Source organism: Labrus mixtus, chromosome 8 (assembly GCF_963584025.1).
Source record: "Labrus mixtus chromosome 8, fLabMix1.1, whole genome shotgun sequence".
NCBI lineage: Eukaryota > Metazoa > Chordata > Actinopteri > Labriformes > Labridae > Labrus > Labrus mixtus.
The window spans coordinates 15,788,708-16,048,196 of NC_083619.1; the positions used below are offsets into that span (position 1 = coordinate 15,788,708).

Genomic DNA, 259,489 nt, shown 5'->3' on the forward strand with positions numbered 1-259,489 from the left:
GGCCCTGTCAGGTTTCACTGCTGGTCCAAAAGTCTATCTACACACAAATAGAACTTTTTAGACCCGTGAGTTCTTCCAGTAGACACCTGACCTAAAACCCAAACAGCTGTCTCTGCCAACGGCTAGCCAGGGTCCCAGTAAGCAGCCCAGCTGAAACATATCCCTTCTGAGCTGCAGCAATACCGTGCCATTCTGTGAAGATGCAGCAAAAGTCCAATATTCCTGCTGCTGTGAAGTAGTTATGGTCCCCCGTTCTTTTGGAGAGTTGCAGAAAAAAACTCCCTTCTTTTAATGCTAAGCTGAAGTGAAAGACTACAATTTCCATGTTGAAATGGTCCCCTGCTCCCTGTGGAGAGCTGCAGTAAAGGACTCCTGTTTCGCTTAAGAGCTTCTAAGAAACCTCTGGGCTGCAGCAATCTCCTGTGATGGTTCTTAAGTAAGTTCTTGCTTCCATGGCTCCACAAGCTCACCGGCAATTTTTCAAGCTTCTGCACTACCTCCTTCCCGTCCTTTGGAGCAGTTCCACCTGTCTGGACAATCTTCTGCCTGTCCTTTGTCTGTTGGATTAACTTCCTGTCAGTTCACTGAATTGGCTTCATACTGTATGTGTTGTCCACAGTCAGAAGATTGGCCATTGATCCCTGCCTCCTGCAGTCTGCATGTAGCGTCCTTTGGCAAGATACTTAACCTCTAATTGCATCAGAAGGTTTATTTTAAAAGTTTTGCTTCTTTATTTCAGATTTGCTACTGAATTGTCTGAAATAAGGTTTTTCGGTAACACTTTATTTTGCTAGTCCGTCTGTTGACATTCAACAAGCTATCAATAGATATTCAACATAACATGATTGTCAACATGTATAAAGATGACTATCAACAGACTATTAGTAGACATTAGTAACTAAGCATTTGTAGACCTGTGTTAGGACTATCCAATTAAAGTGAAAACAGTTGAGAACAGTACAAACTCTATAAACTATCAACAAGCAAAACAGAGACAAGTTTGCACAACTGCATATCAGAGAAGGAAAGATTATTTATTTGAACTACAAAACGTACTCAGTAGGCACACAACATGACAGCAACATTTCAGTATACTGATGTGTGTGTGCGTGTGTGAGTGTGTGTGTGTGTGTGTGTGTGTGTGTGTGTGTGTGTGTGTGTGTGTGTAAGAGGGTGAGAGAAAGAGAATGAGATAGTTTAAGTACCTAGAGCAGAATAAGAAAACAAGAAAGCAATTGTAGCAGCTATGAAAAATATAAATTATATAATAATTATAAATATAATTCAAGTTAAAGGAACACAAAGCTGGACCACAACCACCACTACAGGCACACAATACCTGGCAAAAAAATAAATAAAAAAATGCACTAGCAGCGCATAGGTATTTTACAAATCAATTTAAGTTATTCTCTAACTTCTTTAGATACAGTGCAGGGAGAACTATAAACTAAAACAAACTACACCAACAGAGGGACAAGTCACAACATGGATCTTATCTTTATCTAAGGCAACCACAAAAATAATATAACTCTCTGATGCTAATAACAAAAAAAACAGCTATCTTGTTGCCCTCATTCAGTCCTTTTTGACAGAAAAGGGGATGAGCTGCTTTTTTCTTTTCATTTAGATTATTTTCTCTGCCAGGTCACCAAAAATCATTTTTTCACAAAGTTTTGCCAGTTTTAAAAGTGTATGTTTTTGTTCCTTAAGTGCTCAAGTACACTTTTGTCTACCATGTATATCTCAGCAATTGCTGCTGTGTCCTTGACAGCATTTCTAGATGCATGTGCATTCTTAAAAGCTTTTGTCAGCTTGAGGCCTCCTTTGATGAGTCTGAGGACACGCCGATATCGCCTCACAACATCTGCAATGGTTGACACTGAAAAAACAAAAACAAATTACAACTGTAAAACATTCATTTGAAAAAAGGTTATTGCTCCCTAAAGATTGTTGTGGTGTATATTAGTTGCAGGGTAATGGCCCAAAGTTCAACTTTGGTACACTTTGAAGGGATGGAATGGCAGCTTTAACCAATAGCAACAATGTGTGGGTGTAGACTCCACTGTAGATGTGTGGTTTGTCTCTATTTGACATGACGTTTGGGATGAATTTGATTGGATCTTTTTTTATTGGTCAAAACAAGCAAACGCTGATGAGTCATCAAATAATTTAATATGTTATGCAGGAAGAGAGAATGTAGATTTGGGCCCTTTCCTAAAAGCCACAGTTCAGTATGGAGCGCAGACTTTTCAGAAGGGGGTGTCAGTAGACTGGTTTTGTGCAGTGTGGTTCGGATGCTTCCTTTCAGGAAATGAATTGTATTTAAACTCCCACAATGCTGTGCAAAACTAAACGTAAAACATCATTTCACGTGCGCCTCCAAAATAAAACAAACGAGGATGGATTCGGCCGGTTCTGGTACGAGCCTTTCAAATGTTAAGATGTTAAATTGTTTTCCTGCAATGTGAAGTTTTGTATTATTTACTGAGCCATCGTGCAAATCACACCTGAGTTGGAGTGTCGATAACATGAGGCGGCCTAATGGCGCCACTTCCAAACTGAATAAATCAAACGAAGTAGGAACAAATATCGGCCTACTGTGCACGCCTACTGAATAGTAGGTACTAAACAGTATACAGCACAGAGAGAAGGAGCTGTCTACAGTCAGATCCCATATTTTGGAACCTGGGTACAAATGACCATATATTACATTTGGATATATCCCCCCCCCCCCAAATCCTTAATCTAAAATTTTGTTTGATCACGTTCAACATATTTTTTCTGTTCTTGAGCGCTGCGCAGAAGTTAAAACATTTTCCACTTGAGCGCAGCGCTCCCTGACGTCACCTCTGTGTGTCCAATAGGAGGGTAGCTCAGATCACAATAAATGGTGTCTTCACTTTACTGAGCTCTAGTTTAAAGACCGACCGGGACATCGGGGAGAGAGCTCTAGTCTGGAAAGATATTTCCAACAGTTTGGGCGTACCAGGTGTGTTTAAAACAGTAGCAGTAATGTGTGTCCTGCTCGTGAAGCAGTCGTCTTAGCGCTGCAGCTCCTGGGCGAACTAAAACTATCCCATATCCTGACGTGCCCTGATGATTTCATGAACATGATTTCATTTCGCTTTACATACCATGTAAAACTCTGCTACACCTTTACGAACCTGGCTCTGCTGCAGACTTCTCCTGCAGTTGCTGCTGAAGTGATTTGTTTTCTGCCTCCAGTTCAGCAACATGGGGCCGCAGCATCTCAGCCTTTTCTTTCCAGATATTCTGCTATTTTCCAGGCTTGAGACTTTCCATGTTACCGGCTGCAAAATATAATATGACAGATAAAATATTCATGTGAGTAGAGTAGACGGGTCAAAACTTTGACGCAGAGTTTACAAGTTTTTTATTGCATTGAACAATTTAATCAACAAAACTTAGAATGTCAACTGGACACATTCACTCTCATAGAAGCAATGAAAATCTGTTTATAAAGCAACTTCAATATTCTGCATCTGCCAGGTTATAAACCTCAGAGAGAGACAATTATTCTCAATATTTTACTTTGAATCTAATTCTGGTAAAAGGTCAGTTTGATTAGGTTATTTATGCTACCACTAGATGCATCAAAAAACGTGTTTTACTACAAAGGTATGAAATAGATATGTTAGCCACCCCTGTGAATTTTTTTTTATTTTGCCCACCCTGACCCTATTATATGCATGAATAAAATGAACATTTCTTGATAACTTAAGATTGAAATCAAGTAACTTAACAGACTTTAAACCTCAACCTTGGTTTGTATTGCCAGCTTTGCCAGGGTGTTACCACACCCGTAGCGTTGGAGCCACGGATACATTTAAGTATATTTGAAGTTACTATTTTATTGAATTTTTGCTGTTTTGGATTATTGATTATTACGTCATTTATTGTGGGTAGAGATATTGTTTTGATTTAACTCACCTGTTCACCTTTTGTTCTCAGAAGACACAGGGTGAGCTGGGCTGCTGTATTTTTTGTTGATCGCTATTGTTTTTGGCTAACTGTGATTACTTTGATTATGAGTTAATGCATGTTGACATAAACTGATTATCTTTTTTCGTAATTAAAAACTTGTTTTTCACATCACAGTGATTTTTTTTGTAAGCACGTCAGACAAGGTAATAGGCCCAACCTCAGCCTCTCATTGGCTTCATTCTTCCAGAAAGTCGCCACATGTAGTTTGGTTCATTTTGTCAGGACCAAGGAACACGTTTTTGTAAATGAACGAGGAGGAGACTAAATCGTGAAGTTTTAGTGACTGAAAACGTCATTTGGACCCACGTAGGGAAATTCTGGTTACAGTAAGTAGTTTATGCAGCTTCAGATGTCTAATTTATGATTTTTGTGTAAGAAAAAGAGCTCAAAGAAAAAAATGGTCATAAACATTATTATTATTGTTACACAGCAAATCATGTGAATGTTACGAATTTTAACTTACAGGTAGGCATAACACAAATGTATTATTACTGTGGAATCACTGTCCCACATATTATTTGACATGACCTGATATGGTACCTCAAGTAGTACATGAAGTAAACAGACAAATGCGCAAAAGTTAACACCCTATGACCTATTTCAGAAAGATCTGCTGACAGGCATACATATGTTACTATGGTTACTAAAATTCATTATAAGATCGCTTCTCAAACATAATTCAGAATCAGCGGATGTATTTATTAAGGGTTTATTTTTTGAAATCATAAAATCCTCTGATAAAGCTGTCAATGACCACCACTTACCCTAAGCTATGGACACCAAATGATAATATCGACACTGGAGCTTTTTATGGAAATTTAAACTTAAACCGTTATCAATCCCATCTTGGCTGACATTCTGCCCGCCAGTTTAGCCTAGCATACTTATGAACCATCTATGTTATATTCTTAGGGATCTGCTAGCCCTGCTTTCCTCCCGCTTGAGTCTAACCTTAATTTAGATATTATCGTAAATTTGCTTTCGCCAACAAACAGCCAAAACCTGTTTTGGTAGCTACCATCAGTTAACATGTGTATCACATTAATTAGCTAGCGAATAGGCTACAGCTAATTGAGTTACAGTTAATACATTAAGTGGTTGGTCTGGATAACATTATTCAGGATGTCTTAAATATAAAGTAAGGTTAAGTAAACTTACTTTTTAATTTATTCACAGAACTCTCCGCTTTCTCCGACTCGTCTCCGTCGTCATCCCCGCGTCGACCTGTAGCCCGTGTAAAGTGCTTATTACCGGCAGCACTACTCATACTGCCAGGTGAGCAGCGGTTCAGCAATTTCGCCTGTTTGAAGATGGCTTGTTGATGCTGCAAAGAAACGCGAGATAACAATAATGTTTCACACACAAGTAATGACACTTGCTGTCTAAATAACACAATGTTTCTCGAGGGGGTTGAGGCTTACCATTTGAATTTCTGAAGTCCCGCGCCGTCCTGAGCAGTTGGCGGTGTGGCTTAGCCAATCAGATAGTAGGAGCGCTCAATTACAATGATTTAGTCACGTATCAACTTTACAAACACTTAACCTCTGGGCCGGGGGGCGTTAAGAAGTATACATCAAGCGTATCTCTACTTCTTAAACCAATCAAATGAAAGTGCGCCAGATTTTTTATTTGCGGGACATTTAGGTGAACGGAACAGTTATTTCGTCAGACCGCTGGCTCTATGGCTTCACTGCAGAGACAACTTCTTAGAAAGGTTACTGATAAAGAAACAAAAAAGCACTTTAAAGTTAATAAAATGGATGCAAAAGAAAGGCGTGTTGAAACGCAAAGTAAAATGCAACAACTGCGGACACAGAATGAAGTTGGCCTCTTCCCAGTGCAAGGATCATTACATCTGGTAAGTAACACTATAAATTATTATAATCTTAAAGGCCTGTATTTCGTTTTTTGCTAATTCTTCAGCAGTACCTTAAGTTATGCCCATAGTGGTTTCCAAATGGCACTTGTGCCATGAGGAAAAACCAGTGGCGTCGCGGGTGTTCCTAGTTCTGTACATTATTACGATGTAGCTTACACACACATGCAGACTTTTCTCCCCCTCTCCTTTGTTAAATTCAACTAATTTTAATTATTTAATCTGCCTGGTTCAAGTGCTTGGTGCATGAGTTCACACTAAATAATCGTCGCACGTTGCTTTCTGCTGTAACCGATCATTGAAAGATGAATTTATGAATGAATAAACAGCGCCACTTCCACGAATAAACATCTCTGATCAATTCTGTGTACCCGTGTGGATGATGATCGCGCTGTGCTTATTCCATTTATAAACAACTATTTTGTTGTTTGTTAGAAAGTGTGTCTTGATTACGTGGCAGGGATGTAGGCCGACCTGACTCTGACAGCTGAATCTGATTTGGCTGTTAGATTAGAAAGTTCATCTATCCATCCTCCATTCATTCTTCCGATTATCCGAGGATGGTTCGCGGTAATCTATTGCTCGCTTTTTCTGAGCCATATGTTTAAACATCCACACAGTCAGAGGAAATAAAAGCGTGCGCCTTGTCCATAGCTCAGTAATTAATTCCAGCGCCGCGACAGAAGCGTCTTTCCTGCTGAGCTGCTGACAGTTGTCACAGCAGTGCCGGTTCTAGCCCTAACCCTAACCCAAAAATAATTATGAAACCTGTATAGAGAGATTAATCCAGCTAGTAAGTTACAATATATCTGTTTCAGCATAATATAGTCCATGACATTGTCATCAATGAGGATTACTTACATAAACAGCTTTATTCTTTATATTAGAGTGTTTATAAGACACAATAAAACAATTTAATTGTCTGCAATTTCCAGGGAGTGCAGATGTAAAAGATGTGGACGTTCGAGGAGAAGTGTTAGAGCAAAGTCACTTTTCTCACAATCACACTGCAGTCTCTTCACGTGGATGAAGTACACATACAGGTGAGATATTTAAAGTTATTATTCAGCTATAATCAGAGGCGCTGCTTGTCAACAGGCAAAGCGGGCAATTGTTTGGGGGCCCAAGGCCTGTAGGGGGCCCCCAAACGGCTGACAAGCTTTAAACCACAGCATTGCCTCACAATGTGCAAATTTTGCAATGGCAGTGGGAAACCTCCCTAAGGGGGCCCCATCTGATAGCACTCACTCTCGTTGCCCTGCTTAGAATCTCATCTTACATGAAAAAGTTTGTCAATGAAGGTTAAATGAAGACAAATTATCCATCTGTGAGTGAAAAAAGAAAAGAGGAACATAATAATGAATGCTGGTTGGAGCGACCGCTTGAATCAGCGACTGTGCAACAGTTGTTGTTTAGCTAAAACACATCATACAGATTATGCTTTATGATTGATCAAGCACACATGTTTTTTTATGTGGAAATGTACTGTCCTTATTTACTTATATTTGTTTTGTTTGTCCTTTGTAGATTTGCACAGGGTTTACATCTACGGCAAGTAGACATGCTTCAAGATGGCATTGCAAAGAGCACAGCTACACTTTCCATGATGTCAAAGAATTTGTGTAAAAAGTCTGAAAAAGCACCAAAAGAGAAAGAAGCAGAAAGTTGGAGGAGTTAAAGTCCTCGTTCACATTGATGAGAGCAAGTTCTGCCATAAACGCAAGGTAAATTCATCTATGTGCAGTACCCTTCACTAAATATGGGGTCATTCCATGCTAATGCACCCAAAATCAGGAATTTTTCCCAGTTCACAAAAATCATGTTGAAACTTCTATTGACTTCATTGAACCTTTTACAATCTTAAAGCTGTACTCCTTTATTCTAAGTATTATAATAATTATTTTTTTAACCTTCTGAGCTACATTTCAACATTTTTGTGCATCCGTCCGTCTGTGTATTCAAGACCTCACCAATAACTAATTTTAACCAGAATGGTTTGAAACCTGTCCTGAACCTAAGAAAACTTGAAAACATGTTTCTATTACAGTTTTTGTTGCTAAATGTTGACAGTACCCAAATAAAGAATATTTCATTTTCAAAAATGTACATTTCAAATTTCAAATGTTAACTGGCTGTAATAATACATTGAGTGGTTTTATTTAATGAGTAGATATTTATATTGTTTTGACTTCAAGGATTTCCATCTGTGTGATGTGTAAAGATAGACCATGACAGAGATTTTTCATTGGGTTCAAGAAATTTGTATGTTTGAGCTTGTAATGTATTTGTCAGTTGCATACTCAGATAATCACAGTAAATCATATAGAGTCAAGAGTTTGTTTTGTAATGCTGCTCAGACTGTCTTTTGGCGGTACAGAAGAGGACGCCTTGGTAACACCTGGAGAAGAAAAAGATTGTGGGTGTTTGGTATACTAGAGCTCAACGCTGCAAGCAGACGTCCCATTCTTCGCCTTGTGAAGAAAAGAAACAAGAAGACTCTTGTTCCCATTATTAAGAAACATGTCAAGCGTCAAAGTCTAGTTGTCAGTGATGAGTGGAGAGCGTATGCCAATCTTTCCCATGAGGGCTACAGGCATGTCAGGGTCAACCACAGTCAGAATTATGTAGATCCACAAACAGGACTACACACTCAACACATTGCGAGAGCATGGCAGACATACAAGAGGGAAATTTGGCGTATGAGGGGGAATCGTTCTGAGAAGACCTTAAAAGAACAGCTCTGCTTCATAGAGTGGACCTACTGGTTAGCAAGAAAACATAAACATGGTGTACTTGGAAGACTTCTAAAGGACATAAGAAATGCTTACCAAAGATAAGACAATGTCAAGCTGCCTCTGGTTTCCCTCATGGAACCTTTTTCAGAAAACAATTGTACAGTTGTCTTGGGGAAAGAATAAATAGAAGTATACTGAAATGTTGCTGTCATGTTGTGTGCCTACTGAGTACGTTTTGTACATTTTCCTTCTCTGATATGCAGTTGTGCAAACTTGTCTCTGTTTTGCTCTGTTGATAGTTTATAGAGTTTGTACTGTTCTCAACTGTTTTCACTTTAATTGGATAGTCTTAACACAGGTCTACAAATGCTTAGTTACTAATGTCTACTAATAGTCTGTTGATAGTCATCTTTATACATGTTGACAATCAACAGATAGTCAACTACAAATTAGTATCTTATCTATTGATAGTCAATTAATCTAATCTGTAGTTGACAACTGACAGATTGATTCAGAGTAGTTGAGTGTCAATTTACAAGAAGTTGATAATCTACAGATAGTTAGTTGAACGTCTATCAATAACCTTTTTAAAATTATAAGAGAGTCGGAAGACACTTTTTTGTAAAATGTTGTAACAACTTGAATGCACCTTATAGTCTACTAATAGTTAGTTGAATGTATGTTACTTGTCTGTTGAAAAGGTTATGTTGAATATCTACTGATAGCTTGTTGAGTGTCAACAGACGGACTATCAAAATAAAGTGTTACCGGTTTTTCTGGTAGATTTACTGCTGGATAAGTTGTCTGTTCATGTAAGTAAGCACTGGGGCGCTAGTGGTTAGTTAGGTACTATAACATGTGGCTCCTGTCCTGCGTGTCAAAAAAAGAGGCACTGCATGTGAATATAAACGTTGTGATCCTACCGTATTTCAGCATTATAAAGTCTTTGTTTTGTATGTTTGAAGCTGTATAATAACGTGGTTAGGTAAAAAATAATCATTTTGTTTTGGTAAGATATCAAAGTAGTGCTGTGAATGATTTTCTGCCTTTTAAAAAGGTTGAACCTTCCTGAAAGTTAATACCAGACGTTTTGTTAAATTTCCTTTTTTGTCTACGTGTATAAAAAAAGACAAGTTTAACTCTCAGTATTTAAGGTTTCATTTATAGATTTTACTATTTTGGATGGAACTGTAAGGCCCTTATTAAAACCACAACAATTAGCATATAATGACTTTCATGGCCTAACATATATAAAGTAAACTCAATTATTTTTTGACCAAAAGGCTGCCTTATCTTATCAGTGTTCAACCAGTTGTTATATTTTAAGTGAACACTGGGATATACACTTAAATGATCTGAACAAAATATGTCACATTTAAGTGATATTCTTGTAGACTCCAAAATTCACTGTTTGCAAGTTTTTGGACAAGCTTATGTATTGCTGTTTATTGTTTGATAACAGTTATGACAGGGAATCAACAACATAACAAACTAATAAAGTCTGTGAAATGTTTAAAAGTTCACATAGTTGACATAAAATAGCTGAAAAGGGATAAATTCAAAATCAAACTAACAAAATGTTCATAGCAACATGCATAACACAAGAGTGCCAATATAAATATACATCATCGAAAACCCTAACCCTTAACATTCAGTATTTACATTAAATATTTCAAAATTGGATCTCCGTAGAGGCAGCATGAGCCTATTGGATCGGGTCTACCAGAGACCTTTGATTGTGCTGACCTCCTTCTTGCTCAATTTCAAACCAGTACGAGTCTTTCCATAATGATTCATAATCGGCATGTCTGGTGCTCCTCCACAGCCTACATCGGACAGCAATAATAAATCACTACATTGATAATATGGGATCATTCCTCTTTTATTTTTCAGAATATGTTCAAGATAGCTTACCAGCTTTCCTTCCTCGGGTGAAGCACCAGCGTGTTAATGAGGAAGAGCCGCGGGGTCAGAGGATAAGTTTGAGGAGGAGTGGAGTTGATAGAGGTTGCTACAGTCTGGATGGAAAGTAAGAATGCTGCAGGCCAGGAGGAGGCAGAGGCTGGATGCAGGGACAGGAGTCTGATGAGGTGTAGATGCTTCCTGAGATGAAAACACAACAGGACAATGACTTGATGAGGTCCTCTAATTGGCTTCAAAAAGACACAACTCTTGCATAAGATAAAATATATAAATATATTACACACTAATATCAAGGATTCAGAGATTATATAACAGCTTTAATACACAATAAATGCCAAAAGCTCAAGATATGTGACAGCACACATAAAGTTAACAGTATATCATCATGTTGTTACTGTCAGCGTGAACCACGTTTTAATAAAGTGGTCAAAGAAAATGAAGTGATTATTTGAGCATTTTAATTAATGAGAATTGATGGTGTTGTGGGTAATGTTTATGTTCATAAATTACAGTAGAAAGTTAGGTTTAACAAGATATGCTTTTAGGTGAATAAAAGTAGAATTCATCAGCGTAATAGTTACATTCAATAGAGATGACTTTAAAGTCATATTTGAATAACTTTTGATTGACTTACCGTGAATAATGCTGAGAGGAGCAATCTACTTCCATTTCCCGTACTGAGGTCTGATTGGTCTTGAGAGCCGGGGGCAGGATTTGAAGCAGGGGAAATTTTGGGGTTGGTAAGAAATGGAGAGCAGGTCTGATTTGAACGACAAGAAATGGAGGCCTGGGATTGAATTGTGTTGGTATGAAATGGTGAAAGATGGATAGGGGTACTTTTTGATGGGTAAGAAATGGACGTGGAGGAAGCAGTCGAGTCTGCTATGGGAAGCGCCATAGACTTTAGTGTGCAAAAATATTCCCTATATGGACAACAGTGCCTGAAGTGATTGGGAAATAAAATCAAACACATGTATGTCTGTAAGTCCAGCTGAGGGGATTTCTAACAAAAATAATCAGCCAGTGTGTATGACACAAGTCCCGTGCCATAGAGTGTGTGTGTGACTGTGTGTGTGTTTGAGTGAGTTCATAATACGATGGGAAGGTTGCTATTTAAAAAGCAGCATCTGGGAGGCTGATTGTTGCATTTTTTGTTTCAAGTAGTCAGACTCAACAATATAGTGCATATTAACCTGCAACATTTTTGAATTGCACTTCGTGGAACAGAATTTATGATGGAACAAGGTAAGAAAACCCTGGAATAGAAAATGTGATATTACTGTCTTGCAAACACACTCACACACACACACACACACACACACACACACACACACACACACACACACATACACTCTCCCTGCTCTGTGCCTTCTGCTGAAAATCCCTCTCCAAAGTCTTGAACATGTGACATTGCTTTTCCTGTGGGTGATGTGATAAAGTAGAGAACAAAGCTTCTGCTGAGCTCGGCCCTCAGGTCACCGCTGCCCGGAGAGACACTTTCATATGTGTGTCAGCTCTCATATCTGAGTAGCTCCTGAGGACTTCTGGGTAGTTCGACTGATGCAGGGGGGCATTAAGCACTGCTGCTGGCAAGCTGTTAAAAATCAAACTCCATTTTCTATTGGCCCTAAATCATGAATAGTAAATGGCAAAGCAGGGAAAAACAAGTCGGAAAAAACTATGACATAAAAAACCCGGGGGTGAATACAGTCCAGACAAAATATTAAACCAAAAATCATTGTTTTCATCAGTGAAGCAGGGATCTAATGAAGCTGTAGCGTAAGCTTAGTCAGGAAGTTTTTTGTATTGAATATTTCCATCTTACACTTCTCTCTCAAGTTCATGGAGAGATTGTAGAGGAACTCAGCTTATCTCAAGTCTGGTGACTTTTCCTTTTCTTGTGTGAATCTGTGACTTTTCTTCCAACTTTCTATATGCCGTCTATATGTTTGATCGTTTGCTATTGGATTGATATCACGTTACTGTTTATTAAGAAAATTATCAAATTTGATCACATTTTTATGTTCTGTAGACAAATAACGACCCAAATATAATTTAAGTTTATTATTCACAGTAATTGATTAAGTATGGAGTCTATCAACTTTACCAGTTCTTCAGCCGGCTGCGTCAGTTTTAAGGTAATTAAAACAAAATAAAGGCTTGGTAGAGAAAAAAACAAAGAAACATAATAAACCTCTTGAAGCTAAAATACTGTAAACTACTGTGGCTAGTTTTAGCCATGACAAATGGAAATAGTACAACAGTAAGCCCATTCCTCACAGCAATAACTTACAGATTGTCTGAACTCTACAGAGCCTCCCAACAACTATTATACCAGGCGTCATTTGACAGGACATTGAGGTAAGTGGGGCAAAGCGGACCACCGGTTTGAACTCTGAAATGATTATGATTATTATTCAGTGTCTTTAGTATTTAGTAGATTTTTTCCGGGTTAAATACAAGATTGTTGTTTGCTTTTTTTGTTTGTGGTTGTTAGAATACATTACGCATAAACTGTCAGTGACTGGGACAAAAGCTTAAAAAACTGCATGTATTAGCTGATTAAACAATTTGTCTTTTGGCCGCCTTCAGACTAAGCCAAGATGCCAAAGGTAATAATAAAAAATCATGAAAACTAATTTTGCAATGCATGTCTTATACAACAATGCATGCTTATACAACTGCTCAAATGATAACCTCTTAAAAGGTTCAGGGATTGGTTAATTCTGGGAAATTTGCTGAATCACCACTTCAAAATAATTCCTGGAGGGGCTGATGATGTAAACCATGTTTTAAAGTATAAAAAGAACCAGAACCAAAATAAAAGTTGCTTAGTTAGAAAAAAAAGAAAAAACTGAATATAAACAGTATATGTAGTTTTTATCTTTAATTGATTCATTTCTTCACTGTAGTCAAACTCCTTTTGCTGATAATCTCACTGTCAACACATACACATTTACAGGCCAGTCCATCCAAAGGTAGAGGCCTGAGTTTGATGCATTTAGTGGTTGCTTTATCATACTCAACACACCTTACAGACAGAAATTGACAAGCTTTATACAACTTTACAAGGCTTTAAATGTAAAACAGGGGAAAAAGTAACAACAATAAAACTTACTCCAAATTAAAAAATTTAGATGTTTTAAATGTCCTTTTATAATCATTGAGATATACAGGTTTGTGGAGGAATACAGCCTGAGATGCCGAATAAAGTCTAATTTAGGGGAATAATATCTCAAAGACATGTAAGTGCAGGGCATAATTGGTCAGTCAGAATTAGAAAGAAAAAAAAACTGTCTCATTAAGCATTATTGAGGCTACAGAGCCTCCATTCATGCATTTGTTCACTAATTACCAACGTTCAAGAGGGCTGAAAACCTTGATGAATGGTAAAAGAGATCATTTCAAAAATAAGGTTTTTCCTCATTTCACTATAAAAAAACAGAGTTAGTAGTTGTAGTAGTAGTAGTAGTGTGATACTAAAGCAACACATGGAGTCTTACCTTAGGTGAAACTGTGCTGAGGTTGTGAACAGTCAATTCTTCATGCCTCTGGGATCCATGAGGCCCGTTGCAGGCTCCCTCGCTCCAACTCATCGAGCTTTGAGCATCAATAAACAGCTGAGGAAAATGAAGCTGCTTACCAACTGGTTTCCCAATTAAGCCCGGGTGTTTTCAACGCCATCACAGAGAGTCTAACTGGGAGATCAGAGCTGCACCTCCCTTTTATTCAGAAGCCTGCCAGGCCCTGTTAACTGTGTGGGTTCAGTCAGATGTAAAGAGACTGTACGGGCTCATGGGGATGGCTCACAACGCCGCTTTTCATCAGCTTCACCCCGTCACCAGCTCTGTGCTCGGCCCTGTACAGAGACATGAAGACACTAGAGGCGGAAAGGGTAGACAGAGGGTGAGGGAGTGGAGAGGAGAGAGGAATTAAAAAAAAAAAAAAAGAGAAATAGATGCCTCCTGCTCCCTTGACCATGCAATATTCATCATTTATGCTGTTCAGCTTTGTTTAGCTGCTCAGAAAAATCCCCAATTCTGTCATTTATGCACAATTTTTGACCTTTTCATCCCCATGTTAGCTGAGTGAAGAACAGTTCAAATGAAAAATGTGGATTAAAAAGTTCAAATGAAATGTCTGTGTATCCTACTGACTGTCCCATTTAGCCATTACACTTTCACTGCACACTAAGATTGAGTCTTTAAATGGAATGAAAAGCTTATTCTTTTTATTTGTATATTTCTCCTTAGTTTACCATAACCTTGGTATGGGGTAATTGTTTTGTTCCTGATGCTCATGACGAAATGCTGCAATTGGAAAAATTGAGGAAACTTTGCAGACTTACCCAAAGTTTGTATGAGTCCTTCAGCACTTCTGCAGAAGCTTTAGGGATTTTGCAGAGAAACCACCAGAAGTCCTGATGGAGCTTTACTCGAATGCACTAGACAAGTACATGAGGCAGAGAAAGGAGGCAGTGGGATTTAGCAGAGTTGGAAAGCTGACTTACTAGAGTCAACAAATCATCTTACATTTGGGACACTGACAGTATGGGCTTCTAAGTTTAATAATTCAGTCAATCAGAACCTCACGTACAGCTGCAGCAGTCCAACAGACTTCTTCCTAACAAGCAATGCTATGCCAAGTTCAGTCACAAAGTGTTCCATGGTATGGCAACTTTCACAAAAAAATGTCATTTGCAAGCTTTCCTAGAAACATATGCTGCAATTCCACAATATTAGTGTCATTGCACAAGTACTGTATAACAGTGGTCAGATTTTTGTAACTATCTTATTAGCTTAGTTGGGCGCTACTCAATTTTAATTTGCACATTGTGTTATCCTCAGTCTAACCTAAACTTTAATCTTAACCAAATTGTTTGCCTTCAACTTAAACATGAACCACAAATACAGTATGAGACTCGTGCTGTTTCAACTGTGAGTCCATCCACTGGAGTAATAGAGTGCTTCAGGGATGACATATTTCAGTAGGCCAACCCAGAAGTTAGTTTGTTCCTCAAGATAATCTCCACAAAGGAACATTTTCATAATTTCTGAAGCGTCAACGATATCGGCATAAGTAAAACGCTAATGTTACGCTATAAAGGAACTAGACCACGTCGACTTTTACCTGATGAAAGGCAGACCATGTAGATGAGTTTCCATGTTCATCATGATGATGTCTAATGTTATCGACAATCTCTGTAGCCCTAGTTAGCTAGATGTTAGCAACTGTGGGGACTGGGGAACTTCCAGATAAAAAAAAAACAACAACGTTAAAATCTCATAAGCTTGTGTTTTCCACAGACCTTAGAATCTGGGCATCTAATAGAAAACTTGTTGAAAAATCCCATAAAGACCTCGAGACGATGGAACCTGAAGTGCTAAAATGCTAATTAATTTCTGTGTTTTAGGACTCGTTACTGCAGCACTTCATTTTCCAGTCACTGTAAGCTGTGGTTAACTTCTCTTCAAATATTTGTCCTTTAAAAAGCTTTAAACTTACATTTGATGGTGTCACGTTAGGCAAGGCCTAGAATCCAAGGAGACAGCAGAGTTTGTGATATAAATGGGTGTTGTTGAGGTTAAGTCTGATTCTTCTTATTTGTTTTAAAATGAGATTAGATTTTATCAAGGTGGAAGGCACAAGTCAAGTTTGGAGCTTAGGCGGGATCAGCTGACTGTGTGGTCTGTGGTTTTGTTTTGTAATCGCGTCTTCCGGCTGTCTGGGAGCTAATTACTGGCAGCTGTAAGGTGGAGTATTACTACACCAAGCAGCATGCTCAGTCACCACAGAAACACATTAAAACCATAAGGTATGAACAGAGAGAATCTAAACTACTGTAATTTTGCCTCTGTCAGCTGCCCCAGCTCATAACTGGCTCAAAAATAAAGCAAACTAGATTTCTGCATCAACACTAAATACTCGAGAGTTTCACTTCAGGCTACAGAAAGTGTTCGAAGTGTAGGAAAGTGTAATTTCACCCCATCTGCTGAGTGCAATAGAAGATGCTAATTTATAGTTTTCCATCTGCTCTGCAAAAAAAAACGGAAAGCTTTCTTAGGCTAAAGTGTGAGATATCCTACAAACTGAGTCTTTGCAGCAATGTATGACACAGACTGGTGATTTTGGAAATATGTCTGCTTGCAGCGAGAGGAATAATGAATGTATTTAATTTCAGGAAAAGATAAAAACATGAGCCTCTGATATGATTCTACAGGGCTGTCAGACAGGCTATTGAAGGTACTTGTGCAGGTTGAAATATAAAGTATTAATATAACTTTTACATGACGTGCCAGAGAACCTGTTCAAACTGTGAGCATTGATTTGATGACACAGCAGTTCATGGGAAGCGCTTTGTTTAGATAAAGACTGAACATGAGCTTATCTCTCTGACCTTTGCTACATTATTAATCCGGTGCTGCTCATTTATTTAGGTCTGACTCTAATATATTCACAAACTCCATGCAGCCTCATTATTTACCAAGTCTATTCTGCTGAGCACACGTTTCTGTGGATAATTAACGGATAATTAAAAACATAAAGTAATTAAAGAATGATTCATAAAACTGCTGAACGGAGTCTTTGTATCTGTGTTTGTGATCAAATCTCTTCACTTCTATAATGTGTGCAGGTCTGGCTGCATTTTTCTGCACGAGTGGAAATTCACAAAACTTGGAGTCTCGCTTTAAAAACACAAGTCATGAATAACATTTGGTGATTTTAAAAGAAATAAGATGTTTCGTAAAATGTTCATCCCTAAATTAAAACATGAATTAAAAAAAGTAAGCCACTGTGCACTCATTTCAAACCACATGACATATCTTCCTTGAAAAATGAGAACTGTGATGTCAAACTGACAGCCTTCAAGATCAAAAACTAGCCTTCTGAAATTGGCACATTTGTGTATTTCACTTACAGTGGAAATACATGCTGACAACCTTTTTCCTGATATTATTTACAATAAATGTTTATTTAGGAATTGGGTCTTGCCCACAGTTACTCGTATCCATTTTTTGAAATGCTTTGAATATTATGTTGTTAGCCTTGAGGTGTTCTTTGTGTCTGTGTTTGAGCATAAACTAGAGGTCCTGTAGCCAAACCACTCTGGCAGACCTTTATGTCGGCACCTTTCACCACTGACTTCTAAGTGCTTCTCGCACCACTACAGATTTTAATGACCTCCAATTAGAGGTGAAGATACTTTGAAAAGTTTATGACATGGAGTCAGTCGGTCTTTGGTACTTCATTATTTCTCAGCAGGTAGAAAGGAGGAGCGAGTACAGCACCCACAGCTCTACTTGAAAAAAGGAACAGATTAAACTGAGGCGTTGTTCCTCCAGGGCGAGGGCGACATGAACACTTCTACATGAACTTTATATATCACAACATCTTCTGCATACACTAAAAAGAGAATCACAAAAAACAGGAAATCAGACTATTTGAATCTTTTATTAATATGTAGAAAATGTATTAAAAAAGGAACTATATAGTACATGTTTAAGTCAAACTAGAGCTAAATTTGACAGTAATATCCAAGGTTATCCAACAACAAAGTTTCAGCATATACGAGCTTTCAAACAGTCAAGATCACTTTTTGCCCACATTTACATTTCCATGGCAAGATTTCAAATCAACGCAGATACAGTATGTGGCTTAAATAACAAACACCACCAAACATGGCGGTTATATTTCTAAATGCTCTTGTAAAAGTCAACCAAGGAAATAAAGCCTTTTCTCTTGATGGTGTCATTATTGAGTCTATTTTTCTTTTTCTTTTTTTACAATGCTGTAGAGTCAAGAGTTATTGAAAAATGAAAAGCAATGAATCAAATAAGGGGAACAAATCTCTAGGGTAAATAAATGAAAAGAAACCAGCGTTGGTTCCAGTGACTGAGACTTATGGTGTCATAATGGAGATTTATCTGTAAAAACAAACAAAGTGAACAAAATGCAAATTGAATCTCTCCATTCACGTCACAGCTACAGTATTAAGAAGTACTTTATCAACTCTTAGAACTAAGAAAACAATACCACGTGATGATAGATTGAGTGACATTAAATGTTTTTTTAATATGAAGTATAATTCAGCCTCTTTTGCTTCTGCTCAATTTCAGATAGCTATCCTTAAAGCTCTCAAAGAAGAGTTATATCACTCTGATTAAAATTCAACTATTGGGTGTCATGTTTGTCAAGCAATCAATGAACTTTGAACAAACACAACAATAACACATAATAAGAGTTAACATGAAATAAAAGAGAGGAAGGAGACTTTTCAACAGGAGGAACATTTAAAATTAAACAACAAATTATTTTGGGATTTTAAAAGAAAAAGCTTCTTCTGATGAATTATGGTTGGGACAATAGTTAAAATGAATTTTAAATAAATATTAGCATTCATCGTGAAAGATTTTAAGAGCACCTCACAGTTTTCAGAGAAATCCCTCACAACACAAACAACATTCTGTTCCCTCTCTGCAAAGCTTTGTGACCTCTGTGCCTTGTACAAAAATGCACCGAGGCAAACTTTGTCTAAGTCGTTAATGAAATAAGTACACAGAGAAATCCCTACTCGACTATAAATCACTATGGGAGATGGATTGCATGAGAGGCTCTGAAACAGTCACTTAGACACTGAAACATAAATCAGACCTGGGAAAGGTCACTTGTTGAAAAGGTTTGTAATAAATTAAAGTTTCATTTTATTTCGCCTTTGGGGGCAGATCCCCAAAAAACTTTGAGGTTCTAAGTTATCTTCATATAACACTTTTCAACAACACCTTTTTTACCCAGATATGAAAAGAAAAGTGTCACAAATCAAATCGTGATGACATTTCTTATTCACTATCAGAAAATGAATCCACATGCAGTAGTCTACCTCCGTCCTAAAACAAAACTATGGTTAAAAATACAGCAGTTAAAAAGGAACAGAGAGTTGGCGTCTAAAGGGGGAACACATTGAAAGTCACTTTATCATCAGCTCTACAGCTACATGAGTATATTAGTAGTAGTTTATAAAGGGGGGTGACAACATTTTCAAGTCTAACAGGGACAAAAAAAGAAACACAAATGAAAATATACACCGTCATACAAGCCAGACGATCTGGTTTGCCTCAACAAAAACTGAATTGGAAAATCTGACAGAAATATGAGAACATTATCATAAAGATTTCCAGCTGTTGATATTTGGATTGTTGAATACATTAGACCAAATGTTGCTTGCAGCGATAGTGACATTGATCATCAAAGATTGTACTGGACAGTGTTTAATTCAACAGAAAGCATTGGTGCTGAACGGGTTGTGATGTTAACACTGAATATAGCGTAATGTTTGGTTGGCATGCTGCAGATTACGCCCACATTACTAAAAGAATACATTATCTGCCATGTTTGCTGATTTTGTTGTTCCAGCAGGAAGCTTAAAAAGCGAAGCAGAGGGCACAGAAGAAACATTTGGCTCCACTCCATCGACTGTTCAGCTTTTCGTTGTTAAGGTCATTTCAAGAGGCCAGAACAAACTCTGCTCCGTGCTCCCCCTGGCTCTCTTCTGCAGAGAATTAAGTGATCACAATGCATAAAACAGTGCCAAGTGACACGGTTATCTTAAAGGAACCTGAAAAGAGGCAGAACTGAGGAACATCTTTACAAGCAGGCTGAGCCTTTCTTATGCAGATTTTTGTCACATCAACAGCACCATCTCTGCAAGCAATCACAGCACCCACAACAGGGCCAAGACAGATATTTTGTGCAACTTATTTGCTTGAAAACAAAGTAAAAGACATGAATATTTAAAGCCCCAAAAGAACTACATTTTAATTGAAATAAAAGATAGCGTAGCTGCGTCCCCGCTCGTAGTGCAAATACTGTTCCAGTGTGGCTACCAAAAAATGATAATGTTAATTTTCATTCTGCTTATATAATTAACAGAGAGGACTTTTTGATTATCAGTGACACAGACAAAAAGGAGTTCAAATAAATAAAATAGGACATAATGAAGCGGTTGCTGGTGCACTGCTTTACGAATGATGTTCAGTTTTGTTTCCAAATCAAATTAAGTGTTTAAAGTCGGGTATTTGTCATCATTTGTTTGATTAGGTCAGCCTAATACCGTCTCAAAAACCAAGGCATCAAATTAAATTAAATAGATGGAATTTTGTCACAATATCAGTTATAAAAATATATATATCTTACAGGTAAGGGTGTGGGGGCATATACAGTATATCTTTTGTTAAAAGTTGTTATTTTGTTACAGCTCAAATAACGCTAGCTCCCGCACTCTTTAGGGCATCTTAGAGCACATTTCCTTGCATCCCAGGGAAAGGCAAATCTTACACTTTAAAGAAAACAAAAGCTTCTTGGTTTGCCTTTCCTTTTTTTTTTTCTTACAGCAAATAGAACCATTGTCATTCAAAGTATTTAATAAGTTACATACAGTGTCCTCTATCATCAGGGTAGAAGTACAGCAGGAAAAGACAGCTAAAGCTGGAGAAGAGCACAGATAAACAGAGTTTGGATGATGTTTCTCTGCTATTCCATTACCTCAAACATCGTTAGACAGTTTCTGATTGTTGATGGAATATTAATAACATTGCTTTTTTTAAATTATTGTACAACTGAAGATTAATAAAATATTAGTAGCTTTTGTCATAACCCCCTTTTTTCTTCACAGCCTCACTAAAGACTTCAGAGAGTCCATCAGTGAGGTTCAAAGATAGCAGAAATCATCTCTAAACATCGTCTGAACTCTGTTTATCCACCACTCTGGCCTTGTAGGAGGAGGCCCATTGCTTATACAGGGGCAGACCGCCTCCTCTTGCTGCTGATGCTCCGGAAGTTGAACGGCCTTATCTTCATCTCCACAAAAGGAATAGAGAATTCATGGCCTTTCCAGTGGTACCAGTTGATACCCTGTGAGAGTGAGAGTGAGAGTGAGAGTGATTTACAGAAGCTGCTTCAATCAACGGTAAGAGATCTGACAAAAAGGTATGTAGAAAATGTTCAATACGAGGACGTTCTGAAGATGGACATTTTTTTTTTCTCAGTAAAGTGTTTTTTTTTTATTTCAGCTAACAGATGCCTTCAAAGCAGGAGTGCCAAAACTCCTATCTTAAAAGCCAGCGAAATTATGATCTGAGTGAATTTACAGTCTCGCTCCAGCCCAGCTAATCTCAACCACAGCCAAACTTTCCATTTGCAGCTCTACTCAGAAAGGCAATTTCTATCGGCTTGTCTCTTTTTTGCCTGCCCATCTCTTCTCCCACCTGGTCTCATTTTATGTAACAGAGCGACAAAGAGAAAGGTGCAGAGCACGGTGAGAGGAGCAGCGATGCTCTGAAGCCTTTGAAGTCTAGCCTAATCACAGCTTCACACAACACCTCGCTGTTTTCCTCTCCAGTGGGAGAGAGACCACATCACACCCTAGTCAAAACGACCAGACTCACCATCAACACCTCTCACGTAGTAAGTCTAAAATTCAGCGTGAGGATGCCTTTTTGTCCTGTTTTGAATCAAATCTGGCCATTACCTGCAACATATTTCTGTACTTTGAATACTAATTAATCACTTTTTGTCACGATTCCCAACATATATTAACAAACATGGAACTGATTGAGTTTAATTTAAACCTGCAGATTGTTGGAGCAGTGATGGTTTATTTTTCTTCCTCCTTCATCAAGCTAATCACTGGAAGAAGTATGAAGGTGACTGTCTGTAACTAATACATGCAATATTAAATTACAAAAAGTGATTTGAAATGAGACATTTTGATCTTTAATCACACTGCCATGATCAGTTTGTGATTTCTGTGAATAAACGTAATAATAAATAAACAGCAGCCGTTAAAGGCCCTGAAAACAATTTTTTTGGTGCAGCATTTTTACACAACCTGAATTATTAAGTAGGAGGTGTTAAGAACATTTGTGGTGCCCCAAGGATAACAACATTGCATTTACAAAATTGAACAGCAAAGATTATTTCCAGAAATGTTTTCGTTTTACTGTGAAAAACACAGGAATAGTCATCAGCAGATTTTATTGGAATCACTTTTTAGAAATAAAGTAGTTCTGAGTGAGGTGATGCAGGGACACAGTGTTCGGAAAAGAGACATTTAAAAGATGTCACTTTTTAATCAAATGCGCACCACAGACGGATTTCAGCCCTGTGGTATTGGATTAGCTGCTGAAATCTCAGAGACCAATTATCGCACAACCCGGAAAAATTAAACAGAAACTGTCTACCTGGCCTCTTAATTCAATTTAATCAGCACACACAGGCTGACACATGGGGAGTCTGGAGTTCTGGGGCAGTTAGTTTGCCACAATGGTAAAACATATTTCTGAGCATATAGAGATAATACCACAAGATGTAAAAGTGTGTTTCTTTTTGTTGTTCTGGAAGACTAAATCTTCCTTTTGCAGAACTTACAATTTGAGTACTTAAGTATCACATGACTGACCTGACTGTGTCTGGACTCGCCGTATTTGCCATTGAGGTTGGCCCTGTGGCAGTTCTTGTACCACCAGGCTCCTTTGTAGGACAAGGCACAGTTAGTGACAGCTATGTCGTTGTCTCGGTCTTTAGTGGAAAAGGGCCGGCCCTGGTGGTAGCTCAGAGAGTCGCCTGTGATCAGAGCAGAGAAAGAGAGAGAACCTTTATAGATGAGAGACTACAGGGTAATGTGTTGGCATATGGCTACGGTGAATAACGGCGTGATGAGGGAAACATAAACGAGCGAGCAGGCGGAAGGGAGATGGAGAGGAGAAATCCTGCTGCCGGCTCTCTGAATTTATTTAGGCAGGGAGAATTATAATTACAAACATGAGAGAATGATGGGTAATTCTGGCATATGGCTGTGTTGACAGACTGAGAGATACATGGAAAGCAAAGGATAAGAGAGGTAATGTGGAGGAGTGTTTTAGACATCAAGGAGAGGACAAGATGAAGGGAACAGGAGGCGAGAGAAAAAAAATGATAGAGGTGATGTGAGAGAGCTTTTTTGGCTTAAAGGCTGGAGTGTGCAAATGTTGGTCTCTGACACAGAGTAGCATTTTGACATAGAAGAAGATTCATAAAACAAAAATGTATAATTTTTATGTATTTATCGGCTACGTTCAAACAGGCTTGGGTCGCTACAAACAACAGAACCTACCAAAGCTTATTAATAAAAATGTTAATCAAAAAGAAAAGAAAAAAAACCTCTTACCAGCAGTGCCGTTGTACTCTCCTATCCTGAGCTTGTAAAGGTTTCTCGCATCTCCAATGGAGAACTTGTCATAGTTGGCATAGACTGACTCCTGTCCGTCCTTCATGTCGATCCTCAGCTCATAACGGCCCTGAGTGGCAATCTTCTGGATGTTGTCCAGACCTGCACAGACACAACATACACAAGATTACATTGTTGATATGTCATTTTATGTGTGTGACGTATGATGTGTAAGAAAATGACTTTTAATCTTCTAATGAAACCAGCAGCAAAGGTGTCACTTTTAATCAAACTTGTGTTGGAGCTTCAAAGCACACTCATACCGATATGAAATGATTACACTGGGACTGATTATGGGCGTTGTTACGCTCATATCAGATCTCAAAGAAGTCTAAATTCAGTCCAGTGATAATAAACATCAAAGCAATTCTGTGACATTGAGAATATGACCAATTAACAAGTGAAGTTTTAAATCCCTACAATGGAGGAAAATATTTACCACGAGTTAATGCAAGACTTTGAATCACTGGCTTTGGTATGACAATGAAAAGAAGCCCTGCCGGGAGTAATGCCCCAGGGTAATGGTTTAACACTGTTCCATCGATCAATACAAAAACAATATGTAGAAGCTAGAAGAAGAAAGGTGCAGGCTACTAAACATGGATGTAAACAATAAAGGCTTAAAAAAAAAGACTTTTTTCCAGAATACACACATTGCATTTTGTTAAGGAAATACAGTTTAAACGTGGATGTTTTCATTTGGAAAACGTTGATTGAGAAACTTTAAAAATAATGACTAATGTCTCCACTCATCCAAGAGAGGCGAGAAGGTAAAGGTAACTCGAACCATTTTAAAAGCTTTCAAGATTAAAGGTTTGACCACTGATAAGCACTACGTACTGTATGTCAGGCGTCAGCTGGTTGCTTGGATGTGTGTGATTGACACTGTCGAGAGTAGTGGACACTGTAACTGCAAGCCGCCCAGCAAATGCCACATGTTGCATATTTCCAGAGACATACGGCTTTTGCTCTCTATCTCCAAGGCAGCAGATACGAGGCTCGTTTGAACCCTGACAGGCGATAAGACCCCACACCGACCTGAGAGATTGGACCTGCCTTCACTATCAGATTACAACAAGAACCCATTTGGAAAAAAAAAAAAGAGTCTCCTTAACTCTGCTTAAGCTCCAACAGAAGCATCACATGCAGACATTTTTTAAACCTGGAAAAAAGCAGAAAATAAAAAACCCTGAAGTCTTTCGCTGATAAGCAGTAGGAAAGCAGGGAAACTAAGTCTGCTGTAAAACGTCAATGGAAAGCAGATAGAATCTATGTTACAACCCAAAGGCACTTAGGGTGACGGGGGAAAAGGAATTGTGGTAATAAAATTGTGTTTAACACTCAGTCAACTCTAATTTCCATTCTATAATATCACTGCATTATCGGAAATTAATCCTGCACCCATAATCTTTTACTGTTCTTTTACATTCCACTGTTTTATGGGATCAGACTGCTCATTCCCAAACCACAGCGATTAAAAATTCATTTTTGACACACTATTACACTCTCGTCCTTTTATAATACTGATATTACCATCTTGTCACATTTTATCACCAGCCTCTCTCTCACCCGCAGAAACAAGGGGGGGAAATTAAAAAAAGAAGGAATGGGATAGTGATCAAATATCGGGCACAGCCATCGTGGTTCCTCTCTGTTATTGCATCATCAAACTGACATTGTGTTGAGCCTGAAATCTGGCTGAGGTCAGCAAGAGGAGAGAACAGATCGCCCTCCAGCACTGATCAAAACGGCCGTTTTCAAAATGTAACAGATAATAATGAAAGCTTCATTTCCATATTCTTTACTGCCGGCAAGTTAAGTGTCTCTTCTTTTCAGTTTTAGTGGATTTAATATCAATGTTTATGGTTCCATACAATCCAATATATTGCTGTTTTGTGTTTAGAGGGGGTGATTAGCTAAATGTTTGCTGTAATGGCTCCCCGGAGCTGTGAAAGTGAATTAATCTGTCGTAAGAGGAGTGAAAGTCAATTGTTCTGAAACCACAGTGACCATCTGCACGATGATACCATTTACTTTCTATAAGGATGATCACTTTTAAGGACACTGGTAATGGTTGAACTACACAGTCAATTTTGTCACAGGACATAACACTCAAAAACAGTACCTAGCCATAGTGAGGATAGGAGGACACCCTATAACCACTGTTTGGAATAGTCCCCTTAAACCCAGCAGAGATTTCTAATGGGTTCAGGAAGATAGCTTAACTGATTATTTTCCTCCAATTCTATGGTGAAAGTCTGGAAGAGCTTTTCTGATCCAGCACGACTGCACCCCTGTGCACAAAGTGTGGTCCATAAAGACATGTTGGACACATTTTGTGTGTTCTATCATAATTTCTCAACAGCGTTTAGCATCCTGGAAACACTGATACGAGACGATAAACACCTTATTGTCCCCTGAGGGAAATTTGTCTTGGACTCAAATGCTGCACACTCTCTTCTGTCTATTCATCTTTTTCGACTCCTTTACAGATAAACAGGTTGGGCTTTCATCTTACATTTGTCTGAAGGGAGCACATAGTTTCTGGCTTTGAAAACCCTCGACCTCTATCAGGCTTTTCACCTTGTCGAAAAAATTTGCATTGCCAAGTTGTTTTGACAGCGCTGCCTTTTGAAAAACAGGTTGAAAAAGAAGAGGCGCACTGCTCGTGTCACCTCCTCTGAACACTGTGTTATACTGCAGTTTGAGCATTAATAACCTTGATGGCTGTAGCTGTTAGGTCGTGCCCTATGTACAGGGGCTATAGTCCTCCAAGCGGATGGCCCGGGTTCGAGTCCGACGGGTGGCTCCCTTCCCGCACGTCGTTCCCCACTCTCTCTCTCTTTCTCCCCGGTTTACTACTCTATCCCCTGTCCTATTGAATACAGCACAGAAAGCCCCAAAAATAAAACTAACAACAACAAAAAAACATCAATAACCTAAAAAATTGTAGATTTTGATTAGACCACATGTTGAAGGAATAGTCCTTCTTTTAAGTTGCGCTCAAAAAAACACAGAAGCTAATCAGTGTAAAAGTTCAGAAGAGGTCAGCTGAAACACATACTTGAACAAAGTCCAACACGTAACTTAAGTCATCATTTTAGCTTAAGTATATGCTGGATTTGTGAATATTTTCACTGCTTCACCTTGATACAAACAGCCCTTTCCTTCGGGACCATAGCTGCACCATAACCATACACTTACTATATATAAATACCCCATTTAAAAAAAACTGAACCAGCCCTTTAATTTGCCTTTTCTCCGGGGACTTGACATGTCACAGCAGTGAAAGCACAGTTAAAAAAGAAATCACTGATGGCTGAATCAGACTGGCGGCTTTAGTTGATAGGTGCTCTACATACTAGCATACTGTCCCACTTTTCTGATACTGGGACTCCTGAATCCAACAGAGTCATTGTAAATGTCATCGGTAACACTTGTGATTTCACTTCTTTGACTCACAACCATGACGTTTTAGTCCCCCTTCTACAATCAAATAAACCACTGGATCAACAGACGGGTCAGTGTCATACAGCAGGCTTGACATTTTGTGTGGCTCTCTGAGGGTACTGTGTTCCCTTCTGGCATGATATCAGTAATCTGGCATTCAGGGAGAGGCTTTCACAGGCACAGAGAGCAGCTTTAGATGCTGCTCACCCTGAGGTTACATTAAGCTGCTTTTATGAGAGGACAGAGTACAGTATAGGACAGAAAAAGGACGAAGGGGCAGAAAGTACATCTTTAGAGAGACTTAAAAAAAAAAAAAGTAAAGAAAGACCTCTGGAGATGGACTAGCCCAGAAGTGTTGGGAGCAGGCAGATTATTGCTGATTCAGTGGAATCAAGTGGTTACAAGTAGAAACGGGTCAGATGAAATGTGGGACTCATTGAACCAGATACGCTCCGGTGTCTGCAAATCATGTTGGATCATAATACATCTGGAAGATATATGAAGCAATTGTGTGCAAGGATGCAGCTTCATGATGCCTTCAGGTGTCTGTCAGCAAAAACAATCCTGTCACTGTCTCAACTTTTTACTGTGCAAAACAGATGTATTTTTTCTCCTGTATGATGCTGAGTGTCAACTTAAAGCGATATCACTCCACTGTTGTTACACAGCCTCTTGATCTTTAGTTCCTGTGTTTAGTTTTCCCCACTGGTCTTTGTTGTATCAACAAAACTATATATTATTAATTTATAGCAGCAGACAGCAAAACAGCTTTCTGGTTGTGATACAATGTTAAGAGCTAACTTTGAACACACTCCCCTTGGTGGTGTTGGTGGTGCACAAAAATAACTGAAACAGCTGACACTATTATTCAACTTTAAAACAGCACAAAATAAAACTTTAAAATAACTGGTGAAGCAACATATCAGACAGTGTCAACGTGAATTGCGGGCACATTTTTAGCACATTGCATTAAACTGTTAGTTCCTGTTTATGAAGGTTGGATCTAAATCTATTTTATGTTTCACCTTTTTCAGAAGGCTTGGACACTAATGGACTAGAGCGGGCCAGAGTTATCTTATATTATGATCCAATATGTGGCAGCTGCAAAGTAACAGCCCTCCCTCTGTTATAATGTGGCGATAATGCCACGCAATAAAACTCCCCCCCAAATGTTATTTGAATTCTGTAATGAAAAACGTTTTTAGAAAAAAAAAACATTCTTCTCAAGGTCCTGATCCACTTAATGAAATATTCATGTAATATTTTTCCTTTAATCATCTGCACGAAAACAATAACATAAAAAAGCCCATGAAGAAACAGGACTCATTTGCACATTTTCTAATGAATATAATTATTGTTAAATAATGAGATTTTTTTTTTTTCTCGGGAGGGGAGTCTTCAGCAGTCCATCAAAAGCGTGAAGATGTTTTTGTTGTTTTGTCTCTGAATCAGAGACGCTAAAGACAATTACCAAGTCATTTCAGGGAGAGATGATCTTTCAGAGGATCCAGTAATGAATCTGAGAGACTTTGTGAAGCAGAGCGCTGACTGATGAGACCAGCCAAAGTAAGAAGAAGAAGAAGAAGAAGAAGAAGAAGAAAGAAGCGCGGCTCTTCATCTTTACACAGAGTGAAAAATCTTACATGAAAGGCTGCAAAGCCTGCCGGCGATATTGGAAACATCATTCTTCTCCATAAAATAGATGTATCAATTGAAACCAAGTGAAAGCTATCACCCTCTATTGATTGAACCTTATAAATTCAATTCAGTCATCGTTTAGATAAAAGAGGGCACAACAGGCTTTATAAAAAAAAACTGGAACATAGATTGAACAAAATTGGTGGCAGGATGCAGCTGAAACACAGTCGGCAGAATGTCAAGAAGAGGAGGCACAAACACACCCCGACCTTTCCTATGAACCTTCTACTATAGTCAATCAGTTTAACAGATCCTTACTGACAAGATAGAGAGATATTTGTATTTCAACAACAGGAGCTCCTGTTATTTTGATGGGAACTAGATCAACGGGTTTAAGCGCACTTTTTTAACCAACCAAGATGATGTGGGTGCTGATAATAAATTAAGAGCTATCTTACTTACCTACATGCCTACAAATGATAATAATGGTTAATAAGTCATGTAGTGGCAAACGTCTGTGTACAATGAGGAATAAGAAGCTGAATTAATTGGATGACGGTTAACTATAACTATCCAATTTCAGCAGGTTTTTTACTACATTTCATGTTTCACTGACTTGGCAGTTCCTACGTCTCAAACTACGCTGAACATTTTTTTTTTCCCCTGGATTAATTATCTCAAAGTCTTACCGAGCCAGAATTCATCCTCCAGGTTTCCAAATCCGACCCGATAGTCACTCCACTTCCTGGAAAAGTCCGTAAGGCCGTTCTGTCGACGCTGGAATACCTAACAGGTCAGAAAAATAGCACTCACTCTTTAAGTCCTGGGACACAGTTTCTTACATTTGCACATCTCACAGAAGTGCTATTAAAAGAAGGTTGGTGACTCACGATCCAGCCTCCTTCATCAGTGGTCATGTCACAGTACACCTGCACGCCCTGGCTGGGGTCTCTGTTGACATAAATGGTGTAGACGCCGCTCAGATTCTCTCCATTCAGCAGGTGTTGGGCACAATTCTGAGGTGTTGCAAACAGACGACTCCCTGGAGAGAAGCAGAGGAGGCATGAGGAAAAAAGGAACTGTATGATTTGATATTTTTCTCTCCATCTCTTTACATAAAATGATTCAGTTACAGAGATTTATGTTGTCAGCATGGATTGAACTCTTCTGTCAACTGGCAACATTAAGGATTTTTTTGAAAGCTGCAGTGAATTTTCTTTTGTCTGTGTGCTTTTGTGTAAAGATAGACTCGTTACTTTTAGTGATGAACCCACAGAGATTTAATAACTAATACTGCAAGAGCTCAGGGGAACATTTTCACATGTGTTAAGCTCAGTCTTTTGCTTTTATTGCACATATCGCTACTGGAGTGTATCCTGCATTCTTACCAGCATGTTTCATTTGAATCTGTAATGTATCATACAGTATGTCAGCATCATGTTTATAAGAAGGTTTGTGAGCTTATGTATGTGGACTGTCCTGTGTTCTGCCTTAGGACAACAGATGCAATTTAGCTAATTACAACATATTTTCATTGACCATTCCCACTGATATGTTGATCCATGTGCACTGTCCTAATCAAATAAATACAATACATTAATAAATTAATTGCAATTTTCCTGCTGTTCCAACACTCACAACAAATGGCAGATGCACAAAGTGACAAGTGGATGAAGTGCAGTTTCCGCTGTTAAAAAGACAAACATTTCCCTCTGGATATGGTAGGGACCAAAACAGAGCAAAAGGTTGTTGACCTTTCATTTTGTAGAAGGCCACAAACACAAGTATATAATAATGCTAATGTTGCTATGTGTATGTTGGATGTTTCCTCAAGCAACTGATTACTTAGAAATCTGCTTAACTCGCTTAATGACAGTGACATCAGACCAGATATTTCTTGATTTAAATTACAAATAATAAAACAAATAAGAAGAACGAGAATGATAATCAGGGTCTTGCAGAGAACATACAGATGTTTAGGTGAAAGCTTCTTCAGTTGTATGTTTACAGTCCGTTCTGCTGGCTCCAAATGGCTAAAATGAACAGTCCCAGATGACAATTTAAACTGACATCCTGAAAAGCTCAGCTCAGCTCTCAGCTGCTATGATTACCACCTGGTTGAAATGATGGATATTGGTATGCGCCTCTGGCAAGTTCACATAAATTCCAGGTGATAAGCAGCTTCATGACGCTTCCTTTTCCTCGTTTGACTGACATATCTGGGAGCTAATTACACAGTGAGACATTAGATTACATGCTGCGGGGATTGAAGACAGCATCACTGCAGGTGCAGCCTAATGGGAAGTTTCCCTCCTGCTGAATGGAAGAGAGACAGAAAGTGTCCCTGACTTTGGATACCCTATTAATGTGTTATGGAGACTGTTATTTGCAATGTGATGCATTGATTAAAAAGAAAGTTGAATATACGTATGTGTACTTTACCTGTAGTGAAGGTGGTGGACATGACAGCACTGGTGTCCAGTCCTCTTGCAGCCTGGAGCTTGACTGTGTACTCTGTAGTCTCAGCCAGTCCCTCCAGTCGTATCCATGTGTCCTCTGCATCCAGGATCAGCTCCTAGTGCACACACAGGACCAAATTAGCTCATACAACAAGTTAAAAGATATTTGATGAAGAAACACGCCTTCAATAAAATGAATATTTAAATATTTATTCAGTATAAACCTCGGGGTAGAAATTAATTATAATAGAATCTCCCTAAATCAATCTAATAATACACTGAACTGAGCTTCTGAGTTTGAAAAGACTCCTAGCAACAACCAAAAAAAACCTCCAGCTATTTTTGTTCAGGAAATATGACAGCTTTGTTTTTGTGTCAGTGGGAAAATATTCTAAATTTGACAGCAAAGAGAGGTGAGGTTTATTGAGAAGGATTGAGGAAATGAGAGTGAATGGGAAAGTCAACGTTCGTATGTTAAAAACAAAAAATATTGAAAAAAGTAAGTGAGATGGCAAGTTTTATTATGCTAACACTTGTTCATTTAGCCGTTATCTTCAGTTCACAGTTTACATTTCAAATAGTTGCACATACATTTGTTGTTTGCAGGCATAAAGGAGACTTCATGGTGTTGTTTGCTTCTCTTGAAGAAGTAGAACAGTGGTGTCTTGTAATCCCATGTGGGATGGGCTAGGTGTTTGGTGTGACACGGAAACAACCGACTAAGAGGTAAGTTACTCTTCCCGTAGCGGCAGAACAAGCTTATCTGCCTGTGTTTTTACATGAAGACACAAAAAGAGAGGAGGCGAGGAGCAAAGCAAGAGAAGTGGTGTGAAGGGGAAGGAGGGGGAACTACATGGAGAGAAGGAGATAAAAGACTATAATTGGACAGGCTGAGAAGTAATCAGGAAACACAGAAAAATCTATTTTTGGTGAAGAAGTCCTGACAGCGCAGTACAGTAACTTCACTCTGTTTTTGACAAATCCTCTTCTATTGAGCCCGTCTTAAGGAGCCAGTGCGTCCGACCGTTTTTCAGAGGTTTTTTCTGTGACATCAGTTTCTAGATGAGGAATGAGTCCTTGCTGTACAGAAATGTGTCTCTGCTTATAAGCTTGTGTGCATGTGTGTTACAGTTTGCCTTGGATACACATTAAATATGAACAAGTCAAAATGAAATATTCAGTCACTTTGAAAAAAAGGATCACACATTTCCAGGCAATGTGTCCATGTGAATTATGCAGTGAAGCAGCTGGTAAATGGTGTCTCTGTCTCGGACAGTTTCCCTCCAGGTTTCCAGGGTCAAGATAAGATTTTTTTTTATTGCAAGTGAAACAGCAACGACTTATCAAGCAGAATACATTCCTTAACTATCGATTGTGTATGTGTGGTTGAGTGGTCGGATGTTGGGTGGATGTGTTTCTATCCTTGTGTGAGTGGGGAGATGTTTATCACTCCAGACACAAAAATGACCGGCAGTGATACAAGCATTTATATACTGTTACCCTAATCAGATAAGGAAACTAATCTCACAGCTCGATTGTGTAAAAATAAAAAAAAGTCAATTATCTCAGGCTGTAAGGCTCACAATCATGCAGTTAGATTACAGGGGAGGTAATGCTGCTGTGTATTTTCAGCCAAGCCAGACGTCAAGTAGAGAATGCCAGAGAAAAATCTCACAAGCACCACTCCAATCTCTGGCTGCAGTGATCACTCTTTGCTAGGAGCACAAGTGGTATGACTCATTTGTTGTTGAACGATACGAATTCAAAATACGACACTTGTTGCTAGACCTCACCGCGGTAAACGAATACTTTAATAACATCTGAAAGGACATGATCAAAGAGGTTGAGATGAATAAAAATGAATGTGTGTTTTTTATCTTCAAATGTTCCAACAGGGCCTAAAGATCTTGAAGCCTTTTTACCTCTACATGGGCTGTTAGTCAATCAGTTATATTAAATCAACAACAGAAACCTCTTTATTAGCAGAGAAGTGAAGTCATGATAAAAAATAATAATATCATAGCACGGTTGTTGGTTTTAAAGACACATTTGTAATGTTTTTTAAGGAAGGATTTCACTCTTTTTATTTTATTGCATTTATTTTGTGACACAGTTCCATGTTTTTTTAATGAATTTTCTATAAAAATGGAAAGATGTGCTTTTTACCTGACAAACTGTTATATAAACTAGGCCTTATTTTCACTGCAGCAGAACTCGACTCGTTTGACAAGCAATTAAAAATGTTTGTGAACTGCATTATTAAGGCAGATGAGTGTAATCTGAGAAATGTCAATGTTTGCACTTCACCTGGAGCTAAAAATAATGATGAAATATGTGAAATGTGAGCTGAATGAACTGGAGACTGAAGAAATCCTTAAAAGTCTTGTAGATGGAGTTGCTAAATTTACCAAAACATTGTATGTAAGGCCGTTAAGACACTGAGCCATGGAGATAAAAAGAGAACAATCAAAACCTGGAGATTGCTTCTGTCACATAACCAGGACGTCCACACAGAGACAACTTTTTTGTCTTATGCTTGCTCATCAGATCACACTGAAGAAAGGCTTTATCGTATTTTTGTTCTGACATTTTTTGTAAAAAGCTGTTGATGAGAAAAGAAATAACCAATCACATGTTATCCTTTAAATATAGTTATATTTTTGGCTCATTAGATCAATCAATCAATCAATCAATCAATCAATCAATCAATCAATCTATATTTATAGCACTTCATAAGAAATTTTATCTGAAGACACTTTACAAAGAGCAGGTAAAGAACCTTACTCTTTGTTAGATATGACAGCTGAAGAGACACCATGAATGGGAATGTTGGGAGGAGAGAGAGGGGGGATGACATGCAGAGAAAGGGTTGACGTGTCAGTATGACTGTGTCTTTTTGACAAACCAGGAAGATACATTTTTAATGGATGTATGAATGACACTGAGTGATACATGATTAGATATGTAGAGGCACCAACATGAAATGAAACAGTACGTCAAATGAAATTCTCTCTTTAACATATTGATTTGAGTTCTGTATGTTTATGAATTAAGCAGATATGTATGCTGCAGAAGAAAAATACATGAATTTTAATTTGACTTGAAATGCTAATTTGTAGAGTCTTGAAACTGGCACACAAAAAATATCTATCAATTATATGTTGAAATTTGATTATTTCTGGTGTAATGTTTTCTCAGCCACTAACAATTACTTTTGGATATAGGAAGAAAAAGGCAGAAAAAAAGCTTGACAGTATTTTGAAAGAATAAGAACAACGTTGTTGGGAGTCTGCTATGAAAACAAAAGCACTGGCTTCTTCTGAGATGTTCCTGTCGCATTCTTTGTGCATGAGTGACACCTGATGGTCAACCGCTCAGCAGTACCACGGATTTAAGGTCAGTGTGTGTGTGTGTGTGTGTGTGTGTGTGTGTGTGTGTGTGTGTGTGTGTGTGTGTGTGTGTGTGTGTGTGTGTGTGTGTGTGTGTGTGTGAGTGTGAGTGTGTAGGAGAGAGAGAAAATGAGAGCATGTTTCAGTAAGAGTGTGTGTGTGATTCTTGACTGTTTATAAAGTCGTGCCACTACGGTAGCCATTGGAGAGGACACCGTGTGTTTCTTTGTAGACACCTAATTGCCAATAAAAAGGAGTCTTTTGCAGAGCATCATGGGAAATGGTTCCAGTGAATTGGTTAACAGGCGTGGTGCGACACACACAGCTCTTACTAATGTGCTTTATTACTATTACTCAGCCACATCAAAAAGTGTAATCAAAATAAACAATGTCTCTGCTGAGACACATTAAAGTGATATCTCTATTAGACAGGCAATTTAAGCGACTCGCTCCCTTGTGTGTATGTGTATGAGTCTGTGAGTGTGTGTGTGTCCCCAACCGCTTACACACTCCGCAGCAAGGGATTAGACGATTGAAAGATAAAATCTGAATTTGTTATAAAGTTGTTACTCTGCATGAACTTTCTTTCCCTGAGCATTTTCAACTCTTGTACAAAAAGTTGATTTAAGTGGGAACATTTTCTACTCTGAGAGATATGTCGTGATACAATATCTAGAGGATTTCAGTGATTTTTTAAGGTGTGTGGATTACCAAAAGTATACAGTTCATCTTCTTTTCATGATTGCAACTCTGGCATGGATACTAAACATCATTTCCAGAACGACTAGAGCTAGAAATACTTTTTTGTCACAGGTAATATGTTTCACAAAGCAGAAAATCGAGTGACAAGATTGAACAGTCTGTGTAAGGGACAGCCTTGAAAACACAAGTATGCAGTTTTTTTTGCGTGCTACATACTTTCCTGCTGCCGTCCGTTGTCTGGTAGGTGAGCATGTAGTTGTCAATTTCTGCGATTGGCGGTTGCCAGGAGATGAGAGCGCTACGGTGATTAACTTCACTGGCCGTCAGGTTCAGGGGAGCGTCCATGGCTGTAAGAAAGAGAGAGCGATTTAAACTTTGAATCAATCTAGTGGAGAACACTGAAGCTTTTCAGATTGTTTGCAGAACAGGTTCATGTTATGATATTATTTTTTGACCAAATATGACCAATTTCTCTTTTTATGATCTTTTTAAGTTTGAAGTTAACTGCTCAGGTAGTTAGACAAAAATGGTTGTTACTGTTGCTGAATTTATCTGTGAGAGAAAATGATTCATAATTTCCAAAAGTTCAACTTTGTTTACTTTTTATGAGCTTAGCCAGGTAGTCTCAAAGCTCCTATGACCAAGTGTCTGAAAACCTCAGCAGATCCAATTAAAAACATGTGAATAGTGCATTTGATCTGTTATACCCACACTGCTGAAGGCCATGTTTACAAATACAGCTTTTCTTTCCTCATTTTTGTCAGTTAAACCACAGGTTGGAGTCTTACATTTTAAAGGATATTCACAGTTTAAGGCTGTTATTGTTACATATTCTAATCAGTGTTAATAAAACAGATAATACTTCATGCAGACCAATTATTTTTATTATTCACAGCTGGAATCAAAACAGGAACCCTGAGATAACATTATGTCCATCGAGAGTAATCAGGACTCCTCCATCAGGGATTACTTTTCTGACTTTCCCTCACTTACGGTATAAAGATTCAAATCAGCAAACAACTTGATTGTTTGTCAAAAAGCAGATACATGAAGTGCTGCATGGGTGTGAAGAACATGTAGACACTCACTAGACACATAAATATAGTTAAAAGATCTACTAAGGAATAAAATCACATCTTAACGTAAAACAAGCAGCATACAGTCAGCACAAAAGTCATTTAAGTTGTTTGTGTTTTAAGTTCGAAGTGCGGCACAGGTCCATCTGGTCTCTTTTGGTGTAAACATTACTGTAACTGGAGTGGTTTGTGTTTCTGTATGGGAACACTTTTGAATTAATACATATTCAATGCAATATTGAGCACTCACAGCTGCAGGGGGCGTTTGCTTTACATGCAGTACAAACAAGTAGAATAAAACGATCTTGACCTCAGTCTCCTCATGAAATGTGTCCATGATAAAATATGACCAGAATTAGTATTTAACCCATTAAAACCACTTACACAGATAATGTGGTGATTAGGTTAGAACTGAAAACTAAAAATGCGGTCAATTTCCATTCAGAAAAAGTATTGTACTCTCTAAGCAACTAGAAGATAAAAAGAAAAGAGAAGAGGAAGATAAAAACACAGAAAAAAAACAGTACAGGTAAAAAAAACCAATTCCTGCACATAAATTGTAGAAGTATTCCACAAGGTGGATAAAAACCTCCACGTCAGTAATCCTAAATCGCCGCAGGTCTGAGTGAGACGAAAACTGAGACACATTTTCCCATGTATCATAGCCTCAGAAGCATTTAAGCCCTTGATCATCAAGCCCACCCAAGTTTTACCGCTCATTACATCACACCCTCCAAGTATAATCTTAGTCCCTGCTCAGCTTTAAAACGAGGTTTGATTACAGTGCCTTTGTTGATACTTTAACTACATCACAGGGAGACTCACCTCCATTGCCTCATCTTACATCACCCTTTTTTTGAGTCGATATTTGATCTTCTGACATGCTAGCAGAAGCACTGAAACCTCATTTTAGTGCATGATAGAAAATAGATGACCTTCTACTGGGAAAATCCGTTTCCTGGAGTTACATCATGACTGTGAGGCACATTGTCAGCCAGTCACCTAGCAGTGCTGTGAGTAAAGGAGACAGAGGCGATGAAATAAAAGTGCTGCTCTTTGCATTACAAGAAAAAGATATCAACCAAATGTCAGTCTATTTCTTTGAGTCTTATTTTCTCCTGTTATTTCCTTGATAGCAAAAAACAAACATTTTCTTCCACAAATAACTTGAACTTCTAACTTCTCTTGAGATGCTGAGAGTCAGTTTTATTGGGATGTTAGCTAAACATCTAACCTTAAATTGAACCCACACACATTTCTGCAAACACTTCCTTCTGGTTTGAATCCTCCCGTGTGCATTAAAAAGATCAATGACAGCTCGGTAATTAACAGCATGTACCCGTCTTGATAACCTCCTGAAAGATGTGGGGGGGGGGGGGGGGGGGGGGGGCTTCGCTCTGAGACAGGGATAGACAGATCCACATTGTGTGAGACGAGGATTTAAGAGAGAGGAGAAACAAAGGAAGCAAGAGTGTTTAAATGCAAGAGAATGCGGGCGAAGATAAACACAGCACATCGCAGAGTTTGTTTAAATCTTGTTGTAATGTGCCAATCTCCTCCTCTCCTGCACCTTCTGGTCTTTAATGACCTCTGCATCTGATTTCTCCTCCTTTTTCTGTTTCTTCGTATTCCCTCATCATCACGGGGTCCTCCTCTCCTTCACTCGCTGTCTTATCGACATTTTTTCCTCCTCTCGCCTTCCCCATCCTTTGCCCACCGCCACCTCCCCTCCTCCTTATCTGACAGGCTGCCATTCTCACTCAATGTGCCAGAGAAAGAGAACAGAGTTTATCTTTTGTTCTTGTCCTCCCCTTGGCATGATGAACACTTTTGCTGCATCATGTGCACGTGGGGGAGAGAAGAGAGACGGAAGAGCCGTCGAGGGGGATTCTAATTCACAGAAATTGAAGCCAACAACCACCCTCAATGCGCTTGTTTTTTTCCCTTTCATTCTTGATTTAAATCAGCCTCCTTGTTGTCCTCCCTCTACCTCCTGTTATCCCTTTGCATGGAGTGTTCCAATGCAGGTGAGCAGGTGTCATCTGAGTTCTTGGCAGCTCTGATGCACCGTCTTCAATTGGCCGAGGTTTGAACAATGGGATTGAGATGAATAGGTTTGGCTACATCTAATGTCTCATTAACTCACAGTGTAAACAAAGCGAGAGGGAAGAAAAAATGCAAACGCACACACACAGGAGCAGATGGGAAGGGCAGCATGGGCAGCGGTAATTTGTTGTGGGTAGACAAGAGGGAGGAAGTTTTTCTTTTGGAGTGGATATCACATCTCTATGCTCATTTGCAAGTGAATGCCTGCATGATGCAAAGGCTATTTTTCTCTTTTTATGCAGTCCAAAGAACAACATATATATTTTTTGGATGGATCTCAGAGATGGAATAATGGACTTTGACAAACACCTTGTTATAATTTTTTCAGCTAAATTGAAATTGCAACACGTTGTAATATCTGCTACACCAATAGCTGCTCTGTTAATCTTGTCCTATACTTGAGATAAAGTCGCTTTAGTCCAAAGCGAGGTACATAAGAGAGTAAGTACAACACAAGCAACGATCAATAGAGGAGGAAATAACGTCAGTACGTGCAAACAAACAGCTTTGAGTTCGATCAGCCACAGGTGCTGTCACACAGATGCAGAGCACTTTAAAAGTTTTAAAAGTAAAAGTTTATATATCATCATCAATCACAACATCGACAGCTGCTCTTGAGAGTTCTGATCAGCATCAGACCCACCCTAGATGCTCATCATCATCATCATCGTCATCAATATCATTAAGTGCGAAGGTGTTCATGAAAAAGCTGGGTCTTTAGCTTTTTCTTAAAGGTGCAAACTAAAAGGGACTCTGCAGATTGAATGAAGCTTGGTAATTTGTTCCACCAGCGGGGGGCCTAAGGTTGTGAAGGTTGAATCTAACACTAATCTGTGTCCTTAGTCTCTCTACAAAACTCCAGTTATCAGAAAGCTCCATCCTCTCCGTCTTTTGCCTGCTCCACTTTTCAATAAATGTGCGCTCAAACAGGCGAGGTTTGGAGATTTTCCCTTCATGACATCAGAAAAGGCAGTAACCCCTCCCCCAGATGGGTGACACTCCCACAACTAGGTGTTTGTTCTGTCCTCTGAGTCCCCCTTTCTTCTGCAAACAGCAGGGCATGGTGAAAGAAAGCACAAGCCACATCCCCCTCCAGTGAGGGGCTTGATCAGACACAGCTCACAGGAACAGCCTGTTCTGAGAAGGGCTGAAGTAGAGGGGTTTATATGCGTACTCAAATACAGGATCAGAGTGGATTTTTAACAATAAACTTCAAAGTCATGTTTTTGAGAGCTCTGAGTCATATTTAAACTAATGTAGTTGAAAAGGAGTATAATATGTGACTTTTAAAGTCAGCATTAAAGTGATGTTGTTGCTTTGTTGAGTGGAAGGTGGGTGCTGTTTGCTGCCTGCTAGGTGTCACTTAAGCAATTTCAGGTCTCTGAAAACTTTTTTTATGCAAATATCACATAAATAAGATAACTTGCTTTGAGGTAATTGTACAAGCCAGTGAGGGTCACACTCCCAATGTCTGGGTTAGATCTCAGGGCAAAGCAAAGACTAAAGCCTCGTTTCCACCGAGCGGTCCGGTATGGATCAATACAGTTTGGTACGGGTTGGTTCAGTAAAGCCTGATCCTGTTTGCGTTTCCACAGCCAACCGTAGTTACCATACTCTTTTTTTGGTAGGCGGCGTGTAAGCCAGATGCCGATAGCCGCGTCAGCTACGTAATAGCGTGACATAGGATAGGATAGGATAGGATAGTACTTTATTGATCCCCCGAGGGGAAATTCGGGTGTTACAGCAGTACAGACAAGAAAGCTCAAAAATACACATTAAACAGAATAGATAAGATAAATAAAAATAAAAACACGGGGTATATACAGTACAAAATTAATGATGAAGTTAACTGGGGGGAATTGAGAATTGAGGCAGTATTTGCATAGAATGACAAGATAAGAATGACAAGACATCAAGACATCATAGCAGAGCGACACAGTATACCCCGCTAATAAATTTGACGAAGAGCGCTACACAGTAAACAAAGAGCAACAATGGAGGACATTTCTCATTGGCTTGTGGTTCTTTGTTACAAAACACAATGAAGCTTTGTTTCAGACGAGGCTGTGTGCCGTGAGGAACAATACAGCCATCCTTTATTACCACTGTCGCACAGGAAGTGACGATTCTTTCGGCCAATCAATGGACTGCAGTGTTTAGCTCTAGCTTTTAGGGTCGGATCGGTAGACTTGGCACCCCAACAGAAGGGTAGCAAAAACTAGGACGGTACGGGGCGGTAATTTGGGGACCTTTCCCGACTTTTGATAGTGGAAACGCCTCAAAATGCGTGCTGTACCGTGACGAACCGAACTGAACTGCTTGGTGGAAACGGGGCTTAAGTATCCTTAAGTATACTGAAGCCTAATCGCCCCTAAAGGAACGATTGGCTCATTGGTGGCTGTGCATGGCACTACATTCATGTGTGAATGTGAGAGTGAAAGAGTAAATTGGATGCGTGGTGTAAAAGGGCCTTAAGTGATTTAATGGTGCTTAATAATGTAATTGCAGCCCATTAACAGTTTACCATTTACTAACAGTCCATCCTCTTTTTTTAAAGGGTTTATTTTGGGGCTTTTCATGCTTTATCCATTATTCAGAGATAGGACAGTGGAAATAGTCAGAAATCAAGGGGAGAGAGAGAGAGTGGGGAATGACATGCAGGAAAGGAGCTCAGGCTGGATTTGAACCCGGGCTGCCCACTTGGAGGACCACAGCCTCTGTACATGGGGTAGGCGCACCAACCACTGGACTACCGGCAGCCCGCAGTCCGACCTCTTAAGTCTAAGTTAAATATAGACTATTTATTTGTGACAGTCAGAGAAAACAAAAGTATTGGCAGACAGTATTCCTGCTCTTTACCTCTCCAGTACCTTTACCATCCTCAAACACAGAGAAACAAGTAGAGAGATGACGTCATCCTCAAGTCCATCACTCCTGTAAATAAACTAACAGAGGTGTTACCTCACCTGTTTAGTGAAAACATAATTGTACTGTTGTTTTAAAGGCTGGTAATTTATGCAGATGTTATTCTGAACCAATTTGGTTTGGATCATTTCTATCTCAACCGTCCTCCATGATGCTCACCCGCTTCTCTGAAAACTGAATGATAGGTCAACGGATAAGTCTCTCACAGAGCGACAAACAGAGAGACGCAGTAAATTACTGTGAAAAAACCTCTCCTATCAAATGTATGCTTGCTAATGCTTGTGATTTGTTTTAAGGATACTGAGAGTGTAATGTTCTTTAAAATATTTTTCAAATACTATCTTAATTGCCACCCATTATTATTTAAATGTAAACAAAAAACTGATTTGTCACTTACTGGATGAGGCAAAGGACAAAGTGGTGATAATTGAAGCTGTTTTTGTGTTAATCTGTGTTCATTTGTACAGCTTTAATACTTAAAGTAACAAATGTAATGTATAACCTTCCATATACTACAATGACAACATTCAGTATACTGTGATACATACTGTATGTTTAATATTACTGCAGGACTTCTGGAGATTCTACCACTAAACAATTACCAGTCCAGATTTTATTGGGACACAAGTTTTGAAAGTACATTAAAGTGTCAGAGATGCCTCAATGTCCTAAAGAATGAAGATTATTTTGCTGTAATAGTGGCACTATCAGCACTCAGTGAACAACTATCAGCTAGAGCTCAGTGAAGCTGCCCGCAGCAACAATCTCTGCTGCTTCAAAAACTTTCGAAGCACTTCTCAGCAAGTGGGCTCAGCTCACATCTGAAGGAATAAAGTCCTGGTGCTGCAGACTACAGGCTTACAGAGACACCCGTAGCAAAATCGCTTATTTTCCACACCTGTAGCTTTAAATATCAGCCTTCAGGGAGCTGCCTTACTATGTGTTGAACTCCTAAGGCATGGAGGCCAGACAACAAAACAACCATGAGTTGTGGTTAAGAGGTTTGAGAATCAACAAAGAAATGCCACCGCCAAAAAAAAAAGAAAAAAAGATGGGTTCTATCTTCTATCTGTTCTATCTAAGCCAAGCTCCCTCTTTCTCTTTCACATCCTGTTCACTGTGCATCGACGTAACAGTTCTTACCCAAAGGAGCAAAGAAACTCAAAACCTTCACTGACCCTTTACCACTTTACATCTGGTCTTAACATTTGAACAGAATTTCCAGAGCTCAAATGAAAACTAGTACTAATACTAATAGATAAAGATAAAAGCAGAATTGGATAATCAATTTACTATCAAGGTACAATCTAAAAAAAACTTTCTTACCCAGATACAGTACACAAAAAGTAGTGATAGGGATAAAAGAAGCTCTGGGATGTTTTGTTTTTCTTTTTTTTAGGCATTCTGTAACAGCAGCGAGAGGGAAGGAGATCAAACTCAACAAAAGAAGATGGTCAGGAGAGTAAAGTTGAGCACATTGATAACATGCTCTCTATATCCTGCAGCTGGGCATGTTGCACTTCCATCCCCTTGCTTGCCTTTTTGAACTAGACAACCAAACCAAGCCTCAGTTCAATATGAAAAGAGACTTTCTATTAAATATGGATAAAACAAAATCGCTAAGACACATCTTGAATGATTTTATCTTTCTTAAAAAATACAATCGCTTCTGGACCTTTTCACAAACAGCATGGGTGTTCAGGGCTCAAAACTTGATGTATTATGTTGAATGATGTTTATTGTCCTGACTTCCTGCCTTCGGTTAGTCTGTCGAAGCACATTGTAAACATCTATTTGTAAAGGTGCTATATAAATATAAATATACGTATTATTATTATTATTATTATTATTATTATTATCATCAATAATGGTTCCCAAGTATTTGTACTGAGGGACAATCTCAACATCCACATCCTGATTGACAGTATTAGTAACACTGAGCTGTGAAGAATCAAAAATCCTGTCTTTAGTGTTAGAAACATTTATCTGTTGGTGAAAGTCTGTGCAGCAGGTGCTAAAGTCATCGACTACAGGACCAGGCTCATACTCATCATTATTTAGGACTCACAATGACTGTATCATCAACACATTACACTAGATCCTATCATTATAAGTAATGGTATTATAAGTGCTGAACAATAAATGGACAGGAAACACTGAGAAACAACTCCCTTTAAGACGTTGTCTTTCAGTTTGATTAGAAATCAGCTAAATAAGAAACTTTATACAGAAACGTTTTGTAATCCAAAAAGCAGCTTGGTCACATCGCATCCAGTATCATGGTAATGGTTTATAAACTAGAGTGACTGTCTTGCAAAAAGTTGGTCTGAGCTGAACAGTGTTTTTTTTTTATCATTGTACTGCTTTAACAAGGTTGTTAAAGCAGTACAAACTGACCTTGAACAATCTCAACAAAACCAGAATACAGGGACAATCCGTTCGGCAGCCTTAAAATCTCCCACATGTTTCAGATGGCAAATACAGTATGTGCACTCCACAGACATTAAACCAAGTTACCACAAAAGTACAATAACAATTTGAAGAATCATGTTTATTTTCTGCTATAAAATGTCACCTTTAAATCAAATCTGAAAACCTCTTCATACAAAATTATTTAAGTTCCCTTTTGTCATCAATGTGTCCATATGAATGCCTCCTTTAATTGCTTTATTTGCTTTAAATTTTTTCTGCATTTTCAAGCATTTTGCGCAACACAAAAAAACAAAAAGTGAATAAGTTATTTCCAGCACCAGTCTCTGGACTGCTTCTTATTCCTACTAAGAGATGAAGTCATACTGTACGTTAAAATATGTAGTGCAAGTAATTCTAAACTCTGTGCCTAAGGAGACAAGCAAACTGAGATTTAAAGAGTGAGAGGCTGATCTACGCGGACAGAAACAGAGCAGCAAACATTTGAAGGTGTGATGGACCGATAGTCAGTGACGTTGACCAAACCAATCAATAGTCTCATCCTCTCTCCTCTTCACAATGTGACACTTTCCACTGGAGCAGAACAGACCAAGCAAACACCTTGAGAGAGCTGAACCGGGCTTTAAAAAAATAGGAACTTTAAATAACAGTAGGGGAAGATCCCTCTGAAGGCGGGGCCAACTAAGAACTCTCCTTGATGACATGTGATCACTTGTCCTGCAGGAGTAAATAGCTTCTAGGCGACTGTGAATGCACATTACCTGAATAGTAAACATTTGTGTGATTACAGCCTACAGTGTTACGTGTGTAATGGCATTTATAATGTATGATTTACAAGAATGGTCCAAAAAGTCAACAAATATTGAATTTGCAGCCCTTGATTGAGCTAGGGGAATTGTTGCATCTTTGGTATAATTTGCTAAACAGCAGTATGAATGATTTCAGCATTAAGTATGATTGAGATACAGATACACAGATATACCGAAGAGATCAAGATACCAGTATTGAGTCGTAACTGAATCACAGGTTAAGTTACGTTAAATGTGTATAACACTTTACATGTATGTTCTGTGTGAGTGCAGCATTTATTTGAATAATACTGGTGTAATCCTGAGTTGAACACACATGAAGCTGATCTTGAAGGCAAGACTTTGATCACAGGAGGAATACATTCAAATGAGGACGTAAATGAAAGTATATACGTACACCAAACAGTTTGCTTAATTCAATAAGACATGGGTTTAGAAACAAACATAATCCCTACCCTCCTTGCTTACACAATGCTGCTTACATGAGAGTATAACCAGGGAAAAAATGCAGACTCTGTAGGCAGAGCATCTGTTTCAAAATTAGAATCACCTTGAACTGCCAAGAAACATTTATTTATATATGAGTTGCTACATGCATGCACAGCACTGACATGTTTCCTGAGCCCCATTTCTGTCTTAAAGTGTCTGCAGACCAGGTTTGGTTTCTTACTTTTGAACAGTTCGTCTCTGCTGCAGTGCAGGGCAGGTAGTTCTGTTATTCCTCTGGGGATGTGAACTCTTCTGCTGACTGAAAAGTTTTTTTTTCTTTCTGCCAGATCTCCAGAAAAAAAAAAAACATAGTTTGCGGAGATGCAACTCAGCTAAACAGGAACAATTCCTTCACCCCTGACTGTCCTCTGGATGGAGCCGCGGATGAAGGTGAATGTAATCACTGAGTTGGGTCACATGGGGGTGAAGCAGACAAAAGGTTGAGAGGTGGGAGTTCACAGGTTTAATCTTTTTGACAGCTCGTGTCAAAAGTCTCTGGCAAGGTACTGACCCCTTTGGCATGTTCGACTTTCAGAGTGTGCAACACAGAGATTAGAAAGCTTTCTGAGTTCACACTTTGTAGGAGAAGCTACATTCAGTCTAAGATGTTCCGTTAAATATCCAAGAATATAAGAGATGTTGTATCTTTTTATGATTTTTCTTCATGTATCCTCCTAGTGAAAACACATCAACACTGTGGACATCTATGGCATTAGAATTCTTACTACATAATTATGTTAGAACTTTTAACTGTAGATCAATTTACTATGTACCACCATCGAATTATATAAAAGAAATTCAGATATTTACAAGTTATTGCATGTCTCTCATTTATGAGCAGACACTCCACTTCTCAAGGGTTGGTTGAGATAGAAAGACACAGCACATCAAAGTTATCAAAGGCTATCTGCAGGTAGGAAACATTAAACTGAATGATCTGTTTCAGATAAATGAGGTAACGTGGGTGTTGTACGACAGTAAGGGGTCATAAAAAGAAAAGTCATGAACGCACCATGCACCACTGATTTTACTGCTCAGAAATAAAAAGCTTATCATATAGAATGAAAATATAACCTTAATTTCTGTTTTGATATTGTCAGAGCAAGAGGTAGTATCAGAAAAATGATTTGTCGTTCTATCTTAGTAACATTTGCAGTCATATTATCAAGGCATCCTCAGGGGCCTCAAACACTGTGAATAAACTGCTGTTGAAATGCATCCACTGCGTCTGACAGTTTCTAACCACTATGGAAACAGAAGTCTTTATTAAATTGCCTATTTACTGGGTTTGAATTCAACTGAGAACCCTGAGGAAACGCTCCTGCTGTGAGGTAAAAGTGCAAACCGCTGAGTCAATGTGTAGCATAACTATACTGAGATCAGCTGGAAAAAAAGTGCACATACGTGTTTGGAGGTTGGTGATGACTGTGCCGCTGGTGAGGGGTCCTTTGGTGGCGTAGAGGGATACAGAGTAGCTGGTGCTTGGGTTAAGGTTGGACAGCTGGTGCTCCTGCTTGTTGCCATCTACGAGGAAAGTATCAGCTGTGACTGGAAAGCAGAAGAAAAAAAAAATGTTAATATAAATATTCACTAATTCAAACATATTGTTTTTTGCTGTGTCAAAATGGATTACGTTAAGTTGGCTCACTCAGTGGAGAGCCTCATGCAGTATTGCATCTCTGCTTGGTTTGGAAATTTGAGCATTAACAGACTCATGCAGACAGTCATGAAAATCATTAACATCCCAGTCTCCAGATTATTACCGTAATCAGACAGGCACGTAAAATCATTTTAGACCCAGCTCATCTTCTCCACCCTGAAAACCAGCTCCTCCCCTAAAGAAGAAGATACTGGGCTCTCTTAGACAGGTAGAACTGTTTTAAACATTCCTTTGTCCCCCTGTCTATTAAAACCCCCAACACCACCCAGGCTGTAAGGTGTACAGTGGAGGAAATAATTATTTGATCCCCTGCTGATTTTGTAAGTTTGACCAATTACAAAGAAGTGAGAGGTCTATAAATTTTATGGTACCTTTGTTTTAACAAACAGAGATAGAATATAAAAAAAAACATTGTATAAAGTTATAAATTCATTTGCATTTGATCGAAGGAAATAAGTATTTGATCCCCTACAAACCAACACGAATTCTGGCTCCCACAGACCGGTTATGTGCCCGGGAGGCACTCAGATTAGTCCCGTCACTTTAAGAAAGTACTCCCAATCACTGCTCGTTATGGGTAAAAAAGACACATGTCAACAGAATCAATCTCTTCCTTTCCAACCACTCCAACACCATGGGCAAGACCAAAGAACTTTCAAAGAACTTTCAAAGGACATCAGGGACAAGATTGTAGACCTGCACAAGGCTGGAATGGGCTACAAGACCATCAGCAAGAAGCTTGGTGAGAAGGAGAAACTGTTGGTGCAATTATAAGAAAATGGAAGAAATTTAAAATAACCATTAATCGCTCTCTGTCTGGAGCTCCATGCAAGATCTCGCCTCGTGGGGTAAGGATGATCATGGGAATGGTGAGGGATCAGCCCAGAACTACACGGGAGGAGCTGTGTAATGATCTCAAGGCAGCTAGGACCACAGTCACCAAGAAAACCATTGGTAACACACTGTGCCGTAATGGATTGAAATCCTGCAGTCCCCGCAAGGTCCCCATGCTTAGGAAGGCACATGTACTGGCCCGTCTGAAGTTTGCCAATGAAGACTTAAATGATTCAGAGAAGGCTTGGGAGAAGGTGATGTGGTCAGATGAGACCAAATTCAACTCTCTGGTATAAACTCAAGTTGTTGTGTTTGGAGGGAGAGAAATGCTGAATACCAACCCAAGAACACCATCCCCACCGTCAAGTATGGAGGAGGAAACATTATGCTTTGGGTCTGTTTCTCTGCTAAGGGTACAGGACGACCTCACGCATTGAGGGGCCGATGGATTGGGCCATGAGATCTTGGACAAGAACCTCCTTTCCTCAACCAGAGCACTGAAGATGGGTCGTGGATGGGTCTTCCAGCATGACAACAACCCGAAACATACAGCCAAGGCAGCAAAGGAGTGGCTCAAGAAGAAGCACATGAAGGTCATGGAGTGGCCTAGCCAGTCTCCAGACCTTAATCCTATAAAAAAATTTGTGGAGGGAGCTGAAAGTTCGAGTTGCAAAGCGACAGCCTCGAAACCTTCAGAATTTGGAGAAGATCTGTAAAGAGGAGTAGACCAAAATCCCTCCTGAGATGTGTACAAACCTGGTGACCAACTACAACAATCGTCTGTCTTCTGTGCTTGCCAACAAGGGTCACTCCACTAAGTCATGTTTTGCATGGGGATCAAATACTTATTTCCTTCGATCAAATGCAAATTAATTTATAACTTTATGTAATGTTTTTTTTCTGGAGTTTTTTTTTAATATTCTGTCTCTGTGTGTTAAAATAAAGGTACCATAAAAATTATAGACCTTTCACTTCTTTGAAATCGGGCAAACTTACAAAATCAGCAGGGGATCAAATAATTATTTCCTCCACTGTATGTGTGTAGCTGTATTTAAAGTTGTAATAGTAGTTTTAAATGTGTATACTGTATATAAATAGTTTTTTACTATGTAGGACATACATCAGTGTTTCCCCTACGAATATATTAAGGGGGCAGCCCGCCCCCTAAAAGGACAGCTGTCATTAAAAGTAACCCATGAACACCAAGATTCCTTCAAGTGTTTGTGTCAGCGTGTCGGCGTGTCCCCCCCCCCCCCCCCCCCCCCCCCCCCCCCCCCCCCCCCCCCCCCCCCCAACTCTGTAAACCTAGGGGAAATACTGTACATATATATATATGGCTTAGTCGGAAATTGTCAAAGTAGACAACTCGGCAAAAATTAATTACAATCCACATTTTGTCATTAAAGAGGATATCTGAATTAACTTTGAGGAATGACTTATAAAGAAAATTAATGTGTGACATGTGCAACGGGACTTGAAATTGACATTGACAGAAGACAATCAGTAAAACAGCTGTAGTGTCTATGGCTCACTTATAGTATATTGCTATGTTCTTATTTTGTTAATGATGTGATTCAGAGCTGGGATTGGCTCCAGCCCCCAGTGACCCTGCATGGATTTAGCAGTATAGATAATGATTAAATGGACGTAATATCCAATCTGCATTAACTTGTTGATATTTGCCTTAAAATTGTATTGTTTTTTTTAAATCTGCAAACTGTCTTGGTAAAATACAGTACATGTATCATAAATGCATCAATGCATGTGAGGATATAGACACATATAGTAGGATATAGTTTTTTTCAGTTCATACAATTCATCTTTTATTATATAAAGCGTGACTGCCTGAAACCAAAACGATTTAGACTTTGAGTGTCCCTGAGGCAATTCAAAACTATTTTTCTAGTGTAGGACAATATTCAACAAAAATGAGAATTATTGACTGCTTTTAAAACTTAAGCAAAAAAAATGTCCACAGCTGTTTTGTCCTTCGTCTTTAACACCGAGTTTCCAAGTATGCATTTTGTTTTTCTCACTGATTTGTTCCTGCTGCAGACCACTCACTCAGGGTATAGTTCACACAATGACTCAAAGAGCTTATTAATTCAGATTTCTCCGGATAACTTAAGGCATGGCCTAAACAGTGGGGTCATGTGCAAATGAGAAAGAAATATGCTTCCCATACCATTTTCTCTTCTCGGTCTATTACATTCAGTGGAGAAAATAATGTCTGAGATCAAGTGTTAAACATCTGACGGTTGAGTTTAAGAAATATCTCTGCAGAGGCTAATGACTGCCAACACTGGGTCATATTTGTCTGAGATATAAAATTACTTTGAAACTTTTTTTCTACTCTCATATTTCAGCACTGTAGCAGTGAATGCCAGGTTGAATCAGTCGCCGGCCTACCTTCTATAACTTGGCTGTCATCCACTTGGTTCAGGGAGAAAATTATAAGCGAGTCTGAGGGGCCAAGCAATATGGTTATCTTTTACCCATCTGGATACGGCTGTCAGGACAGGGAAGACACGGGCTGCATTCGAAACATATGCTGCAGCAAACCGTAATGTTTGTGTCAAGGCTTAGTAGCTCAACCAGGCATTTTAATCTGTTCTGAAAGCAAGACAAATGGATCCATATTTCCTCAAAGGATCACAGTGAAAAAACCTTGATGGTAGCTGATGGAAATATCTCTGCTGTCAGTGCTATGATTTAGTGGGATATCACTTATTTGAACAGAATGGGTTGTAAGCAATAACAAGTTGGTATGAATAATCAGCTAATGAATAAATAAATGATTTAAGGAGAACATGGTGTTTGTCTAGTGATGAAGATGTGAGAAGGATGGATTATCAGCAGATTAGTTTTATGATGGCAACTGTGAAGTACTCGACTGACATCCTGGATACAAAGTCGAAAAAGAGGAAAGGGCATTGATGAATGTATTTCAAGGACTTACTCCAACGCTCATCCTCGGTAAAGTGTCCAGTCATTTCCTAATGAACTTTATATGAATACAGTAGAAAGCTCTAACTGACAGTTCTGAAAGCACATCTCACCTTGGTTTTGTGTGAGGGTAAGGACGTAGTTGTCCACATTAGAGAGGGGGGGATTCCACCTCAGCAGGGCTCCTTGTGGAGTGATGTTCAGAGCCGTCAGCTCAGATGGCATGTCCATTGCTAGGATTACAACACAGAGCAAAAATATTAAGCATCATGCACTGACGGAAATACATTTCTGAAAAATGATTGAAAAATGGTCATTCACATCCAGCTAATGTGACGGCAGTGGAGCACAAAATATCTAACATAATAAAATCCACAATTGCAATTCCCTCAGGTTTACTGATGATAATAAAAGGAAGTGTTACTGCATGGTACTGCTCGTAACTTGCCCCTAGTTGCTGGGAGCTGCAAGAGCAATCATTTCTTAGTTTGCTGTAATAGAAGAAGACGAAAGCAGAAACAGTTTTTAGGATAATGCGGTGTGTCTGGACAAAGTCTTTGGCTCAAATGTCTCTGTTACTTTGGAAAGCCTTGAATTTGTCCACAAACTCTGATTCTGTGTTGCATTCGAATGCAAAGAGATTGTCCTTTTGTACAAACTGGGCGATGGTATGATCCCAGAGAAATTATTTTTTCCCCAAAAAAAATTTAAATGGAGTACATTTCAAATGGAAAACCATTCCTCAACCCACATCTTACTTATAGTTACAGAGAAGCTTTGCATTCACACTGATTAATAATGACACTCTTTTATTAACATCACTGTTTCCTCCATTCTCACAGACTTCAAAGAGAAATTCTGCAGGCAAAGAGAGCTGTAGAAAGTCTAAGATATTCTACGGAGCCTACACATTCCCCGCCCCCTTCCTAATTTTATTCTCAGACTGCTGGACATGCCAAAATTGAGTTGAATGTAATTATACCTTTAACCTCAGTGTTTCAACCCCAATTTCTCCTCAGGCGTGTTATTTTGGCACGGCAGAGAGCGTGGCAGGACAACACAGAACACGGCATGTGCTCCAACTGCCCTGCCCTCAACAGAATATAAAAACCAAATTGAGCTCATTAGAACACCAGAGTGAGTGAAGTCTTTCTTATCACTATGATAGATTAAAATCATTACTTTAATTGCAAAAAGGTTTAAGTGAATGTCATGGACACTAGCCAAGTCAATTAGATTGGAAATGGAGATGGAGTAGAGATCCACAAAAGAAAAGAAAGAAAAAATAAACAGGTCCTCCTCCTTCATCAGGGCCAGTGATAATCCAATCGGCACTCTCTATCTCCTGATTGCACTGCTGAATCACAGGCATGAGCCAACTGCGTCATTTATTTTATTTACCAGGATCTTTATCTGGAAGTCAAGCTTCGGTGCTTAAGATAATGCTTGGATTCAGGACAGGACACAATGTTTGGAAAGAACAAAACAAAGGCTGCTCTGGGGCTGTAGTATGGGTCTGTTTTGCTATTACACGCTGATGGGAAGCACCGCACAATTAAACCTTCTTTATGTGCCAAATAGCACTGCATCTGCATCTCTGACATCTATCCAGTAATTACTGGATGGCCTAGAAAATTTAGATAATGAAATGAGATAATGAGATAATGATGATGTGAATTTGGCCCCCTCTTGTAGTAAAAACAGGAGCACACTACAGCACTGACTTCAGAAAACCAAGTGGTCAGAACACAACAAACATGACCACTCACACTAGCATGATGCTCCACATTGTAACTGTCTATAAAGAGTCAGTTAGTAATGTAAAATGTAATGTTAGGATTTAAGTTGTGATTCTAAAGCTAACTCTCTCTTAAGAAATTTAAATGATACTTACAGACCAATTTTTCAAGGTTATGAAGATAACAGACCCCCTTGGTTAGAACAAGAACTGGGGTTGAAAAGGGGACTGAGTACTTTGGGCCTTCATTTGAGAGGGGCCAGAAGATATACAATAATGAATAGCCGTCAATATGGGTAAGAGACAGACTGTAAATGAGGCCCATCATTTTGTGCAACGCCCCTGCAAGACAAGGTTGCATTGACTGGACATAAGATGTTTAAAGGGTTGCAGGTCTGTTTTCTTCAGGTAGAAAATGTTTATTTTCTCTAAAAAAACACCAGAAAATAAATCTTCCAAACACACATTTTGAGCTTTTCCGTACATGGTATTTTTAGAAACATCCCAGCAGTGATGGCGAGTGGCTTTGTGTTGTGTCTGTGGCCATTATATGGACCCCGACTGTAGTGCACCATCAGTAAAAAGACTACCTGGTACATTTTACCCCACAGTCTATATCTGTTTCCCCTCCCACTGTTGGAGAAGGAGCACTGCCTCACTGTTCAAAAGCAGAACAGGTCATCAGTGTTAGTGTGTTCTCTACATTCACCACATAGCTCCACTGGATGCGTTTGTTGAACAATACCAGTAATAGTGTGGAGCAGCCAGAGCCAGACAAACAATGTTCCTGATACAACAGCTGCTTTTATGCTGCCTATCAGTTACGAAGTCCAATAAGCACTTTTCACTGCTAGTTTGACATGATGAGTGTTCAGTATCTGTAAGTAGAAGTTTAGATAATGCGTGTAATTATGAATAGTTTAGAGTTACAATAGTTTTGCACTATTATTATCTTTTGTTCAGTGTTATTCAAGAAACACTTTTGAGCTATAAAATAATGTTTTTAATTTAGTTGCAGATTTGTTGCTGCTAATTACCGTACCCTTTAACAGTTAATATTAAAAAAATGAAAGCTCTTTTGTTTTCAGTGAGCATTGTTGCACCTTTAATGGATTGTAATGTAAGTGGTCACTTGCAGCACTTAAGTGGACACATGGTGCTGAGACTGCGACATGTGTAGCAGGTGCAAACAGAGTGCTAACCCAAATACTGCAGAGCTCGACTCAGCACAGACAGGTTTAACCTAACAGGCCAAGAAAAAAAAAAAGTTTTCAAAGATAAAAACACTGTTCTTCATTTCCTCTTTTTTATTGTGGATCTGTCAATTATCTTTATATCTATTAAATCTTCTATGTTATTTTCCTGTCTTATTTTTCTATGCCATTTGTTCAAATGTGTTTATCTGTGTTGACTTGACAAACTTTTATCTTCCATAAATTCAGTGTTGGAACAGGTTGAAATGTGTCAATTGGAAACAGAAGTAGACCTTTCCTCATCATTTGAAATAGTTGGAAGAAAAATACAGACAGTCAGGGAGGACTTTAATGGTCCGTCTCCAAAACTACAGTTTTGGGAGGAGTGATACTTTACTAGGGGTCCTGACACCTTGCTAATGAGCGACCTCATTAGCCCTCCATTTAACGAGCCTTCACATAGTCCATTTATTGTCAACCTTCCCAAATATATATCAGACAAGCAGAACCTGCTGTATTAGAAATATGAAATATGGCTCCCTGCTTCCTTATCCCCCCTGACAATAACTGATTATGGGGGTCAAATAAGAAGCACTTAAAGGTCCCATATTATGCTTTTTCTGGTTTTATATGCTCTTTAGTGTGTTTTCCAAGTGTCCTGTGCATGTTTAGGTACAATCTATTTGCAAAAACTAAAAGTCCGCGGAAACGGCTAACTTCTCCTGTTAGCTGTAGCGTTAGCCGCATGGAACGCTCGGTTCTAGCCCCCCTCGATAAAAATGTGTCAGTCCGACGTCATTGTCAGTGTGAGATCACTGATCTAAGCCCATTGGCTCGTTGTGGCAAGCCCAGCAGCTCATGATGCACCCCCGTTAATTTCTGTAGCACGCCCACGATATGCCGCAGCCTGCGGTAGCACAGTAGTGCTAAGGTGCTAATGTTTATGCTCCCCTCGGACGGAGCCAGTGGCTGCATTCCTAATATGGTAAAAGAGGCGGGACATTTCCGAGAACCGTGCTGAGCAACTGACCAATAACGACAGAGCAGATCAGCAGACCAATCAGAGCAGACTTGGCCCACGTGGGGTATAACAGTGTGGGCTCAGCAGAGCGTAGCTGACGGACTCAGAGTGGAGATGGAGCAAGGAGGAGCAGTACATGAAAACAGACACTTTTTTATAACTTTAGCTATTGTGAACATACTTTAGTAGGTACATAGATTAAATATACGAACCCCAAAAAGGGCATAATATGGGCTCTTTAAGTAAGTAGCGTTATTAAAATCATTACAGACTTGACCAGGCAATGCTAGAAAACTCTTCCAAATCCTTTGTTTTTTGTATTGTTGTTGAAAGCAGTGTTAGAATGACCCTGGTTGGGCATTGTGCAAGGTGAGAAAATGTTATTTACCATTTCTAACAACCATGACTGAGTTAGGTTCACTTTCAGGGTTTTACAGCCCCAACGGCTGTGCTCAATGTAAGAACACTGGGATTCTTAAAAGAGTAGCTGATAATAAGAGAAAGAGAGTGAAAGTGAAAGAAAGAGACTCTTTTAGCTACTTTTCTTCTCTCAATAGATTCTTGAACCTGGCGGCTCCTGGTGAATCAGGTCTCATTGGCATGCAAACACACCTCCTGCTCTCCTCTTTTCTTTTCCCTCCCGTGCACCCTCGCTTCTTTCTCACTCTCTCTCACACACACACACACACTGAAGATTATGCATACAGCACTGGGAGAGTGTGCTAATCTTAGGTTAGAGGAATTCTTTCATAGGGAAGAAAATGATCCCAAAATTGACATGCAAGTGTGCAAGTGATTTTTTTTGTTTTGTTTTGCTTACTTATGATTCAGTGCTACGTTAAGAGGCTGAAAAGCATGAGAGCTTGAGAGTTCTCACAAAAAAAAACGACAAACTGGGGAGAATAAGTCAGGATAAACTCACAGAGAGAAGATTAAAGAAGTAAGAGATGAGACAGAGAGGTAAAACAAGAGAGAAATACAGGAGAGAGGAGAGAAGGATAGAGAGAAAGATGTAACGCCAAAAAAGTATAAAGAAATAAGCAATTAAGGAAGGGAAACAGAGAGAGAGAGAGAAAAGTGAGAGGAGAGCGAGATGGAGTTGGGAATAGGTTACCAATTACTGGGTCGCAGAGTGGACAGTTTCATCTATTGCAGCAGCAAAGATTGCGCCTCCTGCATTGTCAGCTGTACCCTTACATTTTCTCTGACGTCTAGGAGTGTGGATGTGATTTGGTCATTTTAACACACATATTCCAACACGCCAGGTGTTATTGTTTTGGTAAATGGTCCAGCAGCCTAGCAGAGAGGAAGGAGCTATTCATTTATTTTACATTTTGTCTTGCTGGTTACTCACAGAAGCACATTTATCGTAGAGTTCAGATTGAAAAGAAGCGGTCATCTAGTTTCAATATGGTGAAAAATAGTTCACAGGATGTAGTATGTTGCAAATGTTGCATGTTGTAAATGTTCACCTTTTGTTGAAAGTTTATGCTCGTTTTGCAGGATGAACATGGTTGTTGAATCCATTGCTTTACACTGACAGGTGGTTTGATCATTTCTTTCAGTGAATCTAAACAATAAGGGAAGCTATGTAACAGAAACACCTATCCTTTTCATGAAAATATACACTACACTACACACAAAATGCCTGGCAGTGGACAAGGTTAAAAAAAGCGAGTGGAAACCCTACAAGTAGGTTGCAAATGTAATTCTACTACGACAGAGGTGCTTTGCTAATTAAATTTCCTCTCCTCTAGCCTGCTTCAGTCCATGTGACTAACAGATCATCCTGGGGGAGATCTGAGATAAAGGGGGTTGTTTTTCTGTCTCTGCACTTTGAAGATGTAGCCTGGTCTAAAACATCTACAGATTGTACAGCAGTCTAATGACTAATGTAAATATGATCTACACTCATGGCCAGAAAACAAGCATTAAAAACATTTTTTACAAATGTAAAGGTTGTTTTAAGTTGAATCACTGACATTGTAACTCTTAAATTGACATTTCTTAAAAGAACAATGATCATAAAAGTCAGTATTTAAGCTTCTGCAGCTGTTTACTGAATTAAAAAAAATCCCTTCCTCTTCATAAAAAAATCAGCTTATATAAACAACGTCAGACTGAATAAGGGAAGTGAAACAAATAAAACTATTCAGCCTGACTATCAGGCTTCTACAGATGTACATTGTTTGGCTGCATTTCCGTTCTATTCTTATGTACATTGCTTATTTCTATTATTAACTCCTACCTGTGAAGACCGAGGTGGTGATCACTTTGCTCTCCTGGCTGCCCTGCACAGCGTTGAGACTGATCTCGTACTCTGTAGCAGGAAACAGGCTGGATAAGGTGAAGTTGGTCACATCACTGTCAATCACCACACTGTCGACTCGACCTGCACCAGAGAGAGAGAGAGAGAGAGCAACGTAAGAATAGTAGACATTTCACTGAACTCTTAATGTGCAGGTCGTAATGCTCAGCCTACTGGAGGACGTTTAGCATCATAGGGGAGATACTTAATCGATACAGAACTTTAATTTAAAATTCAATTAAAAGTCAGTGATAAAAAATGTTTCAAGTAATTAAGTACAACAGCATGTGCGACAATGTTCCTTGCACCTAATATTTCTAACATCAGGGAGAGCTGCTACACCAAATGCCATGTTCATTTAACTGTAACATTAAAATGCAGCGTGCCGGTGGAACTGCTGGTATAATTAGTACAGAATCATTGTAATGCAATGAACTACATTATGGAAGTTAAAATAATTCTACCTCTTGCTGACTGGTAGGACAGCTTGTAGTATTCAAACGGAGCCAGTGGTTTGATCCAGGAGATGGTCACTGAGTCTTCAGTTACATCTGACACTGTCATCTCTTTTGGTGGGTCCATACCTGGAAGGGAGAAGATTGATACAAAAGTGTAGCAGGGTTTTAAATTCTCCACATGAGCAAACTTTGAGAATTAAGAATGACAGTATGAAGGCATTATATGGTATAATATGACGAACTTTCAGGAGTCTACATAAACACCTACATTATCCGTGCCTTTGAAAGGGTACTTCAGTAATCCTTGTTTTTGCCGTGTTAACTCTCCTCCTCAATGTGTTTACATGAACAGCCCCGTCCTTGGCCCATGGATGCATTTTTAATGCAAATTTATAAAATAAATAAACATCATCAAAGGATAATCCTGGAAAAATCTAGCTTCAAACAGCTAAAAGAACACAATGGGTGGCATTAGGAGCGAAACCGTAAGAGGCTCAGAGAGAGTAGACCCCCCCCCCCCCCCCCCCTTGTTCTGACAATTTGTTTTATGTGTCTCCTGAGACTATTGAGCTGCCATTGAAAAGGTTAGAGCCAAAACAATGTGGCGAAGGAATTCATTTGATCAAATGTCCTGGGCTAGAGAATAAAGAAAAAGGGTGATAAAAAAGTTGAGAGGGTGAAAAAAAGACACCGAGCATGAGGAGGAGATTAAGAGATCTTGTCCATCTCTTGGTGGGTGAGGGGTGACTATGCTTGTAAACCTACTGCTCTTCTAGCTCATCCCTGCATTAAACAATAACAGTGTAGTTTATAACTCCTGTCCTTGAGTCCATGTGCATGATTTACTGTAGGAGCATTTATTTGAGTTGGGATTATTTTCCATGCATATCTTGATAATTATGTTTGCTTTGGCAAAGGTGACATCCTAGAATAATTGCTAAACAACTATATTATCTCTCTAAGCTTTCCTGGGCTCTGAGTAGGGACAGTAACAGAATAGATTCTACAGAGATATCTACTGCTATTGACTTTGCCCCCCGGAAGATCACAATTCAATTTGCACTGTGTAAGCTAATAAAATAATGTGGCCCCCAGGCTCTGCTACATTACAGCGGCATCAGATCCGACCATAGCGGCAGAGTGACCATCAGCCAATCCAAGCCACCCACAGCAAATCAAACATAGGCCTGCTGAAAATGTAAATGCGGCAAATGCAATTATAGAAGCACATATACTCATCAGCACTCATATTCAAACATGCAAGATCAAAGCAGGACAGCTAAATTAGTGCAGTCTGAAGGCAGGTGCAAGACGACAGTAAATCTCTCTCAAAATCCCAATCCAATTTAACCTCTGAAATCTGCTTATCACTAAATGTGGTTGAAACAGAGAAAGAGAGAGACAGGGCTCACAGCTGCCAAACTGGCACAGTAACCAGATGACAGCATGTAGGTGTCTCTGGCACTAAGGCAGAGTTAATATCTCTATTGTTCAACACTGACTTTTGTCTTTCCTGTTTGTTTTCAGTCCCTCTATTTTTCTCATTTGATGATTTTTCATCCCCCCCCCCGGCGCTTATTAGTAGAAAAGAAAAAAGCGGATTCCTTTTTTCCGTTTGTCTCATTTTCTGTTTTGGGCCAGCTGATTATACCAATCCCTCTTCTCTTTCTTATTCTCTGCCCACATTGGAAGAGCAAAATAGTTATCAAAAGAGACCTATCAGAGAGCTCCATTTCACAATAAGCCAATTAATAAAAAATGACATGGTAAAACTGTGTGATATGTCAACAAAGAAAGAGAAAGTTGAAATGGATCATTACAGCACAGTTGGAAGGAAACATTGTGTTCAAAAATTAAAAGAAAAATTGGAAATCTGTGAACAAGCCAGAGGACATGAAAGAAAGGGAAATGTGAGAAGGAACAAAGCAAAAAGACAGAAAGAAACAGAGTATGTCACATTAGTAGACTGCTCTCAATGTTACAGCAGTCTTCTTCACCCTCGACTTAACACTGTCCTCTCTGTCCTGTCTTTACTGAAGAACTCATTTTCAGCAGTATCTCAAACCCTTCCAAAGGTGACATTACATATGAGTTTGGAATAAAACATAAAATAAAACTGGATCGTTATATATGGGCTATTTCTCAAATTAACCTACATATGGAGCTAATCTCAGCCCTCTGACTTCACACAAGAATAAAGCAAGCAGGCTGTTTTTTTTATTCTTTCCGAACTTGATGTATCCCACGGCAACAACCAGCAGCCTGGAGTTTTATACCTGCAGAATTAAGTTAGTTTGCAGTTTACATGTTTACATCCAGGACTGTCCTCACTCGTATTACATTGAAAGGTTACTCTCATATTATATTATTATGATTACAGTAAAGAAACACACTATCCTCAATGAGATGTAACAGAGGACCTTCACACTGGACCACCAATATCTTATCAGTTCATTCTTGAAATAAAGATGAAGTGTTCAAATTCAAATAAATTCCCTGTGCCGCTAGCCTAGGGGTTAGTGCGCCTGTCCCATGTACAGAGGCTCAAGTCCTTGAGAATGGCCGGCCAGGGTTTGAATCCTACCTGTGGCTCCTTTCCTGCATGTCTCTCTCTGTCTCTCTATTTCAGACTTTATCCACTGTCCGGACTCTTTAATTAAATAAATAAAGGCATAAAAAGCCCAAATCTTAAATAAAATCTTTTTAAAACTCCCTTCACAGGATCCTGAGTATATGTATTAAAGAAAACAGTACAGCCAACCCAAAACACATGATACCTACAACCTCAGCTACTATTGGTGAAAAGAAAAAACCTCCAAGGCAGAGCTCTAATTTAAAAACTCATTCTGCTGTGGTTCCTCAAAATGAACTGCTCAAACAGCATTTCTGCAAATAAATATTTAATTGAAATCACTTTGCATTTTCAGCACCTTTCTAAAATCATTATTTCACAGTCTTCCTGCAACTTCCCAAACCTTCTCCCCAAAATACAGATTTTCTTCTTTTTATTCCTGACCTATTTTGCTCTAATTTATCCTAAATGTGATTAGGCCTATTCTAGTTCCTTTTTGTATGAATAAACTCTGCCAAAGAAAACCTCATTCACAAACATGAACAATGTGATAATAGCTGAAAATGCCAGTTAATTAACTGGTTGGTCAACCTGGAGAAATACTGGAAACTATTTTGCTAATAAAAAATGTATTTGATTCAGAGCGTGACCTAGTTACGGACTCCCAATTAGTGAAAGTTGCTCCTTTTTTACTTATTTTTAAACAATAAACAGAATATCTTTCAAATGTTGCTGTGACCAAATAACCAGTTCAAAAGAATTTGAACCCCCCACCCCCAATTATTGATGATGAAAATGGTCTTTGGTTTCTGCCTTTAGTGTAACCACATGTTAAATTCCCAAGTATGGAAAAAATCATGCACTCTGAGCATACATCAACATTATATTGTTTAAAGTAAAAAGCCCTGAAAGCATAAACCTTTACGATGCTCTTATCTTTATTTACCTTTCATTCCCCTTTTTCATGAAATCAAGCAGCTCACCTGTAGTGAGGGAAGCTGTGATGGGCTCAGAGGTAATGTCGCCCTGTATTGTGATTAGACTGACGGTGTATGCAGTGGACGGCAGCAGACCCTGAACCAGGGACCTCGTCTTGGAGCCTTCCAGCGTCACCTTAGAGGTGTCGGTCCCATCAGCAGAGCTGTAGCTCAGAATGAAGAGGTCGGCGGGCGGTGCTGGGGCGCTCCAGGCCACAAACACAGAGTCTGAAGTCACCTCTGACAAGTAGAGGTGTGTTACCGGCCTGATTCCTGGAGGACGAGGGGGTTTAAAGGTCACCGGAGAGACTTCAAGGACAGGTAAAAAGCCAGCCATGAGAAGGAAACAGTGATGTCAAAAGAAAAGTGAAACAGCTGCCGTTGTTATGGCGATGAAAGAGAAGCAATTCAGTGATGGGTGAAATCAGTCTTAGTTGGTGTGAGAGATAATTCATAATGCAGTTGAGAAAATTAGCCTTGGGTGTATTCTTGATGAGCAAGGTGAGCGTCAGAGCAGACCACAATCATGCAGAAGTAATGATTTAATTGGTCGTAAAAAAGAGAGAAACTAATGAGATTATCCACCATAAAGATGAAGATGTAATGGAACTGTCCGCGGTAAGAAAATGTGGGAGAGAAACGATGATGAGAGCAGATGCTGTTGTCAAAATATATGACCTGGGCAGGAGAGGATGTAATGAATATGAACCAGTGTAGCAGCTGACACAGCAACAAATGCAAGACATTTTGAATCTAATTAGCCATGTGTGGATGAATAAATGGAAAGAGGGATGTAGCAACTTAGACTTTGTCTTTTTTCCAGAATTAAGAAATCATGTTGAGCTTTCTCTGCAGTCAATTTTCATTGTAAAAATGCATTACACATTAAGATGGCTGATTTTGTTTTCTATTAATTTTGCAGGATGTCGAAACTTGTGTTGTATAAAGGACATCCTAATTGTGTTTCTGTCCTTGAATAGAAAGAGGTGTGATAATAATAACATGAAGTTACACACTCAAGCATTTTACTTTAACACAGACTTTGGACAAAATTTAAAATATTTTGTATAATTGGTTATCATTACAGGGACTACTGAAACAATGGCCACACAGAGGTGTTGTAGATGATGTGTGATGATAACTTGGTGAGTCAACTTCTTTACTCTTTTATACTTTTCTTAGCAGAGTAGATGGAGGTGAACTTGAAAGGTTATGGTTAATTTTTCACTTTACGTTAAGCTGAATCATCCTGAATGTTTACAGAAAGTAATAACAAAAATATGTTTTATCTGTTTTGACAAACAACTGTGTGAGGCTTTTGTTTTGTTTTTCACGAAAAAACCCTGATAACGTTGTTTGGGTTTTTCTGTGGGGGTTTAGGGGGCTCTTTTTTGTTTTACTGAAAACTGCATTTAAACGTAGGTCCCATAGCCAATATGACTTTACAAAAGGGTCAACAAAAATACGCTTTTGGTCGATCCCTGTTATTTATTTTATCTATTTTGTTTTCTACTTTATTTCACCAGCAAAAGCTTGCTGATAGTATAAATCTTCTTTTACAGAAAGTCCTGCCCAAGACAGACAGCACATAAGATACATGAGTTTAATACATATGAAAGTATTTTTTATTTCATGTGTTTTTTAGTCATGCATTTTGTGCTCTCAGGAAATAAAAGTGAAGAGAGAATGTCTCAGCGTCTTCAAAAGTGACTGTAGAACATTAACACATGTAAATGGGAAGTGACAAAAAGAGTGAGTGCGAGGATATGAATTAAATCATTTTTCACTCTACAGAATTAGTAGATTAGTTTTGCTGCTGTAAGCATTATTGTGTGAACTGTTTGGAAAAAAAAATAACAAGTGAATAAATGAAAACTTTAATAAATGTATCCATTCAAAGATATGTCAATGAAAACATTTTGTAAAGGAACAATCCTCTGCTGCTCTCTGAGTAATGTAGTGTGAAAACATGAGTGCAGTGATAATGAAATGAATAAATAATAAGAGGTTTGATAAAAACTTACAAGAAGTGCTGAAGGTTATATCCAGTCCAATACAAACAAACTGAAGGACATACAGCTGTTGTGGAAGTGACTTACATTTGATCATAAATCAAGATCATACTTTGGATTATTCACCAGATTTCTTTTCCCTTTCGACAGGTTCACCTGAGCGCAGGCAGACAGATGTTGCCAATATGGCCAAATGAACAGTGGATGAGAAGATGACAGGTAATTAATTATTTTTTCCTCCAGTTCTCTTGATCTGTCACTTTATCATCCCTTCTTCTCCGATTTCTCCAGATGGTGAGAGTGGTGTAACTGAAGGAGCCACAGATAACAAAAGATGATGAATGCGATGATGATCACTGTGATGACGATGATGGTTATGAAGGTGACAACTGCCACAACGGTCAAAGTGACAAGGAAAGAGATGATGATGATGATGATGATGATGATGACAACAGTGGAGATAAGAATGACAGCAGGTAAGCGCATGCCCATCATTATGACAACATCCTTTTCACAACTGAATTCCCATCAAAGAGCCGACAGTGCTGGGCTGACTGACAGGCATCCGACATAAAGTTGAATTGGAGGACAAATATTTGTAGGAATGAGAACCTTGAAGTGGTTGTTGTATTGAGCTGGGAAAGAAGTGCTAGACAGCACCAGGTGTGACAGCTAAACTGAGAAAATGTGTTGTTGAAAAGGAATCAGAAGAAACACAAACACACAATTACAGAGCACTTGTAACGAGCTCATTAGCCGACTCCTTCACTAATTGCTGCTTCAAAGTCTTTTAAGGTACTCTTTTTTTTTTTGGTACTGTGACTCACCTTAGCTGCTGCTACACTTTAGTTCATTATATTCACTGTTCACCTTCATTACACAACACAGTTGTTCAAACGGTACTCCAGCTTTCTGCAATAATAGGCTGATCTTTCACGTTTTCACCTGAGCACAAAAAACACTGGAGAAGGAATTTGTCTTGGTTCTGTCGGATAATCGAGTGGATTAAAATAATTATTTATTGCAACCTTGATACTTTTGAAAAAGGGTGAACCCAGCCCTTGCAAAGAAAGAGAAGATTGTCGAATAATAATGCTGTACAATAGAGTTGAGTATTCTCTCTACCTGTGAAAGCATCTATGGTAGCTGCCGTGCTCTGCTGTCTCCCTCTTCTTGCTGCTACAGTGATGGTGTACTCAGTGCCTGGTTCAAGGTCCGTCAGGGTGGTGGTGGTTATATCTTTTGGCACTGTTAGCTGGAACAGGAAAATACAGTAAAGCAGAAATTCAATCAGATTTCGCTCAACATTTTAAAGACATAATAATGAGGATTCATTGGTTGCAGCTTGTAAAAACAACATTCAAAGGTATCCCCTCCTCTGAAGCTCAACAACAACAACAGTAACTTCTTCTTGGATTAGTGCTTAAGATCTGGGACCTTTGCTTTTTAGTCCTGCCCTCACATGCTGATATTTTAATTGGCTAGGGAATGCATTACACTGACCAAAGGCTGCTGGCCAGATACATCTCAGTTTAGCAAAATAGGAAAAGAAAGGCAGAGGAGAGAGTCACCACCACATACAGCTAGTGGGTAATGAGATGTTTGAGCCTTTAGTTTCTGTTATAGGTCTCTGTAAGAATGATAGTGGGGATACTTGTGTTCTGCATGGCTGATTATATGTGCTATGTTGTATCTATGGTCCATCTTTAGTTCATCTGTCTGATTCCGTACCTCAGTGGTGACACCAGAAGAGGATGTGAAGGTGACCTTGTAATGGTCGATGGGACCCTGGACCACACCCCACAACAGAGTGATTGTGTTGTCTGTAGAAGCTGTCACAGTCAGGTCAAGGGGCACATCCAGGCCTGAAAAGAGGAGGATAAACATTTGCTTTACATCTCTTTAATAAATTCTGTGTAACTGTAAAAAAAAAACAAAAAAAAAAAAAAACACAGCATTAAGGCTGCATGAACATATTAACATTGTTAACCAGGAAAACGCACCAGAGGATATACAGATGACATAACCAGAGGATCACTGATGATGATTTAAGATCTATTAAGACATTTCAGGAATGTTTGTTGAGTAAAATTCAAATTATTATGTTTTTTTTGTGACCAACTGTATCCATTTTTGACAAGGATTTACAGTGTACACTGTCAAGACAACTCTGGAGTACAGTTAAAGTGTTTCTGAGAGAAGTCCTGTAATTTGGAACCAGAAACTTCCGACCAATGGACGCATGGTGTGAAGAAATATTCCCACTTGGTTTAAATCACATGTAGTGATATTCATTATTTATTGATAACTTCCTCTTTTAATATGATTTTGTACTCACTTTGGTTGAGTTGGAACAACCAGGCATTACCTCAGAAATCTAACTTTTTGTCCTACACTGCATGTTAATAATAGGCAGTTTCACTAGCCCTTTTCAGACTGTTGTTTCAAGCCACGGTATTTACACCACTGTGACGTTTCGCCTTCTATCTGAATGTCGCAAAGGGACAATGGGGTATGAAGCGATTCCCACTCTGTATCTTCTGAGGTAGTAACAGAGACGTTGCAAAGGCGAGACAGGATCAGATGAGCCAGATTCGGAATGCAGCACTGTGTGTGCATGTCTTTTGCATTTATTGTGTCCTTATGTTTGTCCTTTTCTTTAATTCTTATCTAATCCTCTGTTACCCATGAAAATCTTGGAAAAACAGAAAGAACTTCAACTGAAGCTGCTATTAATGGAACTGATCCGTTCAGCTCCCAGCACCTCCCTTATACTAACATGATCACCGCTGTGAAGCAGGCAGGACAGGAGGTGTTGTCATACTATTTAAAGCTATTTTGGAAAAATTGTGATCGCTCTACAACTTTTCTCAAAGTTCAAACAGAGTTCACTAAATAGTGGAGCGGAAAGAGCTTGTTTGTCAAGAAAATGGAGGCATAATTTCACAAAGTGCAAAGTACCTTCAGCCATTAAACAAATTTAAAGCGGAGGAAAGATGTGCTTGACAGTGAATTTGATAGCAGAGATGAGTGTAGCATCTTCATGCAGGAACATTTCAAACAGAAGGTGAAACAGGGTCCCTCCCAACTAAACAACTCAAAACACAATAAAAATTCAAATAGCAGATCAAGTACTGAAGTAAAGTGAGGACCATCAACTGAGTGAAATGGATTGTTACAGCTTTAAAATGTTGTAATGGGAACTTTGACCCAAGCTAGAGATATAAAAAAACACACACGCCTCCACGATGAGCATTAGTTTTGCTCGATTGAGATTTGTTTAAATTCAATGAAACAGCTTTTAGTGTGGAACTGGAGCTCTGACCAACAGCATGAACTTTATGACTTTATGAATTACATAAAAATAACAAACAGACCACCCAGCATGCTGTGGAGCCGAGGTTTTGTGTACAGCACAGCTTTGATCACTGGCTTTTAATGTAGAGTATAAACATTCACTCACCCGTCCTGGCGTTCATAGTCGCTGGTGTACTCTGGTTGCTATCTTTCATGGCAGAGATACCGATGCCGTACTCAGTGCCTGGGAGCAGGTCTGGGCACAAAGAGAAAAACTTGTGAGTAATTTAACTCAATATATCTCACACAGATGGTTTCTCACTCTCCTTTTCTTTCAAAGTGCATGTCAATCAGACAGAGTTTTTCTTAACAACCCAATTAGCTGTAGATCAGTGATAAGCTCTTGTCAAATTTATATGTTTATCAGAATGATTTCAGCAGAAACCGCCTGTTTTTTTTTGTCAATCAATGCGGCACATCGACTATGAGAAGAGATGAGTAATGAGCGAGGGAGAGGTGGGGATTATAGGGGGGGGGGAGAAAAAAAGAGTGATGGAGAACAAATGAGACTGGAGGCAGCATCGATTGCAGTGGACCTGCAGAATAACACGGGGACCTTTAGCTCCAGTTGTAGAGCTGGCTGTGCCCTTTTGCAGCACTATGGCCTTTCAGAAAAAAAAAACATCACAGCTGACCCCTCCTTTTTCTGACAGCCTTTCAATATGCCCTCAGGACAACAAGTGTTTCTACAGATACAATCAGCCGCCTGTCAGCCAAGTGCTGGCTCTGTTGATAATTCTGCCATGTTAAACAGACAAACACTCCCCGGCTTCTTCAGGACACATTAGATGCACTGTGATAACACTGAAAGCAGTAGGGAAATAATCAGATTGAGCACAGACATCCACAGATAATACATATTTTAGGAAAATACAGGCTTGAAAAACCAAATGAGTACATGAAGCGAAGGACACACATCCTTCCTCTTTTTCTTACCTGTGAGAGTGGTCTTGGTGGTGGCTCCCTCGTTACGTGGTACAATGACTTTATCATAGAGGTCTCCTGCCAAGGTGCTGTACACCACCTGGTAGCCCTCCACCTTAATTCAAACATATATATTCAAAGCTTCAGAAAATACAGGCTATCAAAGGCCGAATCGAAGTGTTAACCTGCGTTTCTGAAGGTTAAGAGAATAACGATCTGTTTCGTGATGCTGTGACAAAAATGTATTGTGATGTGCTTTGTAAGGTGTAAAATGAATTGTTAAGGAGGACCTACGATGGGGCTGCCAGTGGCTGTGTTTGCCTGCAGCCAATTAATTTGTATTGTTTTTGAATTAAGTGTTTTTTTTTTGTTTTAAAAAATTAATCTTTAATAATTTAGAAAATAGAAAATAATTAATTTTTAATAATTTAGAAAATAGAAAATAGACTAATATTTTATTTAATAAAATTGTATCATAAGATTAGTCTATTTTCTGCTCCTTTTCATTCAAAATTTGAGATTTTATGTTTGTTTTTTCTTAACTTTATTGTTTGTTTGAATGAAATAAAATGTACAAATAAAAAAAATAAAACAACATTTGGCTCTGTTTCAACACTGCAGATTCATGAGGATGAATACATTTGTGGTGCTAACAGGATTCAAAGCAGACTAGCTTCCTTTCTCTAGGGATGATGTTATTAAAGCCCTGGGAATACCGTCCTAACAACTCAGGGAAACATGATTTATTACATTTTCATCCAGGGTACAACATTCAGTGATCACTTGCACCCAGTTACTCTGTTCAACGTATTCCCATTATTAGCTAAAAAAAGACAAAGACATGTGTGTGTGTGTGTGTGTGTGTGTGTGTGTGTGTGTGTGTGTGTGTGTGTGTGATAAGATACTCAATACAACAAGACAGAGTTTAGAAACAAAGGAAGAAAAGAAACCTACTTAAAGAGGGAGTATGCAAAAAGGGTCAAGGGAAGGTGAATAAAGTCTGAGGATTATGGACAAATAGGTTGTTATTTTTACAAACAGGACGTGACTTACAAACACTCTGTGATATAAGGGTCACTCAAGGTCGTGTTGAAACCTCATAGAAGCTATTTAGTATTTCAGGTTAGTCCTCTATCAAAGAAGATCAAAGACAGAGACTTCTACGTTTAGCATGAATATAATACATAATACATAGGAGAGATAAAGATGAGCTCCACTTTAAAAATTACAAATTACTATTCACAAAAAAACTATTATTATTTTCAGAAGAAAAAATATTTTAAAAAATCAAGTAGACGTCCCAAAAAATGGAGGAAAGACAGAAGTATAACTAAACTGAACAAAACTGGAGGTACAATTATTGAGTAAAGAATCTTTCCAACACTTTAAGATTCATACTGCAAACTCACTGTCATTCATTCTTGTGTCAAATACAAAGAATCAGACGTAGAAAGAAAACTGGGATCTAAATGGACGCACTTCCTTATGTTATGCTCAGATGCATCTGATCACCCAAAATGAGTGAAAAACAAATCAAGAAAATGAACTATTATGCTAAATGAAAGAAAGCTATTTGATTGGTGTGTACTAACCTCTGCCTCGCTGTTATCCCATTCAAGCTCCAGGGTGGTGGAGGTCTTGGTCACAAGCCGCAGGTTCTTGGGGGCATCGATCTCTGAGAAGAACGATAAAGCTGACAAATGTTGGGGAAACTGAGACCAATTCTAAGAGGGAGTGTGAACAAGCAAATATCTGCTCTCTAAACATAATCACACACAAATACAGTTCTCTCACTCACTGCAATGATCTGCATGTAAAATGTTTGAGATAACTGGACATCAGCAGATGCTACAAATGTCTATTTGAATAATAAATACCCTGAGGGGAATCTTCTGCAGATTTTACTTTATTTGAATAACTTAATTTGAACTAGAAATTCAAACAGCGCATCCAGAGATTTAACTTTAGATGTAGCTGAAAGCAATGCCAGTCATGTGACAAATAAACTAACAACAAACACACAAAAGCAAAAAATCAACATAAACAGATGTTCTCTACCATAGCTCATACACGTAAACAGTAAAGGACACATTAGGGCATATGTCATCCACTGTTCTACCCTCAGAGACAGGCACAGGAAAACACACACTAACAGCAAAACATCTGCTTGCTGTCAGACCTCACCAGTAGTAAATTCAGTGGAAATAGATCCGCTCTCATTTCCCTTCCTCACACCGCTCACAGACACCTCATAACGTGAGCCGGGACGCAGAACCTGTGTGAGAAAAACAAAAACAAAAAAATAACACAAAGACAGTTTAGTCTGTTTAATCTTTTAGCGTGGATTTTTCTGTTTGTTTTTGTTTATCTCCAGACACAGGAGGCAGGCGGAGATGAGATAATATAACAAGCATGAAAAGCACACACAAACACACGCCAGCAACACTACACGTGTGAGTCCAATGCAATCACATCAGTGACAATTCTCAACCCAAAGATAAACGATTTAAGCTGTTCTGTCTCCAGATGGTCGGTGAGTCCGCATTATGTGTCTGTGCAATCAGATCTGTGATTACACAACATGATGAATAGCAAACCAACGACAGCACTCACCTGCAGGGAGTACTGGCTGAGAGTGGGCTGGAGGCGGAAGGTGGTCCGTGGACCCTCTCCTCCCACCAGGCCATAACGCAGAATGATCTGATCGATCTTTGCTTTAGGCGATGTCCACTCCACGAACGCTACAGTGTCTGACACATCCCGCACGATTAGCTGAGTGGGGCTGTCGATCACTGGGGGGGGGAAAAAGGAACAAAATCATAACATTTTGTGTCACTTTTAGTGACAAGTCTTCTCATTGGATACTAAAAGATGAGCTTTTCGATACCTTGAAATTAGCCAGAGCAAAAAGATTGTTTGAAGATGGGTTTCTTGATTTTTTTTTATCTGGGCAATTTTTGTGTTAAATGAAGCTAAACTTTTATAATGTTCATGTTGTCTAACCAGAAGCAGATGTTCTATAATTTGGACTGAAAAACTGTCAAAACCAAATTATTTTAAATTTCACTTTAACAAAGAATATGTTTTACAGAGTTGCTGAACTGACCAGGCCCCTGTGATGTTTCGCCTTCAATCTGAATGTGGCGGAGGCGTAATAGGGAGACAAAGTGATCCCTCCTCTGTACCGTCTTCAGAAGTATTAACAGAGGCGTTAAAGAGGCAAGACAGGATCAGCGGACCCAGCGGGGAGCGCAGTGTTGTCAGTGTTGTGTGTGCGTGCTTGTCTGACTGTGTGTGTTTGTGGAGCTCCCACTGTGCCGTGCTTCTGCAACGCCTAAACACAATTTGAAGTCACATACTGGGATACTAATATAACGGCATTGTAGAATGAATATGAATGTACGGAGACACGATGACCACTGAGCTAAGAAAGCAGTCTGAAAGGGGCTACAGTATTAACACTGTTTTAAGATTTCCCAGTGGTTGGGCTGGATTTCACCAAAAATATACTCGCCAACAGTCAAACATAAACCACTTATCAGAGTAAGCACACTGAGACAGCATGAGCAAAAAGGTACAGCAAGAGTTTTGAGTACCAACATCTTAAATACAAGCTATCTAGTTCTTATATTACTGTATTTAAAAACGTGTGTGTATTCTTAATAGAAAGTCAAACACATTTCAGGAGACGTTTTTACACCCCCAGGGTTACCTCTTGTCACCAATTATTGTTTGTCTTTTTCATGGACTAGATCTCGCAGCACAGTCAAGGCGAGAAAAGTGTTTGGTTTGGGGATCTCAGAATTGCTGCTCTGATCTTCAAAAACGATATGATTCTGTTGGCTTCATCAAACAGTAAACACGCACCGGAACGATTTGCATTTGAATGTGAAGCATCTGTGACTAGAGTCATCCCCTCTAAGTCTGAGCCAACGGGTTTGTGCCAGGAAACGGTTGATTGTTTTCGTGTGTTTTTTTTTTTTTTTTTTTGGGAGTGAGTTGCTTCCCAAAGTGAAGTAGTTTCAATTATCTCAGGGTGTTATTCACAAGAAGCTCAAAAATGCAGACAGAGCTGCAGAGATGCTCAGTCAAGGTAATATTGTTGTTAATTTGTTGGTAATACTGTTATATAATGTGATCAGTAGCTGTCTGTTTCATTAAAATGTTAATGACTTATTTCTAAAAAAGCTGTGTGTTGGCTTAAGTCTGGGAAAATATCTTGATCTCAATCTTGATCTTGATCTCTTTAAAATCAATGATTACTTCAGTAAATTGGGAAACTAAAATTTTATATTAACGCAGTATATGACAATTTGCTTAAAGGAGCAATATGTAACTCTGACACCTAGTGTTTAAAATGGGTACTGCAGCCCAAATTCAAAACATTGGAGAGAGCTATCTCAACGAGCACCCTCCTCTCCTGCAACACCTGTTGGTCTGCCGTTTGCCTGGCAAACCGAGGGGCAAGGGGCAAAACGCCCACATGCTCGCCACCTACCTGCTCTGGTAAAAAAAAACAAAAAAACATTCTGCACCAGAATCGAAACTCAGAAGGAGGACATATTGGCTGCTGCGTTGTTGTCAGAGAAGCCAGCACTTCAACATAGCATGTTTCCTTAATGGGTCGATGATATGGTGTGTTCATTGTATGATTTAATTCAGTAAATATTTTACATATTGGACCATTTCATTGACAAATCACTTTGTAAGGAACAGATATCATAAAACACAATGTTAGTCTAACGTACAGCTCATGCTTTATTCAAAAGCACCATACTGTGCTGTGATAGCATAATTGTTCAGTATGGATCACCCAAGAGGGAAATTATGTAAATGACACATTACCCACACTAAGAAAAGGACCATACTGTCCTTTAAAGACTTTTTGAAGCTTTGGAGATCTACATAAATCCCAGAACAAACGTTTGGTCTATTGCAGGACCACCCTTATTATTGATGTATTTAAAATTGGCCCCTTGGGTCTCTACTCAGAAAGCATCTTGAGGTAGATGGTTGCTGTTAACCAGTTCACACATCAGCTGTCCTCTCCGTCGGCTTTTTTCCTCCCACTCCTCATCCTGTTCCCTCCGTCTCCAAGGAAGGATAAATCTTTCTTATGAATAATTGAGCAACTTCAAATCTGTCTTTTCCTCTTTCTTTATCCAATAAGGTGTCCTGCAGTGGGTCGCCATGAAAAATTAATGAGTACCATGAATTATTTATCAATACTTAATTACAACCTACGAAATGTATAAAGACTTGACAAGAAATTGATGGTGTTTTGACTGCAGACATCAGAGCTTATATTGTTAAGGACGAGGTTTGGATTGGATCTATTACAGCTGTCCAAGCGGTGTCAGCTGGATGAGGAGTGGGGGTAATACCTCACTGAGGTTTACAACAGGTACATAAATGGGTGGCAGACAAACAAATGTGTCAAGGTGACACTGCTTGTGTCCAGATATTAGAGCTGTGTGTGTGTGTGTGTGTGTGTGTGTGGCCGGCCAGTCATTCAAAATGTTCTGCATTTGGTATTTAAATTATAGCATGATTTATTGGCTGACTGACAGAAAATTAATTGCTCACAGTTACAATTATTTCTGAATCAGGTATCCCTTTTTATCAAGTAAAAATGCCAAACATTTGTTTATTCCAGCTTCTCAATTATAAGAACTGTCTGACTTTCTCTGAAATGTGCTCATGGTAAAATAAATGAGAAGTGGACTATGAAAAGAAAAACACACAAACTTTAAGATGTTACCCTGGGTTACATTGACTGAGTGATTCAGTAAATAATAAGAGATGTTGTAGTGCAACTTAGATTCTTATTTATTGATATTTGATTTATTTTTATTGACCTGGTCACCCATGCAAGCAAATAAGATTACATTTTAAACGAAATGCTGCTGAAGTGGCGTTCTTTGACAACAAAATCCACTCTAAAGCGGCGAGGATAGACAAAAATAAACCAATATGTTTGATGTGTAAAAACAAGTTTTCTAACTTGATTGATTTAAAATCTGTGTGTTTATGAGGGATGTTTTGCTCTGAGTAAGCGTATAAAGGACACATTCTTGTTTTGTCCTTGCTGACGGGCTGTGCAGTATTGAAAAAAACAGGAATAGTAATTCAACAATTAACTGTAGAACTACTTTCACTCTGATTACGATTGTTCAGAGAGTTAAATGTGTTTGTACTTCATTTATTTATCAGACTTATGACATCATATCCCACTGCCAAGGTTAAAGCTAAAGGCTTAACGTGAAACTCTAACATTAATACATACATGTTGTGACAGTAGCAGTGAACGGCTGGCTTCGGCCCACGTCTCGCAGTGCCACCAGGTTCACGGTGTACTCCTCTCCTGGTCTCAAACCGGTCTGCACAAAATAAGTGATGGTGCTGGGCAGCTGTGCAGTCATCCCACCGTCGTTATCCTGGAGAGAAAAGAAAACAGTGTTAAGTTATGGTATTAAGAGACTGAACTAAGATAATTTTGCACAATGATTGTTTGTATAATTTAAGTAACTGTCAGCTTCTATGTCAGCTAAACTTTTCTGTCAGTGGACATCTTGGATGTAATGAATAAAGACTCTTCTTAAAAATAACACAAATACAATGACTCCTGCAGCTAAACTGAATGCAGGATACTTTCTGAACTGTGTGCAGGCACTTTTTGGTCTAATTTGTAAGCCGTCTTGTCGGTTTTTCACATTAAACTTCAAAACCATGTTTGCTGAGCAGAAATGGCTTTGAATGTTTCAGTGATATTTCATGGGTCTTTTTCTGCAGAGGCAGCACTCCTCATTTCAAAAGGCCCTTCGCTCATCCATATGGAGCCGCCACTATTCCCAGCTGTTCTCAGAGAGCCAGTGTTGCACATGTACTTCCTGCCAACAGACAGATGTTACACCTACTGCTGCTGCAAGATCCCCAAAAGCCTGCGCTACAAAGGCTCATATTACAACAGAACATACAACAGCTTGCTACTTTCCTGCATTAAAACTGTAATTAGAGATGTAATCCATTTAATCACCTCGACTAAATTACCACGGTGGGCTGCAGTAAAACATAACAGTTATGTTCCAATATCAATTGGTGTTCAATCTCAATAATAATTCAGTGGAATGAAGGCAATGCTTAATTATTCACAATGAATCACCATAACAGTATACTTCTGCTCCCATCTGATGTGTCAGTTTGCTCATAATTAGTCATCACTCTGTCAGCAGACAAGGTCGCTGAGATAAAGACAAAAGAGCTTTTTTTGTTTTGTTCTTGTGGAGGTATTATACAGCTGTATTTTATCCTTCTACGGTTCATAGGATGGAAATACTATTTTCATTATAGATGTGCTGCGATTCTGATGCGGTAAAATTTGATTTTTAATGATATATTTTGCAAATTTTTCATACAAAAAAATAAAGTGTGTGTAAAGTGTGAAATAATAACTATTTTTGCTTGGCCTGATAACTTTGATTGGAAAAAAAATAATACTGGTATAAAAATACATCAGTTCTCTGCATATATTATTATACATTAAGTACATTGTCAAAACAGAGGATTGGATTAGTGAACGATTGAAACACCTTCTCTTGTGATCCTTCATCCTTTACATTTCATACAAATTGTTCTTTCAGTATAAAGTTCCAATAAAACGATTGGCAGTAAGGGGGGACATTTGTGGAGACATTTTAAATATGTTTTTTAGTGTCGTAGATAAAAGAAGAGATGGGATGGTTAATGTTTCATTAACTTCTTAATGATTAGAGTTTTCTTCTTAACACTATTGATATTTTTCTTTCATACATTGGATTATGATTGCTAACAAATGGGCCTTGCTGCAACGTCTGGATGTGCTGCAGAGAGTCGTAGGAGCTGCATTTTGGTTTAATTTGAGGCACAATGCTCATGCACAAAGGACAAAATGTGTTAAGAAAATAATGCAGATTTGCCTCATCATTTATCCTGACCTTTGAGCATTGACAATGTAATAACTAGTCAACATGAATCCTTATGCTCAGATACTTCAGTGAAAACCTCATCTCAATGCGTGGGTATGTGTGATTTTCTGTGCTTATGAATTTCATTTTATTCACTTCATTACAGAAGAGCCTACAGCAGCTTTTCTGACAGTCAAACAAAAGGCTTTTAAGAGGTAGAATTTAGCAAACTGAAACAGCTCTGGTATCCTTTCTGAAAAAACGTCATATGAATAATAAATAATATAATAATAATAAATCAATAATGCTAGAGAATATTTGTTATATGACCTTGACATGACTGGAAATAATACAACATGTGCAAAAGGTTTCAAATGACTACTATTACAGGTCTACTAGCACACATATTGATTGGTTAATTCTCTGCAGTTTAATTGATTTATTATGAAAGCCAATAATAAAAGGTACACTGTATGATGTTGCAGCAGCTACAAAAACCCCTCCAGTATGGCATTACATTGGGATGTTAGATGACACTGTAGTTGCTTCTAACATTGTTAACGGCAGGTCTCCAGCTCACCCTCCGTCTCACTCTCTCTCTGTTTTCCTTTTTTTCAGAGTAGTGAGTTCTGTGTTTGTTCGTACGGGCCAAAGCTTTCATGCCTGCTTCCATTACGAGATTGTCAAAATTCACAATCCCCATTGCTGGATTAAATCCACAGGGGGCGGGAATGGCAACTCATAATATGATTTCCCCTGTGGCTCGAGTGAGGGAGGGGAAAGCAGGGAGAGATTGAGGGAAGAAAGTATACAGGATGGGAGGGAGATGAAGAGGGAGGTGAAGGAGAAAGAAAGGGACGGAGGGTACCTTCGGCTGTAGAGAAGAAAGTGTCAGAAAAAAAGAGATTAGGAGGAAAGGTTTTGGGGGGGATGGGAAGTCCAAGAAGAAAAGAGATGACTTTGAGACATGAAAGATTGGATAGAAAGACTGAACAGGGCGGGCCAAATTGAATAAATGCAATTAGGTAGCCCACTCCTTTTTACGATCAGAAACTAAGGACTTGAAAGTGGTAGAGAAACAAACACCAAAGAAGCATCTTGACATCAGATTTGAGGCACGACGTCATGCTGGACTAAAGGGTATCTCCCCACAAAAACACCTTAAAGGAGAAATCCAATTACTGTGAGAGGTTGAGAGATGAGAGTGCTGAGAGATCCTGAGTTTACAGCGAGATATAGAAAAAATAAATGTTTTGGCTCTTGGGTTGAACCTGTCGCTGCCATGGTTTACGAATTGTCTTTTTCTGGAAAAGGGTTTATTGGCTCATCCACCTAATAGCCAATAAGCTGAAGACAATCCGCTTCTCTAATTTGGCATGGGCTTCAAGTTGAACTAACACCGAAGGAAACTGAAAATCCAGCCGTTTAATTTTCCTTCGTTTTTTCTGCACACATGTTCAAAGTCATATAGCATTAGAGAGATTTGTAAATAACTATTTTCAGTCGAGAGTTTTTCTTACAGTCAACAAGGGGGGGAAATGCTGTATGAGAGGGAGAATGGGCTTGTCAGTCATTTGCTGATGATTCATTAAAAGCATAGAACATCTGTTCCCTCTGTTCTCATCAAAAACAAGGACAGTGCACTTTTCTTCCACAATGCTGTCCTGCACACTGTCATCTGCACTGACAGCAAACAGACACACTACACGTTCACACAGCTTTCCTCTACCTTGGGGATGAAGCTGATCTCCCATCCATCGAAGGAAAAGTAGAACGGTTGCCACTGGACCTCCACTGATGTCTCTGTGATGGATTTGAAGACTAAACCATCTGGATTGGAGAAATCTTGAGAGGAAGCCAGAGACATATTATTGTTGGTCAGTGACCCACACAGTCTGTAAATCACCACTACAGCTCTGGCTAAAGATGCCCGATGCTAAACCTCTCTTTTACATTCCATTATTTGTTGTTTTTATAACAAGGCATAAAATACTAAAGTAAATAATCTAAATAATACTAAAATAATCAAGGCACATGATTTTCAAAAGAAGTTATTTTTGTTCACTGAGATGTCTAACATAAACTTCAGTTTCACACTAAACACTGAAAACACTTTCCCAGCTTTGATGTGCAGCCACGCCGACAAGCCAATACTTTAATTTAATAACATGCTTAAATTACTTTTTTCGCAGGCAGCCTCGTCCTCATAAGTCTTCCAAGATAATCAAATACTACACTCTATAATCAAGTTAAGGAAAGGCAGCCCAACAAATCATACCATCACTGAAAAATGGTTGCATCAAGCTATATTACCCTAAATTGACTTTATTACTTTAAATTCTGCAATCACTGAAATTAAATTCACTTATCTGTGAAATGGAGGGTATTTTTATCCGGCCAAGAGTGAACTAATGGAAACACACTGTATGTACCCAGCTGGTGTAGAGAGGACGCAAATGTTCTGTTTGCTGAATGAATCAGACTCTTACTTATGAAATGGTTTGGTAGGTTTAAATATAAGCTACTAAGAGCTGCTGATGAGAACATTAATTAAAGGTCCTTGTAAATGGACAAAAGAAGAACCCAGAATGGACCTAATGTGTGTTTGTGCATGTGTGTGTGTATAGTGGAGTGTGTGTGACACAAAGCAGGTGTTATGGGTGCACCGGTTTGCACGGAGGAGCAGGTGGTATGAAAAAAAAAGAGAGAGGCAGGTATGTGTAGTAAGCATCCACATAAATGGCTGTTTCCGTGCGAGAATGCATTAACAGCCCTGTATGAAGCTGAGCAATTTATGAGATGCTGAATTAAGGTATTGCATTTAATTTCTGTTGGCCATGGACCAAACCCTGCATTAGTGGAACAACCTTTAGGCTCTCACGAGAACATTTAGTCAAAACAACCCAGAGGACTGCACTTACAGGTCGAAACAGTAATGCTGGCAGGGACGCTGATACTGTTGTTAATGACTGCAAACACGTTGATGTTGTACTCTATGCCCGCACCTAGACCTGAGATAGAGCAGGCAGTGATGTTCCCAGGAAGCCTTATCTCTAGTTGCACACCTGAAAGAGGGACAGGTAAAATAAGCATACATTGGTACACTTAATAGAATATGTGTATGCTTTCCAAAACACTTTGACTCAATTGAAACTAATATTACAGCTATGCTAGATCTTAAAGGCCAGATTAGAGGCACACTTACCTCCAGGGCTGCTTGGTGTGTATGTCACTAAGAAATCAGTCAGCACAACTGAACCTTCCCACTCCAGGTCAATAGTGCTATCAGTCACGCCTCGTACCTTCAGGTTCATAGCCGGTGCCACTGGCGAGACAAGGAAAAAGAAAAAAGAAATTGTTATTGTAAATAACCTTTTTGTTTGTGGGAGTGTAAGACTGTTTAGGTGTTAGAATTTTGGGCTGTACAATGTCGTCAATCAAACCAATAAAAGGGTATCCTACATTAGAGGGAAAACTGCAAAATAGTTCTGACTTGTAACTGTAGCGATAGCTCTTTCACATATTTTTGTTCTGGATTATTTTTCGGGCTTGGGGCCTTTTTTTTAAATAGGACAGCTATAGAAAGGAGAGGGAAATGTTGAGAGAGAGAGAGAGAGAGAGAGAGAGAGAGTGGGGAATAGCATGCAACCACCATCTGTACCACAGTATTTATAAGAGGTGCAAACTTTACAGTGCTCAGGAAACCAATTTCACCTCCTCCCTTCAGGGAGGAAGCTTTGATTTAAAAGATTAAACTATATTGTATCCTGTAAATAGCTTGTTTCCACATTCAGACACAAAACAAGACCCCAAAAATTAGCCGAAAATCTTCTTTGGTGTGCTTGCACCTGAAAATCAATGGCGCTACATGTGAATTAGACCTAGAGGCACAGCAGATAGCGGGAGCAAATGATGCGCACTTTTTGGTGCTAATAGTGCATTTCACAGCCTCAAATTCTTTATGGTAATCAATTTATATCACCACCATCAATTCTGCATTAATCTTGTCTCTTGTGAAGTTTTTAACGTGGAGTTTTTTTGGTGAAGATGATTTACATCAACACTTAAGTGGTGTCTTACAAAAAATATTTAAATAGCATCTTAGCAGCACATTCAAAATGCTCAGGCTTTTTTGTGTTTTATATATTTTGGTAAAATGATTTGTTCTAGAGATGAAATCAATTTGTTAAATGGTCTTAAAATATGCAAACAACTCAAGGTGCTTTTCTGTCTGAAGCAGCTCCTGTAAGTGTTGCCAGTTTTCAGGTCACAGGTGGATCCCTCGATATGCACAGAATCAGGCGGGCTCCTCCTCACACCCAGAATCTGGCAAAGCAATTACGGCTTCTACTGCGGACTTCGCTCCTCCCAATGGACCCTCCCTGTCTGCAGGGATGAAGTCCTTTGCTACTGCAGCACCTGGCAGTCCATCCATGGATGAAATCATGCTCTCAAATTCTCCAGTGGTAATAAGATCTGATGGGCCATGACGGAGTAACTGAGGAGCCTTCAAACTCAGAAACAGTGTGGATGGAAATTAGACTTACCAGGACATCAAATAACATCTTCCCACAAAAATAGTCCGACTTCAGTAATGCCATTCTTCAATTATTTGCTGTTTAGGCATGTTTACATGTTTCCCTAATATATGTACTTTATAATGTGTAAATTCAGGACTAGTAAAATAAACTTAATGACGACAATGCAGACAACAAGGCTACTTTTTCCCTTAACTTGCTGACTACATGCAGTCTCTACAGCAGTAATCTTCACACCAAGAGGACAGGTTGGACAGCACTTTGAATGCACATTCCAGTTCATAGAATAAGCCAGTCATTGTGTTAACAAGAGGCTGAGTGTTACCACGAGAGGGAGAAGCACTGTCATTCATTCGGGCTGAAGTGGAGATGGTCGAGCCATAAGCCTGAGAAGTGGTGTTGAATGTAAATGTGGAGGCATAAACAAGAGCGTTTACAGCCCCCACTGTCAAAAACAATGAGGAGGAGGCGGTGAGACAGGTGAAGGACATCCAGAAGAGCAGACAGAAGGTACAAAGATTTTTAGGTAAAGAAACACGGGGTGGGTTTATAGAAGGACTGAGGAAAAGAACGAACAGGAGAGAAAAAAAAATGGCAAGATCTGATCCAGGAGAGAAAATATCTAACATAGACAGACGGTTAAATGAGAGAGAATAAGGATGAGACAGAGAGAGGAGTAAAGGAGCAGCCAGTGTGATGGTGTGATAAATAACCTCTCACCCACTCATCATCTCTACATCCTGTGTTACAGCACAGCACTGAGTCCTCCTCAGGGGAGCCTTTGGACACTCTAGTAGTCGTTTCAGTTACTTCTCTCACACAGTCAACAGACGGGCTCATGCTGTGGTGCAGTTTGCTTATTTTGAAAAAGCGAACCTTGCACTGGGGACAACTCCTGCACCATCCATTTACAAGATGTATGAAATCTATTAAGAGTGTAATACGAACGCAATCACAAATCAAACAAATTAGCAATAATCAATGGGATAGAATGAGAGCGGCTGAATGAGGTCGTTTTTACTCCTGAAGTGACGACTCTCATGTGAGCACTGAAGAAGAGGTTCCTAACTCTACTGCCGATACAGAAGTCACTTTATTGTTGTTATGTGTGGAGTTATCAACAAGCATTTCATTTGAATGCCAAACATTATTCTATTTTAATTGTCACACAGAACCGGTCCAACCTGACATCCTATCAACATTTCCCAGAGTATCAAGAGAGTCTCTGACCTTTGTTATTGGGCTACTGTCCAACCTCTGCTGCAGATTTCAGCTCGTAACTTTATCTCTTTTTTTTTTTTGGTCATTAATCTGATTGAAGTTTAAGTTAGTTTTACCCGTTGGGCTGCCTACAAGGTCTCAGGATAACAAACAGTTTTAATTCACGTCTGTTAGGGTGCAATGTAAAACAGGATCAGCAAAATGTAAGAAAATATGGCAAAAGGGAAACCTGAACAAGTCTCTCACATGTAAAGATGCTGCGCAGTCTCAGAGCTTACTGTGTTAAAATGCTTATCTGCATTCACAAAAATGCTGTTTGTTAAATCCCGTGAGCTCATTCAAAGGTTGAAGGTTTCTGTCCTCTTAACTTATTGAATATTGTGAGAGCGAATCACAGGTATGCAGCTCCTCCTATGTTTCAGAAGGGCTGAAGGTTATTCAAGAATCTCGCCTGGAGTCTTAAAAGTCTCATTAGGGTCTAATCAGTATGCTATCATAGGCAGGTACAGCAGTATCTACTGAACAAAAACCTGAAAAGGTAAAACTAAGTCTGACAACGGAGGTCGGTGCATCATCAGAGGACTAACTTGCCTTCAGGCTGATTTTAGTAATGGCATTTCTCCTGTTCATTTTTGTTCAAAGTGATTCAACTGAAACTCTGGGCGTTGAGTACGATATACATATTTATTTATTTAATAGAACACTAATTATTTGAATAATTCATATTTAGAATATTTATCAACTTTTTTGTTTTTCCTTTTGATCAGCATTGATTTCCTAACTCGTATTTTCCTTGAGTTTTCACAACCTTGAAAGAAACAATCCTGTATCCATGTGAGTCAGGCTCGGTAACCTGTCATAACGCCAAACACTAGAGATCCAAGATAAAAGGAATCACAAAGCTGGCAACAGACTGTCTCCAATATATATTTGAGTCTTTATTCATTTTATACCGTACAGTTTTTAGTTATAGCGGCCACCTTAACAACTTGTGCCCTCCACCTTAACTACCTTGTCTTGTAAAAAAAAATTATATAATGACCAAAAAGTGCCTATTGATCTATCTATCTATCATGTGTCTCTATGTGCTCTGTTTGGATCAGACCCCTGTATGGCAGTCAGTTTAAGTAACGGTGTGTGTTTAAAACTAACAGTGGCTTGTGTGATGTATAGAACTGTCACATGTCTGTCAAAACCCTTTACCATCACAGTTAAACGGTAACTCTATCTACAATACACCTGACAGAAACACAGCTCCTTTTACTGCAGGTTTTCAAAATGTCTACCATTGACTGATCTGCTGTTAAGGCAAACTTGATTGATGCAATATAGCAGAAAAAAGCCATAACATAAGGCAATACAATCCTGTTCAAGAGCAATGCTGAGATTCAAAGCTATGTTAGAAATGTAAACGTCAGTTTGCTGCTGGGCTCAGACTATGTCATCAACATGGAAATGTCACCCACACTTTTCCGCTGTAGTGTCATGGCTCATGGTCATGGTGGAAATCCTCTGCTGTCAAGATTACATGCCGTTCTTCAGCACAAGTTGATCTCTGCTTTGTGGTTGGATTTATTTTCATGTAGAGATATACTGTATCCTACCCCATGCCTGAAATATTCCATTTAAATTCAACTGCCTCCATTATTTCTCATAGTGGGAAGAATATAGGCCACAATAATTGAAGCAAAAATACAAGCAGTCTTCTTCAGTGTTTGATAACATGAAGCACTTAATCCTGTCACCCTACAGGTCTCTGGTAATTGAACAGCTTCGTTTTGTATTCAGCAAACTATCCCCTAAAAGTATTGGCTATTTTGTCCTCTAATTGCAAAGAAATAAGCAATTCGGACACCCTCACTAGATATTAAAAGAGAGGTTAGCAAGGGGGGATAGGCCTTTGTAAAATCATTTTTCTTCCCTGTCTCTCTTTTGCTCACTCTCTTCTGCCTGTCCTCATCTTTCACTTTGTTGACAGCTGCCTCAAATGGCAGAGGAGGTTCTGATATTTTGGTACAGAGAGCTGAATCTGAACAAAGGCAAGCACGGCTGTCTCAGCTGTAGCTAATGTGACAGCACCCCACCTACCCACCCCACGTGCTTGGTGAATGTGACTTTTGACAAATGAATGCTGTTACACCTTCTGCTGTCCAGTGAGTCACATGCCCCCGCCACCTGCATTTGAAACCCAGAGGGGGATTGTTTTTCAGGGCCGCACGTACACTAAAGAATGATGGGGCTGAAAGCTAACTGTTACAGCGGAAAGAGAGATAAAAACTTTGCATTTATAAACCTATGCAACAATTTAGATCAGTCCACTTGTTCTGTACGACTCAAAAAGGAACGTTACTTCAGGAGCATCAAGAGTTAGATACTAAACTGGCTGGTTATTTGAAGAACTTCCCATTTTCTTTTTAAATGTGTGATAAAAAAATGAAACCTTCAGCTGTATCTTTTATCTGTCTGCAAACTTTCCCTGGGAAAGGAGGGGGGGGGGGGGGGGGGTGCAGTAAGCTTAATGTCTGAATTTTTGGTTTGGACTATAATCAATGTATTAACCGTGTAAGTGTCATGCCGTGTAAGTTGGATAGAAAGTGATGTCTGTATTTTGCAAGACATGATTGGCCAGGAATTGAGTCTTCTTACAAGTGAGAAATTCAGTTTCCTGTTGGATTAATTGTGGCAGGGGGTAGTCTGGCCGCCCACCTAACAGAAGTTTGGTCTGATAGGATCAGGGTCTGCCACATCAATTGTTACACGGTTAACTGAGTTTAGGATGCTCTTTAAATCAATCTTGATTCTAGGGAATCCAAGGTTAGTTTTTTTTAGCTTTCGGAGTAAATTAAGCGTAAATATGTTACTGTTTATTAATGTTTTTTTATCAAGAGCCACAAATTGGTTTTCTCTGTAACTACACCATTAAAAGAAAGATCAAGTTGACTTTATAAGAATCTATAAGATACTCACTGAACTGTAATCTGAAGCAGTGCCAGCACTTGGTGAACAGAAAATGTGCCCCTATTCCAGTAAATCAATCTCTGCAATGGAGGCACTCCATCTAATGTGGCAGTTCTAATTTCAAAAGAAAACCTGCTCCGGCCAGAGAACTCTTATAAAACCGTGTGCAGGTCACTGTGTGTCATTCTGAAAGCTGTTTAAGCTGGATTTCTGCTCTGAGTAACTTGATCTTGGTCACAGTGACAGCAGGTGTTAAAAATCAACTTGCAGGTTGGAGAACTCAGTGAATCAAGTCGTAGGAAAATCACATTTTCAATTAAATGTATTAATAAACACACTACACTAACTCCTGTTATCATTTTTGTACTTTGCCATTATCAGACATGGTTTAGTATAAATGGAAAAAAGTAACTTGCCAGACTCTCTTTTAGAAAGGAAAACAGGATCTGAGTTTATGATTCCGAAAAAATAAATAAATGTGGGACAAACTACTTAATTTTTTTTTTTCGACATGGTGGAACTGATGTGAAAGATAAAAAGTAATAACCTACCAGAGTTACAGTCGTCTCCAGCAAAGCCATCCTGGCAGACACAGAACCCATCCTTACAGACGCCCTTCTTGCTGCAGTTGTTGGCACAGTAGACGAGCGAGCAGTCCTCTCCCACATACCCGGGCCGGCACTGGCAGGTCCCGTTGATGCACAGCCCCTGGTCCGAGCAGTCATTGAGACACCTCCCAACCATGCAGTCTTCCCCGGTGAAGGACTCCTCGCACACACACTCCCCGTCGATACACAACCCGCGGCCCGAGCAGTCTGAAGGGCAGCGTGGCTCTGAGCAGTTATCGCCTCCAAAGTCACGGTCACACACGCACTCGCCTTCCACGCACACCCCCTGGCCGGAGCAGTCGTCTGGACAGCGAGGCTCGGAGCAGTTTTTGCCACCCCAACCTTCCTCACAGATGCAGCCACACAGGTCGAAGCTGAAGCTGCCATGGCCGCTGCAGCCTGGGACAAAGTCTAAACGACCTTTGAAAGAAAATACATTGAATAAAGTAATAGTAAGGACATAATGTTGCTAAAAAAAACCAGATCATTCTCTATGCTTGAAAGGCAAACTGTTGTTTTACTTTACACATTGCTGATGTGAAAAAATAGCAAAAACGTACACGTTGGTTCATGAGATATTTTTAGTACTACTACTATTTTTGAAATACAGCATTTTATAGTACATAATTACAAAAAATCTAATTGATGGCTCCATTTTAAAATGGTGTCATCATGTAGTTTTATCTAGTAGAGCTTTGATTGCATTTTTAACAATAATCACTGCGCTGACTGCTACCAATGTGAATGAGTTTGAACAGCAGGTTTTGGTCGTCATGGGAATAGTTTATAGTTTAATAGTTATTTGTTAAAGCAATGATCTGTTTAAGTATGTTTCCATATTTGTGGAAATATGGTCCAAATAGAAATGTCTGTTTTCATTGCAGCTCCAAAAAAATCATTATTTGGGCGGTGTGCGTCCCATCAGTCACACAAAAATCAAAAAGTGTCGGGCTCTTATTACCCTGGTCTCGTTTTGTGCATTTTCATCTAGCTTCTGTTCTCCTGAGCTGAGCTTTTCTCCCTCATCCTGATTCAGATCATGATGGCTAGAGATAACCATACTCACTCTGTAGAGATGGAGCATTCTCAGAAAATATTTGAACGGGATGATGGTGTCAATGGAGCACATCCGTAGCCTAAATTGTCCTAATTTCTCCTATAACTCCAGTCTTTTTTTTTTGTACCCTCATATTTGATGGCAGCATCTCCTGAATAGTGAACACACATTTTTAGCAGTACCAAAGGTTTCTCCACACTCTTTAGACCGAGACAGAGCAGCAGAAAAAAGTCGCCCTGCAGCATCAATATTCTGCTGCCGTCTGTCTCCTCTTCATTCATGCTATAAACAGTTTTTCCTGCCTGTTTTACCTTTAGTCCTCTATTTTTTTCTTTTTTTTTTGACACATATGAGACAGCCTGTTTAGATGATTTTTCTTGCTGCTCTTTTTTTTATATTGCTTTCAGAAGCCTAATAGTTTATGACACGGGGCTGTTTGTGCAAATGTTGCAGGTAAAAGCGCTTATTTAAATAGAAAACAACATCCTCCAGCTTCATCCTTATGCGTCGTTGTCATTCTTTAACGTTAACTCACCCATGGCTGAACTCTCCCCACAGCATCCAGATCCACACTGAGCTCTAAGCATGGAAACCTCTCTCTCCAGCATCTCCACTCTGATGGCGAGCTGCTGGATTGTGGTTGAAGTCGGACAGCCGCATGCAGCTTTTGGGATGTTGATGCGGTGAGTGAAAGTCATCTGTAGAGAAATAAAAGGTTAGTTAAGAATATTGATCTGCGTTAATTTACTTCATTAGAATCATTTATATTAAAAATGTTCACCCAAAACCTTTCTTTTAAGAATCAAACACTAAGTAGGCCTGTAACCAAAAACAAAGTGCCAGTTAAAACACAACAACTTTGGTTCTCAGGGACATGAGAGGCCATGTGCAGTTTTCATGGTGTAATGGAAAGTATTAAAAACTTAGAGAAACCTCTTAACCTCCCTACTGCTGCATTCTCCAACTCTCTCCAGCAGCAGGAAATGCAGGTGAGCCTGTGTGACTGTTTGAACTTACTTATCATAGAGAGGCAACATGGAGTTGTGCCGACTTTAATGGGAAGTCAGTTATTTATAATGTTGTAAGTTAAAACTGTTTTGGGTGTCTTAAAGGCGCAATATGTAACTCTGACGCCTAACGTTTAAGATGGGTACTGCAGTCCAAATTCAAAACATTAAAGAGAGCTGTCTCCCCGAGCCCCCTCCTCCCTAAAGTCCATACACTCGCTGGAACCTGAACCAGTTTGCTGCGACACCTGTTGGTTTGCTGTTTACCAGGTCATCTATAATTTGATTTAGTAAATATCTTACATATTTGACCTTTAAAAACCATTAAAATTGCCTGAGTTAGTTCATGTTGTTTGCTGCCATCCACTTTTTTAGTCATTCACATGCTGTAGTGAAACAGTCAGGAGGACAGAGACAGAGGATTTGTGTTGCTACTGAATGTTATCTTCTACATTTCTGCCTTGGAGTTTATTTGTTTGTAAGTTACATTTAGATTATTATAAAACTGTTGAAATGAGAAAATACATAAAAGAAACATTAATATGCTTCTGTTTGACATGACTTGCTAGTTGCCTTTTGTAAGCACATGCTAAGTTGTCTGTATTGACTTATTGGTATTCTATTTGTAAAGTTGCAGTTTTACAGAAATCATCAAAAGCTAAGAAAACATTTATTTAATGACTATTGAAATGTCAGCTGTACATGGTGGAGTGCAGAAAGAGCAGTAGAGTGTACTGGAGTCTTGTTAGTTTGTTGTTAATGTTTTGATTAGTATGTAAAACAATGTTTGCCATTAAGTTGTTGTGCAAGGTTGGGTGTACAACACTCTGTGTTTTAGTACTGTAAGCTCTTCCATCTTAAAAATCCATTGTTAAAACTTTTACTCTTAGTAACCACAACTCTCTGCGATGGATGAAATGTGAGATTTTACTATGTCAGAGCCCAGTATCACTTCAATTAATTCTCCATAAAACAACTTGTCACTATAAATATCAGCGTAAATGTCTGTGTGTGATTAAACAGATGTTTTCTGTTTTCCTTACCACAGAAGGCAATCTGCATAAATCACTCAGTAAGGCTCTTTACATCTCACTTTGTTGATCCTTAAATCTTAATCACCCACCATGTGTCAAGTTCGGGTAAAGAACAAGGAACTGGACCCAAGTGGAGAAGCTAACAAAAATTATTTATTTAAAATAAAGATCAAAAGTCCACAACAAAAACTTCCTATCAAAATCCAACACGAGAAAACAAGGAGCCACTGGTCAACTGACAACTGACAAACGACAATGAACTGACCCAGAGGGCAAGAAACACAGAGGCCCTTTCCGAATTGTCACAGTTCAGTAGGCAGTAAGTACTATTCAGTATGGAGTTTCAGTATACTGAACTTTCGTGGTCATTCAGTATGCATTTTTTGTTCATACTGAACATTACAGTATGGATACTAACTTCCGGGTTTCATGCAGTATGGATCGGATTCGTGCTTTCAGGAAATGAATTGTATTTTACCACCCACAATGCTGTGCGAAATTAAACGTAAATCGGCACGTTACGTGCGCCTCCAAATCAAAACAAACGAGCGTGGATTAAATTAATCAATTTTTAATCTAGAGTTTAGAGTCCCGACTGAAATCACTACTTTTAATTAACAACAGAAAATATAACAAATATCTGCATTATTATAAAACCTTTCCCCCTCTGTTTAAATAATGATTTCACTATTTAAGTGCGTCTTTATTTGTTTATTTTTACTTTATATTCTGTATATTACTGTCTTTCATTTGTTCTTTCCTTTATGTACTGTATGTGATTTAGTTATTTAATCTGCCTTTTACTTGATTTACATTGTAATATTGTTTTTTGTTTACCTGACTGTATATGAGCATTACTCTTCTTGAATAAAGCTAAACAAAAAAAAAAAAACGGGTGAATGCGGCCGGTTCTGGAAACGTAAATGACGTCACTTCCATACTGAATGAATCAGACAAAGTAGGAACAAATATCTGCCTACTGTGTGTGCATACTGAATAGTAGGTACTAACAGTATGCAGCACGGATAGCACGGATAGCACCTACTGCCTACTGCCTACTGCTTACTGCTTACTGCCTACTGCCTACTGCCTACTGAAAGATTGAGTATGTACTTGGCAATTCGGATACGGCCAGAGACTAAATAGACATGGGGTAATCAAACACAGGTGAGACTAATGACACAGGTGAAGATAATGAGGGCAATCACACTGGAGGGAAACACACAGAGGAAGGAATGAACACAAGACAAGAAACACTGAGGACATTGTAGAATGAAAAATTAAGAAACACTAGAACATAGAGGGAAACACCAGGGAAGAATGAGACCTAAAAGATAAAAAACATCTAAACTGTGAAAAACTAAACTAAACAGAACAAATCATGACACCATGCTTGATTTCCAATTAAATTAAAACAAACTATGTAAAAAGAAATAATAAATAAAAAACATTCACCTGGCTGTCAGCATCCAGCGTCTGCTCAGTGTATTCTGTTGAGCTGGCTGGATCTATTGGACCCTCCATGGACGGTCTGGAGCCTAACTCCCCACGAGAATCTGAAATCAGCAATATGGTGTGTCTTTATGTGAACAAAAGGTGCCTCCAGGACAGCAGACAAGAAGGCTACAGTGAGTTTAAATCCAAACACATGATCGATTAGAAAACCTCACCATCACCTGGGTCAGGTGGTGCAGAGGCGTCCAGGTCCACAGAGCACAGAGACTCCAAGGGAACATTGATGTTGTAGACGTGGTTGAATACCAAGGGTTGCTCCCGCAGTGTCTGGTTGGCTGAGGGTGGCTGATCTCCCCCTAGGGTCTGTCTCCTCACTCTGGTGGTACGAACCAGCTTGTTGTCTCCTGACGGAGCAGCGTGAATGGCACCCTGGAGATACACATGAAATATGAAATACAGAAAAGAAGGGTTTGAGGGTTTCCAGCTGCTTTTGTGCTTTATATCTTGTGTTTACAGGATGATGAAGTGAAGCTTCTGTAAGGAACCCAGAGGGTTGACACTTACATGTACTGTAAATGAAGGATTTTCTCACTGGCTGAGAAACAGACGCAGCCATTTTCACAGTAAAATGATGGATATTTGCTCAAAATATTAAAACTGTGAAGTATTTTCAGATTTACTTTATCTGTTGGAAAGTTCAGAGAATTTCAAACATAGGGAAAAGAAAGTGCCTTTATGAGGACACATTTTGGAGAATTGGAAAATACAGGCAGACATCATGGGATACAAAGCATCGTTATCTTATAGATGAAGTTTGTTAATATCTAAACAATTAAAGCCATTATAGTGTACTATAAAAAAAAAAAAAACGGAGACCTATTTATGAGACCATTTCTCCGAATTATCAGATGTCTTATCATAGCATTGAAACCATAAATAGCCCGTGCAGATCTAATAACACTTGGATTTCTTGATATCATGAACTCATGCGTGTAAGAATTTACAGACAAATATTCTGCATTTGTTTGTGACATTTTTGGAGAAACTCTGCCTCTAGCTTTTTTTTCTTTCTTTTTTTTAACAACATTTCCAAGAATTTTCATTCCTTTTTAGTTTTGTAATGTCAAGTGAGAAGCACAGACATGAGAACAGGTGTACAAGCTTAGAAGACGAACAAGACGAACAAGACAGTATAAAATAACAGTTTAATCCTACTTTTTTCAAATCATATATTATTACCAAGATAACTTAGCTCTACAGTGTACTTTAGTTTCTTTATTCCATGTCTCTGCAGCTCATCAGAAATAACTTTTTGGGACATGCAGATGTAGCCTCTGTCTGTGTGATGAAGCTGATTATAATTTAGGACCCTGTTTTTTTACAACATCCTTTTCCCTTTCTTACTTTAGACTTTCTTAAGTGCACATTTTGAAAGATCAAGTAACACTGACCATTGGAGCTTAGTGAATGAAATATTTCCACTCTGTGCTTGGTGCAGGGTTTTAATGTATGACAGAATTTTTGAAAATCAAAAACATTTCTAAAAAAAACATGCCGGTCCATGTAGTCCAAATAAACATGTCTGTACTCAAACTGGCCGAGATTGTGAGTGGAGTTGTGCCCAGAGTCAAGTGATTAACAGAGCAGCCAAAAATAGCAGATTGGAGGTAAATAATGAAAATGTCTAAGAAGCCCTGGGACCAAAAAAAATAGACAAGAGTAATCTGTCGGAACAATTTTTACCTGTAGAGTAAGAAACACAGCCAAAGCCAGGATCCAGCTTGTTGTGGGCACAATGGCCCTGAAACTCTGCTGTGCCAGTGGCATGCTGGGAATAAGTATCACCAGTCGTGTCCTCTCACACCTGAGGAAGAAGAAGGAGACCAAAAATAAAGGTTAAGGAGGTAGTATAATGAAGATTGCAGTAATAAATAATCAGCGACGGGGGTTTTGTTGCATGAAAACGTGCTTTCTAGATGTAGAGGTTTAAGTGTGGGTGTGATTTAGTTAGATTTGAATTATACTGTATCTGGTGAAGTGTGTCTATAGTGTGAGTGTGTTTCTGTGTGTTCATGGGGAGTCCCACTACAATCAGCTTATCCTCTGTAAATGGAAAATGAATGCTCGTGATCTGATGTAATATAATTGGCTTAAGAAGGGGGAAAATAAGAAAATCCTCAGAGGATTGTGCATCTTGCTAAAAACCTTTGAACGTATTTCAGTGAGCAGTAACAAATATTTGATCTTCCCACTGTGGAGGAATACAGAATTATTACTCAGGGAGCGAGTTGATAGATGGATTTCAGAGGAGACATGGTTTGAGCGATGCTGCTGTAATCCTTCCTCCTTTGAGAGGGGAAGAGAAAGCGGGGGACACAGTGGAATAAAAAAGCTGCGAGGAAGAAAAACTGATGTGGATCCTTCCAGCTGACTGTCAGCAGAGGAAATACTCTGGAGAGCTGAAGTTTGCTTTTAATGTGTCTATTTGAATGTATTGAGTTCTGTCAGTACGAGTGAAATCAAACATCGTACTCAACCTCTAAAGTTGTTTTATAATGCATGTGGGGACATCTGGTCACACAAGGCTAAACACAAATTATATGCGTTGTATGTTTTAAGAATTTTTCCCTTGTGTAATAGCACCTCCATGTCTGTGTTTGTGTGGGCAGAAAGGGTTAACAAAACATTTTCTCTGATGAGCCTGCATTCAAGAGCCTCTTTTATCACAACAATGCTTCTAATGTCGGTGGAGCAGACTATTGCTCTCAGCTGGCACCTTTTGTGAGAGCCAGATGGAAGGCTTCTTATCACTCCTAACTGGCTCAGGCTTTTCTTTCTTTTTGATCATTTAGGGTGGAAATGTTGAACCATCAGTGTATTTGCACATAAATGAGAAACAGAGAGACTCCCAGCGTTTGTGTGAGTCATGTGTCCTTTTAGGTTCGTCTCACTGCAAGAAAATAAAATGTTTTTTCTGAAAATTGATGCATACTCAATGACCCCGACTTCCTGCTCACTTATTGAAGATTCCTCACTCAGTCGCACTTCAGTTTCAAGATCTGTTTTTTCACAACAGAGAGCATTTCCAGACCCAGTCGAACAACCTCAGTGTTTGTGAGAGTTTTTGTACGCTCATAAAGAATGTTGACACATACAGTATATCATAAAAGACCCATAGGGGAAAGATAGGCAGTCATATGTTATAATCTACAGCATGCCTCGCTTCAGACAGCGCCGCTAATGCTTTAAAAAATGGCACTGGCCTTGCTGGAATCGACTCCTGATACCGCCTCCTATATATGCTGAAGAGATGGCAAATGTTCTACTTTGAAAAGCTCCTCTGAAGCATGCAGCTGCTGTTTGACACGACACGAGCCGTTTAGCCGGTGAATTCAGCAAACAAACGAGAAGCATGCAGATGATGAAAGAGCGAGAAAAGCCAACTGGAACCGTCTTGTTCACAGTCATTAGTTAAAGAAGTGTCCCTTTGGCTAGCTTCAGTAGATGGATTACATGCTTCTAAAGAAGTGATGGTGATTAATGGCACTACATGTATGTTTCACTTCATGTAACAAACATGATGGAAAGCTCTTCTCAGGATCAACTACTGGTGTGAAATATGTTTTATACTCACGTCCAACCGATAAGATTCGATAACAATGTCAAAGTCCCCATTTGTTTTTTAATGCAAAACCAGTTACACTGATTGCAGAACAATCCATTGAATTATAATACATCTTTAATCTTTAAGATTTTCCGGGAAGAATAATGTGATTCCTTAACAAATTAGAATTAATGGAGAAACACCCTTCAATGAAAAACTCATTTTTAAATGGAGTTCATGTTCATGTAGTTTACAGGTCTAATTGGAAACCTTGTGTTTGCCTGAAGACGAATTACATTAACAGCTGACCTGCTGTGCTCTAACTTCAGACTCTGTAGGTAATGCTAATAAATGAAAATGACATTAATTGCCTTGTATTTTCTTCAGGAAATATTATAGACAACTTTACAGTTACAACAAGATCTCTTCTGTTAAGATCATTATTTGTTCAAATTCATTAGAGTGGTTGCTCTCTTGTAGACAAACGGTGTGTTGGTGAATCTGTAATACAATATAGCATCATTAATGCAGATTAGAATGGATGAGAGGAAATTACATTGATCTGGAACTTAAATTCACATGTTTGCTATGCAGAGTTTGCTAACAAATCAGACATCTGCTGACTGTTTGCCATTAGCTTCAGAATAAGCTTGAAGCTAATCTTTCTGGGGTTCCCAGTCAGCATTGTGACATTACATTTTGCACATTCATACAATGAGTCACGACAGACAAACTTCACACATCTACGGTAAACAAAAGAATATGAGACAGAAAGTAATTGACACAAACTCAATGGACTATGAGAATACTAAAAAATAAAAGGCTCTGAATGATAATTACGATATAAGTTGAAAAACTTGTCAGCATAGAAAGCACATGACATCATAACACTACAAAGGATTGATAGTCAATTACATTTTGATTTCTTGGGTAATGTTTGATAAGGGATTCTTTTAACAGTACCGAGTATTTTGTCGTTTTAAAATATTATTTGATGGAGATTTGAGGGGCGACCACTGAAAGCTCAAGAACAGCTACAAAATGCATCTTGCATTGAGAATTATTGTCAACTAAACATGACATTTATTTCACTTCCTGTGACTCAAGCTCTTTCTTTTTACTTATTAGTTGATGTGCACGCTAAAAATGATGCCAGCAGCTTCATCTCCTCACCTGCTGCCATCTGTCTAATTTCACATTTTCCTTTTGTAGTCATTTAAATATCATCTTAAACATCTGGCCACCCTACAGTTAAATGTAAGCGCTTTGGCAAACACTGTCGCATGTGCATTAACCTAAACAATATCTGATAACATTAGCTACTATCAGGGCCAAAATATTTTTTTCTTATCTTGTCCAAATGAAAAAGACACAGAGGTAAGAATAGATGAAACACGAGATAAAAGTGTCATGCAATCCTTTTTATCTCACTATAGACACGAGATAAAGGCCTCCTGCTGCAGGGCATACTGCTTTTTAAACATGTACCAAATATAGGCCCATACATCCACACAGCCCTATACATAGTCTTACACTGGAAGTGATCAAAGTTGAAAGAGGTTCAAAGTCACAGGATTATACTTTAGTCATTAGGTCACGGTGCAGGCTGATGCCCACGAGCATTTCCATGCACAGGGAGAGAAGGTTTTTCATGGAGGCTCAATTAAAGACAGACTTTCTCACTCAGAGTGAAGAGATCCACATGCTGCAGGCACTAAAAACTGGCTTCATTTATTCATTTTATTTTTAGGAGAGAGAACACACACGAGCACACCAAACCTTTAAACCCAAATGCACTGATGCACACACCTTCAAATCGTCACGTGCATAGATTTATAACCACAAACATGCAGAAGGAATCATACATGAGAACAAAACCCATGTGTCATCATGTATCAAGTGACTCATCATTTTATTCTCTTCTGCATTGATGGTAATTAGACCTGTCGTCAAGTGGCCTCTCAATTTAGAAACACTTTTAAATGTGTAAATAGAAAGAAGCAATGTCTACCCGTTCATGTCCCCAGCGTATTAACACTCTAATATAATGCATGTGTAGAAAACTATTACATTTAATGACTGTCAGAGAATCCTCTGAAACAATGCAGACACTTTTTTGAATTACCTGGTGTTTTTCTTGAGAGAAATTGGATGAGTTCACCCCCTGTGGGGCTGAAATGAAACTGCCTGTTCCAATTATAATAAAAAACCATCAGGGCCCTTTACGCAAAGAAAAAAGGGTAAAACACTGAGCTCACACAAAGGAGGCCGCTCTGCAAAAATATCAAAACTGTAAAATGAATCACAAGAACCAGCATGCTTAAAAGTTTGATGTTAAAAAATAAATCACTTTGATCTTGCCTGCCTTAACTTTTTTCATCTTTGTTAGATTATATTTCTCTGTGAGGTGAGCTTTTGCTTTTTTGTCCTGAATCTTTGAAAATATCTTTCTCTTTTATCCACAATGTGGTTCACTGGCAGGCGAGTCCATATGAGAAGAGAAGTGAATTTAAAAATGCACAGTGTCATTACACTGAGATACTAATCCAATCTCTACGGAGGCTTGAAAACATCTTTATTATTATCTCTCACACAGCATACAGATATGGTGCTGGACTTTGGACAAGCCAGGGCTCATTGAAAAATAACTTACTCGGTTATATCAGGCTCTAGCTTACGTTCAGCTGGAAGATTATACTCTGCATTCACAGTTGTTGATTATTTCTTACTGTCTTTATCGCATGCTAATTTACACTTTCATAGGGCTGTCATAGGGAAAACAGCTGTCTCTTCAGCTGGTCTCATTGACCCAATCGCGTGGTTTCTCACCCTCATCGTTAGCCTATCGTTAGCCTATCACCTTCATGCTTTCTTTTTTTCAATCTGCCTTTAGTTCCTTCATACTGCCATAACGGGCGCCCCCTCCTCCTCCGCATCACCGCCCAGTCCATACAGAATCATCAGTGTGAGTGTCCCCCCCTCAAAGCAGTCATCAGCCGATCACAAGTCACTCGTTACGGTCCAAGCACCCAAGATATTCTGTCAAACCATATCATCATATTGTCATATAATTTATTCAATAAATATTCTGCTCTTCATTCACGTGTCTGCCCTGACTGAAACAGTAAAGAAAAGTATTTAAAGGACTCAAGTTTCTGTCATTAATGTAAATGTAGCTGTAGCTCAGCCTCCCTACATATCCTCTGTAAACAAAGTCAATGTCAGATATTGGAAGAAACATCAGTTTACATTAGCTGTTAGAAAAGCAATAATATTAAAATACTACTAAGGCCCCTTGAGTCATAAAAACATTTACAAACTAATACCAATACATTTGTGTCTCATCTCTTGCAAATATCCCTCAAGGTACAAAATGAGCAGTAATGCTACTGGAGCAAACTCCGAAACACACACCATGCCCGCAGGAATGTTTTTGATATTTACACCCAAGCAAAGGGAGGAAAATAGAAGGAGTAAGTAGGTTCAGTGGGAGAGAAAAGGAATTTAAATCCTGTGATTTGGACATTTTTACTGACAATATTGCTGTGACAGTTGACACGACGTCAGAACAAAAGCATCAAGAGAAACACAGCAGGCTGAAGGGAAAAACTGCAGTATTCAGGATGGCATACAAAAATACCATACGCAATGCATTTGCCTTCTTTGTGTGTGCAAAATCCACAGCACATCGTGAGTGAAACGCTATAAAAAATAATCTAAATGGAACCATTTGACAACCAGATATTGCATAACAGCAGCTTTAAGGCATTCATGTCTGTTCTCACAGCTGTATCTGGCAACGCACGCAGAAGCTTTAGCCACCTCTTTTAGTTGGCTGCCACCGGCCTGAACTGTCCCTGTCCATGATGCTCAGTGACTTGGTGCTGGGGGGGTATTTGCCCCTTGCACAGGTACTATCTGTGGCAGATTATGCATATCTCCCTGTCTAAATACCCCGACTCTCGCTTTGTATTCAGTTGATATTCAAAAATGTTCCAAGATAAACATTTTTTTTATAGTTTTTGGTGGGATAATTATACTCTTTTAATTTGTTTTAATTTTTCCTTTTAATTTAAGAAACATTGTAAAGTAAAACAAGAAATATACAGCCTGGGGGTGCTGGTTTAGCTCAGTTGGTAGAGCAGTAAACCCATCTACAGAGGCTACAGTCTTTGTTGCAATGCTTCAACTCCAAATCAGAACCATTTGCATGTCATCCCGTCCCCTCTACACCACATTTCCTGTCTTTCTTCAACTGTCATATCTTATTAATACATAAATAAATAAAAAAAGACATGCATAGCATAGAGAAAAAATGACTGAACATGAACCAAAAAAAAGTTGGTATTAAAGACAACAACAAAAATGTAGTCTTGCCCCATATCCTTCTTTCAAGCTACTGTAGCTACTAGCTAGCCTTGGTGTGTCATCTTTCCAAGACAGATTTTCTCTGGGGTCCACATCCTTAAAAAAGCTGGGGTACAAACTTTTATGTATCATATGTGGCCTGCTTCTTCTGACCAAATGCACGCCCGGGTGGATAGCCAGCTGCCAAAAGGAGCGGAACTCACCATAAGGACTACATGCATAGACTCTTGGATGAGCATAAAGGGGAAACACACCCCTTGTTTAGCTCTACTGATATGACTTCAGCCCATTTGATTTTGCTTAATAGGACCTGTAAATGAAAATTTCACTTTAGGGATTACTGGGATTTGTGGTTTCAAACACCAGGTCAAAGCTCGCACTGCAAAGGGGTTTATTGCAGCTGTGTGGCTTTATCTGGCAATGCCCACGCTTGTGAAAATATCCTGTTCAAAAGACATACTCATTCTTCTTATGAGGAATTAATGTTGGCCTTTTTGACCCTGACATAAACTCTGTAAACACTATAATGGGGCGGCAGTAGCTCAGTCTGTAGGGACTTGGGTTGGGAATCGGAGGGTCGCCGATTCAAGTCCCGGCACGGACCAAGTCCAGAAGTTAGTCTGGTAGCTGGAGAGGTGCCAGTCCACTGCCTGAGCACTGCAGAGGTGCCCTTGAGCAAGGCACCGAACCCCAAAACTGCTCTGGAGCGCTCGCTGTGGGTAGCCCCCTCACTCTGAGACCTCTCCATTAATGCATGTCCGTAGGATCCTGTTTGTGCATGTGTGTGTACTTCGGCCTATGTGTGTGTTCATGTTCATTAGACAGAGTGTAAAAATGAATGAATGAATGAATGAATTTCCCCTCGCGGGATTAATAAAGGATACATTTATTAAAATCAAAGAATACTTCTGTGATAAAGGATAGGACTGGTCTTTTCTCCATGAAACATCATGTTCTTTAAGGCATTAATTCAACAAGGTGCTGTGGATACTCTGGGGGATTTGTATTTTCACAATTCGGCTTTACTATCTTACATCTGACATTTGATGTCAGTGTCAGAGTTCTTGAATTATCCTGAGGTGCATAACAAAGTGTCCCTTATTGTGTTTCTTCTCCCCAGCTGTTTTCCTCTGACCTTTCTCCTTGAGAAGTTGTTGTTTTTGTATAAAAAATAAATAAATAAAAAAGCTGCCACCAACCACATGGTCACTATATTCACCGCAAAGTCAATACCCTGTAGTGTCGCAATATCAGCAACTCTGCATAAATCCCACAAATCTCTAATTTTAATCTTTACTCCAGCACTTACTGAACTTCCTGACCCTGTCTGCATACTAAACATATTCCACTGCAGTCACATTATTCACTGTTAAGAGGAGCTGGCAGTTTGAATTACCAAGTTTACCTCATAAAGTAGCTGTGACTGTATGTCTTCAGACGAAAAATGTTTATTTTAATAACTCCATCCCAGTGTGGGTTGTGTTGTGTGGAAGAGGCACAGAGTGGCAACATGTTCTTAAGGATGTGAAGACATTTTTAATTGTTTTAAAGAGACACCAATGTTATTGTCTTTCCCGTACTTGCTGATGTCCATTTATAAAGAAATTGTATGATAACGTAAATTTAAAAAGAAAGAATTTTATTTTTAGTTAAGTTGTGAACCAGATTTAATCATTTGTAACTTTGGAGAGAAGTAAATGTTGTATTTGTTTGGGACTAGTTTAAGCCATGGATAAACATGTGTTAAGTGCTCTGATTAGTGTTTTTGATACGTGGGATCAACTCAAAATAAAAATAATTATGTTTTCACATTAATTATCATAACAGAGGAACTTGTTATCCAGTGCGGCATTCTGGCCGTTAAATGATAATTTTATCTGTTTTAACACTGACTGTATTAAGGAAGTTCATGCAGCCTCCGGGTATGAAAAGTGAAGCCAATGTGGACATGCCTTAAACCTGCAATCTCTGTAATGTCCAGCAGGGGGCAACCTCTATGGTTGAATAAGGGTCCGATAACACAGAGACACAGTGTCTAGCTAGCCACAAAAATGCTGGGAGCATGCGCTGTACCAAAACTTTAGCTAGCAAAGCTTTTCTAGCGACTGCGTCACTGCGTGGTCGTGCACTGAATGTTCCATGCATGACCAATCCTTGCACTTGACTTATTATATCAGTACAAATGTTTTCAATGAGTTTATGATTAAAAAAAAAAAAAAAAAGCTAAAGGATAGACACGTCGTCATATCACAGCAAACTCTCAGCAGTAGGTGTAATGATGCATATCCCTCCGTCTTGTCAGGCTGTCGTCTAAGATGCTAAACTAGAGGCTTTAAACCATAGTTCACTTAATAATTTGGGATGTCAAAGTGGATCATTTAAGTTCTGATGTACAGTTTATCTACATTTCTACAGAAAATGAAGCCCTTTCGTAATGAAGAAAACATTAGTCCAATCCAGTTTTCTCAGTATTTGGGTCGTAATCTTTCTTGACAAGTAAGAGAGTCTTTCATAAAACTGAAATGCACAATTTACTTTTTCAACACAAACTAATGCCACTACTGGCTACAAAGTCAAAACATGAGTTGTGCTACGTTTTCCTAAAAACTCAAAATGTTGTTTTGAGTCACAGCTCAACTTTTGCTCAGGCTGTACAGCTCGCTCATACTTTTTATCGGAGGTGCGAAAAGTTGTCTTTCACATCTCCTTCGTAGCAGGCAACAAAAAGATGACAGCTTGTTATTATCACAACAGTACTAACAGCTGCAGTGAGCACTACCCCCTCCATCATCCACAATGATTTTTCTCACCACGGATGAATGAAAGGAGCCGTGACATATGCGAGTGAATTGTGTTCTGCTCTTCAGTGGAGCTCAGTGGAAGGCTGAATTCACAATGGGTCACAACGTTAATGCACCTGTGGGCCTTATTCTTAAAACACTCTGTGCCCACTGCAGTAACACTTTGAAGAGCAACTCTAATGGACTTCAGAGGAATCAGATGAGGTGCTAAAAAATATATATATATATAAAAACACAAGCAAAATCTCAAGAGATGGAAAAAAACGTGCACAGTGTGCGACAAAATGACTATAATTGCAGACAGGAGTGAGAGTTACAGGAGTGAGAGTTACATGATGATTACGGAGCTTTTTAATTAATAATGAACAAAACAGACGAGCTGACGAGTGGGTTCAAGTGACAGAAAACAAAGATGAAGGAAAAACCAGCCAAACGAGTCTCTGTAATCCAACCAGCTGCATCATGAAACGAGACACAGCCACAATGCCTCCCCTCCCACACACTGCTCATGATCACAGACTATATCTCAATAAATGTGTGTGTAGGTGTGTGTATCTGTGTGTTTTAGCAGTTAGGGGACCCACAGGAGATTAGCATCCCCGTTGGATTATGGAAGGGATATGCAAGGGAAAGCTTCATTAACTCTCATTGCTTGCGTGTGTGTGTGTGTGTGTGTGTGTGTGTGTGTGTGTGTGTGTGGTTCCCACACTTCGCATAGCCACAGGGCTTTTTATACTGTTGCCTCTCCACTAAGTGCTTGCTGTCTGCCCTGTAGAAACTTGTTTCCATCTGCGTATGGGGTCTTTTCTCTTCCCTGCAGCCACTGGGGGAGGGGCTTGGTGAGCACAGAAACGTCAACCTTGGCAAACACATCTCAGTAACTATCCTTTTAGAGCCCCTTTAGGAGGAGAGTGGCCCTAACACCTGGTACTAACAGGTGTATTCTGATCACAAGTTGGAAGCTCAAACTACAGATGTAAACACACCAATCGCCCAGGTTATGGTGTGGGACACCATCAGTCACATCAGTCCCAACATGTCTAAATGTAGTGTATCAACAAACTACAGGACAAATTGGCCATTAAGTTGAATCAGTAAAGGTCAGTGTACTTTTTTTTAAATTACAAGTCAATTGTGTGCAGAAATGTAGAAAGACAGACGGTGAGACTGTGAGACTTGAACATGGATGTGATTAGTCCCAATACTCTGCATTACAGTTTTATCATGTTTTTCATAGGCTTATTAAGTTGTTTTAGGCAATGTGGTTTTTGTGTACAGATCAGGGAAGACAGACACAATCACAAACACATACTCATGATGCATTTTAAACACACTTAGATAGCAGGTGTAAACATGTTAATTGAGAAGGCGTTGTAAGAACAAGCTGTCTGCACTGCAGATGTAACTGTAACCTCTAATGCCTCTCCAGTCCATCAGAATGCAGTGTTTCCCCTACCATTATATTAGGGGGGCGGGGGGGCCTTGAAGGTCAAGTTAACTGTGAGTAACACTGTGAACTCTGAACTGGAAGCCTCAAGCACTGGTTGTGGTTAAAGAGGCTGCAGGCTGGATGTAGAGCTCACCCCTGAACCAGTAGCAGGGAAATTGAAAGATCCACCTGCTGAGATCTTGCTCCTGATCTGCAGCGTTATACTGCTGTGCTTGATTTTTTTCAGTGCCTGTACTCTCTTGTCTCCTTATTCACATCTTTTGAGAAAATCACTTTTGCTCTCTCCTGGTCGATCTTCTCTTCTTTGCTGCTCTCCTTTTCCATGATGGGTAATTGGCATTTTCACCATCTTCAGTTCTTCCAGAGTAACCTGTAAAATGACATATCTACAGTTGATCTCAGGCCAGAGCTACTTACGGTAAAGATAGAAATACTAAATGTTCTTACTGCTGAATTTGTTGCTTTTTCTCTTTCTCTTTCTTTTTCTGGCAGGAGCCCTGTTGTCCCCTCCTTGCTCGCCCTATTGAAGTAAAGTCATAACCTCTATTTGCACAGGTTAATGTGCAGCCACCTCAACATGAACACAAAACCAATACTAGGCCTTCTTGCGTGGGCGCTCTCTCTCCCTCCCTCCCTCCCTCTCTCTCTCTCTCTCTGTCTCTCTCTCTCTCCCTCCCTCACTTGTTCCTCTCATTTGTTCTCTGTCCCTGTTTCTCTTAAAGCTCTTTCAGTCACTCTCTCTCTCCACCTTGTAAATTGGACTCTGGCAACATTACGATGCTTTTCTCATTATTCCCATCACTCTGGCCAAATTGCCTTTCATTGGCTTCCCCCCGCAGCCAGAGGGCTACACAAGTCTTTTCTTCTGTTTCAGGGCTGTTTCATGGCAAAAGATGGGACCAAGAAATTGATTGCATTGTACTACAAACAATACAACCTCAGGCTGCCTGATGACTACTTGCACACTGTATCTGATTTATCAAGGATGATGTAAACACATTTTTACAGGAAGCACTGAGATAACACAAGGTAAAAAAAGGGCAAAAGAGTATTTGATCTTCTAAAAGAATTTATGGATTTTTTTGTAGCAATACTATTTTTGTTTTTCGCAAGAAGAGACTGAATTAGGACATATCTAAAGCAAGATGAAGTGAAATACCTCCCATTAGGGACTGTGGTAATATATATATTCTAATGCCTACAGGTTAATTCTACAGTGCATGTCTCTTTTCCAAATGCATTACATACTGTATCGTATTATTTTAAATAACTCATAGACCTAAAAAACAACTTTGTTTATTTCACGTGTTTGTGTGATCATTCGTATCAAATAAAATTGTTTTTTGTAAACAAGATTCTTTTCCAATCAAAGTCTTTTACCCAAAATAATCTTGAAAAGGGAGAGGGGTATCTTATATTTCATTCATAATTGGTCCAATACAGTAATCATCATTTGAGCTGCAGGTTGGTTGCTTATTTACAGCTTTATTTGAAGTAACATGTTATTGAAACAGGAAAAAATAATGTGCAGGGTCAACTCATACTGTTGGTATTAATATATAAAAATGAAGCACAGCATTATTTTATTAGTGATCACTACAGGCAAAGTTGGCATATTTTATTTTTTCCTAATATGTTCATCAGTTAATGCCCTTTAGAGACCAAAACAACAATGAATATAAGTATGCTATGAAAATAAATACTGTCTGTGTAGTCCAAGGCTAATGGCTGTGCCGAAAAATGTCTTGCTCAAAGTTTGAAAAACATGTCACAGAACCATATCTTTTCTTTTATGTAACAAATTATCTCATTATATTTACATGGCCACTGTACTGAGCCATGAAATTATGTTCAATCAATAGTTATGGCAGTAGTCAAGAGTTTTATTTTGAAGGATAGAGGTGTGATATGAGCACCTTGCATATATGTTCTCTCCCCCCAATATGAGAAAAGTCCATCCTTTCCATCTTTTGCCTGCTCCATTTTTCTGAAAATGTGTGCCCAAACAGACCGTTAGGAGAGTTTCCCTTTATGACATCACAGAGGGAAGTAACCCCTCCCCCCAGATGGGTGACACTCCCACAGCTAGGTGTTTGTTCTACACTCTGAGTCTGCCTTTTCATCATAAACAATAGGTCATGGAGCGAGAAAGCATGAGCCACATTCCTTCCCAGAGGGGCGTGGTCTAACCCAGCTCATTTGCATTTAAAGCTACAGACACAGAAATAGCTGATGATAAAATACAGCATCAGAGTGGATTTAGATCAAGAAAATTCACAGGATCTCTGAGACTTTTTAAAAAACAAGTATAATATGTGACCTTTAAATTTTCATTTTTAAGAATTTATAGTAGCTTAGTATATTTTTTTAGAAAAGTAAATTTACAGTGCAAGATTTGCCGATCTAAATTGTGACAAAAGGTTAGAAGAGCGTAAAACCAACAAAAGATGCATTCAGACGGACAGAATAACAGGACATAAGAGAACAGGATAAAAAGGAAAAAACGATCAGCTGGAAGAAGAGACTTGAAGTGGACAGGTTCTTGAAAAAGGGCCCAGGCAACAGAGCGAGCCAGGGAAGGATGGACGGATGATGGAGCGTGAGAGGACGCTTAAAAAATTCAGACATTGAAGGTAAATACTTAAATCTTTTTTGAGATTCAACCAACTATGAGTCAGGAGGAAGTGAATGGATCTTTTCTTTCTCTCACTGTCTGCTACAGCTGAATACTCACTGCTCTTCTATTCTGTCCTGACACAATACAAGGCTTTTAGCAAACTCATTTTCCATTTTGGAGCTGCCTGCTGGTTGCTTTAGAATGGAAGAAAAGTTCAACCTCAGGAGAAAAATAGAAATAAAATGTACAAATGTTAAAAGTATTAGTTAACTACATCAAATGTGGCTTACCACAAAAAGGTACTAACAACCGATGTAGTGCAAAAAAAAGAGGTTTCTTTTGATCTAATTGTCTAAATTCTGCTCCAAACTGCATAGTGTTTAGTTCTTTTACAACTTTCAGACTCAAATATTGTGAGACACACCGTATTTAACCATTCAACAACAAGCATTCACTATTTGTTCCTTTTTGTATTTGTTAAGAATTCATATCAAACACCTGCCATAGTAATGTATGTCTATTGGTGCATCTGTAAGAGGCACGTTGTCATAGTTTTCGTAGTTTACAGCTGTCGTTTTAGCTGCATCATATAAGCAGGTGAAGACTTTTCAGCTCATGAACAAAAATCAGCAGGAGCTCAGCTTGAAGGCCATGAAGCCCTGCCCAATGTCATTAAAAAAAACACAGACTTTAAAAGTTAAGCTGCGATTTAATTTTCCTGAATATACTAACTTTGTCTGTCCGTTTGGTGGGGGATGAGTCCTGTGAAGGTGAATCAGCTCAGGGTAAGAACCTCCTAAAGTTTAAACACTAGAGCCAGACCGATATGGAATTTTTGGGTCTGATATCGATATTAGGGACAGAGAAAAAACTATATACCGATAAATTAGCCGATATCTTTCTCAGATCTTACATCGATCTGTAGAGATAGATAGCTATAGATATACACATTTATTGTATTGATCCCTTAAATGCAGTTATAAAACACTTGTGGAAAAGATATATAATGAAGACGAGATGGTCACTCAACTGGAAAGTAACTGCGCAAGTACGTGCAACACCGCTTGATACTTGGAGAGTGATAATGCTCGTTGTAATCCATATAGCTCATTCTGCTGGTGAACTAGAACTGCTAGTTTAATACAATGATACTCAGATGATACGCTATTTGACTGGTGAATAAATCTAGTAATATCTGCGATAAATGCGATTAGCCAATATCGATAGTCACTGGATATGCCAATATCGGCCGATGTTATCGGCTGGCCGATTAATCGGTCCGGCTCTATTAAACACTGCAAACAAGTTAGAAGTAGCTCATCTTGCTGTCAAAACGACACACGTTTGCAGCAGGAGAGTGCTAGAGGAATAGTTTTTTTCCCCACACCAAACGGATTTATTTTGTTTATGGTTGTAATCTGGGTTGAAGAGTGCTTTGGAGAGAGTGAGCGACATCCACCAATGATTTTCTTTTTGAACAAAGACATTGAAGGGGCACTAGTTAATCTCAGTGGATGGAGTGTGCACCTCCTGTTCAGAGGCTAAAGTTCTTGTTGCAGTGAGTTTGATTCCGACCCTTTGCTGCACTTCACCCCCACTTTCTCCTCCCAAGACTAGTTTACAGACATGTATTTTTATCTTAGGAGTCTGAGAGGCAAAACACTTACATAAGGCTTTTAGAAAGATCTATTTCACAATTTGTCTCTCCACTTATCTGCCTTCATAGAAACACATCAAACAGCCTGTCAGGGGGTTTGACATGCATTCTCTCCTCATCTTCTCTCATTTTTGTCTGCTCAGTTATGACCTAAAACAGAAAATGAACAAAAAAAAACTTCAAAAACCTTCTGTCACCTCATGAGCTGTTGTTGTCTGTTGGTCTCCCCTTCTTTCCAGCAAGCCATTTCTCTCCTTTCATCTTTCCCTTTCAAAAGCTTCTGCTGCTCGTCGGAAAGAAATGACAATGCATGCTCCTGTACATTTTGAATATAGGAATAGATGGGGATGAAAAAAAAGGAGTCGTCCTCCTTCCACCTGTGCTGGATGTCCATCTCTCTGTTCTATGTAATAAGGTGAGTTGAAATGATATTAAAAAAGAACAGCAACAATCCAAATACCATAAGCTGTGCTGAGACGATAAAGCAGCTAGGGAGGATCAAAAGGATTGACAAATTGTTCTGTGCTGCTGTCTGTTCGATGCTGTGATGGGTGAGGGAAGAAGTGCTCTGGGCGCTCAGGAGGGATTGTATTCAATTACCGAATAAACAGCTCAATGGCACAGAACCTCAATAGGTGTTTATTTTAAAGCCTGAACAACATAATGTTTTATTGACGGGCATTATTATGACTATTGGCTTGTGTTCCTCTTGACATGAACACTTGCTTTTGGTATACTTTTAATAAAGTATGGTAATGGCTCATGCAATCTTCATCTACTTTGCTCTCCGTGTCCTCTAATTAAATCAAAGAGGTAAAAAAAAAACACATTAATCAAGATTTTCTTCAACAATATTGTTACATACATGTACTTTAAACCAAACCGGAACAATAATACCAATGCTAGCAGACTGAACATTGACTGCCATGAAATACATATTATGATCAAAAGTTACATGACAACCATCTTTACCTGAAGCTACCAAAATAGGTCAACTTATTATAGTACTTGGTTTTTCCCAGATATATTGGTTGGACCTCCATTATTGAGTGAGGTCAGGTTGAGTCAAACAGGTAAAAAAAAATACATTATTGATAAAGCTATGATTGGACTTGTGGGGCTTGTATTATTGATTAAACTACACAAAGTAATGAGAAACCTGCTGAGCCTTTCATTACAGATCAAGCTGAAGAGAGAGAGATTGGTCATTGAAGGGATAGGAAAAGTCCCACTCCAGATTTCAAGGCATGCAATCTGATTGGTCGAGTCTCTTGACAATCATCAATCAATCAATCTATATTTGGATGGCGTCAATTCATAACAAATGTTATCTCAAGACATACAGCTTACTATTTGCTTTATTACAAAAACACAATGTTAATCCATCATGAGCACAGCACTAAGCAACATTTAGCAAAGTTACAGTGACAAGAAAAAACTTTCATTCAATCATTTTACAAGGGTATGTCAAAAAGATGTTTCAAAAGATGATGGATATGTTACATTTCCGCTTTGTAAAAATACCAAGAATTCATCAGTCCTTATCAGGAAGCTAGCTCTTGTAGAAGTCCTGACTTGATCTTAGTGTAATGACAACCAGTTCAAAGAAGTAACGATCTGAAAATCTTATTCATTACCCTAAAGACACGTCTAGGACGAGTGCCTACCTATATCTGAGTTATAAGCCCTTATGAGTCCAAGCACAGCTTGAGCTCTGGAGGTAATGCTGCTCTGGTCATTTCACAGTCTAGACAGATGATTGTGGATTATCATACTTTCTATATTAGAGCCCTACAGACTGTCTGATGAGTCTTTCAAAAAATTACTTTGGGGAGAGACACTTCTTGGACTGCATTGTGTTGGTCAGCTTCTGTTTTAGTTGTTCTTTCATGCAACTTGCTTGAATGGCCATTTCACCAAAACTGCATTTTTCTCTACGATTAGAGTTGTATAATAGCCTACAGAGACATGCTCCTGTGCGACTTGCTGTGCCATAGCCTTGTATGTTTGACATATGTAGAAAAGAGTTGATTACAGTGAAGCAAACAACCAAGAAATACAAATGTACAAACTATGTTTGTCAAAAATGTTGATACTTTGATCTCTTTTGAGACCACGTTTTCAATGACGATAGAATCACCATAACATTTTAGATTCTTTTTTTGAAGCATTTATATTGTGTGAATTATTGTTTGAAAGTATTTTATAAAAGTGTATAATTCTAATATCTTGACAACCCTAGTTGATACACTATTGTTAAACGACGATTTTAAATACTGCATTAAGAAAACTACTCAGTGCTCACTATCATCTTTAAAGGTAAGTTTAAGTATTAAGAGGTGGGGTCAGACTGTTAATGTATCCTATATGGATCACTAACTCAGGGTAAAATTGACAAGGATTATTCCAGTGAAGAGGGTAGAAAGGTCAGACTGAATAGTTAATTTGGCTGAATCTCTGTACCAGGACATCAGATGGTGATGGTATCAGTTCCAGGAATTGCTTGGTGGTAGAGATACCAAGGTTCAGTTTGTTAGCAGATAGCTGTCACAGTCACAGTCTGCTCTGACTATTTTTACCGGAATGGTTTTAACCTGGTGATAGCAGAAATGGAATGAATCCTCTACAGTAAAGGAAAAGCTTAAAATAAAGAAAAAGCATATTTAAAGGGACAGTTAATGTGTCAAGCCTTAATTAAACATTTCTCTGACACTAGAGTTTGGAGGAGAAAAATGGATGACATTGTTTGGTAGTGCAGTCAGAAAAAAAAGTATTTTCCGGGTCTGCTTTGACCTCTTAAAGCTACTCATTAGATGGTAGAATTGCACTCTGGGTAGCAATATGGATGCAAAAAAATCAAACATTTTTTTCAGCTTCTCTTTAAAAAGTTCAGAAACCAATTTCCTAAGTCATGACGAAACCAAAATCTTCTCATGTGAGTATGTTCAGTTCTGTTTGAATGCTTTGATATTTATTTTTTCTACTATGGTATATTATTATGGTCTTTAGTATGATGCTGTTGGCAATCCTACCCAGTGTAATAAAAAAATAATAAAGTGAGCTTTACAATATTGTTTGTTATAAGCCCAAAAAACATAAAGTCAAAAAGTAAAATCTATTATATACCAAAAGCTGTCTCAGGCAAACGTCATGAAAAATCCTGACATCTTAACTCCCAAGATATACACGATGAAATCTGTCTGCAGTCGAGCAGAAGAATGAAAGAAAAAAAAAAAGAGAAAGGATTCACATTCAAAGGTTTTCAAGTAGTTCTCCAGGGTCTGTCTGTCCCTGCGTTGCAGTTTATAGTACCGTTGTGTTTCAAATGATTTCGGTGTTTTCACAATGTTTACTCCACACAGTCAAGACGTCCTCCCAAAGTGCTGGGATATTAGAGTCACTATGTAGCACTTTGGTTGACTGTGTGTGACTGCACTATCTCTGCACTGTCTCTGCATAATATGTTAGGGTGTGACCAAGATTTACACACTGGGAGTTGCACTCACACTCATTACTGTATTCATGTTTACATCCTGTCTAACAGCTAAGATTTGTGATCACACTCAGACAGGATTGTGCAGAACCTATCGCTTAAGAAGAAGGAGCTATTTGCCTTCTCCTCTTCTGGATGCACCACTGTCCCCCGGCTCTGCTGCCATAATCAGGACTGACACAGGCACAAGGACCATAATCCCCATTGATTAGAAACCTGAGATCAAAGGCTTCCACTGCCGTCATTCTCACCTCCTGTCTTCACTCTGCGTGTGCTGCTACTTTCTTTGCTCTGCTTTTACCTTTGTCTTTCTTTTCCCTTGCTTACTTGTGAATATCTCCCTTTTTTTAAGTTTCTCTTGAGTTCAGCTTTGCACAGTCTTACACTGCTATTTCAGTCATCCAGTCATGTTTCTCCTCTCATCTATTGCACCTGTTTCAATAGCTTTTGTATGTTGACACGGAGTCTTTAATTCTTCCACGAAACAGAAGATAATCTGCTCAATCAAAACACCTCAGTCAGAATAAACCAACTCATTCTGAGATAAATATTCTTCAGCATGCTCGCCCACTTCATGTTCAGTAGTTTAGTGGATTCCGAATCATGGCTGGAGCTGCAGGGGGCATCCCTCCTGATGTTTAATGAATGCAGGATAAAAAAAACCCCAGCTAAATCACGGAGAAGGTTGGTGTTCAAACAACAGTGCCATATATTTTATATCTTATTTTACCCCGCTGTTTGAATCCTGTCCTCCTTCATTTTACGACTTGTTTCTGAAATTACCCTCCCTCTTTGTGCCTTAGTAGACGCTCTCCAAATTATCTATTTTCGTAGATAAGCTGTTATAACCCAAAACAGCTTCTCTCATTCATTCAATTTAATGAAGAGACACTACTGAACCAGGATGTGCTCTGTCAGATCAGCATCAAACCACACATAAGAAATCTTTGATCCCTCATCCAAACACACACTATTACAATGGGACAACGTCAAGCAGCTCAAATGTCCAGGTAAGAGACTCTGAATAATGGTCTGATGATTCCACATGAAAAATCTGTTGTGTCGCAAAGGGCCATTAATGAACTATAAGGTAGAGCATCAGATCATAAATGTATGGGGAAACAGTCCAGTCAAACTCCCCTATGTGTTTTGTTAAGTAATACATATTCACACAATAAAGCTGCGTCTGCAAAGACTGCGTGAAAAGCAGTGTTCATGGATAATACACTGACAGCTTCTCATCATAATCCTGTTTAAACAACTGGCAGCTCTGTGATGATGATAGGTGTTCTGCAGCTCAGGATGTACCCTGACGACACCTGCTACACTCCTGATAATCACTGTTCAAATTTAAAATCTGTGCGGGATATCTCACTGGTCTGGTGAAGAGAGTGGGTCATGGACCTGTTTTGTCAGATCTCAGGGCTGAAAATTTGATTAAGTGATTTGCATAACCTTGTTGCTTACTCCACAAGTAATTAAGCAGAGAAGTGTAGTGTATTCCCCGATCAGGGATGCAGATGACATGTAGCAATAATAGCTTGGGCTGCAATGCATTCTACAAGAAGAGCACAAACATTGTTTCACTTGCACTTTTGCAAGTTCTTCAACAACTATATGTACAGTATACTACACTAAAAGAAACATCCCAAGAGACCTAGTTAAAACCTGTGTGTGTGCAAAACGGCTATTGCTCTGGGCACATTCAATTCTGGTACTGTAATAGGTAGCAGACTAATTGGTGGATTTTAATTTGGTGACCAGATCTCAAGCTTAATGTCAGCTAGATTAACTAACTTGTAGTTTCCAGGTCTGTGTGACAAAACCAGCCCAATGGCCAATCAAAACTAGCCCAATGGCCAATCAAAACTAGCCCCGAACCAGCCCAACAGCTCATAAAGCCAGCCCAAAAACCAGCCCATGAACCAGCCTAATGCCAGAATTCAAAATAAGCCAGTAAAACCTCTGCCACACCATATATATATTGTCTTTAATGTACAATAGTATTGCTAACATTGTCAAATGTATTGCATTATTTACAAAATAACACCTTAAAGCTCAGTATACCAGCATGGAAAACCATTTTCCGTACACAATATAGCTTTCTTTTTCCTCTTTCTCCCAGCTGGACAACATAAATGATATAAACGTATTCTAAAAATAAATAAAGGTGTAAACAGGGTGTTGTGGATGCCTTTGCTTTGTTTGCTAGTTTTGATAAGAGTTAAGTGGTTGAGGGGCTTTCAGATAGGATGTTGTTATGTGACAGCCACCTTTATGCCAGCATAAACGTTGGTTTGACTGTAGGGCTGGATGATGTCAAACATGACATTTGGGAAACATCACGAAGAAATGTAATGTTTCTGTGTTTTTGAGAGGTGGGTGAGCTCAACAAACCTAGTCTCAAAGTTAACACAAACAATAAAACTAACTGGGTTAGAAAAGAAACAAGAAAGCATGACAGGAACAGAGGGCAGCGTGACAATGGACTTCGTGAAACAGAAAACACAACGACTCTGTTGGCTGATCAACTACTGTCTGCTAGAAACATTACAAACTGCTCTGCTGCTGTCTTTGGTGCACTGGGATTTTATAACTGCATATAAACAGTAACAACATTTTTTTTTAAACTATGTATTTATGAAAATTGGATATTTTCACAATACAGAAGACAAAGGAAGTGACTCAAAGGCTGGCTTTAATTTTTGGAATTTGTTTCCAATAACTTTATGAAACTGATTTTGGGACTTTTGGCCTTTAAGTTTCATAAACAGCAATGCACAAAATGATTTAGATGCAAGTTGAAATTCATCGATGCTTGGCGGATGAGAAAAAACGTATTTGGTAGAAACAGACATTGAAGGGAAAGAAACAAAGGCCTGCATGTAAATTGTATTTGCCTCATCTTTAGCAAAAGAGAAAAAAAAGCAGATTTACTTGATGCATGTATTCAGTCTACTTTTTGTTAGTTAACTTAAACAATGACAGAAACATGTGTGTGTGTGTGTGTGTGTGTGTGTGTGTGTGTGTGTGTGTGTGTGTGTGTGTGTGTGTGTGTGTGTGTATGTGTGTGTTTTTGAAAGAATGTGTGTCCCTCCCATGTGACAGAGAAGTGACAGTCCGTTTGTGTTCCTATTAGACAGCCAGTTATGGTGATGAATACATACATAGAAATTAGTCTAAGATGAGGGCTAATTGTCTGATCAGATGTGCTTCAGGTTGGTAGATGCGCAATAAGCCCGTGCACATAAAGCCGTCATTAAGGAACATTAGAGCATTAAATTGAACATTAGACTATATCCAGGGGGGGAAATATGGATGTTCATTAATGCGTCTCCACACGTAGGAGTGAGTGTGTGTTTGTCTATGAGAACATTACCTTTTCTGTGAGTACTTTGTTCTCTTGTTGCCAGTCTCTGTCTGACTCTGCACCTGTCCGGGAGAAGAGAGGGATTAAATTAGCATTACATAAATTTCACATTTCAAATGCTTTCTCTCCGACTTAAGAAGACCTGGAAAGAATTTGAAATTCTACTTGTTCGGAGCTGAAGACGCTCTAATCGTGGAACCTCTTACATGGCAGAAGTGTTTATAACTCCCACACAATACGTAACACCAACTGAGATGTGTACAAGCCACAGGTAGAAATGTACACCAGCCTTTTTATTGTTATTCTAAATCTCATGAAAGTTAGCAGTGAAAGTCAGCATTTACATAGAGACAGCAGGCAAACACCGCCTCCAATGCCTCTCTTACAACTATAGAGGAACAATGGGGCACTGAAAGCAAACTTACACACGCCTGTGGCCACACAAACAAAATCCTACAAATGAGTGCACACACCAGCTCATAGAGGCCTGAGTAAATTTCTTTCCCCCCCGCTGAGAAGAACAGGAACATATCAAGGCTCTTCAATCAAAATGTAAGAAGAAAAAAAAGGCATTAATTTGTCTTTTCTGGTGTGCTGCTGAGGCCTTTGTGTTGCAGCACATCTCCTGAGGCACACTCAAACATGCACGCCCACACAAATACTAAAAACTGAAAGCTCTTGAGGGTGTCTCGCTCACCCTCTGAGAGATAAAATGACATGCTCTGCTGGCCAGGTTGGGTTTTTTTTTCTTCCTTTTTTCACTCAAAGGAATTACAGATTCTCTGAAAATAGTGTCGCTTACACTTTGGTTTCCTGCAGCAAAGACGGCAGTTTAAATAAACCAAGGAACTTGGCAACACTTTAAATCCTTCAAACATAATGAGAGGGAAAGATACTTATCTCTGTTTGCTCTCTTCATGAAGGAAATCCACTCAAATATTCACACAGTTACACATTTGAGAAACAAATTTTGACACTGACAATGTATTTTTCAAATCATAAATAACCTCTATCAGTATGGGGACTATTTGATGCTGACGTAAACGCAAAGTGGCAGCAGCAGTAGCAATGTTAACCTAAAACTCCTTCACGCTAACAGAGCCAATGTATTTTTTACCCTAGCAGAAGAAACGGAAGTAGTAACATTTTAAATCTTCTTTTTTTGACATCTGAAAATTCTCATCCACCTTTTTGTGATGTTTAACACTCCACAAAGTGCTGAGGAGAAGTATCTTGATTTGTTGCTATTTGCTCCACTTTGTTAATCAGGTAGTGCGTACCAGGTAGTGTACAGAGTACAGCTGCAGTAGTTAAAAAATGCGTACGCAAAAAAGTGCTTACTGTATGTGCAGTAAGGAACTGCAGAGTTGGGTTGATTATTTTGTTGTTTTTTTGTCCCTGCACAGATATAAGACCCAAGGTTTACATGTAATATTGATGATAGAATAGTCACAAGTTAGAGTATAAATATATTACAGTTAGAAAACAATCATTGTCATGGTTAAAAATAAATAATAATGATATCTGGAGGAAAGTTAACCTGCTAAAAAGTATTTTAGAAATGAATGTGGTAGTATAGTACCAACTATAGTACCACTAGTACCAACCTAGTGGTTGGTGTGTCCGCCCCATTCCCCGCTCACTCACTCCCTCCCTGATTTTTGACTCTGTCCCTGTCCTATCTGTACAATAAAGGCATAACATTTTTTTTTTTTTAAACGCTTCCTCCTCATAACTAACTGCAGCCCTCATGGTTAACCTAATCATGATTTTTTCATACATCTGGACGACTGATGCAAACATCACTTCATTCATTGTGTTAAGTCTTGTCTTATACCATGCTGAAGTGAAATTAGAGACATTGGATCATGATTTGTGCTTTCAATTCAATATTGAACAATTTAAAAAAAAAATGCTTTGAGCGTTTCCACAAGATTTGTGGCATCTGCTTTCCTCTTTGAAATGTATTACAATTTATGTTTCGTGAAATCCTGACAAGACCTGTCGTGTTTCCTCTGCAAACCCAAACTTTTACTACCTTACATCTACATGCCTTCAGGAATCCTCTGATACCCTGAGACGGATGGATTCAAAAACATTTGTTGTAGAATAACAGACTCAGAACCATCAAAAATGCATGACAATAACATGTAGTACATACACAGACCTTATTTCTCAAACCTTGATGCTGCTTGATCCTTTATGCTGCTTAGGGAGGAAAAAGTTACAGATGGTTCTGTTTCCTCCCTCAGACATCTTTGAAACTGTAGAGCAGCACAGAATAATGCTCGTGAATGTTAATCATATTATGTTCCCGCAGTTTGTTTGCTTGCCAAGCAGCCACTAAAAAGTGCTGCTATCGCAAAAAACCTGAGCATAAATAACAACGTTACACAACAGAAACAATGAATGTGTGTAATAAATAATTTGCATCTCAGTCTGAGTCCAACAGAACAAAAGTACAATGTTGTTGTTTTTTTAAAGAAAGTTCAGCTTATCAAAGTGTAATGATCCCAATAACACTGGAATAGGCATCACATGACTACATCTTACACAGTGTGGTGTAAAGGAGTAGACTGAAGACATTTCACAGCTCACACCTGCTTTTGTTTTAAGAGTAGGCAGGTAGGCAACCATATCCATACAATTAACCGTATTATCCCCTTTAAATAGTACAGTGAGGAAATGTTATCTCCAAACTGCAAAAAGAATTTGAACTGGACAATAAAATGTTGTAGTGACATCAGCATTGTGGAACAATTTTATGGTTATGTAAAGTTAATGGCAGTAATTAGTTCAGTACTTAGTGAGTAAAAGGTCAAGAGAAGAAAAGCAAGGAATGTATAAATATGTTTTTTTTTTTTTCTTAGCATCAGAAGTTTTATTCTGGGCTACTTAAGTTAAAACCACTAGTATTGTTATAATATAACACAAGATCTTTCTATACAAAATCTTCCTGGACCACTACATAAAACATATTGGCTTATTGAATTGAGGAAGTATTAAAAGGTTTTGATGATAGATAGGCAGTATTTAGTTGGGATGGCCCAAAGTCGCAGCACACACACACCCACTGACTCCACAGTAAGTTTTGGTCTTGTGTGTGAATTAGACTCATTTCTCAGTGTGCAATTTTTTTGTTATCAGCGGACGATCCCATTTCCGTTGTTTTGATGCAGCAGATGGATTCCCTCCCACTAGCCATTCATCACCTGCCACACCAAAAACCTGCCTTTGCCCCCTTTACACCCATGGAAAATGGGTTTTATAGCATCTTTCTCCCCAAAGAACATACAAGTCGTTTACTGTGTCATCAAACAGGTTTCAGCAAATAGTGCTTCTGGAGCTTTAGAGCAGAGAAAGTATTCAGTTACTGAATAATATTAAAAGATCCCTAAAAACCTTTAAAGCTGATGGACTGAACGGGAAACTCAGAATGTCAAAAAAAAAAAAAAGAAGAATCTAAAAGCGCTGCTGAGTTGAAACTTAGCCAAAAACATAAACCAATGTGATAAAAAGAAGAGTCACTTTTTGTTTTGTGTATAAAAGCGACATCTATTCACTGTGTATTCTTCAACACAAACAAAGCCTCGTGTTTAAATTATTCCATGCATAATAATTAACTTGATAAAGTGGGATTTAATTCAGGAAACAACGTTCATAACTCATGCCCACAGCAAAGAGGGTAAAGGCACAAACATATTTTGTCTTTCTACCGAGGCAATTAGTCACCAGTTGCATTAATGTAGATATATTTCAAATGCCAGGACTAATTTAGAAATTGCTCCACAGCGTCAATAAAAATAATGGAGCCAACACTGTTAGAGACAATGTCAGTGCAATGAGCTCATTTATGTGTGTGGGGGCAGCTGAATGAACCATTTGTTATCTTTGTACAGCAGGAAATGAAAGTTAACTTTATTCCTGGCTGCTGCTGTTGTGTGTGTGTGTATGTGTGTGTGTGTGTGTGTGTGTGTGTGTATGACCTAAAACTTTAGCATTGGTAGGTACATTTTTGATTGGACATTTACTTTCTCAGCCAAAAGGAGTTATAAGAATACTTAAACTAATACATCCAGCTTATCTGATCCCTCAATTTGGAATTCTCACAGTCTATCAAAGAGGCAGTAAAATGCCCAATCATGACTAAAGAGACATCCTTTGTGAAATATGTCTATGAAATATTTTAATAAGCTTCAGACACAATGAGCAGAGAAGCAGCACCTCACATACTTAAAGGAAGAATGTGCGATATTTTACACTTAAATAAATCAGAAATCAAATATATGTTAAAGACTCCCTGGGGTTCAAAACTGTCTACAATGAGTGAGAAGTGCGAGTCCCGCTGGCTGCGTTGTTGTCGGGCCGTGTTTACATGGATGGGATGGCCGACTCCTCCCCTTGCATATGAAAGATATTTTAGTCAAGGACACGAGAGAAGAAGAAGAACATGCTCACTGCTTATTTGAATGTCATGCAAGGGTTTTTAGATCACAGTCATTCCGTGTCAATTTACATGCGACGTGAAGCGACGAGCTAACTAAAGTGTGCTAACATTAGCCTGCTAACACAACAATGCAGGCCACAGGTCAATGCAGCTCAAGTCAAGGACAAGTTTGTCTGCTGCTTGCACTTAACTGCTTTGTGCAAATGCGCGTGGAGGGGGGGGTTGGAGGTGTGTTGCTGGACACGAGCGGAGGCTTCAGCAGAGGTGTCTTTGTAGTGCAGCCAGGGAGAGGAGAGAAAGAAAGTCCCATTTCTACTCAGGCTCCCATTGGCTATAGTAGCCTAGAAAAGGTGAATGAACGGTCCTGATTGGTCAAATGAGGTGTCACTCAAAAGTTCAGAGTTCACAAGTTAGTAGGAAAAAACAGATGAACAGTGGCGGAAATTTTGAATCAATCTTTAAGAATTTTATGTGTTTGGATTCAATCTTTTCCTGGATTTGGATCTCTGAGGGCCCTTGTTGATGCAGCAGGAAGGTTTTTGTTGGATTATTATGACTGAAAGAGTAGACCTTCAGACGGTAAGACTTTTTTTTTTTTTTTTTAATAATGCACGTGTTAAATAGCAGTTATCTTATTCTCATAACTGTAATACAATAACTGGCTTTTAGCTAACTATACATCTGTTCAGGTTTGTGCTGTCAATATTTAGATTCAGACTTTTGGAAAATAATGCAATTTGGAGATATGAACACAATGAAATAATTATTTCTGCAGATTTTTTACCTTTTTAACGCAACTGTTTTTGGTAGTGATGCACCGATATATCAGTTGGACATCGATATCAGCAGATACATGACCTGTTGACGATCATCAGGCCATTGGCAAATAATGTGCCATGCACCAATATCAGAAGCACCCTGAAACTGACAAAGACACACACAAAGCAAAAGGCAGACATACAGCAGGCTGCAGGTCTCTGGTGTGACGAACCTGTTGCTTCACACTGCCTTCATTGCCTTCATTTTGGACTTTTAATTATGACAGAAATAAATCCCACAGAGAAATACAGAGGGAGAGACGGGCAGAGAAACAGAGACAAGGTGAGCGGAGAGAAAGTCAACCAAAGAGCAACAAAACAAGAAAATGAGTGGGAGTGTTGAGTGGGCAGACCCATTTGAATCCAGATGAATCCCTTGTCAGATTACAAATTAAAATCCTTTTGCATCATTCACAGGCAACAAAGTAAAAGCATTGTAGTGGTGATCAATAGAATAAAACACACAGCTGCTGAAGTAATGCAAGATCCATACTGATCCAATGGCTAACAACTTCCATAATGTACATGTACTGACTAACAATTAAAAAAAACAGTGTTCACTTTTTGCTTCCTATAGATTGTGCGATTTTTTTCAAGCCCCACTGTGGGACACGGATCTAAAAACGTTGGGTGTGACTGACATGCTTTTACAATTTGCGATGAAGTACCTATCGTAGGCTGCGAGTTAAGTCAACACGCAGCATCTTCACTGTGCGTCAACCTGATCAAGCTGTGGTTGCCATGGCTTCAGCAGAAAGCAAGCTCTTGCCACAGTGTGCATGTGCATAGAAAAACAAGGAGGAGGGATAGCACACTTTGGAAATGGCTACACTTTGGGATGCCTGTGTTGCAAAGAGAGCTTGAAGGTAAGTCGCGTTATTGTAACCATACATTTCCGACAGCTCAGGCGCCTGTGTGTGGCTAAATAGTATGTTATTTCATGCTGCATTTCTATTGGCTGGTATTTGACATAGATCGTAGAAGCCTTCACATTGTGAGATGAAATTATTTGTCGCAGGCTATCTTTGGGTGTAAGACTGTGAGATCAGTCATCTTTGATCCCCTCTCACTCTGCAATGTAGGACCACCATTTGGAGCCACGGCCACAAATATTGCCCAATTGAACATCTCTCTTCTGTCTCGTAATCGTAAAATCGTACAGTCTGTATGAGTCATGTTAAATACATCATTACAGTGCAACAATAACCATCTTTCTTTATACGATGAAGCAATAATTTGCTCTTTCTGATAACTGTTCTTAATGTTGGCGATAAATTGTATATAAAACATATAAAACAATTTGCATGTTAGAACAAGCAGTCGTTTACTAATTATAGAAATAAAACTGTTCATTGAACCTTGGGATTATCTAGCAGACTGCAGGATCCTGTAAAGTAGACCAAGACATACACACATGCCAAAGCTTTAATTAAAATCTAAAGGCTTGTTCAATTGGGTTAGGGTTAGGGTTAGAGTCCAAGCATGAAAAATGTAATTATGAGGAAGGAAACACGAAAAGGCATTCATTACAGTGGCTAAATCGTTTAAGAAGCCAACATGTTTCAACAAATTGAGGTCTTCATCGGGCCATGCAACCGCAAATTTGTAGTGTGGCCACACCTATATATTAACTACAAGAAATAGTAGGCACATAGCTGTGTTCTTGTCAGTAAGTCCATCACTATCAGGACAACTGATACCCTTTGTAGTGGGATGAGAAACTTTTGAGACTATCAACTTCTTAGAAAGGGTTGAGTAGGGTTGTGAACAATTAGTGGACTGGTAAAGACAGGAAACACTAGGAGAAGAGAGTGGGGGATGACATGCAGCTAAGGGCCTAGGCTGGATTCGAACCTATGGCTGCAGCGACAAGAATTGTAGCCTCTGTTCATTTGGCGCACATCATATCAGCTAGGGTATCTGGGGCCCTGAGTCAGAAACTCTTTTCAAATGAAAATCTCATCTGTGCAGAGAGTGATAGAACTGTACAGTTTACTAAATTGATAAACAAAAGAAACCACTGCTGAGTTGTCCCAAATTTTTTGGGGTTGTTTGAGGGAACTCCTGCCTACAAATAATACATTAAGAAAAAAATAAAGGCCAGCAAATATATATTTTTTCAATTTCTCAATTTCCTGATCAGATGACATCGAATCGATCAAATCTGTGACTTAAATGTATTATTGATTAAACAAAACATAATGCCTTCTCAATTAAATGTACTGTAACAGATGTGTATAGGACACAAAAACAAAATTTGTTATTTTGGCCAGTAAAAAAATATGTTTGGCCGGTGAATTTTTTCATCTACCTGCCACCTTGGCCGGTGAGTCAAAAAGTTAATTTCGGACCCTGCATACAGCATACAAAGTGGCCAGATATAAGCATGTTTTCTGATTTTCTTTAGAGACACAGTACAAGGAAAACTTGTACCAACACAGACTTAACAAAAAGCTAAGAGAAAAAAAAAACATTAAACTGTTCATCAAATAAGGTCTAGAAAATGTCATGAATACTCCCATCGCTTAAAAATACTTCAAAGAGCTTCACACAAAAGCTTTTGTGTGTTTGTTGAGACCTGATCTCACTGCAGAAAAAGTATCCAAAGTGTCACTTTGCTCTCCTTTTGGCTGCAACAGCACACACACCCAGCGTCTCATCCATTCAGCAACACATGCTGTACATTACACACTTTATAATACACACAGAATCCACGCTTCTCCCCAGTCGGTCTCTCTCTGCATCTATCTCTGTCTTTTTCTCTCGCTCACCCACACACAAGCACACACACAAACACACATTCATCTGCCTTTAAAGACAACCCAGTGCAGGTCAGAGCGCAGCAGAGAGGTTAGAACTGCCGGTCTGGCCGAGGATATCCAGGAGGATGATGGGGATTGTGAAGAGAGCGTGAGAGAGAGTTGGTGAGCACCACTCAATCAATTCCTATTGAATCTCTCTCCAGTGGGAACATGATAAGCGATGCAGACCTACGGGATATAACAAGCTGTAGCATTTCTTTATATTGAAGGGAAACAGCCAACTGGTGCTTATGCTAAATGTTAAAATTGCGTCACAGTGCATTTTCTGACTGTTGCAGCATTTGATTAAATCCAGATTTTAAGAAGCTATGAGATTCTTTTACAAGCCCATAATAATCACATTCATTTCAAACACTTAAATAACACTCGGCTAGATGTGAAAGCGTAGTATAATATTCACACAGCTGCACCCTCGTTATGCCTTTGATGGCATTCAGATAGTAAGTAAACACTTACACATAAATCGAGTCAACATTGCTCCATTTAAAGCCATTTTGGGCAATTTTCCTCACCACAGAACATCTATAAGATCAGTCAGAAGGGAGTAAAACACTGATACTCTGGGATCCAGAATTAGAGGCTCTGTGGGTATATATTACAAAGAAAAGATTATTTGGCTGAAAAACAAACAAGAAATAACAAATGACGCTAGGGAAGGCATTTAAAAATTTCAAATGTGTTAAAAGTTATTCAGGCTTAACCATGAATGCACCCTGAATTTTGAGCAGTGAAAATGTAAAATACAAAACAATGCGTGCAAGAATTTAGTAAATTGGGTCCCAGGGAGGTTAAACGTATTCTAAATGAGGAATAGATTTCAGGCTACGAATTTATAATCAAGAATTTGATGGTTAAAATATTCTTCATATTTATTTTTGAATGCATTTCTGGAAGAAAATGGTTTTAGGTCAGTAGCAATGTAACCAAAGAAAGATGTTTGCTTATTTAATAGAGTTCAATTAAAGCTCTATTAATAATCAACTACAGAATAGTTACGCTGTGACAGTGGAGGATCTTTGAAAACAACTTTTAAAGTGCTATGAGCTGTTTCTTGATAATGATCTTCAAATTAAAAGCATAGGCATACCTCGCTGATATTTTGTGTTGTAATCTTTTTAAATGTGTAAATTGGTTCTGAAGTACAGCTTAAAGCTGTGAAGGAGCTGATACCTGACTCGACTGTGAGGTACTTCAGAGAGACGGATGCGTGTTCAGCTCTGTGAGTGCTGCAGATGAACTCTAAGCTTTTCTTTTGAGTTACAGACTTTCCTATAATCTCAGGAGATGGCTCTGCTTTCCGATGAGCAATGCCGCTATTGGTAAGTAAGAAAAGGCTTTGATAAAAGTTTTTCTATTACCTCAGTTATTCAGGCACAACCTGTGAATCGACTCTGCATTCCTGAAACCTTTTCATACGTTTAAAGCTATCTGTTTGAATACTGGTTTCTGTGAGAAATGTTTAAAAGCTGCAAAGTGAGGGTAGGCATTTGCTCTCTCTCAAAACAATTTTCATTTTAGGCCTTCAGTGGTTGGGGTTACTGCTGTAACAGGGTGCTAAGACAAACACACATCCCTTGCCAATTACCCCAATGTCAGTTTACTGTTGTTTCTAAAGCACTTTTTCAAAGCTTTGTCTAACCACCAATGCTATCAACTGAACTTTATTGTTTATGTGTCATGATGCAACAGTACAACATACCAGTCAAATTTTACATTTCACATGTTGAGAGTAAGGAGAGCTAACCCAGACTCCATATGGACAGAACAACACAATTGCTGCTCTCACATTTATTCAGGCAGATGGACAGAAGTTGTGTAAAAGAACAAACAAATGATACTGTCAGTAAGGTCAAATGATCAGCTTCTTGTTGGCCAGTCAAAAGGCCCATGATTTTTTTTGAGGGTTTGATCCAAAAATAATTTGTTGTGCTGTCAACAGTCTTCTTAAATGTGTGTGGGACGGGGGTACACCGAACATTTAGGGTTGGGCTGTTGTTTCAGTGTGACCTCGTGCAGAACTGATACTTAAATCAAGCAAAGCATTGCATTAGGTGGACTCCAGTTTTTGGTAACACGGTTTTAAATGCTGCAAATACATCTTGTTCACTGTAGCACATTCTCCAATTTGAGTTCACCCACCAGTTTAAGTTAAACACACTTTTTAAAACGGAACATGCAGAATGACTCATGAGCTAGCAACTACCTCAAGATGTTTTCTCTTCCTTGGACATGATGTCAGGCAGTCTGGCCGAGTTACAGAGACATCTCGGCTCATGAATCAGACCCAACAATTTAGTAAAGGATTCAAAATACCCAAATGTTATCTGGTGAAAACCAGCTAAAAAAATGTGGACCAAGCTTCTCTCCCGTCTTGTGTTTATTTTAGCTCTCCCCACACTTTCCCAAGATGCCTATTTCTGTGCCGTCATCCTGCTTCAGTGATATTTGTTAGACAGAGAACAGAGATCAAGAGTGCTCCTGCATTGATTCTTTTGCTTTGTTATGACACTAAATTTTGCTTCGGTTCTCTCTGCTGAATGAACAAACCACAAATGTACTCACACACACACACATCGACAAACTATGAAAGATAGCTCTGAGCACATAACTTGATACAAGATCATTTGTTATTTTGAGACCATTGATTTGTGTGTTACGTAATGAAACAAGTCCCTTTCAGAAGCATCACTACAGCAATCCATTTGACCATGCACTCCCATTCATTGCATCTCTAACGATGAGATCAATACATCTTCAAAGGTTCTGACGACACATAAATAGTTACTATCCAGAGAAGAATAAAAGAAAAAATAACTGTGACAGGATAGCTGCTGTTAGATGACAATGTTTTATATGTGAGGTTTTAAAAGCACACGGCTGCCCGGAACATCATCCATCACCCCTACATCTCGAAACTAAGATGAATACATTATTCTATTTTAAGGGAAGGATTTGGTGGGGTCTCAGTATGTGCCTTCGTTATCCTGTGGGGGGGGGGAATGGTCTGGTTTATATGTAAGGCAGCAAATCAGCCAATCAGCAGGGAACGTCATCTACATCACAAGTAATGGAAATGGAAGTAATGGAAAGTCATTTTCACCAGGGGCTGTTTTCCATGAAGGGTAGCTACCAAGCTGCCAGCTGAACTAGGACAAATAGCTGCCTCCTGCACAAATCACTACAATATCCTAAACTAAGAAGCCCCAGCTGAGGGCTGCGGAGGCTTAAATGTTTCCCCTGATCATCGACAAAGTACGAAGAGAACAATCTGAAGTATAAGACGAGAACATCTGGTTTCATACAGATCTGTATTTTGATGACTCTGCTGCTTTCATTGGGTTTTTGATCAGGTGGTTTAGTGATGGAAGGTTTTATTGATTTAACATTCATCAGATCTATGCTTGAATACTATTTAGGGCAAATGTTCAATAAAGGAAAAGCCCTTCAGTGAGAAAAAAAATGACCTATGCATTATTGATGCAGCTAATGGTGACAGAACTGTTTGGGTTGGACATTCACACATTAGTGTCGGGAGCTTTGACACAGTAAGTGACAGCTGGATTGGTGAAGCTGTGGCGCCTCAGGTACAGCTGAGACAAGAAATGTGATTAAGTAAGTAACCAATCCTTGAGTTTGAAGACATCTCTGAAATCAAACCCCTGCAGAGAAGTTTATAACAGTGAGAATGGATTTTAAATCAATGCATTAGTGTTTACCTTACGTTAAAGGTGATACAGAGCCAACAATAACGATACCATCATGACACAAAAATTCTGTGAAAATTAATACTTTAACACAACATATACAGAAAACTACTTTTTAAACTACTGTTCAGGTCACCCACATGTCATAAGTACCACCAAGAGGAGTCATGAAGTAGTGACGCAGGTTGACAAATCAGTAACATGTGCATTTTTTTCCCAAAGTTAGAAATATTTATATTTAGCCGCAGCGATTTTATAATTGTATCGTACAAGTTAGGATGACAATATATTGCCATATTGATATTTTGTTCCATCCTTTTCATGTGGAGTATGAAAGAGGCAGACCACAATCTGCCGTAATGCAATCCCAGCTCACTTCAGTGGTCATATGATGATTGAGCAATGCAAGCTATACAAATACAGCTACCAATTCACTCTTGGATGTCTTCGCTCAACTCCAAACTTATTTTCGGTTCATATAATACCCGGACCATAAACAGTGGCAACTGCTGGAAAAGGAAGTCCATTATTGCCTCCCAATGGCAACACAGTTAGCCCTGATCGGTTGGTCGGTGCATCCAGAGGCTTTCTCATCGCCAGACAAAGCCAAGGGGTTCTGAGATTGTACTTGGTACTTGATGACTAATGAGCCACTGTCTTCTCTTTGGGAGAAAATGATTGCACTGCTAGAAACTGAAAAAAGTGGAAGATTTGAAACAAAACAAACTACAAAATTTGTGGATGAATCATACAAGAGAGGAGTAGCTTACTATTTAATTTAGGAGTATTAAATAAAACAACAGAAATATTCAGGGATGAAGAAGTCTTTCAGATTAAAATGTTTTGTTCTACTTTGTTCTACTTCCTGGTGTTTGCTGCCTGTTGGAATCATTTACAATATAATGCTGTGTGCATGTATGGAAAATCTAGGTTTGGATTTAATTAGCAAAGCAAAGAGTGATGTCCTGACTTGCTACTGTTGGCTTTTTATAAACAACCCAAGTGATTATCCTGCAGTATTTATATCATGTCAGAGATTCATTTGTTTTAACTCTTTATCCCTGCAGTAAAAGCCTTTGGTGCAAGAGATGCTTTAGAAAAAAAGGGAGAGAATCTATAAATCTATGTCAACACCCATGGGACCAGCAGGAGTCTCAGCGTTAGACGGACCTACTGTATTACTAGGTCTTAAAAGTTAACTTTTATGCATTCCTGTGTGCATTCTCTCTGAATTTCAGTGTCTCTTTAATTGAGGTTATACTTCGTCCTAAACCAAAGCTTTATCATAAATGAACAACTCTAATCTGTATATTACAGATTATCAGTAGTCTCAGTTATAGCATAAGTGTTGAAGTGATGCAGGGTCACTGATGATGTCAGCGTCTTCTTCTTTAAATTGTTCCGAATGAGGAGAGAGTATTTGCAGCAGCAGGAGGCCAGACGGAGAAAAGGCGCTGAGGCCTTTTTCTGAGCATTATGCCTTGTTTGTGCAGCCGCTCCGAGCGCTTTAGCTTTTCGGGAAGGCTGCTGCCACCAGCGCTTTCCTGCCCGGAATAAACACCAGGTGTCCACACTACACAGTTTAATCAGAAACAAAAATGTATGAAACATAAAAACCTTAAATAAAGGGTGTGTGTGTGATATACAGACAAAAAGCCAAACCAAACATTGTCTTTGGAAATCTTATTTGTGAGCGCCTAACTCCACATGTTGCACTACAAACACCCCATTTCTACTCAGCATAATTCACTTGTTTGTTCCTAGTAGACGGGCTCATCTATTGAACACCATGAGGTATTTTATAATAGCTTGGTCTTTCTAACAAAATCAAATAAGCCGAGCAGCTGCAAAAAGCAAAATGGGAAAACAGAACAGAAGGTGTTTACAGAATATTTTAGTGTGACTCTTGTCACAAGTGTCAAAAATGCCACTCAGACCCTCAGTGCCTCTTATCCACAGAAGAAGAATGAAGTGCACACAGTGTGAGAGTAAATAAAGCAAATTAAAGCTTCCTTTAAATCAAAATCATGAATGGCTTCAACTAGATAATGAGTGCCTCTCAACAGTTCAGCAGTAAAGCAAGTAATTGCTTTTTCATGGGCTCGAGATTTTGAATTTCTATCATGTGGTGAGACTAACAAAATCCAATCACATGGATAGCAATTAAACTCTTCAGTGAACTTCTGACATGGTTCAGTTCCGAGGTAATCACATAACTTAGTCTGATCTATACTTAATTACCTCCCAGGAAGTCAATGATGTTCTTTTTTTGTATGATGCCTTGCTAAAGTTTTCTTGAAGCCATGCTGTGCTGCTGTGGACAGAACCTGCAACTTTACATCAGAGATCAAGTCAAACAGCTGTTGTGTTCAGCAGAGCTTTTACGAGATACTGCAGGGTAATCTGACTGCAGTTACAACAAACACATTCACCCAGTATAAAACGACACTTTAACATTGTGCAAAAGAAAAAGGCTGTCATTGAGATTGTAGTCCTTTAATAAAAGGTTATTCCTGGTGTTTGTGTTCTATGCTGAGGAATTGTTTTTTGGATATTTGGACAGGGGAGCCTGTTAACATTTGCTCTGACAAAGTTTTGAAGTCAGTAGAATATCTTTCCAGTTTAAAAGACGCAAGGGATCTCTAATGATAATTCTATGGTTGCATGTAAAAGGGCTGAATCAGCAAATATATATAAAGAAACGACTTAACTGAAGAACATTCATGCTAAAATGGACAGTAACAGAGGCTCTCCTCCTTCAAAACAGGTATGTAAGATGTCTCCTTGTTTCATGAAATACAGCGTGAGATATGGCAGAGCATCATGGAGGTCACAGTGGAAATATTTGAGAAACAACCAGCTATAATCGTAACATTTTAGATTGGCTTTGCTCCAGAACTAAAACAAGCTGTTGGCGTAATACTTTTTAGGTACTACATTTAAAAGGGAATGTCAATAACATTTTCTTTGTCAACACATTATTTTATGCTGTTTCATATTGTGATTTAAGATTTTCTAAAGGCTACTTATGTCCACATACTGTAGTACTGACATTTGAAAGGGATAAATGTCAAGGTACTAAACAGGGGGCTGTGTTATTTTAAAGTTTGGGGCCTTGGAAATAACAGGTTTGTGTCCTCTGTGTGCCACCAGAGAAGGGCTGAATACAGGAGGAATCCAAGCAATCCTTTTGTTTCCTGCTGTTTCCATTTTTGATTCGGTCTGAGTCACCCTGTGACCGCTTCCATATGGTGGCCTGTTCAACAGCGAGAGCAGATTGCATTATTGGACCGGTCACAGCGAATGGTTGCTGCTAACAAGTTGCTGCCCCCCTCTGACCCCCTTTTTTTGTGAGTGTGTATTTTGCTGTGTATGCCTGCCTGTGTCTATTTGGATGTTTTTGTGTATATGTGCATGTGCTTGTGTGCGTGACCCTGAGTGACTTATTTCCAATAAGGAAATGAAATCCATTGTGGGACACACACACACACCCCCCTCAGCAAACCATTTTCCTTTATTACTTCACCTGCACTTCCTTGAGCCAGCGGGTGTGCTCCCACGCTGCAACCAACTCCCAGACAAGCACCGGCAGCATCTGTCTTGTCGACAGAAGTGCTGAGTGGCTATTACTTCTCAGCCAACCACATAAAAACCACAGCAATTAAATGCTATTGGGCCATTCGACTTTGTCTTCTAACAGGAAAAGGAAAGGGAGCGAGCGAGCAAGAAAAGAAAGGCAGAGAAGAAAGTGGAGGTGAAAGCAGGAAAGAAAAGACAGACCTCAAGTGATGCTGCTTAAAAGACAGAAAGCTCTTTATGACGCTAGTTTGAAATGTAAAAGTAGACTGTTAAAGTAGCTGTGAAATTAAAGTTGATGAATTACAGCTCCTGTCCTCAGAGGAATATGAAAGAGCTCCTTAACTAAGGTTTAATGGGAAGTTAAAGTAGACAGCAGCATGGGAGTTTCAGAAAGGTCTCCACTTTTAACTAGATTTATAGTTAAAGTGATTCTGCTGGAGCTGCATTGTTATTCTGCCCTCAAGAAATAAGCTTAAATCATATTCTGTGCTCTTCACAGAAACTCAACTGAGAAACGCTTTTTGAGTTACAACTTTTTTAATCTATTTTACAAAACTGAAGAAAATGGATTAAACAGGTCAATGCCAATGCTGTTGCAGAATATACAGTAGTTTTAATGTGCATATCTTTTCTATGAAATGGACAAAAACACAAAGATTAAAACAAAACAGATGTCGACTTAGATTCAAACTGAACTTGTCCACAAGGCTCCTCTTGGGACTTCAGGATTATTTAATGCAGCTGAGAACATTTCTTGTAAATTACTAGTAAACAAATGTCAGAAACACAAAATGGTTCAGACTTTGCTCTGTTGAATGTTCAATGATTAATCTACTAGTCAACTACATCTAAATATATCATACCATTATATGTTAGTCTGGGCCCCTTTTACCACATTTACAATTTCACCTAGTAAGCTATGATAGGCTCATATAACACTGGGGTTTCCTTATAACTAAACATTTTTGGAGTAAAACTGTGTTAACTCTGAATGTGTTAACTGAATGTGTCATAATGTACAGTACAGATAAAAATCTTATACTGTCACGGTTGGTGTTGGAGGCTCCGCCCTGAATTGGTTCATCTCCTATTTAAAAAGTAGAACGTTCTCAGTGAACATAGGCAATTCCTCTTCCTCTACAGCCAATCTGTCCTGCAGGGTCCCTCAAGGCTCCATCCTAGGCCCTATTCTTTTCTCCATTTACATGCTCCCGCTTGGAAAAATCATGGAAAAGCACATTTCTTATCACTGTTACGCAGACGATACCCGACTATACCTACCCATAAACCCCAAAAATCAATCAGACTTCAATTCTCTTACACATTGCCTGGAAGACATCAAATGCTGGTTGGCCCAGAATCTCTTACAGCTGAATGAAAACAAAACTAAAGTGGTTCTTTTTGGCCCCTCCGAAGCCATAAAACAGGCCCCAAGCAGCTTAGGTCATCTTTCCTCCCTCATCAAGCCACACGCTAAGAACCTTGGAGTAATATTTGATTCCGCCTTCACATTTGAATACCAGATCAAATCAGTAGTTAAAACCAGTTTCTTTCAGCTAAGAACCATCTCGAAACTTAAACCTATCCTATCCTTTCATGACTTAGAAATAATAATCCACATTTTCATCTCGTCCCGTCTCGACTACTGTAACGCCCTGTACTCGAGGATCAGCCAGTCATCCTTATCACGACTGCAACTGGTTCAAAATGCTGCAGCCAGGCTGCTTACTGGCTCACGTAAAAGGGAGCATATCAGCCCTGTTTTAGCCCCTCTTCACTGGCTTCCAATTCACTACAGAATTGATTTTAAGGTTGCATTGTTCATTTTTAAAGCACTAAATGGCCTGGCACCCTCTTATATTACTGATCTCCTCAGCCCCTACACAACGGCCAGTCCCCTCAGATCCTCTAACATGGGCCTCCTAGCTGTACCTCACTCTCGCTATAAACTTTGAGGTGACCGAGCCTTTGCGGTCAAGGCCCCTCACTTGTGGAATAGCCTTCCTCCCTCAGTCAGGTCTGCCCCCTCTGTGGAATCTTTTAAGTCCCGCCTCAAAACACACTTTTACACGTTGGCTTTTGAGTACTAGTTAGGTTGCTTGTACTTCTTTCCAATGTACTTCAATCAAATGTCTTATAATATTATTGTCTAATTATATTGTAAGTATTCTGTGTGCATGTGTGTAGGCAAACATGTATGTGTGAGTTTTGTCTCCTTATTTTTGCTTTTGCTTTGCTTTTTAATTTGTATTGCTCTCTTGTTTCATGTACAGCACTTTGGTCAGCTGTTGCTGTTTTTAAATGTGCTTTATAAATTAATGTGACTGATTGATTGATTGATTGATTGATTGATTGATTGATTGATTGATTGATTGATTGATTGATTGATTGATTGATTGATTGATTGATTATATCAGGTCATAGGCCAGTGATATGTGGGGATTTTCTCCTTGAATTTGGCGACAAAACGTCTGGGTCTTTACTGTGAAAGATAATGATTGGCACCAGGGTACTCTATGTTTCTTGTTTGTACTGGGCATAGTTATGTATAAGTTATAGTATTAGAAAATTACATAATTTTTGATAACTTGTGAAACAAGTTAACTCATACTTTAAATTACTTTCGAGTTTGAATTATCCACGAGATTGTTGTCTTTCTCTGACGTAAATTTAAATAAAACCAGAAAAACTTCAGAAACTAGCTGATAGATTCCATAAAAAACATTTAACTGTTTGGATTACCTGTTAAAAATAATTTCACGTAGGTGAAATTATATTGTTTACCAAACACTGTTTGTTATAGCAAATTGGAAGATTACAAAATGTTATTTTTAGGAGCACAAAAGAACTCCGACTACATATGTTTCAGACATCACAAATAGATTTTCTTTTCATTTTAACACTTTACACCATGTAAACTTTATATTGCTTCAATAATATAATTTGTCTCAATGATCTTCAGTAAAGGAAGTAACTCCCTAGAATTAATAGCAGCAAAAATACATAATAAAAAACAAAATACTGTTCAGGTACTTATTTAAAGGTAAAACAAATAAATACCTATGCTAAACTAGCCTGTAGCTAAATGCCTTTCAGAGCACCGTGTTTTCTCCTATTTGACTTAGATCCTTGTTCTTTTACCTGCCATCATGTTTAGTTCTGCATTATAAACTCAGCAAGTCCAAACTAAACTTTAAGCAAACAGAGCTGTGTTTTTCTCCGTGTGATGTAGTGAGAGCATTATTGCCAACAATACAGTCAATCCTGCTACTGTTGTTGCTGCCACAATGGCAGACTGTGCCCATTCATCACGGCCTGTCTACAAATGCTCCCAACGACTAAAAATAAACGTCTCCAACCTCTGGGTAATCAGGGCGGGAATGTAGGTACATGGCTCTGAAAAAAAGCATGACAATCAGTGAACTTACACTGAAATTACAAATGGCCGCCTGTCTCATTAGCCAAGCAAATCACATTAGATTTCCTTCAGAAGCCTAATATAGATGCTGCACTGCACGGTCCTCTCTGTTACAATCAGTCGTTCTATCCATCTTTCCCTCCGTCGCTTGACGTGTCCCTCACTTTCTTAATGTATCTTTTTCACACTAACTTTCATTCTTCTTTCTCCTCTTTCACCTCTGTCTCTGACTGAGTCACTCTGTCTTTGTCACTTTCTCTCTCTGCTGACCAGACAGATATATTCAAATGGAAGTTAAGGACAAGGTGTTGCATTATTCAGACCTCTCACAGAAATGAGAGCGAGGAACAATGACAGGCAAATTCCCATTAAAGCAGGCCATTTGCAGAGACAACAAATCCACTGTAAGCAGGTAGCAACATTCAAGGGACACGTTTACACATTCACAAGTAAAAAACATTTTGTATTCTATTTTATGTTCGTTGTACTAGACAGCTCTTACTCAAAGTCATAATAAAACACATTACCATTTCATACATGGAGAATTTACCATTTTAAGTATCACTACAATGGGCTGAGTGTATCAAAGACCAAGAATGACACCTTTGAGTTTAGAACATGAAGCTCATATCGTAGACAAATGTGTGTTATGAGATCAGGGGCCAAAACTGAGCATTCACTAAGAAGACATTCAGACACTGAGGCTTTGCTGAACCTCAGAGGAGATATTTGTCGCCTCATAAACTTGAGCAACAAAAGTGGAAAGGGAGCCAATATCCTCAGTATCGCCAAACTTCCTCACAACTTCCTGATTGGTGAAATCAAAACACATCAGTGTGCATCTGAGTGAATCAGGCTATCTTTAATGGGTAGGTCCAGTGTCTCATATTTCAATTATGTCACTTTTTCACACTGCCAATACCACTGTGTTATTAAATTAAAGTAATACCTGGTGTGTATGCTTCATAAAGCATCTCGCAGCTCTATTTTCAGAGGAGCGAAACTTTGATTGTTAATTTTATAACTCTCGTTATCAGCTGTTGTAATTATATGTCAACCAGGAAACAGAGGTAGATATCATTTTGAGATTTTAATTTCAGTTTTATATTAATTCTACGTTGGTATGAACCAGCAGTTTTTTTAATGATTATGTGTAAATTACAATCTTTTGAAATGAACATAAAGTCATTTCAACATCTGCAAAGTAAGCATTACAACACAAGTCATTAATGGATGTTTAAGGTCCTTATTGAGTCGCATCAACCAACACTTTGTTACTAAAAACATGGAAGGAGACTGGCTGATAAATTGTAGCACTCTTTCTGACCTTCTGACATAGTGATCTGTTTAGACCACAGAGAGGGAAATCTTGTGATTTCATCCTATGAGAACAAACAGTTTGTCAATAGCCTTTGGCTATCTCGATGTGCAAGTAAGCAAACTGTTGCCCCCGGCCCGATCAATGTTTCTCGATTAGGCTGCAAGGGCCAGGAGGAATGCAGCCATTTTCCTATTCGTCAGCAACACAGACCAATTCTCATGTAACACAGACACATTTAAATATGCAGAAACACACACTGATACACACACCTTAACACAAAAAGACGTACTGATGTCACAGACATCACCGACATGCAGACGTCATCCGTCCTGTGGCATTTAGCACAGACGTCAAATAGTGTAGGGCCCTGCTGGAAATCAATGGGCATTTGCAACAATCAATGGCCGGGTTCCTATGAGAACTAATTAGAAACATGCAGCGCTGCCTCCTCTCTCCTCTCTCCTCTCCCACCACTGTGAGTTACAAACTTCTCCACCACAGGGTCGAAACAGAGTTTGATATGCCAAAATATTTGTAGAGAACGATGAAACACTTCTGAGGTGAATCCAGAGGGACAAACACATTGGGGTGATCAATAAACTTTGATGCTGAGCAGCTTGTATTCTGGCTATTGTTTTTTAAAGTCCTATGTAAGGATTAAAAAATACAAAATACAATTATTTGTAAAAGTTCAAGAAAGGATATGTGTGTGTCCCCTATTTTATAGAAAGGATTTATCATAGCCATAACTATTATCTGCAAAAACACAGAGCCTGTGTTCATGACTGTAATAACACAAACTATATTTTCCATCTCTGCTTGATGCAATAGTGATTCAGCAACGCCCTAAATGAGTCTCTTAGTCTGAGAATTCACATTGCGTTGCGGTGTTGCGGAAGCATGACATCTAGAGAAATAGCGAGCACTCCACTTACACACACGTATACTTGCGTCTCGTCCCTGTTACTACCACCTAAGGGGGTACAGAGGGTAAATCAACTAGTACCCCCATTATGCCTCTGTGACATTCATATAGAAAGTGATATGTCACAGGGATGTAAATATCGCTCCTTGAACAGGCAGTGTGAATAGGGCTATAGACAGATACCAAACAGGCCTTTTCTTATCAAAACCTAAAGTGGAGCCGACTATCAAAGAGAAAACCCAAGCTGTGATAATGTAAACGTTTTCAGAGGACATTTAAGACAAACACAAAGAGGTACAGCAGCCATTATCAGAGGATCATTCACGTGTGCTTTGAAAAAGCATAAAGACTGAGTCTGTGTCTTCTAGTGACAGCCTCATGCTGTGTCGCTTTTCATTGCTGTGTTAATGTATTTTTGCCAGTTTGTCTGTGTACATTCTCAAATACAGTATATATAAAGACAGGGAGATTTCAGTGAGGACACAAGTATCAACTTTGCATATAAACATGCAGTACATACTGTATATACTCGGGTCTAAGATTAAGCATGCAAAAATTCAACTAACCTTGAGAGCACCTGACTCGATCGGTTTGTTGTTTCTCTTGTGGGCTGCAGCTGTAAGAGGAGAGGAGAGAAGTTTTAGAGGTTTTAAACGTGTGAACTGTCGTGTGGCTTGGAATTTTATTTTAATTATTCACACTGACATGAAAAGAACAGGGACACTAAAACAGTCATCTGACACCTTCTTTTTTTTTTTTTTTTTTTTTTTACAAAGACAGTAATTATTCATCAGTAATACACAAAGACAAAGCAGTTACAGAAAGATTACACAGAAAGACACTCCAGGAGACTGAGATTTTATAATGAAGACAGAGAGGGTGTGTTTGATGAGATCAGGGACCCTTTACTGAAGTAGTTTTTTGGTTACTTGTACTGTTGTGTGTCTGATACAAACTGTTATGCTTCATGTCTGCCCTTTTTTTTCTCCATTTGTCTGCTTTGTATCTAGTGTACTGGTGGTAATGATTTGGCTGCTTTTTATTGTATTAATCAAAGATTTGCTGTCTTTTTTTCTCTTTCAGCCCTTGCTGTTCCTGTTCTGTCTGTATTAAATGTGTTCAAAAAGCAAAAGGCATATTTTCTGAGAGAAAAAAAAGAAAAAGGAAACACTGTCCAGGTGCTACAGTTTGTTGCAGGTGCATCTCTCCCTCACTAACACACATTCCCACCCGTGTTAAATAAATTAATAAAAGTACACGCACTAAAACTAGAAGATATAGTAAGAAAACAGTCTTACAAACATTAAAAATCACAAGACTTCTGTAATTCTACTCACTAATCTATTTTATAGTCTTAATCTTGCATGTCAATGTTCTGCCTCAAAAGTTATAAAGCTGTGTATTTTTATTTAAAGTTCAGACATTTCATTGTCTTATCTCGTTGCCAAACAAAACGGTCTTTGCATCACTATTTCTGTGACGTAACCGTGTTCTGTATGACGACATGATAAGCAAATTCTGCACACAACATTTTTCTAGTTAGCATTCATTACGGTTTTGAAGGACACTAGAAATGACTATCATTTTACACTCGAGACATGAGCCAGCACTTGATACAGATTCTTGATTGAGACAGTGTGTGTGTGTGTGTGTGTGTGTGTGTGTGTGTGTGTGTGTGTGTGTGTGTGTGTGTGTGTGTGTGTGTGTGTGTCTGTGCATGTAGGAACTATAAGTATTACGGGGTATGACCTTTCCTGTTGCATAAGGCACTCGTTATAGGGCTTCCTCTCATCATCTTAATGAGGCTGGCAGACTGTTCCAGCGCTCAGACTTACAATCAGTGATAGCTTAAGTTCAAGTGTTTGTTAAACAAAGCTTTAAACCGCCTGTGTCACAAACTTTATGTAAGCAGGTAAACACAAACGCTTTATCAGCTGCAACTGTTATCAATTCCCCCGAGTGGTTTCAGCTGAGCCTGGGGTCTCACTGTGAACTTAAATACTGAGAGGAAGAGAAATGAAAAACCAGACACAGACAGGTAATATTCAGTATTGAAATAAGAACTGTTGTGACATACTTAAGAATACTTATTTCTATGCCTCTGTGTCTACAAGATCAGAAAGCAGTCTGAAATCGAAATGTTGTTTATGTCTCATTAAACAAAAAAATAGCTATAGAAACAAACGTGTATAATTAAACAAGCTGTAGCTGAGCAGTGAGTTTTTTTTACATTAAAGCATGAACAAACAAATAATTCAAATCAAGGTGGTAAAGATGGGAACTAGCTTTGCAAACATTTTGAGTTTTAGGGTTGTTGTCATTTCTTTTTTGTAAGAAATGCTCCAAATGAGAAAACAAAGCAGACCGAGGCAGACAGAAGGAGACCCATATTGAGCACATCTGATTACCTCAACATATCATCTCACCAGAAGAAGGGTAGGCGAGTACTTCCTGGGAAAAAAAAATGCTGTAAAGAAGCCAAAGTAAAGGAGACAGGCTTTGGCTGTTCCAGAAAAAAAAATGCACATTTTTTTCAGGGTACTTGCGGTACTGAGGTTACACTTTGAGTGGCAGCTCCTGTTTATAGAGAAGGCAGAGCTGAAAACAAGACTTTGTAAAATAACTACAGCTTACTTTAAGACAAATCTAAAGCAAGGATGATAGTTGTCAAAATGCATTTTGTGATATAAAGTCTTTAATGTATTCCGTGATAGAGAGTATTTATGCGTCTGTTGTGAGATACGTGTATAAACCCACACACTCTTTAAGAAGATGGGTGGGGAGTTTGTTGATTGACTGTTTAAAGGGTTTCTTCCATTAATTCAAAATTGGTAATGCAAATGTAATGATTGATGTGTTTATCATCACATTTAAGTTTAAATACACTTGCAAAAAAGTTGCAGTTTTGCTTTAGAACCTCAGTAATACATGCATATTTGTCACTTTATTTATCCCACCAGCTGTAAGCCCTCCTTTCTGTGGCTCCTCTCTGAAGACATATATTTGTATTTTTTTGTAAGCGAAGCAGTTTCTATACAAATGACAGCCTGTCCACCTGCTCTCCAGTATGAGATGCTAGGAGAGAACGGCGAGGGGCTTGTTTCATTTCAAATACTCAGTCAACTCAAATTCCATCACGTTGCTCTCCTTAAATTATTAAAGGCAAATTAATCATTTTCCAAACTTTCCAAAAACACCCAGTCTTTTGTTCTGCTGCATTCAAGATGGCATCGTGCCCAGCAAATCTGTCCCTCTCTTTGTTTGTTGGCTTCTAAAAAAGATTAAGAAGAGCGGAAAAAAGTGACATGAGGGAAACAAATACATGAATAAAGGAATTTACATATGGTGAGTTTAAACGATAAATTCATCCAAACAGACAGAGAGGAATATATGACAGTGCTGACATACATCTGCTGTCATAGCAGACTGTACTTTAGAGAGAATGTGTGTGTGTGTGTGTGTGTGTGTGTGTGTGTGTGTGTGTGTTAAGGGATTATTATTTCACAGCTTTCAATTTATCACTCATTCAATTCTGGAGACGTCCAACAGCTTGGAGGAGAGCGAGATAGAACAAGGGAGCGAGATGAGAGAAGCACAAGTGTAGGCGGTGAGACAAAGACAAAAATCAAATATTTAAAAAAAGAATGGTGATGGATGATGGATGGTTTTCACACCATCAGAATGGCAGAAAACAGAATCACACAGTGACATGCCTGAACCTGACGGCCCTTCTTTTGGCTCCACACAACCAATGAAATCTGGCACTGGAAAGGGACAGCAGCTGCTACATGTGCCACACTTTACACATGTACTCAGTGTGTTTGATAGCTGCCAAAAGCACACACTGACACACACAAACACACACATACACAAACAGCCCAAGTCACACATTGCCCAGTGCCTACAGTACAGTATGTGCTCTGAAGAAAGGACAGGATCCTATATAAGATATTCATTTACTTAAAAAGTAATTGTTCTGGCTAAGGGATTAAGAGTTTCAGTGTGAAGCAAATATGTTGCTAAGATCTGATCTGTCTCTTAAAGTGTTGGGTAATTTATTACACAATGTTAGTTAAGAAATGTGTTCATCACTGATGTAAATCTATCACAGAGTAGCATGAATATCCATGGGCATAAGGATTAACTTTCAATTGATGGGGAACTTACTGTAAAACACTAAACACGTCAAACACTTACTTCAAGTGCTTTTGTCTTTCTTGTCGTTACCCCATCCCACCTTTTTAACTAAAAGCAGCATAGAGCAGCTGAAATGTCCAAGAGCTGAAGGTAAACGCTCTGTGCATATTTGTCCAGCTCCAGACCTTCTGACAGATGACAAACTTCTCAGCTATTTGTCCTCATTACAGGACAGCCTCTGACTTTCCACCTTAATTCCCTCGCCCATCCCTCAGGGGACTCTTTTCTACCCCCGTCTGGCATGAGTCATTTTTACGACTGCCACTTTGGCCCCCGTCGGCCCGGGCAGCCTATGCTTTAAACCCAGCTAGGCGAGTAAATCTGCCAGCTTTAATTAAAATAGCTTCTTTTGTAGCGCTTTCTCTCTGTCCTCTTGTTCCCAATGACATAATGGTGCTGGGAAGTTCCCTCTGCAGCACTGACGCAAAAGGACTGACCCTTTGTGGGAAAAAAAGGAAAAGGGTTGCACTATTTTATGATGAGTTAGCAAGAAATAAGCCACATCTCATCCTATCGTCTCATCACTGTGCTTCGACCTGGTTCCCTGAGTGATAAGATAATTATGCAGGGTGTGGGTAGAGGTTGCACTGATAAAAAAAGTGCACATTAAATCATTTTAAAATATGCAACAAAAATCAATGAGACAAAACACTTGGTTTAATTTGCAGGGAGCAACTTTACATAAGAATAAGTTTCCTAGTGTTTGAAGTGACAAATAACGACCTTGTTGTCTTTCAAGGTCAGCCTTTCTTTGGAGGAATAACGATTTGTGAAGCTGAATCAATGAGGCTCACTCAAGCCGTTTTCCTACAATATTGTTCAGGGACCAGCTTTGGGGCCATTGATTAGCTGATTTATAGCTCACATCTGTTCTGCGCTCACAGAGACTCTAAAGCCGCTCATTACTCGAGAACGATGGAGAAGAAAGGGGGAAGACAGGAAAAGAAAAGTGAAAAGAAGTGAACGTGGCGTTCCTGAAACTTTTATGTCTAAGATGAATATTATTAAGTCTCCACTGCAGGAAAATTCAAGGAAAGGCATGTCACAGAAATTTCGGAGAAAAGAACATACCTTTAAAAAGAAAAATGAAAAACAACATTCAAAGTCTTAAAAAATACAGCACTGAGTTTTGAAGCCCTTTAGTGGTAGTGGTCACAGTTTAAACTGCAGGTCATGTGATCGAGAAAATTAGTATGAAAATCTGATGAATTAAGTCAATATAGTAGAGCGATGGCGAGCATTAAAAGTGTACTATTTTTGTGACTTCAGGGAGTTTAAACTTTTTTTTACCTGGGGTCATGTCATAAAGCTCTCTAATTTATACCCTATTCATTTCTTCTATTATTCTGTACTCTTCTCTCCTCTCCTGGCTCTACCTTGCTCCTCTGCCTCTGTTTTATTTTCTCTCCTTACTTTCTTTCAACACAAGAAAAAACAGTCACGAGCCGCACTAATACACAATCCTCCCTCGTCCTTCTTTCTTTTCTTCCCCCTGTCTTATTTCCTCTTCTTTCTTATCTGCAACCCCTGAAGGGCTTGTCTGTCTCCTAACCGGCTGAAGCAAGGCTTCCGCTGGTCTGCGCCTGGCCCCTATTATCAGAGCATGACAAGGAGCTGCAGTGTCAACTTGTCAGCCTAATAAACATCCTTTATGGCTCCCGCCTGGGTGTGTTTGGAGGAGAGTCAGCCAGCCACCAAGCAGTGGACCATTGATTTCATGGATGCCACACAGTGCTCACACTTCCACCCGTCTATTATGCAGCGGACAGGCTGCAATTGTTTTGCCATGCACAGCCATACTTATGACACTCATACTCCTGGAGGCTTCTCGTTTAGTCTGAGTCATGGTTGTAAAGACAAAAGCAGAAAAAGAGAATGAAAGTTGTCTCAAGCACAGGTCAAGTAGGTCAGGACCCAGGGCAGCAGTGCATTTAATCACACAGCGCCTTTTCAGACCTTTACGTAAGAATTTTTGTGACCTTTTATTTCAGAGATTAAGGTCATAAAGGGTTTTCATATTTCTCAAAAACGATATAATTCTTGATGGTGAGGGGTCAGCCGGCTGGTGAACAAGCCTGTCAATCTCTGACAATAGTGATTAAACTTTTCTGTGTCCTGAGGCAATTCAACCAACCAACCAGAAGCTTACAACAGTACCTGTACCAAGACAAAATGAGAGGGACAAAAGGTTAAGAGAGAAAAAAAAAAGAGAGAAAATTTAAGGAAGAACAGAAAGGAAAAGCTGCAACTCTTGAGAATAAGTGGCTCACAAGTTCAGCACCACGGACAGCGACATTTCTTGACTTTAAAAAAAGAGCAGAGTTTGAGCCAGATAGCCAAAATCTAAATGTGTCTCCTTAACCTTTGTCCACCAGTGTGTTATAAATATTCATAACAGGTGAGCAGGGAGATATGTCGCCTGAGCAAGCAAGCAGCAGCTAAGCCTGAAAGTTCATTAATATCAAATACAGTGGTGGAAATTGTTTAAATATGCATCCGCGCTTCACAGATAGCGGGGAGCAGATATGTGCTCTTTTGTTTTTCAGTCAGTGGATGTTCCCAGCATTTATAATAGATGTGAAAGCCCTTCATAAAGCCTTTGGTCATGTTTATACTGCTATTGCTTTTGACAGTAAAAAAAAACAAAAAACTCTCAGTGTAATGCATGCAATGTGAGGTCAGGGCCTTGATTTATTGAATATGCACAGGGCTTGTTTATTGATCTATGATCATTGACTAACAGGTCACCTTGCTCTTCTCAATTTCCCAGCGTGGATAACAAAAATAATTCTGTAGATTAGAATTCTAGATAGGTCTATAAATAAAACCGGTGAGAAAGGCCTTTAGGAGCAGGAGGGTAAGCCACTTGGTATTATGAGCAACCTATCAGGAACAAGAGAGCCGAGGTCAGACTCAGTGTAATGCAGCTTTGATTGTATTTGCCGTCTTTTGAACTGGTCGTCTGTCACCGTACAATACGATCAGCGATGCTGCAGGAAAAAAGCATTACAGAGCTTCGAGAAGCAACAGCAGCAAGGCAGGCAAACCTGCCAACCCGTAAAACTGTCAGAGCGACCTTCACTTACCCCCCCGTATTGATGGTCCAATCATATGGAGAATATGAATTAGTACCTTCAGGGATTCCTTAAAACAGGACATAATTCTTAGAAATGTCTAAAGAAAGAGGGATAAATCATGTTGTGACTTTACGGTGTCGCCCAGAGACCAGCAGAAGATGGATTTTAAAAATAAGTTTTCTCACTTCTTCCCACTGTACAGCACGTTATGGTCAGAATAGTGATTCGAACATCAACTGCAAACACTGAAAACATGAAAAGTGTGAGTGCATTGTCTCTGTGCGGATAAGAGATTTCAGAATATAAATGTTGGTGTTAAATTGCTGGTCAGGATCTCAAGCGGTAATCCTGTAAATCGAGAGCTCTGCAAAAAATGTAGGCTCCCCTGAAAAAAAGCAAAACAACTTTTTCACAGCACATTTTCAGCTCTGAAACCTCTGAGTGGTCCATGCCTAACCCCCCTTAAGGCGCTGTGGTGAGCCGGTTTTTCATATCTTTGTGTTTTTTTCCAAAACCCGCCAGAAAGGTAAAATACTGAATGTTTGAAGTGTACCTCTTTTTGAATAAATGCCAAAAACATTTCAAAGTTCCAAAGTTCTTTCCATCTGGCTATTTTTCACATTTTTAGTTTACACAGAAAACACTCAGAGTTCAACAAACAGCAATTTGGAAGTCAAGTAGACACATTTCAAACCAAATAGCACCGGGATACTGATATTTGTATCATAATAGTGGAAGGTCATTATTTTTTCCATTTATTTCATTTGCAGATTTCCTGAATATTGTTGACATTTTGTAATGGTTGTAACCTTAGCCACCGTTTTGTTGATATTATAATGAATGTAAGCATGAAATAATAATAAAAATAAAGGAAACTCTTCACATCTGTTTTATGAAGCTGAATTGCATTACATTATCTGTCCTGCACTGTATGAAGGCTTTCTAAAAACACTGCCGGTGGCTCCGCTCGCTCTCCCTCTTTGTTCTGCTTTCTATTCACCGTCTTTAGCTGTTCCCACTATAAATAGACGTCAGTGTCCATTACTGTTCCTGGACTCCTAAAAGACCCTGTTGTACTCTCAGAGCTCTCTGTGCCCATCTGCATCTACTTTCAGACACGAATGTACCCTAAAGACTACAATATTTGACTTTTATATCATTTCAGTTTTTAAGTAGAGTCGCCATCACAAACCAGCCAAAGAAATTAGACTCTTTTAAAGCAGGTCATAACAAAATATCCTGACAATAATTTCTTTCTACAGATTTCTTACTAACATAATTAAGCCAAATATTTTTTTTATCACACCATTTACATTTACATTACATACGTTTACATTTCAAGAACAGCAAGCGTTTCTCTATCAAAAGTCCAAACAAGGAATTTTAATGAAGTGAGAAAACAAATGTTGCAGTGCTAACCTTCAGTTTGAAAATGAGAGTTCCTAATGGACTAGAGAACAGCTTAAGAGTAAGAGGTGTAGATAGCGCTATGTTCAGTTAGATTTACTCCAGTGTAATTGTGTAAGGAGTACCCTGTAGTAAAACAAAAACAAAAACAGATGTACTGGGATCCAAAAGAGCAATGGGGATATGAACCTCTCCAAAGTTTCACATATTTATTTTTTGAGGTAGAAGTTGGTCTTTTTTGCTTTTGTTCAAGCACTATTAAGAGACAGCAGTGAGCCTGCACGGCACAGCACTACTCAAACCCATTTGATTCATCTCCTGCACAAAGGCTGGTCTCTTATGACTCATATAATGAGCTTTGATTCTTTAATAGAAAAGAAAAGATCAGACCATGGCAACAATGGATTTGCATTATAGTCTTTGGAGGAGAAAGAAAATGGGGGGTGGGGGTGGGTGGCTGGAATAGAAAATAGGAATGGCCTTTGTGGGCTGCCATGTGTTCCTCCTGTAATTGATTCTGAATATGGTGATGCATTATCTGTGATTACAGGGCACATGGGTTGAATATCAACAGGTAAATAAAACATGGAAGTTAGAAATTCAGTAGCTGTGTCAAGACAGAAATTTGGGGACAGTGAGGAAATTGAACACACGTGCAAATAATCGTCATGCAAATGTTTTTTTATGTGCATTGAATTTGTATTTTGCCAGCACTGTCAGCGTCGTCAGAGTGGAAATGTAAGACTGACGGTCTGGTAATTACAGTGACAGGGGAAGCATATTGGATTTAAGTGAAATGCATAATAATTGACATACTCATCCATCCAGTTTGCAAACAACCCAACGTATGCCTTTAATGCATATGTAACACATACACACACACACACACACACACACACACACACACACACACACACACACACACACATCAAATGGGAGCTACAAATGCAATTTTTGCCATCAAGAAGTAGAAAGATTCTCTCTTTTGTGTCAGATATGCAGTAGAGCAGCCGCATGTGAGGTTTCATTTATGTTTAATCAAAAGTCAAATCTTTGTCTGATGCTTTTAATGTTTTTCAAGACTTTCTCAAGACAGATGTGCTTCTCTCCCACTTCTAACCTCCCTGCTGTGCAGAAGTGACAGCAATGACATCACTTATTCACCACACGAGACGTCCCCATCACGATCCACAATCACTGTCAGGGAGGCCCTCTGCTTTGTGGGTTTATCCCTGATCGAGGACTCAAAGTGTCAACATTTATAGGGAAATGCTCACTTTGAATCGCCATCAGCCACCCGTTAAAAGCTGAGGGCCTGATTCACAAAAAGGATTTCAACCTGAGCAAGTGATGGATAGAAAAGATAGCATTTCAATCAGAAAACAAAAAAGGGGTTAAATGCACCACTACCTGCACTGCAGAGCAAACAAAGTCCATGTGCTGTTTGCACATAAAAAAAAAAAAACAGCCATTACGCAATCTTTTGGAGAAAAATTGGCATAGACATCTTAATCTCCATCACAGCTGCTAACAGCTATGTGCATTGAGAGAAAACATTTTAGAGTGAAAAAATGACCATCAGTTGAGACCAGGTAGTAACTAGGCAGTCTTTATAAGAGATGTCATCCACAAACTTTACAGTGATAAGGAAAACATTTCTGCCTCTGTATGACTTAAAAATCAATAACCTGCAAACAAGTTCTGTAAATATGACATTACTATTATTAATACAACCAGGGGTTAAATCAGTCACACAGTGGAGATGATCTGGAGCAAAGTGCATGGAACGAGACAACTTTTGGGCGTGTTGGCTATTGAAAATCAATCCTCCAGTCTGCTTTGTGATTTAGACCTCGAGACGGAGCATAAAGCAGGAGCACAAGTTTTGCATCTATTAGCAGCCATTCTCATAGAATCCGGCGCTGACAGTTCTAACCACAACGAGCAGAAAAAATCCCCAGAAATTGCACATTTAAAGACATTGCTGTTTCATATGTTGGAAGGGACAGCCTAAACACAGTAGACTTTGATTTGAACTCTGAACAAAAGCGGCGCCGACTGATATCGTTCGTTGAGTTACATATTTTCACTGACAAGAAGGCAATGTGTCTGAAATCTGTCGGGCATACCGTGTTTATAAAGGTCGAGGCATCATTGACCAGCAATTTGTCATCCAGTCAGGTGTTTGAAAAAGGATCCCAGATGTGTATCCGCTTTTACATTTTACTAAAGATTGATGAACGGCTCTTCTGACATTGTTAAACTACAGTTTTATAGATCTGAACTGTTGATTTATTGACTTACAGGATGATTAATGAGCAAAGGGTTCAATCAGGTTAAAGTTAAATTTGGCCCTGCTTGAAGACAGAGGTATAAATAAAATGAAACACTGCCTGACAGCTTGCTTTGGAATGAATACAACATCACAGCTTAACTAAACAACCTGAGTAAGTCAAGACAGAGTATAAGAGGAACATTTCATTTTCTGATTTTTGCAATCAATCACTTTGTCAGAAAAAGGGAAGATTCCACAATAATTAAAGGCTCTATATTTCATTTAAGCCACATGGCGCAAATCCTGCACACCTAAATAAGATAGTGATAAGGATGCCATCTTTGCTGAATGCAAAACAACTGCCTTCAATCCAGTGTAAAAGACAGCTTCTACACTTTATTATGGTTGCTGTTTTTTTCTCTATATCTTTAGGTACAAGGACATTTTAGTCACAACTTTCTCCCAGCATGCTTTGATATGATTCATACATCATCCTTTTAATATGCTCCATTAAATCAACCACAAGTTTCTGGCTCAAACCTCTGAATGAAAAAAGCTAAAAGTAAGGACCACTACGGGGGGACACAGACTATGGCCACACGTGGATCCTCTGAGAGCAACACAAGATCAATGAGAGTGCTTTTTGTTTTTTGTCCTCCAGCCAGAGGAAGAAATGATCTATGTAGATCTCATTAGCCCCCTATGATGACAGATGTACCACCAAATGATTAATGGCCAGCTGGAGAAACAGGGAATTATTGACGTGACCTTTTAGGAGGGCCTCTGTTCAGGAGAGAGCCGACCGACACGTCTTCCACTGAGATGATCTACTTTGACATTTCCATCTTTTTCTCTTTTGCCTCCCTCCCTCTCTATCACTCTCTATCTCTCTCTTGAAAGCATTATCTGCCCCTTTCTCTTTTTACATTTCAGAAGAATATGCTTTTAAATTGTTAGCAGTTCTGACATTCTGTGCAAGAATTGATATGACTACCTCTATGACTGTATTCTCTCTGTGTTAGTCCCCTATTCATGATGTCCATAAAGGTGTTAAATTCACCTTTAATGAGACTTCGCTTGAATAGTCATCCAGCAATTGGATTTTATAGACACATCCTTTGTTGGAGGAAAAAAGTGAAAGTCAATAATGGTAGACTGTGTCATCTCAGATGATGAGTTTTTAATGATGGGGAGCCATCCAGTCACCTTTCCACAACCCTCAGAGATAAAGGACCACCGACGGTGAGCGGGAACGCAGAAGGAATTAATTTGACATTGTGTGTGTGTGTGTGTGTGTGTGTGTGTGTGTGTGTGTGTGTGTGTGTGTGTGTGTGTGTGTCCATGTGTGCGTGTGAATGCGTGTGTGCGAGTGTGTTAGAGGCAGTGATATGTGGGCAGGCGATAAGACCAAAAAGTCTAGAAGGGAGTAGAAGTGTGTAGGGAGGAAGCAAAGGGAAAGGGAGGACACAAGAAGACTATTTTTTTCATATTTTTTTTATGTGTTCCCATTTTGTAGAACAAGAAATGGACATTGACAGAGATGTCACAATAGAGACGTAAAGTCAGAGCAGGTGCAGAAAAGTGTGGGTAGGAAGTTGGAGGAGAAGAGATAAAAATAGAAAGGAGGAAAAAAAAGGGAGGAGGGAGGCAGATGGCAGATAGATGAGCTCAAAAAGATGAGCACGAGGATAGGTAAACCGGCGTTAATGAAGGAGGAGTGGAGGGCGGGAGCGTACACCGATCAACGCAGTAAGGGTCCTTGAAATTAACTGCTACCAACATATGCAGATGTTTGCATTTTGCCTGAAGTCCATGCTTACCTCGCCACTTTCTCTTCCTCCCTTGGAGGTCCGATCATAATCGATCGAGGGAGCTACTGCCTGATTAATGCAGCTCACACTGAACATCCTAACCCGCCTGCCACGGGTGGACAGACTCGAGAGCAGCAGGGACCATGATTTGACTTCCTATTTCAGAGATTCATGAACTATTTTTCATTAGCCAACGTGCAGAACACACAATAATGCGTAGAAAGTAACGGTTCATAATCAAATCAGAAATCAGTTTTGCTTTTCCACATAGAGTATACTTTTTGTGTGTAAATGCATTTGAGAAAACTCACTAGTACATGACTAATCTAGTGTTATAGAAGTACGCTTGCATATTCATTATATTGTCTCAACTTAAAGAAGATGCTGGTTTTAAAATGTTGCCTCCTTTTCCAGGTTTTGTTGTCATTAAAATGTGGCCATTTTTGCTCACCACAGCTCCCATGAAAAGCCTTTGATCATGAAGCACAGCTTATCAAGGGAAGAAATGTCAAGGTTACGAGGAAAAGGTCTAGAGCAAGTAGGTACTGAACGAGCATATCAAGAGTGGGGATCGAAATGTGTTCTTCCTCATGGCAATACCAGGAGAAACACTGAAAATAGCAAAATAAAGACAGACGACATTGAATAAAGAACGCTCTCCATATGTCAGCAGGAACGTTACCAAGAATCTTAATCAGCTCTGGAGATGAGTTTAAAAAGGAGATTCTATAAAATGTTCATTCTTTTGACAGATGGGAAGGACAGATCCTGGCACAGACAAGCTCAGAATATGTGATCTTTTTAAAAGATTGTTTAATTGAAAATGCAGATGGAAAGAAGGCAACGTTAACTAATATACTACCATAATAACACAGAAAGTAATTCTCATCTAACGGAGGTCTTTTAAAATGTGATATACACGTTCATTTTCCTAACTCTTCTAACACATTAGCTGCAAATTCATCATACTTTTGATTTATTTTTTTAAGTCGGAGTTGAAGCTTTGTTTGAACAGAACCTTTCCCTACCTCTGTATCATTTTGCCCTGACACACAATTGCCACTATTTCCTGTCATCATTCTCATGGACAAAGTGTTGATAGAATTGTCTGGTCTGGCAGCTGTGAGCTTGGTTAAAGCTTAAAATTCCCCTTTGTGATGCATTCAAGGCCATTGTAAAAAAAAAAAAATGGAGAGCTTGAGAAGCCAAAGTATTACCGTCTTGTTTGTTAAAAAAATCAATCCATGGAATTTGACAATACTTAGTTTTTGCCCTGTATGAAAATCTATTAAACTGCTTATTCTCAGTAATTTGGCTTGGCAGAACCAGAGAACAGTAAACGGATGCTGAATCTAATATCTGAAAACTGAAAATATAATTATGTAGCGTATGCTTTTCTTTGAATAATGTAAAAAAAAACTGTGATTTATCAAGGCTGAACATTTTATTGAAGTGTATTTCTGTTAAGCTCTTCACATAACCAGTCTCCCAATGGCCATAGTCTTTATTGACAAGCGGTGTACAGGAGTGATATGTCGTGCCCTTCAATATGATGGGAGGCCTGGGGCTTTCAGTGAGCTCTGCCAGCTCGGACACACATCATAATATTTCTGGTGTTGTTAAACTGAGAGTAGGTCCCAGCTGTGTCATCTCAACATCGCTGTCTGTCCATCCATCTTCTCGATCTATTTCATTCTCCGTTAAATAGACACACAACAACAAAGCGCGGAGGAGTTGGTTTCATCCGCTCAGGTCTTAAGAGTGCAGCTTGATGCAGCAAGGGCTTTCATTTTCCAAATGGCTCTAGGAGCAAGTGTCACTGTAGATCCGCTGTCAGGCCTTTGAAATGAGCCGAGATAACATCATCGGTGCTGCTTAGTTGTGTGCTCCCAGTAGTCTTTCATCAAAGCCCCACAGTATGTCAATACGTCTTTGAGATGTGTTTTTATTTTTTTTTATTTTTTTTTTATGTCTTTGTTTACATGTGTTGTGAGTCACTGGCAGCACACAGCCTCTGGAGGTTAAGGGGTTTTGTGAGAGAAGATTCTGATCTTTGGCTGATGACAGGTTCACAACAAGAAATAAAGTCAGAAAAGTCTGGAAGTGCAACAGAAAGATCCCTCCTTCAGAAAATTCAATAACCAGGAACGGAAATGCAGGGCAGACAGGGAAAAACAAGCTGGTTCTGTCAATGTCTACAGATGAAGCTGCAGCAGCTTGTACAGCAAACTGCTCAACTTAGTGGATCGTGTAGACACATCAAAGAAACCATGTTAAGCAAGGACTCTCAGGTTTGCAGCTACTGTATGGTGAAACGATAAAAAGACTCTTTCGTGAAGAAGTTTCGGTTTACATTGAATTAGGCAACCTCAGTGGACAAAGTTGTACCTCTTAATTCTTTGCTGACCTTGTTTTGTACATGCAGATAGGAGGCTGGAGTCGAATATTCGGCTATTCGAATATTTGTTCTTTGGACAGGCAATCAATTATTAATTTTAGGATTCGAATAATCTTTTTCTGTTTTTTTGGGGTACATGATATTCCTATCCTCACAGCGGTCAGTGAACGTCACACTTCAGTTCACCTTGGCCGTTAAAGGGAAGACAAAATGCTGAAGACTTCAGCTGTGTGGGAACACAGTGAAGACAAGACAAAGGCAGTGTGCCAAATATGCAATTTGAAACTGGCCTACCATGGTGGCACAACAAGCATGAAAAGTCACCTGAATGCTGTAAGTAGTTTGCTATATTTTGACGGTGTAAAAAACCGAGACCATACTAGCTAGCAAACTGAGCTTAGCCTTAAAATAATAGTTAAGACTCGTTAAGTTAAGGTTGTAAAACGTTATAGAGACTTATTGAGTTCCATATTGTGAATGGTGGACTCGATAAAGAAAACTACAAAGAAGTTTAAAAAAAACAAAAGAGTACTTGAATTTAATGACTTCTATCATGCTTTACAAAGGCAGCAATGAACCTAATGAAGATATTGATAATCTGCCAGTTTTGAAGAAAAAAATCATTGTGTTATTAAATATATCCATTCATAACCAGTCATTGCTCTGCCTCCTTTGACAAAAAGCAGAACAAGAAGTGGATGTTAGGTCGAAGGAGCTGATAAATTGCTCATCTAGCTCCCCTGAAAGGTCAGAGCACTCATTATTTACAACATTGGATCTTCGTCATGGTTCTCTGACACTGACCTTGCTCAGTCTTGTCCCGCTGTCCATCTACAACTGAGGGTATAAGTCTTTATTTTCTCTACACTGTTATATACTGGAGCTTTTAAAAAACTATAGTTCGTCTCTATGCTTGCACAAAAACACAGAGCACTGTACTACTCAGGCCACTCCAGTGACCTTGGTCTACATTAGAAATGGTCCTAGAGGAACAGACCTCATTTGTAAATCCTCTGAGAAATCACAATGATTTTTTTTTTTTTTTACGAGTATAAACTAGCATACTTCACTAAAATTCTGAAATCCACTTTTTTTTTATTGAAAGAAAATATATGTAGAAGGAGTGAAACAACAAACAACAAAATAGCAGTGAATGCAATAAACTTAATAACTAAAACGTGTCGGAAAAATAACGGCTACCCAGATTCAACATATGTTTACCTGGTGACGCTGCCTAAGCAAAAAACAATGTTAATCGCAGTATGCTGTTTTTAAGTTAAATGGTGACAAATGAGAAGATTTTAAATATCTCTGGAGGCTAAAAACAGATCATGTTTTGAGGTGGTATCGTCCTCAAAGGAATATTGTCCTTTGGTGTACAAACAAGAATACTGTCATGGGACTACAATGTTGATCCTGAACAACTTTCAGTATTATATGTGATCATCTTCATTTATTAGAACATACTCCAAAGGGTTAACGTTCAGTATGACTGAAATTACTGTTCTCTATTGCTGTACCTATTGTGTGGTACAGCATTTACCATTAAAATACTTTTCTCCGAGTTGTTGCATATGCTGTTTTCAGTAACTACCTTTATGTAGGTAGTTATACTAATACTGCCTAAAATGTGGTGTCTGGAACTAGCAAGTACACTTGCCATCATTTTTTAGGATGTGTTATCTCCCCTAATAAGGTTTGAGGTATGTTAACATGTGGAAAATATAGTCCAAGCTAGCAAAATGTCAGCAATCATTGTTTTTTTGATAGGCTTTATATTCTAGTATTCAGTTCTCAGTATCTGAATCAGTATGGGAAGGGGACAATTGAAACATTTCTATTTCTTTCCAAAACTCTTTTTTTAGTTACACAAAGATTTTATATGCATATTTTTCTTTGGCAAACATAGCAAGTTGGGAGGTCAAACAAGGATAAATGACACGTTGTGACTTGAGTAGATGAAAATATTCATCATTCCCAGAATTATTTTTTAAAAAAACCTGGAAAAGCATTTCACATTTTATGGTTAAAAGCCATATACGCTTGCCAGTTAATGACCTCACACTCTTGGAATTAGATCTTATTCAGGGCAATATAATATGGATCTGTGATAGATTACTTTGGCTAGTTTGGAACACAAGTTATCAATCATTAAGGCCGTCCTAATTTTATTTACTGCTGCTGACAGATTCTGATGATTCATGATTATTTTAGGATTTGTCTAACGACAGTACTGAGACAAGCAATCTCGGCAGACTGATGCTGCAACCTGTCATTATCTCCAAGGCTGCCACAATTCAGAACGGCTGAATCTTCAATGTCAAAATGATAGCCGTTGTTTTGACTTGGAACAAAACATGTCCTTGGTGAGTTATATACTGCAGCGGCACCCTTTGGATTTATGGGTTGCTTCCTGCTGCTTGCAACACTGAAAAATGGCAAATCAGCATATAAATGACTGCGTTATTGAGAGCACTAAGAAAACATCAACCCACAAAGTCCATTATATTAATTGGAATCGCCCTTGCCATTGCAGGCTAAGGCTCCAGTCGGACTAAGGTGGAGCAGTGATAAATGAAAGGCCAGACTTTGAATACAGCCTCAACCAATGATATAGCAGAACATGTGAACAACTGCTCCCTTTTGTTTATGCTGACCTTGTAATTAATCAGAGGAAGGCAGGGATGGAGGAAAATGTATAAGAGTAAGGTGGGGGGAGGAGGAAGCTGAAGTGGAGTAGAGGGATAAGCACCCTGAGTACAAACTATACTGGGAAACCCTGAGAGAACACTGATGCAGAGCACCGTGGCAACAGAATATGATGTTGATAAAGAGGAGGAATATCAGTGATCAAGGCTTTATCACTTTAAGCTGGGGAAGCTAAGAGGAAATGAGGTTTAGCTTGTGTTTGTTTGTTTCCACAGAAGGTGTAACTGTGTTTCTCCAGCTTACTGTTCAAGACGGCAGAGTAAGGCTACGGGATGTTTCCCACCAAAGTGGACACATTAAAGCGGTCAACATGCCTTTTGTAAGTGCCATTTCGGAAATATTTTAACATATCTGTCCGATATTCATAATATTTCTTAATTAAAGTAAACCCAAATTCAAAAGAGCGTGCTTTAAGCAACATGGACAATAAAAACAGTCATGAATCCAACAAATCCTCCAAATAACATAACAAATTATTTGTTAAGACAACTATGATAAAAAAACTATAAGCAGCATATATAAGCAGTTTAAGACAACCCATCAGCAGGACAACCTTGACTCTTGCCCCAAATTTATGTAGTTTTTGTGAATACTATACTATTATTGTTTAATACTTGATGAATATGGTGGGCCTTGGGAAGACAGTCTTATCAACTTGTAACAATAAGTGGATTTACTGAAAGCTTGGTTGAGCAGAATTTATGTGAACTCGTTTTGAGCTTCTCAGGAGACAGAATGCTTTCCTTGTCTTAAATTGCAATAACTTCTTGGTGTTGAGTTTAAAACTGTTTCTCTGACCAAACAAGACATCGGATGAAACTACCTCAAGCTTTAGGAGATTGTGAGGATGTTTTTTGTTGTTTTGATAGATTCTATGGACCAAACATTAAGTGAGACAATGAGGAAAATATGTTAAAAGCAGCTTTTAAATGACACTTAGGGATTAATATGCATCATCAAAGAATTTCAGTCTGGGAGTGTTCAATCACACTAGCTGTGGCCAAGCCATATTCTGGCCTGAGTGGGTGTTGGTTCCCATCAACTAGAAATGCTAAATTGATAATCCCTCCTCATTTTCTACAGATTACGGCAGCCTAGCATCAATTATATATTTGCTTCATTTTAGATTTAAAATAATTATAGTTCTTTGAGGGTCTCGCATTAATTTTCATCAGTTTTTAATTCTCAGACCTCTCGTTCTGCTTAAATATGCAAAAGCTAACATCTTCTGTTTTCATTAATTATTTCTCTTTCCGACATATGAGCGAGAAAATATTATGCGAAAGCTCCGTTGAAGAATCGCCTTGAGCGGATCCAGTGCACAACATAAGACTCCCAATTAGACATATTAATGTGACCCAGAAACATGAGTTTCTCCTGTAAATAACTCCTTGTACAGTATCCGTAATATTCCTGATTATGAATAAAACAAACAGAGAAAAACAAACAAACCCATGATATGGAGCGACACAAACACTACGGGTTGTTTATTTTGCAGATCCCATCAGAAAATTCATTAACTAACAAGGTTAAGCATTAAAGTGTAGCCGCAGATCATTTGCATTTGAAATCATTTAATTAGGTTTTGCAATTTTAAAAATGAATGGGTTGTTGTACTGTGCCTTAAAACAAAGAAAGAAAAAACAAAAACATATTACTTCTGTTTTTTTATTGTGCTAACTAGTTTTGTAGATGCTCGAAGTTGATGACATCCATTGATCCAGAGGGCACAGAGGATGTGATATTGGTTAATTTAGCAAACAAGAGTTTTTCACCTTCAGAAAAAACTGGAATACGGCACAGCTTTGTAGCAGAGTCATAACTCAGCCATAAGGAAACATTAATGCAACCATCTGATGCATTATAGGAATTTATAATCAGCTGCACAACACAAGTGATTGATAAACTTTTCTGAGCGCTGCACTTTGCATTTTAACAAAGAGATTTAATAAAGAGCATAATGCAGATAAAGTTGAGTAATTGTTCTCAGCAGTAAAGCAAAATGCCATCCTCTGAATAACTTTACAATGAGCATTTGATCAAGAAAAGTCTCCACAAAGAGCACATGATCACACTTTTCTGCCATTCTTTTCCACATGTATGCGGTTCCTGTCCCCTCTCTCTTTGTGATGCAGAATTCAGAGGGTTCTCAGAGGGACTATTCATTTTTTAGTCCATCATTTATCATTCATTTTCACCCACTTAACTTTACAGTAGAAGCTATCACATTTCCACTCTGAAGTATGTCAAATTGTGCATAATCTTTAAAAAAGAAAACGACAGGAAATTCAATGTATTAAAATTAAACGGTATAACAGTCGATCAGTCTCTTCTAAATCTTGAATCTTCAATGTTACCAGAAAGAATGATTCTGGACAGTTTAGCAGCATCTAAACTGGCATTACACAGGGCTTTATATCATACACAAAAGGAGAAGATTTTTATATTTTATGACATAAAATCCTTTTTTTTATCAAACAAACTGTGATTATAACAAAACTCTCATGTCCTGAGGGTCAAAACTTTTCTAATATGTGGAAGTGTTAACAATAAAAACTTCACATATTGACAAACTGTCAGGGAACGGCTGCTATTGCGATGCTTTTAAGAATTCACTGGCTCAGTGAGTTGGATTCTTACATCTCACAGAGTGAAGCAGCTCCTGGCTTCACAGTCTCAGTCAAAATGAGGCTTAGCTGTGAAGCCGGCTTTTTGTTACGTTTACCAAGCCCAAACAATGGAGTGAAATTTTGCAGGTGTTTAAATATTATGAGCAGAGTCCATCCTGTAGAGGGGCATTTGCAATCACGTGTGCATGTGTACATTTTTGGTTACGTATTTAAGTGCATGGTTGTACATCTATTCAAGTCTGTATGCGAATCTGAGTCTATGTCTGACCATGTTTGTGCACGTGTGCTGTCCATTCTAGCCAGAGTAATGGAGCAGCCCCATCTGGTCCTCACACACGGGCCAGACTGTTGGACCTGTCAGGGGATGAATGTGCTCCTGAGACAGGGTCTGTGTGTCCATGTGTGGATGTGTTTGTGGCTCTGTTTGAACCAGAAGCAGGGGCTCTGAGTGGTCAGCCAGGATGAGAGGCTGAAAACCTGCACCTGTTAGGCTTCCAAGAGAGTCCAGTGAGAGATTGTAGAAAAAGAGGAGCGAAACAGCAGAGTGCAAAGGTCTGCTGGGAGAGATAAACAGAAAAAGGTGGAGAGAGTGAAGTGAAAGAAGGATGGGGGTGTAGGGTCTGTTTGCCCGTCGGTGTACTTGCCTCTATCTCCCTGTTGTGTGCTTTGTGGATCAACACAACATGATCAAGGCCCAACTTTATTATGGTGGCAGCTTCTGGCCACAGTTGAAAAGACTGATCAATTTGGCTTCTCCCTCCGACGTAGCCCCGCCATGCTGCCCATGACTCTGCAAAACATTCAGCTGCTTGGCAGCGGAGAGGGGACTGGCGGGGACAAAAAGGAGCAAATTGTAGCTTTGCAAAATGAGGACTGTAGCCCAATGAATGAGCTCATTTTCTGCCCCCTTGCACCGTCTCATCTGCATTGGCACAATGCAGCGCTGTGATGTATGCTCCAACACAGACATATCCAACTTCTCTGCAAAAATGATTACCAATCCCGCTTTGTAATATTCATAAATTCATAGAATAGGGCCTATAAAACAGAAGGAGGACTAAATATTCACAAGTTTTCTCAGATGATGATTTAAATGTAAATGTCTTTTCACAGCAGAAGTTATCTCAGCCTTTTTGGGGAGTGTTTGAGAATGTGGAGCTCATAAAACTTGGATCGCAGCTCATTTCTCATATCAGGAGTACAGCAGCTGACAAAAATAGCCAGGTGGCACCACCAGTTTAATAGACTTTACAGCCATTAAAATAGAGCGTCTTGTTAAATGCTGCTTGCACATAAATGATTCACTCTGCCTCTCCAAAGCCAAACATACACACTATATATCACCACCTACAACAAATGCAAAGTTATCTTGGAGTCAAAAAGCACCATGCTCCTAGATCTGACCTCCTTTTCCCCATGCTAAGAGGTAATGAAACTACAAAAGCACTTTAAACTTAGACTCATGGCTGCACACTCACAGACACACAAGCCCTTCTCTACTGCTCCCTCCCACACAGCTAACAACCCCCCTCAGGTACACTGACAAAATGGAGCTGCTCAGGTGGAATGATTTACCTGTTGAACAGGACGATACGGTTTTGAGAGCTGACATTTTTCACTGAGGACTGACACCATCTCCCAAAAAGTCATAAAGAGACACAGCACAGCCCAGATAGGGAGCATAGCTCATTTCTACGACTGTGTCCAGACACACTTTACGATGTTTTCTCTAACACTGTTAGAATAAAATGTCTGTCGTAAATACAAGCTGTGTTGCAGCGTGAACACTGTCAAAGGCTACGCAGGAACAATCACAGTTCACACTTACACTTACATATTTAATCAAGTTTTTCTCTAAATATATGAGATCGTTACAATTTAATATACATCTGTATTGGGTGGTAAAAAAATGTTTGGCCATATAACTTTGTATATATAAAAGACTCAGAAACAAACCATAACTACAAAAAGTTAGCACATATTAAAGATGCAGATTTTAGCGATGTTTGAATTTTTCTTTTTTTCTGAAGCCTTTTATCAAATCTGGCCAGGGACAACGGATGAAAATTAGCCTTTCGGCTAACTCTGGCATATTTACAGAAATGTTTATTAATATGCAATGTCCCTGTAAAATAAAAACAAAAATAACTAGAAAGATTAAGCCTCTTTTCTTAACTTTAAGTTTCTGTTTTTAAAATTATTCACTGTTAAAAAAAAACATCATACTTGAAATCAGTACATAAGCATTTCAACCGAGGATTTAGTTTCTTATAATAAACTAATAAATAAATGTCAAATGCAGTTTCGATTTCTTGACAATTGAGATTGTAACTCTGAAGACAAGCTTAATTAATGATGTGAATTTGAAAGCATTCAAACATTTATATATACAGTATACACTAATTTTTAATGCAACAAGTCATGCTACAGTGCAATGGAGATGCAATACTACAAATATATGAGGACTTAAACAGAGCACTTAGCAATGACTTGTTTGCATAACTTGAAGCACACTTTCATCAAAGGTTTTTATTTCCCCGTAGCTAGACTTGACTCTGTACATTAGCATCAGGAAGCCTCCTTAGTGTTGCCTTTGCCAGTGAACTGTTTTCACCTCTCCTGTCTCTCGCTGGGCTTTAACCTCTCCACTTAACCCACCTCTTGTGCTCTCCTTCACGACACCCGTGCAGCCTAAATTGTGTTTCCTTTGACCCCTCAGTAAGAGCCCCAGTAGGAGGTTGAGTTCTTTCTCAGCTCCATTCCCAGCCTGAGTAAAGACAAGAAGATGTACAGAGATGGAGGGAGAGAAGGAGTCTGGGAAAACTGTCGCTGTCAAAGAGCTGAGCTTTAAGAAAGGGCCAGTTGGACTTGCTGACATGACTTGGCAGTGTCTGATTTGTTTCATGTTTTGGCTGCCTTGGCTGCAACAGAGCCTCATTTAAATTCATGTGTGTGTGTTTTTTAATCCTTTCCATCCTGGAGTCATGTTTGTGGAAGAGTTTTTATGAAGTTCATGGATGCTTCTAGGGATGAGCTGACTAGTCCTTTACTCCAAACAAGTGCTCTCAGTTAATCTGGAGAAATGTCGCTGCAAGTAGAAGAAGAAATTAACTTTTTCAGGTCATAAGCGTGCACTACAGCACATTGTTTCCTGCCACTATTCTGCACTCGTACCCCCAATTCACACATACTCCGTGCGCGCCGCAGTCCGTCAGCGGCGCGTGCCACCAACGGCACTACGCTCTGCTCCGTTTCAAATACGCAGCGAGTATATTTTCGTAAGAGGACGCTGCAGGCACGCGTCAAGCTGGACAGAATATGACAGCCCGGACAGGAAGTCAGAAAAGGAAACGCACAGCGCATCCGCTCAATTTCAAAATAAAACACAATATACGGACTCGCGATCGTATTTTTCATTACTTTATCAACATTACGTCAAAACAGGCACCGAATTAATAACAATGCATCTTCAGAAAGACAACGCAACATGTTGTTTGCATGTTTTTCTCTTTATTCCCGCGGGATTTTGTAGTTCTCCTGTGATGTGTCATGGGTGCGCTCCGCTGCGCTGACGTCCCAGAAACGGATCCAGTGTGAATGGGCGTCCGACGGAGCAAAATCGTGGCGCTGACGGACCGCGGCGCGCACAGAGTATGGGTGAATTGGGGGTTAGGGCCTGAATCACTTAACGATTGCGCTGCTTTTGCATCAAAATAAATCAAAAAGACAACGTCTCATTCACAAAATATATGCAAGTGGTTAAATGCATCCTGAATGGCGCTGCAGAGCCGACAGCGTTCCTTTTGCACCGATGCTCGTTGCGCATATTTAAATGAACCTTTGTGTATTCATTTGAGGAACAAACCTTTTTATGAAAAAAAGCATCATTGCAAAAAGGGTCTAATTCACAAAAATGAGCGCTGACAGCCACACAGAGTTAGAATGGAGCAAAAACTGTCTGCTGGAACCAGGGAGCAACTGCCCGCAGTATTTTTAAGAGCTGTCACACTCAAACTTTCCAGTGATCAGGATAAAAGTTTGACTTTGAAAATAAATTATCAGTATATTAAGCCTAAAAATATGCCTTTGACATCACTATTTCTAAGCAGGGGTTAAATCAGTCGGGGGCTGTCAGCAACTCGAGACTTCGACCACATCGCCAGAGTCGGTCTAGAGATGACTTGTTTTTATTTATTTTTTTGCCATTGTTTGCTCTTTAAGGTAAATTCACTCAACTCAACTGTGGCATTAAAATAAACCTGTAATTTAGTAGATCGTTGTTATACACGTCCTCATCAATGAGCCTCCACACACTGGCTGTGTGTAACAGAAGAGACGTGCAGGTGTGTTGGTGTGTCTTTATATAGGAGATTTGAGGGAAGTCAGCAGATTGAAATAATTGGTTACATACACTAAAATAAACGTAGAATAAAGCATGATTCATATTAATAATATATCCAATGTATACATGTGTCAAGTGTGTTCCTCTCAGGAAATCCACATTCTACATTGGAAAAAAGCTGCAAGGATATGAGTTGGATCTGTAGTGTTTAGACAGAACACACTAGGGCATAAATGCATGAATGCAGTTAATAGAAGACACTAGCATATATAAAATCCACAAACTCATCCTGGACAAAGACATAAGTCTCATGGTCAAAGTATTTGATCCGAGGCCTTTCTGAATCTACTTCATACACAGGGAAATGGGGGAAAGGCTTCACATACACACACACACACTGGGATGTGTGTACATTGCTAGCTTGTTTACAGCTAACATCTGGCTGTTTGCAGTGAGTAAACACAAACACACAAACACACTAGTGCTCAAATTTGCACAAATAATAAAAGCCAACAAAAGATAATTGCATGCACCTTGCAGTATCTCACTCTGCCTTCACTGAGGAAATACTGCAGAGGTTCAGCTTTTCTTATGCCAACAAAATACCACAAACTTGTTCATGTATTTATTTCAGATCGTAATGTCTACCAGAACAAGCTTTGATAAACTACCTTTTACACTAAACCAACTAAAAGATAGCATATCACCAAGTTTGACTGTATGTTCACTGTCTCGCAGTGTCTTTTTGGATTGATTTCGAGCTAACATTACTTCTATTAGGGATGTTCCTAGCAACTAATTTCCTAGTTTGTTACCGGAAATTAAATTTAGACATAAATAAAAGTATAAAAGTAAGAAAACACACAGTAAACAATCAAAGCTGAAGACAACTTATTTAAAGTTTTCTACAATATAAACAATGTCATTTCGTTTGTAGATTGTTGCTAACATTAGCAGTGCTAGAACCACCGACCTTAAGTCATCCTTGGACATTACCGTCCACATGCCTGTGTGAATTGCCATCACAGACACGGTTGTATTTACTCCCTGATGTCCCTCGCTTTGGATGAAAGCGTCTTCTAAATGAATTGTAGAATTGTCAGTTTAGTCAGATACAGCCTGTAAATCCTTTAACCTCAAATTCTAGATCGGTGGTTCTCAAACTTTCACAATAAGTACCGCCACAGAAAATATTTGGTTCTCCGAGTACCACCATTATGGCTAACATTGAAATACGGCAGTATATGGCTATTTCACTACATACTGGATGTGAATCAAGTCCTATTTTCTAACTGCTTTTTGCATCGTTTGTTGCTAGTGGGTGCCGAAGCATCACTGGCACTAACGTCACCTCTAACACTTGTGTTGGGTTCACTGTCGTCGACTTCAGTTTCTGCTGTGCTGCTCAAAGTATCTCCGCAGCACTTTTCTTTCTAACATTTACCGTTCCCGTTTCCCGTTGACAATTGCAGACCTGAATAAATCCCCTGTTATCTTCATAAAGGAAATGGAAGAGGTGAGTGTGTTTTCACATTTGAATGTGTGTTCGTGTGAATTCTGACGACACCGATGTTCACATCGGCAAAGACAAATGATATGATTAGTGGACTTTCAGGTCACTCAGTGTCTGTCAGAAACACACCAATGTTTTCAACCTCCAGTGCCCCTCATCTGTGCACTGACACCTGTTCCCATGACAACACTATCAATAGAGGACTGAGTGGGGTCAGAAAGTCTCTCTCTCTCTCTCTCTCTCTCTCTCTCTCTCCTTTGAATACAGGTCCTGACATTTGGAGATGTCTCACTGAGTTCCTGTTCATCACTGAACAATTCTTTACTGCTGTTGCACATTTTCTGATTCCATTATTTTCTCACACTGAATGTTGCCTATTCATGCAGATGAAAACAAATTCAATAGAAAACAAAAGGAAAATTGGAAAATTGTACAAAAAACTTGAAAAGTTTTTTTTTCCAAAAATGCACTGTTTATATTTTTGCAGTTGCACAAAAAACTTTAAAAGAAGTTTTAATATTTTTATCAAAATAATCTTAATCAATCAGAATAAATAATTAACTAACTGCATTACTCAGTACTCATACGCCATAAATTCAGTAAATGTCAACCAAGCCATGAGCGAGGAATTACGAGAAACATTAAGGGATTTATTCAACTGGAACTGACTTATTGAAATGAGTTGGTGGATTAGCGGAGATGGGCATAATTATGAAATGAATGCAACAGCATAATGGGCTTTGGCATTTAGGACAATACACAGCTCCTCAACAAGAGTCTGTTAATTAAAAAAAAAAAGTTTGTGACAAGAACTGAACGCACTGCTCTGCTTTCTATAGGACTTCTAACTTTGCCATGGACATTTCTATAATCAATCTTCTAATTACAAGATACACATTTTAGAGCACATTCCGTTTTCTAAATAGCATCTGCATCTGGTACAAACTGATGAGGGGTCTAAATAGATTCAGTGTTCGGGAAAAGGGATGTAATCATCTTCCATTCCATGGAAAATGCAAATGGGGAAAAAGCTGTGGCAACAGTTTGTCACAACGTCAGCAGGGTCAATCAATCGGAATCTGCCAATGACAATCAGGACATATGCAGGAGAAAATCTGGAGATAGTTAGAGATGTGTCAACAATAGTGTCACTTTTTCTCATCAAAGGAGCCAGTGTTCTGGCCTTAGCTAACCCCATTAAATCTCATTCCTGGGGTATACAGCAGAGTAGATCTGAGACACACACTTTATGGGGGAAATTGTCGATGGCTGTCAGGCCAAACCTGACTGAGCTGATTGGGTTATTTCTGAATCAAATTTTCTTTCCACTTCCACATAGTTTGAACTTTTTTGAAGAACAAGAGGACAGTTTGGTTACAAAGAGGAGGTAAAGGAAACAACTCCAATCACACCTTTTATTCCTGTGATTACATCTGATCATTCAAATGAAGTAGGCCTACCAAAAACATCAATTTAGGTATAAAAATGGTTTTGTACTTTTTAGCTCAGATTTCTGCATATTAACAAAATCTTTGTGAAAAGAACATGTAATCAAATCGCTGGTGGACATGTGGTTAATTTACACTCCCTATGTACAGAGGCTTTATTCTTCGAAGAGGGTGACCTGGGTTCAAATCTGACCTGTGGCTACCTTCCCACATGATATTCCCCCCTAACTCTCCAGATTTCCGACTCTATCCACTGTCCTTTCTCTCTAATAAAAGGTACAAAAAGCCCCCAAAAAAGTGAAATGAAAAAGAGAATATGTAATCTGGAATGATCCCAGTTCCCCAGCAGTCTGCAAGTGTGTGTCTGACCTGCTGTATAGTTTGCACTTTTCTCTCTCTTTTTTATGTCAAAAAGTTGGATTGTATGAGCTCTTTTGCCTTTAAATACATCATCAAAATGAACATTGAAGAAGAAGGAAAACAGGGCTTCATTTGTCTCGAGCACTCTGGAGTATTTATTGTATCCAATACAGATTCTGTTCAAACTTCTCTTATCTGAGTCATTGAGAAACGTACTATTTTTAAAACCATCAATCAAATTGAAAAAAAAAATAGCAGAATAATTATTAACAAAAGTAATCGTAAATTGCAGTTTGTAACAATTCAGAGAATTGTGTTCAATTCGGATGTTGCACTTTGCTATATTCAGTTTTTGATTACAGTACATTTTGATTAAATGTGCAGATCTAGAGTAACCTTTTTATTTATCGTTAAAGACCGGAGGAGACGTTATTAGGGCTTGAATAAAGTTCCTAAGAAAAGAAGTGTGCTTATTAATGATGCATTTTGCCTTAAAAGTTATCTTGTAACAGCTGAGAAACACTTCAGAGAATGTCATGCTATCATTGAGCTCGGCAGCACAGTTTGATTATATATCAGTGTGAAGACTCAGTAGTTTCAATGACATGACTGCCCCCCGCACCCTTATGTCTGCCAAATGAAAACAGAACAGTGCCATCCCCAGAGGAGCTTAATGATCCGCTTACACACACACATCCACACGTGCAAACACAGCAGGGCACACACACACACGCAAACCCACACACAGACAACAGCTTATTGATCACTGTCAGATCTGTCTATAGACTGGAAACAAGCCTCTGAGCAACACAAAAATTAGGACACTGATGATTTGTTAGCACAGTCAGGGCTGACACCACCCTCACACACATTCACCACAATGTCCCTTTTTTTGGCACACTTACACATAGTCAGAGAAAAGCCCCAATACCCCCAAACACACATACACACAGAGAGTAATGCAGACACAGTAATTGACTGATATGGAACAGTGAACAAGGAGTTTTTGTCCATTTTTGAATTGTGTCTGGTGCTGGACAATTCTGGACGAGTCTCTGGCAGGAGAGATTGAGTGAACTGTCTGAGAGAGAGAAAAAGACTGGAATCAAGGGAAAGAAAAAATCAAGCATGGCAACTAGAAAACATTCAGGCTGAGAGGAGTGAACCGTGTGAACCTCACATCTCCCGCCCCAAGTCTCCATTGTGCCGCACAAGAGCCCAACAGTCAGACAAAGCCATAAAATATGAAGACACAAGAAGTAAATGAAGCGATTGGTCTCAGCCAAAGTGGAACCAAACAACTTCTGTTGTTTGGACGAGGCATCTACAGTTATTTGGATCGGAGTTGGATGAGCTCGCCTGCAGGTCTGGACAAAGGAACTGGCTCTGACACTGTTTCACACAGTGTGGAAAAAAAGGTGCCAGAGAAGTGGAGAGTTGCAGAGGCAAGGAGTTAAAGAATGAATGAGAAGAGGGTGTGAGAGAGAGAGAATGAGGACAAATGCCGTCTCTGTGACTTACACTAGTCATAACTTACAGCTAAATGGCCCAAAAGAACAAGATAAATCGCACATTCAGCAGCTCTACCAGGTTGTTTCAGGTGTGTGTGAGCCAGACAGAGTGATTAAAAAAAGACACAAAGCAATTATCTAAATTGGGCAACAGTACTGAGCTGCAAATTACTACATTAATATTCAAATGTTCAGTTCCTTGGGTTGTAGTTTACAGTAATAATTTTCCACTTTGTTTTTTCTTTCTTTCTTTCTTTCTTTCTTTCTTTCTTTCTTTCTTTCCATCCTTTTTTTTTCTCTAATGTTATTTTCTTTCCACTGTGTGTATTTAATTGTGTTTTCTGACCTTGATAATAAAAATACATTTTCTGGTACAAAAGCATTAACAAAAGTAATGACTTTTATCTTAAACAAAACTTCTGATTTACAGAGAAAAACAAGGTTAATCAAATGACAAATGGCTCTGCATAAACTACATTTATAAAGCAATCTCGTACTTTTACATCAAATTATTTTTTAAAACCCATTCATAAACAACACTAATCATGTCTCGGTTATATATTTAAAACCACTATTTATATTTTGCCATCGAAATATCCAATCATCATATGATAAGGTTAATGATCATTTTAGATTGTATCACTGCATGCTCCGAGATGGTGATGTGTACAGACACAGCAGCTTTGTGTACTCTTTCCAACTCAAGCTATTTCATTTTTCATTTGTCATTCTTTGTCATGTACAACCAATGTACAAGTCATCCACTTTTCTGTTGACCAACATTTTTAGCCCTGTGCTAGAATTTGTTAGTGCTCTTTTCTAGGTAGTTTTCATATACCATAAAGTCGCACCTGTATAAGAGGAAGTCTGTTTTGGGGGGTTCCCAGTGAGAAAAAAGGTTTTGACTGTCTTCCTGTGTGACTATTTCTATTGTGTTCAGCAAAGTCCACAATGTGCAGTTTCAGTAAAGCTGTGTCGCTCTTTTAGTACCATCTGTTTTTCCAGTTTGCCCGCCAACTAGCTACAGTACAGTAGTCGAGCTCTCAGACTATATGTTGAAAGTTGTGAAGTACAGATCTCAGGTTAATAGGTGTGCCACTGCCCCCCTGCATCACCCTTTCTGGGATCATTGCAATATACTACCAGAAACATGTATCACAGTAAAAAGCCTCCAAATTAGTCACAAAATTAGACTAAATTGTGCCTGGGTGTGTAACACCACATGGGCTGACTTTAAGTGTGAGCCCATGAGGGAAGCAGAAGGGGACGTGTTGGGGTCGCAGGGAGAGAGAAGGGACACATATGAAGATAAAAAAGAAGACCCCAGAGGTGTGAAAATCACATCATTGAACATGGAAGACTGAGAAGAGTTAGAATGAACCGGTAATTTCTACCCTTCTTGCAGAGGCAGTGACTCAAGTGACACTAACAGAAACTGTAAGAGAACAGAAGTCAACCTCTATTTAAAGAAAAGCTGGCCAAAGTCTCGGTGCATCACTGCTTCTGATAGTATAAGAATGCAAATTAAGGTACAAGATTAAAGATTAAATGTTCTTTATACTATTAAGTCAAGGTCTGACCCTCTTATAAAAGTCAAACTATAGTGAGAATTCTCATTATATAATTACTGGAGGTTTGAGTCAAGATCAGGAGAAAGATCTGAATGGATGATGCGTTTCGAGAGCTCCACTTGACTGTGTTGCATCAGCAAATCAAAGGCACCCAAAGTGTCCCTGAAGAGGGCGTCAAACACAATAATCCCTGACAGGTGATTTGCAGAGAGACACTGTGCAACCTTGAAACCACACTCTTTCCCTCCAGATTTCATTTTATCGTCTCCATAAAGCTATGGCCTTTACACACCAGTAGGTTTTGAATGCTCCCTGATTGCACCTTTTTGTGGCTATATTGAAAATTACAGCCAATTTTGGAGAAACCAGTGACCTTTGAATTAGTGTGGAGTGCATGAAGGAGGAAAGGTGGAGGGGAACAAACCTCATATGCCTATGGATGCAGTGGGGATGCATACGTAAACAACCTGTGCATATTATGCATGATTCATCCACAACAAACAGGTTTTACATGCAAAGACCCTCATGGGAGACAATGGCAGGGGCACCATGGTTAACAAATGGAGAATGCAGGATCTGCCATGTTCTGGTAATGTGTGATTTCACCCAATTTCAAGCATGGCTGCCTCAATAAGATTCCTGCATCCCATTTAAACGTTCCTCCAGAAATAACATTTATCCAATTTGTTTCATGGCTTCCTGCTTCCATGCTCTCGTCTCACACATGCCTTTGGCAGCCAGCTCAAGTAGCAACGATTGTCAAGAGTAAAGTCAAGCTCAGAATAAAGGGAATGTTTTGTCCACTTTAGGAAAATTATTTGTAAGGTAATCCAGTATGGCATGCCTGGATTATGTCCAAAATGTAATATTTATGATATGAATAGGCTTGAAATTAAATGTATACTCGTTCATGGTTTATCTTCCCTAGTGTGACAGTCAGAGATGTTTGCTGATTCCTTTAGATTTCGGGGGACTTTTTAACTCCAATGTGTCACACAGGTAATGACGACGGTCATGTTTTAAGGCCGCTTTGGTCTGTAGTTCATGCTCCCTATGAGAATTGCACTTCACTGTGCCAAACACATTTTATTCAGCAGTTTTCTGGCGTTGCATCCCTCTGAATGAGCATGGATGGTGCTGCTGGATTCTGTATCCAGGGCACAGGGCCTATCTCAGCACCAACACACGGCAAAACAACAAAATCCATCCAGCAACCAACTGCACATCTCCCTATTCAGCCCAACTCACTGCACTGCTCATGTTGCTAATTAGAAATGAACTGGGTAATTAACCACCTTGTCTCATTGTCTCAAGATGGAATATTTCCCTCTCTTGCCATGCATTGCTTTTGTTGTCAACATACAATGATGTTTTTGTTTTTTTGTGCATCCTTCGGTCCAATTTGAATCACCAACAAATCAAAAGAATCTACATTCAACACCGTCTGAAACTTAGGATGGATGGAGATGAGGCAGGAAGGCGTAGAGCTTGTCTGCCTTATCGCAAAACACAGCGCTCTCGTTAGACTCGACAGTATCCGTCAGTTCACATTTTTACTTTAAGCACAAGGAAACAAACCCAATCAATGTGTTGCCATTCAGACAAGACTTTAGTGTTTATCATTGTTTGGTGCTTTTGTCATGTGTGTGGTGAGAATGGACTTTTATTAGTGACACCAAAAGCAATCACTACACAAGACTGTTAAGTCAACAGGTCAAACTTAAAATTAAGTACTTTGCCCTTTTTGACACTTTGGCAAAATAAAGACTCCCTACTGAATAAGGACTTGATTCAAAAGTGTGATCCAATGCATATATGTTAAAACCCACCAGCTCAAGAAAGCTGGTGGGTTGGCATTTGTAAACATTTTTAAATGATCATCTGATAACATAATCAGTTATCAGACTTTGGAGCTTGATATAATACCAGTTTGCTTTAGAAGAAAAAGAGAAAATAAAAGTGAATTTATTCAAGAAGACAATCGCTATAAAACATTCCCGTCCTGTATAGATTTTCTTTTAAGCCTCATCCACTGCTTTTAATTTCACCTACAAGAGATCAAGGCCAGCATTATCATACTGCAAGACTGACAGACCTACTGACAGAGTAGAAGGGTGAAAAAGGTTTACATATAACATCATCATCATCAAGATAGTTTGGCTGTGGAATGTCTTTGACTTTCAGTCAAAAAAATCAGGTTTAAATTACAATATTTTTAAAACATGGGTCATGATTCAATTCTTTGGGTCATGATTTCATCGATATCGATTCGATATTGATCAATATGCTTTGATATCGATTCAATAATACGCATAGATGACAGCAGTACCAGATACCTAACCCTCCAAAATGTATATCACAGATATTTAGTCAATTTTTAGTCAAGTGGGGCATCTGAACAACGTGAATCACAGTATGGCAGCAGTGCTTCATGACAAAGGAAATAATCGATTTCAAGATTTTCTGAATCGATATTGAATTGGGTAAAAAAAAATATTGCAATGCATTGATTAACCAATTATTATTAGTTAATGAGACCGATATTTGGAACCGATATGCATTTGTAGGTAAAATTAGATTCTTTCTGTCAAAAATTTGAGAACATTTTGAAAATTACAAACTTCAACACAAGACTTATTTAAATGCTCAACAGGAAACTCTCCACCTGCTGCAGGCTGCTCTCGTTTCTGTGCATGTCAGTTACTACATGTCTTTTTCTAAGTCTTGTTTTTAAATGTTCTCAATGGAGCAGTTTCACTATGAGTGGTTCAAATGCACAGGCACAGCAAAGTACATTTTTAAAGCTTAAACATGCAAACAATGCTTTTAGGTAAGAAATCTTTGCATGTACTAGTCAATCTGTATCGAAAGGAGGAAAAAAAATAAGGATAAGTTCCTTCAAACTCCATAGTTTGTGAATTAAAGAGCCACAGTATGGCTTATAATCAAGTCTATAATTAGAAAAAAATGCCAGCTTTGCTGTTCATTCAGATTCTAACAACCAGTGAAGGACTTTTCAATGAGCTTTTTTGATGTGTGTCCAAAAAGCTTGATTAGAACAATGTTCTTTGCCAATTTAGGCCTGCAGAATAAAAGCCTTGAAAACTGACTGTAAACTGTGACAGAGGAAGAGAAAGAGACAGGAATTGTGGGAGACAGACAGACAGACAAAAAGAATGCGAAAAGAATAGTTCATTGTGTGTGATCTCTCACAGGGTGGACAGTCTTGTGTAATGGGAAATATTAACACTGCCAGAGTCTTTTGGTCTTGTTAGAATAAATCATAAAGCTCACACAAAAGAGTGCCCCTAAAATCCATCCAACCAATGAAAGGCCTTTAAGAAAAGCAGTGCACAGGGAGAATTTGTTCACATACACTTCAGTTAATCCCATTGACAGCAAAATTGAATCATTTTAACTCAAACTTACACGAGTACAACAAAACATGGCCACTCTTGAGTGGGCTGTTTTCCCCCTTTTAATGGGTTTTGATGTTAAATAAAGTATTCCTTTACTTAAGTTCAGTGTTGCAGTTCTCAAGTCCAGGACTCAAACTCGAGTCCTGAGTTGACTGGGACTCCAGTAGCGATGACTCGGACTTACACTCCCACTCGAAAAATTACTGCATTTGGACTCTGTAGGAGAGGATTTGTTTTTTGTTATTATCACTTTTTTGTATGAAGCCCTAATGACTTATACCATTTCAAGGCTGACACACATGCGCGTTCACAATGCCGTCTTGTTCAGCCAGTTTGTGTGTCATGTTGATGTGGGTTGCAGTCATATCTGTGGCTCGGGCAAACAGTGTCATAGGATTAAAAATGTGATAATTAGCAGGCTGGTTGCAGGTATTTTTGAATGTGTTAGCCATTTGCAGTGATCCAACCGCAGCAGAGACAATCAGTGCATCTCCTCGTTGAGTAACTTATTTAATAATTAAATTAAAATGAAACACGCAGACACACTGACCAGATCTAAAATCTAATGTAATGAAATGAAATGTTTTGTCTACACAGTTGAAAGGTTCCACATGAGTTGAGGTTCATACAGTGAATTATTCAATATATAAATGCTAATTTTAAATGCTAAAAGTTGATTTAGAGTTTCCTCTGTCCTGTCTAGTTATAACAGTTTAAAGCAGTTTTTAATTTAGCTGCTTTAAGTCCCACAATATTGCAGTGGCATTACTGCACACATGGAAACCTTTACAGTTAATGTTAACAGATTCTCTAATCTTTTCAGACTTGACTAGGACTCAGGTAATGGGGACTGGACTCTGATTTATGTTTTGGTGACTCGGAAAGGACTCAGACTTGACTTGAGGTTTGGTGACTCCACTACCACACTGTTATATAGTACTGACAATCAGAAACATATATTTCACCACTGATGCTTTCGTGTAACTTTAAGGTTAACTACTTGCTATACTTTTGGATAAATTACTCAAAAAGTCACAACTTTTTAAATGGTGTAATCAGCAATTTTATGACATAAAATCTTCATCTTTACACAAACTAGTTACTAGACTTGTAGTACACTTGTTTCTTCTGAAGCACTCAAGTGAAAAGAAATACTTTAAAATTACTTAGAGTGAGTCTACAGTAGAACTTTGGTGCCTCTACTCCAAATGGGTACCCTTATTCTTCTGAAACATACACATTCACAATGAAAAGGGTTGGCATTAATTATCAGCCAATGTGTACCTCCCCTCACAGATTATTGTTCCTAATTACAAGACAAAGCACCGGCTGTAAGAAATGATTTCATCTCTCTAGTGCTGTATCCTTTTCCAGCAACATCTTTGTCTTCCAACACACAGGTGTACTGTGTATTTGTAATATTTTCTTGCTTCCAAAATGTAACTCCATTATTCATCCATTTTCCTCCACATTTCAGGATTTTATCTTGAATTTGTTATAACTGTCAGTTTGGGAAAGGCAAAAAGAAAACACACAAACAGATTTTCTTTGAGTGATGTTGGTATTTGCACACAAGAACTTGGAAAAGGAACATCTCTGAATACCAAGTTGCATTTAGATGAAAAGAAGCGTCTGTTGCATCATCTAGTTTGGCTCCTGGAAACCCACTTATCTGAAGACAAGTCTTCTTATTTGGACAGTAGATTTTTTCAATTTTAATGCAACTTTTTCTGTTTTAAATAAGTTGTTTTTTTGAAAGAAATATGTTGGTATATAATCTAGTTGCTGGAGTGATTAAAGAGAGTCAGTAACTTTTTCCTTAAAATCAAAATATAGGCTTTCACCAATGCTGCTCAATCATCACTTACGGGCCTCCATACATGTGTGGATGTGTCTGCGTCTGCAGAGACCCTGTTCTCTATTCATAGTGCGGCAAAATGTTTAATAAGGCTCATTCCCAAATGAAGGTAAACCTTCTGTAGGCTTTTAGCTTGCAGAGTAGGTACAGGCAATAAACGTTCACTCCAGCCCTGCTGTGTGTGTGTGTGTGTGTGTGTGTGTGTGTGTGTGTGTGTGTGTGTGTGTGTCAGGCGTGCGTGCGTGCGTCCGTGCGTCCGTGCGTACGTACGTGCATGCGTGCGTATATCCAGATGGATGTGACTCTTGACAGGAGTATGACAGTTAAAACCCTCAAGGTTGAAACTCTTGCAGCACTACCAAGACTCTGAAGCTATGAGTTGACAAACAAAATCAAACATGAACTCTGTGTTATAACAGCAAGTGCAAGTTGTTGTCACAGTATGACAACTACTACTGTATGAATCATGGAAAAAAATCCAACACTCAATCTCTTAATAAAAAAAATGAATTCCCACCAAGCTTTAGCTTCCCTCCGATCAAAGACAGTCTAAACATTACCAAGCTTAACGTCCGTGTGCACAGTCTATCTATTTGCTACTTGATGTTTCTTTTATGAAACGTATAAGCTGAAGAGCTGAAATATAGAACAACTAAAACATGTGGCCTCAAAAGACCACATTGCCTACAAGAAAAGATTTTATATTTCCCCCATGACAAGATAACCTTGTTTTGCTTTTAATAGGAAAACTGCTCTATAGAGACTCAGAGAGCTTTCAGATGGATGATTAAATCCTTTCTGTCACCATACCACAACCTTTTTTTCAGTAATGAAGAGGAGTTATGTTAAGAACAAGTAAATTAGATAAGTTAACCAATGATAGTGATATCATAAACGCATATATGAATAAATACAAAGTAACATGAGCTTGTGAAAGACCTGTGCAGAGAGCCAACTGTTTTTATCACATTGGGTTGCCTCATAAGGACGTCTGTTGTGGAATTAACGTTCGTTAACCTTGAATGCCTCAACACTGTGAAATATGTAATTGACCATCATTCAAACCACGAAAGCTTCAACATCAGCCATCAGTCTGACTGACCTGCCAACATCCTAATTAATCATTTAAAAGCACCATGTGGCTCTTTAAACCACTGTACTTGTATAACAGAAGTTCAGCTGTCAGTGTGAATAATTAAGTGATGATCCGTGATGACTGTGGACAGTGACACAGTGTTAAATAAAGCCTTCACAGCGACGCTGTTGGTAATTTGCTCAAGTTAAGATGGTGGATCTCAGCAGGGGGTATATTCTGCTATGGCAGCCTGATGAGACATTTTCAATACAATTACTAAAATAGAGTTTTACATGAGGAAATATGGTGCAATTCAGAGGATTATGGGTAATAATATGATCTTACAGTTTAATGATCTTAACCAGAGAATTAGTTACAAAACAGGAGTGGCAAAGTTCTCATTTAATGACATTCTCAATACGACAGGGTTATGTTTTTGCAATCAGTTCTAATTATTTCAAACATGTATAAAACATTATTTATATAATGAATTGAAATGGGCTTGCTCTAAATACTATGCGCCTATCAGAGAAGCATGTCAAATCTGAAGCATTTCTTTTTTCAAGCCAATAGAAATAAAACTCTATCTTTGCAAATTCATTTAAAAAAGTCACTTATTAAGTTCACTGTTTTAAACTACTGTTATCTATCTGTATGAAACAGATTTTTTTTCTCCTTTGGTCTTATTTAATGTCTTCCATTTTTAATAAAACAACTAGATGTTTTCCAATGCAGTTAATGTTCAGCTGACAGGTTACGGTATAACATTAACAAGGCTTGGAAATACTAAAATGAGCAGCAAATTGTGAGTAATGACTGTATATTTCTGTTTAAGCAAAGAGAGCAAGAGAGACATGGAAGCCCAACATTATTCTTTCCATTCAGGACTAGTTGCAAACAGATTGGTAATACAAGACTTTAAGCTACAACTAGGGCAAACCACAGTGTATATAAATTATCCTGCTATTGATTTTAAAATTGGCTCTGACTGTGGCGAAACATTTGCTAGCTGCGGTAGCTCTGGCAGCCAACTGTGGCAGCATGCAACTACAGCAGCTAAAGCACATGCACCAGCACGAAAAGTAAAAACAGCTTCCTGCTTTTTCAATTCTCTGGTGTGTGTGTGTGCATGTAATACTTGGCATGTATTCCGTCTGCCCACACACAAGTGAGAAATACAACACTGGCAGAAACAGACGGGCACCCACACAAATACATTTGCATCAATGAAGTCACTACTACTAGTATCATCACTACATTTATTAACTAACCCCCTAATGCCTTCTTGTTTTTGAATCTTACCTGTATCCTCAAATAAACTTATTTTAGGCCCTACTTTCAAAGCTGCTGATACGTTTATAAAAGGGGGGCTCAGCATGTAAACTAGTGCCCTGAATTGTTTAAGCGTTACGTGATTGTTAAGTATTTAAATGTGACACACAAAATTACAGCGACACACACAGTCATAATCTAGGACACACTTTTCTCATTCCCTTCGACCGCTCTGTCAATTACACAGAGGAAACCAGGGAGAAAGAAAATGAAGGGAGTCAACAATGCATGAAACATCGATGTGTCCAACCACCACTGTCTGTTTAAGTGGAATTGACTTCTGCTCATTTCCCAAATTACGCATATCTGACTGGCCCACCGCTGCAGGGGCTACAGGAAGCACAGGGACAGAGAGGGAGTCTCACTCTCACACGCTCTCTCCATCTCTCCATTTCTCTGCAGGGAATCAATGGTGTCTGCTTAATTATTGGGTGAATTTAATCAGCGGCACAGCAGTACTTACTTCTTTGTGACCCAGTAGCTGTCAGGAAGTCATTCAGTTTCCCACAGTTAGTGTTCAAATTGCACGGTAATAATTAAGGGCACTACAATCTAATTGTTCCACAGGTGTAAGGTAACAGAAAAAGCCCCTTTGCATCACAGTAATTTTGTGCTCAGGAATCCAACAGCCACTGCACGTACATTCATTGTTATTTCTAATAACGATGCAATGGCCCTCATTACTAGTTTAACCATGCGATTAGTAGTAGTGCACACACAAGGCAAGTCCAATTGCTCAGCCTATCCACAGTGGCAGGTAAATCAAAGTAGTGATAAATAATGATTTGTGACAGAAAATGGCTCAGGTTGAGTCCCCTGGTCTTCTTCATGTTTCCCACTGATGCAGAGAAGAATCAGCTGTCTCACACACTCCCTGGTAATAGGGCTCTGCTTCCTCCTCATGTCAGAGCAGTTTTCAATATGGGTGGAAATCACCAGAGGTCCCACGATATGATATTATCCCGATACTTCAGTGACGACACAATATTGTTGTGATCTTAAACATTTTGCGATATGCTGAGAATTGCGATAAGAATATATTTTGCGATTTAACTTTTTTAACTGCATTTTATGTCCACAAAATTAAAAACCAAGAACTGTTTTGTCAAGTAAGAAAAAATTCTCAGTCTAAATATCCCACTTCAGTCTTCATAATTCTACACGACGGGAGTCAAGCCCACAGACTGAGCAACACTTTGATAAAAGTAAAAACCTGTAAAAGCCGGAAAGCACCGCACAATCTGAACTGTTAGTATTTCAGTCTGATCGAACTTTAACATCAATTCCTAACAATGCAACTTGTTCAAAAATGAATTGTGCAACCCCTACAGCAGCTATGTTATGCTATGCCCTACGCTGTATCGATTTTTTCCCCCACCTTTAGTTTTAAATGTTTTTAATGACCGAGAACTGTAGCCCAGCAAACATGTATACTTGTCTCTTATTATCCCCTTTCCAACATTGTTGTGCTCTCTTGCAGCACGCCTCTTTCAGTCTGTCTGGGACTGTAACATAGTTGTAATACAACGTGTCTACCTGCTGAAGGTGTGTTTTAACTGATGACTCACTTGTTTTAAGTCCAAGATGGTTAAAAGAAACGGGCAGTGGCTGTGATTCTTTGATAAAGGAAACAGGTAAAGCAAGTTGTACATCAGAAAACTGTAAATCATTGAGAGTTTAGCCAAAGCTTTATCCCTTATCAACCTGTAGCCCAGTCAGATGTCAACCAACAGCTTACATTTTATTACTTTGAGCACAAATGTATCAGTTTGTCAAATTGCCATTTTCAGGACTGACACCTAAAATATATTTTATCTAAAACCAAAACATTAAATACACTTGAGTGGAACTTCAAGCTTCATGTAGAGATCTGAAAAACATTATTGAAAAAATACCTGAACACTCAATTCACTCGAGTGGGAAGCGCTGAGATTCTTGGCTCTGCCTTCAATGATGATTCTATTTCTATTTCTTACACACACATAAAAAGGCCCACTCTGTCCGACCCGAAGAGACACATCCATGCAGGAAGAACTTGATCTAAACTCCCAGAGACCTACTCTACTACAAGCCAAGCTCTATGTGAATATTTTTTGAAAAGCTTATAGTTCTACATTTCTACAACACAGAAACATTGATATCTATTCATTAAGCAGAGATGTGTGTTTTTTAAGGATTTTTGTATCCAAACAAAACAACAAATAAATTATTCATATTTAAACTACATTAATTCAATTCTCTATTCTTATACTACCCTCGACAAGACGGCAAAAAAGCCTGCTTCCAAAAAGTTTCTCTCAAAAAACACGATACTCTGGACTTGGAGAAATAAAATGGAAAACACTTTTGGACATTGATAAAGAGAAAACAATGAATGAATCCTTGGCATTTAACAAGTACAGCCTCTTGTTTCCCTTACTGTTTGAGTATACAATATGAGATAAAGAAGGAGTGTATTGTTCATACCTAACATACGTTTTCATCATAAAATGCAACACATATTAACCCTTCATTCAAATTATCATCATTCAAACCATCATGGGGAAAACAAAAACATATTTATAAGGCTGGAGAAACATCTGCTGAGCTTTACAAATAAATCCAATGAGCATGTTTTCAAAATAAAACATGGTCCAACAATGTGCAAAGGAAACAAAACTGCATCCAAATCATGCATCATGTTGTAATGGTTCCAAAGCCCCCAGGGCCCTTTATTGAATTTCAGCTCTTTCCTATGAAAGTAGGTTGAAAAATGTCTCATCACTCTCCAAAGGGATAGATATTGATTGGAAGAGATCAATAAAAAGTCTGTAGAGTCTGGGTAATATCATCTAGGTTTGGGGCTGCTGGAAACAGCAAGCAGAATGCAGAGCATGTTTTTAGTGTGAGAACTTAGATGCAGCATTGATTAATGTCAGTAAATTGCAGACTGCACAGATAAAAATGTGAAATGTTACTCAGTGTCATTGGCCATGGAAGGCCATTATGTGCACAATACATACTTATACTTCAACCATGATTACAATTTCTTTTGAAATCCTTACAATAGCAGGCAAGTGTTGGATGAGCACATGTCACAGATCAAATCAAATCAAATCAAAAAGACCATGAAGCTTGTGAAAACCAAAATCTAGCTATTGATGCAATAACTATAAGAAAACAAAGACATGTATCACTACCTGTATTAGCACTTAGCATTAGAGACGTCCTCTTTCAAACCTTCACACAGCTTCTGTCTGCTTCCAGCCAATCCTGCAGCATTTGGCTGTTCTTTCCCTTGTGTGACCTTTACATTGTGTAACTTTAAGGTCATTTTGTTCTCTTTGTGTTGGTGGTTTTAAGGTCATTTCTGATGTTAACTTTGCGGATCCCCTTGGGGTATAGCTTAGCCTAACGATGACAGAGGTGGGCAAGTGACCAAATGACATTGCTGCAACCTTTTGGAAAAGGTGAAATTGGTATGCTTTTGGCTTATATTGGCTGTAAAAATAATGATATATTGATAAACAACATCAGTATCATGGCCATATGGTATTGAACAAAACTCTGTGTTGTTCAGTCTGCCAATTATAAGGTATATCTTGTGGAAACCAACCCATCACAGCTCTGTTTTGCATATTAAGTGGAAAATCTAATATATCTGAATGAATATTCTATGGAAGTATGCAAATGGGACAACTGGAGCAGTTATAATTGCTGTGTGTGCGCTAGGAATGAGAATGGCTTTTTGTACGAGCTAAAGACAAATTAAGTTAATGGCACTATTCCGGTAAATGGCAGACAGATGGAAGGATCACGGTGACAAATAGCTGTCTTAGTTCTTAATCACATGTGCTATTAACTGGTGTGTGTGAAGGTATTGGTTTGCCTTTTTTTTTTTTTTTTTGCTGTATTTCATTGAAAAAAGTGTTTTTGAAGTCAAATTAGTCTGTATCCTAGAGCAACAGCAGGATATGAGAAATATTCCATTTTGATGGGAGTGGAAGTGGGAACTTGACAGTAAAAATTGGATAAGCTTCCTATGTAAACTAGCTTTGAATTTTCAGGATATGATTTTTGCATGACTCAATGTTCCTTGTTCTTAAAAGTTGCCAAAAGTCAACCGCCCGATGATGACACAGTGCACAGAAGCTGCAACACTTTCTCAAAAACCACATCTCATCCCGCCTACAGTACGCACGTGTTCCCATATAAAGACACGGTTATAATGTCAGGAATAAATTCCAGGTTTTTAGAATCAAAGACAACAAAGACTTCAAACTTGAAAAAAATACTGAAACAAACACACAGCTGTCCACCTGGAGCTAACAGCTACATGGAGCTCAGTAAAGATATGACTTAGGTGAATTAATTAGCACTTGGAGTCACTGAGACCTGACTTTAAAACTTAAAGCAAAGATTTTCAAAATATAACACACCTGCTTTTAACTATGTAAAAACACTAATAACACAAATGTGACAAGGAGGACTCAACTTATGGTGCGCTTGCCTGTTTGTACTAGATGGAAATTTAGTTGAAACTTTTTAGCCATATCACTTGCAAAATAAGTATCTTTCAAACACTGACACTTAGTTCTCTTTTTCTTTCTGCACACTTGACTTTGGCATATGTACTTCATAACATCAAAAGATGTCCTTGCTCACTCCAGATTTTGCTTTAGACACTGGCTGGCAAAAAAATGAGGAGCTGTCTTCTTTATTTATTTTTAAACACTTCAGTCTGCCTAACATAAAATATGCACACTGAGGTGACAGTTTAATAGTTCATTTGGTGGGTTTTTGTTGCCAGTTTGATCATTAGAAGGAGAAAAGAAAGCATGTAGTGTGACACCCCATTATTAAAGGACTTTTTTGATGTCATTATCAGAGATGCTACACTGACTAATAGTCCATTCGATCATTTGATAAATTCAGTAATAAATTACTATTTTATCCTTGTAAGCCATTTTTTTTACTAAGAGGAAAAAAGGCATGTTTAGCACAGAGAAGAAACTTTACAAAGCTAGATTAAAGGGTCTCATCGCCTTATCATTAGATACAGTCAGTTGAGTACAGTGTAGCTTCTGTAAAACTGTAAACTAAATGTGTTTGAAAATGCCCGGACATCTACTTTTAAAAAATACATATGCTGCTAATCAAGGCATCATCAGAGGGATTACTTTGAATTCTTTCCTCAATCAATGAGATTTTCTAATTGGAAACCTTTCTAAAATGTCAAATAAGACACATTTTAACTGATTATAGTGAACCTGTAGGATAATACATTTATTTAGTTCACTTTTAATGGGAACATTTGTTCACCCACTGTTCAGAGTGACTTCACTTCTTAAGTAAAGGTTACATAAAGACAGAACATTTAGATAAGTATCAAAACGCTGCCGTGTAGCAGCATGGACTGTACAGCATGCAGATAATCCCCAGTCAGCCAGGTATCAAACATTGTCAGCCTCTTACTGTTGCACAGTGTGTGTATAAACAGAGCCAGAGCATATTTACCCTTCAGCTAAAGGTGTCTCTTGAGCCGACATGTTTGTATATCTGAACATCCTTCACAGGTTGCCCGGAGGGGGCTCACGCCTGAACTTTAAGCTTTTTACTTCTCAGCGGGGGAGAAAAGGCAACTAGTATCGCAGGTCAGCTGGAACGCTTCCTTTGCTTGCAAGACATACACACAGTAATGTGCACATATGTGACCACACAAAGGTCCATCCAAACACACAGGTACACACCAGTACCCAGGGAGCTGCACCAAGCAGTAAATATCATGAAAAAATACATCTGAAGAAGAGGTTGAAAGAGATGGAAGACCTTTACAGAATATTTCCCTGAGCAGACACTCAAGTGGGAGAGGGGGAGGAGAGAGAAGGAGAAAAGAAGGAGCAGGTAAGAAAACGTCCGGTATGGGATGCACAGAGAGAAGGCGTGAAGAGAAAAGGGGAAAAGACAGAGAAAGCAGAAAAAGAACCCCAAATGTTACGCAGAAGTTGATGAGGAACAATTCCAGTTTGCATTCAGCTCCTTTGCTAATGAGGATCATTAACATGGCCTGCCTGGCTTCTATAAAAGCTGTGGAGGGCTGGACGATCGGGGATAAAAATAAAACCTCTCAAGCTTATCCCCACAAGATTCATAGGGGAGGCTTGTGAAAAAAGATATAGCACATGCTGGCTGCAGAAAGGTACTTCTTTATGCAACACCACATTGGCATGGATCCAAGAAACGTGGATACTTTCCCAACAAGAACACTTGGTTGAACTCTGAACTCTTTGGATTCTGTTAGAAGAGCGGTGGTAAAAGAACTAATTTAGATTCATGCGATTTCAGGGATTGAAATAAAGACCGAGGTGGATATGTCTCTGCTGTGCTCTATGATATGTTATAAATTAGAGGCTAAGATCAGTTCAAGTATGCTGGCTTTTGTGGGGAATTTGCTTTAAAAGCGCAGGATGGGGGAAAAAAAGAAGAAAAAGATCTCCACTCAGCCGAAAGACTGTAAAGCTCTCCTATCTTACACATATTTGCGCCAATACTTCAAGTCGGCCGTTCACATTTCTCTCCATCCTTGTGATCTTCTGAGCTTTGTCATTTCCCCTACTTCTGCTTTCCGTTCAAAAGACATTCAAACAAAGCTCCCATGAGGCTCAAAAACTAATCCACATTCTTGTCCTGCTTCTGTAAATCATTCTCGATATACAGTACACATTTTTCTTGAAGACTTCCGACCACTTTTACAGCATAAGTAATTGAGCTGTTAAATCAGACAGTATCAAAACAGTCTGAAGAGACAAAAACCTTTGCCAGTGGTTCAGAATACAGCAGAGGCCTGCTTTCTTGGACATTCTGCCATCGATTCCAGTGTTTCCGCTCTCAGCACTGTCACTCTACACTGGTGGGGGGGGGGGCCGCGTGTGTGAAATTTACTACATCTTGCCAGATCAGGAATTCCTAACTCGCAAATGCTGCAAACGAGCTGTTCTATCAGCCCTCCTGTCAAAGCGATACTACTTTTCTTCATTTATTTTTTTTCATTAGAGAGGGGAGAGACGCTCAAACACTGCACTGTGTGAGACTCAAGGCAGTCGGACGAGTGTCTTGATAAAATCAGCATAATTGCCACATTAATCTGTCTTCTGTTAATAAAGGGCTTTGTGCTTAAGAGATGAAAAGTGGTAAAGCTTTGATGTTCACTGATGGCATTGTGTTTAAGACAAGAGCCTCACTACACAAAAATAGAATAACTTTCGACAATAAAATATCCCAAATAGGCTTCTGTAGCTGTACTCTGGGTTCAGACTAACCCAACTACAGCCCAACCTGACAAATGTAGGGTGGATTGAACTAAAATGGGAAACAGGCAAAACAATTCATCATTTTATTCCAAGCTGTGAATTATGGTGGATGAAACCTCTGTCCCAAAAGTGGATGCCTCACAGCGTTCCGACCAATAGAAAACTGAAGCCACAATGTTTTTTCTTGCTTCATGTGACTAAAACCACAATGTCAACATCATCACCAATCACCTGTTTACTGAATACGTAAAACAAGTAGAAGAGAGAAAAAGTAATGTTGTTTGTGCCGCAAGGTAAGGAAAAATCAGCCAGTTGTTTTATTTCCGCCTTTACAAAACGACGAAGGACAGCCAGAATCATTCAAGACCTTTTAGAAAAAGATGTTTCTTTGTGATTTTTAAGTATTTTTTACTTATTTAGACTGACAGGCATGCAGTTGTCAGAGATGCAGGAAAAAGGTATCAGTCTTCTGTCAGAGGATATGCTAAACTATTAGGGCTTTCACGCCTGCAGAAAACTCCTGAAAAACTCCTGGAGGAGCTTTATGTTTGAACGCAAACAGCCACATTTTGCACTCGGACTTCACCCGGAGTTTCTCCTGCCAGAACCCTAGTATTCTTCCGCAGCAAGTCCGAGTGAGCTTATGAGGGAACGCAGCAGGATATTATTCAGAGAATTCACCTTGACCCAATGGAAGTATATGTGAAAATGGCTTCTGTGACATATAGTGTATATCGACCATTGAAAGTGTTTATCTTATCTAAAGCTACTTAAGTGCACACTTAAAGATTTTTAAGATCTTAACAGATGTTTAAAACGTGATAGACACCCCATACAAGACAACAATTTATGACAGATTAAACTGTTTTGTTCCTACAGTGTGTGGAGAGAAATAGCATAACACACATTAATTGATTCCATTCACAAACAAACAGTAGAGTCCAAAAGTGGAACTCTCCCAAAATATAAACCTTTTTTGGCTTACCGGTCATTGGCAGATAAACCAAAACGTTAGTTTTTAACCCTGGCTGTACATGTTACATCGCAAGCTGCAGATGAGTAAGGAGGGGGGGGGGGAAACGGGCCTAAAAATCATAACCTGATTATCTTGTAGTGTGTACCCAACTTTAAATGTTTGCAGAAAAGACTAATGCATTACACACCACTGTAGTGTTTAATAGACGTGTTATAATACAAGGCAAATGTGATTGTATTATGAGTGTGAAGGACAGAGATTATATAAAGGGGAAGACTCATTTTATAAAGCAAGCTAGCAAGATAGATAGAAAAAAGTAAAGGAAGGTAAGAGTTCACACAGTTGCTCAGACAAATGCCGTTGTCTGGCTCCTCCACTTCAAAGCATAAATCAGAGCAGTCTGCTCAGAATTCATCGAACAGGCTGAGATGATGGCAGAGAAGGCCGCTGAGGTGCTCTTCTAAAAGATGAACCATGATTAGCAGGACAGTAAAGTGCTCTATTCACAGTTTTCTCTAAGGTTAAATAATTCTTCACTAAAATGTCTAAAGCATGGAATTGTACAACACATACATGTACACACCATACAAGAGCAGGAATTGTTTTAATGATGCAACTATTATAGGATTAATCTAATAAGCAAACAAGGAAAGAGGCCGTGCTGCCGTAAATAAAGTGAGTGTTTGTTTTACAACTTATAGATAACGAAAAAAAGTGGTAAAGACTTCGGTCCTCTTACCGATGTGTCTTTTCTCCTTTGTGCTTAAATGTACACAGAGTCAGACGGATGATGCAGCAGCTAATGAGAGCAGGATATGTCCACATTTTACTGTCTAACGATAAGTAATGACGCTAGCTTAGCTAACACAATTAACACCAGCGCAGGGAAAAATAAAATACCCCCAGAATGATGTATTATGTAAATTATTAATTACCGCAGAGACGATCGCAATCTTGTTCAGCTGCCCATTGGCACTTGAATAAATGTGAAAGATTTGTAAAGCAAGAAAGGAAAATCCAGTCACAGTGAGAATGTGAGACAAATTCAACAGATAGCACCTGCTCCTTAGGCGATTTATAGAAGCAATTTGCATTTGCAATTCAGCCACTAAACAGAGGCTCTTATCCAGAGTGACTCACAGCAAAAGTAAACAGGAATCTAAAAACAATGACTGTAAACATTTAAATAATTTTGCATTTGCTTTAGCCAGTAGTTGTCAGTAAAATTTCATTTCCATAAATCTGCTGTATGAAGTTTAATTGTAATGCATGCCCGGAGAAGTCTTCCAAATTCAGATGCGATACTCTGAAAAAGGAATGGATGTCTCTCTTCACCATTTCAAGTGGTTAAACATTTAGAGCCACAGTATAGTAATCTGAATTTAATTTGAATTTCGGTTACTGGATTTCTGCACAATCTTACTATTTCACTGAGGGATGCATGCTTTATGAGCAGAAGTTTCCACAAATGCAGTTACGCTTGAACAAACGTCTCCCCCTTGTATTTGTGAGATTTTGTTTTTGCATGTATGTGTGTGATAAAGGGAGACGGTGCGTGAGTAATGACCACATAAAGAGTAAGACCCAGAGAGAGGTAAAGAGAAAGACAGAGAGAGTCCAGAGTTTCCAGGAAGAGAAAGAGAGACGGAGACAGAAAGCGATCTCTCAGATTTGGTGTCTTAATGACACAGGAGCCACATGAGAGAGAAGGAGAGCAAGGCTCTGTGTTGAGGATATGATGAATCCAAAGACTGATAACCTCAAGCCTCCATCCACACTTACATCAGACAACTCACACACACACACACACACACACACACACACACACACACAGTCATGAAAACACTGCCTCAGTAATTAACTGTGCAGCCCCTCTCTCTACAAGGAAAGTGAATTGGTGCTTTTCTCTTAGGATCTATTTCTTGTACTTTGTCATTCTCTCTCTTCACTCTGGTGGGAATATATCTCTACAGCTTCCAACATGATGTCAGTACCTTACTCTAAATCCCTCAACCTGTTCCCCCTGCTGTGACCATGGACAATACGTCCGGCTGCCTGTGACAAATTAAACCAACTGGATATATGGCAATAACCTTCATGGGATGACATGGGGGAAAAGGGGGGGGGGGGGGGGGGGGGGGGGGGGTGGGGAGGGGACAGAGGGAGTTTAGGAAAAGGGAAAGGAAGGGAGAATGAAAAAGAGGCACACACAGATGGATGATGGGTAATATCATGCATAGAATGGTATTTTCCAAACCAGGTACAGAGTGAGTATATATAGATCAGCGATCTCAATGTCATGATACTTCATAAGAATACACTAAAGCTGCTGAAAGACACTGAATCTTCTTGGTTTAACTGGGCAATGCTCCAAAGCTTTGCAATAACAATTGCAGCAGTCCTTGGAAGCACTGTGATTGCACATACATGCTTACATATCTTACATATACAAAATAGACAGGAAACTCTGAAAACTATCACAACTATGTTTCCTCATAGCATAACACATTTCAAAGGACCACACAGTATCCCCATACTTAAGTCTGAAATTCAAGATACTTAGCAAAAAATAACTTTACTACTTTTAATTTAATAACTATAACTGTTATATTAGTTTAATTATTCCAAGCTATTCTTTTCATTTACATGTTAAAGTCAGCGGCATCCACACGAGAGGAGGAAAACATTTTAAGTGACGAATAAGTTGTCAATGTAAGTACCAATGGCTTTAGTTAAAAATCCTCGCTATTACAGTTGTGATGAATTACCCTGCACTGGCATCAACCACTTCACTTAGTTTTCTCAAAGCAAGCTTTTATAATGACTCTATTAATTTAACCATGTGGCAGCAATCCATTCAAGTTTCACCTGTTACAACAACAGCAACACACACATATGCACAACTAAAAAAAAGCACACAAACGGAAACACAAACCAGCGGGTCGTTAAGCAGCTATTGTTATGTTCCACTCTGCTCAGCATGATAGTGGCTTGATTGATACTAAGGTTCCCCGCGTAAATCACCTGGCAAGGACTATAAATACACACTACTTTGAAAATGAAACACAAACTACAACATGAAATTAATAAACAATAGTGCATGAGTAAAGATTAACGACTGACACACACGTACACACTCTAGTCAAAGCTGCAGGGCATCCATCCAAGGAGCAGAAGTTGACTCACCTGCTCTGAGTGACCAGATGAAAGCATTCAAATTGGCCCCGGGTGATCTTCTTCCAGTCTCGCTCTCCTCACTCCCTCTATCCCTCTGTCCCTGGCTACTCTCTCTTTAGCTCTCTCTCTCTCTCTCTCTCTCTCTCTCTCTCTCTCTGTGGCAGTACACGGATGTCCTATGGGCCGCTCACCCTTCCTGTGTGGCTTGGCCTAAGCGCATCGAGCTCTCGGCCAAATGGTACGTGGTCCTGCTGTTTCCACAGACTCAGATGTGCTCTCTCCTCTCCTCCGCTCACTCTGCCTTACACGGCTGCAGAGGGAAATATGAGGACGGGCAACGTGGCTGAGTGCTGCTCCACTCTCTCGCTCTCTCTCTCTCTCTCTCTCTCTCTCTCTCTCTCTCTCTAGTGAAATGAGATGCTCTCTCACTCTCTCTCTCTCTCTCCTCAGGTTGTCAGCTGGTACGATGCTGACTCCTACTCTCTCTTCACTCTGTCAGTCACTCTTGCTGTACTGAACTGCCTGCTATCTCGCCATCTCTTTTTCGCAGTTTCTCCACTGACTCCCCTTTCTCTCTCTCTCATTATTGATCTATGTATCCATGTCTTTGCTAGTGCAGCCTCTAGTGGCTGCCTTGTCTTCATGCTGCTCATATACAGTCAGTATCAAATTTTACTCATGAAGCTGTGCTGTGAATCCTGTGTTCAGGTATTTGAGTAGGCATCAGAAAACCTGAGAAAAAGATGCAAAATAAATTTAAATTGAGCAATACAGAAGACAGAGGCTGCATCCTATGACTGATGAATTGATCAATTCCTCCATGTATGATCTGTTATTTTATGACAAGATGATACAACTGTGAATGGTTTCTTCATTAAGTCAAATAATTTCAAAACACTAATCTACTTTATCCAATGGCTTTGTGTAACACATTTAAAGTGTATATTGTATAATGTACTTTTTAATTAATTTATAACACTTGTACAGTACATGCAAAAAAAATAATAATGCAAAGTTAAGGAAAATAGCTCCAACCTCCCATAAAAGAACTTGAATCAGGAGAGAAAATAACACTTTTAATTGATGGTAGGGAAGTCATATGAACTTAGCAGAAGAACTGAGAAATAACTTATTTAAATAGCAGTAATCTTTTACCGTCAAGAGTCTAATTGACATGTCTCTGATCTCACCGCCCACATGAAACACATTTTTTTAATTGTTTTACGCTTTTGAGATTTTGGGTTCATTAACTAATTAAATACTAGACAGTACTAGACAACTGCTCACCTGTTAGAGCTCATGATAGTAAAACACTGAATTAATGAATTTCCAGTTATAGACTAACTTTTGCTTTCACATAATTAAACTTGAGTACGTTTTAAGGTAGCATTTTAAGATAGCAACATTTTAGTGTGCAAAGTTTGCAAAAGTATCGTCTTAGCAGTTTCATTCAGAAACACCTAATGCGAAATGAAATGCACGGAGGATATCCGACATGATATAAAGGACTAACAGTAACACTGAAATTAACCTAACACAACGACGTAGCCAAACCAATTTCATCAATTTCTACCAGCCATAATACTAAGCGGGAAACAATGTGAAGAAACTCACTGGATATGTGAACACCAACAAAATCTTTTTCCTCAACACAACACATTCCTTAATGGGCGAGACAGTCATTCAAGTCTTAATATCTTATTTACAGTCTTATATCTTACCACAAATTCTAAAATCCAAGGAGGTGACAGTGTCATGACGCTCAGTGCTGCCGCCAGTGGCTGGAAGCTGAATTGCACCTTATCTCGCCTACTAGCTTTTCCACTTGACAGGTTTACATTACAGTAATATGTGACGGAATTTAAGATTATCGGGTCATCACATGGGGCGACATTTTTGGACTGAAGAAATAATAGGCCGGTCTTATTGTCAGCTAGCATCTTCTCCACTAAAACATCAGAGGAAGAATCAATCAGCAACTCCTCTATTGCTGATTCAAAATTAGACTGCAAAATAAATATTATTCCATGTTAAACAAGGCACATGTGCTGCGTTGCATCAGAGAAGAAACATTTTTGTAGGTGCATTTTTTCTGAAGAAGAAATAACCACACACAAGACAGCAAAGGTGTAGATTGTTTTAATGTCACCATTTTTTTTTTGTTGCAGTGTTTTTCAGGATATGATAAAAAAAAGGGCCCCAGAGGAATGATGATGATGATTTATGCAGTTACACACGTGTGTGTACATGAATACAACTAAACTTATTCTCACAATAATCAAAATAACACAAAAGGCAATGCATACTCACACCTTGGGAGATGAAAAAAATAACCTCAGGCTTTACTAAAGAATAATAATTGTGAGTGTTTGTGGGAAAGAATAATGTGTGCAGAATGTTATAACGCTGGCCTAGATACAGATCCATAGGGTACCATTAGCCAGGTATAGATGAAGAACCTGATGTTAGCTGTCAGAGCTGATGAACAGACGTCAGAGATCATAGCAGGGATCATCATGCTGAGCTAATTAGAAATACTCAGCAAGAATATCCCCCAGGAAAAGACAAACACAGTTATGAAGTCACACCTTCAGACACAAAGAGGTGTGAGAAGAGACGAGAGTGTTTCCACCTGTTACACGCACATGTATATTTTAAACTGTTAAAACTTTATTGTTTGAATTCAGGAGGGGAAACTTTAAAATATGTTGGGGTTTTTTTAAATCCTTGCGAATTTCAGAAAATCTATGCCTTTCGAGGAGTAAACCAGCTGCCATGTTAGAAAGTCTAAATTTCCCTCCTAAACCAATTAATTTGTTGTTCTAAAAAAAAAGCTCTGTTTAATCAATATTCCTTAATTTTTTTTTTTTTTTCTGTGATTTTTTATTATGTAACTATTAACAAAGCGTGGTCATTATGGTAAACACTGTATGTATCTATTCAAATACCTCTACAATTAATCCTTCCATGTGGGCATATCTAAAATGAACTGCAACACCAACGGAGACAAACGCGATGTTTAACATGTATGATGAGCAACAATTTATTTCAGAAAACCTTCAATTTACTGTATAAGGTCCCACTGATAGACATGTTAACACAGTTTATTGGGGGTGTTTTTCCTACTGAGGGCTACATATTTACAGAATCATCTTGTAAAATTCCTGTGCAGAATCCACTTGATTTATTCAGTTATTCCACAAACATTTGGTCTAACATAAAGATATCGAACCTGAATGCACAATCCAAGTAATCTTTCTTAGCATTGAAAGTGGTGTTCCCACCTTCAAAAGATTTTCAGAATAGCATGTGAAAATAAGGTTGAAAGAGTCAACTCTGTGAATTGACTTACTCCAAGCTGTTCTCCAAACACACTCACATTATAATGTGATGAAAACACACACGTACAGAGTTTGTCTTCACAACAGACTAGCTTCTTCTTTTTTTAAAAAGAATGGTTGCATTCATTTTTTGTATGATTAAACCCCCTTGACTAGTCGCCAGTCAATCACAAGGCTGACACAAAGCCTATCCAGACTACCCATCCAGACCATGCAGACAGGCAAACGGGAAGACCCCAGCTGGCCCGCAGGTTTCGAAACTATGAACCATCTTACTGTGAGGCTAACAGCTACCCAACCTACCCCTTTTGCTGTCTAAACCTGTATTCAAAACAGAATGAACCTGCTGCAACCCCCAGATTGATGTCAGCTCATCAAATGGCTGATATCAGCTCTCATCAGGAGCTCAGACATAAGGTAGTCTGGTCTACCTCCTGATTAGGTAATTATCCTCATTAGATATGGGAAACGAACTATATTTAATCAAATATATCAGAGTCAGAACGCCTGATTCATATGTCTACTGGCAATCTTAAAAGAAAACATCAAAGTTAAAGGTGGAGTAGTAGCAGGCCCCTCCTCCTGGGCTCACTGCAGGACGTAGGACTATGTACGTTTACAGCTTGTACCTACACTGCAAGCTACCGCACCCTTGCACAAACTGACCACCGGTGTTTGGCGCCTTCATGTCCAACAGAAAGCAGGCCAACTCCACGTCCACAGGTTAAAGCCAGCCATTGATTCACCCTCCTTTTGGAACAAGGTTCATCCGCGTGGCATTTGGCCTCACTATGATAAGATTTTCTCTTGTTTGCCACTACGTCCATGTCAAGCATATCGTGCGGTTTGAATCGTGTCCAATCGCTGAATTGTATCCACTCCTAAACTTGCATGCGCGCTGTCATTGGTTGGGGGAAACACACCAAACATGAAAATACAGGCAGAGGACAGGGTCTCTGCGGACAAAGTCACCACCACACATGGATGGAGGCCCATAAGTGATGATTGCGCAGCATTACTTTTGTATAAGTCTATATTTCATTATTTGGAAAAGTTACTGACTCTACTTCAAAGTTATTTTCACTGACACAAGTTTAGTTACAAGCCTAAAGCCACTTGACTTCCTTCATTTGTAGGTCCCTTCTAATATTTTTGATTTCGTATTATTTTAGTATTATACTTTAGTATGATCGTACTCATCGTAGCATATACCGCTATCTGTCTTTTCAACCCTTTCGATGCAAAAGAGGATTTAGGAACTCTTACCCTCTTAATATGAGCAGTTTGCCCACGTTGAAGCATGTTGAGGGAAGTTGTTATTATGGTCTGGAATCATCTGAATTTTGTGCCCTTTTATAATACCAATATAAATATCCAAATGCAATTTAAAATATTTCTTTTGGCAAAATAATTAGCTCATATACATCAAGATTAACCCAAACTGAAATATTTGATCTGAGGGTAAGAGTTTCTGCAGTGCTATAAAATAAATTGACAGTGTAATATATTGTATTTGCTTCCCAGGATGTAAATGACGGCCATGATTTCTAAACAGCAACTGCTTTGTTTATTATTTTAAACAGCCATTTCCATGCAAAACGCAATAAAAACAAGCTGCGCTGTGCAAAACTCAGCAACACTCTGCTGCTTTAGTGAGATTTCATTTTATTTACCTCCTGTGAGGAAATGTTCATGGAGGAATAAATGCAATGCCAATAACATTTTCCATATTGTACGGCCATTTATAACTTCATTGTCATTTATGGGCAATAGAAAGTCGAGTATTTTTATGAAAATTTAACGGTGAGAAATGATTTCAATCCCATAACCTCAGCCTGTCTGCTGTGGCCTGAGCTGCTTCCAATATTCTTTTTCCCACTACGATGTCAAACAAGACTAAAAAGGTCTTATTTTTTGTTTTTGCTGCTGTGCATCTTTCTGAGCAAAGCCCAAGGCTACGCTGTCTTTATTTACTTCTGAATGAGTGTGAATGAATGTGATGCAGATCTAAATAAGGATCCCTTTTATGAACAATTTGGTTATCCGTTTCTCTATAAGCCCTGCTTTGCTCTGTTGTGTAAAAGTGGCTATGTAGTAAAAAAAAAAAAAAAAAAAAACAGGAAGCGGGCTATTTTGTGGATGAATAATAACATGAAGCTGTTGGGAAAGTTAATTTTGTTTTCTATAGAGTCACAATAGTATTCAAGCAGTAATCCTATTTTGAATAAAGACCTTGTTTATCCTATAGCACAGGGCATCAACAAAAGAGACATTATTCTTACTGTCTCTCTGAGTTTAAAGACTTCATGTTTATGTGGGTTTCTTCCAAAAGAACTGGGCTGCTGAGTGGTGATAAAACCTCACACACATTAATCAATAAGGCTCTCCTTGTGTTTCACATGAATAACTGAATGTGCCAATAAAGCAAATAACGTTCTTCAGGTGTTCACAGTAAAAGTAAAATAGGAGGTTGCCGATGTGTGTACAAAGCCAGCGGTTAGAAAGTTTGACTGGTAGAAAGTAAACCACTCTATAGGTTGGAAAGTTTCGTTTGATTGGACCTGTATAAAACTTAAGAACAAGGACACACACAAAAGACATTACAGTAAGATATGAGGTTTTAACTGAGTGGGAATGTCTGCATGCTAACATGCAAATGCTACCATTGAGTTAATTACAATGGTAACATGGTATGTTATGTTATGTTATGTTATGTTATGTTATGTTATGTTATGTTATATTATGTTATGTTATGTTATGTTATGTTATGTTATATTATGGTATGGTATGGTGTGGTGTGTTGTGTTGTGTTGTGTTGTGTTGTGTTGTGTTGTGTTGTGTTGTGTTGTGTTGTGTTGTGTTGTGTTGTGTTGTGTTGTGTTGTGTTGTGTTGTGTTGTGTTATGTTATGTTATGTTATATTATGGTATGGTATGGTATGGTATGTTATGTTGTGTTGTGTTGTGTTGTGTTGTGTTGTGTTGTGTTGTGTTATGTTATGTTATGTTATATTATGGTATGGTATGGTATGTTAAGGTAAGTTAAGGTATGGTATGGTACGTTGCGTTGCGTTGCGTTGCGTTGCGTTGCGGTGCGTTGCGTTGCGGTGCGTTGCGTTACGGTACGGTACAGTACGTTACGGTACTTTACATTACGTTACGTTACGGTATGTTATGTTATGTTATGTTATGTTATGTTATGTCATGTCACGTCACGTCACGTCACGTCACGTCAAGTTATGGTATGGTATGTTATGTTATGTTATGTTATGTTATGTTAAGTTATGGTATGTTATGTTATGTTATGTTATGTTATGTTATGTTATGTTATGTTATGTTATGTTATGTTATGTTATGTTAAGTTATGGTATGTTATGTTATGTTAAGTTATGGTATGTTATGTTATGTTATGTTATGTTATGTTATGTTATGTTATGTTATGTTAAGTTATGGTATGGTATGTTATGTTATGTTATGGTATGGTATGTTATGGTATGGTATGGTATGGTATGGTATGTTATGTTATGTTATGGTATGTTATGTTATGTTATGTTATGGTATGGTATGTTATGTTATGGTATGGTATGGTATGGTATGGTATGTTATGTTATGTTATGGTATGGTATGGTATGTTATGTTATGGTATGGTATGGTATGGTATGGTATGTTATGGTATGGTATGGTATGGTATGTTATGGTATGGTATGGTATGGTATGGTATGGTATGGTATGTTATGGTATGGTATGGTATGGTATGGTATGGTATGTTATGTTATGTTAAGTTAAGTTAAGGTATGTTATGGTATGGTATGTTACGTTACGTTACGTTACGTTACGTTACGGTACGGTACGGTACGGTACGGTACGTTACGTTACGTTATGTTACGTTACGTTACGTTACGTTACGTTACGTACGGTACGGTACGGTACGGTACGGTACGTTACGTTACGTTACGTTACGTTACGTTCTGTACGGTACGGTACGTTACGTTACGTTAAGGTATGGTATGTTATGTTATGGTATGGTATGGTATGGTATGTTATGTTATGTTATGTTATGTTAAGTTATGTTATGTTAAGTTATGGTATGTCATGTCATGTCATGTCACGTCACATCACGTCACGTCACGTCACGTCACGTTACGTTACGTTAAATTATGTTATGTTATGTTATGTTATGGTATGGTATGGTATGGTATGTATTTTAGAAAAGGGAAATGAGTTTGAACATTGTGACAAGTTCCATTGCCAAAAAGCAAGACATCAAGTCACTAAATTAAAGAGGAAGCATTCATTTCTTCACTTAATTAAACATGAAAACATTCTTTCTTTTTTCTAATTAAAGATCCACTGAGCAGGCCAACACAAGTAATCTCAGGTGTCTGCACACCTCATTTCACTTCTTTTTAGCAACACGCCTGCACCAGAAACGGGGTCTGTCACTGACTATTAGTCAGAGTAAAACAAAGGAGGGAACAAGGCACTTTGATGTTCTGGCTGTATATTTTTAGTCAAGAAAACAAACACAAAGGGAGCTAAAACAGAGTTTAAGATGGGCAGAAATGGAACACAATCCTGAAGGTTCAAACTTTTAACACATTTTGTTTTATCTGTGCTATTTATGTCTGTCTACTTAACATTTCTGTAATGATGTAAACAAAACAAAAACAATGTTTTCCCCCAGTTTTATGGCGGCCTCTCTCGTCCCCGCCTGCCATGGTGAGATTCTGCTGCAGGGCAGAAGTAACTGTATGAGCAAACACTTTGATAGGATGAGCACAAATTATATCACAAGGCAGACTGTGGTCAGATTTTCTGACAGGAGGCCACAGTAAACACAACTTAAGGATCAATATAAGACCTTGAGTCTGAATCAGATTCTGATCATTCTGGTGAAGAGGACCAGGATCAAATTAGGAGCGTGTACAAGGATGTTACAAAGTGCTAAGTTGAGTCAACTCCATAAAATCATGATATTTAGCCCTTAATTCTGTATGTGTGGAAGGTAATAAAAAATAGACCAATCCACTTGTCTATAATGTTTTTCTCTGTTGGAGGGCATTACAGTGATTTCTTTGTTAGATGACAGCCAAGAAACAAGGCACCGCTTGTACATAAGCCCATCTGTTATTGTCATGTTTATTTCAGCATCAGTTGTACTCCTCACCTCAGTTCTTCTCTTTTGTCTTATATGAGCTTGTACATTTTGATTTAATAGTTTATTGTTAATTTTAAGCAAAGATAAGCAGAGTGAAATTCCTTATGTGTAAACACACCTCTCCAATAAAGTTGATTTTAATGATTTGCCCTTGACTCAATAGTTTACCTGTATTTTAGGTTTGTTACTTTGTTATTTTATTACAGATGTTTCATAATTGTCCACAAACGCATCAATTAATGTTTAAATGTAAATGGCCATGGTACCCCATGCACAGCCGTTCGCAGGTGTGCATGCTTGCAGGAACATACTATGAAAAAAAAATCAAAACTGAAATTAACTTCACTATGTTTTATTGTGAGCGGACAACGCGTTTCACCTGTAGCTTTCTCAGGTTCGCGCAGCATAATGTTTAAATGTCTTTTCAACTGATTACAACTGCATTGTAAAGTGTTTAAACATATATTACATTTTATCAGCTATATCTTAATTGGTATCAACTGGTTCTAAATGTTACACATTGAGGTTGAAGTGCTACAAAGAGAGGTGAAGAACATACTCGCGTTAAGCAGGCATTTTGGTGTGATCAGAAGCAGAGGAAACACTGTCGACAGAGCTGATCATGATACATTAAGATTTAAATGTAATGACACTAATCATGTAAATGTAATTTATATTACACACAGGCTTGATGATGCAGCTAATTTGCATTTGAAATGAATGCAATTATTGCATCCTCAGGAACAGAAATGCTAACACATCTCGTCTCTGCACACACACATTTTAATGTGCCTTCACATTTTTGATTTAAGAAATCTGTACAAAAATAAGCAAATGTAAGGATCCTATTGCTGATAGAATAAAGTCAAATAATGTGTGATTGACATACTAAAAGGCAGGACAGAAGACAAACAGATGTAAGTTGGAGAAGAATCTCTGCTCATTTATTGCATTAGGTATTTTCTGGGTGAAGAAAGCCAACAGCAGGTTTATAATTGACCAAAATAAAAACATTATCGGTATCTTGTTTTCTCTTATCCATACTTGTATTACCTTCAAATATCTGCATCTGAAACATACTTTTCCTCTTTGCCAGATGAGTAAGATCTGGCAGCGCTGTGCCTGTGAAGTAGTCTTAGCTCAAAAATGACTCTTTATCAGCTCTAGAGAGTTGCGTTAATTTCAAATCCACAGATCTATTTTTAACTAAGAACGGGATTGTTCTGTTTATTGCAATAACAAGGCAGTAAGAGAGTTTAGTCATTTTTGGTGGCTATGAGTAGAGGAACACTCTGACTCCTCCGTGTGGGCAGGTAAAAGACAGGTCAAGTCAGATTAGAGCCCATAAAGAACACGTTTGTGATGTACCAATCAGCACACAGCCTAATGAGTCTTCTAGCCATAGCTCTGTTTAAGCACTAAAGGTTACCTGGCTTCAAAATGTTGCTGTTTTTAGCTTGTCTGGCTCTTTCATTCTGGTGCGTTAATTAAATTCACTTGTGTTCACTCATGTGACATTTACACTCTGAAATAGATATAAAAGACAGGTGACTGAGACAATGTAATCAAGGTCTATTCATCTGTGAGTACATTTCTGTTTGAACTGATTTTAATTGAAGAAAAGCTTTTTAAATTTGAAGTGTTTCAACAATCGTGTGTATGTGTGTCCTGCTATTCTTTACCTCTTCTATTCATAGATAAAGGATAGGGTTAGGCCTTTGTTTTTGTTTTTGTTTACGCTGTTATTGGAGGGACAGAACAGTGGATAGAGTTGGAAGCATGGATGAGAGAGTGGGGAACGACATGCCGAGGGTGGGAGTGAAAAATGACAGGATGGATTGCTCTACAGAACCACTAGGCCAACAGGTACACGGCTTTCTTGTGAGATGAGCTCAGGTTTAAAACTTGAATGGGATTATTTTAGTTTTTAGAGATTTTTCTTTATTTCTGTTCGTAGAAAATAAACAGATCCCAGTCATTGTTAATGGTCAGGGTCACCTGGTGAGATTTTTTCTTTTTCCAGAATGATACATTTCAACTCATTATTGATTTTTTTTTAAGGACTAAAAGGTTGAGAGTAGCATTATCAGAAGCATTTCATTAAAGATGGGTCCTTGAAATGCATGTGCGAAGAAAAGTGTGTTTGTTATGGGGGAAAAAAATATTATTAGCAACATTAAAATCCTGGGAGAAACACCTCATCTTTGTGTGGGTGTGTGCTTGTGTTCACAATGCATTTTCCTTATGTAAAACAGTTTGCATTCACAGGGGCTAAAAATGCACAGTTTTTCTTTTATACACCAGGGAGAATAATTCAAATCACAAGCTGACTCATGAATCCAGTGAGTTAACTTATTTGATTTATTGAATATTAAAGCTCCTGTGCAGAATTTATAACAGTTAAAAATGATCAGAAATAAACTCTGATGCCTCTATATGACGGATAAAAAGCAAAGTTGACCATCTGCAACAACCCTGATTATTTCATATAGTTATTTTACTATGTATGCATGTAACCATGGCCTGTGTCAGAGGAGGGATAAGCTGTGCTGCTGAGACAGCGATTGTTCATGTTTTTCAAAGCAAAGTTTTATGGTGAGCGCTAAATTTGACAGCAGGCTTCAAAAACTGTCACTACTTACACATGCACAGGACAAGGATCAGCACAGAAACAAGACATGCTGCCTTATCCACAAGGGTTGCAGAGTTCAACACAATTGAAATGTTCTTGCAGTTGCCTTGAAGTATAGAAATAATGAGATGAAAAGAAAAAAACACAGTACAGTATGGTCCAACATTTCTTATACTGACTGCACAGGGATCAACATTCAGAAACACTCACAACTCAATTAAGGACATAATAAAGGTGCGTCAAGTTACATGGTATGATAGAGGGGGAATCAAAATAGTGTCTTATGTGAAAGTAAAGTTCTAATTCATCATTACATTCAAAAATCTGCATCACAGTTTCATAGATATTATATTAGGTTGGAGGGGAAAAGGAAGAAATCTGACCTCTTTAAAGGGTCTCAATGTTTCCAGTTTTCAAATAACATCAAATTGTTCTTATGTTAATGACTCTCACTTCATGGATTTGGTTATCTTGACATTAATTATATGAATGTCTTCTTCTCTTACTAAATCAGGATCATCTTTTTCAAGAACGTCTCCAGAGCTTTTAATCCATATTGTTTCCTTTGTATGGTTTTATTATGACGAGCTTCGCTGTGCTTACAATGCTGTTCTCTTTTATATTAATTGTTGTTATTCATTCTCTAAAGCTCTTTGGACCTGTCCTTTGAAAAGTGCTGCTTTAATAGATAAGATAATAAGCTCAATTGTAGGGAAGTCTTTGAGCAGAGTGAAAGAATTGGGATCAGACTACGCTCAGCCTTTTCTTGGAGTGAAGGACAGGCCACCGGTTTGCGGCTCCTCTGAGCCGACAGCGACTGTCACTGACTGTCAGACCGCACGGCCCACTCCTGAATGTTTTATCTGCTTGCTTGTGGCTCAGTGTGTTATATCCGCAGGTGTGTCATTTCTTTTTGTGCCCTGCGGATTTAATCCCCCTCTTGCTCAGTGATTGATTCTCTCTCTTTTCCTGGCCATCAAAGGATAACCTCAAGTTTTACGAGGGTTGCAATCAAAATCCAGTTATATTACCTATTAAAATGCTGATTGTAAATCTCAAATTATAACTACGTAATACGCTTTTAATCCTTTTCTTCTTAAGTGAGAAGATGTTTTGCCTCGGCTCAAAATTATTTCAAACAATTGTTACGTTAAGTACACTTACTGTCATAAAAGAGGAACTAAGTGCACAACTTTAGATTTGAGAAAAAAAAACACCTTTGCTGAAGTTTGTAACATTGACTATGCTCTGAAATGATCATTTTGATCTGCTATAATTAGGACACATGCCGACTAATCATCCCAATTGAAGTGAAAACTGTAAGTCAGTGGGTTAGCCTGGATTTATGTGTGTGTAACTGTGTGTGTTTACTGTGTGTGTACCCGCCTGCACAGGTTTCTATGCAAATTGAATTGCTCAGACTGTGTCCAATTAAAGTGCTCCCTATCTGCGCCCCTGCTGTGTTTCCTCTGAAGTCCACAATGTTGACAGCAGCAGCAGTAGCAGCAGCAGAGGAAGAGTTTCTCTCACACAACGACTTTCACAGTTGTTGACTTTTCTGGAAGATGCTTTTAAAGTTTCCTCTTTTTTTTGCCGACTCTGCAACTTCATTCTTCACAGTCATAGATGTACACAAGTAACAGCAGATATGCCTAAAGAATCACCTTTTTTCTTTTAAACCCCCAAAACACAAATAGATACACACTCACATGACACTTTCTCAGGTTTTATTTGGAAGAGTAAGGAGAAGAAAGAGATCGACACAAATAGAGAAAGAGGAAAGCGAAGACAAATGAGTGTGGATGTGAGGAAGGAGGTTGAAATTACAGAGAAGCCCTCACTCAGTCTGAGGCCTCACAGGATTCTGTTTCAACTATCAGGTGTATGAGTAGCAGTGAACTGTGCTGAGAATAACTGATGAGCAGGCGGCACAGAGGGAAAAGATGAAAAAGTCGACCTTTGACACTGAGGCTGAAAATCACACCGCCAATAACTTGAGATCTGAAGTGTTACTCACATGTTGTTATAGCTGGACATCGCAGCTGTGCTCATCCTAAAGGAGAAGAATTGAACACTTGATGGTAAAATGCTGGAAATGCAAATGGTATTTTGCGACTGGTCATGTTGATTCTATGTTTAAAATAACCTTTAAATCCGCTTCATCTACTACTGTATATTGTTCCAGTCCCCCCTTTATAGCTGATAAGATTTATGAGCTCACCCTATTGTGGAAACTGAAAATAGGACGACTGTGATTCCTCCTGTTTCTCAGGAGCCTATAACACAGATTCAAACAAATTCACGCCATTAAAAAAAGAGAAGCATGTGATTAAATAAATATGAATAAATAAATATGTAATCTAAAACACTGGTTCAGTTTACTCAGAGGATCGGCTCTTAACGGACACCACAGAGTCAACACACAGTCATGAATGTCATGTAGTCTACATGAAGAAGGGGCCCTGCAGCTTCATTTCACCAGGACTATTCCACAGTATATTCATGTTCATATAACATCTGTTCAAAATATGATACATTTATATCTGTGCTTATATAATCCTTTAACATCCAGGCTGCTTTACTCTATTTTATATCCCGACCACCAACACAGCTTTTAATGTATCCCTTAATCATTTTTTTTAGCATTTGCTAACCTGTCTGTTTTCTGATCAAATTAACTAATTCAATGCTAAATGCTCAACATAAGAACAATTGAAGGTTGAGTACAGAATGAGGAGGATTAAATGGTAAATGGACTTGAGCATTATATAGCATTTTTTAGTCATCTGAATACTCAAAGCACTGTTATACAGCATGCCACACCTTCACACACAGTCATACACTGATGACAGTGGTTGCTATGTAGTGAGACCATCCAAGGACACATCGGCCATGTAGCTGCAGGAGCTGGGGATCAAACAATTACTCCACCAACTGAGCCACAGTTAACAAATATACAACTTAATAGAAGGAAAGAAACTAGGGAAGAAGGGGAAACAAGGGCATGGAAAAGGGAAGAACAACTGCAAGAAAATAAGGCAGCAGGAAAGGAGTATAGAGTACATAAGAGAAAAATCACAGGAGAAATAGAAGATGAGTGAAAACATCTAGCAGAAGATATGGTTATAGGCAAACATGTCTCCTGGAATTTACATTTTGTATAATAGTATGCAAAGCGGAGATGACATTTAAAGAAGAAAAATACAGTAAGAGATAACTTGAAGATGTCAGATTCAGTAAAGGAGAGTTTGTGAGCAGACGTATAAATGAAATAAAGAAGAAATAAACAAAAATAACATGAAATGAAATCTACAGGCTAGAATGTAAGAGAATACTTACAGGGAAATCATGTCATTATTGTCAATGTGTCAGCCGTCACACATTACTTCCTCTTTTATTAGCAGTGATTTGATGGGTCCAGTATGTAGGACAAGAAGGGCAGATGGTCACGTCCACAGTGTCTGTATTTGTGTACTGTTTTATGTTTGAGAAACAGGAGGAAATATCAGAAAACATATTTGAGAGGAAGGCTTCAGAGCAACATGAATGCCTTTCTGAGCAGCTTAGTGATGTGCCAGAGGAGAGAGCTCACAGAAAATAATTGGATTTCATTTTTGTCTGCAGGAAATAGAGACCCCAATACAGATGCATGTGGTCTCCTTAGAGTTCCTGCTACAGGTATCATAAAGGCTGAGAATTTTCTTCAGTCCCTTCAAGATTTCATGTAGTACAACATGCCAGGGCAGGGAAAGAGAAAACAAGGAAATCCTTTAGTGCTTCATGAAAAAGAGAAAAATCCCTTTACCTCCATGCACAATACAACAGAAATAATGCCCTAGATATATTTGTGTGATGATTGTATTTCAGCAACAGATTGAAGGACACTTAAATCTGGACTCTCCACTGTTTCAAGTTTATTTGTTAATGTTTCCTTGTAGTAAAATCCACAAGTCCTGAGTTTTACTGGCTAATTCACTCATCACAATAAGCTTTTATTGCTCAACAACACCTGTTGTTTACTCTGAGAGCAGCCTGTGTGGTGATGAGTAGGATTAGTATGTATTGTGAATCTCTGTATTATCTGGAGAGCCATTGTCAAGCTTGTTATTATGACAAAATATTCAGGACTACAATACCTGCATCGAAAAAAAAAGGATGTTTTTCCTTTCAAATCATTCTTATCGAGTGGTCGTTTATTGTACCCAAAGCACCTCTTACACATTGATTTATTCTGTTGTTTAGGTATAAACTGGTCTTGCAACCTAAGTGGAATAAAGCTGCGGAAGTGTGTAGTTGTAATACAAACCAGAAAAGGAAACATTTGTTTCCACAACTTTGCAGGAATGTTCACTAGGAACTATAGGTACTTCATGTGCAGTGGTAAAAACAGGAACTATTGTTCACCCTGCCATATGTTCCTGCTCTGGGGCATACTAATTGAAAGAGCAGGGACGATAGGTGGGATTTGCAGCATTTGCCTTTTCTGATTGATCACAGTGCAGTTGTAATGTTAACCAGATATTGAGTATTAATGCTACATGTATATAATCGTATTCACAGCAGGATCAATGAAGGCACGTAAATAAACATAATGGTGAGCAGAAAAGAGAATAACGCAACTTCAGAACGTGCATGATGATCTCACTGGTCACATGATTAAATGGCATCATCCCCTTCCACTTACTCACAGTGAATTTCCAGAATATAACCTGTTGCGCTCTCACACATTGTCTCACCCAGACTTGATGCACGAATGTTACTCTGGGCTGGCAGGACAACGTCTGGGTTAAGTTGGGTTGAAAAATGTGTCTGCATTCACACGTAATAGTAACTTTATATATATATATAGTACCTTCAAAAAACATAGGAGTGCTTTAACATACAAGCCAAGGCATAAAAAGGTCAGGCCTTTAGTGGATTTGTGACTCCAGCATTAATGTCCAATATAGTCTTGTGTTATTCTTAATAAACCATTGTTTATCTTAAGGCAGTTGATCATCACTCAAATGTTGGAAGTAATTTCCCATGATTGTAACTTGTTATACCCCATCATTAAGCTGCTCTATGGGGCGAACCACAATACACAAATTGACACAACAAAAACACATTACAATCATTAAATCCATGAGATTTATTATAAGATACACAAATGACTAAATTAATAAACAAAGACCAATCGAGGGATGAATCAACAAAATTCCACAACACGTAAATCCATGTCTCAGAGGCAGCAAGTCAGCAGTCTGCACTCCAAAAGCCCCTCTCTTTCAGATGTCTTTACTCTTATTATATCCTCAACTAAGACTAGGAGCTCCAAATTAATAAATCAGTCAATCCGCCTGAAGACAACAGAAGGGGAGGAAGGACAACAGTACAGAAAGAACACACAGCAGTAGGAATTAATGGAATAAATGTGTCACAATAAGAGCATAGTCTAAATTATTTTATAAGCACTGAAATTGATTTCAGAGAGCGTCTTGGGGTCAGAAGTCTGTGTTTTAATATCTCGGCCACAGCATATAATATGGCATATGAATCTAAATGTACAACAAACATTAATGGCGGAGTGTATTTATCCTGCTCCCCTTTCTTTGAAGAGACTATTTTCCAGTGCTCAGCAGAAGAAAAATATCTAGTTAGAGTTATGGACATAAAGTGGCCATCTAGGGACGCACATTTTTACAGTCTATTAATCTATGAATAATTAAAGTCTCTCAGTAACCCCCGGAGGAGATTACAGCACTTTGTCTTTCAATACAGTAACTCATTTAGTGTTGTACGGCACACTGCAGACTCTATTGTCAGGAGGCCCCAAGCACAAAAAATGAACACCTGCACCACATTTCACACAGAGCAGAACAAAATAGGTCAAAAAAGAGAAGGCTGCACACTCCTGATTTTTATGTTGTTTAATTGGAAGCGGCAAAAATAATGCAAAGTCAAACTCCTCTCACTTGTTATTTTTATTCCAAAGTGACAGGAAATCACTTTCCTTTCAGTTCTTTGAGATTGTACAGCACCTTTATAAGAAAAAGTGTTGCAAATAATTTGTCATTGTTCTGTCACAACTGTAATTCTGAGGGATGGATGATTCAAAGATTTTGTAACAAGTTTTCCAAGCAGCGAGGAGATGTCCAAACAGCAGCTGTTGCTGCTACTTTGCTTTGCTTTGAGATTTCAAATGCTCGCTCGCTGCACCACTGACAGTAAACAAGTGCGTCTGTGAGCAGATGATAAAACCAAATAGTTTCCTAGCTCATCAAAGCATGGGAGAAGTGAAATGGATTCAGAGGCTAGTGTATCGTGTCTCACAAATGAAAACAGGCTGTATTTTCTCCACAGGAACGGTGTTGAGTTCTCTGGTGTGTTCTTCACCATTCAAATCATTCAACATCTTTTGGTATTAAATAGCAGCAGGTTGTTAACCTTATTTCAATAATTAAGTTTATATAATGAACACTCTCCTATAATGTAAAAATAGTGTGTGTGTGTGTGTGTGTGTGTGTGTGTGTGTGTGTGTGTGTGTGTGTGTGTGTGTGTGTGTGTGTGTGTTTGTGTGACTCTGATTAAGACTATACACACTCACCAACAAGCACATGCATGTATATAAGAATAAGGAAAGACAGACATATAGAAGCTCAAAGTTTTAAGAGACAGACAAAAAAATTCAGTCAGGAAACTTAAAGAACTCAGGACGTGTGAATCTTGGACATTACCTAGTCATTCATTCAGGGTCGTCAATGTTATGAGCAAAATATTTATAATATGTATTCCAAAACTCAAACTGAGACCGTTTCCTGTTAGGCATAGCAACAGCATTTCTGATCAGCAGGAGGCAGGTTTATTGCTTTGTTGAATAACACCAAATTAAATGGACTGAAATGTAAATCAGGCGGTAGACACATACCTGTGGTCATTCTGATAAAATGAAAAAAAGGAAATTGTTTTCCCTTGAGAAAGTATTTCAGCACAAACACGAATGGACAGTGAAACATAGAACCGACACAGCAGTTCACATCATGACAAAGTCTTTCCAAACAGTCTCTGCTACAGACAGTGTCACAGTCACGGCAGTAAACTTCAAGTAGGCTAACAGATATTTTGACTGAATTACTCTTCACCAAAACTTAAATTAATCATGGCTAGGGATTTTTAACTCACCAAGTGTCCCTGCTCAGTCAACTGCGGTTTAGTGTAGTTTGTGTATTGTATCACACGATGCCTTTCTCTTTTGATTCTGGGGGCTCCCAGTCCTGCGTATTCTCTTTAGCCCTTTGTTCCGCCAGGATAACCAGAGTTGTTCCGTTCCTCTCCACCTGCTCCCTCTGGTTTTTTTAAAGTCCTGTAACCAAGGTGCTGTCCTGATTGATAAGAAACTTTGTCTTTAAAATCACCTCTCTTCACCTCACAGTGATCTTTCGTGCATCATGATCTGTTCAATCCCTCTCTAGTGTAAAGAATATGAATCGCTCGCTTTAAATAATTGGCAAAATAAGGAATATAGTTGCGTTTCTCAAAACAATAAACTACTGTTTTTCATTCTAAGCATTATAAAAAGGAAAATTTGGAAGAGCTTTCATCTTTATCCTAATTTGGACTGAAATGAACAGCTTGAGGATGGATAGATATTTAAGCATTGCAGAGCAACATGTAAGCTGTATTTTGAGTTTGAACACTATAAGGATAGTGATGAAAGGGTTTAATGATGGATGTCTGTTGTGTAAGGAAACAACAGACATCTTTCATCACTGCAAAATGACAACGCCACACACAGTGTGAACATAATGGAGAAATCAAGATTCTGTTCAAAGCAGAGCTGAGAAAACTTAAAATGATTTGCATTCCCGCTAAAGTGCTGACAGAGGCTTCATCTCCTGAGAATGCACTAATTTGTCTGCATCTGTAATTAGCACAAAAACACACAGGGATGCACAAAACGTGATAGAGAACCTGGTTGTAGTGCTTGTTACAGAAAACTGATAAATAAGCAGGAGTCAAAGTGAGTACGTGGGCCGTATTTCAATGTACCAGAACCCAGCTATAGTGAGCTAGTAGCAGAACTTTATGTGAACTCTTTGAATCGTTGAATATTAATTGTTTCGAAAATTCCTCCTTATTTCAAAAATATAATATTGACAAAAGTAATCAAAAGAAAATAAGCTGAAGGTACTCCAGACAACCAGAGAAGATTTCAGCCAATATTGTTTAGTTTAGTTTTGAGTCAGTGGACCTGTAACTGAAGCCACTCTGATCCCAGCGGTGGTGTGTTGCCTCTTAATGTTGAAGTGAGCAGCAGGGATATCAGCCGCCGCTGTGTTTCGCCGGAGGGCTTTTTCCACTCAGCAGTGACTGACCATGTCGATTTGTTTGGCCTCATGTACCCCTCTCAAAACAAAAAAATATAAAGGACAAACTCTCTCTGCTGGACAAGCTCAGACAGTTTGATCAACCAACACATTTTTCAAATCCCAACAAGAGACAGTGAAGGGTCTTGAATGTAAAAAAAAAAAAAAAAGAAGCTTTGTCTTGCTGCTGACTTGGTGATGATGTTTTAACAAGAAGGGGGACACTTTAGATTGGAACAGTAGAGAGAACACAAAAGAGTAGATCTACAATTGTTGTATTTCCTCATGTGCTTTCACCTGTCTGGAAGACAGCTCATATGTTTGTATGGTAAATGGTAAACAGCTGGCCTGGCTCTGCCCAAAAGTAACAATCTGCTCTGAGCACTTTCTTGAATCAATACAAAAAACAAAATTTGAAAATGGACTGCAGTGTACTAGACTATATCTTGATATTTGATTCTTTGCTGGTTTCTACGTATTTCTCTCTCACCAAAATATTAAGATTGTATTTAACTTATAAACACATGGGTGCTAAAATGACGTTGGAATTGACATTTTTGTCACTTTATAAGGGAAATGTAAAAAAAATATACAAAAAAAAATAATAATAATTTGAAACTGACATAGGCCAATAACAACAATAAACACTTCATATTAGACATTTTATTTCACGCATTTAATTCTTTCAAATTAAAGAACATATCATAACTTAAAGAAATACTGACGCTTACTTACCAGCGACCAATCTAGCTACAAGTGAGAAAAGTTTTAATATTTTCTATGCTGTAATTTACAGTTTCTCCTGACAGAAATCCCCATTGAACTCACATAAAGACAGCGTAAAGTTTGAAACGTATCCCCATGCTACGAGAGGACGGAAGATGAATTTGATCATTGTGATAGCTTCTCTGTAAAACAGCTGCTGCCTAAAGTCTCTGTCACTGTGAGAACACCAAAGAAGGCGAGAGGAGGCAGCAATCGTGATATCAGTCAGATATTTTAGCCTATTTTCCAATGATGTAAAATGTTTAAAGAGTGCACTTAGCAACACACTAAAACCAGCTTTTGAACCATTTGAGATATAACTTGGGGTAATTTGAGAAACAATTGTTTTTGCCAAGTTTAATTGAGTCGAGGCCAACTGTTGAAACAGAGAAATAAATGTAAAAGTAAATATTTCTCAAAATCCAGACAACAGAAAAAAGAGATGTAGTTGCAGTTATTAAAATTGTGTGCTACACTCTTAGTCTAGAAGTGAAGTGTTAGCAAGCAGAGAGGGAGCAGAGAGGAGGGCTGAGTGCAGAGGAGGAGCAGCAGTCAAGGCCTGTGCCAGTCGCTCTGTCCTCACGTGGGACGGCTCTAATTAATTTGGACACTCGGCTGCTGGGTGGCATCAGCAATGATGTGTGTATATGCATGTGTGTGTGTGTGTGTGTGTGTGTGTGTGTGTGTGTGCGCGTGTGTGTGTGTGTGTGTGTGTGTGTGTGTGTGTACGCACGCACAGGCCCTTTATCAGAGATGACATATCCCCGCCCTCCCACTGTATGTTGCCCTTGAGGTGGCTATTTGCATTAGTGTCAGAGCAGGGCACATAAGCTAGCTGACACATGGACTCAGACATTCTCTCACACACACGCACATGCACGCACACACACACACACACACACACACGCCCTCACACGCGCACACACATGCACACACATGCACACACACACACACACACACACACACACAAACACACTTTGAGTATTAAAGTATTTTAAGTAATAAAAAATAAGTCATTCAAAATGTTAAATTCTCACAACAGATATGTTTGCATTGTGTTTGTCTATGGACGTTTTTATTCATTCTCTCTAGGACTGTGGTCTGTTTGAAACATGGTTAAAAATGATTTATGGCTTTTTTATAGCTGCAGGCTATAGGCAGGATACAGTGAACAGAAAATGTACAGATCACCAGTCCATCCCAAAGCTAACACGTAACACAATCACTCACCTCAATGCTAGTGGATGAATGGGACAAGCAGCTCCACTGATCAGCAAGTTGCAGAGACCGAGGAAAAAAAGAGCAAACCTTTCCAGGCAGAGCATGAGTCCTTGGGTCTTTCTTGCTCTAATCTTTCCGTCTCCGCACACCTCAGGTGAGTGGAAAACATTACGCCGAGTGCAGACACATCAATCATGCAGCAGACAATTATCAAGGCATCATTTATTGATTTTATTTGGCCACTCAGGGGCACGGCTACAAGCTATAAACACAACTCTGACTTGAAAAGTCATTATGGCTAACATGTTAGCGAGCCACTGCTTATCTATAAATCCAGAAGATTTGCAATAACATCAACTTAAATCTTGGGTTATGTCGATCACCACATGATGGATATTAGTCCAGTATTCACATAACTGTTATTGAGAGATATGTCATTCAGCCCTTTGACTATTCTCTTGTTTGTTAGTTGTCTGGCTGCTGAACTTTTATGGTCTGCTGTTTTGTGCTGCATCGGTATTGTACAGTGAGTTTATATGGGTGTTTGTTGCTACAGAACCATGGACTGTATAACAAAAGGACAAAATAATAGATCCCTAAAAGTATAGCCTAAAAATGTGGAGCTCCCCCTACTGACAGCTCCACCTCCTCCTTGTTAACAGAGGGAACATGGATCAAACTAGAAAATTAATACACATAAAAAATACATGCCTGATAAATTGTTTCTCTTTTTTTATGATAATAGCTTATTCTTATTATGCTGATTCAGGTCTAAGTTCTAATTTTTCTCTTTTTTTTGAGGAGTTTGGTTTCAATTAACAAGTTGATGCTTAAAAAAAGGAGTGTTAAGCCATGATTGACAGTTCTGTTGAGAAATGCAGTTCCATGTGTCCCTGTGTGAACCAGTTTAGCAGAGAGGAGGGACAGCCAGAGGAAACATAACAACCACTGACACAAGTCATTGAACTCCATAAATGTGAGTGTCTGCCTCGAAGCGACACAAGAATCCGCTCAGCTGTGAACAGCAACGGGCTGATTGATCTTTGCTGTTTTATCGGTTAAAGTGCATTTTGGTTAGCACAGCTACACTATCTTATCTCTAGTGCGCCATCTATGGCTCAATAATGACGTCACCAATGCAATATGTCAGAGCTTCATTTTTGTACAACGGAGGAGGTGAAAACTGATGATCTATCGTCCATTTTTATATACGATCAGCAGTCTGGATATATGCTTTGTGAGAGAGGTGATAGAGAACCGAACCAGTGAAGTTGTAGGAAGTTAATCCAAAATAACGAACTGAAAGACATTACATGGCCTGTCATGTGACGATAACATGTTTGGGCTTCTCAATATATGACCTCTTCGACATTAAACAGCATAATTGGAAAAATACTCATGGCTGTACCAGACACTTTCTTATTAAGCGTCACACCGTGTCAATAAACATTATTAGATAGTATGGGACATAAATAGTTAATGACGAAAGCCAAGTGTAGCAGTGTAAACCATCAGCAGCTTAGCACTTTAATGTTGAGATAATCTAATGAAACCAATATTTTGATTTAAAATATATCTTTGTGGTTATGAATATTGATATTACTCTGCAGAAATAATCGAAGCGATCCATGCAGCAGATGCAAAACCTTTCTGTGGACTTCCTCAAACTTCTTTACAGTGACAATTTTGTTCAGCTGGCAAAGAAGGTGGATGTGTCAGCATGCAGCTTGGACACTCCTGCTACCAACCCTGCAACTTCAAATAAGAATTTCACACTTCCTACAATCAGTCACTTGCAGTCCGAAATTATTTTCATGCCATCAAAGAGCAGGAAAGTCACGCAGAACGTCTCACCTTTGGCCCCTGAAGAATCCTGTCACCAAAGGTAGGATGTTGAATGAGCATTACGTAACTGCCGATGAGGATTTCCACACTCCGATGTTGGAGGGTACCACCAGGTGTCCACAATAGTATACTGAAGTCCATATGGGAATACTGAGAGCTGTGTTCCTCTGACATTCTGTAGTGTGTCACGTATGAGGAATAAGGAAACTCACAAACGGATCCCTATATCTTGCTGGCAGCGACTGTCTGTAGATTACTGTATCAGATTTATCGAAGGTGAGGAGATCATCTGAAATAGAAATCTAGTTTACTTGCAAAATATCAGGTTTAAATTCATAGATTAGGGTTTGTAATTGTAATAATAATAATAATAATAATCCCTCTTCATCTTCCTGTTATCTGCGGTCACATACAGCAATTGGATTGGTGTTACAGTGTTGTCACAAACCGTAGCATTGCTGCATCATGCAGGATTCTCAAGAATTACTCATGAGATGAACTTCACACTTGACACTGTTTCATTGTGTCTATGAAATAAATTCTACCAAGTGTAAAACCTATCAAATCAGCGTTTTTGAGAAATGTGAAGGACATCCATTATGTTATGAAGGAGGTTATATTTGGACCATGTTAATGCAGCTTGCCACCATGTCGAGAACTGTGGAATGACCTCTCACAGTAGTCTTAAAGATCCTGGGAGGAACTTGTGATTTGTTTCCAATCTAGTGCCCCCTGTGGACCAAGTAGTCCATCTTTGCTCTCCGATGTACGTCGCTTTGGATAAAAGCGTCTGCTAAAGCGTGCTGTAGCTCACTTTGTCCGCCACTTACCCATCGGCAGAGGTTACAAACATTTAGAAAACTATTTGGAATTCTGAAATAGAATAGAAAATAATAGAATTAGTCTTTTTTGTCCAGCAAAGGTGGAAATTTGCCTTAGACTCTCCAGATACACACAGCAAAATAAAAGCATTCAGGCAGTCAACACAGATAAACAGAGATTTAGTAGTTTAACAGTTTATGATTTAGCCTTACTTTTGCAGTAAAGTGCAGAAGCGGTAAAGTGCTGAGGGTCATAGTCGAACCAAGGCTGCTCACTTTAAGGACTACAGCCTCTACATGGGGTGCACAACAAAAGTGCTAGGCTATCCGGCGCCCTGGAATCAGTTTATTTTTGTAATAAATTGCATTTAGTGTAACAGCTGTTAGTTAAGCTAATCTTATTCAATGTGATGCAATCCTATTTAATGTATACATAAATGTGACCTTTCCCTAATTTAAACCAAAATGTAGATTCGAAGTCTAGATATTGCAGAAGGCGAGTTGCAGATTTGACCACTACTGATATTTTTGTTCTTTTGTTGGTTCAGGAACATGGAAGAGAAATTCTAAAGAGAAGATGTCTGAGTGACTATGCACGGAGACCTTGAGCGAAATAGATGAAAAACTAAATATTTTTCTGTCTGAGAGATAACTCTGTGACATCTCACTTAGTCCCAGCATGAAGAACTCTCTGCATGATTCAGTGGTTTTAAAAAAAATGACTGTTAAAGGTTATTCAACCATTAGCCTTTGTTGACATGTTTCCTCCTTACTTTAAACAGGATTGCTAGAGGTTTGTGAAAACATTTAAACATTTTGCAGCCACTTAAAAATAAGTCTAATACCTGTTCACTCCAGTAGACTTGATCCCTTACCACAGAGGGAATTTAGCATAACTCATACTGGTATTAAATTGTGTCAAGTCCAAACTCCACTCTCTAGTACCACAAACTGGATCCAGATGAGTCTAGCAAACAGGCCAATTGCTTGGCCATTGTTTGGTGCTTGCAGTGTCTTGAGAACTGCAATATTTTGCTTGCAGCATTCTCGAGTAATAATCATGTGATCAACTTTACACTCAACAACGCACTCCCAAAAGTCCACAGCAATACACCACCTGTGAAGATGATCTCAGTTATTTTTTAGATGTATAAAGGATAGCTCTACAAACAGTAAATCCACACACTCAGTTCCTTCCTTATTTAGTTACATCATGCTGCTACAGTGCCATGTATGGGCAAAACACAACCTAATTTCTGCCCTGGGGACTCACTTTAAACATAGTCCACGAAATGTTGTTGCAATAGAACAGTGCTGAGGAGACAGATGCAACATTGCTATTTTTTTGGAGATAGAAAAACTTCTTCTAAAATCTAAAAAGGGGGAACTTTTTTCTGCATTATCCAGAGATATCTTGTAGCAAATTCAGCAGTGTGACAAAATGTTTGTAAGAGTCGCAAACAATATCTAAATTGCTATAACATTTCAATGTACGTATGGACTTGTTTTATATGATTGGATTTTTCTGAACAAATAGTCCAGTGTATAAGTATTAGATCAGCCTGTTGGCGAGCAATAAAGCAGGTATAAAGAAAAAGGGGAAAAGACAAAAACTGAAAACGTCTCATTCAAGCTGAGGATTTCTGAACTTACATATGAGCTTACCTTAATAGGCAGTCATTTATATTTTAGAAAAAAGAAGCAAAAACTGCCATCGCAACTTGTCTAAGATTGTTGCCAAACTAACGTCATAAGATGAGTGAAGTCTGCCTCTCACTATAGCAACTGTCCCCCCTGAAAACATCCTGAAAGAAATGTTTGTACTCCTTCATTATTCTTTCAGGTAGAAAAAATTACTTTTTTTGTGAGTGAGTCATATCGAAATGAAAAAGGAAAAGAAAAATATTGGGCTATAAAAAGACATTTGTTCTTGGGTACATTTACAATAACAGCTCATGTTCTCAGGAAACCGGAATTGTCGTCTTTCAGTTTATGTTTCCTAAGAGGGACAATCTTTTGGTGTCTCTGAGGGGAGTGGGGGAGGCTGAATGTGAGGTGTTTTATTTGTACTTCTCTGTAGAAAATGCTCCTTTGTTATTGAAACAAAAGAGAACTCTAAACAAAGCTGGAAAAACACTGACACTGAGCTTGTTTGGGTCCTCAGTAATACTCTAGGCTAGTGTAAAGCTGATCGGATTCACAGTTGTAGAGAAAACTGAAGGACCAACATGTGTGTTAACAAACAGAAACACAATTTTACAATGACAAAGCTTGCTATGTAAGTACACTCAGATAATTAGAGTGCCCCCTAATGGTCCAGAGAATATCATGACAAGCTGTAATGAAGAGTAAGCACTGGCATTATTCAGAAAACCATGAAAATATATTTCCTGCAAATGCGTTAAAAAAGGAGAAAAGCCGGGATAGAAGATGGATGTGAAAGTTAAGATAGATTAGGAAGTCTGAGTTAAAGAGGAAGGACGAGGAAAAGAGGAAATGTGCATGTTCATGTCCACAGTCCTAATTAGCCAACCTTGGGCCTTCTGATGAAGGACACGCCATCGACAGAGGCAGCGCTGTGCCTGCAGGCAGAACGCACAAATGACACCGAAATACACACTATCACTCACTCTCCCACTCACACACACACACAGAGAATTAATTAAATTTACAGATGTCAAAGCTCTGATCACGAAAGCAAATCCTCCTCCCCTCTCCTGTCATTCATCTGTCTATCTCTGTGCGTGTCCGTCCCCCTTTTTTTTCCCCACCACCCATCCTGAATCATGAGAACAGCTCTGAGCGGTGTTAATGCTGCTTCATTCAAGCCACACAGCATGCCCCCCCCACACACACACACACACACACACACACACTGGCTCACATGAAGAGAGAGGGAAAGTGATTGTAGACAGCTATTGATCTGTTTTGTGGCTGATAGGACAGTAATGAACTTCCCCAAGAACAAACAGCAGACTGTAAAAAGAGAAATCTACTCCAAATGTCCCAGCACTTCAAAGATTTCTGACTGATGTTTTTTTTTTAAATAGTTTTCTACAGTCTGCAGTGACTTTTTCACTTTCTGAGAGCTCATGTTTTTGCAGCAGCTGTCAAACAGTTCTAAGCAATGATCACTCTCTCCATCAAGGACAGGACTTGTGGACAAAATGTTTGTTTGAAATGTTAAGTTTTACCACTTGTCATGATTCTATGTCTACCCAGTCATCCCCCATTATTTTTTATTGTGTGTGAGCCAACGAATAGATAATTAGCAATGATGACCTGATTTACTCGGCTCTACATCAGTGATTCCGAATCGGGGATCCCCAGGAGGGTCGTTCTGTAAGTTTAAAGGTGTAGGAAAAGAATGCAGAAAATTAAATATTATGTTTAAATGCAAGTTGCTGAGGGGGTGATGTTTGAGTGTTTAAACACCTATAGACAGAGAATGCCTTGTTAATAATTCACCTTTTACTTCCCCTTCATGTGGTTTTAGTATGATTGCAAACTCGTCTGAACTTATCGAAACAAAAGCAGAAAAGCCCAAAAGTCCAGTCTGCTTCTTCAACTACACTGACAAATGATGTCAACTGAACATCATCGAGGCAAAGTTTTACCAGCTTTGTACAACACTACAATTGGGACTTTTTAAAGTTTTAAATGATTTACTTTACTTTAAGATGACGGCTCAGACAGTTATGGTTAATTTAATTACTGGAATGCTTTAAATTTATTTTACACACTTGTTTATCAAAAAAAAAAAAAGTTTGCTCCAGTGCTGGATGTTGGAAAATCTTCTTCCAACATATTTTAGCTAGGATTCTTTTTTCCCACCAACTCCAAAGTGTAACACGAAAATGATTTTGATTTAACATGAATAAAGATATCTCCTCTTTCAGATTCCTCAGTAAAAAATCATTGTCTCCCAACTATGGTGTTCCCAAATTAGCCCTCGGATTTTAGAGACAGAATAGGAAAGCAGAAACAAAAAAATGTGCGACATCAAATCTTAAGAAAACTGAATATAAATGCAGATAACAACCAGGTCAAAGATGGTGGAAAAATATCTGCTTGGGTATACTTCATCCTTTATCTGTCGACAGTGGTAGCCTTTCTTTATTGGCTGTAGCTCCCAGAGGCTTATCATTATCAGACGATGGGGTTTCGGAGGTGTGCTACATATGTCTTTCTATCACAAATCTCTATAAATCTTAGCTTTTTTATTCACTACATCTACTTGGACTTCTACAAATACAAATATGGTGAATCACCCTGTGGTGGAAAGTTAACAAATCAACATGAAGTACAAGTCTATTTTGTTTAAGCTCATTTAGGTCATGAATTAAAAGGCCTTGGAGGTGATAAGTGAGACAATGATACATTTAAAGGGACAAAAAAAGACCAAAAAAAGACCTAGCGTGATTATGATTTTAATTCTGTCTTGAATTTTTTTGGAACAGTTTTGACAAGACAGCAGTAGGAAATGTACAGCTACATGTGAGAGATTTTCATTGTGCTACTTTAAAGAAATCCGTTTCTTTAACATTGCCATTGTTCTCACTATATGAGTTTAAAGCCCTTTGTACGAGTGTTTTGTTCGCTCCATGAACAACTTGTCAGGCTCACACATGGACGACCTGCAGTGGCGATAAGCTTCATTACACTAAAAGTGATCATGAAATAACACGGAAAGGACTGACCTTGCTTCTCCCCTCTTTACAGTGCTAAAAAGAACTACTTCTCTTTGTCTCTCTTGTCACCCGCTCTCTTATTCTCCTCAGTGCTGTGTCACCATTAATGTAATGGAGCTACTGGAGCAAAGTGTGCATGTGCCAGAGATACAGCGAGTACGTGTGCCCTAAACGCCCCTGGCACCTTGTCTGAATATAGAAAGGAGCCCATCAATCTTAGTGTCCAGCTGTCCGTCCAGAAGCAATGACACTTCAGTATGCCTTCTGTGTATGTACAGTGACCTGATGGTACCTTCTGCTGGAGGGGAGATAATAAATATACTCTTTTTCTAGCTTGATCTTTGCTTTTTTTCTTCCCTCCAGTCCAGCCTGAAATGTTTTACTCACCCATGAACTAGAAACATGCAACACGGATGATACTTCGCCCTGGGCAGTAGCTGAATGTAATCTTTAGATACTCCTTCAGGATGCACCACAGCTGAGTGCAAGATCACACTTTTTTTTCCCAACCTGACTCAGTGGAAAAACTGAATCCAAGCAGAATTTCAAAATGTATTTATTCTGCCCGTCTGCTCTCGCCTCCTTCACGATAAAAAGCTCTTAATCCACTTAGTTTTTTTTTTTTTTTACTCTTCTCCTTTTTTGTCAGTTATTTAAAAAAAAAAACCCGCAAGTAGTTTTCAACTTGTCGGGCATCGTTCACTCCGCCCCCAACAACGTGAATAATCTAAATTTTAAAAAGTGTGCCTCTTATCAGAAATGTCTACCCTCCAGTGATAGCATGGAGAAAATAAACTGTGAAGACAGGCTCAGATAATCGGCTCACGTTAAAAAAAACACACACACACACACACGCACACACACACACACACACACACACACACACACACACACTCATTGAGAGCTTTAGAGGTTGGCTTTATAGTTTGGGATTTACCTTTAGGATTTACCATAAGAGTCCTGTAATATGAGTGAAAGGAGGGAGAGAGAGAGTAACAAAAAAAACTGTTAGCGGCACTGAGCTGCAGGCGGAGAGAAGTCATGTGTGGAGAGAGCTAAATTATAATTTCAAACATTGCTTCCATTTATCCCCCCTCCTTTATACTTCTATGTTATTCTCAAAGATCATCCTCTCCTCTCCTCTCCTCTCCTCTCCTCTCCTCTCCTCTCCTCTCCACTCTTCTCCTCTCCTCTCTTCTCCTCCCCTCTCCTCTCCTCTCCTCTCCTCTCTTCTCCTCTCCTCCCCTCTCCTCTCCTCTCCTCTCCTCTCCTCTTCTCCCCTCTCCTCTCCTCTCCTCTCCTCTCTTTGTTGGGATGAGACTGCAGGACTCATATGAAATGGTGGAACTATTTTTGATGCAATGCTTATGACAGGAGTGTAACTATGCATGTAACAGCTTGGCTTTTCTCTTTAGTTTACTGTGACATATACTGTAGTAACAGCTGTGAACAATCTGAAAGCTTATGTCAAAATATGTTATATTTTCCTCATTTTCCTTTCAAACTAAAGTGTTTGATATGCTATGTCCACAAGATGCATAAAAACAGCTTTTTTGATCCACCAGACCAGGGACCCCCACTGACATGACTCTTAATCCCGCCCCAAGGGCAGTACACTTTACCTTAACCTCAAGGCTCCACATCTGACTCAATGCCTGTAATTAACACAAAAACTTGGGTTACTATTTCTGCACATTGCACATATTGTCAATGCAGTGACGGTTTGGAAGAAATGCTTTTAAATATTTTATTTTTTTAGTTTCTTTGGTCATATTTTTAGATTGAAATTCATATTTTTATACTCTAAAAATACCAGGGGGGGTGAATGTCTAATGGCTAAAATGTTACATGTGACAGTGTGAATAATGATGGAGGAATGGCAAAAAAAAAGGTATAAAATTCCGTGTTGCTGAATGTTTGACTTTTCAGGGTGTCCTATGAGTAAATAGCTTACAGGGACAACTTCAACAATATGGGTGTTTGACCAGCAGAATTTCAACAATTTCCTAAAACCAACAAGGCACAGCAAGTTACATATTATCCAATCTCAAAACCCATCAGCTTTCATCTGAAGAAGATAGGCCTATATGCCTCTGCAAGTTTTCTTGTCTTCCAATGCAGCCAGAGTTTAGATATAAAGAACTTCCAGCCATGATATTTCTTTTCCGTGAGTTGGATTTGTTTACAGTCCGACTAACAGCTTGAAAAAGAAAAATGGAGTTTAGACACCACGTATCAGAGCGGATTCTTAGCTGAATTTGCACACAGATAACTGTTGAGAGACATAAAATAAAGCTAAATTGTTGCAGCTTCCGAGATCACATTATGGTGAATAGTGTTCCGCCCCGTTTGCTCTGCACATGGACTGTTATCTGTCAAAGCCGGCTATAATGCTGGTGGACTAGTCCAACAAAAAAAATGAAGCCAAAACATTTGCACTTATGAGATACAGTCCCAGGCCTACAGCTTCTGTATTTTTATTCAGTATCTGCAGAGATTACAGATTTCCAGGCAACAATAGGAATAAACCGAAAGTAATTAAATTCCTTTAGAAATTTGACCTTGGAAATCTAAACACAAGGTCCACTCGATACACTTTCAACCTCGTGGGTCTTAAAAACTAGTCAGTGTATCTTCCCAGAAGCTTTATTGCCTATATCTTGACATAACTAGTTCTTTTATGGTGGAACAGATGCATTTTAAGTGCATTTTATGCCACTGGGAGCTGCGTGCTGTTTCTTGTAAGACGCTCAAGCAAAACATCCCCTGGAACAGCAAAGAGACAGAGAAGTGAGAGAATGAAACAGAGGATTTTTCCTGTACATATAGTCCACTCACTGCATACAATATGTATACCATAAAATGTATTATTTGATATCCTCTGAACTTGTTGTCCCTGGGGCCGTAGCAAATCATAAATAATTCCTTACTCTACTTTCTAAGTTTATTCTTACTTTTAAACTAAAAAGCAGCTCAACTGAGGGAAGTTTATGTGAGTGCAGCGCGGTGTACACCTGTGTTATAACAACAAGGTCAGATCAGGCCAATAATAATCAGTTAAGAGTGCTTATCAAATGCCATTACACACACCATATATCCTTTTATATGATGTGTGAATGGACTTTAGTGAGGAGGATGTCCACTTTGCCCTTGGTTTAATGGCACTGACAGTTGATAGAGTTGCTGCTACAGACGCCATAATGTGCCTGATGTATCATGTTCATCTCTCTCGTTCTGCACGCAGTCAAGCAGCAGTAAGGTCATCACTGTGACATCACAAGGGGGTGGGGGGGGGGGGGGGGGGGGGTGAAGAAACGAGCCATGGACCTTGAGAAGGAGTCATTCGAGAGCAAATAATATTCAAGCTCTTCATATCAATCATGGCTTCTGCAAACGTTCAGTGCAGAATAAAACGTGCAACATTACGAGGCGATGGAGATAGGAAATTGTTATAACTAAAAGTATTTTCACACCACAAATGTGTTTCCTACAATAGCCAAAAGATTTACACAAAGATGTTCTCTGGGAGAGTCTTTACTCTTACCTCCCAAATACAACAGTTGCATGAAAAGTTTGTTGTTTGTCTAAATACTGCTGACCTCTGGCATCACAAACCTCCTACTGGTAGCAGAAAAAGTACAATTTCTATAATGTTTCTGTAAGTTAGCATGCACAGTATGCATTCTTGTGACTGCACTGATATGGAAAGATAACCCCGCCACATTCCTCTGTGTTATCAGTACTCAGCGGTGGTATTTAGCCTGACAACCCCCTGCACGAAAGCGATTGATATTTTATACATATTCATGATCCCTATGGTGTATCCTTCTCATGACCTTCAAATCACCTACTCATCTGAAGCCAGACACGAACACACACACACACACACACACACCCCTACACACACACATACACACAGCCTTGATTTTAATAACATGTGTCGCCTCAGAGCATCGAGGCTGACTAATGTCTATTTTTTCAATCAAACCCAATTATTTCTTGCGTGAGGCGTCTTGTAAAGCAGTGGTATGGAAGGAAGATCGCAGAGCAGAGATGCGTGAGATGAGGAATGATGAATGGAGGAAAAGGTAGAAGAAAATTATAGACTGGATGAGGCAAAGGGGAAACTCTAAATAACAGGTTAAGGAACGAACAAAGGGGACAATTACCATTAAACAGATGGAGGAGAAGGGAGCAAGAAAAAGGAACCCATTTACAAAGACAGTAGGACCTGTATGTCAACTATAAGAAAGTGAGACACCAATATAAGATGGCTGTTTATGTTAAAAAGTTATAGCCATGGCTTTAAAAAAGAAGATACCAACTCTTGTGTTGGCAGGCTGTTTAGATCGTCTGAATTGAGGGAAAACTATTAAATCCAGTGATAGTAAGTGCAGAGCGCCAAGCTAAAACAATGAGCTAACTATGACTCAAATAGCTGCTTCTGGTTTCTGTTCGACAATGTTCAATGTATGCTTAGATGGGGCCCTACTGCCTGGCTGTCAGTAACTTAGATCAATTTAGTAATTTGATTTGTTTTTTTAATAATGGTCAGGTGTATCTATACAGGATAAAAACAGTGTATACGTGTTTTGTTGGTTTGATTGTTTCTTTCTTTGAAGCTGTTTCTCTGTTAGTTTTGTTTATCCACTTTTTTTCTTACCTAGTACCTCTATGAATAAAATTGTATTCATGAAAAGCTTGTTATGTGAAATAGTATCTTGGTTATTCCTTGTTTGAAAAATCAATAAAAACTGTTGAATATAAAAAAGATACAGTGGTTAAAATCAAAAGAGAGCAAGGAGCTGCTCCCTATAACAAAAATGAAATCTGTATGGGAATTTTTTCCAGTAAAATGTTTCTTACTGGAAAGAAACAAAACTGAACTAAACCCAAAATCCAACTTTCATAAGAAGATGATAAAATGTAGTAAAAACATTGAGGACAATTTACTGTGAATATTTCTTTTTAATTGTGATTACGTCACTCTAGACAGGACGCAATACAGTGAATAAATGCTACTTTAAAGGGGCTGTATGTAACTTTCAAAAATATTGCATTTGTAGCGATACCGCAGGCCGCTGGGCGAACTGCACCAGTAACCTGTTGCTCGCTCTCGCTCGCGTGCTCGTCATACGTGCTCATACGTACACAAACGAGCATCACTGGATATTTACCGGCATAATGTTTACAGAGGAGGTAAGTGGTCATACACATGTGATAGCCTGTGAAGGAGTCTGTGTTCTGCTTGAGGCCGGTCATTTATTTGTACTAACAGATTCCAGATTAGATTCATTCTCCATGCTACAAACGACAGTCTCGCGACGTTGAGAACGCGCATAAAATGTCACTTCCTGGAGCTATATATATATATATATATAATACGTCCCGGGTAAAAAAATTGTATACAGGCAACACAGATAGACAGTGAACATCTACTTTTTCACATCAGTTAACCGTTCGCTTATTAATGAGCAATAAAAAACGATTTATACATGTAAAAAGTTACATATAGAACCTTTAATAGGAACTGGGAAGAGAGTAGAACACTAACAATAAATACACGCTCCAGATTGTATAACACTAACTCACCAGTAAGTGTTAAAATCAAAACCTTTCCGAAACCAGAATATAGCATGTATTCATTGGACTTTGGAGTATAAACATGCTAGCAGCTCTTTGAGGCTTTTAGACAGGGATGCCTTTTGTACATTTTACCTGTTAATTGGTAGAGAAGATCCTCTTGGGACTATGAATGTCTTCACAAAATGTGACTGCATCCAACAGCTGTTTAGATATTTAAAACTGGACCCGGCTGTCAGATTTACCAGTCAGACTGACGTTGCCATACCATATTGGTGCAGATGGTAAATCACAATACACAAGTGACAGTTGCCTTACCTGTGTGAAATCTTCAGAATGCAGTTTATTGTACAATGGAATCTAAATTGTCTTCAGGTTATCCATATTTCAAAACACAGTTGCGACTACAGTGTAAAGTGTCGGTGTGTGTGTGTGTATGGATTCTGTAGGGACATATTAGTCTGCTCTGAGGCAGTGGGTGGAAATGTAATATGCCAGTGTTGATTTGGAGGAACACAGTGGCCTGGTGCAGATAACTGTCTGTGTCTCAGGCTGGCACTGTCACTGCCACTTGGGGATTTCTGTCACCTCTGATTTCGCCACAGACTGCCGCTCTGCATGTGTGTAGCCTACTTGTGAGCTACAGGGTGATTAACATTTTAGGCGATGATTACATTTTTTTTTTTTTTTTTAGTTCAAACGAGTGTAAATCAGGAACAGGAAGCAGATGTTGGATTGGCTCTCGTGATCTGCTCTTTTGCTCTGGAGTTTATCTGCCTGGTGTAACCATATCCAGTGAAATCCATCCAGTAAGACGAAAGAATAAGTGAGAAATAACTCGAGGAAAGAAAGATATTGAACTTGTTTGGATTGGAGCACTTCTGCTACCAATTTACAACATAACAAACTGTGCAAAAAAAAAAGGAGAAAGAAACCTTTTTTTTCTTTCACCGCAAAGCTCAATTATGCATGATATAAACAAATCCACACGCTTTAACAATCTGACTGTTTTGAAATAATATTACACGGAAAATGTTGTTTATATGACAGATCTCTGCAGTATTATCATCATTCTACAACTCTTTGCTCTCTATTATACATGAGTTATAACCCTGGATGACTGTCTTTGAGGTTTCACTTTCTGTTTTACTTGAAGTCAGACTGCAACAGTATTCCTGCGAGAGTTAATCATTTTAAATAATAAATGTGTCACAAATGTTTCCAGTATAACATACTTTCTCTGCCACTGGGTTTCTTAATGTGTCAGAGGGTTATATTCCTTCAGAGGAGAGCATCAGGCAGAGGGATGCTGTATCAATACAATATGCAGGAGTTTTAGTATGTTCATAACGTAGCCTCATTTCCCATCATGCTTTGTGTTGTATTGTCTCGTTAGGTGAGCTTCTTGTTTATGTTTTGCAACATGTAGTTGTAACTTACTATTTTGTGTTGTTAATGCCAGTATTCAGAAGATGTAGTTCTACACAGTTATATGTTATTTTGGGTAAATAGATTTTTGTTGTTGTTGAAGCATAAATCAGGAGACCATTGCATTATACTGTATAAGAGAGCAGACGTATTTCCCTGTTTTGATTCTGTATCGTATCTCTTCTTTGAAGTTACAAATTATAATGGACCAGTATGAACTACACCTAAGACTAAGACTTCCTATGTAAAGTTAAAGGGTTTTACCAAAGAAAACAAAACATGACATTTTTTACCAAGCGATTACAAACAATAAAAAGAGAAAAACTGAGACTATTTTATTCTATTTTATTCACATGACTCAGGATTTAAAATTTCAGGGACATGAATGGAGGCATGAAAAACCAGGACGAGAGAGTGAAAGTGGAGCGAAGTGTTTTCTGTTGCTGCATATGATACCGCTTGCTGTGTTTAATGTGTACTGCTCTCAAAATACTTTCAATCACGTCAACGTTTTACAGTTCATGAAACAGCTTCAATTTAGTACTGATGTTTCTAAGAGACAGACAAAGACAAAAAAAAAAAGACCAGTAAATAGAAGATTGACCATATCCATTTTGTTGTTTTATATCCCTGTCACAGAGTCTGATTCACATGTAGCAATTCACAGTTTACAGAGCAAGAGAGTCTTTGTTTATCTCCTCTGAAAAAGTTTCACAGTAATTGCTTCGGTTGCCAGTTTAACAGAAGGACAAGGTTTGTCTACAGAGAATAATACACAGGAATTTACAGGGCAGAATCAGAAAAGGAGGAATAAAAACGCTTTGTCAACATCAATATGAAACACAAAAAGTTTCTCATAGTAGCTTTCAGAAACATTTTGAAGAGAAGGGAAAAAAAAGTGTTGCAAATCAAATCTGTCCCTTATGTTGAACTCTATCTCAAAAGACTACAGTAAATTACAAGGGAGTTATTTGCAGGAATGCACTTTTAAGTATCTTTGCTACAAACATAGCTGGTGATGATTTGAAAGTGATACAGATGCTACAAGTTTTCAGGTTGGCAGCAGTATGGATTTTTTTGTCCCCTCGCTATGCTCATCTCTGACTAATATCAAACACGTCTCCCAACTCAAGGAGAAAACTTGCTGACACATCACTCCGACCCTGCTGTTTTGGATTGACGATGCCATGCGGTGACACAGGAAGCAAACTAATACTTGCCAGTCAACCAGGCTGGATAGCAAGAGACAAGTGATTGCACCATTGATGGGGGTAATTCAGCCCAGATAGGGGGTGGAAAGAGAGGAGGGGGACAAGGCAAATATCAGAATACAAATGTGGTGTGATTGATTAATATTGTATGACAGCACTCTCTTTCCTGTGAAAAGTCTGGCGAGGCCATTCTAAATCAATGAATGACAAGGAAAAGATTTATAGAGGAATAACTTTCCATAACTTATTCAAAAAGACAGCGATATGTTTTTTCATATTGTTGGATCTCCAAACAGATTACTTGATAACGATGCCAACAAAGAAATAGTTTCAGGAAATAAACTCAATCAAGTTCTTGTAAAGATTTTGCTGAAAAGATTGATACCACACTCGTACATCTACACATTTAATGTGAAGCTGGAGACAGCAGCTGGATATCTTAGCTTAGCATTAAGAGTGGAAATGGGAGAAGCAGCTAGGCTAGCTTGCATAAATAAATACAAGAGGTATCAAACATCTCATCATACTCATGAGACAGTGCACTTCATGAAGTGTAATGCTAAGACTTTAGAGGGGAAAATTTAGTGTAGCCTAATTAAATATCTTCATTTAAATGTAACCAATACCTCTCACAATTGAGAAAGGAACGTCAAAACGACCAATGGGAACGGTGAAAATGGTATTTTACTTAATACAGCTTCAAAGGGTCAAATCAAGCTTAGGACTGACAATTGATATTGATATTTAAACACAGAAAAAGCAAACAGCCCAAAGGCAGGTAATAAACAGACTAATGTCCTCTGGGAATCTGACTGTGAGCAAGAAAATGTCACTTGGCACCAGTGGATTCGTATATCTGTTTGGCTTATGACATTTGGTCGGCATTTGAGCTCCCAGTTGGGGGACTCATTTTCAAATCTGATTTCTACAGCAAATAAAGAAAGCATAAAGCAACTGTGGAGGATCTATTTACTTCTTATAATCGTGTTATTTTACTGCTGTTTTTTAAATCAGCGTTCCAGTCTATCCGACCTGCACTGTGAAAGAAGTTAACAGAAATAAAGATCTATATTGTGAAAGTAAATTTGTGGTTCAACATAACTATTATCTTCCATTGTGGTTGCTTTAATATGTAAACACATTTGTTTTCTCTATGGTGCTGTCTTAACCTTTAGTCTTAAAAAGAACAATGTAGTCTCCTTTTAATAGAGAGCAGATCTGATTATTTAACAGACAACCTGATAAGACCTGCTTCAAATAATCAGAGGCAAAGAGGAAGAGTTTCCCCCTAGAAAGAGAGCATCTGAGAGAAAATAGAGGAGAGAAATAATAATACAGCCAAAACAGACAAAATAGCAGCATAGCTATTACACTTACGTAAAGGATAGTGCACATCCATTTTGCAAGCATCAGCAGCTGGCTCTGTGGGGGGAATCTTGGATCAAATTTAATACATACATTCTCTTCTAGGGGGGGCTTTAGGATATCTGTAAGACCAGAAGGTCACCTATAGAGCCTATACAAATAGAGCTGGAACGATAGTGCACTTAAAGCCTGCTTGCTCTTTAGCAGAACAATCTGGTTCCCTTGAAATGAAAAAAAAGAAGGAAGGGAGAAAGACCATTGCAGACTCATTAAACAGGACATTTAAGAAATCACAGCGGAAGAGAAACAGTACAAAAGGGTGTTTGAGAATTGAACAAGACTCAGTTATGTTAGTAAAATTGCACTATTTGTGGCACAACGGCGACATCTAGTGGTATTCCTTTATTTTGCAGGATTTCCCGCCAGTGCAATAACCCCCCACTCCCAATACGGCAGTGTGCTGAAGGTAGATATGTAACAAAATGTGTTATTGAGACTCAATTAATCACTAATGGTCCAATTTAATGTGTATTTTATAATTGTCTCTATAACATTAAGGGATACATACTGATGTAACAAAGTATTTATTGGTAAGTTATTTCAATTTAATATTTTCCGGTGTCCTTAATCTTGTTCTTACATGTTCTAAATAAAGAAATCATTCATTCATTCTTTGAATGTGAAAATGCACCCATACTCTTAAAAAAACTCCAGAACAATTTATTATTAAATGAATCCTTACCACCAAGAGAAGTAAATCACTTACAGTGTATTATAACATTCACCAAACCAGTTGGTGTCTCATTACTTACCATCAGTTTCTTGCTTTATTTTTAAACCTCAGATAGTAAATGACTCATGGGCCAAATTGCAGCCTTACAGAGGTGAAACTTAAGTCTTGATCACATTTTTGAGTGAATCCGACCAAATTAAAAGACCAAACAGGAGGTTTGTTAAGTGTTTTTTTTTTTTTCAAAACACAATTTATTTAATGTTTAGGTGTGTCTTTTAGGGCTAACAGGTCACCTTCACTCCCATCCTGCTCCAAACAAAGTAGCTGATTTACACAACCTGGAAAATGTAAAGCTCATCTGCCTCTTGTGCAAACAGACCATGTCCTCAATTGTCTCTGAAATGAATCAGTGCAAACTCAAATTACAGAGTGTGTACTAAGTTTGAAGCTCATTAAAAAGACAAAACAATTTCAATTAATTCAGTTCTCCAAACAACCCTCCCTGTTGATAATCCACGAAGCAGCCTCAGGCTTGGGAAGCAACAGACTCACTATTTACCAGAGAGTAAATACCGAAGACGTTTCTAAAAACAACAACCACAATAACAAAAACCCCAAACGTAAAAACTAGATAGACCTTTAATTAATCTTAAGAACTGGCACACATGGAGAAAGAAGATGAAGAAGGAAGCAGGGGGTGATTCACTTCAGGTGATAATACAAGCCTTTTTACGAGACTTTTTTGGATGTTTAAAAAACAATATTAAAATCTCATGAATGCAACAGTTGGACATTTTTTAAGGTTTGTTTCTGTACAGTATTGTATGGAAATGAAAATGTAGAGACTGTAAACTTAATCTGGATAGGTTATTCTAAACAGCTGACAACTGCTAGTAATAGTAGTGGTATGTAATTTTCATGTGTTTTAACTTGTGTACTCATCTGTTATTTATGATATATGTCACTGCACTGTAGACCACTGTTATGGAGGACATGAAATCCATACGACTGAATGTGATCAAATATTGACATTTTGATGTCATACTCTGGATTATGTTTGTCATTTGGCGCATTAGAGGCAATATGTTGCACATGCAACATTTTGAATATTATTTGAACAAACATCAGATACACCCTATATAGATATATCGTGGAGCAAAGACTTCCTAAAAAGAGAGTGAAGTCAAACCCTCTCTGGATTTGGACTAGTGTAACAGGATGGGAGAAATGTTGAGACAAGAGGAGAGGGGGGACCTGAGGGAGGAAGGAAGTGTGTTGAAAGAGAGAGTTTGTTTCAGTCTGAAAATCTGCTGTGAAAGTTGAAGTCATGGTAAGCCTTTAAGATGCTGCCCTGAAACCTTTGACAGCAGGTTGACATTGAAGCGTAACAGAACATAACTTACTTACATAACGAACATTGTCCTAAACTAGTTTCGGGCTTCAGCAAGCTGATATTTGTCATTTCTGCCAGAAAAGTAGAAAATCAATGTAAAATTATGACCTGAAATGTAATTATATCTCTTTGTAGTAGATGAACACAATAACACAAAACCTGTACTGGCCTTATCATCGGGAATTTATTATCAGTAGAAATCTGGCCTCATAAATTCTCTTAAATTTGTATATAAGGTGAACCCAGGGAACTCCTTTTTTTAGATTAAAATGAAATGAATGATGTAAAAGAACATATTATAGCTCAAACAGACTTGATGTATTTATTAATAAACCTAAATATATATAACAATTATATAAGTTAATTATCTGAATCCTGATTGATTTCCCCACAGACGAGTATGGCTGAAGTTAGATGATTTAGAGGTGAATGAAAAAAAGACACTGCAAAAGTGCGTTGACCCAATCATAGAATGTCAAGGGTTTTATTATTAAGAAACTGCCATTTCATAAACAACAAGATTAGAGAACATGTTTCCCCAAAAACAGTAATACCCCTAAAACAAAGTTTGAAATGTAGCTCTTGAGCACTGTTAATCCACTTTTACCAAGTTTTAGTTCTGTGATCTACAAAGCAGACAACAGGTTAAAAACTGTTTGAAAACTGTTTGAAGTATTTACATAAAAGTACAGTATAGTTCATAGGGACGCTGGAATACATGGATGTCATGTTTCTCACATCTCAAACTGTTCAATTGTTATACCTAGTTGAGTTCATGATTCAGTTCTCTACAGACCTCTGATTTTAATCACCTATACATTTGTTATCTTTTAGACCTCTTGATTTTTCTTTGCTCTGCCTCATGTTTACCCGAGTTCTTCCCACTGCTCTCATTGCTGTACCTCCTTTTCTTCGTCACTTCTTCTGGGTCAAAATCAGAGTCAATGTCCTCCTTTGGTCCTCCTCTTGATCCCCCTTTACTCTTCCTCATTGGTCCGCCTTCTTCTTCTTCTTCTTCTTCTTCTTCTAAGTCAAAGGATACATCACTGTCTGACTTCTCATCCTCAATTTTCTCAGTGCTCGAAACCGTTTTATTTGACTTCTGCAAATTTGTTTTTGTCGGCTTATTGTTTAAACCTCCAGCTTTTGGCCGTCCTCTGGGTCTACCCGTGGTCCTCTTTTTACTTTTTGGTGCTTTTTTTATCTGTACCTTCTGCACCTCCTCTCCTGTATCGTGCCCTCCTTCTACATTGTCTACCTCAGATTCCGAGTCTATTTGATTTCCATTGTCTTCAGCATCAGCAGCCTCACTTTCCCTTTTGACTTTCTTCCTTTTGTTACGATCAGGCCCCGAGCTCGATGTGTGGTAACGCTGGACATGACTCTTCAAACTCACGTTGTGATTGAAGCATTTGTCACAATGCTGGCACTTAAAAGGCCTCTCTCCTGTGTGAAGACGCATGTGAGACTTCAGGTTGCTTGCCTGGTTGAAGCCGCGTTCACAAACTGAGCACTTGTACGGTTTCAGTCCTGTGTGCACAACAGAGTGTCTCTGAAGATGATGTATTTGACTAAATTCAATCCCGCAAATTCCACATTGGATTACATCCGGGGTTCTGTGATTTGACAGGTGCTCGTTTCGTTCTTTACGGGTGGTAAATGTCTTTGGACAGTCGGGACATTTGTAGGGATCATTGTTAACTTGGTGAAACTGCTCGTGGTTCAGTTTGTCCATCCTCGTTTTGAAAGTAACATTGCAGTATTTACACGGATGTTCGTAGGTTTCATCGTGGATCCTGCTATGACTTTTCAGAGAAATCTCGTTGACACATCTTTTCCCGCAAATGTTACAGGAGAAGGGTTTAATTTTGTGCTCACATGTGTGAGGCTTTTGACTATAAAAACTACCACACTCTGTGCAGAGCTCATTAATTCTGAGGCCCCATCGGTAATCATATTCTTCTTCATCATCTTCTTCTTCTTCTTCTTCTTCTTCTTCCTCTTCGCTCTCTTCTTCAGACGCCTTTACAGGCAAAAAATCATCCGTCGGATTCCAATCCTCATCTGAACTCGCCCGGTCTTGGTCGTCTTCCTCTTCTTCTTCCGAGGTATGGCCTTCTTTACCATTTAAAGTATCAGTTTCAGAGAAAACGTCTTCGTCTGACGCCGTTTCCTGCGAACAATACAATGACAGGAATGAAAACATAGCAGGGCGAACGTTTTTCCTGTCTATACAGAAGAGAAAATTAACACCAAATTCTTTCATGACATATCATTTTGATGTAACCGTGTTTTAGGCCTTGTTGTGCATTAAAGCTATAAGAGAGTAAAATATGTTTAAAAGAAAAGACAAAACAGTTAGATGTGTTTTGATTGATTTGCACAGTCTTATCTCAGATCCATTAAAGTCATTTTGCCTATACAAGCAGTCTTTGTAGCAGCTCTGTGTTACAGAGGGCTATCTTTCTCTACAGAAGTTATCAGTCCAGCTGCTCTGATACTCACTCACAATAGTATGCTACAAGGTGTGTATGGTATTACAGCTGTATAGCCTTTCTCCATGGATCAGAGGGAAATTTAAAAAAAAACACACAACACGACCTTTCTGGAGCTCTTTTCGTTGTAAGAAAGCATTTTCTGCAGTGTGTTTGATTATTTAGGTCGTACCTGTTCAGCGTTTCCCCTACCATCATATTAGGGGGGTGGCCCGCCCCCCTTGAAGGTCAAGTAATTTTTTTGTGCCTTTATTGTAGGGATAGGATAGTGGATAGAGTTGGAAATCAGGGGAAGAAGTCATTTAAGGACACCTTTCTGATAGAAAAGGACAGCTGTCATTAAAAGTAACGCATGAACACCAAGATTCCTTCAAGTGTTTGTGTCGCCCCCCTCCTCCCCCCTCCCCCCTCCAACGCTGTAAACCTAGGGGACACACTGCTGTTGAGTGCTCACCTAACTGTGACCTAACAGTGCTGAGGGGATAAATCAGTGTGCTTTTAAACACCTGTCAATAATAGTGAAAAATGTGTAGTTCATATACAGGCGAGTTTATATTGTAAGACTAGGTAGGGGATGGGATTAAAGGGATGTTGACTGTCAAAATTAATTCTATATATATACATTACGTTATTTGAAAAACATAAAGTACAAAGGCAATGTGGACTTTGGACACTAGAAATGAGGCTTTGGCCTGTTTAAGGATTCATCACCTGAGAAACTAGTTAGTTAATAAGCCATGACATATAAGTCCTTAAAACAGAAAATAATAGCGTGTGGTCTTCTGAGATATTATGTGTTTAGTGACAGATGTGACAGATCAGATCTCACCTGTGCCTGTGGGTCCTCCGGAGCCTCGTCTGTGTTCGCCTTGATAAACAGAGATGGGACTGCACTGTACTTGAGCTGAGCCGTGCCATTCTTAGAAGTCGGTTTGACAAAACAGTCTTTAGTAAAGTGCGCCCGGCAGATGGTTATATCAGTCCAGTCTGACTCTTTAAATCTTTGTTCATTTACTTCGAAGAGGAACTGAACCCACTCAAACCTCCTGTCTGGATCTTCTGGTAACTTGAACCTTTGCACACCGATATGTCCCGAATAACATCCAACAACCGAGCACATGTTGACTTTCGTTTTGTTCCCCTTTGCTGTAAGAGTGGCTCCTCGGCGTTTAGTTTTAAGAAGAAGTGTTTGTTGAAGCTCCTTGATGACTGGTTTCCAAAGCTAACAACAAGGACCAGCTAAGGGATAGCCGTTCTGCTAGCGACTGTTAGTTACGGAAGCGTGTAGAAAGACGTCACTTCCTCCTTGTGGACTCGTCAACGCCCCTTATTGGTTGAAATTCCAGACTCAAAATTAGTGCTGTAGAAGTGATGTCCGTAGATTAAAAATCACCACAAGCTTGTTAACATGAAATGCAGCATATACTATATCATTATCTTCCTCAAAAGCCAAAGGACATTAAGAGAAGAACTCCTGGGCTTGAATGTGGTGGTGAACAATTACAGACATGGACATTTTCAAAAATCATCACTAAGTTTTGCCACCTTAAGTGGTACAGACAAGTGGAATTTTGGACTCTGGCCCACGGACTAAATGGGACCCAGTGTTTTGTCCCAATTGGCTTTTGGTAAACCATCACTGTCTTGGTTTAACAGATAAACTGTAAATGGACAGTGTGCCTCAGCCTCCTCCCGTAGAAAAGGATAAGGCCAAAATATCCCTGTGACAGGCGCAGACTTAGTGTGAATTTGCAACATGAGTAGTGCGGATCTGTAGGAAGAACCTATTGACTTACGCTAACACAAACACACATTTAAATGACACATAAAACGAATATGCAAATATGAAATATATAATATATATATTTTTCAGATGTATCAGTGACATTAGACTGTTAACAATTAAGAATGTACATTTTCCCAAATGTGAGTCATTATTTTTTTTTAATGTCTTTTCATAAAAATAAAAATACATAAAATTGTCCTGTGATAGCCGTAGCTGTCATATTGTCCTTATTCATTAACGGCATACATTTTTTGAGCATGGTTGCAGTAAGACTAAGGCTAAAAAGTTTTTTATTGCCAATGATTATTCTGAGTATCAGTAATTGTTATGCACGTGACAATGACGATCTTGACCTTTTGATGTAGCCTACAGCAGAAGTACATTAACCCCTCTTCCGGTATGTGTATTATAAAGCAAGGACATGCAGCAACAGAAATTAACACTAGCACTTAAATCAGTCCTATTTAATTGACTTATAACCAAGGCCATCCCATTGCCAAAGCATCCAGTAACAGAGAAGTCATTTGTAGTTATTCAAGCAACTTAAACAGTTAAAGTCAATTCAATTTGAAGCGATCCCTTGCCTACATGGGTACATGTTTTTGTCAGTCGAGTTTGTGTGAATGTCCACTTCACAAGGCTCTCTTCTTATCACAGTTATTTAAATAAAGTTAATTATTCACCTCTGTTGTACTTTCAAGAACAGAGCTCACGATTTTTCCTTGGTCGTCCCCGGCGCTTTAAGCTCTTACCGGTGTTCTGGCAGCTGTACTTCTTTTTACTGTTAGACCTTTTTACTCTCCCCCTTGATCTAGCTATGTTCTGTTTTATCTTATCGTTCCTTTTCTCTTCATCCTCTGCTGGGTCAGAGGACATGTCACAGTCACTCTGCTCGTCATCACTTTCTTCAGTGCATTGCGTCTTCCTTAAACTCTGCAACCGTTTTGGAGTCTTAGTGTTTGGTTCATCGCTTTTCGGCCTTCCTAAAGGTCTACCTGTGCTTCTTTTTTTATACTTGGGTCGAGATAGTTGCTCCATTCCCACACTCTCTTCTGGTTCCTGTTTTACCTCCACATTGCCAGGCACTGTAGCTGCAACTCTATTGTTTTGATCCCCCTGAAAGTCAAAAGCAGTCCTTGAAGTTTCATTATTGTTATCCGGTTCCCCTCCTAAGTTGAATGTGTGGTAGCGCTGGACGTGACTCTTCAAGCTGACATTGTGATTAAAGCATTTGTCACAATGCTGACACTTAAAAGGCCTCTCGCCTGTGTGGAGGCGCATGTGAGACTTCAGGTGGCTTTGCTGGTTGAAGCCACGTTCACAAATTGAACACTTGTGCGGCTTCTCTCCCGTGTGCACAGCTAAGTGTCTCCGGAGAGCGAGGGGCCAGCAGAACTCGATCCCACAGAAGTCACATTTTAACTGTGGAGGGCCTCTGTGATCCTGAATGTGGATTCTGCGTTCCTTATTTTTGGCAAACGTCTCTGGACAGTCGGGACATTTATACGGCTTTCCTTCAACCATGTGGGTCTGCTCGTGAGTGATTTTGTCCACCTTTGTTTTGAACGTAACATGGCAGTATTTGCACCGGTACTCGTAGTTTGCATCGTGGATTCTGCTGTGACGACTTAGGGCGTGATCAAAGGCAAACCTTTTTCCACAAATGTTGCAAGAATAAGGTTTAGTTTTGTGCTCACATGTGTGAGGCCTACATTTATTGAAAAACTTCCCACAGTCAGTGCAGAGCTGGCTGTCCTTGTGTGCAATGGGAGGATGATCGTCTTCTCCCTCCTCCTCCTCCTCTTCGTCTTCGTCTTCGTCCTCGGTTTCATCTTCCCCTCTAGTTTTCTGAAGAGGTACTTTAGCCAGCAAGGAATCCTTATCAGGCTTCCAGTCCTCATCTGAATCTACGTCATCCTGATCAGATTCATCCGTTTCCTCCATTTGATCGCTTTCTTCATCAATAGAAGCAACGATCTCAGGTACGTCTGTCATACCCGCCTGGGCGTCATCTGTTGGCTCTACCTGTGATATAACAACAAGAATCAGTAAATGTAAGTGTAACATTTTCCAGTAGACAACTTTAAGATTACAATTAAAACCCATCCAAATTAATTGCAAGCTTCCTCTCAGTAGCTGGTTGTTCCTGCACATCTGAGAAATAAACACCAGGCTCAATGAGAAGCTGGAAAACATTTTTTTTTAACTCAAATGACATACATCACATTTACTGATCCCCATGGCAACACAGAGGTAACAGACATGCAGGAGAAGCAATAAAAAGACACTTCTCCATCATATCTAACACAGGGTTGCTGAACACTTTTAAAAAAATCAAACTAAATTCTTCTTAAGACTTTTTGAAGACCCAAACTAAGAAGAATGAATGCCATTTTTGCTCAGCAGAAAAAAACAGCAACTAACAGAGGTATGGCATATTTAACACTTTTTTTTTTCTCTTAAATGATTGAAAATGAAAAGCAGTTTTTGATATTTAAGATCACAGGACTGGTGAGCAATCATTCCTTCATTCCAATTCTGAACTATGCAGTCCTTTATATATACTTTTTTGTAATATTTAGGAAAAGTGACTGGGCACCTCTGTACCTTCTTTGGAGGTAATCTTTGGTCAGTGAAGCTAGCAGAGAATGGAGCCACAGTTTCCATGACCCCACCCTTTGAACAAATGTTTCAATTTGATTCAATTCAGTAAATCACGACTTTTGAAATGGCAATTGTTCTGTAGCAAACCATCTTGTGTTAAAGTAAACAAAATGTTGATCCTATAATCTTATTTGTGAAGGATTGAGGGGATGGATGCATAATTCCTAAGCTTCAAGCAGCCAGTCTGGATATGTTGTTACACACGTCCTACCTGTGGGCTCTCTGGAGTGACTTCTACACATCCTGTCAGGTGTTGCTCTTCATCTGTCGGGATTTTGGCATCGACCTGGCTTGTCCACTGGTTTCGGTGTCCACACTGAAGGCACTGTTGGTTAAAGATGATGAGCAGCCCATTGGTGACCTTCTCTGTCTTAAGTTTGCAGCCACACGAAGGGCACTTTGGGTTTAACAACTGGAGGAGGTGTTTTTCATTCACAACGAACTTCCCTTTCATCTGTAGACGTGCGGCTCTAAAAAAAAAAAAAATAGATCACATTTTTTTACATTTCAAAAAAAAAAAACACCTTAAGTTGCAGAGTAACTGTAGCTAACCCAAATGTTAAGCACAGATGTAAAGAAAACTTACTTTTCTCTCATCAGATTAATATTTACATTTCGTGGTTGCACTTGGCCAGGTATTGAGGGCTTATCAGGAGAAGATGAGGCCTTTCTTGGGAATTGGCTTCCTTGGAAAGCTGCAAATTAAGTTAAAGTGATAAAAAAAAAAAAAAGGAGTTAAGAGAAAAGTATTTACTTCACATTTAAGAGCATATAATAACTTTATCTTACCAATTGGATTAACTCCAGATCCTTCAGAACTGGAACTTGAACTATCACACGATTTATCATCGTCCCGCTGACAAGCACCTTCAATTGTTTCCAAAGACTCCTGAAACAAAGTAACAAACAAATACAACATTTAGAATCTTTAGAATCTCGTCACTAAACAAAACTAACACTCTAGCACTGCTTGGTGCAACAGCAGGCATTAAGGCAGTCAAAGTTTTCAACACTTGGCTCCTTTTTGATACAAAGTGTTTAAAACAACACAACTTGTTATTGTATTGATTGATCATATCAAAAAGTACTGAACGCCTTGGGAAAAAATGGCAGCTCTTAAGTCATATTTTTAACCAAAAGCTGTGTGTGTAGGAGTTTACCTGCAGTTTTTGGTGATAAAAAAAAAAGAAGATATCACCCAATATTGGGTGCCCAGGACTTCTATTTTGAAAACCCAAAAGGTATAAATGAAAATAAACGCTGGTAGTACCTCCTAAGAAACCCAATTTTTGGTTTTGTTTGGTTTTCACAATTAAAAAAAGTGTTTTCTGCCATATTTTGCATTGTCCTGCGAGGTGCATGCATTTCTCGGCATAACACCGGAACTTAACTCCAAAACAAAAACCTGCCCCTGCTTGACCCAGCGAGATTTAACCCACGGGTCTACTCAGTTGGAATAAATAAAGACATGTTTCCTGTGTCTCGACAGTGTGGAGTGCATACCCTGCAGACACCTTAATGTGCCTGGCTTACCTCCTATTATTTACAGTATGTGCTTATCTGTCATGTTGCTGAATACGTCAGGTTATTCGGCTCGTACCCACCTCAGCATCAGGGGTTGCTTCATTAGGTGATGCGTTGTGTTTCGCTTAAGGTTTAACATATTGTATACAGTTAAGAGTCTTATCATTTCTTGCTACAACAGACTCACCCCACATGTTGGGCTCTCCACAGACGGCTCAGGCTCCTCGGACTCGGACTTGTCAAACAGTGACGGCACTGCACTGGGCTTTAGCGTTAACTGAACCTTGTCAGTCACACCTAATTTGTTTTCAAAACAGTCATCTTTAAAATGCTCGATGCAAACGGAAATGTCAGTCCAGGACGACTCTTTGAAACGCTGTTTATTGACAGTGGCTAGAAACCGAACCCACTCCAGTCTCCTCTCTGGGTCCTCTGGTAACTTGAACCGCTGCACGCCTAGACGCCCCGAGTAACATCCAACAACCGAGCACATCCTGGTTCTCAGGTGTCCAGCATTTAAAGTGACTGTACGGGTTTTATGCACGACGCCAAGCCTCGACGCCTATTTAACAGAATCATCAACAGTAACAAGCTAACATAGCTGTTTCTGCTACGAAGGTGACAGGCAGGCCGAATGGGCGGAGCTTAACGGCGAGGTACGCATGATTTGGTATCGAGCGTATCCCTGCTGTCAGGTCAAAAACACGAAATTACTTCTATAAAATACTTGATTAAACATTGATTTTTTTTTTGTCTCATGATATCCCTGAGAAGGCTATTTTTGTTCCCATAGACGGGCAACTTTGGTAACAGCAAGGGCCACATTAATTTAATTCTCACTTGCCAGAGGGCCAAATTAAACGATTACAGTCGATTATGTCTCAAATTTAACTCAACATATACCAGTGATCAAATATTATTATGGACATATTTCTGGTTTTCATGATTTCATGGCAGATTTTATCATGTTTTCTTCATGTTTCCAATTAATTGATGTGTAAAAAATTAACCTGAGGGCCACGTTTAAGGTTGATGGGGGCCGCATGTGGCCCCCGGGCCGCCAGTTGCCCACCCCTGCCATAGACGAACCTCTTTAAAACTGGATTCTTAGCATATAAAGATTAGGCAACACTTTGAACAGCACTTTATTGATTGGTTACTTGAGGAGTTCTCCAGTAGATTAGGTGACAATGGTAGTTCAGCTTCATCTTAATCAGCTTGTTACACATTTTTTATCATCATAATCGAATCTGTAACTCAAATTGATAACAATTCTTCTGTACTTTTGCATACTATGCATACATATGATTTGCATGTACAATATGTTCCCCACTGAGTAAAACACCTGAATGCATCTCCTGCTTCTAGATTGTAAATAAAACTGTATGAACATTTAACACAAAATACTTTCACTTCAAATGTGTTGTGTGTGAACTATCACACTAATATCTAAAATTGTAAATGATGATTCAAAGCAAAACTGTTTGCAATACTTAATATCACTACATGAGAACGAGGAACTCTTTTTTTTATTCAGAAAAAATAAACTAAACACCGTTTTAAAACGATTATCTTAAAAACTTAATGGTACTTTAACTTGACCTGGACTCTGGCCTTTGTTAACACCTTTTGTTGTGTAACTTTTAATGAAATCACGTGTGTGTGTGTGTGTGTGTGTGTGTGAGAGAGAGAATTTTATGGAGCTTTTTCTGTTCACATTTTTAACCCAGATTCATTCTTAATCTCTGTCGTTTTCAAATTCAGACTCTTCCATGGTCAGTCGATGGGCTTAACTGACTCCTTAACACTGATCTGTCTGGTGTTGTGCCTCTTTTTCTTTCCATATGGGTCAAAATCTGAATGACTATCAGAGATTTGTTGCTTTCTGTTCTTTGTTCTTGCTATGTATTTTTTTTTTTTTTTAGCTCTCTTGTGTCTCTGCTCGTTCTCATTTTCATTTTCGTTTCCATTAAATGTTTTTCTCTTAACTTTTGCTCCTGTTGTTTCCAAGTTTTAATGTATGTTTTAACTCTTTGGGGTTCCTTCAACAAAGGCCTTTGCTTCTTATTTTGTAACTAGATCTACATAAACCGTCTGCACCATATCCTGTTCCTCCACTACACTGTCAAGCACAGATTCTACAACTCCCTCATTTTTATTTCCCTTAGCACTGATTGAAAACCAGAGAAACTTGGTGCATTTACATTAAAAGAACAAAGTTCTGAGGGACGCTGGCATACACTGATGTCATGTTTCTCACATCCCAAACTTAAATGATTATACCTAAGAGTTAATGATTCAGTTCTCTGCAGACAATTAACACAACTTTTCTAACACAATTGCTCATACCAATGTATTTGTTGTCTTTTAGACCTTTTGATTCTTCTTTGGTCTGCCCCTTTGTTTACCTGAGTTCCTTTGGGTCTACCTGTGCTCATCTTTTTACCTTTAGGTATTTCTGTTATCTCCTTCTGTGCCTCCTCTCCTTCATTGTCTACCTCAGATTTTGAGTATTTTTTACTCCCATCGTCTTCAGCATCCGCAGCTTCACTTTCCCTTTGTATATATATTTTTTTGTAACATTCAGGCCCTGAGCTCGATGTGTGGTAGCGCTGGACATGATTCTTTAAGCTAATGTTGTGATTAAAGCATTTGTCACAATGCTGACACTTAAAAGGCCTCTCGCCTGTGTGGAGGCGCATGTGAGACTTCAGGTGGCTTTGCTGGTTGAAGCCACGTTCACAAATGGAACACTTGTGCGGCTTCTCTCCCGTGTGCACAGCTAAGTGTCTCCGGAGAGCGAGGGGCCAGCAGAACTCGATCCCACAGAAGTCACATTTTAACTGTGGAGGGCCTCTGTGATCCTGAATGTGGATTCTGCGTTCCTTATTTTATGCAAACGTCTCTGGACAGTCGGGACATTTATACGGCTTTCCTTCAATCAAATGGGTCTGCTCGTGAGATACTTTGTAGGCTCTTGTTTTCAATACAACATAGCAGAATTTTCAGCGATGTTGATAGTTGGCATCATGGATTCTGCTGTGACGACTTAAGAGTGATCTCACTCATGCAACGCTTTCCACAAATATTGCAAGAATAAGGTTTAGTTTTGTGTACACATGTGTGAGACTTAAACTTATTGAAAAACCTTCCACAATCTGTGCAGAGTTGACTGTTGTTGTGCGTCGAGCCAAATGGTGCATCACCTGCATCTTCGTCGTCGCTTTCTTCTTTAGGATTGTTTAGAAGCTTGTTCCCGAGTAAAACCCTGTCTTTTGGGTTGTCATCCTCAGCGCTGGATTCCTCTGATTTGTCCATGCAGTCACTCTCTTCATCAATAACAGTTACAATCTGCGGGACTACTTCAGTGCTGCCCTCTGCCGGTGCTTCCTGTGACACAATGGCAAGAATGTGTTTGGGTAATTATTTAACAGTCTCCGGGTCTGTATGGGTTATGAAGTATGATTATAGCGGAACAGATTTTAAAACCTACAAAATCAAACTGAATGCATAAAGGATCTATCAAATATTGTGAGAAAATAAAAACATGAGCATAGCAAAAGTGAACTTTTCGGCTCTACAGGACATAGACACTAACAATATAGTGGGTCTGTTTTTTAATAGGCATTTTCCAGGGTGCATAATTCATAATGCAATAAAAGTATGTCTGGATAAGCTCTAACACGTCCTACCTGTGGGGTGTCCAGAGTGACGGTGACTCCTGTTACCTGTAGATCTTCATCGTTTGGGACCTCTGCACTGACCTGACTCTTCCACTGGTTTCTGTACTTACACTGAGGGCACTGTCTGTTCAGGACCAGTATAGCAGCCCGTAGGTGAACTTCTCCATCCTGAGATTGCTGTCGCATGAAGGGCACTTTGGGTTAAACAACTGCAGGAGGCGTTTTTCATTCACAATGTACTTTCCTTTCATCTGTAACAACAAAAACAAAAAACGGTGTTAATGAAATACCAACGAAAAGTCTCTTCCATAAAAAGCACCCAACGTAAGCAAAACAAGTTTGAGCAAGATATTTACAGACACTTACTTTTCTCTGATCAAATTAATATTCACATTATCTGGTTGCAAATTGTCATGTATAGACATAAAAGAATCTGAGCAATCGATTGCAGGTGATTCTCTTATACGGACTGGACTTCCTTTTGGCATCTGCAAAAAAAGTTACAATTATGAATAAAGATTTTATAGAGACAATCCTTCACCTCATTTATAATAAAGCAATATCACAGGAGAGGGAGCGCTGTTGTACTGAATATCAGAAGAGCTATGACCTAGCCGACCTAGTCACAGCCGCTGATATTGAGTACAACAGCACTGCCTCTTGTATGTGATAGTGTTCTACACTCTGGAGAGTGTTAATGCTTGTTGTAGCCCATATAGCACACTCTGCTGGTGAAAGAGAACTGCTAGTGTAATCCAATGATACTTAAATCAAATGCTTTTTAACTGGTGAATAAATCTAGTATTATTGGTGCATGATAATAAGTACTAATGCAGTACTTATTATCTTTTAGTTGCTTTTCAACCCTGGAGAGATTCAATGAAAACAGATCACAGACTATCAACGTTTGTAAGGCTTAAAATCTGGTATATAACAGAACATTATGATAACAGAGGGCTGTGCTTTCTTGAGCTGTTGATGCAATTAAAATTCTTAAGTAAACACTTTATTGAGCATTATTTACTTCATATTTTGTGACATGTAAAATAATGTTACCCTTTAAAGCCGGCTTTGATTTTTCAGAACATGATGTTGGACCATCAGAGTAGCAGCAACATCTGTATTTCCCACTGGCTCCTGCACACAGTAATAAAGAGGTAACAAACTACATACATTTTTGTCCTACGCTAGTGAAGTCATGGCCCGCCCTACTCAGCCTCTGATTGGACACAAATCGTTGGCTTCGTCAGACATAAGAGGAGAGATTGGTTAGCGTTGAGTTTAATGAAACCGGGTCAGCCAATCGGAGGCGGAGAGGGGGGGGGGGTATGCCTGATGCGCGGGGTTTTGTGGACAGGTATGCTTGTTTTAATGTTAAGCGTACACCGACTTTTAGTTTTTTAGCCCATGACACTGCTTTTCAACATTGTTATTAAAGACTCCTGTGAAGTAATAACGGTAATGTTTACTTAAATATGACAAACTGGGATTTGAAAGTTGTTGTTTTTTTTTAAAGCAAGGTACAGTGACTTGAGTCAACATTAACAGTTGCCTTGGTTTTGTTTTACCCCTAGCTGATGGTTTGTTTATGGAAGCCCATTTCCGCCAGTAAAAAAAAATAAAAATGAAAATAATAAAGTCTCATAATTTCTTTTTATCTCATTATTATGACTTTTTATATAATTATTATGACTTTTTATCTCATTATTATGACTTTTTACCTAATTATTATGACTTTTTATCTCATTATTATGACTTTATTATTTTCATTTTTATGTTTTTAACTGGCGGAAATGGGCTTCCATATTTGTTGGTGAAAATGTAGAAGAAGACAATACAAGGCATAGGTAAGTCCAATTGAAGCCTTTAAAGAGATAGAGATGAATTATAGGCTACTGATAAATAATGGCAAAGTGCAGAAGTTTACTAATGTGCAGGCACAGATAGTCCAGTAGGCGGCGCTGTGTAGCTTCAGAGTTCTCTTTTATAAGCTGGCCAGTTGATAGTAGCAGGCTCAAGAAAATATTTGCAGGAAAACCTGGCCATATGAAAATCTACATTACAAGCTATTTGGCTTTGGTACATGCATGCAGGGTCATCCCTGTGGTCTTACACATATGCCCCCCCCCCAACAGTCTGAACGTCAGCCTTTCCAGCAGGCTTGAGCAACAGGTGTTTACAAGAAGTTAGCAGTCTGTGTCCCACTGGGTATATCATGTATTACCCATGTCCAAAACATGCTCAGGTTTAAATGACAATATACACAATGATACGGGGCTTTGTGGATTTTAAATCAGTGCTATCTGCCCCGTGGAGGCTAGTCAATCAATGTCTCACCACAATGACATTCATCTGTGTCCCTGTGTATGTGTGTGTGTGTGTGTGTGTGTGTGTGTGTGTGTGTGTGTGTGTGTGTGTGTGTGTGTGTGTGCAATCTTCTGATGTGTTTACAACAGTTATAATTTTTGTGTTTTGAGTGTCTGCGAAGAAGAATTTATGTCCGAAAAATGTTGCATAGTTATTTCCTGAAATTGGTGTTTTGCCTACTTCAGAATGATAAACAATTACTCATATAACAATTTGAGCTTATCTGCATTTCAAAAACCTCCTCGTTCCTCTTTGATTTAATCTTTCACTGTCAGCGTTGTTTGCTGAATGTGCTGAAACTTCAAAGGCTCATGCTTAGTGGTAATGTGCTTTTAAACTGTAAACAGTAGAATGGGGCAATAGAGTCGACAGTGAACACAAACACACAGCGTAGAAGATCGTTTCAAAGGTTTACACAACAACAAACCCATTCCTTTCATGGTGCTTCTGGTCAATACAAAGTTCCCATGTGACTGAGCCAGAGAGAGAGAGAGAGAGAGAGAGAGAGAAAGAGAGAGAGAGAGAGAGAGAGAGAGTGAGGAGGGAAAACCGTTTCAAAGAGTGAAGAAAATGTAATTTTCACCAAGGAATTTGGCCTCTGACTTCTATTTACGTTCTATCCTCCTTCATCATATCAATTCTGGGAAGGAAAGAGCTGCAGTCGAAACATGTCAGCTGCCCTTCACATCCACGGAGGAATGTTGGCGCGTCTTCACAATGTTGTCAGTCAGTGCGCCAGATAAGAGCGCTCAGTTCATAAATAAGATTGATGGCATCGCATTCCACCAGTTCCTGCACTGTGTTTTCCCATACAAGCCCGTCTGTCGAAAGCATCCGCACTATCTCTCCTGTTTATATCCTTTTTGTCCAAGTCCAGGCTTGCAGAGGTGATGAAAAAAAAAAATCCCCCGTTCCATTGTGAAAACACACCGCAGCCTGATACATTCCAGTGCTGCTCAGTTAAAAGTATGAAAAGCTCTACAGCTGTCACAGAAAAGGTACGGGTACTATAAATACTTTGATGAGGGGTGACGGTTAATGGATAACTAAACCCAACAAACACACTGAAGTTCATTCATTCAGATCATTGGTCTTCAGAGTCTTCAGGAAACACACCCCACTGTCACATGAAACAACATCTACAGTCTCAATAGATTTGTCAACATCATTCAAGGCTTTAGATATCTTGACTTGAGTATTGGCTGATGTCAGGTACCCGTCTGAAAGTAGTGTGTGTGTTGAAATAAGTGAGAAATGGTGGTGTACAATCACTTTGTTTCATTGTTGTTTGAATATATGGTTACTTCTCTGTGATGTCCTTATGATTCTTTTTCTTCTATTATTCAGCATCAATGCTGCCAGGTTTTCGTTGATGTGCACAATACGACTCCAACCAAAGTTAAGATCTTCACTGCAGCAACTCTAAGAAAATGGAAGTACTCGCTTGCTTGATTACCTCAATCCACAGTGGAGTCACAGGAGCCAAAACAGACCCCCTCAAGCTGTTTGGATTCTTTTTCCCTTCTGCAAAAGGTAGGCGGAACAATGTTAGTTGTGTGAAACTTGAGGGACAGTGGGGGAAATTAGGATATTGATCTTTAAATAATGACAAGGCTGACTGGTTCTAGTGGTTGGTAACCCTTTACGGAGGATCAATAGGTTGTAATTAATCACAGTTGGCTCTGGTATGTATGTGACTTCCTGGGTTCCTGGAGCCAGCCTCAAGCGGACACTCGCTGGATTTTTGCACTTCCACACTTCATTTTTCAAGACCGGAGGTTGCCGCTTGGTCTGAAGAGACCCTGTCCACTGCCACTTCTGAGTGGGGAGCAAGTGCATCCCCCCCCTCACACAAATGTACACAAGGCAAGGTAAATGGTGAACCCTGAGTTGACTCTGATGTCACTGTGTCATTCATTGTTTCTGTCCTACTTTATTGTGACGGTTCACTGTCAGTGCAGCTCAACAGCCCCAAACTGGTACAAGTGGATATCTGTGTGTATTTGTGTGTGTTGTGTGTGAGTGTGTGGGTTACCAGTGAGAAAAGAATCTATCCTGATACAGATCCAATAACACTCTCCATTCGCTCATCAGCATATCCAATGGCACAGCCCGGGAATAGTGTCCACTTCTGGGTGTGAGTCAAATTGGAAGCAATAAAAACACGTAGGAATGCAGCGCGCATTAGCAAAGGTGCACAGCGGCACAGAAGAATTTCAAACGGCATTAGTGGCTAATCTGGGAGAAACCTGTCTTTGTCACTTCTAGGGTTACACGTCCCTTTGAGAATGTGATCTATGTCAAGCACGCTCTCGATGGCAAGAGGAGAACAAGAGAGCAGGCCACCCGAGAAAGTTGAACCCGAAAGAATGCAGCTCTGGTATTCATTAATGAAGAGCGCTGCAACGAGAGCACAGGAATGGAGAGATAGGGTGACAATGTGAGAGAAGAGGTAGGGAAACAGGAGGGGGGGGGGAGATTTCAGAATTAGAGGAATAATGTATTTAAAGTTGATCTCTAATCAAATAGAAACCAGCCAGAGCCACTTAATGTACTGTATCTTAGAATATTTTATTGCTTTATGAAATGTTGCATGAATTCAAGATTCAACTGTAGAAACCTTCATATGGGTTGAAGTTCACAGAAATGTCTGTTTTTGAAGTCAACAAGTTGGTTGTGTACAGCTTGACATGACCGTGATTGTCGGTACATAACTTACAACAAACAAACATAAACTCTTTGGCATCCTGCTCAAAGCTCTTATATAACTACAATAACAATACAAACATCTGTATAAAATATATAATAATAATAATAATAATAATTAACCTGTTTTGTTAGTTCAAAGCTCACAGTAAACAACACGCTGTAGTTTCTTTTTTTAAACAGTTTTTTTTTTCCCTCAGTGGTGACCAAACCAGCAGAATCAGCACATCAGGAAACACACTCACATACTGTATTCACACATGCAAACATACTCTGAGAAGTCATCAGATAAAAGCAACAGATGATGAAATCTACATCATGATGCAACACATCCCTAAATAGGAACAGTTGGCAACAAAGACAAAAAAAAAACAATTTTTTTTCTTTTATATATATTCTGCATCTCACTGTTGCCACACTTCTGAAGCTTCCGCAGAACCAGCTGCTCGAGCTAAAGAAAGATGGACAAGCAAGAGCGTTTAAATCAGCAGTGTTTCATGTGTGTCTTCTCAGTTTGGTTTATTGAAAAGAGGGCAGACTTCTTAAACACTTTGTGAACAGATCCATGTGAAGGGAAAGAAGTGACTAAGATAGACACCATAGATTTTTTTTGTAGACGAGGGAATACAGGTCACATTGACAACCTTGAATTGAATCTTTTTCTAGAAGAGCTTGGACTTAACATTATATTTGGGGAATGTGGTCACCAGATAAGATAAATATGTAGCTTTAATTTACTGGATAGGGAAATTAGATACAGGGGATCAAAAGAGGAGGGGAAAGCAGCAATTATATATATATATATGTATATATATATATATAAGTATATTTATATAAATATTCCGGCATACACTCTCTGAGAATATGTTGCCCTATTACAATCCACAATACTGTCAGAGTACCTCAGAAGATTCATCTTTCCTCTCCTGGCTGCACAAACCGCCCGCAGCTGTCCAGTTCATTGAGAGTAAGAGTGAGTCGGAGCACAGCTCGCTCTCTCTTTAGTGTGAAAACAGTCCTTTTTTTTTTTTTCGTGCATTGGCCTCTTTCCACAACATTCTTGCATCCAATATTTACTCCATTCTCTACTCAAAGACTTGCACTCTTCACAGATTCGCTTTATTTTGTGTGTCTCTTTTGTGAAAATCCACCTCTTGGTTCTTTTAAATGAAGATCTCCACTGCCTCTGACTCCAGCTCATCCAGGCCTCTGAAGGGGTTTAATAACAACTTCTTAGGCGCTTCTGTGTCTGGGGGAAAAAAAAAAAAAAAGAGGACAGAAAATAAATAACTTTCTAAATGCTTTAAGGCTAAATGGTTTAGCTCAGCTAGCATGACCAAAGGTTAACAAAGAGTTTCTGCGGTCAAAAACAGTGAATTTGCTCAGTCAACAGATCTACATTATTATCCTAACCCTGCACATTCCTCCAGGCCCACATTATGAACCATGACCTGCACACACGCTATCTGATTGGCTGCGTTAGAGGCGGCATGGTTAATCAATGTGAACATCCATGAAGCCGAGGTCCAAAACTGCTTTCAGGCAGACTGAAGATTGCACTTCCCTGCTCTGTGCTGCATGCGTGCAAATTGTTTATCATGAAAGTTTGATTTATCACTCACCACTGTTGAGCTTAGTGGTGCTGGCAGCCTCCCTGGCTTTGGTTCCCTCCACCTGCCGCTCTGACGTTCCAGGTTCAGACTGAGCAGAGAACTGACGGATTGGTAAAGTTTGATCATCTGAAAGACTCTTTCCTAAAAAAAAAAAAAAAAAATCGAGAAATAGTGTAAGTATATGTCAGTAGAGGGCAAAATTCACTCTAATTACAAAAATATTTGCATACTTTTTAGAATATCCCACTAGATCTAGAGAAAAGTGTATTAGACTAGACCACAAAATGTGATTTCTCTTTTGGGCATGTGAGTGAAGAGGTACACTCAGCTGCTAAACATTATTACCACCCAACTAAATTATTAAAGAAGGCATCATTAAGTTTCTCACCTCTGCTCTTAGCGCTACTTGATGTGATACTGATGGAGGGAGTGGAGGAGGCAGTTCGGAGAGGAGCCCCCGCCAGATTTAGGAGGTTTGTGCGGTGACTCTGCTCGTCCTTCCTCCCTTGGTCCTGGTGCAGCCGCTGGTTGAGGATCTTGATCACGGCATCCTTTTCCAAGATCTGAGCGTAGAGTGCGCGGATCCTTATCCGAAACAGAAACATGAAAAGCAGAAATGTTAACGAAAAATGTCATAAGAGTAAGCCGTTACAAACGGGAGTGCAATAATAAGTACACACCTGTTCTCCATCTCTTGATTTCTGTAGTCGGCGACCGGCAGCTCCTCGTTGAAGCTGTTGTTAGAGGAGTGGCAGGGCGAGTGGTTAATGATGGTGGTGTCTCTGCAAAAGCAAAAGACTTTACTTAACTCTAGTTCAAATGAACAAAAGAAAACATGTGCACATAGGATTTGTCAGCATATTTCAGGCAAAAAGGAATCGTTACCTCTGAGCGGCAGCAGTAGCAGCCACCTCCATTGCAAACTGCCTCATGGTGCTCTCTTCTAAATACTTCTGCTCCCAGCGGACCATGTCAGCTTCCAGGGCCAGGATTCGCTCCTCCCGCTCACGCAGACGCTCTTGGAGGGAGCCCATTGTCACTCCTGGTGGTTGGGACTGCCTCTGAAGTGGAAGGAGAAAGGATTTATTGTAATATCACAGTGCAGAAATGTGAAAAGTATTTTGTTTTCGCTTGTTTTTTGGGGGGGGAATTTACCTGCTGTGCTCTCAGACTCCTCAGCTCCTGCTCCAATCGCGTCCTTAGCTTCATCTCAAGGCTCTCCCTCTTCTCGCAGGTGGACTGCAGCTGGGCCAGCGCGCTCTGAAGCCGCTCCACTTTCTCCACATAGGCCCTCTTCCTCCTCAACTCCTCCTCGAGCTGGCGACCCCGTCCACGAGCCGCCTCCAGGGCCTCCTCAAGCCTTTTTGCCCTCGCACTCTGGTCATCTGCCATTGAGCGCAACCGCTGCACCTCCCGCTCGACCCGCTCCCTCTCAAAGTTCTGCTCCTCGTCTAAGTGGAGGAAAAAGGAAAAGATAGGCTGGGTTTATTACATGCTTGATGATTTTTTTTTTTTTAAATCATTACAATTCTGCATAAGGGTCTTTGACTAAAAAGAAAATACAAGAGATGTTCTACAAATTTCCCACTGTGGGTATAACCCCAGTAACAAGCACCAGATTTGCTACATGGTGGCCAGTGTTCTTCATTTAGCAAAGCACTTCTGGAATGCTGAGAGGAGGAAGGAGGAGGAGGAAGGGAGAGAAAGCCGCCCCTATCCCTTTGACCCACATAGCACAGAGAATTCCTCATCAAGGCCATACAAACAGCAGCACTCTGCTTGGGTCCAGTTCCTTAAACAGACAATATAAATCACACTAACAACAGGTGGGTGAGCCTCAGCCCCACCACTTGCACTGCCACTCTGTGATTTAGAGCCTCCTCATTTCCTTTAGAGGGAATTGAATTCCCTATTATTAAGCCCTGTTGCCAAATTACCTTATGTTATGCAAGAGAAATTCCAGCATGAAGGATGCCATAGCTACAAAAAAAAAGTGGCCATGCTTATGTTCCAATCCAACCTAGTGTGCTGATCACAAATCCTCTCTTGATCAAAAAGCCTTATCCACTTCAGGAAGCAATGTTGTACAACTCACTTGCAGAAGTCAAATTGGATCCTGATTGGGATCATTTCAAACTCAAGTTGAAACCGTTTAAGGGGGCTCAGTCTTGTATTCAGTCTTGATTTCATGCTTTCTGTTCTATTCCATGATCTTTTGTGTCATGGATTTTTCTGTCAGTGTTACTGCTGAGTTTGTTTGTTTTGTTGGGCTGGTATTACAAATTAGCTTTAAATGCTTTTGTTACGTGCCTCTCTTTACAAGTCAAGCAACAAAAAAAAAAAACGATGAACTTACTTTGTTCAAGGAGCTTGGCCATGATGTGCTGGTTATGGTCAGCTACTTCTACTTCTTTTGCCACGTGCGTTCTGGCATTTTCCAAGTTTTCTGTGATGGGGAAAGAAAAATCAAAAATGATGTTATTGCAAATTGTTTAAATTCTAGATTGCATGTCATGGAAGAATATTATTCAAATGTATCAAATATATGGCAGTAGTCAATACCTCTAAGGTCTCTGTTAAAATCTTGCAGCCTCCTGATCTCAGCTACCAGCCTCTTCCTTAGCGTCTGCTCCAGGTTTTCCCTCTTACTGCTGCCCTGCATCAGTGTCTCATAGGCCTCTGAAATACGCTGGATCTCCTGCTCCAACTGAAAAGAAAAAGGTGGAGGAAATGGGAGAGGATTGGAGAAGAAGAAGAAGAAGAAGGGAAGAAAAGGGATATTTTTGGTTAACCTACTTTATAGGTTGGGATAGATTCATGTTGTTACAGTACACTATGTACGATAAACATATGGGTACATATGTGACTTTGTGTAGTGAGTACACTCAGTGTGTATGTGGTATAAAAGGAATTCGCGCCCGCACCACTCCCTGTGAGAGACTGATTTATATCTACATTCCTGAGGGCTGATAGCTCTGGTTCCAGGTGTGTGAGCGCACAAGACTCGCATTTACACAACACACTGCAGCATATGCACACAAGGACACACGGACACACACACACACACACACACACACACACACACACACAGGTCTGGAGGGGCTGCCAACAGAGGGAAGGCATGCATGCCTGTGCCTGGAGTTGTGGAAACGGCAAAGAGAAACCCACCATTATAGCAGTCACACAGGCATGTTTACTCAGGGCTGCGGCCTGACGGAGAAAACTTTCCAACCCCGGCAATTATCATTCTTAAAGCCTTAGACAAGGGCCATGTGACATAACTCCAGCGGAGAGTGGGTGGATTTTTATAAAGATTGGCTGAGGTGTCAAATGTCTGTGAAGCTGTTTCCACAATGCTGAACAAGAATATCTCTTAGTTTAGGTTGGTTTGTTTGGCAAAAAGACAAACAAGTTAAGAAAAAAATGCTGTTTGGTCTAAACAACAGTGGCCTTTTACTTTTTACACACCACCTGCTATAGACCTCCTCCCCCTCCCTCGTCAGCTGTGTGCGTGAGTCAACCCAATCGACTGTTGTCTGACAAGCCCTAGATTACGCTGAAAATCTATAGCCTCCGTGGAAGCTATGAACACAAACTCTATGGCCTCCACCAGGTCAGCTCCACAATGAAAGAAGTGTGTAAACACAGTAGCAGGCTGTGACCTCTGTGGTATGAAAGGTAGCAGCTGCTGATCTCGTCTGTGCCGCTCAGATGAGGGAGTGTGTCCAGAGTTTGGACGAAGGAGAGACAACTGTCCACTGGGGTTGTGTTTCAGACAGGCGGCTGAGATGCTTTCCCTCTGAATTCACTTTTTAACGTTTTATGGAGCCGTCAGTAACTTTAGAGTTTAGCGGGTGCAGTGAAACATGTGTGAGAAATGTCAGCTCTATTGAAAAAATAAAAAATAAAAAAAATCTTTCTCTCAGAAATCTCATTCGCTTACCTTCTGAATACGTCCGGTTTTCTCCCTGTGCAATTCCAGCTCATGCCGAAGCCTCTCATTCTCCATCAGCAGCAGCTCCACCTGGTTGGGCTCCTCCAGGCCAGCAGGGGGCAGGGTGGTGAATGTGCTGTAACAGGGGAGTTCAGCTGCCTGACAGGGCTGCACAAACCTGTGAAAGAAGTAAAAACTAATTCAAATTTTTGGCTCAATTTTGTGTCTAGTGATTGTTCTGGAAAGTTAAAGGTGTAAGATTTGATTTTTTTGATTTTTGAGCAAGGCATCTGGAATTTAAGGCTATTTTCTACCAGCAAGACGACAAGCCGACTCCAGTGGCTGAGAAGAAGGTAAAAGCCTATATGAAGAACATACTATTGTAAAAGCATCTGAGGCAACACAAGCATGTGCTGCTATCCTGTTCCAGTATGCCAAGCATTACAACCAGCTACAGGGCTGGACTTGTTTTGCTCTGAGTATGTCAAGAAGAAAATCAGTACGGTGTGACTAACATCGATAAGTATGTGTTTACGCATGTGAAACACAATGACAACAATGATTACACGGCTGGCTCTCGTACAATAACTACACCACAGGCCATGATGTCATGTTAAAGTACTTTTACACACAATGTTATCCTTCAGAGTGGTCTTTGTACCTGTGCTGTTGTGCTTGCATTGGCTCCTGGACCTGCTGATGGATAAATCCTTGGCCCTGGATGGGGGTCGAGTATTCTGGAGGTGGGCTGCGCTTGTCCAAACTTGGCCCTGATATCTGGGGGCCCTGTTGTGTGTAGTAAGGGAGCTCAGGGTAGCTGTGAGAGGTGCTTTTGAGGGCCTCTGCCTTAGCAGCCGCATCACTCCTCTCCAGAGAGATCTGCATGCGATGTTCACTCATTGACCGCGCATGGCTGCACTTTAGCTCCATCAGATCCGCCTCTTCGTGGAAGATCCCCTCGTGCAGGAGGGTCCCCTCATGGAGCTGCCTGATGGAGTCTGTGGTTCCCCAGTGAGAAGCTAGATATTGAGAGTGTGCCTTGGCCTGCTCGTACGTTGGCAGCTCTTCCCCGTGCACCTGATAGAGCTGGTAGCCGCTCTCCGAGTGGTGGTAGTCACCCTGGTGCTCCTGGCCCTGCGGCTCCTGTCTCGCAGAGAGCTGAGGGAAAGGTGGCTCCTCTTGGGTCAGACTCTCCAAAGAGGATCTCGGGCTCCTGCCCATGTCGCCGCCGCTGCTGGGTCCACTGTTGCTTCCACTGCCTCCACGCAGGGCCTGCTGCTGGATGGCAAGTAAGGTGCGGGTGTCTGTGGGGTTTCCGTAGCGGAGCTGCTCCTGGATGAGCCGATGCAGGACCGTTCCAGACGGCTCTTCGGTGGACGACATGCTGCGTTTGTGTGTTTGTTTATTCTATAAAGATGAGTTGAATTCCTTCCTGGTGGCTAATACTTAAGACAAATCGGCTGTGAATCTAGAACAGAGTAAAACAACAATCACTGAACAGCACAAGACAGATGGTAAGTTTAACATGTCATTGATAGTCACATGTAGAAGAAAGACTGTGTATTGCCACGGCATGTAGGTACACTTGCAACACAGACTTTAAAGGCATGCTAACACACTGTCAATCATTAAACCTATGCAATCACGATGTATTTGAAGTTGGCCATAATATGGAAGTATTATAGCCTTGAGTTAACGTCACCAACAGCGACAACACAGAGATGTGGACACATTTTCCACAGCAGGCTGAAACAGCATGCGCCAAAAATTCCAATCTCACGGGGGAGCAAAAGCGCACAAAACCGAATTGTAAAATAAAGAGAGAGAGCACAGTTTTGGGATTCTAATACTCTAAAATAACTTTTGAATTCCCGCAAGACTCTATCCTGTATTATACACGTCAATATAAAGTTGCTTTATCTGTGTTTGTACTCGTTCTTCTGTCGTGGAAAAGAGAGGAAAAAGTACGCTCTTCTTACCAGCTCACGCTCGCATCGTTTCCAAACGTTGTTTCTCGTCCTCGAAGTTAAATAAAAAATAAAAAAAATCAAAGTAATTCCACAGTTTCCGTAAGTTTTTACGAGTCAATCGTGTCTCATCTTCCTCCCCCCGGACGGGCTGCTTCGCTCTCTTGCTGTGAAATGATTGTGGAGAGAGCAGGCGGCGATAATAAGTAACCGAGGAGGGACTGAGGTCGGAATGCCAGGAATGTAAAACGCGAGGTCCCTCTGGGATCAAAAGCGTAAAACCACACGGGAGGGAGGGAGGGGGAGGCTGCAATGAGCTGTATCGTTACCAATGAGCAGGTCAGAAGCAGTATACACGAGAGAGGATTCTGCTTTGAATATATATGTTCATGTTTAAGGAACGGGCAAGATGTTAGTCCATTTCCTGACTTCACGTCTCCTTCCACGGAGATTTACAAAAGTTGCAGCATACGCAGTGGTTTGAAGCGTTACTCTTTGATGAACTCACTCAGTGTTGGAAGAAGTAGAGCTCATGTTAACAGTTTAACAGGATAACACTTCAAAAATATACAAAGTAGCCTACAGTTGATTATTCAATATTAAACTTCAGCAAACGAGGAAGGTTATAAAAACCTGTAGCCAAAAGTAAAAGTAGCTTACTCAGTATTCAAATGGTATCTTTCTAATTTATATGATTCATTAAATCTTATCAAATAAAATCATTTTATGAAATAACTTTGTGCACAATTTTAATCTGAAAAGTAACTTTAATGATAAATATATTGGTTTGAGTAAACATTAGGCTACATTTATTTAGCCAATTTAAAATATGGGTAGTTCAAAGTAAAAAAAAAAGTCCCCCAAATAAATTCTCAGCAAAAGGTACAATTACACATGTGAGTCAGTAAAGAATAAGAAGTTGATAGAACAGGCTTATGTCGTTTGGTGAGTTTAGTTGTGGTTTAGTCATATTTGCTGATTTAAAGTATTTAATTAATTTGATAGTTTTAGGAATAAATATTGGTATTATATATTAAAATGGTGCAATTACAACAAATTACTTAACTCTTTTTTTTTTGTAGAACTTATTTTTTATTGAGTACACAGATAAAACATACCACTTCAGGATAAGCTTTTCAGTTACACTTGTCCATTTTCTCATGGAATCTTTACATGCCATTTTACCAAATACATGTCCATATCCATACATGTATACACACACCCGTTCATTCATACCTACATTAGATAGACATAAACTTACATACATGCATATAATCACATATGGCAGCCTTCACATCTTTTTTCAATCCTTTTTTCCTTGATTGACTAACAACTTCTGCAAAAATATTGGTAATTTGCTGTACACTAGACAAGGGCATTCAAATAAATAAATAAATAAATGAAACTACATTAAAATAAAAATATTAAGAGGTGACTAGAGCATTACCTGCATCACTGGGGCCCGTTCTACATTAAATCTGTTTGTTTTCAGCTGTAATCTGGCTGGGATTTTTTCCATGATGAAAACGTTTTTTTTAAGTCTGTTTTTAAAGTATTTAACCCTGAGTTTGTAAAACAGCTTAAATAAAGTGAGACCAAGCAGCACCTTCGGTGTTTTAAATGAAGACAATTGCAGAAGTGCAAAATACTGCAGTTCCTTGAGTCTCCACTTGAGGCTTGCTCCAAAAGCCAAGAAATCCCCATCACATTCCTTGTTAAAGTGCCCTTTTTTACATTAGAAATGAACATGTTTACAGACTGGTAACGTCACATGTTGTCATGTAGCTCTGAAGGCTGTGCATGTCTTCAATGTTTTTGTGTGTGTGACGTGTGTGACGTGTGTGTGTACGCGTGTGTGTGTGTGTGTGTGTGTGCGCGCGCGCATGTGTGCGTGCGTACATGTGTGTAGTGCAGCTGTCTGTCCCCTGGAAGCTGAGGTCTGTGTGCCCCATTACTACAAACACAGTGGCTCTTTGTACCCAACATAGCACTACACGGTGCAAAACTGAGCCTGCAGTATGCCACACATGGGCACTCACTCCTCCTGCTAATGTACAGGTTCAAATCTCAAACATGCAGTGGTCGTTCTCCTACTATGTACCACTAGAGAGCAGGTTACACACAGAAACAGGACATATGTGGATGAAATGACAGTCAGTTTGGCAGTTAACCCTCCTTTCGTACACATATTAGGTCATTTCATTGGTCATACAGTGTCTGCCCCACAACGCTGTATGACACTATTTTTGTTCACAACTGAGATAAACATTCAGACTTCCATGAAAGCAGATATTTATGACAGGCTTTATTTCTGTCCCAGCCAAAAGACAAGACAGAGCTATTTATTACCTGTGTGGACCTAAATGCTTCTATAATGAGGACTTTAGACTCTGACTTTTACTGTGGGCCATTTAAATAGCAGAGATGTCAGTCATAACAAACTAATCATGTCTTTGGGCAGAGGAGGGTGACGCAGAAAGAAACAAAAATGGATCCTGCTTCTGCACATTTTCACTCCAAAAGGTCTAGTGCAGGGAAAATGCAAAATGCATCAGAAATAGTGGTGGCATCACAGCACAGCAGGCCTCATTAATTGATTGTTGTCAGTATGCAGCCGGCTGGCCTGCAGGCTGATTATCACAGTAGACCTAAATAAAAACTCTCAGCCCTGTGAGTTCTTATTGATTGTATGTGACCACAATCATCTCGCTGGCTCTTTTCCCTCTTCTAAATTAAAAACACACACACACACACACATTCCCCTCATGTTTCAGATGCTGCGTATTCTTAAATGGGCTCTTGTAGAAAAACATGCAGACACGGTGTCTCCGTGGGCGGCACTCGCATAGAGGCGACTGGTCAGCAAAGTGGAACATGTTTGCATTTCCCCTTCAGATACTGTGAAGCAGCACAGTCTCCACCTTTTTAAAAGTCTGCCCATGTCATTTAACACCACCTCACGACTTCCTCTACTCCATCTGTGTGTGTGTGTGTGTGTGTGTGTGTGTGTGTGTGTGTGTGTGTGTCTGCTGTTGGACAACGCCTCTAGCCATTTTGTTCTCCATTGTACCACACTTCCTGTGAACTTCCAAAGGAATGCAGGGCTGACCCTTTAAAAATGATGGACTCTTTTCCAAAATTCATTACAGGAGATGTACATCTAAAGTGGTGTGCCACAAAAATACCTCAGTGACAGAGCCCAGAGCAGACAAAACCAAAATGTCATGAGTTAGTCCTTTATTTGTTTTAAGAGAGGGAGGTGTTGAGGAATGTTTGAGGATACAAAATAAAACACAATTATGTTGTTGCTTTACGCAGAAAAAGCGAATTACTTTTGAGGTTTGGGCGGCAACATGAGCACAAATGAGGCAACATTGAGCAAAGTCAAACTACCAGTTACACATTTGGAAACAGTCTGGCTCTAAATTTACTAATTTTAGCCGTGTGTTAAAGGGAGTGTTATAAACGGTGCCATGTAAGCTACTCTATTTTTAGTTCATTTAAAAATGGGCCTTAAGCCCCCTGGCTGGTATTTTGCACTGTACATCAGGGAGTGAGGATCATTATGAAATTGAGATTAGCCACAGAAGAAGTGCAGATTTTGCTATCAATACTACATGCATTTTGAGTGAACTATTCCTTATTCCTTAGCAGTGTTGGAGTAACACGATACAAATCAAAGCTCTGATGTTCTCACAATGCAGAGTATAATGTAATTATTGAAACATGCAAATATTTAAAAGCATTAGAAAACAACATCTATGTATTCAGACCAACCTTACATTTTCAAATAAAATTTTTTTGAGAATTATGCAGCCCATTAAAATTTTTTTTTTTTTTAGCCAATGGTTAAAACTATTTTAGGGATAAAGTGTTTCCTCCATTGCTGTTTTCAAAGAACTCTTTGCAATGAATTTTCCTCTGGAAAAGGGTTTCCCTTTTAATCTCTACATGCCGCAAACGTTTGAGAGCAGAGTTTTTGAAACTGGAAGAACTGCAGAATAAATGGAAGGTTGAATGTGATCAATAAGATGCTAATGTTTGCAGTCTGACATGCTTTTTTTTGTATTTTTTTCATGAGGATCTGATATTTCAGGCTTTAAAAATGTGTGCTTTGGTTGAGTTTGTCCCAGATAACTGACAAAAACAACTGAGAACAAGCTTTTTACATGCATGGCCAGAAGCCTCAAAGAAGGACAAAAACTGTTGTATATTGATATCCATCCACAAATGACTAAGACATTAAAGTGCTTGAATTACATGACAACAGTTAACTTTATATCAAAAATGTTCAACATTAATATGAAATCTAGCCACAAAGGGAAGATTCTTAACTTAATGATTAACAATGATAAAATAATGATTTTTGAAATTCAGATCAAATCAAAGGTTGTTTGCTGCAGTTGAGGCCTGACGTGTACAGAGATTTTTGTGATTGTATACAACTACAGCAAGATGAGGATAATCTAGCCTCCTGAATGTTGTTTCACTTGCCATAGTTTAGATAAGAAATTTTACAAAGAGAGATTTGTGGTGCTTAACTTAAGACCAAACAACGTCTCTCTTTTTTATCACTCAGTTTCTTTTTGTTCCCATCTGTATGATAAAGTCTCAAAGTTACTTCCTGTTCTCAGAGCTAATCTGAGAATAAAACATCTGTATCTGACATGAGACAGAGTTTAAGGTACAGGATGTGTGTAACAGTGTTGGCTGGTGTGGGAAAGAAGGACACAGAATAGCAGACGAGGTCATCCGATACGACAGGATTGGTGAGGAATGTCACTGATTAGGCTGAAGGAGTGGGATGGACTCCTCTCCTTGTCTCTCACATCCATGGACGGCTTCCTCGTTCACATAGCGAACAATAGACGAGGATGAGGTACGCTACATTCAGGTGGTGTCCTGTTCTCAGGAAACCTCTGACGACAAGCTTCCCATGTATTCGAATTTCACAACAGCTTGGATTGTGATCCTTGGATGAAATGATGTTTAGTTAAGCAGGAATGAGGCCGTTAGATTCCTCTTACAATGAAGTGGCTTGTGGTGTATTAAAGTGAAAAGTAAAGAAATTGCTGCTTGTCACAACAAGTCAAGCAGTGTTAAAGGGAATTTCCAGACATTCATAGCAAACAGACTTTTCAGATGAGTCACTAGAGATGAATCCGTGTGTTGAAGCAAAGATGACAACACAGGCGTGAAGTTCAGACAGGCATTTGACCCTCAGAGCTGATTGAAAGGAGGTAAAATGTTGTTCTCTAGATGTTACTAATAAGCATAGGGAAACTTTTTTTGCATTTTGGGGGAAAGGCTACACCACTAATCTATGTTTTTGGGGAAAATATATATTAGGGGGATAGATCAGGCTCATTTCTGCACAGGAAACACAAAGCTGTATCTTGCAACTTGTTAGCTTTACACAGCAGATCATATAGAACCCATATATTATTTTTGTAGGAAATCCTTAAACTAGACATAATGCTTGATCTAGAGATCTTCTCAACTAATGGTAAATTACTTTTTGAGTCCTTTGGTGGATAGAGCCAGGCTAGCTGTCTTCCTTTTTAGTTAAACAGGCAACATGTAAGTATTTTCACACACATGGATGGTATTGTTCTACAATTCTATAATTCTACAATTCACTTAGCAGACGCTTTTATCCAAAGCGACGTACATCAGAGAGTAAGTACAACACAAGCAAATATCTAGAAAAAAGAAAACAATGTCAGTAAGAGCAAACGATCAGCTTTGAGTCCGATTGGACACACAGGTGTTCTCTTCATCAAACTTCCTTCAAGAAAGCAAAAAGCCTATACCCAAAATGTAAAAAACTATACATGCTACAATTCTACAATCTATTTTACAGACATGCTGAACTTAACCCTCTAATACAATAAATGTACCATATTTAATCAGTAGAATATCACTGTTTAAAAAATCTTATTAAGTTTTAAATTACCTTAATTCACCCCAGCTGTGATGTTCAGGTTTGTTTTCAAAGAGACCGCATTAAGCTATCAGCCCTGTGTTCCTGCAGAACTGGAAAATCCACATTTTTCTCCTCACTCATGATATCTGAGAAGTCCTATTTTGTTTTGTGCTTTGCTGCATGGTAGTTAGTGTTGTCAACATTTATAATACAGTGCTGTAAGAAACTTTAATTGAACTCTGTTGGCAGGGGATTGATAGAGATATTAACTTATACTGCAGTCAGTAAAAATAAGTAATCTGCGGAACAGAAATGTCTGGATAACTTATCTTTTATATTGTAGGGCCATTATAAACATGACATATTGTCAGATCAAAACAACAAACCCAGATGGGTATGTGAACATTGTTATAGCTAAAAAATCTCCCCAATCCATTTGGTGCTCAAAGAGCTATTCATCAACTACTCTACTCAGCATTGATTAGTTGTTTTTTTTTTGCTATTGTGTCAAATATTTACACTTTAAACCTTAAACACATGACATTTACATGTTGACTTCATCATGGCAACCTTACAGTCTCTTAAGTTCTGAAAACACTTTGAGTATTTGGCCTCTCAGACACATTACTCATACAGAGCTGGGGGCAAATAGCTGAGTGTCACTGTAATCATGCTTCTTTTCCATTTTCTCAACATATTTCTCCTTCCTCTTTTCTGCCAGTTCCCTTTGAGTTAACACAGGACTATAACGTTTTGCTATGTTAAGTGAACTGCAGTTTTGGTATGTGAAGAGAGCTGTGAGGTCAAGGGTCAAGATGGAATGCTAGTCATAAAGTTGTAGCCTGCAGCTATGTGACTGTTCATCTTTCTGACTATAACATATTCTTTTCTAGAGGGTCATATATTGTGTGAGAAACCAGGACTCTGCTTTGCACTAGGAGTACTACAAATGAAACAGCTCTGCAAATGCAATGTCTTTTTTACAACACATATAGGGTTTTCACACTTGCAGAAAACTTCTGAAAAACTCCTGATATTTCCAGGAGGAGCTGTATGTTTGAACTCAAACAGCCAAAGTTTTGTCTCAGACTTCACACGGAGTTTCTCCTGCCAGACCCCTGGTATTATTTTCGCAGCAAGTCAGAGTGGGCTGATGTGAGAACGCAGCAGGATGTTCTCCTGAGAGTTCACCTCGAGCCAATAGGAGGGGGGAGTGACATTTATATACTGTGACTGGAGTCGTAATTTAGCTGCTGCATTGTGTTTTCTGTTCGTCAGTAAGTTGTTCTCCGCTCTTTTGTTGACATTGTGATTCAGCCGAACCACATGTAGCATTGATACAAAGGCAAATATTCTAATTACAGCATTGGCAAGCGGACTCTGTTGCTCCATTCCCTACTTCCGCGTCTTTTTTTTTTACGTTGTTTCTTACCTCGGGAGACCCCCCCCCCCTTCTGATAGGTATAGTCTCCTGCTGTGAGGAGCATATGTGAACAGCCAGGTCAGGAGAATATCCCGAGCAGTCGTCCTGAAATGATCTAGATGTTTTCAGGAGTGCATAATGCACATGTGAAAATGGCTATCTAGAAAATCACATACAGGTAATCTGGCTCTGACAATTGTAAGAGCAACAATCTGACTGTGTCTGAATCAGCTAGCATTAGCATGGTGCTTTGACAAATGGTTGTCTTTTGACACAAACCTACGCTTATATCACGGGATGCAGCACCACAGAGGGTGGACTGCGATAGAAGGAATATAAGTCAATTCATTTTGTGTTTAGGAAAAATGCACTTCCTTTGGGCTGAGATCCTTTAACTTGTTGCAGTCTGGTGGCTGGTGAAATGAGTGAAAACTCAGGGATTGTGGGAGCAGTAAAGTGTGAGTGATGTTAATGTTACCTTAATGACAACAGAATATGTTTTCCTATTTGTAGAAAACATTAATTATTAAAAAAAAAACATTATTGCCCAACATCTTTCCACATGTGATCTGATTTGGTCATGTGTTATTCATGTATTTTGTCTATTAGGGGTTGGTATTATTACTTTTAACAAACTTGCATCTAAAAATAACTACAGTATGTCTATCAGCCTTGCAGCGACCCTGTCAGAGGAGGATAAAAATAACTTTTTCTAAGATAAAGAAAATCATGAACCACAAATTCCACAAAGGAAATTGTGCATCCAACAAGTCATGGGATCTCAAATGTCTCATTTTAGTTTTGTACAACTGGCACAGAATTGAAACGCATTATATGCCAACCCCAAGAAATGTGGTGCTCATAAGCCTTTTTTTTTTCTCTGTGACATCAGCTTCTTGAAGGCATAGCTCTGAGGCCTTTTATAAATACTATCTGAAGCTGCCCTTTAGAGGTGTGAAAACATTTTTCAGCCCTCTACCTCGGAGACAACATTCCTACGGCAGACGAATGACACAGCAACAAGCCGTGACACCCTCTCCTAAAACAGCCCTCAAACCCAGCGGTGGGCTGGCATCCTGGGAGGTCACCAGAATGCCAGTCATTCATTCGGGGCCCCAGCATGTGTGCCCCCCCAGCAAATAGCTGTGCTCCTCTGCTGCTGAGGCTGCACATAGCATGTGATCTGATGGCTGGCTTTGGCCGGCAGCACCATTGAAACACAGAGAGAGAGAGAGAGAGAGAGAGAGAGAGAGAGAGTTCTGTGTCTGTATACTGGCTCAGCAGCTCTGAAAATGTACTGGGGGCTTTCCATGGTCCAGAAGCAATGATGGGAATGTGGGCTGGGATGGTGAGGTGGGGGGTGTAGTTTGGGGTATGTGTGTGAGAGGATTCAGTTTAGGGTGAGATGGGAGGGTGAGTAGTGTTGGATTTAAAAGTTGAAACTGGGGGTTGGACATGATTTAAGGATGGGGTTGGTTAATTTGAGGTTTAGAACCAGACTCAGGTGGACAGCCATCTAGCCTACTGGCCCAAGAGAGGGGGATAGAGTGAGACACAGAAAACTGAAGAGGACTCATTTATATTTTGCTTGAGTCAGTCAACAGATAATCAGGCCTGCTGTATTAAACATGGGTGTTATAAAGTGTTACATTAGGTTTTATAATAGAACTACTTTTTGTTCTGTGTAAGCACTCAATAGGCCTGCTCTTTCACTTTCTAACTTTCCTTCTATCACCAAAGCCAAGGGAGTAGTAGAGTATGTTTAATTAATATCAAATGAATATCCACAGCCCCAATGCCTTTGGTTACAGTGGGAAAGCAGAAGCATCCCTTTGCTGAAGTGTCAAAAACAAAGAGTGGGACCAAATTGCAGAGAAGGGAAATGTATTTATTTTAACAAAAAGGCAAAAAAGGAGAGTTCAAGTTCAAAACAAAGTCCATCAAAAGCCCAAAATCAAAAGAGAAACAACGAGGAGACACAAGGAAAACACTGGAACCACTGGGAGATAAGACGTATGATGTGACACAGAAAGGAAAGGAACACTGAGACTAAATAGACACAGAGGTAATAACTCAGAGGTAAAGTCAATCAAGGCAATTGAAGCTGGAGGGAAACACACAGAGGCAGGAAGAAACACGAGACATGATACAGAGGGGAAAAAACTACAAAATAAAATGTGAAAAACTACAGACTGGTCTCAGAAATAAAACTGTACATAAGCAACAGGTTAAACAAGAGATGACACAAAAGGCAACAATTTCTAAATATGACAGGAAAAACTAAAGACAAGACTAGGGAAAAGAGAAATACGAGGATACAAAATATTACATCAAACAGGAAACACTAGACTTTCAGAATATTACAGTAAAGAAGCACACGAGGAAAACAGGAAATAAAATGTACCAATGACATAACTGAAAAACTAAACAGGAAGAATAATGGTAGAAACACCAGGACTCAAACTCAAGACTCTGACATGGAGGTGTTACAGACTAATACTTATTGATAAAATATCCTTAAAACCAAGGTTAAACATCTTTCTTTTTTTACACAAGTACCAGTCACAGACTCATGGAGGGACAGGCAGACAAACATTGAAAAGTTTAGTAAGAATTTTCATCCCCATGATACCTCCCTGACTTATTAAAATTGTTTTTAAATGTTCTGGGGTTGATCTGAAAAATGGCAAAGCCTTGGTGTTAATAATTAAATGATAGAATTGCATAGAAATTCCCCAAAAATGAAGAGACATCTAAAAACTCTCTTTTTAATGAGGTTGTTAACATACATTCTACTCCAAGTGAAACCTGATATAAAAACATTGATCCACTCCTTACTTAATGTTTTGACTTTGTCACATCTCAGCTATTTGCCCTCCTACAACTGTCATATATTCATGTTGTGAAATAATAAGATTGTTAATAAAACATTGTGCAATAACCCATGGTTATATTGTGCAATATTGCATTCTTGGAGTTACGCCCTTATACCATTTCTGTATCAGGCA

The 259,489-nt window shown here is 39.1% G+C and overlaps 4 protein-coding genes and 1 long non-coding RNA gene across 9 annotated transcripts; all 5 read right to left on the bottom strand.

Moving 5' to 3' along the window:
- Window positions 1-18,303: 18,303 nt before the first annotated feature.
- tnr (tenascin R (restrictin, janusin)) lies at window positions 18,304-184,393 on the bottom strand. 3 transcript variants are annotated; one of them, XM_061044662.1, is made up of 31 exons: window positions 183,873-184,393; window positions 134,055-134,104; window positions 112,464-112,516; window positions 90,838-90,958; window positions 89,310-89,523; window positions 89,095-89,195; window positions 86,134-86,296; window positions 84,485-84,961; window positions 78,422-78,541; window positions 78,138-78,281; window positions 76,946-77,061; window positions 73,560-73,710; window positions 69,887-70,065; window positions 69,458-69,548; window positions 68,866-68,966; window positions 67,286-67,388; window positions 66,456-66,545; window positions 64,724-64,857; window positions 64,118-64,247; window positions 60,987-61,253; window positions 57,438-57,557; window positions 56,914-57,057; window positions 50,827-50,946; window positions 46,678-46,821; window positions 35,655-35,785; window positions 31,331-31,463; window positions 29,779-29,930; window positions 29,578-29,674; window positions 23,741-23,902; window positions 22,994-23,157; window positions 18,304-21,447 (listed from the first exon to the last, which is right to left on the bottom strand). In XM_061044662.1, the coding sequence occupies exons 4-31, from the start codon at window positions 90,919-90,921 to the stop codon at window positions 21,328-21,330; spliced, it is 4,152 nt and encodes a 1,383-aa protein (XP_060900645.1). In that variant the 5' UTR covers window positions 90,922-90,958; window positions 112,464-112,516; window positions 134,055-134,104; window positions 183,873-184,393; the 3' UTR covers window positions 18,304-21,327. The 3 variants fall into 3 exon arrangements, with proteins under 3 accessions (XP_060900645.1, XP_060900646.1, XP_060900647.1); XM_061044663.1 differs by having other exon boundaries at window positions 68,866-68,948; window positions 183,873-184,392; XM_061044664.1 differs by lacking the exon at window positions 60,987-61,253 and having other exon boundaries at window positions 183,873-184,391.
- A 40,479-nt stretch (window positions 184,394-224,872) lies between these two features.
- Window positions 224,873-228,166, bottom strand: LOC132979131 (zinc finger protein 85-like). Its single transcript, XM_061044659.1, has 2 exons — window positions 227,718-228,166; window positions 224,873-226,566 (listed from the first exon to the last, which is right to left on the bottom strand). The coding sequence occupies exons 1-2, from the start codon at window positions 228,006-228,008 to the stop codon at window positions 225,217-225,219; spliced, it is 1,641 nt and encodes a 546-aa protein (XP_060900642.1). The 5' UTR covers window positions 228,009-228,166; the 3' UTR covers window positions 224,873-225,216.
- A 904-nt stretch (window positions 228,167-229,070) lies between these two features.
- On the bottom strand, window positions 229,071-233,471 carry LOC132979136 (zinc finger protein 85-like). 2 transcript variants are annotated; one of them, XM_061044669.1, is made up of 5 exons: window positions 233,050-233,471; window positions 232,128-232,227; window positions 231,925-232,033; window positions 231,550-231,808; window positions 229,071-230,699 (listed from the first exon to the last, which is right to left on the bottom strand). In XM_061044669.1, exons 1-5 carry the CDS (start codon window positions 233,353-233,355, stop codon window positions 229,371-229,373), a joined length of 2,103 nt encoding a protein of 700 aa, XP_060900652.1. In that variant the 5' UTR covers window positions 233,356-233,471; the 3' UTR covers window positions 229,071-229,370. The 2 variants fall into 2 exon arrangements, with proteins under 2 accessions (XP_060900652.1, XP_060900653.1); XM_061044670.1 differs by having other exon boundaries at window positions 231,951-232,033; window positions 233,050-233,189.
- A 2,501-nt stretch (window positions 233,472-235,972) lies between these two features.
- Window positions 235,973-236,625, bottom strand: LOC132978463 (uncharacterized). Its single transcript, XR_009673926.1, has 3 exons — window positions 236,555-236,625; window positions 236,205-236,252; window positions 235,973-236,134 (listed from the first exon to the last, which is right to left on the bottom strand). It is a non-coding gene; the product is annotated as an uncharacterized LOC132978463 (long non-coding RNA).
- Window positions 236,626-241,464: 4,839 nt separating this feature from the next.
- LOC132979132 (angiomotin-like 2a) lies at window positions 241,465-249,340 on the bottom strand. 2 transcript variants are annotated; one of them, XM_061044661.1, is made up of 11 exons: window positions 249,145-249,340; window positions 247,827-248,633; window positions 247,175-247,343; window positions 245,794-245,938; window positions 245,588-245,677; window positions 244,387-244,682; window positions 244,117-244,292; window positions 243,912-243,965; window positions 243,620-243,816; window positions 243,241-243,372; window positions 241,465-242,867 (listed from the first exon to the last, which is right to left on the bottom strand). In XM_061044661.1, the coding sequence occupies exons 2-11, from the start codon at window positions 248,546-248,548 to the stop codon at window positions 242,782-242,784; spliced, it is 2,067 nt and encodes a 688-aa protein (XP_060900644.1). In that variant the 5' UTR covers window positions 248,549-248,633; window positions 249,145-249,340; the 3' UTR covers window positions 241,465-242,781. The 2 variants fall into 2 exon arrangements, with proteins under 2 accessions (XP_060900644.1, XP_060900643.1); XM_061044660.1 differs by having other exon boundaries at window positions 243,912-244,013; window positions 249,145-249,338.
- Window positions 249,341-259,489: the final 10,149 nt, after the last annotated feature.

Bases quoted from the DNA above. Each gene is read 5' to 3' on its own strand.
- tnr (XM_061044662.1), bottom strand. From the start codon at position 90,921: ATGCCACTGGCACAGCAGAGTTTCAGGGCCATTGTGCCCACAACAAGC. The intron at 46,822-50,826 runs GTGAGATGTGCT...TCTGCTTTCCAG, and splicing joins TACCCTCACACAAAACCAAG to TCACAGCTGATACTTTCCTC. The intron at 23,158-23,740 runs GTAAGAGGTTTT...CTCTGATCACAG, and splicing joins AGAGTACAACGGCACTGCTG to GCGACTCTCTGAGCTACCAC.
- LOC132979131 (XM_061044659.1), bottom strand. From the start codon at position 228,008: ATGTGCTCGGTTGTTGGATGTTATTCGGGACATATCGGTGTGCAAAGG. The intron at 226,567-227,717 runs GTGAGATCTGAT...TATTGTTCGCAG, and splicing joins CGGAGGACCCACAGGCACAG to GAAACGGCGTCAGACGAAGA.
- LOC132979136 (XM_061044669.1), bottom strand. From the start codon at position 233,355: ATGTGCTCGGTTGTTGGATGTTACTCGGGGCGTCTAGGCGTGCAGCGG. The intron at 232,228-233,049 runs GTGAGTCTGTTG...ACTTTGTTTCAG, and splicing joins TGGAGAGCCCAACATGTGGG to GAGTCTTTGGAAACAATTGA. The intron at 232,034-232,127 runs GTAAGATAAAGT...CTTAATTTGCAG, and splicing joins ATCTGGAGTTAATCCAATTG to CTTTCCAAGGAAGCCAATTC.
- LOC132979132 (XM_061044660.1), bottom strand. From the start codon at position 248,548: ATGTCGTCCACCGAAGAGCCGTCTGGAACGGTCCTGCATCGGCTCATC. The intron at 244,293-244,386 runs GTAAATTCCCCC...CTTCCACTTCAG, and splicing joins GGAGTCTGAGAGCACAGCAG to AGGCAGTCCCAACCACCAGG. The intron at 242,868-243,240 runs GTGAGTGATAAA...TTTTTCCCCCAG, and splicing joins CACCACTAAGCTCAACAGTG to ACACAGAAGCGCCTAAGAAG.